The sequence below is a fragment of the Ambystoma mexicanum genome, chromosome 1p, assembly GCF_040938575.1.
Source record: "Ambystoma mexicanum isolate Mex_15411 chromosome 1p, UKY_AmexF1_1, whole genome shotgun sequence".
NCBI classification, from domain to species: domain Eukaryota; kingdom Metazoa; phylum Chordata; class Amphibia; order Caudata; family Ambystomatidae; genus Ambystoma; species Ambystoma mexicanum.
In genome coordinates, this window is record NC_090921.1 from 590,142,896 (window position 1) to 590,386,688 (window position 243,793).

At 45.2% G+C, this 243,793-nt stretch overlaps 1 long non-coding RNA gene across 1 annotated transcript; it reads left to right on the top strand.

Moving 5' to 3' along the window:
• The first annotated feature begins 30,735 nt into the window (after positions 1-30,735).
• LOC138576217 (uncharacterized) lies at positions 30,736-222,727 on the top strand. Its single transcript, XR_011303961.1, has 2 exons — positions 30,736-30,963; positions 222,024-222,727. It is a non-coding gene; the product is annotated as an uncharacterized lncRNA (long non-coding RNA).
• The last annotated feature ends 21,066 nt before the right edge of the window (positions 222,728-243,793 follow it).

Consider the following 243,793-nt stretch of genomic DNA (forward strand, 5'->3'; position numbering starts at 1 on the left):
TTTCCCAGCCTCTTGCAATGTTAATTGAATCAGCCCGTCTTCAGGGAACAGCAGGTGTTTAAAATGTTTAATTAACCAAAGAGGCTTTGAAGTTTCCAGCTGTCTCAGGAGGCTGATTAGGTTCTGAACTAGCAGTTCTCCTGTCAGAGTTTAGACCGCTAGCGCCGGCTTGTGGAAAATGCCGGTACTGCACCCATTTTTGGGATCTGTCTTGAATTAATGCATTTCAAAAAGGGGATTTTGCTTGATAGTATATAATCCTTGCTTAACATGGCATTGGTGTTTTTCCTTCGGCACCACATTTCACTCATGGCGCTTCTGACCCAGCACGCTCGCACTGGTGGGTGGCAGGTCAGGCGACCATTTTGGTGTTCGCAAAAACTGCACGGTTTTCCTGGATTCTGGCACGCATGTGGGCTTTTCCACCATCTTGGATTTCCTAAGCCCACAGCACCAAATGTTGTAGCATAATGACTCAAACGTGGGTCATGACACCCAACACGCCCCCTATTGCATGTATGTTGGACGCCTGAAACTGCACCATGCTTGACACCAGTAGTTGTGACCATACCGTGACAAGTGTTTGAGAAAAGGTATCCTTTAAGAAATCCATACCAGATATATGCCTGAAGATATGACAATCCCTGAAAGAGGTCTCTGAAGGAATATGAAAAACAAAAAAAGAGAAGCTGGTGATATCACAAGAAGTGAGCGTGACGTACTAAGAAGATAAAAAGAAGATGATATATGGACCTTACAGAAACTGATGATGAAATAAGGAATCAAGTGAATGTTCCGGTGCAGAAAGGAAGATTGCATATGTGTGTGATGCACTGCAGAAAATGCAAGCCGTTCAATTAATGTACAAATGCATAATCGCAAGTAGACTAAGTAATCATAGAAGCTAGCTATATGTAGTGAATAGGCTGCTGGGGAAGATGCTATTGTATAATGTCTGGACATCGGTCTCAGAATTTTAGTAAACTCATACATACGGAGAAAGAAGGATCGAAACCTGTGTCGCAGCAAAGAATTAGCTGGGAGCATGGAAGAAGCAAGAAGGGCTGTTTGGCTGGTGTCAAGACTGAAAGCAGCCAAGAACTGCTTAACTATCCTCAAAGAACAGAAACCATGAGACGCTGAATCATCCTGTGTTAAGGTGCAAAGAAAGAACACCATGAGTGTCAAGTTTATTAATTCAAGACAATTAATTGCTGCAAAATGGGCCAAAATTGCAGTCTGCTGTCATGTGAGCCAAGGATGGATATAGTAGTTTGGCATGCAGACCAGAACTGTGATACGTGTGTGCCCATACTCCATTTCACTCCCAAGAGAAGAGAATCTATTGCAAGGCCAAGTTCAAAGACAACCATCATGTCAGGAGGCATGGGTGCTGAGAGATATGGGGCTAATTGGGTGGTGAGGTGAAGGCAAGTTCACCCCCTGCTACCTGGGTATGAGCTTAGGTGCTGCTTAGGACCCAAATGTTCCAGACATGGCACAAGTTTGCCAAACAATTGTAAAGGGCCATATAATTAAGGGCCTTGTGGTTTAAGAGCCAATAGTATTCTATGTACTTAATACGTGTTAAGGATAACTTTCACTAGAGGCATGCTTACGTTTTCCGTCTGATAGCAGATGTTCTATCACAACCCGACCCCGCATAGAAAGAATATTTAGATGTTATCCTTGAGCCAAGCACAATCCCTCATAGGTTTTTTTTTCTTTTGCCACGCACTTTGACGTCACTTATGATGAGTTTTTAAAATATAACTGTGTTTTTATGTGATATGCGCTGAGAGCTAGAGCAAACATCCGCCGATGTCTATTGTAACTCCCTGTTTTAGACAATTGATATTAAAACAGTCAAATTGGACTTTGCCAACTTCCTGAACTGGTCTGATTATTTGGTGTAAGAGTTACTCTGCATCCCATCCTTTGCATGACATGTTACTGCTTAAGAATGTTATGTTCAGGACCCTTCCTGCCCGGCTAACTACCACTGCATCTAAACTACCCCCTTCTTGTGCAAACATTTGGATAAGTTGGTAATTTCTCAATTAATCCATCACACTGAATCATTTGGCTGTCTCCACGACCACCAGTCTGGCTTCAGAGCAGCCAGAGGCATGGAAACTTCTCTCCTGAACACCTGTGAAGACTTGATCTCAAACCTTGACTCCAACTCTCCTTCTTTTCTTATCCTTCTTGATCTGTCCTCTGCCTTCGACACATTCAATCATGGCACCCTCTTAAATTGACTCTGTGATACTCTGGGCATCACGTACCGGGCACTGGCTTGGATGACCTCCTTCCTTTCAAATAAGCCCTCCCAGGAGGATAGCTCAGTGGCAGCGTGCTCGACTTGGAAACAAGATGACACGGAGCAACACAGGTTCGATCCCTGGGTCCGCGCTTAGAAACCTCTGGGTATTAAGCGCGTTATAAATGACCTATCATATCTATCATATCATGCTAACGAAACTCAACTCACCTTCAAGCTTCCCTCCTCTACCACCTCACCTTCCTCTCTCATTTTGATTGTCTGGCTGCTATCCAGGCATGGTGTGCTGCCAACGATCTCTGACTTGATGCCAATAAGACCGATATCCTTCTCATAGGAACACCCCGCCCTTCCTTCCCCCCTAATCTCTGGCCACCCTCCTTGGGACGGGTCTTCTCACCCTCTTGTGAGACATAACACCAGGGGGTTATCTTTGACTCCTCCCTCTCCTTCTCACCTCATATCACTGACATTGCCAAGAAGGCTCACTTTCAGCTTCACCTCCTCAGAGGTATTCTCCCTTTCCTCACCTTCCCCCAGAAACTCACAGGCCGATTCATGGAATAAATGTGCGCCGAAAATCCCAGCGCAGAGGGGCCAATACGTGCGCTGCGCCGAAAATTAGCGAAAAGCGCAGGGAAACCAGCGCACGTCGATTCATGGAAGTCCGTGCGCAAGAAAAGCAGAGGACGTGCGCTGAAAAAGCGCGCGGCGCAGGCCGGCGCACAGGTCAACCAACGTCGTGCGCCACGGCCACTGCGCTATCACTCCGAGCGCAGCGCACAGCTCTAAAGTAGGCGGAACACAGGGCGGGACACTCGGAATGGGGAATAAAATGGGGCACAACACTCGGAATGGGGAAGAATGTGGGCGGCACGGGGAAAGTATAGGAGGCAAGTGCGCGGAACGCCCACACGCTCGCATACAACACGTATTCATGGAATAGAATAGGGCAAAAAAACGCACGCTCAAAGCAGCGCACAGGCACAAACAGGCACAAACACGACCGCCACAAGAAAGCAGGCGGTAGCGTCTCTGCACCTGCAAGAAATGTGCGCTAAAAGGTGCGCCAACAAATAGCACCTATATACAGACATGATCAATGTCCAATACTCTAGCCCTCCAGGACAAATGACGTACAAAGGGGTACCCACAAACACAGACACGCGCTGAGAGAAAAAATAAACGTGTGCGTGCATACCGGGGTGCGCGGGAAGTTGCACACGCGATATGGCCGGGTACGTGGATTACAGGGGTGCGCGGGAAGTTCCACACGCGATTAGTCAGGGTACGTGGATTGCAGGGGTGCGCGGGAAGTTGCACACGCGATATGGCCGGGTACGTGGATTTCAGGGGTGCGCGGGAAGTTCCACACGCGATTAGTCAGGGTACGTGGATTGCAGGGGTGCGCGGGAAGCTGCACACGCGATATGGCCGGGTACGTGGATTGCAGGGGTGCGCGGGAAGTTCCACACGCGATTAGTCAGGGTACGTGGATTGCAGGGGTGCGCGGGAAGTTCCACACGCGATATGGCCGGGTACGTGGATTTCAGGGGTGCGCGGGAAGTTCCACACGCGATATGGCGGGGTACGTGGATTTCAGGGGTGCGCGGGAAGTTCCACACGCGATATGGCCGGGTACGTGGATTTCAGGGGTGCGCGGGAAGTACTACACGCGATATGGCAGGGTACGTGGATTGCAGGGGTGCGCGGGAAGTCCCACACGCGATATGGCCGGGTACGTGGATTTCAGGGGTGCGCGGGAAGTTCCACACGCGATATGGCTGGGTACGTGGATTTCAGGGGTGCGCGGGAAGTTCCACACGCGATATGGCCGGGTACGTGGATTGCAGGGGTGCGCGGGAAGTTCCACACGCGATATGGCAGGGTACGTGGATTTCAGGGGTGCGCGGGAAGTTCCACACGCGATATGGCCGGGTACGTGGATTTCAGGGGTGCGCGGGAAGTTCCACACGCGATATGGCCGGGTACGTGGATTTCAGGGGTGCGCGGGAAGTTCCACACGCGAATTGGCTGTGTGCTCCCAGGCATTACCTGTACACCCTCCACGGCCCCTGCAGGCAGCACACACCACAGGGAACTACCCTGCACACCTGCTCATGTCTCCCACCACCCCCACCCCCCATCCACCAGGGACACCCTCCACCAGGCCCCCACCCATGTCTCCCACCACCCCCACCCCCCACCCCCCAGGGGCACCCTCCACCAGGCCCCCACCCATGTCTCCCACCACCCCCACCCCCCATCCACCAGGGACACCCTCCACCAGGCCCCCACCCATGTCTCCCACCACCCCCAGCACTGTGGGGAACCTGCCAGCAGGCCCCCACCCATGTCCAACCCATGTCTCCCACCACCCCCACCCCCCATCCACCAGGGACACCCTCCACCAGGCCCCCACCCATGTCTCCCACCACCCCCACCCCCCATCCACCAGGGACACCCTCCACCAGGCCCCCACCCATGTCTCCCACCACCCCCACCCCCCACCCCCCAGGGGCACCCTCCACCAGGCCCCCACCCATGTCTCCCACCACCCCCACCCCCCATCCACCAGGGACACCCTCCACCAGGCCCCCACCCATGTCTCCCACCACCCCCAGCACTGTGGGGAACCTGCCAGCAGGCCCCCACCCATGTCCAACCCATGTCTCCCACCACCCCCACCCCCAGCACTGTGGGGAACCTGCCAGCAGGCCCCCACCCGTGTCCCCCTGGCCCCAGGTCCTGACGATACACAATCATGGCAGTAATGGCCAGCATACCCAGCACAAACACCCAGGCAAGGATTGCATGCACCCACATAGTGAATGCAATCACATGACACAACCCCAAAGGCAAGTATGCAAAAGAACACATGTCCGTCACACACACATACACAATGGGTGCAAGTGAATGTCAAAACCCATATCATGACATGTAAGAAACCAAAGAGAAAATAACACAAGTGTAAGATAATATAAAAATGTATTAAAAACACAAATCAAGTAAACCAATAAAACATACAACTATGTGGCAAAGTAAATAAAAGGTCCATGTCCGAGAACAAAAATGATAAACCAAAAAACAAAGGATTAAAAAATCAATATAATTTGTCCAAAGCAAAACCATGTAGTAGGAAATCAAAGAAAAACCATTACGTCATGGTGTAAACAATAAAAAAATTAAAAAATGTATCTCCCAAAATATAACAATATATACAGGAATGTTCCAGGGTCCATGAGCCCAACAGCACAAATGAAACCTAATACTAACTAATAAAATAAATATGTACAAAAAAGTGGCCATTGTCCGAGCGGTCCAAAATAATAAAAATAAATAAAGGAAACCTAGCACTAACTAACTAAAAAACTATATACAAAGGCAGCGGGCTAGTCCTGCGGCTCACTTGGTGATGCTGGCCAGGGCATCCTCGAACTCCATGTCAATGTCCTGGAGGCGGGACTCTGTCCTGGCCCCGAGGTCTCGCAGGGACAACCCCATGTGCTCACCAAAATCCCTGCGAGCCTCCTCGAGGCACTCAGCCCGCCTCAATGCCCGACGCATGGAGATCTCCGCCCTGGCCATGGCGAGCCGCTCCTCTTCCGCCCGCTGCCGCTCCGCACCTATCCGCTGGCCAAACTCCTCCCACACGGAACACACCGCCATGCCAGGGTTGCCCTGCCCTCCGGCCGATGCCTGCCCCTCTGATCTTGATGGCCCTGAGCCATGATGCCTCCCACGTCGAGCCCGCTGCTGCCTCCGACGCCACTGCCTCTGCCAGCACGACGGCATCCAGGCTGATGGTAACCACCGACGCCGTCGTGCACGTGCCCTGCCCGATGATGCCGGCACATCTTCCATCTGCTGGGGTCCACTTGCTGTGTCGTCCACCCCTGCTGGACCTCCGACTCCCAACTGTGGCAGGGATGGGATCCCCACCGAGCTGGCTGCATTGGTCGGGGCAGGTCCACAGGGGGCCATGGTGGCATCTGGGCCGGAAGACGGCAAGGAGAACGACCGGTGGATAGCCTGCACAGAGGAGGAGAGGGCCGTCAGATTGGCCAACACATGCAGGAACCCCCCGAACATGGCCGATCCCAATTGGGCCACGTCGGCACGGTGCACTTCGTGATGACGTGCGTGCTCCTCCCGGGAAGCACGCACGTCATCACGAATCACAGCCGTGCGCATCGCGACCCCAATCAGGACCTGCTCCACGCGGCCAGGGGTTCCCACGGCCGCAGGTGGAGGGGAGTCAGTTGACATGGACATCCCCACTACCTGCGGACGGGCCTGGGACGGGGCATCCCTGCTGGTGCATGGTGGTGCACTCACAGGGTCAGGGACAGCGACATGCACAGGCACCTCCACGGTGACCTGTGCTGCCTCCTGCCCCTGGCCCTGGACTGCACCACTTGCACCAGCAGGGATGCTCCCACCAGGCCCCATGTGTGCACCAGTGTCGGCCTCCTCCTCCTCTGTGCAAACCACCAACCTGGATGGCTCCTCACCGTCTCCCGCCGTAGCAGGCCCCTGTGGGGGCTCACCCACCCCTTCCGCTGCAGCCGTGGGGGCATCCCCGCCGCCTTGCTCCACAGCGCCGTCTCCGCCCTCTTCTTCACTAGCCGCTGCGTAGAGGGAGACAAAGGACACAAGCATCAGGCTACTGTAAAATGGTCCCCTAGACAGGAAGCAATAGCAGATGAGCACCCCTGTCAAAGTACACTTCCATCATGTCCCTCCACAACACATGGGTCAGTCCAGGCAAAACACACACAGTAACAGGCATGGTGCATGCCATGCACATTTCCATGCATGTCCAATTGACTCTTGAAACATTCAATGATATGTAACTCACATGCATCATGGCTCATGCATATCACATGCACACACTTCACCTCAGTCACATCCATCTGGCCCCAAACACAACGAACACAGGCGAAACAAGGGTTAGTTGGGTGCGTCACAGAATCTGTGCATTGTCACACACATGTGTCATGCATCCATGGCATGCACAAGTCACAGACACGCAGGTCAGGCACACAGACATGGCTACCATATATGTACCTGGCATCAGCACCCATCCTTCACCCCCATCCATGTCCAGGTACAGAGACTGGCATGCTCTCATGTCCTAAATCTGCATAGGGCTCCCCATGCCACATTTCAACACATGCAACAACCATGTGGGTCACACATCACTGGTCGCACATGCATTACCATGATGTCCCTGCACACATACAGGCATACATGGCCCATGGCACACATACAGGCAAGTATCATAGAACCAGCACACCGCAACATGCCCTGTCTCACACAGTAATGCTTGCACACTTACCGCTCAACTCCAGACGGGCCTCCCTCTCAAGGACCTGGGCATGGAGCGCTGGGCGTACGCGTTCCAGGACCCTCTTCTGGATGGAACTCATGCGGCCCCGGCCCCCCTCCACGAGGCGCCGGGCCTTCACAAGGGTCCTGGACCTCAAGTCCTCCCAGCGCTTCTTGATCTTCTGGACGTTGCGGGTTGCCACCCCCTCCGCGTTGATGGCAACCACACAGTCGGCCCAGATCCTCTCCCGTCCTTCCTTGCTGGCGCGGGACGATCCAAAGAGGGCATCATACTGCCCCAGGACATGCTCCACCAGGACACCAACTTCGGTGGCAGTGAAGCTGGTGCCCCTCTGCCCCTCTGGCCTGGGGTTGCCACTGGTGCCAGATGTCGAAGTGCCCGACATGGCAACCCCAGAGGCAGGTGTGGGTGGGCAACTGGGTCCTGGGGCTGGGCTGTGGAGCGATGTAATCCCAGTTGGGAGTCTTCAGTTCCAGCAGGGGTGGACACAGCAACTGGACCCCTGCAGATGGCTGATGTGCAGGCACCAAATGGCAGGGCACGGTGGCAGCAGGCAGGCAGGCAGGCAGGCAGCAGCAGATAGCACGTGGGAGGCTGCTCAGGGCACTGGGGGGGCAGTAACTCGGCCTTCTGGGCAGGAGCGTGGTGTTCCGTGTGTTTTCGGGTGGCCAGCTTGATACGGAGTGATTTGGCACGTGAAATTCCTCCACGTCAGCGTGAAATCCGAGGAAAGGGCCTTAGCGCGTAAGTGCGTCAGCACGCATACGCGATTCTATTGGACCAGAGTCCCTCACCGCCTAAGCGCGTCTGACGTGATCCGCACGGGCGTTCCCCACTCAGCACGTGATGACGGAGCACACGTGGAAATACTGCACGTCAGAGTGTCATCGCGTGTAATTGGCCAAAAGTGCGCGTACACGCGATTGGCCAATGTACGTGTATTTCATCGCGTGTAATTGGCCAAAAGTGCGCGTACACGCCATTGGCCAATGTACGTGTATTACATCGCGTGTAATTGGCCAAAAGTGCGCGTACACGCCATTGGCCTATGTACGTGTATTTCAGGGGTGCGCGGGCACTTACACACGCAAGTACGTCAGCGCACCTGTATGCCTGCTGCGTGGGAATTTCCACACGCTATTGGAGTGGGAACTAGATTCCAGGGGTGCGAGGGTCACACGCTCGCCTAGAACACGCGCAAGGCATTAATTTGCGCACTTATCAATAAACAAGCCAGATGCCAGGATGAACATACCGTTCCTAGCAGCAGTGGCAGTGGGCTACCAAAGGAGGAGGAGGAGGAGAGTCAGGGCCAGAATATTCACACCCAGAACCAGCCTATTCGGGATGCCTGATGACCAGGTGTATGGGAGGTACAGGTTTCCAGCACACATCATACTGGACCTGGTCAGTGAGTGGGAGGATGACCTCACATCACCCACCCTGTGCTCCCAAGCACTCAGCCCCCTGCAGAAGGTCCTGAATGTACTGCACTTCTTGGCCACTGGATCCTTTCAGCGGACAAGTGCCATAGTGGGTGGTGTGTCACAGGCCACGCAGTCACGCTGCCTACACCAGGTCTTGAACATCATCACTGCACGGCCATCAGTCCGCAGGCACATATATCTCCCCAGGACTCATGCAGAAAGGCGGACGTGCATCCAGGAATTCTATGGTGTGGCTCAATTCCCCAAAGTGCTTGGTGCAATTGACTGCACACATGTGGCTCTACGTCCACCCAGGGCAACAGAGCACATCTATAGAAACCGCAAGCACTGGCATTCCATCAACGTGCAAGTTGTATGCAATGCCAAGGGAATCATCACATCAGTATATGCCAACTATCCCGGGTCCACCCACGACAGCTTCATCTACAGAATGTCTACACTATGCCGGGACCTAGAGGCTGGCCAGCATGGAGATACATGGCTGCTTGGTGAGCATGAATGCCACTGCACATGCATGCATGTCAGATACTGGGTCATGACACAACACCACTAATGATACCCATCACCACCTCCGCAGGGGACAGTGCCTACCCTATCAGCCCCCACATGATGACCCCAATCCGGAACCCCACCACGCCACCCGAGGTAAGGTACAACACAGCCCACATTGCAACACGGGGCATAGTGGAGCGCACATTCGGAGTGCTGAAGTCACGCTTTCGCTCCCTTGACCGTTCTGGCGGGCAGCTGTTATATGCTCCCCGAATAGTGTGCAGGATCATAGTGGCAGCATGTGTCCTGCACAACGTTGCAACACGCCGGGGCCTGCCCGTGGACATGGTGGTGCCCCCACATCCACAACCACATGCACGCCCGCTGCGCATGGGAGGGGAAAGGGCACGGGGGGTGGCAGCCCGTACGCAACTGGTGGCCAACTTCTTCACCTAGGAATCACAGTGCTGGCTAGTGCACACTGCTCTGGCACATACCATCTGACAATCAATGATGACACTACCTGACAATGTCACAAAATTACTTGACAATAAACTGTCAGATACACATCAGCCTGAGATTGTTAACATGGAAGTGTCACTATGTGTGCACCCCTACCTACACATACACCAGCAATGCATCACAACGAAAAGACACAACTCCATCAATCAAATATGCATTGCCACAGGCGATTCACTACATGACAACATTGCCATGTCACCCATTCCCTTCACAGTCCCGCCACTGAGGACACCATGTCATGGTATGTGAGAGCAAACAAACTGGCCATCACAACATGACACCGGTGTCACAAATAGCAGTGCCCCAAATGGAACATAGCCGCACTTGAACAGCTAACCGCGCTGGAGCCACTACTACACACCTGTGTAAGAGTAATTTCAATCAAATTACACACCAACCCACCCTGAAGCCCACCCAAACAAGACACAATGCATGTAATCAATGGTAGTCTCATTACCTGATTCTGCTGGTATGTCCTCACCGTCCAGATGTACAGTGATGGCGCCACGCAAAAGTGTCAGTGCACATCTACCGACATGTAGTCTGACTCCAGAGAGTATGCCCGTGTGAAGAACTGTGTGAAATACCTGCAAAACATGAGCAACATATGTAAGTAGAGGCACATATCAAACCATCATGCATAGTTAGGTGCAACAACAATGTACACTATGAATGTCTACACAGTATTGACTATGGACTGGCCAACAGCTCATGGGAGTCCAATGTCACCGTGTAATTTGCTGTCACTTGGGCACACCCTTTGCAAGCCCATGGAAACGGAAGCAGGAGGGGTGTGGATGTCTGCTACCCAAGCATCGAAACCAAACTCAGGACAAGCCTGCATGTGCCCAGCCACAATACAGTGTATGCCCAGGTACCCACACAAGGCAACACTCTTGGAAAAGAAAAAAGAAAATTGAGAAAAAATGGCCATGAAAGGGCCGGCGGGGGGGGGGCCACCTATGAGGTCCGAGGACAGGATGCACGCCACAATCCACCTGTGTGGATCATGGGAAACTAAAACACCCCATAGGCTCGTGGCCCACACGGCTACTCTGTTGTGGGAGATGAGTCGCTATCGCTCTGGCCAGACCCTGCAGCTGACTCAGGAGGTGGGGGAGCTGCCTCAGAAGATGGTGTGACAATGGGAGGCAGCCCACGCAAAGCACGAGTTTGCTCCTCCATGGCTGCAAGCAGGCGGGTCTGGTAGTTCTGGTTCTGGGTTATAATCATGCGGAGGTCCCCATGCAGTAACTTCCGGGATGACCTGACCTCCGCACGAGTTGCCTGCATCTCGGCCGAGAGCGTCCGTGTCAGACGCTCCAGCTGCTCCTCTGTCCTTCTATGGGATGAAGCCTCAAGCTCTAACAGGGTCGACCTGAGGTGATGGAATTCTTCCCTCAGGCCTTCCCTGTGGCGCTGGGACTCCATGGAAAGTGATTCCCGCAGAGTCGCCAGTGCCGCCCGCCTGTCCTTGTTGGACGCCAACATATCCTCCCTGTGTGCCTGGCAGATGGACTCTGTAGCCTGCTCCAGTCGCTCCATCAGCCTTTCTGGGGGGACAATGGAAGTGGCCACCCTATCCATGGCCTGTGCAATCATCTCGGATGATGCTGCCTGTTGGTTGGCCATACCGTAGATGGATTGCTCCCAAGCGGTATTGCCAGGTGGCATACGGCCACCACGTTGACGGGCACCACACCTGCCTGGGGCAAGGCGGACTGCGCCTTGCTGTGCCGGCAAGGCCTCAGGCTGCAGGACTGCATTCCCTCTCTGATCTGCAGCCCCAGGAACAGGATCAGAGATTGTGTGGTGTGGCCCTGCATCCGTAACCACCGGAGGCTGAGCTGCCGACACTGACATCCCCATTGAGGGCAATGGCCCGGCTGCAGGTGGGTCGGACAGAGGAGATTCTCTCCCAAGAACACTCACCTGCGACTGCACATAGGTGTCATCCTCCGAGTCTACACCTGAATACTGCTCGGGGGAGGAACCCCCAGAGACACCCCTCGACAGCACGACCTGCAGCACTTGTGGGTTTTCACCCACAAACACACCACGTCCCTCACTTGTGGAAGGTCGGCCCGGGTTGCCCTCCTGGGACGGCTCAACCACCACATCCCCAGCATCAACAAGTGCTTCGTCCCCTGCAAAGACATGAAAGAGAAAAATGGAAACAGGCATTAGCACCATGGCATGCAACAAGGGCTGATGAACAACAGAGGCAGTAGTTCTACGACACATGTCCCACATGACTGGGAGACCTCCTATGCATTCACCATCACTGGGTCTGTAGGGGAGGCTCAGGGCATACAATGTACAGATTGGAGAGCAACGCCTGCTCACCATGCTGCCTAGCACTGCCATCACACATTGGCCGGTGATTGCCATGTCAAAGGCAAAGGCACATGCCATCACACACATGGCATGTGACATAGCCACCAAGTGAAGAGGGAGAGGAGGGCAACTTTTTTGGATTTCTACCACTCTGGTCCTGACATCGCATCATCACATCAATAAGTTAACATGTTGTACATGGATCTGCTAGTCCAAATTGGCCACGATGCACAGTGCCTTGTCTACATCAACAAAATGCAGTTAACAATGAGATTCCACCTCCCCATCACCTTTAAAGGAATCATATAGCATTCGTGAAGCACCGGTCCAGAAATGTATGAAGGTACAGCGGAGCACTGAGGGGTGGTGGGGCAGTAGGGGATGCCAGTCAACAATCCTACTGGTGCGTGTCATTCATGTCACGCAAGTGCAGGGGTGGGTGGCACAATGAAGTGCAAGGGGAAGTGGCGGCTGGAAGTGCTGTACAAGGTAAGTAGGACTTAACGTCAAGGGCAGATGGTGTGAGGCGCAGACAAGTGCTGGGGGGGGTGGCCTATAGGGGTACAGAGACAATCATGCAGTGCTGTGGGCTCGGAGGGGACAGGGGAGGTACACACTGCATCTGGCTCGGCAAGGTCCTTGCAGATTTCTATGTGTCCTGCAGAGTTGTCACATGCCGCAGATATGTGCCCTTGGATTGGGGATCTCATCTTGGTGAAAAGGGTGAGGCGCTATTGCCTTTGGAGCATGTGGCAGGCCAGTTTGCCAGAGGATGAGCATGATGCAGGACATTCCCTCTCTGCCACCCGGCACCTGTGGTCTGGGTTCACAAGATCCGAGTCATGCCAGGACTCTGCATTGGCATGGGGCTTCAGACAGGTGGTCATGACCGTGGCAAAGACATCCAGTGTACCTGACATAGAGTGGAGCATGGAGTGGGCCCTGTCAGGATGGGAGTGAGCCTAAGGGGGAGCTGGATGGGGGGGAGATTTTGGCAGCATGAGCCTCGACTGACACACACTTCATGGGTTGGAATACCAAGAAGGTGTGTGACAGTGGTGAGGGTGGCTTTGCCTGTGGGGTGGTGAGGGTGAGCTGGGAGGAGAGGAGAATGTGATCACTCCAGGAGAGAGGAGTGCAGAGATGGACGGAGAGGGGAAAGTCAGATGAGATCAGAGCATCAAGAGTGTGCCCTGCAGAATGAGTAGGGACAGACGGGAGTCTAGAGGGTGAGAGGGAGTTGCTGAGGTCACAGAAAGGTCACGTGGGGGGGTCAACAAGCATGCAGGTGGATGCCTACAGCAACAAGGAAGAGGATTTCTGTGTCTGGGAACATGAGTGAGGAGGAGAGGTGAGGACACTCAGAAAGGAAGTAGTACATTTGACCAGTTTTCCCAGACACAGTACGCACAGTTTGTGAATGTCAAGGTCTGGTAGAGAGAGACGTCACACAAGCCATTCCAGAGTGGAGTAGGTCTAAGTAGGAGTGACAGTGGCAGGAATACCCTCAGGGAAGCCAAGGGCACACCCCCCCTGCACAGTAGTGGCGGGCCAAGGAGAGGGAGTGTGTGAAGGATGCAGACAGAGCTGGCCGTCAGACATGTTTCCATGAGACCAAGGATGTCAAGGTGCATAACCTCATGTAAGTGACAGATATCGGAGGAATGCCTGATGCAGCCGCAGTGAAAGGAGTGTAATTGTGGAGGAGGTTGACAGCCTTGGAGGACTTACGGGGAGTGCTAGAGATCAGAGGTGCAGCATGTGTAGGAGTTGGAGTGGGAGGCGGAGAAGGATCATGGGAGGGTGCAGGGAGGCAGTGCAGGATTGATGAGGAGAGAGGAGGGGGGACAGCAGGAGAGGAAAGGAAGTTGATGAGATGTGGCTAGCATTTCTCAAGGAGAATGAGGTTGGCCTAAGGGCCTTGGACTGAGATGCTCCCATTACCATGCACATCAATTGTGGCCTCTGAGGATTGGAAGGAGGCCAGGAGTACACCCCAACGGGTCCCACCATTGATGGTGGAAGAGGAGCAAGGAGAGAGGACAGGGACCATGTGAAGGGTCTATGGGACAGGCAAAGGCATGTATGAGCAGATGTCAGTGAGAGTTGGCTTTGAGTAGGCTCAGATGCACTTGTCAGCAATAGGGTGGGTCGCATTGGAGGGCAGGGTGCCCTCATTTGACTGTTAGCAAGCAGGTGTCGTGAGTAGGGCACGATGGTCTGAACTGTAGAAGTCAGGGAAGATAGACCATGAAGAGCAGCATGGAGTGTGAGGGAATGGGGCTCGAAACCAGACGGTACCAAAGCACACAGGTAGGAGGTGGATGTCAAGGCAACATCCACAGTATGACAGCATGTTGGTTGGCATTTATATACAGAGGACGCATTAGCATGTGGTATCATTGCATGTCAGGCATGTGAAGATGAAACTTGATTGGCTGGGGGAAAGTATAGGAATGGTATGTAAGACATCAGATGAATAGACAGGGGAGTATGAGCAACAATGTAGTGACAAAATGACAATTCAAGGGCAACTTCCATGGTGTAGGGCCATATGTGCACTGTTGCCAGTTGGGATAGTGCTGTGGGCAGATGGTGTTGCACTGAACATACTGGATGAGGCACATGGGTGCCACTATCAACTCTGCCACACACCCCCTTGACAGGCACCCAACATGAATGCTTCACACACACACCATGCACATGGATAATACACACATGCATGTGCACTCACCGGATGATGCCTCGTAATCAGGGAGATCTCCCACACCTTGGAGTTGTCCCTCGGTGACGTAGGATCCAGCTACGGACTCGTGTGGTGTGAGTTCTATTTCCTGTGCTGGGGACCCACCTCCAGTCACCAAGGTTGCGGCATGACTTGAGGCCAGCTTATCCTTTGCCCTGCGCTTAAGGTCATTCCAGCGCTTCTGGCAATCACTAGCTGTGCGCCTCACTACTCCAAGGGCACTTATTCTGTCAGCAATGGTCTGCCAGTGTGCCTGGCGTCTGGCATGTGTGGTCTTGGACCCTGCAACGATGACCATTTCCCTATCATGATCTGACACATACTGAACAAGTGCATTCAGTTCGGCGTCTGTGAAGCTTGGCTTCCTTGATGGGCCGGACTGTGCAGCCGTGCCTGGGGAATCAGCCTGTGCCGGACGTGCACTCTTCCTCTTGCGCTTGGAAGGGGGTGGGGATCCAGAGTGTCCTACGCCGCTGTGGACACTAGGGGCAGGAGCCGTGGTGGACTCAGTACTGGGTTTGTGGGATTGCACACTCAGCATGGGAGTAGGTGCAGGCATTGGGGGTAGTGGGATGGGGTCAGGCCTGATCTGAGGTGCATGAACTAGGACCGACACAGTCTTGGCAGGGTGTATGAGAGGTGGGGTGGATGGAGCCACACCCTGGCTACGGGGGCCAGCAGATGACCTATCTGGCATAGATGCGCGTGCCCTGATGACACCAATGTGCACCGGTGCACGTGCAGTGGACCTGCTGACCTGGATGTCAGCGATGGGATCACCCTCGGACAGGTCTGCTGCCACAATGGGCTGGTCCGACAAGGGCTGATCAGGGTTGGTATCAGCCACATGACCCTCAACTGGGGGGGGGGGGCATGGGTGTCCCTGACTGGTCCTCCAGACTGGGGGGGACAGGGGCACCCTGCAAGTCGCAACCACGTCCCCTAGTGGATCCTCCACGGCCACCACGTGTGGCTCGGCCACCTTTGCCACCCTTACGGCTTGCACGCCTCCCAACCATGGCACTGATGTTATTGTGCGTATGGGAGTCGGTGTGCACAATTGTCCTGGGCAATTGGGTGTCAAAGGGGTTGGGTACCAGATGGTATTCGTACCCTAGTGCAGTGGCAAGGCTATATGACACCCCTGGGGAAAGATGACGGGTCACGCAACGCACAGGCACCCCAGAAAAGTTAAGGAACGTGCACAATACCCCTCCTAGACCACGTGTGCTGATGGAAAACCCTGCACTACGCTGTGGCATCCAGTAACACAATGAACGTATGCGTGTCACACGCAGCCTAGAATGACCTCTGAAGGGGTAGGCTACACACGGGGCAAGCACAGAAGTTAGATACGTGCGTGACTCACCGTCTGCCAGGTAAAAGAGCGTGAAAAATGAGCGCGTTTGGTTGGCAACACCCCCGCCAAAAGAAGATGTGTACGCTGTCTGAGGAGACAGGACAACAGCAGAAGGGGACACTGTTTGAGGGAACAGGCCCAGGTAAACCAGTACAAGAGGAAAAAGAGAAAAAGCTGTCAGAGGTAACAGGGAGTACGAACTGGAAACGCTGTGAAGTAAATCGCGTGTGAAACAACAAGAAGTACAGAATTCACCCACTCGCTCTCCACGAAAAGCACGTACAAGGAAATGGTGTTCTACACTACCTTATATACAGGCCCACACGTACAGCGTCACTTACGGCGTGTACGTGCTTGGCCCATGTTCACCAATCACACGCTTTGTCACTTCTGCGTGTGGATCCTTTTTCACCAATCACACGCTTTGACACTCCTGCGTGTAGCTCACTTTTCACCAATCACACGCTTTGTCACTCCTGCGTGTAGATCCATTTTCACCAATCACACGCTTTGTCACTCCTGCGTGTAGATCCATTTTCACCAATCACACGCTTTGACACTGCACGTGCAGGTAACTATAGACGCACATATGCTGGTGACGGGTTTTCCCGCGATTCGCTGAGTGTGGGGTTTTCACGTGCAAAATCACTCCCTATCAGGCTGTCCACGCGTTCAAACACGAAAGACCACGCTCCTGGCCAGGAGGCCAAATTACAGTCCCCCAGAGCCCTGAGCACGCTCCCACCTGCCATCTGCTGCTGCCTGACTGCCTGCTGGCCACGTGCCCCACAGTGCTGGTGGGTGGGGGTGGTGGGAGACATGGGTGGGGGCCTGGTGGAGGGTGCCCCTGGTGGATGGGGGGTGGGGGTGGTGGGAGACATGGGTGGGGGCCTGATGGCAGGTGCCCCTGCACTGCTGGGGGGTGGGGGTGGTGGGAGACATGGGTGGGGGCCTGGTGGAGGGTGCCCCTGGTGGATGGGGGTGCAGGGGGACATGATCAGGTGTGCAGGGTAGTCCCCTGTTTTGTGGGCTGCCTGCAGGGGCCGTGGAGGGTGTACAGGGTACACCTGTGAGGGCCCACCCAGCCTATTCGCGTGTGATAATTCCCACGCACCCCTGTAATACACGTACCCTGGCCAATCGCGTGTTGAACTTCCCGCTACCCCTGTAATACACGCACCCTGGCTGTTCGCGTGTGATAATTCCCGCGTACCCCTGTGATACACGTTCCCTGGCCTATCGCGTGTTCTACTTCACGCGTACCCCTGTAATACACGTTCCCTGGCCAATCGCGTGTTGAACTTCCCGCTACCCCTGTAATACACGCACCCTGGCTGTTCGCGTGTGATAATTCCCGCGTACCCCTGTGATACACGTTCCCTGGCCTATCGCGTGTTCTACTTCACGCGTACCCCTGTAATACACGTTCCCTGGCCAATCGCGTGTTGAACTTCCCGCTACCCCTGTAATACACGCACCCTGGCTGTTCGCGTGTGATAATTCCCGCGTACCCCTGTAATACACGTTCCCTGGCCTATCGCGTGTTCTACTTCACGCGTACCCCTGTAATACACGTACCCTGGCCAATCGCGTGTTGAACTTCCCGCTACCCCTGTAATACACGCACCCTGGCTGTTCGCGTGTGATAATTCCCGCGTACCCCTGTAATACACGTTCCCTGCCCTATCGCGTGTTCTACTTCACGCGTACCCCTGTAATACACGTTCCCTGGCCTATCGCGTGTTATACTTCACGCATACCCCTGTAATACACGCACCCTGGCTGTTCGCGTGTGATAATTCCCGCGTACCCCTGTAATACACGTTCCCTGGCCTATCGCGTGTTCTACTTCACGCGTACCCCTGTAATACACGCACCCTGGCTGTTCGCGTGTGATAATTCCCGCGTACCCCTGTAATACACGTTCCCTGCCCTATTGCGTGTTCTACTTCACGCGTACCCCTGTAATACACGTTCCCTGGCCTATCGCGTGTTCTACTTCACGCGTACCCCTGTAATACGCGTTCCCTGGCTGTTCGCGTGTGATAATTCCCGCGTACCCCTGTAATTCACGTTCCCTGCCTAGTCGCGTGTAGAACTTCCCGCGTACTCCTGATTTGAAGATTGCCCGCTTTGCTTTCCTTGTTTGCCTGCCCTGTGAAGTGGTCCAGGGTTAGCGCAGCCCTTAGCGATGATTTGGCGATTTTGATGGCTTTTCCTTGCGCAAGGGCGTTCTTGGGGGCGTTACTGGCGCTGCTGCAGGCTCGCTGCGATTCTCTGCGCCACGGCTGGTTTGGGAGCATGAAATCCATGAATACGCTGTGCGCGGAAATCAGTTTTAGCGCACGTGCCTGGCGCAGACTATCGCAGGCGCACGCTGTGCGCCAGCCGCGTGCGCTACTTGTGCGCTGGATTCTATGAATTACCCTGTCAATGTCTGCAGAGCTCTGGTTCTCGCAAGGCTGGACGACTGCAACAGCATCTTCCCCAATCTGCCTCTTTCCTCCCTCTGCCCTCTTCAACTAATCCAGAATAGGACTATAAGACTTATCCTTGGCCTCAAGCCCAGGGACCATATCTCTCCAGCCCTAAAATCTCTCCACTGTCTCCTTGTGGCCAGAAGGATCAAATTCAAGACCCTCTGCATCATCCACAAGACTTTCTGGGGTCTGGGACCGCACTACATTCAACTTGCTCTTCCCAAATATTTATTTATGTATTTATTTTATTTATTTTATTTATTTTTGTATTTGTTGCAGCACACTGAAGCCACAGGTATCTAGGTAATAGTTACATTATGGAAAGGCGAAGGGGTGTGCAGGCAAGGGTAAGCAGGAAAAGCAGGATGCATAGATTAATGAGATTCAACAGTGATGCAGTGACATGGCTTAGAGGAGTTTAGGTGAAGAGCCAGGCTTTCAAATTTCTCCTAAAGGTCCAATTGGATGGTTCCATTGTCAAGAACCTGGGGAGATTGTTCCAAAGCTTGGCAGCGACAACAGGGAAGCTAGAGCCACCTGCAGTTTGGCGACTAAAGCTGGGCACTTTGAGCAAGTGATCATTTGAGGATCTTAGTGGGCGAACAGGGATGTATTTTTCCACTTGCTGTGAAAGGTAGGCCGGTGTTGTTTTGGAGAGGCACTTGTGAATGATTGAGAGGATCTTGAAGTTGATTCGCTCTTGGATCAGTAGCCAGTGGGAGTCTTTTCTGGCTTTTGAGATGTGGGCGTGCTTGGTAGGGCCGAGGGCATTATTTTGGATAGTCTGGAGTTTTTTCAGGTTGCGTTCCAAAGTGCCAGCAAAGAGGCTGTTAGTATAGTCCAACTCGGCACTGGGGATGGCTCTGGTGATTGTGAGGCAATTGGATACGGAGAGGAAAGGCTTGCTGCCACGGAGTAGTATGGCTGTGTGGGTGGCATCGAAGGAAATGGCATTAACTTGACGCAAGAGGTCGAGTGGAACATCCAGTTAGAAGCCCAGGGTAGCCCGAGAGCTCCAAAGTGAAAGCTGCGATGGCAGGTGAGATTTGGATCAGGTTTCTGTCGATATTGAAGGATTTATAGTTCATATTCAGTTTGCGGAGAGTGGTGGGGGAGCCAACAACAAGAATCTCAGTTTTGTCTTCGTGTAAGCAGAGCATATGAGTTGCCATCCAGTTTTGGACGGTGTTGTAGACTGAATTGATGGTTGCAGTGTCTTGGCAGTAGGAGCCGGAAAGGGGAAGGATGATTTGGGTGTCATCAGCATAGTTTGTGTAGGAGATGCTGAGGACATCCAGGTGATCAAAAAGGTTTTTTTTATACAGTGTCGGAGAGAGGCAAGAACCTTGGGGGACATTGCAGCTGACTGGCGTGGGTGAGGCGGCATGATTGCCTATGAAGATCCGGATCTGTCTGCCAGGAAGGATCTGATCCAGTCAGTGGCTGCAGGAGATAAGTTAGCTGTGGTAGTGAGGTGATTGCCCCTGCTAGAGTCCTTCTGTCCTCTAGCTCTAACTCTCTGCACATCAGACGTTTCTTCAAGCAGATAGTGTAGTGTAGATCTCTTTCTTTGGCATGAACCTCTCTCTGGAACAGTCTGCCCACCCCCCTCAAACTTGACCCCAATCTCCTTAAATTCTGGAAGCTTCTCAAGAACTTCCTTTTCTCCTCTTTCCCTATCTCCCTTCCTTGCTAATGCCCCTTTCTAGTGTGACTGGCTACATGGTCCGCTCTGAGTCATACAGGGGCCAGGCCCTCCCTAGACCAGTTTGCCTCAAAACCTCCTTATTAGCACTTGTCTCCATGCTCCCTTTTCTGACTAGACTACTGAGTCTGGTCAACCCCCCCCCCTCCTCGCACTAGCTTATCCTTATCCCATTGCCAGCGCACTTTCCCTACTGGCTCTACTTAGCAGTTACACAGCCACTGGGACCACTCCTTCCTGCATCCCTTTCCCCCTCCCCTTACCGTCCCTTCACCCTGACCTGCCCCTCCGCCCTGTACTTCCTGTCTGCTGCACTTGCACAATCAGAATGTCACAAGGCCTAGTAGGACTGCTATTGTTTTTAACCCCCTCTGTTCCTCCTCCCCCTTAGTCTTGTGGCACCTGGAAACACTTTCTGCTGTATATGCGCCATACAAATGTTCAATAAAAACAAACAACAAAAATAAAAAAAAACATTGGGGAGTTCCTTCCCTCTCCAATCAAGGTGCATTACAACAAACTGTTTAATGTTAATTCTTTGTTCAGCACTATTTCCGATTCATCTCATGCCCCTTGGATCCCTCCCCCCGTGCCCCCAATGAGCTAAGAACCATGCCACTGCACAGGAAATATATTTATAGGTAATGAATTATCATAGGTAATGAATACCACAATAAAACTACACATGCCACCTTCTATGTGGCTCACAATTAAACTTATTGTTTCAAGTTGGTTGGGAAAAACACAAATCACAATACTTTACATTCTACAGATTTTACTACAAGAAAGACTCAGCACTGGTCGATGAACAAAATCAATTTACATATGCAGTGCTGTGCAATTTTGATTTCAGACGTGCTTAAAAAAGGCTAGCAGTTTGGTTTACAGATGTGTAAAAAATGCATATGACAATTATTATTTCACCCACACCTTTGCTTTGAAATAAACACAGGATGATTTAGCAGTTTGTTTTTCAGACCCCCCTCACATAAAGGTCAGTTTTTTTTATGTCTTTGTTTTTTATAACACACTTAATACTTAAGCTCAGTTTCTAAGCGCAGATCCGGGATTGAAACTTCTGTTGCTCTGCGTAGTCTTGCTTCCATGACTAGCATGTTGCCCCTGTGCTATCCTCCATTTTGGAGAAGTTGGCCAGAAACATTGGGATGATTTAGGAATTCTTTGATTTTTGGACCCCGCTCCACTTAATACCGTGTGTTGGGGAAGCTGGACAGAAAAACTGGGATGATTTGGGGATTTTGGATTTGAGACAACCACTCCACTTAAAGCTCTGTGTTGGGGAAGTCAGACAGAAAATTCGATTTTGGTATAGGGTACAGGACACCCCTTTTCCTTAAAGAAGTCGGGGTCAACATACGAAAAGCACAATAGTTATGAAGATGCAATTTACTCTCCAAAAACATAATTTTACCCTCCACCAATTCGCCAGCTTTTAAATTCAGGACATTTTCAGAGCAGCCAGGAACACATTTTAGATTGCCATTAAAATTCCCCAAGTTGTAGGTGGATGAATTTTATTTCAACCAAATGGCCTGGAAATTATCTTAAAAATGACACATACATGAATGAAGTAGGACATGTGGTTGCTCAGAAAAATGCATAAATCATAATAGTCCTTTTAAACTATTGGAAAATCTTCATGTGAATGCAAATTGGAGCACTGCCCTCCCCAGGCCATTTGCCATTCCTGGCCAGCATGTGACCAGAGCTTCATGGACTGTGTCTTTATTAGCCTCTTGGTTGTTTGAAGTTGGTAGGCTGCAGGTCATAAATACTTGGGATGTAAGAGATACACAGAGAACCCTACTGCAGATAATTAGCTAGGCTGGCCCTGTGATGTCTCGAGAACCTCCTGACATCAGGCATCCTGCCCTGTTATCTGAAGTGGACCACCATTTCGATCTGAAATCCTTGTATTTTCTTGTATTTTTTACAGAGTTCAGCTTCCCTTGATTGCAGCTCCTCCCAAATTCCAGTCACGCACTGGCTATGCCAGTTACCATCCTGCTGTTTGAAGTGGGTGGGCTGCAGGCCATAAATACTTGGGTTGCAAGACCCAGGCTGGCAGTGGGGGAAGCCATTTGCAAATTCTGCCCAGAGACCCACTGATTCTCCTTGGCTGAAATGAACTCACATATTGCATGTCCTAACATCAAGCATTATTCTTTAAATACTGTGTATTTCACTGATCACTGTTCACTTTACTTTTGCATCAGTGGATTTCTTCCTTCTTGTCACACACATTGGGTTTTTTAAATAGGACAGCTGAAAATATAGGGTAGTTTATTTCAGTCATTAGTGAACTATATTTTGAATGTTCTGCTGTTCGTTTCTATGCTGAACAGTGGGTTTGAGCTGTCACAGTTCACCCCATTTTGTTTGGTGGCAGTTTCAATGGAAATGCTGCATTTCTCTCTCAGCCAGCAATATGATCTGCTTTTCCAATCTACACTCAGTTTGACATTTTGTCTTCAGTTTACTCTGGATTTCAACTGCAAGAAGGCACCCAGATAGTCTGCCTGAATAGGCCAATTTTTAGAGTGCAGGTTTTTAAAGACTTGCAGGTCATTTTTCCAGTGGCTCCTTCAGTTTTGTTGGTTTGGGGTCTGTGAATAAATCCCACAATGGGATTCTGAAAACACAGAAAAGGGAGCTTGTGGATTCCTGTGTGTGTGCCCCATCAGTGACCCCAAATGTCCGTTTATAGTTCTGGCTATTAGGTGTTGCTTGCAACACCTAAAAGCCAAAACGATTGCATTAAATTACAGATAGGGAGGTATTGTGTATGAGAAGGGTCACACTGCCTGTAGGTGTTTGTTTGGTTATTTGTCCATCCATTGACTCCCCATGTCCATGCTAATCCCAATGGTCATTCCCACGCAGTTCCTGCCCCTCTCTGCCCAAAACACCTTCTTATGGGAACTCTTTGAGCTTGCTTTAACCAAGCCTTACAATCAAACAGTGTTTTTCAAGCAGTCTTCTGAGTGTTAATGTCTTAATTGAAGCTTCAAACGCACTACTGGTGTAATAACCAGGTCTTCCTTCAGCCACTCAATGTATAAGCACTATTCATGTCCTTTACTGAAGTCCTATTAAAAACAAGCATTGTGAAAGCCAACAGTTTTGGCTTGTTCATTAGTGTTAGGCATTAGCCATGCACTGCTACTAGATGCCCAGGTATTCGTACCATTTTGAAGCTCCTTTCATCAATAGCCAGTTAATACCACTATAGCATTGCCTGGCAAGTGCCTGTCCCATGACTGCAAAAAAGCCCAAAGCTTTCACCAATGCTTGTTTGTAATGACATTTGCTTACCCATGCATGCGTGTATTTCATTCTTGCTGTTCAGAGCTTTCTGACTGGCATTTGTTTTTTTGTGTCCTGAAGAGTGCTTCTTTGACTTTCTGCTGTGTGCTTCCATGTTTGAAGTGATGTGAATGCAGACCATTCAGATTACAGACTGATGCATTTTTATGAACTCTTTCTCTGAAACATAGCATGTGCTTTGCATTTTATGAGGACATCTTTAACACCAGAGAGTGAAGTGTTAAGAAATTATATTTATTGGGCACTATTTTAAGTGATTTTTTAATTGTTTTGTAAGACTGCCGAAATTATGTGTTTGCGGGGATGTTAGCACTACTGCCAAACACGTTTCCCATAATTGTGACACCTCTGCGTCATACGCCAGAAAAGAGAGGTTTAGCACTGTTTGCTGTAATATTTTCAGTTCATCTGATTATTTTTTGAATTACCAGTAGTCATCCATTGCATTCAAAATAAAATTAGACCTATTATCTGGTGCCATCATAAGTATAAGTTCAGTACAAGGCTTAGTGCACAAACCCAGTAAATTACTTCTGTAGTTGAAAGCTCAAAGTGCAGATATTTAATTGTAAGGCGCATAGCATGTGTGTAAGTTGCACAACTATACTTTGTGAACAGCAATGTGTGAAGGTTGCTTTTGCTTCACAGATTGCCACCATTTTCACACCTCAGCCACTGACAAAGGTTGCTGATAATGTTTCACACATGCCCATTGTCACACGTTACAAAGTGTCTCAGAGGACCAACCAGCCCTGAAGGCGTGAAGGTGGGGGCGAACTATGGGAAAAAGTGTTTTTGGGCGGAGTGGGGGGCGGGGGGTTCTTTGGGGTTATTCTCTTAATATAAGGTTAAATAAAAGGGCTAGACCTAACCAGCCATGTACTTTGGCTCCCATCCCCCACTCTGACAGTACTACTGCTTTTTAAAGTTGTGGGGGCTGGTGAACTTCTAAATTGGAGGGCTGTAGATGGCTTCCCTGAATCTGTCTGTTCGCATCAAGAGAGCAAGCCTGAACCAGGCTGCTTTAGAGGGCTCCCAGAGTAACAGGTTGAATTGGTGCATTTTGCAGCACAAAATGCAGACAATTTGAGTAAAAAGCCACAGAACTTGTAATCGGGAATATAGGGCAACACATGAACTACTTCAATAGATGTTATGTCACAAAGGGTACACAGGAGCATTGTTTGCAAAGCATTTGAATGCTGTACCATAAGAATAGCATGTGGCCTGTCTGTCAGCATTGCATTCCTTTGAAGCAAATGGTGCCTAAAAGACCTCATTACACGGACGGCGGTAAGGGTTTACTGGTACCGGTATTTTACCGCTACCGGTAAAACCTTACTGCCTTACTACGAGGTCCCTTTGCGGGTTGGGGAATTTAATGCCTGCTTTTTGCAGGCGTTAAAATCCAACCCGCAAAGGGACCAGGGAGCTAATTACGGTACCGCAATTTGCGGTGCCGTAATTAGCACCTTCCCCATTCCCATTATGCCCTATGGGGCAAAAATGGGAATGGGGAAGGGCAATGGGGGAAGGGGGAATTACCGTCACACCAACCTTGGTATAGGGCGGTAATTCTCCTTTCCACCAAGGCGGTGCCGGTATTTTACCAGCATGGATCAAGGTGCTAATAGCACCTTGGTCCACCGCCGTCCGTGTAATGAGGCTAGTGTGTCCTGGCAACACAGTATGCAAGTAAAGTCCCCCTATCACGAGGACTGAGAACAATCCAGACTCCAGTGCCTCCCCCTTTCATGCTGGCGGGGCCCAAAGAAGTCAGGTGGCTTTTCTCAGCCATATACGCCACATGTAAGGAATTGCTCCCCAATGGGGAATTGGATGAGGCTCATTGATTTCAACATGAGCCGTTTGTATCATGTATCACGTTTTTTGCTTGATCACAAATATAAAGCTGTGGATTTCCTTTTTCTTATTTTAAAGTTTTAATTCAAAATCATTATTACACAATTCTTTATTCAATCTCACCACAAGGAAACAAAAAATCAGATAGCACAGCATGGGTTTATGGTCATTGCATCGAATTATATCCATCGAGGGACCATTCCATCGAAAAAATTGCATCAAAAAAATGGCATCAAATGCATTTTTTTTAGTGGTGGCCTCCCAACCTTTCCTTTTTTACCCTTTAAAGCCCATTACAATTAAATTAAACCCTTTACCTTTACAAAACATGCATTCGATGCATATTTTTTCGATGCATTTTTTTCGCTGGAAAGGCTTACGATGGTAATGCATTCGATGTAAAGACCAGATACCCACAGCATGCAGCTTAAATCTCGTGCAGGCATTAACACTTTATTATCCGCTCCGAATGTATATGTTCACTTCATATTTACAAGCTCTGATAAGGCTATCAGATCAGAGTATTACAAATCATCAATGTATGAATATCATTGGAACTAATATTTCTCAGGGACTGCACAGTTTCTTTGTTTAAAATAATCAACAACGCAATTCATAGAAAGTCGAGCAGTTTCGACCCAAGCGCCATTCCATTACATTTTCACCAGGCTCAAGTCTTCACCAGGAGTAGAAAATCATCCTTCACGGCAGATGTTGCTCTTGGCTGGCGCAGTGATTGTAACTTTAATTTGCTTTCAATACAATGTGCCAGACTCACTAATTGCATCGATTTGCCACCCAAGTTACTCGAGTACATAGTTTGACCGAGTGTGGCGTAACTCACGTGAAAGAATTGCAGACACAAAATCATGTCTAAGATGTTCCCGTGTTTATTAAGAAAAGTCACGTAAGCCTCAAGATCGACATTAACAAGAATCGTCTCGAAGAAAGAACACACTTCCAAATAAGAAACATAACACAGTCAAGCACAAAGCAAAACCTTTTGCCACACACCCATACATACACTCCACATACACATCAGTAGCCCAATGCACGATGCATTAAAACACCAACTTCCTCTCACAGCACCCAAGCACAGCCGTTAGGGAATCACAACCAACTTACACCTGGGGGCAATGACGCCCTTTTTCCATTACACCCCCACCACCACATCCACTATTGATTATATAATCCCACCAACACACTTTCAATTTCCTCCGTCCACTTAAACAAAAACAAAAACGTACACTTTTGGGAACAGCCTCCGTGACACACGCCTAAAATCCAGGATAGACCCTATTTAGTATGCATTTCTTTATTAATTGGACATTTTTATGGCGCCAATACACACGTTTTTCCAGGTGCTGCAAGACAAGGTGGGCGGGGGGGGGGGGATCAGGATAGAACAACATAATACGGTTATATTGGCCTTGTGAGAATCTAGAGTGATAATCCTACCCTACAGCACACCCACTCCAGCAGAGGAATCAGTTCATCAGCACAGCTGGATCAACTCCACCAAATGAAGCAACTGCTGATTCACTGTTTGGGGGTAGACACACATAAAGGTAATTGACTGACACAAGTGTGAACATCAAATGGTAATGCTAATGTGCAGTAACAACATCCATTATGATGCATGCCTTTTCTACCAGCTGCTAACTAAGCAATAAACCCTGAGTAGGAGGGGCATTACCACTTCAGGTAATGGCCCGGGGCTCATAGTTACAGGCCAAGAGAAGCAAGGATTTGGATTAAGGCGCTATATAAATAACACATCATTAATCATTAGAAGGAACTGGGGCATTACCCGAAGTGGTAATGGCCTCCCTGTGAGGGGTTTATTGCTATTAGTATCCCAGATGCATTTCCTGGGACACTAATAGTCGCAGCATCGGTGGCCTTTTGCTTTTGAAGGGAGCAACCCTGCTTAGCATCGGTGCTCCGTGCATTCGGAAGCAGGAGTTGTTGTCAAAGGGATGGAATGGTTGCATTCCAAGTGCGGCAAGGTAACGCTGGTGGCCACTGTTGGTAGTGGCTATTGCAGCAGCATTGTACAGGAATACAATGGAAAATACATTGAGTGTATTCCATTGCATTCCGGCACAATGCATTGCTGCACATATTTAACAAGTGGCCACAAGCACTGGGTATATGTTATGCCTACCATCAAAAGTGACATTAGCACGTAGCACGTAGCATTTTACAGAAATACAATGGAATACGCATAGAGCACACTCCATTGTATTCCTGTACAATGCATTTCTGCAGCCATTTAAAAGGTGGCCACCAGCTCTGGGCATATGACATGTCTGTAAGGTTACAAGGCCCACTGAGGTGCTTGTATTTTGCGTTTTAATCCATTGAAAGCCAATTACCATAATCGCCAGGCATTACTTGCCCTGCCCTCAGCCAAATTGCACAGAGCTTTTTCGAGCTTTTTCAAGCAACAACATCAAACTTGTTTTAATAAGTACTCACAAGTGAGACAAAAAGTTAGGACTGATAAAATGCATTTTGGAATTTGTAATGGAACAGTAAGAAAAGATAGGAGGTGGGTTGGATGGGTTTGAACAACATGTGTGAAAACATAGTAACACAAAAACATTGTAGGAGAATATTAAATATGTTGCAGAACAAAAAAAATGGGAAACATCATAAAAAACATAGCCAACATGGTGAAGAGTACTAGTGTGAGTTAAAATGGAAATTTCCAAGGAAGGTGAAAGAACAATTTGTGAATTGAGGAATGGAATTAGAATCAGAAACAGTATTTGAGAAGGTGACAGGTGAGGCAGCAGAGGAGGTGGAAGGGGAATTGGTTACAGAAGGTGCATTAGAATGAGTAATGGGAGGAGAATTGAGGACGTCCAGCTCACACTTTCATTGGGCCTCATTCCGAGGCTGGCGGTAAGGGTTAACGGTCACCGTTAATGGCAACGGTGACCGTTAACACTTACCACCATATTCCGAGTTCCCTTTTGCGGGTTGGCATTTAACGCCTGCTTTTAGCAGGCGTTAAAAATCCAACCCGCAAAGGGACCTTGGAGTAAATGACGGCACCGTAATTTACGGTGCCGTAATTTACTCCTTCCCCATTCCCATTGAGCCCTATGGGGGCAGGAATGGGGATGGGGAACCGGTATGGTGAATGGGGAATTACCGGTCCCTCCAACCTTGGAATGGACCGGTAATTACTCCATTCACCATGCCGGATTTCCATGGAGTAAATAGCTCCATGGTTGCTTACCATGGTGCTCTTTACTCCATGGATAGCGCCAGCCTCGGAATGAGGCCCATTGGCTTGTGGCTGCCAATAACTTTCTAAGGGGGAAGCATTGCAATGGCCCTCATTCCGAGTTAGGACTACACCATGGAGTAAATAGCTCCATGGTTGGCAACCATGGATCTATTTACTCCATGGAATACCGGCATGGTGAATGGAGTAATTACCGGTCCATTCCAAGGTTGGATGGACCGGTAATTCCCCATTCACCATAGCCCTTCCCCATCCCCATTTCTGCCCCCATAGGGCTCAATGGGAATGGGGAAGGAGGTAATTACGGCACCGTAAATTACGGTACAGTAATTACCTCTGAAGTACCTTTGCGGGTCCCGTACTTAACTCCTGCTAAAAGCAGGAGGTAAAGTGGGACCCGCAAAGGGAACTCGGAATACGGAGGTAAGGGATTACCGCCATCGGTGCCCTTACAGGCGCCGGTAATCCCTTACCTCCAACCTCGGAATGACCCCGAATGTCCTGTAACAGCAATGATTTGACGGGATTCAAGTCCAACATTCGATAGCAGTTGTATAGCGATTGCACAAATAGCGTGATTGGTCTACATGCCTTGGTGATGTGCTTGTTGACTGAGTTTGGGTAAAAAGTTGCCTACGGTATTTTTGCCCAAAGGCTTATTGGAATACCAGATGTTCTCAGTTGCCAGCTCTTCTTTTTTGACTACGTGGTGCAACAAAGAAACAAGGAGCATCTGGAGGAAACTTCGATATATATTGAAACAGTGATTTCACTGTACATGAAGGGGCATGAGGTATGGTATGCATACGACCAAAGAGATGGCTGCAGTGCTTTTCAAGAAGTGGATGGTGGTTTTCTGGTTAATTCATTAAAAGTTAAGATGGCCTATTGTTTGCCATTTTCAACAGTGATCACAGTGAAAGCATTGGCAGGTAATAGTCTGAGTCCCTCACGGCCACGACGGGCCAAATGGATCTAGACATCAAACCAGACTTTGTATTGCAGAGTACATTTTAAAAGGTCCATGTGAGAAATTTCAATTTGGTGAACAGCAAGGTCGTTGCCAGATCATCTTAAATGTTTAATAACGCTTATAAACACACTATTAGCACTTCCAAATTCCTGGTTGCGTATTAAATTGATATTGTGACTGAAAGGTGCATGCCAGACTATAAGAAAATGCGGCTTTGTGGCTGATATTCAGTGCTGGTTACAGTTCGTATTTCAGCATAAAATTTCCAAAGAAGGTTGCCTAAAGAAGGGATACTTTCATTTTCAAATATTGTTGAATAGCCTTTTTCGCGAAGCCAACCTTTAAAAATACTGACGGCCCATTTGGTGGCAAACTGTTTTTTTGCCTCTGCCTTATTGAGTCCAATTGCATCTAAATAAGGGCTGCCGACAGTAGCATATCTCTTTTGCTGGGTTTGACACACTGGTAAAAATAGAAGAAGTAGGCTGTATGATGGGGCCTTGTCTGTCTTCAGTTTCTGTGCCTGCATCTTCAAGTCACTCCTCCAATGAGTGTGTGCCAAAGAGATTAAACTGGATGGTAGGGGGAAGACGTATGCTATGGGAGTGCTTCCTGTGCCATGCTGAATGTTTATGGCGTTTATATTCTTGTGAATAAAGCCCGTGCTCTGAAATGCTTGATGCTGGCAGGAAATAATGGCAGATTGCAAGGGATGCGGTCGGAGAAGCACGGAAGGGGAAGGAACTTTGGGCAGAGCGCCACGCGGGACTGCAGCTAAGGGATTCCTGGTCAGGTAACGCCTGCATTTCATCCAATTGCATGCATGTTTAGAATACACGCGCCGCTGTGCCAGGTACTGATTCATGAGTAATCATATTTGTATTTTATATAGCGCAAACTTAGATCGCATACATGCATTAGAGGGAATAAAATGGATACATTTACAAGACATTCCGGGAGTGGTGGTAATTCATGGGACTGTGGACGTCACAAGGCCCACAATATTATTTGATGTTCAAACTTAAGGCTGGAGAATGGAATAGACTGTGCGGTCGGAAGGACACATATCAGCATATTCCCTCTGGTCCATACAGAGAGTGAACAAAGCTGACCAGAAAATGACGTTTCGTTCCCCGGTGGACAGAAAAACACACCACCAAACTACAGATGCATGCAAAATGTCGCACACACCACCAGTCCAAAATTCCTAAAGGACACATATGGTACAATGTGGTTGAATTGGAGGCATCATAAGCCCTTGCATTGGTTAAAAATGCCATCAATGGTTAATCTAGAGCTGGCACATAACACAAAGGCCATGCACTTGAACCGGAAGTGCCCATTCCACTAAACCCTGCACACAGGAGTAGCAGGAGAAGTACCTAGAGCGCACGGCAACAAAGGGCAGCCATTCACTTTGGCCTACTACTGATGTTGTATTGGCCTGCCACTGCCCATCTCATTGTGAATGCACGCAGTCAGAGAAAATATGCAACACACTGCATCACCATGCCCACAACAAGGGTGACAATCGCAGCCACCTATACAGTGACACCAAACATTATTTTCATTAGGAGACTTAATGTGCCATGTGTGTCATATTCGAACAAAAGAGGTGGCTTTAGAAAACATGCATCTAGGGCCCCACCTTCCTCTTACACCCATGTTCAAATACAGGGCAGCCATGAGTCTGTAACACTTGCCACACTCCTGTGTCAATGTCCCACGTCTCTGAGAATGGAAAGGCACTGATCTCAGTGTGTTCCACTGACACCACTTGCTCTTAGTTCAGCAAAGTCTCAGACACTCCTGTACCAGACACTCACACATGTAGGGTCTTTTGTTCCAATGCCCTAAGGTGCCCCTGGGTTTGCAATCACATACCCCTGCGCTAAACAACCCATGTTCACGTGTAAACGTAAATATCCGAGCACCATCGCCACCTTCGCTTCACACCAGAAAAGTTTCAAAGCATTCACAATCATGTTCTATCCCTCACCTCCAGTACCTTCTGACCCAAAGGCAAGTACACCATCCCCAAGTGCACACTGGCTCCATCTCACTCACCACAGACACCACACTTCCTCTATCAAACCTCCAACTGCCTAACTGACAAGCAGCACATCACCCCATGAAAATACATGCAGCATATCTGTAATGCACTGTGTGCAGACTCCTGCTCACCTCCAATATAAACATGCATGCATGGAAAAACTTGGAACTCTCTACATAGATCAGAGAATACAACAACCTTCAAACATGCACATGTTCCCTTCGAAGTAAAGGCTCTTAGGACCTGAGCACAGCTGCCATGTCCAAGGACACACGACAGCTACAGGAACAGAAGCATGCGTGTGACTAGGTCACACCACTGGTTGGTGTGAGGACATACACAGGATTTGGTTACTAATTAATCCCTATCTTCCTATATGCCAATAGAAGCCAGTAAACATACACATCGGGCGGCACATGGTTCAGGCCTAGAAACACTTGTGTAAAGGCGTGTCATAAATGACATATCATATCACACACCACTGGTGTCTGTGAATGCCTCCAAATCATGGACAAACAATGTGTGAAGGTCATATCCCTCTCTGAAAATGTCTGGACATGCAAAGTGGAGTGGCTAACCTCTACACTAATGACAGACTTGGCAATCTAAGCACATACGTCCGCATACTGCAAAGCCAAAATCCCTAAGAATACTAAGGGTACCTGTAATCCATTTCTCCATTCAGCTGTGGAAAGAAATACAAGTTCGTGCACACGTGGACATTTCCGTATCGAGAGAAGGACTGGAAGCCGCACACAGATATTCTACATGCCAAGCAATTGTAAGGCCACGTGGGTCAATATAACACAGTGCCCAATGCATATCTCATGCTTCCTCGGAAGAAACACACTCTTTACAGTGCACAAGAATGCCGGGATCAGTCATCAGAAATCTTCATTACACCGAGTCCTGGTCTTCCTCGTTCCAGTAATAACCTCTGTGCAGAATGTGCCTTCGCTCAGACCCCCATCTAAGCTACAGCTGCTCTTTATTTAGTACCTCTCCATTTTCCTGTAGGGGTTCAAACTGGCTGCCTTATCCGACATCCTTCTGTCTTTCTCCTGGGTCGATTGTTATCTGTGGGATTCTTTAAAAGTTAGGACTGGGCCGAGGAAGTGCGGCTGTGATGCTACTGCTCGGATTACATACCAGTAAACCTCATAACACTATTCCTGTAGCCAGTGTTAGGCAGAATCACATGCAGTACCCTTTGGGAACACTACATGCAATTAAGACTACACGTGTAAGTACAATTTAACTTTAAATACAAGCCTGTACTACACAGTAAAGTGATAGCAATGGCTGATCAGCCAGACTTATCACAAGAGTTGAGTGAGCAGTAGAACAAGTTACACAAAGGACCAACAAATATAGTGTTTCAAACAGACACTTAAGGTTTCTTGGTAAAAGAATATACATTTATCTACACAGTCAGTTTGAAAACATTAAACTAGCAAGAGCAGCTCAATATGACACACTAATAAACCACAAATACACAACCAGTAAGTGACTGAACAAGTTCAGCTCTGCTGAAGTAGGAGCAAAATGGCACTTCAAATACTTTTCAAAGGGGTACAAAGACAAGGTTATAAGAATCAACAGCACAAATACTTTCATAGGCTGGGCAAAGGGTTTCAGTAAACTACAACCAGCAATTCAGTTCATCGGCCTGGGCCAAAGTCAATGGTTCAGAGTCTTTGTATAGGATAGCACAGTTCTGGTAGTAGTCGGTTAAGTCTTTGCCATGGATTTTAGAAGAATTTGGATGGGCGAAAAGTTTGACGAATGTTTAGGAAAGGACAAGCCTTCGAAGGCGGGAAAGTTTCACAAAATTTCTCCGTGGCCAAAAAGATTTCCGGACCGTGTTTGCACAGTACCTTTAAAGTGAAGAAGAGCTGTAGCTGAGGCAGTTCGAGCAGACCTCTCTGTTCCTGGGCTTCACTCGTGGGGACAAGAAGGAGGATGTCTGGAGGTTCTTGCACTGCCAAGGGATGAGGCCACAAGCTTGGCAAAACGTTGTTTTAAGGTGTGAGTGCCTTAAAGTCCAAGAGCTGGTTTCCTTCCCTCTGGCTATCTGGTTTTCAACAGCACTCTGAAGAAAATTCGACCAGATGGGGACAGTGTCCAGGAGGCTTGCGAGTTGGTTGTTCCCACCAAACTCAAGGGAAAAAGTTAACCTTGAAGGGCTTCTCCGTTGATGGAGTTTCAGGCAATTCGGACCTGCAGCAGGGCTTCACCGGTCGTCCAGCAGTTGCAGCAGTCCTCTTCCTTCAGCTTGTCTTTGTTTCTTTTGTTCCAGTGGTCGACTCTGTTTTCCAAGTCGCAGAGACCTGCTTTTAAACAGTTTTCCCCCCATTCATTCCAGCCTGGCTGCTACTCACTCAGCAGGGTGGCTGTCCTTGCCGGACAGCCAGCTGGCCAATCATGCCAGAGTGCATTCAGGTCTCCTAGGAGCTAAGCACGGGGAGTTTCGGGCACCTCCCTCACATACTGTCCATCCCATACACTCAGGCGCCAGAGGAGGGCTTCAGCACTGAAGCTCGCCAAAGGCCAATGAACAAAGGGAACAAACCTGGTTTGGCGCGCAGAGACAAACACAAGAATGACCTTTCCTAAAAGAAATGGCGAAAAAAGTTGACCGGAGTCTGTTTTTACAGATAGGTCTTGGGCGCCATCTTGGAAAACATGACTGACCCGTTTTTAGCTACAGTTCTTAGCGGTCAGGAAAAATCATGGTAGTTTGATCTAAACCACTGCCACCAGCCATTTAAAGTAGGAAAGGGTAACATTTGACTGTTACATGAGTGTTTGGACTCAGGTGTAGCTAGGAAAACCCCCCCCCCAGCACTCTATAGGAAGATAGTGTGTGCTGGGTCTATAAATTTAAAGAGACTTGTAAAGTCAATTTAACCATATATGCTCTGGGAGACCATAGTCAGTACCAGAGAAGCTATTTAAACCTTGGGAAGTCTGAAAGACATCCCTGTGCCACTGCACTGAAGGTGCTGTGTGAAGCACAGAAAAAGATGATGCGTATGGAGTTGTTTTAAAACTCCATAACCAAAGAACACAAAAGTAAAACACACATCAAAATACATGGAAGAGTGGCTAAAAAAGGCTCACACTCTTCCCAGGTAAAATCAAATCCTAGAAATCCAGCAAAGTTGCTGGGGGTCTCAAAAGGTCACTAACAGCCAGTCACCTTTTCTCCTTGGGCATTCAAATAGGCTGATGGTGGATAAGGTGGCCATTTTGGACAGTTAAAGGGGGCGGGGTTAAGAAAAATACAAGAGAGAGGCTGCTTTTTGGATTAGGGTCCGGAGAAGCTGTTAGTCATGTATGTTGTCTGTAAGAGGATTCAATTCAACACTACAGCTAAGTCAATGCCTAGTCTGGGATACTGAATGGAAACCCTTATTGATATATCTTTATGTCCAGTTCATGCGTTCTGGATGACTACCCCTATATAACACCCCTCTTTTGGAATCCCCCTGACCCCACTGAGCCAAGAAGTAGTTCTGTTTTGCAAGTTAAAAGGTTTATTTGATAATTTAAACAATAGATATATATATCACACTTTATAATAATTTAATAATTGAATATCACACTTAATCTGATATGATAAAGATTAACAACGGAGAATCTGGCACTAGCACACTTGTGAATAGGAACAGAAGAAGATGATGGTAGAGAATGCTTTATATAAGTTCAGATGGATGTAATGTTGAATGAAAATGCAATACAGAAAATACTCAATATGATTTCAACAAAACAATGTAATCACTTTTCTCTGGCAATCCCCTCCCCCTTTATGCAATGCAAGGAAATGGAAGGAAAGCACACAGTTCTCAGAAATGCAATCAAATGTAATTCAGTTCACCCCAGCAAGCTTAGACTACAGATCGGAGTTTTAAACACAGGCCCAAAATGCTTTTACATGTGCTGGCAATGAAGTGAAAAAATATGCTAAAATTCTTTTAATTTCCTCTAGAGGTTCAGGGTGAGTGGTATCTAGTTAATATTAGTCCAGGCTCACTTTAGCAAGGATCTAGGAGTAGCTAGCAGGTTAAACGAATTTTTGGCAACTGAAAGCAAGAAAACTGCTGTTTTCACACGTTGAGAAATTTGCAAATCGCGGTAAATTCGCGAGTGCGTTTTTCGCGATTGCGGCAAAACTATAGGAGGTAGGAATGCGGTTCTAGGTTCGTAGAAAAGCCACGATTCCCAGCTTTCAGAGGAAAGTTACTGCAAGTCTCTAGCACAAACGGTCACGGAGATATGAGCGATTAAATAAAGGTCGTTTTTCAGATTTGAAATTTTAAAGTTCAAAAAGACAAGTGACAGCTAGCAACTAGAAAATGACAGGTGACAGCTTTACTCAATTTAAAATAGCTTGCATTAGATTATTTTAAGTGAGAGATTGGGTTCTGCACAGTTTTGCTAGGTACTCACAATATATTTTTGAAATAGAATGGGCCTCGCCACGGATCTGGTCAGGTTTTAGACTGGACTCTGGTCTGGTCTCGGCACTTCACAGTGATCTGGGTCAGCTCTCTCTGGTTCTGCTAACAGCGGTCTGGTCTGGGTCTGCTCTCTCTCTGGATTCTGGAGATTGATGGATTTAAAGTCTGGATCTTTCTGCACCGCTTTCTCTAGAGATTGATGGAGGTAAAGTATGGATTTTCCGGCAGAGCGTCCCGCAGCAGATGGAAATGAATGTCCCTATCTGTCCTGTCTGTCTGCTTTTATCTGTTTTTAAAATCGGTGTGTGTGCAGCATCACTAGACCCTACCCCTCTACACTTGCCATTGGCCCAATTCTCCCCTCTCCCATGATTGGGGAAGGAACTGTGAGTCAGAGTGATGCTGTAGGTTTTATGGGTCAGAGGATCCTCCCCTGTCAAATTGCACACAATCTATATTTGATAAAAAAACATATTTGCACAGGTACACATTCGTTTAAAATTACACGCACCCATCACATATCACAGGAGGTATACCCTGTCCAAATCTGCTCTTCCTGGGGGCTTGCATTCAGAAATGGCAACATTTGCATTTTTTAACTGATTTTGCAATTTCGGACATTAACCCAAAATTACACACATGTGCGCAAGGAGTATGGACATTACTTGATGAAATGTCAGATTTTTAACATGCATACATTTGAAGTAATACCCTCTTAACTGCTAGCTTGCCCCCAGATCATGCCACCGGTTCTAAAAACCTCTTAAAATGTGGGCAGAAAAATCACAAGAATTATGGTGTCATTTAAATAATTTTCACAAGTCCGTACTATGAGTTATTCATCTTTTTAGAGTTATGTTCTGGCTACAGGGATGTGTCTTTTCAGGTCACATGGTACAGAACCCAGTCTTTCCAGTTTCTGCCAAGCTCAGAGACCCTGCCCCTCCCAGCTTCTGCCAAGAGGAAGCTATTTTACGACATCTGCAATAAACCATCTGCCTGGGTGAAGGGGGTTGCATTGTTCAGAGCTCCTGTATTCTGTGGGGGCTCCCCTTAATTCAATTATCAGAGAGATGGCATATCCTTAGTGTTGCCAGCAGGAAACAGCCAGGCCTGGGAAGTTACTTGTGAATCAAGTTTCACTCCTGATGGGGGTAGTTGCCAGGCAAAATTGGAATCTCTTTAAGTCAGTTTTTAGCCACATGTCATTTCTGTTCCCCAGTTTTCTGCATTCAAATAACTAACAATTTTTTACATATGCAGCTAGAATGCTGATTCTAAGTTTAAAACTATGACATTTAAACAATTGCAGCCTATGTGACACTCAAAAGTAGGTCACTCATTTCTTTTAAACATTTAGATTTTTAGTGTCTTTCAGTCCAAATTTACTTAAACTGCTGAAATCCACAGCTCAGCCAGTCTTGTGATGAACATTGTTTTAGGCTCATCCTCTTTCCAGATTTTGTATGCCCACAAGACTTTATTCTGCCAGATGTCCGCTGGTGTTCAGTGAGATTTTTGGATGTGTTGCAAATAGGCATTTTGAGCTGGCATTCAGAGAAACAAAAGGTGATTTTAAAGTGCGGTTTTTCCTTTGGCACACATTTCACTCATGGCACCCCGGCCCATCCTGCTCACACTGGTGGGTGGCAAGTTAGGCAACCATTTTAGTGTGCACAACTGCGCGGTTTTCATAGATTCTGGCGCACATGTGGGCTTTTTCGGCCATCTTGGATTTCCTAAGCCCACAGCACCAAATGTTGTAGCATAATAGTCCAAACGTGGGTCAGAACACCCAACATGTCTCTGCACAGGAACACCAGCCATGTTATTTACTGCTCAGGGGTTTGGCAGTACAATGTCATCTTAGAAGGCGGTCCAGAACCAAGGATTGATGGGAACTTTCCAACCATCCCATACAAAATATGTAGGAAATCAGAGTCTTTCGTTTTTAGACAAATTAGGCCGAGTCAGTGTGACTGTATATAACGCTGCCTTTGATGCCATTCCTGTGATGTTAATCCTGTTGATGTTGGGGGCGTGACTTGGTGCCAAGAGAGATGGCTGCTTAGCCTTTGAGCTCTGCTCCGGTGTAGCACCTTTATATTTAAAAATCATTTAACTTACCTTTTCCTGATGCGCTTGCCTGTTCTTTGTCCTCTGCTTTCGGGTCCCAACGTCGGAGAAACATGGAAATCCTCCGGCACCGGCCTGCATCGACGACAGTTTCCTGGAGGCTGGGCCCCAAAGCCGTGTTGTCCCACACGTTGCGCAGCAGGCTCTTCCAGTAAGCTGTGCAGCCGTGGCTACGGACGTGACCCACTGCATTTCACGGGAGTTTTCAGCTACAAGACTGGTAAATAGAGAAAAAAATATACTTCTTTTTTTTTTTAAAAAGAAAGGGGAGAGAAATAAATAAGGAAAAGGGGGAAAAAGAAAAGAATGTAAAGGGAAAAAACATATTACTCTTCCTCCATCCTCCAAAAATTAAATAGAATTTTTTTGCTTGCCCCATCTACCTCTGCCTCATTACTTTGGCAGCTATGTGGTCTGTGAGGTAAATCTAAGTGAAGGAAAGGGAGTACCAAGAAAAGACAAAGCAAAGAAGAGAAGTAGAAGAAAATAAAGGAAAACGAAAGGAAAGGCAAAGTGCAGGAAAAGTGGGCAAGTAAGGGAAAGAGAAGGAGAAAACAAGAAATGGGAAATGAAAATCGTCTGAAAACAGCAGAAAGATAAGAACATTAAGAGAGAAGTGGGGAGAGTAAGGTGAAGGTACATTTCATATACTTTACCATGGCAACAAAGAAAGCACAATCTAAAGAAGTGCTAACCGCACCATCTACTACCCTTTAAAAGGCAAAAGAGTGATTCTCCTCCACCAATAGAGAACTCAACTGAGCCGGTCATGCAAACTATATTATCAGAAATTAGAGCTCTTAAACCATTCATGCAAGATACGAATACTAAACTACAGCAACTAGACAACAAGCTGTCTATCTTTGAAGCCAAAATGAATGAGGTTGGGAGGCGGGTTGGAAATGCAGAGGACATTTCTAATAAGGTTACCACACTGGAAGTCACTGTATTAGCTCTATAGCAACAGACGGAAAATCTAGACAATCTCAACAGAAGAAATAATCTTCGCATTATTGGCCTTCCTGAATGGAATGAAAAAGACAACCCCACTTCCTTCCTGTATAGGTTTCTGCCTAGAATTCTTAGCCTCTCGGCCTCAGTATAACTAAATATCCAAAGAGCACACCCAATTGGGCCGCTTAAACCCTCACAGAGCTCCAATAACCTACCCAGGATCATGATATTAGCTCTCCTTGATGTCACTCATGTAGCTCTTATCACAGAAAAAGTTAACATGGGAAGGAAAAATAATCTTTATAACACAGGATGTTGCCAAAGCAACTGCAGCAAGAAAAAAGGAGCTCCTCACCTTCAGTCCAGCATTAAAGCAATTAAATGCTAGATAGGGCATCATACACCCTGCCTCTCCTAAAGTTACACTAAATGGCAAACTTCAACTTTTCAGAATTCAATGGATCTACGTAAATATATCCAATCTCAGAAAAGAAACAACATGAATACGCTACCTCCTATCACATGAAAACTATTTTATACACTTTCTATTGTCTCCACCGGAGTGGGGTTTAGGTGGGCCTAGCCCTTATTTTTATTTCTCTTCGACTCCTGCCACCCCCCCACCACACCTTTTGCTTTTACTACAGCATGGTGTGCTGTGGCTGTCTTTTGATAGCCACCTTTTTCACTCAACTTTTAAATATGTTTAATTGTTGCTAAAGACCATGCTTCTCCTTTCGTTTGTACCCCCCTCCTCATGTCTTTCTCTCTTAGTAATACATGGTTGCATTTCATATTAATTTGCTTTGCATTGTTATTTCCATGGTATCTCAATAGTTACAACTTTTACATTGCCTCTTCTTATGTATATCCAATGTTTCATATATACCTAACTCCACACTCATGCCTCTAAATATAGTATCTTGGAACATTAAAGGATTACATAATCCAATTAAGTGACAAAAAATGTCATCTCATCGGAATAGATTGAAACCTTCAATTGCCTGCATCCAAGAGTGACATCTTTCCAATGAGGAAACAGCCAAACTCAAAAGGCTTTGGGTTAGTCAGGTATTCTCTAGCACTGCAGATGGAAAAAGAAATGGTGTTATAACCTTAATCAACAAATCTCTTAAATGTAGCATGCTTTCTAATGAATCTGATGATAAGGGAAGATGGGACCCGCTCAAACTACTAATACATTCTATAGAATATTCCGTTCTCAATATTTATGGCCCAACATCTCCTGATCCTAATTTTTGGAGATCTCTCAGAAAGCACATGCTCCAGATAAATCTTTATAATTTGATTGTTTGTGGTGACTGCAATCAAATCATTGACCTCTTTCTAGATAGGAAGTCTACCGTTCGTTTCACTGATGCTACATCTCATAAACAATTCATTGATTTTATATCAGAACTGAGCTTTAGTGATACATGGCGTCTACTTCACCCCACTGATTCTGATTTAACATTTTATTCCGCACCCCATAAATCCTTTTCAAGATTAGATTACATTTTCATTCCCAACTCCATGGCTAGCCTTCTCCTAAAAGCCCAAATAGAGTCTATTACGTTATCTGATCATGCTCCCGTTCATATCCAAATACAATCTCCTTGTAACTCTAAGCCCTCAAATAGATAGCGATTTAATGTTAGTCTACTGAATGATGTCTTATTCACATCCTTCATTACCCAACAGCATAATAATTATTTTACCGTGAACATAAATCAAGATACTTCCACTTCAAAGAACTGGGACTCTTATAAGGCTGTCGTTAGAGGTCATATTATATATGGTGTTGCCAATAAAAAGAAAAGACTTAAACAGGAGTCTGAATCTATTCTTCAACAATTTAAACCTCTAGATATTTGATTTGCCAGCACCACCCCCCTCACTTCTTAAAGAGATTCTAAAGTTGAGATTTCAATATAATAAAGTTGTAACTCAATACTCCTGTGCAAACATGCTCAAATATAAGTCAAAATCTATCAACTTTCCAATAAGGCGGGCAAATCTTTAGTTTCCTACCTCAAATTCAAATAAGAAAGATCTAGAGTTGTAACCTTATAAGATCATCTAGGAAATAGAAAGCATTCAGATACATATATTCTCAGAATCTTTTCAAATTTCTACTCTAAACTTTATACTTCTGAAGCTCCCCCTAATAATCCCTCCATTGAGGATTTTCTCCATAATCTACCCATGAATTCTTACCCCAGATAGATCTTGAATCTCTTAATGCTCCAATTACCCCTGCTGAAATGTTTCATGCCATCAAACATCTTAGAAAAGGCAAAGCTCCTAGCCCAGATGGCTTTCCTACAGATTTTTACTCCCATTTTTCTAATATATTAGTTCCTAAACTTTGCGATCTTTACTCTCACTTTTTATCAGAAGGAAAAACCCAAGGATCTTTCCTTGAAGCTGCGATTATTGTCTTTCCCAAGCCCAATAAAGACCCTGAAATCCCTCAAAGTTATCGGCCAATTTCCCTGATTAACACTGACTGTAAGATTTATGCAGAAATCCTAGCCAATAGACTTCTCCCTTTTATTCCCAATCTCCTTAAACAAGATCAGGTTGGATATGTCAAGTGCAGAGTGTCCTCCTCCAATATTAGCTCTTCCTAAACATTATAGATTTAATACACCATTTCAAAGATCCCCATGCTGCAGTAGTCCTAGATGCCAAAAAGGCTTTTGACAGAGTTGAGTGGGAATTTTTATTTAGAACCCTTAAATGGCATGGTTTTGGACCCCCTTTATTTTTAATCTCTGATCAGCATTCTTTACTCAATGCCTAAATCTGCAATTTGTGTTAATGGTCAACTATCTGCTTTTTTCCTCTTTCTAGAGGAAAACATCACGGTTGTCCTCTCTACCCAATTCTCTTTATTCTAGCCCTTGAACCTTTCTTAGAAAGTATTAGACCAAATGATAATGTTTTAGGAGTCCAATATAAGCACCTTCACATTAAAACTGCAGTTTATGCGGATGATGTTCTTCTCTTTCTGAAAACACTAGAGCAAAGTGGTCCACATCTACTACAGGTTATTTCAAACTTTTCTAAAGCATCTGGGTATAAACTTAATATTGATAAATCTGAGGTCCTTCCCCTGAACCTGTATTGCACACCACATCACACGATATCCTTGGGAATAAAATGGTGCCCTCAAGGCTTCAAATATCTTGGCATCAATATTTGCACCTCTGTAGGTGATATAAGAAAGAAAAATATTGATAACATACTTACCAGAGTTGAAGAACTTGTAACCTCATGGTCACCCCAATATCTTCTATATATGTTATCTATTCACCTTCCCCTTTCCTTTTTTAAATCCCTAGATTCCTGCTTAATTGGATTTCTATGGGGGAAAGGAAGACGTAGAATTTCACTTAGTAAATGAAAAAAATATCGCTCTATGGGTGGTGTTGATTTTCCGGATTTTAGAAAATATCACATGGCCTTTGTTATTAAGCAAGTACAGATGTGGTTTGTACAAGATGAACTTGAATACTTACCCAATTGGGTACTTCTGGAGAGGGCTATGGCTTCCCCAATTCCCTTATCGGATATTAATCTCAGTAAGAATAAGAATAAATTGATAAAATATTCCTGTATTCGCAAATCTGCATCTTATCTCAAATTATATGTGTTTCCATCTCTGACCAAAATTTCTACTTTTACCTCTCCTCTTATCTGGCTTAACCCCCTCATTAAGGTAAAAGGCAAATCAATTTTGTGGAAGCCATGGCTATCTAGAAACATTACATTTTTCATAAAAAGCTCCCATTGCTTTTAGAGATTTTGCTACAAAATACCAGTTGCCTGCCTCTCCCATAAAACAATATTTGGTCATTATTGCTGCTCTGTTTGAAAATTATGAACTACTTATCCATAGAGCCAGTATGCCTGATATGTTAAGACTGTTTCACATCCTGAAGCCTAAAAATACTGCCTCCTTCTTCTATAAATCCATGATATCCACTTCAATAGCTGGTGTACTACACAACGACTGGGAAGAGGATTTTTTACTGCCAAACCATCAATTCGACTGGCCTCAACAATGGAAATGCATCTCGTAAATTACCTCATCAGCCGGCCTAATATTCAAACTCTGTTTTTCTTCCACCATAGATCCTTTGCCACCCCTATCTGCCTATTCTAATGCAGCCTTCTATCTAATGACCTTTGCTGGAGCTTCTCACAAGCACCTGGTTCCTTTAAACAAATGTTAATAGAATGTAACAATGGTAAGCCCTTCTGGATTTCAGTATGGCAAACAATTAAGCTCATTTTTAAAACCCAACAAGATTTTTGTTTTGAATTTCTCTTTTTTAAACCTCCCTTTTACAACCAGCTATAGCCAATGTTCATTCTAGATTTCTCTTTGATTTGTGTCTCATAGTAGCACTCCAAACTATTACCACCAATTGGAAAAATGTACATCGCATTCATTATAACTGTTGGTGGAATAATATTTGTAATATTCATAGGATGGAAAACTGTATTGCTTCCTCCCCTGCTTTACTTTGCAAATATACATTGAAATGGCAACCATTTATTGATTTTCTTTTAAATTTAGACTATCATTGATGTAATTACTATGTATCCTTCATCCCTGTGTGTCATGTTAGTTATATGTTTTGTTCGTTATTGTTATGTCACCCATTTCCCCCTTAACCTTAAAACCTTTTTGAAGTTTATCTAAACTCATCCATTGATACATGTTTGACATAAATATAAGACATGTTCATTTTCTAAACAATTCTATTGATACCTCATGTATAATAATGGACAGTTGCTTGCGTTTATTATTAATGACTATTGATTGTCTTGCATGTTGACCGCTTACAATAAAAATAAATCTTTTGAAAATGAAAAATCCTGGTGATGTCAATTCACCTGACGTTGCCTGAGTCACTCTAGAGCAAATGGCCTTCACCACACCCAGTAATCATAACACCTTGAACTTCTGGCCTTAATGTATGTATTGTCACGCTGTGCCGGTGCCAAACATGCCATGTACAACATGTATGCACAACTTTCTGGACAGATGTGCCTGTGACAACCTAGGGCCTTCGTTCACTCCTTTTATGGGTTGTACCAATGTGCATCATCTTGCACTTGCCAGAGTGAGACTCAGTGCATACAGTCTGCCTCTGCGGGTGTGACCAGACCATGACACAAGCTGCATGTGTAGCGAGGGAGACACTGTAGGTGCCTCAATCATTTAGCACTTTTCCACTTGTGTGCATGCCATTGCATAGGGCATACGCGTTCATGAGTGGTCCGGTGACACAAATGTATCTGGTTCAATGTGACTAACTCTCCGGGCCAGTGGGCTTATTTTGTATGGCCATTTGTCTTTGCCTGTCAGCCCTCACACAAATAATAATAATAATGAAAATAATAATAATAATAATAATAATAATAATAATAATAATAATAATAATAATAATAATAATAATAATTCTAATAGTAATAATATCTATTTTTGTGTAGTGCTGCAACCCCACAGGTATCTAAGCACTGAAATAACAGTTGATATTATCATCCCACAGCGTGGTACTGAATTTATCCACCTCAGAATGATGGAAGGCTAAATTGGCTCTGCCGGGATTCAAACCTGCATCAGCAGGTTGCACAGGGCTCAGCTCGCTGTGCTATCTGACCGATTTATCAACATGCATCATTGTATTTGCAGTGGTAGAATTTTTGGATGGAAGATATACATCAAATTGCTAATTTAGGAGAATGTAGAGTTGATAATGGGAATCGTTGACACCGGGTTTTGTGTGCCAATGACTATGGTTAGGAAAGAATTCCTTGTATGTGTAATGTTCCCTTCAGTTGTGAACCCCCCCAACCTTTTGCTGTTGTCTGAGCATCCTAGCCTGACTTTTCCAGTGGAGCCCATCCTACTGTTGTACTGTGCTGGGCTTTTTGCTCCTTTTGTTATGGGGAAACTGACATGCCCTTAAAACACAGTAACAACAATGGGAGTCGAAAAGGTAATCACCTTCAGTCCATACCACAATTTTTTATCACAAACTTTGACAGAAGGATATTTGTTAAAAAGTTATTCCTCAAGCTAGGTCCTTAGCAATGACTAAAATAGCCCTACGGGTAAGTAACCTCATAGCCCTTTCCGTAAGCCTTTACTCGAACCGGCAGACGAGCCACAGCGTTTCCAGGATATTAAGGAGAACAACGAAAAGAACAGAAGAATTGATCCCTCATGGGTGCACATACTCACCAGCGAAGACAGATTCCATTCTGGAACAGACTGAGCTCAACTTACGAACCGCTCACCATAGAAAAGGCAGTAACAATGAAAGACTGCCCTATACAAGAGTCAGAGATCCACACACTAAGCCCACTGGAAACCCGAAGACCTCCGCCTAATCTTGACTATAATTGAAGTTGACATAGAGAATATCCAAAATAGAAGTATTCGTCCTGAAGAAAGCGGCTAATAGCTGAATCCCGCTGAAACCGGTTGACCGATCCTGAAGTGGCACTGGACTTATGATCCAGACCCCGATACCCCATATATAGAGACATAGGGGACGATTTAGAAGCAAATACAATCAAGACTCTCTACCTTAATTAGGGTTAGATGAATAGGAATATACCTTTTTAATATCCCTCTGACTAGAGATCAAAGGGAACCGATATTGTTTTATTGCAATTCCCTGCACGTTATAAGCCATACAGACTGGAGGCGGCACTATTAAAGGCAGAGACCGACCCCCACTACGTATGCACTTACTTTTAGAAGATAGGAAAGTGATGAGAGAGGAGAGGGAGAGGACCTCTACATCCCATTTGTAGTCGGCACATCACCTTGTGCTAGGGCTTACGGAAAGGGCGATGAGGTTACTTACCCATAGGGCTATTTTAGTCATTGCTAAGGACCTAGCTTGAGGAATAACTTTTTAACAAATGCCCTTAAAACACTCAGTACTGGGAGACTTTGTTTCCCTTAGTCTTTCACTTTGTTGCTATTTAGCAACATTTCATCAGTGCACAAAGTACCTTACAGTACAGTGAGCTTGGGTCCTCTTTTCATTTTTAAAGCCTTAGACACACTCACACCGGTGAATGTTCATATGTGCCTTGGACCGAGCTGGTGGCAGCTGTTACTTTTCATGTATTTTTAACACTTTTCTATGGTCCATGCTGCGTTTGGCCCAGACAATGCCAGTGCCTAAAAGGGCCATGCCATGATGTCCCTTGTTCTGTCCTTTGGCCATCTTGTCCCTTTGCATTCCCCAGGTCGAGCAGACCCGGGACATTCCTTTTTTGGTCATGCAGATCCCTGCGCATACCAAAGCTATTGCGGGCTTATACATGCCTTGTGTGTGTGTGCGCCCAGGATGTGGGCTGGACTGTTTAGTTCCAATACACATCCTGGGTGCCCGGATATCTGGTGTGCTGGGAAGGACTGGGACCGCCGTGGTCCGTGATTTGTCCACGTCTGGGATGGCTGTATGTGAGCACATCTCTATTTGGGTCCTCTTTGTTTTTTGCACAAAGGAGATTCTGGATAAGAGAAGGCATCTTACACACATCCCAGGTCGATCTTCTGAGTTTACACTGAACTTAGTAAAGGAGTCAGGTATCCTGAAACCAAGAAGCAGAGCCGAGGAACGGCTGGTGACCCGCTGTAAGGTTCGGCACCCTGAGCCTGCTGTCATCCCTTTGGACACCCCGTTTCTAATCGAACCTAGAAGGTCTGCAAAGGCCCTTTGACCGATTGGAATAGTGGGACCAAATAGTCTCGGCACCTCCAACTTAACCTGTAAGTGAGCCCTTTCGGAAGTGATCCTGGACCGCCCAGTAAACTGACCATCTTGTACGGGACCTTTGCACTGGAACCGCCACCGCCTGTACTTGACACTTGAGCATTTGGAGACTGTCAGCTTGGGGTATAAATTAACAAGGGGGGTCCTCAGAGTCCCTCTGCCAGACATTAGTCCTGGTTACAAGAGACTTACCCAGAGTATTTAGCTCATTATCTTTCACAGAGAAGAAATATCCAAAACGTATCAGTCTTTGTCCTGCCCTGGGGCAGTCCAGCACCGAAATGCTAGGCAACTTAAATATGCACTTGTTAATTTGCATATTTAAGTAACTTTGGGTCTCACCCTAAGGTACTAGGGAAATCCAGATGTGGACCCCTTGCTCACTATTCTTAGAGAGGCACAGCTCCACCCTACTGATGAGGTCCAACCAGACTGAAACACGTGTCTGGGCATGCTGTTGGTACTCTTGTTCAGAGTAGAATTGCCTAGCATTTTGGTGCTGAACTGCCCCAGGGCAGGACAAAGACTGATATTTTTGGGATCTTTCTTCTCTGTGAAAGATAGTGAGCTAAAGACTCTGGGTAAGTCTCTCGTAACCAGGACTAATGTCTGGCAGAGGGACTCCCAGAACCCCCCTTGTTATTTTGCATATTTAAGTAACTATGGGTCTCCCCCTAAGTTACTAGGGGAATCTAGTTGTGGACCCCTTGCTCACTATTCTTAGAGAGGCACAGCACCACCCTACTGATGAGGTCCAACCAGACCGAAACACGTGTCTGGGTTGCTGTTGGTACTCTTGTTCAGAGGAGAATTGCCTAGCATTTCGGTGCTGGACTGTCCCATGCAGGACAAAGACTGATATCTTTGGGATATTTCTTCCCTGTGAAAGATAGTGAGCTAAAGACTCTTGGTAAATCTCTCATAACCAGGACTAATGTCTGGCAGAGGGACTCTCAGAACCCCCCTTGTTAATTAGCTCGGGGTATAAGGCACTCTCCCACCGAGTTTCGAACACCTAGCATTCTTAGATCTGGAATTAGGAGAGTACATCTGAACCCGAGCATATGCGGTCACCCTGTCACCCAGCTGTGGTGATGAACTTCATGAGTCCCCTGCTGCTGTGCCCACCTGTGCCCTCAGACTTGCTGCAGCAGAATTGGCTTGATCCCTTCATCAGGAGTGGAGAAATCGCCACTGTCCCATGACAGAATCATTCCTGGAATGCAGCCCCTAAAAGCCGCAGAGCCACACAACCTGAAGGATCTGAACCTGTGACCAAAGTGGACTCAACTGACGAAGTTTGGTCCGGAGTAGTCAGTGAGTACTTGCAACCCTTACCGGTGGCCGCTGGTAGTGCAGAAGGTGGTGGGGCTGCTCTGACTGACAGCTCTAGCAGAGCTGTCGCTGCACTCATCCATGGGGCCCATGATGACAGGGATGATGTAATGTCCCAAGTTTCTTCTGCCAGCTCTGATGCTGAAGCCATGCTTGAATTCAAGAAGCAAGAACTACAGTTTAAACAGAAGGAGCTTGAGTTCAACATGGCAAAGCTGAAAGTTGAGCAGGCAGAAAAACAGAAGTACAGGTATCACCAGTGGAACTGTCCAAGCTTCAAGCTACAACTGGCTCCTCCAAGGGATCTGGGCATGAGCCTGGGTCCTTCTCTCATCCACGGTCTCCTAAAGATATGTGCAGTGTGTATGATGAAAGATATGACATTATAGTCTGGTTAACTGCATTTGAGTATGCATGTGAAGTTCAAGAAGTTGTGGATGCTGACAAGATTGCATGGCCGCTCAGTCGACTACCCCATTCTGGCTGCAATGCCATCATTGAAATGTCTAAGGCTGAAAGAGCAGACTTTGCAAAATTAAAGCAAACTCTCATCTTAAAGTTTGGGATGACTCCTGCCCAATACCTAAAGAGATTTAGAGAGTACAAAAAGAAAGAAGGTAACGCTTGGGTGCCCTATTGTATATGGGTGCCAGACCGCTCCCCCCCTCAAACTGAGTACATATAACATGATAGGCAGATCAATGGTTCCAGTATTGCAGAAATCAGAATAATGGTGCTTTTATTTGAAGATAAAAAGGTGTACATGGCATGGCACATATTTGGGGTAGGTTGACCGAGGAAGTGAAACGTGCCTCAGTTATTAGACACACATCATGAATATGTAAAAATATATTCTGAAAAAGAGATACAAAATGAAAAATGCTTAAAAGTAAATAATGACTCCCCATATGGTAGCACAATGATAGATTGGGACATGTTTCAAAATGGATGCCAAAGCACAACATGGTGTCTTAAGGGCAGGTGTTGCAATCCTGACTCATGCTGATAAAAGAATGTTCTTTGGCAGCATCTCGTTGTAAGATAAGTACACCTGGAAGGTTAAATTTGGAACTTGGCAGGAAAATCAGACAAGGCCCGTAATGAGGAAGAGCATAATGTACTTTTTAAAGACCAATTGACTAAACCAGCTGCATTACTTGGCATCAAATAATTGAACTTATTTGTTTTTCCACGGTATGAGACACTGACTTAACTTGGAAGAACCTCAAACAGTATATAAGAAATGACAAGTGAGGTGATTATAAATGTTTTTGGCAGGAGTTGAAGGACGTGTAATTGTGTTCGGCTGGGTCTAAAATAATCTTATCAGTCTATGCATCAGTGAGCAAGTGTTTGCCAAGTATAAGCTAGTGTGGCCTTGGTGAGTTACAGATAAGCCACCCAATCAAAAGATAGGGAGGGCTTTTCTCTGGCTAAAAGGACCTATCAGATATATGCTCTCACAAGGCAGTAATTTGCAAGGGGGTGTTGCTTCATTCAACTAAGCCAATATAAGCAAGGGAAGACATAATTACTTTGTGTGCTTTCCAGAGTGTCTTGTAATCTGTAAATAAAGATGGCTGTGAAACTCACCCGGGCGTCCGCTCCTTTGTTCCTGTCTCAGAGTCAGAGTTCACAGATGCCAGAAAGCTTGATGAGATAGATAAGAACCCTCCTGTACACTATGTTACTAATTCCTTGAAAAACGTAACTGGCTGGGTTGAAGGCTATAAGGTCTCCACCTTTGAGAGTATGATATGTTTAGTCATGCTTGAACATATTTTTGCATCTTGGTCCCCTGAGCTTAAGCAGCTCTTGGCTGATTCAAAGGAGTTAGATCCTAAGAAGCTGGCCATTGCAGCAGATTTATGGGTGCCACGCAGAGTGTGCATAAGGACAAGACTACTCCTGGTAAGCAGGAAAAAGCACAAAAATAAAGAGGGTGGGGGATCTGATAACACCTCCTCCCAAAATTGCCACAAAAAGAAATTCAAGGGTAGGTCCCAAGAGAATGTTTAGGGTAGTGGAAGTTATACTCCCAGACATAACTCTGGTTATTGTATGCATCCCTATGTCCCAAGACCCAGTGGATCTTGTGTGGCTTGTGGAGCAAATTACCATGTGAAGGGGGACCCCAGATGTAAGATCAAAACCTTTGGGGTCCACTCTGTGAGTCTGGCATCCCCTCCTATGAGACCATACACCACACATAAGGGCTGCATTGGCCAAGACCAAAGCCAAGCCCAAGCCAAAGTGGAAACCCAAGGCTAAGGGAGTTAAGAAAGACAGGAGAGGGAAAGAAAGCATTCCCCCCAACTCACCTACCAGTGAGTTGGAGGTAGTTGGCCAAACACCTGAACCTGACGAGGAAGAGGTGTTGCCTGAAATTCTTAAACCACATCACCATCCTGAGCTCCAAAGTTTATTGCTTGAAGGTGGTCCTGATAGGGTTGAGTTTAGGAAGTGCCAACGTGAGTGCCCATCTTTGGAAGGCCTAAGGAGACAGGCCTGCTCCCAGCTTGAGGGTGAACATCCTGGGAAGCACAGGATTTATTGGGAAGCTGGGCTCCTCTACACAGAGCCCACAGAGCCTACAGACAGAGAACATTGGAGGTTGGTGGTTCTGTAGAGGAGCAGCTACATGCCTCTGCAAGAAGTCCTACCACCCTACCACCTGTATGCTGGAAGACTGAAATTGTGCCATGCTTGACACCAGTAGTTGTGACTATTACACTACGAATATTCTATAAAAGGTATCCACTGAGAAAACCCTATCAAATGTATTCCTGAAGAGATGATAATCTAAGGAGGAGTAGCCCAAAGGAATATGAAAAAGAGTGAAAGAGAAGCTGGTGACGTCACAGAGAAGACTGGCTAAAGTAGAGAATGTATGGACCCTATAGAAACTGATGACAAAGTAAAGAATCAAGAAAATGTTCATATGCGAAAAGAACATTGCACGTGTAAGGAGCACTGCAGAAAATGCAAGCCGTTCAATAACTGTACAGGTGCTGAAACGCAAGTAGATCAAGAAATCTTAGATGCTGTCTATAAGTAATGAATAGACTGCATTGTATTGAAGCTGGACATCAGTGTCACAAATTTAGTAAGCCCAGACCAATGGAGAGAAAAGCCGAGAGCTGTGATACAGAAAGAATTAGCCAAGATCGTGGAAGAGTCTGGAAGGGCTGTCTGGCCTGATGGTAAGGCTGAAGCAGCCAAGACTGGTTATCTATTCTTGAAGGCGGTGGACATGAGATGCTGAATCGTCCCTTGTTAAGGTGCAAAGAAAGAACACTGTGAGTGCCGAGTTTTATTAATTTAAGGCAATACAATGCTGAAAAATGCTGAAAAATGGACCATATCATGGTCTTCTGTCACGGAGCCAAGAATGGAAACAGAGTTGGGCGAGGAGTTCTAGAATGACAATAGTGCATGCTCGCACTCCATTATATTCCCAGAGACAAGGTTACTTTGCAAGGCCACGTTCAAAGACAATCTTCATGGCAGAAGGCATGGGTGATGAGAGATGGTGGGCTAATTGCGTGGGGAGGTAAAGTCATGTCCACCTGCTAGCACCTGGGGTTGAGCTTACATGCTGCGAAGTGAGCCGAATGTTCCAGACATGGCACGAGCATGCCAACAAATTATAGAGGGCCATATCACGAGGGGCCTTATAGTTTGAGAGTCAATGATATACCGTGTACCTAATAGTGATGAAGATGACTTGCACTAGAGGAGGGCATAAATTGTCCACCTGACAGTAGAAATCCAATCACAACCCAACCCCTTATAGAATGCTAATTTAGCTGTTCTCCTTGAGCCTATCATGACCCCTCGTAGGTATTTCTTATTTGGCACATAACGTGACATCACGTGTGACACATTTTTTCTATATGACTGTGATTTTTTGTAAGATGCGCCGAGAGCTCTTTGATGTCTGCTGTAACTCCCAGTTTTAGATAATTGTTAATAAAACAGAAAACTTTGCCATGTTCCTGAGTTGGTTTAATTTTTTGGTGTCGGAGTCTGCTTCCCATCCACTGCATCCGTGTTACCCAAAGGGCTCTAAGCTCACATGGTAGCACTGCTGATGGTTCAAAAAAGATCCAAACTAGTTCTGCTCCAGAATTTCAGACGATCAGCATCCTACGCCATTAAGCCGGAAGATCGCCGGATTTCCTGTGGAGATGGACCGAATAGAAATCTTGCAAGAACAACCAAGACTGTGGGCAGGTCCCCCTTTGATGAAATCCCTGTCCGGTTTCCACTGGCGCTCTCCAGACGGAAGGCAGAGTGGTCTCTTGGATGAGGAGACAATAATGAAGGCCTTGAGTCGATTTACAAACTAATTTCAGCATGAGCAGACTCGATCGATGATAAAGAAAAAGGATGATAAGGCGACCGGCTGATAATGCAGATTTGGCTTTTGGACTAAGATTCAACCAGACACTCCTTATAGATATTTTAGCAGGAGTGCAGACCCTTCCCTAGTGTCAGGAATCTTGAAAAATGACCTTTAGAAATGTATTGATATATCAAAGTTATGCCTAAACATCAGTTCTTGATCAGAAATTGGAAACAAATTCAGTATCCAGATTAACTTCTTGGTGCATACTTGTTCTAAGTAGTTAACCCCTGCGGTTCTCACTGACAGTGATGTGCATAGGCGTGTGCTTTCTGGTTTTGTATTTATCTTTTAAGCTTATTCTGCTCTTGTCAAATGAGACATTGATATTTTTTTTACAGGATCCTAAAAATGGCCCTGTGATTAGAAGGCTTATTGTTGCAATAATAGAAAAGATACTACAATTGCAAGTGTAAAATAATTTTCTTATGATTATAGTAGAAATGAGACATGCAGAAGCCTGCACGGTTCTAGAGAATGGCCAGGATGGCCAAAAGGTGAATGTCGATTGTCTTGTGCATAGTATATGCCTGTACGATTACCCTTTTTGTCTTTCTGTTTCTCTTGTTTCACACTCTCTATCATGTTGGTCCTGATAAGACAGATGTCCCTATGGTTCTTCCCACTATGAAAACTGCTTTTGATTCACTTCATGATCAGTACACAAACCTTGATAGTGAGGGAATAAATACCTATCTAGACAATGCAGCACACTTGGGTAATAACATGTGGTATCAGCACATGAGAAAGGTGGGAGAGAGAACATCTAAGGGGAGTTGCTATGTCTGCACTCTCATACCCTATGCCATGCATATAGTATGAACTTTCATATCCAGAAAAGTTCCAGAACACAATGCCAGGTGCCTGGATCATCTTGCCGCATGAATGATCAGAGGACAATTCCAGGGAAGTTGGGCCACTTTGCTATGGAGGTCGAAATGGTTGTTCCCATTCCAGGATGATTATGTCAAGACTTCACAGGTGGAAAAAAAAAACTGGATGGGATATCACGATGCTTGTGTATCCTACAGGTGGATGGTAAGAGGTAGTTATGAAAGACATAAATGGGATGGAATGCTCTGACATAACAGAAATAGCTGGATCGCCTGGGTGTTGGGAACAATAAATATTGCTGCTGAGTGGACATACTGTGGGGAATAGTTATTGTATTGTCTGCTGAAGGACCAGCCAGAGAGGGAGTCAGAGCACTGTGCAGGTGCAATGAAAAGGTTCCTGTAAATGAATGCGAAAGGAAAGTAGGGTTTTTCCACTTCCGGCTGTTTATTTCCACTCTTTGCCCCTTCTACATGTGATCTGCTCTTCGGCCTATGGCAGTCATAACTGAGAAGGGCGGGGACTTTCCCATTAAAGAGAAGAGGTTTTTCCTCTGTGGAAGTCAGTTAGGATTTGGAACTCTGGGTGATGCAGCCTCTCTGAGAGGGAGTCCGCTCCGCTCCAGATCCCGTTAACACGATGTCATGCACCGTACTTGGACAGAAATAGGCAGAAATGGAAATACACCTCCAGATTCCGTCTTGACAGTCTAGTCTTCTTCCAAGATGGCCACCGGAGTATTCTTACTGCACTCAGAATGCTGCTTCTGTGCGTTGTATCCGTCTTTTGGGTTGAGACGCTGGCAGTTCCTGCTTCTACAGTGAACTTTCTTCCATTCTTTTTTCCTTTCGTGTGTGCCGCTTTCCTCCAGCACGTTTGGGGATCTCCTCTGTATCTTCGGTAATATTCGTGGTTGTTTTCTCTCTTGTTACATCATTCCATTCGCTCTGCCTAAGCGAACCACTTGTTGTGTTCCGTCTCCTTTTCTTTCATTTTCTGTCTTTCGTTATTCCACTCTTAACCCTTGCTGATCTCTTTTGGCTGTCTTCCAGTAACCTAGCCGTCTGGCCGTTTTTTTCCCTTTTCGCATCTGTTTACCTTTTCTGCTCTGTGTGCCAAACCTTTTCTTATGCGGGGCTTAGCTAGTCTTTCATCTACCTTTTTGATCTCTCTCTTCTGTCTCTACTCTGTACCTGTTCTGCCTTAGCCTTATGGGTTCAGTCTTCTCGACCGCATCCATAGCCCTAGCGGTCACCATTCTTAACGCGCCCTCAGCATTTCTCTTTGTTTTCTTGTTTACTCCTTTCTGGTTATCATGTGCTATTACTTTGGGAGCTGAGAACCCCAAAACCTATAGTGGTCACCAGCTTTCATTTGGTACATGGAAAGATTCCTATTCTGCTGAAGTGACTCTCTTCTGTCTACCTGTTCAGCACAGACTATTGAACTTTAAGACCATTGTTCTGGAAGAACATATCATCATTCACTATCAGCACTGATTGCTCATTTCACAAGGAAGGCTTTTGCTTCAAAACCGTTCAGGGTTTTTTACGCCTGCTGGCTTTTTCCCTGAATTGGGGGCTTGCTCCTCGGAGGTCCCCTGAACCTGGATTTGGTTCTGGTCAAGGTGGCCACCGAGGGAGCTCGCCCCTACCCCCATCAAAAGGATTCCGAGACTCCAGAAAGCTCCATTGAGGATACAGGTGAGGAGGAGTTTAGGGCGATATCACCAGGTCTTGACACACGAGTAAATCTCTCTGCCTACCTGCTCTGGGACTAAGCAGTGTTGCTGGTGGCCGAGATGAAGGTGTCTTCTGTTACTATGATAACGGTGATGATTTCTCTTTATGTCTATGTTTGATCTGTCATATATATCTGTGTGATGTGTATATGTGTAAGAGGTGAATAAAGGGCCTACAACAAGCCATTTACATGTTTTCTATACTATTGGTCTAAGTGTAATGTTCTGCCTATCTGAATCCAATAACTGTTTTTTTGGGGTCAGGAGAATGTAGGTCTGAGGGTCCCCCCACGTGGCCAAGCAAACGTTTTTTTGGGGTAATCCTGTTTCTTCTCTCTTCCTTCTTCATATCTTCTGTCTTGCTTTCTTCTTCTATCCTGTTTCCTTCTCCTATTCTGCCTCCTTATTCAGTGCACTGGGTTGGCTTTGTTCTTCTGTCTTCCTCTGGGTTGGCTTTGTTCTTCTGTCTTCTGTACTCACGCAGGGAGGTGATGAGTAACGGGTCCTCCAGGCAGGCTTCTATGAATGTCTGGCACGTGTTGCCAGTCGTGGAGTCGTTGTAAAGGCTTCACATGGGTGATCTCACAGGATTCCAGTGATCTCTCAAGATTTTGCCTCAAGATCTCGTTTGTCCCAGCAGGTGCCTCTCCTGGCCCTATGAGTGCCTGACCTCTGCCTGACCTCGATAAGTACAACCTGGTGGCCCATGTGCCCTGCCCTGACCCACCTGAGGGTGGTGCTAGTGCTATCTGGAGTGTCTGATCCAGTTTCTCCATAACAGCCATTTCAGAAGCAATGTTCAAGTCCACTCAGATTGTGTTTAAAGAATGTACATGAAGATGTAGGGTCTTAAATGACTCAAGGGACTTATAAGGTAGGCTAGGGGGGCAGAACCCATTCAATACTGTCTTTTGTGGAAGGGATTTGACTTCTCGCAGCCTGTGCTGTATTTGCATTTGGCCCATATGTAACCAAGGGATTTGATTTCTTGCAGCCTGCATTGCATTTGCATTTGACCTATTTTCAACTACTGTTTCGGGAGGTGATTCCTTTTAACCTTAGCTGCATTTGCACCTCACTGATAGTCAATTATTTGTTTATCACCTTTTGCAATTTCTGCTGCACTTGTATTTAACCTGCCTGTAACCACTGGACGTGACTATTACCTTTTACACGTACTTTGGCAGTAGCCCCCGTATTAAGAGTTGTACCTCTGCCATTACCGTAACCAAAGCACTAACAGTAACATGCATGTAACAGCGCCATGAGGGTTTGGTGCGCTCTATAAATGTCAAAATAAATAAATACATGAATAAATAAACATTGAGTAGTGCAGGAGTGAAGGATTCTACTCGGTTTGTATTGTGTCAGGTTCTGTTTTAGGTCGGGAGGGTCCTTCTCCGTAGAGAGATTTGTGAGTTAGTGTAATCATGTTGAAGCGAACTCTCAAAGCGATGGGAGGTCAGTGGAGTTCCTTCTTTGCTTTTGTTATGTGTTACCTCTTAGGGGTGTCAGTAACAATCCTAATGGCCTCGTTTTGGATTACTTGGAGTTTTCGAATCCACTCTTTGCTTGCACCACCAAGTAGCGCATTGCAGTAATCCAGGCGAGGCAAAATTATAGCTCTAATGATAGTCTTGCAAATGTTGTGTGTTCCCAATTGTTTCATCTGTCCCAATACTCTTAGGTGATAATGGAATTTTATTTAGTATACCATCTATGTGTGCGTTAAAACCAACGGAGGCTTCCATGAAGACACCCAGGGTTTTTACTTGATCTAATACAGTGTTTTGACAACTTTCAACTTCAAAGATTGTGTACACCATCCCAGGTTTAGCCCATGATTGTGTTGAGCCATAGATCATGGGCCTCATTACTCAGGTAGGCGGTAAGGGTTTAGCGGACCGGTAAGGGCACCGGTACCGGTAAACCCTTACCGCCTTGCTACGAGGTCCCTTTGCAGGACCTGACCTTAACGGCTGGTGTAGACCAGCCGTTAAAGTTGGGACCCGCAAACGGACCTTGGTGTAATTACGGTACCGCAATTTGCGGTACCGTAATTAGCTCCTTCCCCATTCCCATTGAGCCCTATGGGGCAAAAATGGGAATGGGGAAGGGCCATGGAGAAAGGGGGAATTACCGCCCCACCAACCTTGGAATGGGGTGGTAATTCCCCTTTTCTCCATGGTGGTACCGGTATGATACCGGCGGCAACCATGGTGCTTATAGCACCATGGTTTACCGCATTCCGTGTAATGCGGCCCCATGAGTTTTTTTGTTTTTGCACTGGTAAGGCTTGAGGTCATCCAGCTCCTGATGGATTCGTAGATGGTGAATATTTTTTCAGAGTCGTTTGTGTTATTCCCACTCATTTCCATCAAGAGCTGGATATCATCAGCATAATTGGTGAACTGTAGCCTCATGAGTTCCAGCTGGTCGCACAGAGGTCTTATGTTCACATTGAACAGCGCTGTAGATAAACATGCATCCTGTGGGACTCTGTAAAATATAGGTGCTGATTCAGAGGAGGCGTTGCCCCAACAAACTTTAGATCTCCTATTGCTTAAGAAAGAGCCAATCCAACCAACTGCCTCCTCAGAGTAGTTGCCAGTGGATGCCAAGGTTTTTAGTAAATATTCGTGGTCCAGTAAGTCGAAGGAAGCCAATAGGTCTAGTAGAACCAACAGGCCTGTCTTACTTTTATCAAAAGTGTCCAGCATTTGAGTTTGTAGATCTAGGCGGGCACTCTCAGTCCCATGATTAAGTTGGAAGCCTGATTGTGTTTGGTGGAAAATACCAGAGTCTTTTGGATGTTTTTGCAATTGCAAGGTTGCAATTGTATCAACAATCTTTAGTAGGAATGGTGTGTTATTAATAGGCCTCAAATTAGATGCCTCCTTATGGGTTTAGGCCCAGTATTTTAATAGTTTGGTCACCACCACCCCTTTGATGTTGTCGGGGACTGATTTGTGGGAGAAGGAAGAATTAACAAATCTTCCAAGGAAGGGCGAGAAACATTTTATATTGTTCATGATAATTTTATATGGTAAGACATCACCTGGGAAAGATGTAGGATGCATATTTATAAGGAATGTATTCATTTCGGCCAAGGCAATTGGTTGGAAGTGGAAATTAGGTTGTTCCCTTTCCTCCACCTTGCTTCTGTCATTTGTTCAGCAGTCTCTACTGTATTTAGACTATTTGAGATCTTATTTCAAGCTAAGTCAACCATGTCTGCGAAAGCTTGTTGGGTTCTGGTGCAGTCCTCTGTCTCAGGTACCAGTCAGCGTTGCTTTACACTTGGTTTCTCCAGATTTCTGAACATTTCAAATAGTGTTCTAATGTTGTTGTCTGCCTTTTCAATGTGCTCGTTATCAGAGGCATAGCCAGGATTGTCTGACAAGTGGTGCCTGAAGCTAATTTATTGGAGCCCACTGCAGTGAAAATAACATCTATAAATGCCCACTCAGCGATGCTGAGGCTGAGTGGGCCTTTACAGATTTTGGGTGGGCCTTGCCCAATATGACCCTACCCTGACTACACCTATGCTTCTTAGAGTAACTCTTTTCTGTTTAGTAGATTTTAATTTTGTAGGATTTTGCCAGTAGTTTCCAAGCTATCTTGTTTTCATTGGTCTGATTTTTCCCCCAGGTCTGTTCAGCTTGTCTTTTAAATTGTTTAAGATTGCTCAGGGCTGTGGAGAAACAACTATGATGGCCTGTTTTGTCTCATTAATTTAATCTTAATGGGTGCGACATGGTCCAAAAAAGTATTTAGATGTAAACTATAGATCTCTGTTAGTCAGCTTGGTGTGTCCAGGTCTGTGGTAGAGGCCATAATCATTCTCATGCAGCTAGCTAGATCTTCTGTTTTTATTTTATTCAAGTTCCTGCTAGCTAGTGTCTTGGGAGTATTACACATGTCGCGTACTTCCACTGGTATTTGTTTATTTATTTATTTAGGTAATATACTTATAGCCGATTGGCTTTGTATATACAAAAAACATAAAAACATAAAAACATACAACATAAAACACATTCCATCCAAACATATAGAAGAAGACTAAGGAACAGAAGAAGCAGTGATGGAAGAAGGATTCCGAGACTCCAGAAAGCTCCATTGCGGATACAGGTGAGGATGAGTTTCGGGACGTATCCCTAGGGGATGCCAGTATACAACACCCAGAAACACAGATGGCTTCTCTGAAGTGTTAAGATGGATTTCTGAACTCTGTCCTGGAGGGGCAGAGGTTCAGAAGGCCAGCCTAGTTTCTTGGAACAGGGTAACCTCTGGACAAGCCAGACCAATCAGGGTAGCGATGGTGGCGGTCAAGACTAGGTCTCAAGAGGGGTGAGGGTGACTGAAAGCCCGCAATGAGCACACAAAGCAAGAATGTTTACAAATTACTCCAGACAGGTGTTATATTAAAAATATAGACACATTTATTACAAGGCCTTTGTAACAACGACCATAGTAAAGAATCACGGTAATACTCCAATAAACCAACACATCACAAGCAATACAATATATATACAAGACCAAGGGGTCTAAATAGTTAGAAGCACGAAATATGCAGACCACCTAGAAGGGGAGGAAAACAGGCAGTGCAAGTAATCGTTAGACCCAGTTCAACATCAGAGGCCACCTAACTAGAAGAAAGTCTGAGCCCTACGAAGAGTGGAGCCTTGTGCTCAAAAGTACCTGCACACGCGGGTGTCAAAGGGCAAAGGAGAGTCTCTTCAGGGAGATCAGGCAGTTCAAAGAGGTGAACAAAACGATGATGAACAGTTCCCCGCTACTCAAGCGCAGCCTCCACTTGTGGGCAGAAGCAGGGCGCGAGTGAGGAAAAGGGTTGCTGTTACAACAACGGTGGAGAGCCACAGGCTCCTGCGGGAGGGTGACCGGTTAGGGTATTGACTACTCACCGGTCCCGATGCAAGCAGACCCAGGCTTCTCCGGTTCCGTTTCGGTACTGGCAAGTTCAGATGCGATCAGCAGGATGTCTCGACGCCGTGTAGATTCTGCGACAGCAGGAGTCAGGGTCGAGGGTGTCCCAAAATGCAGCGAACACGCACAGGTTTGTTACCGGAGCAGGGCAACTCAGCAACCGCAGATATTCCGGTCCCAAAGCACACGTCTCACTTCAGACCTGGGAATGCCAAGCGTACGAATCATGTGAGAGTGCCGAGGACACGGGATTAGCAGTAACCAGACGGCGGTGACAGAGCAAGGTTCTTGTGTAGGCTGGACAGTCCACTGGATGGCCCAGGGACGCTTCCAAAGGCTTACATACTGGATTTGGTGAAAATGTTGAGAATAGTTGTTCCCACTATTCTAAAGGGTCGAAGTGCCAGTACAGGCATTCTCGTTCGATCAGAGGCAGAGGGGTCTCACAGGACGACAGCAGTGCAGGGTGCCAAACCTTCAGCGGGTCACCAGCGATTCCTCGACTCAGCTTCTTAGTTGCAGGATACTTGGCTCCTCATCCTTTGTTCGTGAGAACTCAGGAGATCGACCTGGTAGTAGTGTTTCCAGCCTCCTCTTATCCAGAGTTCCCTTTGCGCCGAAACGAGAGGACCCAATGGGAAATCTGCTCACAAAACACTCACACCATACGTGGACCTATCACGGACCACGCTGGTCCCAGGCATTCAAGACACTCTAGACTCTCTGGCACCCAGGATGTGTATTGGGAACAGACATCCTAGCCCACATCCTGGAGGCACACACAAGGCATTCAGAAGCCTGCGAAAGCGTTGTGTTTCGCGGGAAAGTGCATGACCAAATAAGGACTGCCATGGGTCGGCTCGACCTGGGGGAAGGTGAAGGGGCAAGACGGTCAGCGGACAGGACAAAGACCCTCGTGGCATGGCCATTTTGGAGGCCAGGCCACCCATTTGGGCCACACGCGGGAAGCACAGTTAACATGGCAAAAACGGGTTCAAACCACAAAGAAACGATAGCTGCCACCAGTCCCATCCGTGACACACTTGCACATTTCATGATAAGTCCAGCGAGAGTTTCTAGGGCCATTGGAATGACTAGAGACCCAAGAGCGGGGTAATGTAAGTCTCCCGGTTCTGACTGTCTTAAGTGTATGTCAGTTTCCCCGTAAGAATGGAGCGAAAGCCCAGAGGAGTGCGGCGGAAGGCTGCAAAAGTCTAGATCAGGGAGTAAAACAACAGCAAAAAGTTTGGGGGTTGCCACATGGAAGGAAAATGACCTACAATTATGAAATCTTTCCTAACACTCGCCCCTCCCAGACTAAGACAGGGGGAACTAATCCACCCCTGGATGAGTTTCTTGTTCAGGTCGGTTAAACATTCTGGACAACCCATCAGCATTGCTATGTTGGACACCTGGCCTATGCTCAATAGTGAAGTCAAATGCTTGCAGACTTATGGACCACCTAAGCAACTTTGGATTCTCTCCCTTCATTTTCATTAGCCACTTTAAGGGCTTATGATCAGTTTGCACAGTGAAGTGGTTCCCATAGAGGTAGGGCCTCAGCTTCCGTATGGGCCCACACAACAGAGAAACATTCTTTCTCTACTGTGGACCATCTGAACTCTCTGTCCTTAAGCTGGCGACTAATGAATCCAATAGGGTGTTCCTTATCCTTCTCATCTACTTGCCATAGTACAGCTCCTATCCCAGTGTCAGAGGCATCTGTCTGCACAATAAAAGGTCTTTTATTGTAATCAAGGGCCCTGAGAACAGGGGCCTGGCACAAGGAGTCTTTTAAGCCGTTGAAGGCTTTCTCATACTCGTCGGTTCAAGTTACCTTCTTGGGTTTCTTCGGAGTGGTGAGAGTAGACAGATGGGCAGCTATGGTACCATAGTCTGCCATGAAGTTGCGGTAATACCCCGTGAGTCCTAAGAAGGCTCTCACTTGGGTCTGTGTAGTGGGGGTAGGCCAGTCTTGTACTGTTTGTACTTTACTGGGTAGAGGCTGTATCCTCCCTCCACCTACTTCATGTCCAAGGTAAACCACAGAGCCTTGTCCAATCTGGCATTTACTAGCCTTTATGGTCAAGTGTGCTTTCTGAAGAGCCTGTAGCACAATTCTGAGGTGTTTCACATGGTCTTCCCAGGTGGCACTGAAAACTGCTATATCATCCAGATATGCAAGACAAAATTCATCCAACCCGTTTAACACATGATTCACAAGCCTCTGAAAAGTGGCAGGTGCATTCTTCAACCCAAATGGCATTACCCTGAACTGGCAAAGCCCGTCTGGAGTTGAGAATGCTGTCTTCTCCTTGGCATGTCCTGCTAGGGCTATTTGCCAATAGCCTGCAGTGAGGTCAAATGTGCTGAGGTATTGGAGGCACCCAAGGTATCCACCAGCTCATCTGTTCGAGGCAAGGGGTGTGCATCTGTCTTGGTGACAGCATTCAGAGCCCTGTAATCCACGCAGAACCTCAATTCAGAAGTACCTGCCTTTGGAACCAAAACCACAGGGCTGGACCAAGGACTACTAGAGGGATCAATCACCCCAAGATCTAACATTTTGTTGAACTCTGTCTTAATGTAAGACCATACTTTGTCTGACATTCTGTATCCTCTACTTTTGGTAGGTACGCTGTCTTCTGTGTCTATGTTATGTTTGCACCAAGGTGTCAAACCAGGGGACTGCGAAAAGAGGGGGGAAAATTGCCTAAGCAAACTTTTCACCTCAACCTGCTGATCAGAAGTCAGGTGAGGGACCACTCGGACACCCTCAAAGGAGCTATCTGAAGGACCGCTTTGGAACAGGTCGGGGAGAGGTTCCGACTCCTCTTCCTCAACATTTGAAGCAAGTAGCAGTGCTGCGATTTCGACTCTTGGGACGAAAGCCTTCAGCCTATTTACATGGAAGACTTTTGGAGCCTGTCCAAGCCTTCCAAGGTCCACTAAATAGTGGACCTCTCCCAGGGGCTCCACCACTATGTAAGGGCCTGACCAGGGACGTCATTTCACCAAAATGCAGGGGTAGCAGAAGTGACATCACACGACCCTTGACCCTCCGATGACATCACAGGAAGTGATGTCATTTGACCCCACCCCGAAGTGATATCACGTGAAGAGATGGAACACGACTTTTCACCCGTTGACAAAACAGAAAGTGGCATCACATAGCATTGTATACTACGAAAAATATGGTTAAGATATCACTATAATGTGATGTACATTTCATACAAGAATGGATCGCCATATGTATCGTTAAGATCAGTGTGTATAGGCCCATATTACCAAATTACTGTGAATGCAAGAAGACATCCATGACCAAATGATAATGATGTGTTATTATATAGCACTAACGCTTAAGCGCTTTATATAGAAAAAATATACACCCAATATCACCCAACCTGTGTTTTTACTCATTTATCGACCTCAGAGGGATAAAAGGCTGAGTTGAGGGGTTTAAGAACAGACTAAATCAGTGACTCTCCCCCTGAAGTGTGCCTGAAATAAACCTTTAATGAATCTAGCAATTATTGCATAGAATTCCAGAAAGGCACATTATTTGGTATTCCAATTTAGGGTCAGTGCTGAAAGTGTTAGACTTGTGCCACATTTCTTCTTTTTTTATTGGGCCTGAACAAGAAGGTCAGCCACTCCAGAAGTAAAGAGCCACATGGTGCTGGCCACAGCCCAGGAGCTGGCATTAAAAAATAAAAAGCGTTTTTTTCTACTTTTTTTTAGAGGTCGCAAGGGAGTCCACAGAGGTCGCAAGGGGGATCTCAGAGGTCGCAATTGCGAACTCTGGCGACCCCGAAATGACGTCCTTGGGCCTGACCATTTATCCTGTAAAGCTCTAGGCCTTATGGGATTCATGATCAGGACTTGCTGACCAGGTATGAAGTTGATGAGGGAAGCTTTCTGGTCATACCAATGTTTCACCAGGGCTTGTCCTGCTTTCAACTTGTCACTAGCAGACCCATCAGCAGTACCATCTGTTTTCTGAGCCCTAACACATAGTCTCCTACGTTGGTAGTAATAGGGGGAGTGGGCATCTCCCATCCCTCCTTGACTATGGCTAAGGGTCACCGCACAGGGTGACCAAACAGAAGTTCGAAGGGGCTGAAGCCAACACCCTCCTGTGGTACCCCTCGGTAGGCAAACAGTAAGCATGGTAAAAGAAGATCCCATTTTCGTCTTTGGGGTTCTTCCAGAGCCCATATCATACTCTTTAACGTTCTGTTGAACTGTTCCACCAGACCATTGGTCTGGGGGTGGTATGCGGAAGAGAACTTGTAGGTGACCCCACATTCTTTCCACATAGCCGGCATATATTTTGACATAAAGTTGCTGTCTCGATCAGACACAACTTCTTTAGGGAAGCCAACCCTAGTAAAGATGCTAAGTAACGCTTTTGCAACTGACTTGGCAGTTACAGTTTTTAATGGGATGGCCTCAGGATACCTGGTAGCATGGTCGACCAGCACCAGGATAAACCTATTGCCTGAGGATGTTTGCGGGTCAAGGGGACCAACAATGTCGATCCTTACCCTTTCGAATGGTATTCCCACAACTGGGAGTGGTACCAATGGAGCTTGGATTGTTGAGCCACTCTTACCAGATAACTGGCAGGAGGCACAACTCCTGCAGTGCCTTTCTACTTGCACCCCCATCTTGGGCCAGTAGAAGTGCATGGATAACCTTTGCTTGGTCCTCTTAATACGAAGGTGACCAGCAAGGGACCCTTTATGCGCCAACTGCAGGAGGAAGGGTCTTACAGCAAGGGGAACCACCAACCTCCTATGGTCTCCTTCTGTAGACTCTGTGGGCTCACTATACAGGAGTCCACCTTCCCAATAAATCCGATGCTTGCCAGGAGGTTCACCCTCAAGCTGGGAGCAAGCCTGTCTCCTAAGGCCTTCCAGAGATGGGCACTCACGTTGGCCTTTACTTAATTCTTCCCTGTCAGGACCACCTTCTACTAACAAGTCGTTTAGTTCAAGATGGTCATTAGGGTCAAATACTTCAGGTATCGCCGCCTCCTCGTCAGATCCGGGCGATTGACCAACTTCCTCCACCGCAGTGGTAGGTGAGTTTGGGGAATATTTTCTTTCCCTTGTTTTGGTTTTCTGACTCCATTAGCCTTGGGTTTCCCCTTTGGCGGGGGCAGCTCACTGATCTTGGTCAGTGCTGCCTTGGTTTGAGACCTTGTGCAGGGTCTGTCGGCAGTGTCTCCCACGAGCCCTAATGCTCGGAGATCGTTGCCCAACTAGACCTTTCCTGGGACGTTCCTCTGAATGCTCACTGGAATCCTGACTGCTGTATCATTGATAGTAAGATTTACATGTATTACTGAGAACATGAGAGCTGGGCCGTCAGCCAACATAGTGGGCATCAGAGTAGCTCTGGCAACTTCCTCTGAGTCTATCAAGGTAGAATCCACTACAGTTCGACTGCACCCACTATCCCTAAGAGCTGGAGTATCTACTCCATTGATCAGTGCACTCTAGTAGTGCTTGGTATTATCTGGAATCCTAGCATAAGCCTCTGCGACTTTAGGCTCCCAGGAACCCAGGGAAACTAAAACTACCTCAGCTTCTATCCCACTGGGGAAGGAGTCTGAGGAGAAGGATGCTCCTGTAATCTCTTCTTCCTCGTAGGAGGAGAAGGCCAGATTAGCGGAGTGGAACCCCAAAGGTTTAACCGTACAACGGGGATCCCCCTTCACGTGGTCAGTTGCTCCGCAAGCAAAACACGATCCATTGGGTTTGTTTACATAGGGAGGCTTATTATAACCAGAGTTCTGTTTCGGATGCTGACCTCCACTACCCTGTCAGTTCTCTTGTGTCTTACTCTTATTTTTCTTTTTGTGGCCCTTTTGAGAAGAAAATTTATCAGTTTCTCCACCCTCCTTATCTCTGGACTTTTTCCCTTCCTCCTGCTTACCAGGCTGAGTCTTGTCCTTATGGGACACTCGATGTGACACCCACAAATCTGCTGCAATGGCAAGCTTCTTTGGATCTATCTCCTTAGAATCTGCCAAATGCTGCTTAAGCTCAGGGGAAGAAGACGCAAAAATATGTTCCAGCATGACATGACTTATCATGCCTTCAAAGGTAGAAACCTAATAACCTTCGACTCAGCCAGTCAAGTTTTTTAAGGATTCAGTTACATAAAATACCCAAGTACCACCTTCTTTTTTCTTATACTCTCGGAATCGTTTTAAATATTGGGCAGGAGTCTTTCCAAACTTTAAAATGAGAGTTTGCTTCAGCATTGCAAAATCTGCTCGCTCAGCCTTCGACATTTCCATAATGGCACTGCAGCCAGAATGGGGCAGTCTGCTAAGTAACCAGGCAATTTTATCAGCATTGTCAACTTGTTGAACTTCACATGCATACTCAAATGTATTCAGCCAGTCCATAATGTCATTCTTTTCCTCATACGCACTGAGCAGATCTTTTGGAAACCGTGGATGAGAGGAGGCCCCAGGCCCATGTCCAGGACCCTTGGGTCCATTGGCAACTTGAAGCTTGGCCAGTTCCAACTGGTGATCCCTGTCTTTCTGTTTTTCTGCCTGTTCGATTTTTAGTTTGGCCATATTGAAATCAAGCTCCTGCCTAAACAGCAGTTCTTGCTTCTTGAATTTAAGTATGGCCTCCCCATCAGCACTGGCAGAGGAAACATTGGACATTTCAACCTCCCTGTCCTCATGGTCGTGGTGGACTAGTGCAGCGGCAGAACTGTCAGTTCTACCAGTGAGAGCAGCCTCACCTCCTTCTGCACTGTCCTCGGAAGCTATACCGTCAAGCTATGCTTCTTGCCACGCCATGATTCTTTGGATCATTTCCATTTTTGTGCCTTGCAAGGAGACACACCTTTCAGCACACATCTTTTTCAATTTTTTCGGATTTAGAAGCATTTGAGGTTAACAAGGTAACTGTTTCCATACTGTTTGATAGGACTATGGCCTTTAAAGAGTTATACTACGACAATTCACTACGTGTCCTGTTAGGAATAACTTGAAATGCCCTTGCTCGTCCGCAAGACTGGATACCTTCAGTCGTATCCCACCGCTGTACACCAATTTGTTAAGATGGATTTCTGAACTCTGTCCTGGAGGGGCAGAGGTTCAGACGGCCAGCCTAGTTTCTTGGAACAGGGTAACCTCTGGACAAGCCAGACCATTCAGGGCAGCGATGGCGACGGTCAAGACAAGGTCTCAAGAGGGGTGAGGGTGACTGAAAGCCCGCAATGAGCACACAAAGCAAGGACGCTTACAAATTACTCCAGACAGGTGTTATATTAAAAATATAGACACATTTATTACAAGGCCTTTGTAACATCGACCATAGTAAAGAATCACGGTAATACTCCAATAAACCAACACATCACAAGCAATATAATATATATACAAGACCAAGGGGTCTAAAGAGTTAGAAGCACGAAATATGCAGACCACCTAGATGGGGAGTAAAACAGGCAGTGCAAGTAATCGTTAGACCCAGTTCAACATCAGAGGCCACCTAACTAGAAGGAATTCCGAGCCCTACGAAGAGTGGAGCCTTGTGCTCAAAGGTACCTGCACACGCGGGTGCCAACGGGCAAAGGAGAGTCTCTTCAGGGAGATCAGGCAGTTCAGAGAGGTGAACAAAACGATGATGAACAGTTCCCCGCTACTCAAGCGCGGCCTCCACTTGTGGGCAGAAGTGCGGAAAAGGGTTGCTGTTTACGACAACGGTGGAGAGCCACAGGCTCCTGCGGGAGGGCAACCAGTTAGGGTATTGACTACTCACCGGTCCCCGATGCAAGCAGACCCAGGCTTCTCCAGTTCCGTTTCGGTACTGGCAAGTTCAGATGCGATCAGCAGGATGTCTTGACGCCGTACAGGATTTGGTGAAGATCCCGAGAATAGTTCTTCCCATTATTCTAAAGGGTTGAAGCGCCAGCACAGGCCTTCTCGTTCGATCAGAGGCAGAGGGGTCTCACAGGACGACAGCAGTGCAGGGTGCCAAACCTTCAGCGGGTCACCAGCGATTCCTCGACTCAGCTTCTTAGTTGCAGGATACTTAGCTCCTTATCCTTTGTTCGTGAGAACTCAGGAGATCGACCTGGTAGTGGTGTTTCCAGCCTCCCCTTATCCAGAGTTCCCTTCGCGCCAAAACGGAGAGGACCCAATGGGAGATCTGCTCACAAAACACTCACACCATACGTGGACCTATCACGGACCATGGTGGTCCCAAGTCATTTAAGACACTCTAGACTCTCTGGCACCCAGGATGTGTATTGGGAACAGACATCCCAGCCCACATCCTGGAGGCACACACAAGGCATGCAGAAGCCCGCGAAAGCGTTGTGTTTCACGGGAAAGTGCACGACCAAATAAGGACTGCCCCGTGTCAGCTCGACCTGGGGGAAGGTGAAGGGGCAAGACGGTCAGCGGACAGGACAAAGAACCTCGTGGCATGGCCATTTTGGAGGCCAGGCCACCCATTTGGGCCAAACGCGGGAAGCGTGGTTAACATGGCAAAAAGGGGTTCAAAACACAAAGAAACGATAGCTGCCACCAGTCCCGTCCGTGACATGATAAGTCAGCGAGAGTTTCTAGGGCCATTAGAATGACTAGAGACCCAAGAGTGCGGTAATGTAAGTTACGGTGCACTCTTGTTTCATGTTGCTCAAAAGCTGCAACATGAGGAAAGGACTACGGGAAACAAAGTCTCCCGGTACTGACTGTCTTAAGGGCATGTCAGTTTCCCCGGAAGAATGGAGTGAAAGCCCAGAGGAGTGCGGCGGAAGGCTGTGCTTCTCTGGCAAAGTCTAGATCAGGGTGTAAACAACAGCAAAAAGTTTGGGGGTTGCCACATGGAAGGAAAATTACCTACAATTCTGAAATCTTTCCTAAAATGGACCAATACCAGGAATTATGCAGTGCTATCCAAGGACTTAGGTTAGAAGTACAGACTCTCAATGCAAAAAACTTAGCGCTCCGCCAACAGGCTGCCGTCAGAGACGTTGGCAAAAGTGATCTGCCCCCATGCCGTTCCCATTTGGCAAGTATGGTGGAAACCTCAGGATGATGAAGGAATTCCTTGATGCATGTTCAGTCTATTTTTCCTTAACACGCAGGACGTTTGAGACAGGAAGGTCCCGAGGCGGATTTGCGATCACCAAACTTGTTGGAAGTGCACTTGCCTGGGCTACTCCACTGGTTGCTAACCAGGATCCGTCAGTGAATAACTACACCCAGTTTGTTCAGAACTTTAAAGCACATTTTGAGCGTCCAGAAGCGCAATATTCATCATATATAGCTCTGTTGGATGTCAAACAGGGGTCTCAGGATGTTCAGACTTATGTGACCCAGTTTCAGAGGCTGCCAAACACGGCTCAGCAAACCATTTTTTCGCTGAGGCTTACATGATGATATTAAGGACGAGTTAGTACGTGTAGCGTGGCGGAATTCCTTTCAAGAGCTTGTTACTCTGGTTCTCCAAATAGAATACAGATTAATGGAGAGACGTCATGAGAGAAGGGTTTGAGGACTCCCTCTTGTGTTCAACCAACAACCAGCTGTAAGGGAGAGAACTATGACTGAAGAACCGATGCAGATCAGAGCAGCGAGAGGGCCTTTGAGCACAGAGGAAATGAAGAGAAGACTCAAACAGAATCTTTGCATGTATCGCGAGTCCGCCAGGCACCTTCTGCTGAATTGTCACGAGGTGCCTCCACGTCGCCAGGGAAACGCCTTGCCCCATATTTATGCAAGAGAGATCATAGAGAGAGCAGCCCAAACCCTTGCAACCATACCCGATCAGGAGAAAAAGAAGACAACCGCTTGATGATTTTTCAGGTCTCCTTATTGGTTTCTCCTGGTACCTCCTTGCAGGTTCTTGCCATGTTAGACTGCAGGGCCGCAGGGAACTTTGTTGATATAACAAGGGCTAAGGAGAGCCACATCCCACTCCAGGAAAAGAAGAAGGCCATACCGGTGGTAGGAGATGACGGCTGTCCCCTGTCTTCAGGGCCCACAGTGATGGAGACTCTACCAACCCAGATCACTATGGGTAAGCATACCGAGACCCTTACCTTTGATTTAATCAGAGCAGCGCACTTCCCTGTGATGCTTGGGATATCTTGGCTAAGATTACATCACCCCCAGATAAACTGGAGTTCCAACCGATTAAGCTTCGACTCTCTTTACTGCTGTCAACACTGTATCAAGGATCCAGAAGTGTAGGTGCAGTCCAACTGGATGGTAACCCTACCTCATTCTACTACCTCTTCTGTACCAGTGCACTATATATATACCTTCTCCCCTTTGGGCGGATGTATCCTCTTTCCCAGCTTGAGAAGAGCACACTAAAGGAATACCTCGAGTCCAACCTTAAGAACAAATTGATCCGGCAGTCAAAGTCATCAGGAGGAGCCTCGTTATTTTTTGTCTCCAAGAAAGATTCAAAGAACTACGTCGTTGCATTGATTACAGGGGATTGAACAGCATAACGGTTCGAGACAGATATCCCAGGCCCCTCATTATGGATGTACTAGAGGCCGTGCAGAACTCACAGGTGTTTACCATGTTGTATTTGTGGGGTGCTTATCATCTGCTGAGAATAAGGAGGGGCTATGAGTGGAAGACCGCCTTCAGGACATCGCTGGGGTTGTTCAAATATTATGTGATGCACTTTGACTTAGTTAACGCTCCAGCAGTGTTCCAAAGGTTTATCGACAAGGTGATCGCTGACATGCTCTATGTGTCGGTTGTAGTATCACTTGATGATATATTGCTCTTCTCCCCTACGTTGAAAGAACACCGCCACCATGTAAAGGAAGTCCTTCTTTGACTGAAAGAGAACCAACTGTATGCCAAGCCAGAGAAATGTACATTCGAAGCATCAGAAGTACCCTACCTCGGGGTCATTTTGTCGGTCGGTCGGGTGCGCATGGACCCAGATAAGGTCAAGGCGATCACACGCTGGCCCGAACCTTCCTCTGTGAAGGATGTGCAATGATTTTCAGGGTTGTCCAATTTTTACCGCTGCTTTATCCCCAACTTTTCTGAGGTCGTTCTTCCAATCACCTCTCTCCTTAAGAAAGGAGTTACTTTTACCAGGAACTCTGATGCACAAGCATCCTTCTTAGGATTTAAGGAGCTATTCACATCTGCTCCAATATTAGTGCAACCTGACCAGTCCAGGCCTTTTTTTTCTCGAGACCGATGCTTCCGGTGGAGCATTGGGAGCAGTTCTATTACAAGAAGATCAAAGCGGTCAAGAGCATTCCATTGCTTGATTTTCACGTACTCTTTTCCCAAGTGAAAGAAACTACTCAGTCCTGGAGAGGGATTTATTGGCCATGAGAAAGGCCTGCAAAGAATGGAGGCATCTATTACAAGGAGCCTCTCATCCATTTGTAATTCTTACCGACCATCGGAATCTTAAGGTGCTCCAACAAATGGAGTGCAGGAACTCTAGGCAAGCACGATGGGCCTACTTCTCTAATTTTGACTTCCGAATCACCTATATCCTGGGGTCACAGAACAGGGTAGCTGACGCTCTATCACGGAGTTTGTCAGAGGACACAGGATGCCTTCTGGTCAAGGAGAAGTTCCTGCCTGAGAAGAAGCTTCTAGCTGTGGTAAACACCTTTCTCTAAGAGGTACAAGCCGATTTGAAGACCTGTAAGCAGGGGGATCTCGCTCACCTCAATCTCCAGAGGAGAGGAGGGTTTCTGTTTCGTGAAACCACTCTTTACTTGGCTTCTATTCCTCTACAAAGGAAGGCCTTTCAATTATACTATGACAGGCTTTTGGCTGGACACAAAGGACAGAAGGCTACATATGAATTGACTACCAGATGTTTTTGGTGGCCCTCTGTACATCAAGAAGTTTTGTCTTACGTATCTACCTGCCCTGTATGCGCCACCAGTAAGGTGTTGAGACAGAAACCTTTAGGATTATTGCAACAAGGCGAGTTGCTTTCCAGACCTTGGGAGCATGTGTCCATGGATTTTGCGGTGGAATTACCTCTTTCCCACAAGAAGACCACCATATTGGTGACGGTTGACTCATATTCTAAATTAGCTCATTTTTCTGCCTTACCCGGAGTGCCTTCTGCCTCTGAGACAGCGGCTGTATTTCTCAGGGATATCGTACGGCTACATGGTATTTCTCATACTATCGTGTCAGACCTTGGGATGCAGTTTACGTCCAAATTCTGCTCTTCCCTCTGTGACAAGCTGGGTATCCAGAGGGCGCTCTCTTTGGGTTACCGCCCTAAATGTAATGGCCAGACCGAGCGACTAAATCCAAACCTGGAGCAGTACATCCGCTGTGTCTGCAACAGAGAACAGGACGAATGGTCACGCCTCATTCCTATGGCAGAATTTGCATATAATAACACTCATCACACTGCCATAAACATGAGTCCCTTCAAGTGCACTTATGGCTATAATCCTCACCATCTACCTGAGATCTGCACCACAACTTCCAAAGCACCAGCAGTAGACGGTCTGTTGTCAGAGCTCAGCAAGGTCCACAAGGACACCCTACAATCCATGGAAGAAAGCCGTAAGACCTACAAGAGGTTTGCTGATGTGAAACGAAGGGCTAATCCTCAGTGGAAACCTGGTATGCGTGTCTGGTTGTCTACCGGATTCCTGCCTCGTTGGATTCATTTGGGCAAGTTTTCCCCTATGTAAGTGATTTCAACCCAGCACTCCACCTAAGACAATGCCTAGCATGTGATGCACAGCTCACAGCTGGAACCCTTAATTAAATATTTGTGTCTATAAGTTCTTTTATTTCTGAATGATGTACCCTTATATCACGCCCCTCTCTTTGAATCCCCCCAGTCTCACTGAACCAAGAAGAAGGTTGTTTTGCAAAGTTAAAAGATTTATTTATAAATTTAAACAAGATATGTATCACACTTTTATGAATTTGAACAATATATATATATATATATATATATATATATATATATATATATATATATATATATATATATATATATCAAACTATTAATATTTATACAATAATCACCAATGGGTGACATTACAATCAACAATCTCTTTCATCAGTAGGAGTATGGATGAGAGGAATAATGTAGCATAGAATAAAACTTTGTGTGGGTTCAGTCAAATGCAATGATAGGAATTTAATGGAATACAGAAATAATACTTTTGTGTTTCAATCAAATGCAATGTAAACCCTCTTTCCCCCTGATACTACTCAATCCCCCCTAAAATGCAATATAGAGATGGAAGGAGAGAAAACAGGTTTCAGGAATATACACTCAAGAAATACAGTTTCAATCCCAATTCCCGCCCCCAAAACTAGTGGGAGCCGCTTTGGATAGTTCAGGTAAACACTAGCAATGATGATTGAACAACTAGCAGATTGAAAACAGAATTCTGAGGTCAGATGCAAAGAATAGCTATTTTACACGTGTCGAAATTGAGCCAAATGCAAATCCGTTGCAAACTTTTTAGCACGCGGGAAACATGATTACAGAAAAAGTACAACAATGCAGTTCCATGTTATTTTGATAGCTGAGGATGTTAGCTTCAATCTGACATTTAAATTCCGTTTCTAGCATGTACGGTTCAGGAGTTATGAAGGTTTTAGTAGAGGTTGATTTTTCTCAAAAAGAGTCAAGATTTTCAAATGAAAGATGCGCTTTTGAAATTACAAACAGATTTTCTTTACACTAAGGAGGCTATGAAGATGCAAGATACCCAACGGACAGCCACCAGAACAGCGGCGCCTCTGCTCTGACTTAGCCCGCCAGACACTTGTCTTTCTTCAGCAAATATATTAGCGCAAAGATGAATTTATCACTACAATTAACAAAGGCTATATGGATGAGGGAAAGATTCAGAAAAACAAGAAAGAGATTCTACAATGCAGTTCTGGATATGATAGAATGGGTTGGATAGGATTACTTAAGGATAAGAGATTGGCTTATGTACAATTCTATGCTAGATACTCACAACTATGGTTTTGAATAGGCCCGTCAAAGATCTGGTCAATGGGTTCTAGACTGGAATCTGCTAGCACACCGGACAGGATTCAGGCACCCGGTTCTGCACTCAGCATGGCACTCTGGTCTCTGCACGGCCTCAGGACTGGATATGACGGGTTGTTTCTGGGTTACAGCTATCTGGTTACAGCTCTGCTCTACTGGTTTGGATCTCTGGGTTCTAGCAAGAGTTCTTGGCAAGAAAGCAGAAACAGCACAGCCAGGTTGTTCAATTTTTGGTGTGCCCCTTGGAAGTCTGGGGGTAAAATCAGGTTGCAAGATGTTAAAGGCCAGCTGAGAAGGGTTCCGCTTTGGAATTGGGCCTTCTGCTTTCAGAGTTCTGGAGTCTTGGATCTGGGTTCTCTTGCAGAGCGCTTCGCCAGTGTTGGGTGAATCTGTGTGTGTCTCTAGGTCCTAAACTGTCCCTATTTATGTATTTCCCAAAGGGGTGGGTAGGCTGAATTATACTGAACACACCCTCTAAGAATCCTACTAGTTAGAGTATTTCCCCTCTCCTGATTTGAAAAGGAAATCTAGTGTCATAGTGATGCTGCATTTTACAATCCAGGGAGTACCTCCCCTTTGTTTCAGTACATTAAATCTATTTTTCACTTAAATCATATTTACAATATCACCAACTTGCTAATAATACATATTCACATCACAGATTTAGCAGAGCACGTATCCGTCCGAGTTTCATTTTAGTGCAAGCTTCAGTTCAAATTTGACAGTTTTTCACGCTTTTGGTTGGTTACCCAGTGTCAGATCTGTAAACATGTTTCTCCACACATGCACATGATATCTGGGCATAATCCTGTGAAGTTTCATATTTCTAGCATTATCACAATTGCTAAAACATGAACATTTTGGTAGTCCTGTCTCTGAACATCGCACAGTCCAGAGTAGTCTCAAACTGTGAGCAGCATTTTCATATTAAAAACCTATAAATTACAGATTTTGACAAATTTGGCACAGTCTTCTATGAGTCTTTTTCAAAAAAGATATTTTCTATAGTTTCAGTTACACAAATCTGTCTGGTCCCGCCTCCAAGGTTTGGCTGGGTCCAGAGCACTCCCAGGCTTTCTTCCTGCTAACAGTTGGTTTCTGTTGACACCCGAATTTGCATTTCCTTTATGTCCAGGAAGTCTTTTGTCTCTCCTCAGAGCAACAGGACAAATCTCGTCCCACCTCCATAATAACTCAGTGACAGTCCCTGAGCAGAGAGCAGGGGGAAGATGCCTCTGTTTGGGCCAAACTGTGGAATGTGCCTTTGAAGTACTGTGGCTAACATTAGTTCACTTTTAAAACCCCTTGTTTAAAATTGTATTTTCTAAATAAACTTACATTTTCAACAAATATACCCACAGATCCCATAATTCCAGTCTTTTTCAAACATAGAGATTGAATTGTAGCAACCTATATTGCTTTTGATGGCAAGTCTCTTCTTTTCCACAATTTGATTTTAAGACACAAGTTTTAAACTGCCAGTATAAGTAAATGACAGCTCTGACACAGGCGAGCGGCGGTACTGTGCCCATATCTGACAGATTTCCAGGCAAGCACCTTTTTGAATGTGGATTTTCTTATGAGGAAATGTGCTTCTCCTGACATTGTGGTTATGGGGATTCCTTAAATAAGGCGATGGTAACACCCAATAAAGATGTTGGATCTTTTCTGGTGTTTGGGAACCATGATTTTGCACTTTCAACAGCCAAGGAAAAACAGATTTTAAAGTACTTCAGGGTTTTCCTGGCAATGCAGCCCTGCCTGTTTAGGTATTTCCATTTCACTCTGCCCAATGACAGGTTTTGGCAGTGTGGTCTCCTGTTTTACCACTGACATAGGCAAAATGGATTGGCAGCCTATTTTTCAGGTTTCCCTGCGCACTTCTCAGATTTTTAGCGCATATTGGGCTTTTTGGCGGCCATTCTGTTGTTTCTGATGAAAGCAGCACACAGTGATGTTGCAGGGCAGAGCCTAGTGGGTCAGAACATCCCACACCCAGGTACACAGATCCTTAGCGGATTCTATCCAAGATCAACCCAGTAGCCTTTAAACTTCAGCTACCTCGCAGTTTGAGGTGGATTCATCCCGTGGACTCTAAGTACAGACAGGGGGTCCTACAGTACATGGTCCACTGGAAGGGGTATCCCAAGGTAGAAAGGACCCGGGAACCCAAATCACATGGTACAGCAGTTTCACAGGTTGTATCCGGGTAAACCCGGGGGGGTGTATGTATAGGAGGGGGCATGCTGTCATGCACCATCCTTGGAAATATTGGCAGAAATGAAAATACACCTAAGATGGGTTCTCCTGGTTCCATCTTGACAGTCTAGTCTTCTTCCAAGATGACCGCAGGAGTATTCTTACTGCACTCAGAACGCTGCTTCTGTGCGTTGTATCCGTCTTTTTGGTTGAGACGCTGCCAGTTCCTGTTTCTACAGTGTACCCGTGATTCTTTGTGAACTTTTTTCCATTCTTTTTTCCTTTCGTATGTGCTGTTTTCCTCCAGCACGTTTGGGGATCTCCTCTGTGTCTGCGGTAATATTCGTGGTTTGTTTTCTCTCTTGTTACACCGTTCTGTTCACTCTGCCTAAGCGAACCACTTGTTGTGTTCCGTCTCCTTTTCTTTTATTTTGTGTCCTTTGTTATTCCACTCTTAACCCTTGCTGATCCCTTTTGGCTTTCTTCCGTTAACCTAGCCGTCTGGCTGTTTTCTTTCCCTTTTCGCAACTGTTTACCTTTTCTGCTCTATGCCGCCAAACCTTTACTTGCGTGGCGCTTAGCGTCCGGTTGCACTCCCTGTCTTTCGTCTACCCTTTTGATCTATCTCTTCTGTCTCTACTCTATACTTGTTCTGCCTTAGCATTACGGGTTCAGTCTTCTCGACCGCATCCATAGCCCTAGCGATCACCCTCCTTAACGCGCCCTCAGCATTTCCCTTTGTTTTCTTGTTTACTCCTTGCTGGATATCCATGTGCTATTACTTTGGGAGCTGAGAACCCCAGAAGCTATATCGGTCACCAGCTTTCATGTGGTACATGGAGAGATTCCTATTCTGCTGCAGTGACTCTCTTCTGTCTACCTGTCCAGCACAGACTATTGAACTTTAATACCATTGTTCTGGAAGAACTTATCATCATTCACTACCAGGACTGATTGCTCATTTCACAAGGAAGACTTTTGCTTCAAAACCATCTAGGTTTTTTACGCCTGCTGGCTTTTTCCCTGAATTGGGGGCTTGCTCCTCAGAGGTCCCCTTGACCTGGATTTCGGTCCGGTGAAGGTGGCCATCAAAAGAAGGAGAAGAAGACTAAGGAGCAGAAGAAGCAGTGATAGAAGAAGCAATCCAAGCCTCCAGAAAGCTCCATTGAGGATGCAGGTGAGGAGGAGTTTCGGGAGGTATACCCAGGGCTTGACACACGAGTAAATCTCTCTGCCTACCTGCTCTGGGACTAAGCAGTGTTGCTGGTGGCCGAGATGAAGGAGTTTTCTGCATTTATGATAACAGTGATGATTTCTCTTTATGTCTATGTATAATCTATCATATATATCTGTGTGATGTGTATATGTGTAAGAGGTGAATAAAGGGCCTACACCAAGCCACTTACATTTTTTCTATTCTACTGGTCTAAGCGTAATTTTCTGCCTATCTGAGTCCAATAACTGTTTTTTTGGGGTCAGGAGAATGTAGGTCTGAGGGTCCCCCCCACGTGGCCAAGCAAAAGCAAAACACTGTTCTCGGTCACCCTCCTGTAATCCTGTTTCTTCTGTCTTCCTCCTTCTTCTATCCTGTTTCTTTCTCCTATTCCTCCTTATTCAGTCCTCTGGGTTGGCTTCGTTCTTCTGTCTTCTGTACTCATGCAGAGTGGTGATGAGTAACGGGTCCTCCAGGCAGGCTTCTATGAATGTCTGGCATGTGTTGCCAGGCGTGGAGTCGTTGTAAAGGCTTCACATGGGTGATCTCACAGGATTCCAGTGATCTCTCAAGATTTTACCTCAAGATCTCGTTTGTCCCAGCAGGTGCCTCTCCTGGCCCTATGAGTTCCTGACCTCGATAAGTACAACCTGGTGGCCCATGTGCCCTGCCCTGACCCACCTGAGGGTGATGCTAGTGCTATCTGGAGTGTCTGATCCAGTTCCTCCATAACAGCCATTTCAGTAGCAATGTTCAAGTCCACTCAGATTGTGTTTAAAGAATGTACATGAAGATGTAGGGTCTTAAATGACTCAGGTAGGCTAGGGGGGCAGAACCCATTCAATACTGTCTTTTGTGGAAGGGATTTGACTTCTCGCAGCCTGTGCTGTATTTGCATTTGGCCCATATGTAACCAAGGGATTTGATTTCTTGCAGCCTGCATTGCATTTGCATTTGACCTATTTTCAACTACTGTTTCGGGATGTGATTCCTTTTAACCGTAGTTGCATTTGAACCTCACTGATAGTCAATTATTTGTTTATCACCTTTTACAACTTCTGTGCACACTTGTATTTAACCTGCCTGTAACTACTGGACGTGACTATTACCTTTTACATGTACTTTGGCAGTAGCCCCCGTATTAAGAGTTGTGCCTCTGCCATTACCGTAGCCAAAGCACTAAGAGTAACATGTACGTAACAGCACCCTGATGCCTGAGGGTTTGGTGCGCTCTATAAATGTCAAAATAAAAAAATACATGAATAAATAAACATTGAGAAGTGCAGGAGTGAAGGATTCTATTCGGTTTGTATTGTGTCAGGTTCTGTTTTAGGTCGGGAGGGTGCTTCTCCGTAGAGAGATTTGTGAGTTAGTGTAATCATGTTGAAGCCAACTCTCAAAGCGATGGGCAGGCAGTGGAGTTCCTTCCTTGCGTTTGTTATGTGTTACCTCTTAGGGGTGTCAGTGACAATCCTAATTGCCTTGTTTTGGATTACTTGGAGTTTTCGAATGCACTCTTTGCTTGCACCGCCAAGTTGCGCATTACATTAATCCAGGCTAGGCAAAATTATAGCTCTAATGATAGTCTTGCCATTTTTGTGTGTTACCAATTGTTTCATCTGCCCCAATACTCTTAGGTGATAATAGAATTTTATTTAGTATACCATCTATATGTGCGTTACCACCAACAGAGGCTTCCATGAAGACACTCCGGGATTTTACTTTATCTAATACAGGGATTTGACAACCTTTGAATTCAAAGCTTGTGTACTCCATCCCAGGTTTAGCCCATGCTTGTGTTGAGCCATAGATCATGAGTTTTTTTGTTTTTGCACTAGTAAGGCACATCCAGCTTGGGGTCATCCAGCTCCTGATGGATTTGTAGATGGTGGATCATTTTTCAGAGTCTTTTGCATGAGTCCCACTCAGTTCCATCAAGAGCTGGATATCATCAGCATAATTGGTGACTTGTAGCCTCATGAGTTCCAGCTGGTCGCACAGAGGTCTAATGTTCACATTGAACAGTGCTGTGTATAAACATGCACCCTGTGGGACTCTGTAATATATAGTAGCTGATTCAGAGGAGGCGTTGCCCCAACAAACTTTAGATCTCCTATTGCTTAAGAAAGAGCCAATCCAACCAACTGCCTCCTCAGAGCAGTTGGCAGTGGCTGCCAAGGTTTTTAATAAATGTGTGTGATCTAGTAAGTCGAAGGCAGCTGGGTCTAGTAGACCCAGCAATCCTGTCTTACTTTTATCAAGAGTGTCCAGCATTTGAGTTTGTAGATCTAGGAGGGCACTCTCAGTCCCATGATTACGTCAGAAGCCTGATTGTGTTTGGTGGAAAATACCAGAGTTTTCTGGATGTTTTTGCAATTGCAAGGTTGCAATTTTATCAACAATCTTTAGTAGGAATGGTGTGTTAGTAATAGGCCTCACATTAGATGCCTCCTTATGGGTTTAGGCCCAGTATTTTAATAGTTTGGTCACCACCACCCCTTTGATGTTGTCGGGGACTGATTTGTGGGAGAAGGAAGCATTTACAAATCTTCTGAGGAAGGGCGAGAAACATTTTATATTGTTCAGGATAATTTGATATGGTAAAACATCACCTGGGCAAGATGTAGGATGCATTAAAGATTGTATTAAGTTCGGCCAAGGTGATTGGTTGGAAGTGGAACTCAAGCTGTTCCCTTTCCTTCACCTTGCTTCTTGTCATTTGTTGAGCGGTCTCTACTGTATCCAGGCTATTTGAGATCTTATTGTGAGCTACGTCAAACATGTCTGGGAAAGTTTGTTGGGCTCTGGTGCAGTCCTCTGCATTGGGTACCAGTCGGCGTTGCTGTACACTTGGTTTCTCCAGATTTCTGAACATTTCAAAGGGTGTTCTAGTGTTGTTTTTTGCATTTTCAATTTGCTCATTATCAGAGGCGTAGCCAGGATTGTCTGACAAGTGGTGCCTGAAGCTTATGTATTGGAGCCCACTGCAGTGAAATTAACATATGTAAATGCCCACTCAGCAGCGCTGAGTGGGCGTTTAAAGATTTTGGGTGGGCCTTGCCCACTCTGGCCCTACCCTGTCTACACCTATGCTTGTTATACTAACTCTTTTCTGTTTAGTAGATTTTAATTTTGTAGGATTTTGACAGTAGTTTCCAAGCTATCTTGTTTTCATTAGTCTGATTTTTTCCCGAGGTCTGTTCAGCTTGTCTTTTAAATTCTTTAAGATTGATCAGGGCTGTGGAGAAACAATTCTGATGGCCTGGTTTGTCTCATTAATTTAATCATAATGGGTGCGACATTGTCCAATAATGTATTTAGATGTAAACTATAGGTCTCTGTTAGTCAGCTTGGGGTGTCCAGGTCTGTGGTAGAGTCCATAATCATTCTCATGCAGCTTTCTAGATCTCCTATTTTTATTTTATTAAGGTTCCTGCTAGTTAGTGTCTTGGAAGTATTACGTATGTTGCGTACTTCCGCTGGTAGTTTATTTATTTATTCAGGTAATATACTTATATCTGTCGGCTTTGTATATACAATAAAAACATAAACACAAACAACATAAAACACATTCCATCCATGCATATTGCTTATATGATAGAGCAAGTTAAAAACACATCGAAAAAATCAGATATCATATGCAGCTAGTTGTCTAATGACAGGAATGAATAATACCGACAATCTAATATACATCTTACAAACTATCTAGAAAATATAAAAATCCATTTAATAATAAATATAAAATCTCTTTCCATTTCCAATAAACTTTTACCATGAAAAATATAAAATTAAGTTGATTAGTTTCCATGAATTTTGACCAGATTGAAGTCATATTGCTACAATCAAATCTGTTGTTATAAGATTCAACAAAACTTTCCCTCATTGGATGAAGGCTCACACATTGTGCCATTATGTGTTCCAAAGATTCCAAAACATTTTCGCACACAAGCGACACATACGTTCGGATCGTGGCAAACCAACCATTGCACCCTTTATCTCTAGAACATCACTGACATTGAATTTTAAGAGCAGATGATGTCTTATTATAGCACTACTCGGGTAGGCAGTTATGTAGGTGGGCTTACATTCGCGAGGAGATCTATACTTAATAAAAGGGCCACTGTTAATATTGGTGATAGCTGTACATAGTTATTTTCATAGTTTATGTCAGATAATGTCTTTCTTAACCAACGTTTCGCTACATATCCAATAGATCTACCCTCCAAGCCTATATGTCACTTATTATGTAGGGACATTATTTTGCCCATAGTTCCCATTGTGTGACATCTATCAAGACATAGGAAGGCCTGTACATATTTCACCATGATCTAATCATTGTTTAACACTCACAATTTTTCAAAACACATTAAAAGATAAAGTCAGATGATATCCCGTTTAGATCGAATTCAAGGTACAAAAATTCAACAGACAGCGCTTGCGGCATTCTAAACAATTTACAGAGCATTTTAGCTTCATGATTTTTTTTATTTCATCAGCATACTTATGGCCCCATATTTCAATGCCATGCTTCAGTACGGGCAGGATTTTCGAGGTATATATAACAACAACACTGTAGAGACTAAATAACCTCCATTCTGTCCAATAAAGGAATTTACAGTGTTTACAGATTTCATACGTTTCACCTTCATTTCAGACAAATGCACATTCCAGTGCTGAGTGTCCTCAACCTGGATACCTAAGTATTTATAAGAATGTACGCACTCAATTTGTGACCCATGCAACATCCATGCCGTTCTGTTTTTCGATTTGTTTTTCCTAGAGAACACCATGATCTTACTTTTTCCAATGTTTACTCTGAGACCATTAGTATCAGCATAAACACCTAGTGCATCGATCATACATTGCAACCCCCTAGGTGTATGGTCCAACAAAAGTAAATCCTCTGCATATGCAAGCCAACTAGTTGATTGAGTGCCTACTTTCACTGGGCAATTTTTCTAAAAGCGTCTTTCAGGTCTGCAAGATAGAGGTTCAAAAGGTTTGCTGCCACTATGCAGCCCTGTTTCACACCTCAACATGTTGACATAGATGTAGATAGTTTGCCTACCGCATCAAGGCAGACCCTTATGCTAGTGTTAGTGTGAAGTAGCAAAAGCATTTTAATAACCCTGGTGGAGTGTTCCATGCAGCAAATTTTCTCCATAACTATTCTGCATCACTGTGTCAAAGGCAGCACTGAAGTCAATACATGCATAGTATACTGCAGTCTCCCTTCACAACCATGCATATTCAACAGTGGAAACCAATATTAACAGATTATGTGACATTGTGGATTTCATTCGCAAGCCTGTCTCGTTTGGGGGGCAGAATAGCCTTCTCTTTTATCCATGAGATAAGTTCAACTAATAATACTTTTGCAAAAATCTTGCCGGTATGTCCAGCATTGCTAACATGCAGTAGTTTGCCGGCACATACCAGGGGCCCTTATTATTGACATGGAGTATCTGGCTCTCACGCCATGCATCAGATAGCTTTCTAAATGCTCCTATATGGACAAAAAGAAGATGTAAAGCATGAGCCCACATACCCGGTGAAAATTTAGGAAGGCTGTTACATATGCCACCTGGACCTGCCACACAGGATTTGTTAAACCGCTCAATTGTTATTGTAATGTCTAAAATCGTTGTCTTGCAATCAGATTTCACATCTTGCATAACTGCATCTGCATCTACTGGGAGAATAGCCCCCAATGTGGACTCAATATGGGCGGCCCATGCTGGTTCAGAAATACAGGTTATGGATCAGTCACTTTTAACAGCCCCCCCATCATTACTTTTCAGATTTCTGTGGTGTTTGTAGGGATTGCAAGATAAGCAATATGTTGGCAACTTTCCTTTTCACATCTCACTTTAAGCTATTTTAGCCATCGCCAATATTTCATTTTAGCGAGTTTAACATGATTGGTGATCTCAGTAGAGCTGTAAATACCTATTATAGGGTATAGAAATTCAGAGATATCAGCAAGTTGCTGTTTCTTAGTTGGAACAATCCTAGAATCAAAATCGGAGCGGTTGTTATACACCTTATTACTACGCTCATGAGGACTTTTATAGTTTCTACGCTTATTGGTAATTTCTTTTACATTAGCAAGCAGTGACGAAAAGGCAGTTACTATACTTTTTTTCGTGTGATATTAGTCCAAATCTGACTTTTTACACAAACAGAATACATACTTAAAACAGTTTCACAAAACAAATAAGACCAGCAAAAAAACGCCTTAAAAGAAATCTTCACACATATGAATAGAAAAACAGATAAAAATTAAGCAATAATCAACATAGCTATCCACATAGACATTCAATTATCCATTCTCAGGCTCAACAGAACATCTAAATCGCATTTACTAATAACAATACAAAATTACTTCATACGTAAGGAAGGTTTCTTGGCCTTGCACGAGTCTTTCCCAAAACTGAGTAGAGTTCAAGAGTTGCGGATTATGCACAAATCTTTCAAATCTTTTCTGTCTCAAAGGACACGTTCCCAAACACTCTGACAACAAATGGGCCGTAGTCTGTTTTACACCTTCTTCACATTTATCACAGATGTTACATGGGTAGGCTGTGGGTATCTAATATGCTGCAATTCGAAAGTGAGAACCAAATGTAGTCTGAACCTTAAGAAGTCTGATATTATTCTTCGATGAGACGATTTTTTTAGATATGCCGGCAGGGATCAGAAAGGCTTATCAATTTCCGTCCAAGATGCCGATAGTTTGGACTCTCTCATCTTAGAGATGGTTCTAATCTAATCCATTCGCCTTAGAAATGTCTTTATCATTAGAGGGTTCTGAATTAGAATAGCGATGGTAGTATCTGCTGCTACTAATATGTTTTTACAGACAGAGCTCAATCTATTTAGAAAGAAGTTGTCTTTCTTTTTCATCTGATCTGCTACTTCTACATACAGAGAAGCTTTCTGAGGACACAGAATTAGTCTATATAGACTTAACCATTTCCATTCCATTACACACACCAGGGAGGCAAGGCCCAGCTCATCTCGAAGACATGACATTGGTATACAGTTTGGCAATACTAATACCCTTTTCCACAGCTGGTTCTCTATTTTTTCCCAATTGACTTCCAAAGAGTGTGGATAACACTCTAACCCATTGCTAATGGATAGGAGGACCTTCGCCCCATAGAATTTTATCAGAGGTATGAGGGAGAATTTACAGTATTTACTGTACACTCTTTTAATTTGGGCGCCCAAATTTTCTTTGTTTGGGTTCAATTGTTGTCAAGAGATGGGACATAGAGAAATAAGATGGAATCTGACACCCCAGATAAGTGACCGCTTTGTCTATAGGTACCACCGTTTTATTCAGATGCCATGCATAGGATTTAGTTATTTTGTGGGTATGTTTAAAGATTACAATCTTTGACTTAGCTGGACTTATAGTCAGGTCATTAAGACTAGCACAGTCAGACAATGCTGCCATTAGCCTCTGCAGCCTGACTTGAGTGTGATCCATTACCACTATATTGTCTGCATAGGCAAGCCATACTATTTTACCCGCACCAAACCTTGGCGCCACCAGTCCTTTCTCCAACAACCAATTTGACAGATCCGCCATAAATAATATGAACAAAAAAGGAGCCAAAAAGCACCCCTGGCAGACCCCCCTCTCTGTTTTAATAGTATTTGATAGGAGACCAGATTTTGTGAGTCTCACTCTAATAGCCGCATCTTGGTGAAGATGTAGCAGGATATTTAGGAGGCCATTCGGTAGGCCCCAATTTTTTAATTTGAGCCACAACCTCTTCCTGTTTATGCTATCAAATGCCTGGGAGAGATCCACCCAGGCAGCAAAGAGGGGAATACCAGTTTTGACAAAAGACGATGGTGTGATGCAGGTGAGGATAAGAATGTTCAGTGTAGTTGATAAACCGCTCCCAAAGCCTGTCTGTTCCCTGAGGATTATATCGTTGGATGTCGCCCAGTTCTCCAGTTCCGCCAGAACCAGACCACTAAAGATTTTACCATCTGCATCCAATAAAGATATTGGCCTATAGTTAATTGGCAGCGATCAATCTCCCTTTTTATAGACCGGAATAATGATTGCCTGTTTCCATGTGTCCGGAGTTGTTTTAGAGACAATAATATTGTCAAACAGGATCTTCAGTATTTGGGCCCAGAGAGTAGGGTTATTTTTTAATACTGAGTTCGATAAACCTTTCGGCCCCGGTGCCCTTGAGTTTGAGGACTTCATTATTAGGCGTTCAATGCCCTCTAGATCAAATTGCAGAGTCCAAATTGCGTCTTGCTGGTGGTAATAGGGCTCAGAGACGCTCAGAGCTTATACCTTTAGAAAATGAGCTACCCCTGCCTCTTTGTAAACCACAGACTCTAGGGTTAGATTGCGAGAAGTTTGTGCTAAGTTGACAAGTGACCAAAAATTCTTTTGAGTTTTGAAGGGCAATCGCCTTCAGCATTTCTTGCCCATCTTTTTGCAACAACATAAACCTATGGCTTCGACCCAGTTTTTATATTGGTTCTGTACTTGTTTGATTTGGTTTAGACATACCTTCTCATCTCTCACTGTTTTTTTAATTTGATTTATTTCAGCTCTTAGATGTTTCTTTTTCCCATGGATCTGGTTAGCAAAACTGTATTTATGTCTTTTGTTAGGTTTGTCCTTGCCAGACATAGGTGGGTTCAAAGACCACATAAAACCAATATAGTTACTGGGTTTACATTGATTTCTCAATTCTTCAGCCGATATTTGGTCAATAGCTTTCTCTAGATTATCATTCAGTATTTGGCCCCGTTTTTGAAATTGTAAAACTCGATTTCCACCAACATTCACCTGCAGGGGATGCGGATATTACAGATCTAATAATGTAGCATCCATTCTTATAGCAAAGTCTAGCATTGCATGATCACTATCTGAGTATGCGTCAGCTTTAGAGTTACACATTTCTTAAAGATGTTCTCAGAAACTAATACATAATCAATAGTAGAGAAAGAGCCACCTCTCACCCAAGATGGTGCACATGGGATAGCCCCATTCATATTCCCGTTTAACATGGTTAGATTCCAATCCAACATAAACTCATCCTATACATGGCCATTCATAGACTTCTTTTTTGAAGGAAGCAGAGTTACTTCTGTATTGACACATTGGCCCTCATTAGGACCCTGGTGGATTTTTTCCGCCATCGACGGACTTTCCGGCCATGGCGTAAAGTCCGTTTACGCCATGGCGGATGGTGGACTTACCGCCCCATTCCGAGGTCGGCGGGGCGGTAAGTCCCCATTGACCCATTTACCCTTCCCCATTCCCATTTCGGCCCCATAGGGTATAATGGGAGTGGGGAAGGAGTTAATTACGCCACCGTAAATTACGGTGGCGTAATTAACACCAAGGTCCCATAGCGCCATGGATTTTTACGCCCGCAAAAAGCGGGCGGAAAAATTACCATGGCGCTATGGGAACTCGTAGTTGGCGGTAAGGGGTCGGCGCAGCTAACGCTGGCGCAGACCCCTTAGCGCCAGGGTCCTAATGAGGCCCATTGTGAGTTAAAGTCACCCAGTATTATCAGATCATCCCTGGGAAATTGTGTTAAGACTGTAACCAATAGATCGGACAGATGCTGTAGAAAGAGACCCAGGGCAACCCCCATAGGATTCCAGTATACTGTGATTATAAGCCAATGAGCCGGCATTGAATTTTCTTTGATCTGGACTCTAACCATCAGGAGTCCTTGGAATTTATTTGATATCATAGTACATTCCTTGAAACACTCTTTATTACATGCTAGCAGCAGACCTCCACTTGGGCGAACCCACCCCTTTGTATTCAGCAAATTGTTGGAAGATATAGAAACCCACGATGCCCACTGCTTCAACTAACCAAGTTTCTTGTAGGGAAATCAGACCAAAATTCTGAAAAATAAAATCTCTCTGGTTATCTCCCACAAATGAGTTATATCCTCTAGAGTTCCACGATAGGCATCTAAGTTCCTGTTTGGCTAGAGCCTCTGTTCAGGTAGGCCCATCTTCTGGAATACTTGTACTAAGATTTCCAGGACCATTTCCCAAAGATTTCCAGATCCTCTCGTCTTTGAGGGGTACTTTTCAGAGAACGTGTTTGAAGCAGCACTGGGATTGGTTCTGGATATAACATAGCCTCTTTTTTGCCATTCCACCTTTGACTTGAGCATAAACTCAGATGCTAATCTCCACTTCAATTGAATTTCAGTTACTACTGTATTTCGGTAATTTGGAAAGCTTAATCGGTCAATGTCAATGCAAGTGAGGTATTTCAGTAAGTTCATCGATTTCATCTCTTCCAAGATAACTGGTCGGTTGAATGGACTCCTTGATTTGTTGTCATAGGTCTTAGATAAGAAGATTCTCTGTGAGGAAGAATTAGTAGCATCATTTTTTCCAATCGGGCCTAGTAGATCTTTAAAGTTCGTGTTAAGGAGCATTATTCCCACTGGATTAAGTACCCTTCGATCGACACTCTCATTCTTTGAATTCACATAGATATCACCCACAGATGCCCTTTCCTCTTTCTCCAAACCTTCACCTTTGTGCAAGTCCTTCTTTTTCACGATTTGGATATTAGTTCCCAACATTTGTTTATTAACACCAGATGATGCTTTCTCCTTTATATGCTTCTGAAAGATTGGAACAATTTTCAAAGAAGGCATAATAGTATTCACTTTTTGTTTCGGAGGAAGAAATATTGGGGCAATTTTCTTTGGAGGAGCCAGAGAGTCTGTCTGACTACTCACCTTGCTAGTAACAAGGGTGGCCTTGTCCAGATTCTTATCTGGTTCCAACTCTGCCACTTTTAGTTTTTGATTTTTGGTCGAGCCTTGTCTTGGGCCTTTCAAGTTTGACTTAATTCTGGTTAGCAGAGGCAGTTTTTTGAAGCTTTTAACAGATTGGTTTGTATTATGTGTACTAGGCTCAATCTTCTTTTTCTTTTCTATTAACTTATTCTTCTTTTGTTCCATTTTTAATTCTTCAGCTTTCTTTTTTCTTTTTCTTTTAGATTTTCCATTCAGCATCTTTGTGCATTTGTCTAGAGATTCCTGATTGCCGGACTGTTCTTCAGCCTGGTCAGGATGTTGTAACTTATCTTTATTCTCAGTTGGAGCAATTTCATCCTCTGCTAGTTGTGCAAGGCGCATAAATTCTTCCATCGGGGAGGCAGACAGTGGCGTGTCTTCCCAGTCATCTGCCATCTGACGTTCCTCCAAATTCTTGGGCTCTGCAATTTGTTGTTGATTTTTTTGGCGCTTTCCCAATTTTCCTTTAGGAGAGATAAGATCTGTTTTAATTCAACACCTTGTGTGTGTATAGAGTCCATTTTACTTAGTTGCGCTTCCTGAAAGGACTTCCATAGATTTATTGAGATAGTTCTCTCCTCATTTATGGTTGATTTTAGGGGCACCATATTTGAGTCCACTGACTCCATATCCTTTGATAATTCCAGCAGGATTCCAGAATGCATTTCCACTTTAGATTTGATGTTGTCGAAAACCTTCACCAACAAAGTTAATACAAAGTTCAAAGCTACAATAGGTGGGGGACTCAAATCTTTCTCAACATTTGCTGATCATTTTGAATTCTCCTTCTGGTGCTCAGAAACTTGGGTAGTTGTTTTATATTTCATTGAAGCACTTTCCTGTGGTACAGGCCAGATTTCCGATATCGGATTCTGCTCCATTGATAAATCCAGGTTTTGGACATGTACAGAGGAAACCGAGGAATGCGAGTTTAAATCAATTTGGTTGTCAGAGTTATCTATTGATTATTCGGGTTGAGGATGTTGTTCCATTGGTATTGATGTTTTGTCTTTTCTTATGGCATCAGTAGCTCTGGAAAAATTATCTTCAATAGTATTTTTCATTGTTGCGGCCGTGACCGTATGGTTTAGATTGGACATTAGAATAGTTTTAGCTGAAGTACTTAAATGCAATGCGTAGATTAAGGGCCTCATTACAAGGAATGAGGTATCCATGCCACCTTTCGCGGCATGGCTACCCCCATTCCAGGTACCGGGTCCGGGTTCCCTGAATGGGGAAATACCGGCCATTCCAACCTTGGAGGGCCCGGTATTTCCCCATTCAAGGAACCCAGACCCGCTCCTTCCCCATTCCCATTTGAGACCCCATAGGGCTTAATGGGAATGGGGAGCATGCTAACAATGGGCCCGTTAATGACGGGCCCGTTGTTAGCATGCTGGACTGCTCGCGGGACTCGCTAAGGACGTCTGGTAAAACCAGGTGTCCTTAGCGGGTCCTGCGAGCAGACCTCGTAATGAGGCGGTAGGGGGTTAACAGGGCCGGCAGCTCCTCCGGCCCTGTTAACCTCATACTGCCTTCCTCGTAATGAGGCCCTAAGTCTTTTTTTATCTATCTTGAATACAAATAGACCAGAGCTTGTAGGAACTTCAGAGTCCTCTGGGAACGTGCTCATAGGCGGTAGAAAATTGCCCCCCCCGATCTAAGATGGGTTGATGGGAGGTTCATTGCTACATTTCGCCGGTCCACTGGGGTAGATATAGCTTGTGGTTCTGGTAGCATTAGTTTATCTGCCATCGGTCTACTCTGCAGATTGTAAATGTATGACATATCCCTATCTCAGAACAGGCACCACACTTTGTCAAAATCTTGAGCTTTGTGATTGACCCTCGGAGAATCCAACTGAATCAAAGGTCTTAGACCCACAGTCCTCAGTTAGATTTAGAGGGGAGAGGGACTCAAGTAGGTAAGCCCCAAAAACAGACCACAGAGCCACTGACCGCAAAGAAGACTCTTGAGCCTAGCCGTCACAGCAATGCATGGAAAGTTCACTTTTGCTAGCTTCAAATAGAGTCTAATAGAAACACAAATATCGTGGCAGAATACCCCTGGGGACCACGAGATCATAGGAGAGACGCAGACCAGAGCAGCCTTACCGTCCCTTTGTGGTGTTTTGAAAGGAGGCGTTCCACTGTGTCGTGCGTTCTCCAGTGCTTTTCTGATTAGTAGGTTCACATCAGCACCCCCTCCTCCACGCACTCCAGCACAAACAGCATAAACAGCAGCACCAGACGCGTTACCCTTGTCTCTGCGTTAGGGCTTAGCATTACTATATTTATTGTATCGATGGCATAAGAGTCTACAAATTGCTTTATAAAATCAGGCAGTAGCCTATTAGAGGCATATTTAGCCATGGCAAGGTTGGATGCATTCCAGTGAATGCGATTACCACTTTTGTTTATGAAAATATCACCATTTAAGTCATAAGAGCTAGGCACTGTAGTATCTTTGCAGGGCTTAAGGAGGACACACAGGGGCAGATGGTCACTTTTCTCGTGGGTCAGGATGGCCATGTCCTCCACGAGAGCCAATCCTCGACGGTTAACAAAGACATAGGGCCTCATTACGAGGCTTGTGCTTACGGAATGAAGGGGGCCGGTACGGGACCGGCCCCCTTCATTCCGCCAGGGCTGATTACAAGCTTCCCATCGCGGGACCCGGATCGGACGCCTGGTAAAACTGCAAAGGAGACTCTTGCTCCTAGCCGTCACAGCAATGCAAGAAAAGTTCACTTTTGCTAGCTTCAAATAGAGTCTAATAGAAACACAAATATCGTGGCAGAATACCCATGGGGACCACGAGATCATAGGAGAGACGCAGACCAGAGCAGCCTTACCGTCCCTTTGTGGTGTTTTGAAAGAAGGCGTTCCGCCGTGTCGTGCATTCTCTAGTGCTTTTCGGATTAGTAGGTTCACATTGGCACCCCCTCCTCCACGCACTCCAGCACAAACAGCATAAACAGCAGCACCAGACGCGTTACCCTTGTCTCTGCAGTAGGGCTTAGCGTTACTATATTTATTGTATTGATGGTACAAGAGTCTACAAATTGCTTTATAAAATCAGGCAGTAGCCTATCAGAGGCATATTTAGCCTTGGCAAGGTTGAATGCATTCCAGTGAATGCAATTAGCAATTTTGTTTATGAAAATATCACCATTTAAGTCATAAGAGCTAGGCACTATATTATCTTTGCAGGGCTTAAGGAGGACACAGAGGGGCAGATGGTCACTTTCCTCGTGGGTCAGGATGGCCATGTCCTCCATGAGAGCCAATCCACAACGGTTAACTAAGACATAGGGCCTCATTACGAGGCTTGCACTGACGGAATGAAGGGGGCTGGTACGGGACCGGCCCCCTTCATTCCGTCAGTGCTGATTACAAGCTTCCCATCGCGGGAACCGGATCGGACGCCTTTTAAAAAAGAGGGAGATAACAACGGGACACTTATAATATGCCCGTTGTTACCTCCATCCCCATTCCCATTGAGCCCTCTGGGGGCTCAAATGGGAATGGGGAATGGTTCCTGCAAGGAGGATTTACGGGGTCCTCCTATGTCGGAATGACCCGGTAAGTCCCCATTGCAGGAACCTGGAAAAGGAGCCCGGTATGGAGGTAGCCATGGAGCTAATAGCTCCATGGCTACCTCCAAACTCGTAATGAGGCCCATAGTCAATAGTGGAGGCACTTTTACCACTAACACGCGTATAGGCTATCTGTGCATCCCTAGGACAAAGACCATTTAGCCAAATGGTCTTTCACTTCACTACAGGGCGTCACCGGGATCCACTACAAGGGTCAGTTTCATATATTGTATGATTATGGTTCAAGGGGGTAGATCTTTGACTATTTGTTACACCTTCTTCTTAGCTATTGTGGTTACTGCACAAAGTGTGGCTACAGAGTCGGCCGGTGGTACTTCTCGTAGATTCCATGTTATTCATATGGGATATACTCTTGTTATTCTTTTCAAGTAAATTCACGGACGTACAAGACCAAGTTTTGGTAGAGGAAATCTTCACAATTTTACAAGTGTGCCCAAGTCTATATAACTCATCTTCATATTCAAGGACATAGACCATATTTTAGATATATTAGTGCCATTATTTTCGACCTGATTAACTATTTTAATGTCGTCAAATGAGATGACTCTTAAAGGAGCAACAGAATAGAAGATACATATTACAGCTGCTCTATTAGGTGGTGGTAGATATTCCACTGAGGATACAGGCTGCAATTGTAAAGCTTTAAATTGGTCACTCATAGCAACCTGTGAGTTAGTGGGTGCTGCATAAATCCAATTTTGAGAAGGTACAGCCCAGATATCAGCCAGTCCAAGTGGCCCCTCTGGGGTGAACTCGTAACCTGACCTGAACTTACAACATTTTGGACTACAATTACACATATTTCAATAGAGGGTCGCGAGAGTTCAGAGGGGTTTGAAACAACTACAACTACATCGCTACACGGCGGGGCCCCCATCACCAGCGCAGGAGGGATAGGGGTTTCAACATCAATATGTATGGAATTTACAACATTAGAGATCTCAGTGACCTCAAGGTCAATAATATTTCCTGACAGACTATTCTCAGGTACAATACAGGTATTCTTATGCATATGTGGCCTCTTAGCATACACAAATGCCTGAGATGTAACTTTCTTTTTGCGTTTGGTAGATTCTCCTTTAGATACTAAACCGTCCTTCTCAGTACCAAGAGTGTGTGTCGCTATATTACCTATATTGGCCACACCTACAGGTGATAACACATAACATGCAACATTTCCATGCACATCAATACTACATACATCAGTAAACATCCCCTGATCCCTCAATGTCTTACGACAATGGTTAATACTCTTATGAAGGAGGAGATACTGGATATCTAGTTTGTTCTCCAGCCTCTCACATTTTTCAACCAGAGAGGTCAGCAGACAATCAAAAGCTATACACATTTTATTTGATGTCATACTGGAGTTACTAATGTAATGACTGCTGATTTCAGTCATATTGTGTATATTCGTTTGAGCATTGTGATCCTCCAGTCATTCTCAAAGGAGTCTTTATCAATTCAGACAGGTTTACACACACCTCATGTTGACTTACTTTATCAGGTGGTAGGACAGATCTAGTATGAGAAATTGATAGGGGGTATAAACTCATGGGACATAGAGTGGAAGAAATGTCCATTATATCACCCATGTATTCCACCTCTGGAATTTCCGAACAAATATCTAAATCTCTACTAATTTCGTGGAAACTAGCGGGACCATCATTGGCTGACCCATGTATCATAGCAGTTATGATGGATTTGTCAGGGATCAATACTTGTGGCACCACCACCGTGTCATGGCCCATCGGGGTCAGATTGTAATTAGGGGGACTCTCTCATGATTTATTAGGTTCATTGATACATTTCACCAATTCCGTCATAGTAACTACTTTTTCTGGAGGGACTGACTTGCCTGACAAAGTGATGACGCTATCAATCAACTTTGAACCCAGACAACCTAGCGAAAGATTCAATTCTGCCACAATTTCATTTACTGCATGCTCTACCTCAATCTTACTAAATTCACTCACTTTAGGGAAACATGTTGTCATTTTTCTACCCTTGGTAACAGGGAGCATTTTAGTGTTGATTTTCGGTGGACAGATCCTGCGACAACGACACATAGGCTTCTGTTGCCCATGAACATCAGCAGTGCTGCCACTTTCCACCATATCACCCGTCCCCGAAAAATTAACAAGCAGCCCCTCAATCATCAGCATGGACATGGGCAGGGACGTGAGCAGAGACAGGGGGCTGTAGCAGTCGGGGGTGTGGGGTGCAATAGACAGTATTATATTAACTGGGGGATACTAATTCCGGCAAGACTGGCTTATAGGCAACCTCTAATAAGCACCTGGGAAACAGCAAAAACTGCGGGTCAGGTGGAAGAACTACTCGAAATGCTGCATGATAGGAGGATCACGAACAGTAGGGAGGGATGGGAGGAAGCAGGAGGAGAGAGGTTACACAGCATGTAACAATAATCACTCACTCTTACTGTGTCATCCGCCAACACAGGGTAGGTGATACAACAATCTACAGACAAGTAGGACGAGCCAGGTACTCAGAGTATCTTTTTACCTAATAATTTGCTGCTGCTGCCGCGAGCCAAGCACTTCCTCAAACACGTGCGTTTAAATGAGCATGCGCTGACCCTAATGTAGGGTTACCAGGGTCAGAGGGCAGGGCTTTCTCCTAGCGATTCAAGCAGTATAAGTAGTTTGAAGACTATAGCAGCAAGATACCATCCATAGCGTAGTTATGTAGTTAGACAGTCCACAAAAGTCTTTAGGTAAACCAATGACCGTTTCTTTCCTTTTCGTCTGGTATTCCAGGGAGAGTAGCAGCGCAGATTGCCAGCAAACAGCAATTGCCCAAGCACTTCCTCAAATGCGCACTACTGGTAGTTGTATTAACCATTCAATGAAGGAGTGGCCTGACCAGACGCTTGTCGACCTTTTCTATCATGGTGTACCTTGAGTCCGCCCAGTCAAGGATGTTGCCCTTCACATATGTAGGATCCCTTTTCTGTATTTTAAAGCCCATATTGGTGGGTCTATCTATTTAAAGGGGCCAAAAGCTGCATCAATTCCTCATTGAAGGAGGGCGTGTTTTCTGGTGGATGGTATATTAGAATGAAATATACACAGTTGTTATCATTCGGGGTGAGTTTTATATGGATGATTTCACATCCGAGGCCCTTCCTATCGGATTCAAATAGACCAGGCTCTTTTTTAGCTAGAATGGCAACTCCGCTCCCCCATTGCCCTGCTGGTGGTTTTTGCTGAAAAAGTTGTAGTCTGGGGGTGTTGATAAGGTTATTTTGGAGGCTGTGAGAGTCTTTCAACCATGTTTCAGTTAAACACAGGACATCGATCTGGTTGTCTGTGAGGTAATCATGTATATCGATGGCATGTTTAGGTAAGGAGCGTGTATTCAGCAAGGATATTTTAAAAGTGTGAGGGTTTGTAGGTGGGTCAACTCTCCTAGTTCCGGTATAGTTTTCCATTACATTGAAGTTGTTCCTGTTATGAGGGTGTGGTAACGTGTTGATTATATCAGTTTCTAAAGGTGTAGGGTATGATACATCCGGATTCATATCTGACCCTATTTTTTGTGGACAGTTTTTGGTGGACTAAACTGTACTATAGCACAATTGAAAGTGACAATGTTGGAAGTAATGAAAAAACACCAAAGAGGAGGAAATCATGGAAAGTGAATGAATCAGAGGGAACTATTCTGTACAGAGAAATTAGGACGTTTGACACCAGAAGGAATGAACGAAGAATTCAACTTGTGTGCGTTCATATGATCCACATTAATTCTCACAGGATCTTAGACAAAAGGGGAAATGGGAGCTACAATATGTGTAACCAGACATTATAAATATGTAAAAATCATGAACATCACAACAATACACATTATCATGTGGTAATGATTAAAAAAAGAACAAACGAAAGATGCACATGGGATGAGAGGCTCTTAGAAGCCAAGACTGAACTGAATATAGTAGGGATTTTGACAGACAGTATCCCACTACACCAAAAGTGTAAACATGAATTCTTAAGTCTGCATTAACGAAAAAGAAAAAATTGTACTAAATGTACTGTGCTGTACATTTTTTTAAACATTTTTGCAAACTATGGGTGATACTATGTCATGACACCACCACAAATGTGAGCATGTGCACAAAACACTAAGGGCCTCATTACACGGAAGGCGGTAGTCCAGGGTGCTATTAGCACCCTGGACCATGCCGGTAAATTACCGGCACCGCCTTGGCGGAAAGGGGATTTACCGCCCCATTCCAAGGTTGGTGGGGCGGTAAATCCCCCTTCCGCCATTGCCCTTCCCCATTCCCATTTCTGCCCCATAGGGCTCTATGGGAATGGGGAAGGCGCTAATTACTGCACCGCAATTTTGCGGTGCCGTAATTAGCTCCGAGGTCCCTTAGCGGGTTGGTTATTAACGCCTGCAAAAAGCAGGCGTTAAAACACCAACCCGCTAAGGGACCTCGTAGTAAGGCGGTAATGGTTAACGGCCACCGTTACCATTAACGGTGGCCGTTAACCATTACCGCCTTCCGTGTAATGAGGCCCTAAATATACTGTACATGTTTTAAAACATTTTTGCTAATGGTGTGAGACACTATGTAATGACACTACTAAGAATGTGAGCTTGTGTCTCGAGATAAGGGCATGGATGTTAGAAAACAGTCTCCCTAAACAATTGGGATAATTTACTAGTATCAGCTCAGGGCAGAACCACTCACTCGAAAGAGGAAGAGAAAATATGCACATATTTAGGAAAGGACAATTTATAAAAACGTGAATGCATCACAAAATGGTAGTACAACCATTCAGAAGTAGCGCACCATAGCACGTGCGACAATCTGTAGAATTTAACAGCTTTGCGATAAACATTTTCAGTGAAGAAAAACGTTTTCAGCCAAGGCTGAAACTGGCTGAAACTGCACTGGTTGTTACATGGCCACCCTTTCTGCCCACAGGCCCAGGCCCCGCCAGTTGCTCACCTGCACTGCCTCCCTGGCAACCCCTGCACCTGGAGACTGTTTCTGTATCCCTACAGTCCCTCTACCTGCACTTATGCCTGCACTTACCTTGCACTTGCCACTAGCTGGCCGTTTTATTTAATCTTATCCTACTAACCCATGTTAGTGCACTTTCCCCTCTCCCTGCACCCTCGCACTTTTCCCTTTCCCCCTTCCCATGCACTTGCCTGATCTGAATGACACCAGGTCTAGTAGGATCGTTATCTGTCTTCCCCTGTTCCCCCTCCCTTGTCTCGTCGTGTATAGGCGCGTTATAAATGCCATATCATATCATCATATCAAGTGAACAGAAGACACTATTTAAGAATGTAACAGCCTTGATACGACATTTATTGTACTAGTCTTTACTAAGGCTATTCAATAAATCACTTAATACCATAAGAATAGAAACCTTTTTCCGCCAAGTAAAAAAAAGACTCTATGATGTCATCACGCACAGACGTGATGACGTGAATAAACAAATAGCTGCCATTTTGGTTGGGCAGATTTGCAGCTTGAGATGGTTTCCTACACGAGGGAGGTAATCAGAATCTGAACCTTTGGTAAGTCTGAACAATTTTCTATACCATTATAAAAGGTATAAGAAATGTAATCGGGATCGTGTCCTAGAGAATGGGCACTAAATGTAATCCAAATTGTGTCCCATAGGATCCCGCACAAGATACAGGAAAGGTTTTAACAGTGGAATAACACATGCAAGCACATGCAGAAAAGTGACAACGGATAAGCAACCACTACTTATTACAACACACTGGCATCAGACCAATCTAAAAGTTGTAGATCTAACTAGTCAATAGACCCCTCCTATATAAGAACTTACAGAAGGATGTTTACAATATTTTTTTTTAAAACTTTCTAATTTGCACGATATAGTCAAAAGGGTTTAGCTGTACTAAGCAAGGTTATATTAATTTTTCAGGGTGATTTCCAGTGTGAGGCATAATATCTTCATAAAGATGCAAATTTGAATATAATGAAAAACATCCAGGTGATTATAACTATGAGATTCATGACAGATTAGTGTTGATCTCTGTCAATAGATGTAAATGAGATACAAGGAAATGCAAATGAATAGACAGCTCCCAAAGAAAGGAAGCCTTATTTCCTGAAATGCGTAGAGCATAGTATTAAAAGTGAAGAAATCATTTCCATATGTATCACGAATATTTATGATTAATGCTATTCCGGACACTTCAGAAACTGGAGAAAAAAATATATGTATATATTCTTTTGAACGTGTTACTATTTGAATGACTGTTAATGAACTGTATGTAACTTTATTTTGAAAAGAGAAAAAGAGAGAAAACACTATGTTCTCGGTGAGAGGAAATTACTGACGGGCCCATTGGTCAGTACTCAACCCCCAAAATCTTGTAATACAAGATAGCTGCACCGTGTAACAGTAAATTGGCAAAGGGAAGTCTGTTTAATGATACATACATCAGCTTATGGAAATCAGCAGCATTGCTCCAACTTCCTCGAACTTCAGTACAACAGCCTCTTTTATGGGCAAACTTCGTCATCAATGACGTACACTTCTATAAAAAATCATCATGCAATATAATTAGTTTGGAAAGGTAACTTAAGTATAGGTGTTATATCTGTATATGAAAATAAGGCATACAGATTGGATAACTCTTATCGGGTGGGCATCTATGCCCATCCCTCTACACCACTCGTGATTGACGTCACTACAAGTATGACGTTTCATTGGTTACAATGTCTATAGGACCCTAGATTACATGGTCCCTTGTGATTGGGGGAGTTACACCCCTAAACATAAATCTCCACTTTTAATTAGCAGCATGCAGAATAGACACCCTGGTGCCTGGTGTCCCAAGATTCACCCTGCCTCCCTTCCATCAATCAGCGGTTTAGGGCTATCTGTCAATTAGTTGGCTGGGTATGGACTCGGATCTGTAGTCTCTTATCAGGAAAAGTTATGGTACCCTCTGGTTCTGAATGACATCAGGCGGTGGTACATCTTCGCGCCTGTCTGGTCATATGTTGGTCCACCGTGAATCTGCTTCAGTTCTCAGTCTTTTCGTGCATTTGATTCTGTGTTCGCTTGGCCACCTGCATGGGCCTCTCTTATCTTGACCTTCACGGGCGGGCTGACGTGCTCTGAAGTTGGAGCCTCGTGAGTTCATGCTCACCTCCCCTTCTCTGGTTGACCTCGATTTCCCCGGCATGATCCATCCTTTGTGAAGTTTCAATCCCGCTCTTTTCCTCAGCTTGGACCTAGATGTGAAACTCCGCCAGTTGGGCCTGGGCCGCCTGGGCTTTCTTCTGCTCAAACAAAATGAAGTTGCACGTGTACATTGTGCTGTATTGAGCTAGACATATATAGTTGGCGCATGCCACTCTATTCTTCTACTTAAGCATTGCAGGCGGTATCGATTACTTAGCGTCTTGCGTTTCAATCTTATTTACACACGTTCAATAAGGCGGTTGCTTCCGTCTTGTCTCATGGCACCATTCTCATACGTTTTCACAGTGACTCTCCCCCTCGTCCATTACAATTCTCCACGCAATTGTCGATACTGTCATGCATAGCTTTCAGTAGCCGCTTCTGGTTGTTCTCGGGGCTGCCTAGGCCCTTAGTCTATTTCCATTGGCATTCCATTAAGGCCTTCGGGGTCTCCTCATGGACAGTCTGTAAATACTCGTCGTTTCGTACCAATGGCAGGTATGGTTGTCTGATTGGGTACCGTGCTGCCCAGGGTTGCCTGGTTATGGGCATTTCAACAGGTATTGATCTTCTAATGTACACAGGGCAGCGGCCCATTGCCGCCCTTTGTTGGTTCAGCTGTTCTTCGTACGTCACATACCACGGCGAGTACCTTACTGACAACGCGCACTGGGGGGCAGGGGTGCAGGTCATATCTGGGACCTCCTCTACACTCCCCCCTCTGGTCGGTTCATCGACCACTCCTACTTCCTCCTTTATATTCGGTTTCTTTGATTCCTCAGCTTCTTGCTCATCGTCTCCTGGGTTTACACAAGAAGGCGTGAAAGTATGCAATTTTGGTGTCCATATCTTTATCACCCCTTTCAAGCTTCCTGCTGTTTTCACATGCTCATCTTTGTTCCAGGTCATCAACTGGCATTGTCCATTTGGACTGCAGTAAATCCATTTGACTTCATACCTTCTTCGTTTCTTGGGATAAGTGAATTTTGTTCCCAGTGGTGCAAATTCACCGGCCTTCACAAAGTCCTTTATTTCCTCATCTGTCAGGTCTCTGGGCTTCCAGCCTGGTTCGACATCGACCATAATGTTTACCCCAATGGCCTTCTTTGCAGTTTTCTGGCACTGTGTGATGATTATCTTGATAACACAGAATCCTAGCAGCACCATTGCTAGCAAAGCTCCCAGGAACTTGAATATATCTGCCATCCATTGCGGGACCCATGAGAATAGCTTCCCAAACCAGCTGTCATCATCTACTTCATCTGTTTCCTCAGTCATCTGGTTTTTCAGGGTCGTTAACATGCTTATGGCCTCTGTGAGGGTTCCATTATCTTCGTCGTGTGATGGTATAAATGTTCAACATGATTCTCCGATTTTTGCACAAACACCTCCATCCATTGCTGTGATCATGTCAAGCACATATCTGTTCTGGAGGGTCATCAGTCTAACCGCTCTCAGCTCTTCTTTGATCGCATTGAATCCTTTTATTGTGGTGTTGATGGTCTGCAGTAACTCCCATCTGGTTATCTGCAACCATTTAGCATTCACTCCAATTTGGATGTGTGGCAGAAGTATCGTGGTGAATACTGTTGAAGTGAGGCTGAACAGCCTGTGTTGGTATGGAATCGCATAGAATGCTTCTTCTGATTTGGCAGAAAAGTAGTTTTCTCTCTTCATTCTGGATATAAGTTCTGCGGATCGCCTCCTTCTCAGATAAGCATCTGCTTTCGGGAAGCTGTCCAGATTCAGATCGTTTTTTGGAATCACCATTGCGGGAACATGGACAGTGACCAATGTACATATGCCCCCCCCCAATTTCTTGGCAGTCTTATGTATGGTTTGGATCCACACGCCCAATAGCGGTCCATCAGGACTGCGGTTCCTTGTGCCACTCCTGGTGCCTCATATATTCGTCCACAGTTTTGATTTCCCCCCATTTTCCTTGTACCATTATTTCTAAAGCACAGGTTCGGGTTCTCCAACAGCACTATTTTCTGGGGTCCTCCTCTGTCTTCGACCCATGTTAACAGCTTTGCCAATTTTGGCCATGGAGGTTTACATAACCTCTGTGAGTTTTCTACTGCTTCCTTGCAGGCTCCAAGGACCATCCAAGCTTGGCAGATTACTACTCCTTCTTCCCATCCGTCTGGGGAAACCACTGACCCCCAGATCTGCATTTGGCCTCTGTTCTTCCAGATTTGAGCCTCTTCTGCAGTTTTTCCTTGGACGTTCAGTCTTGGGTTTATTTCCCATCTAATTCCTGATCCTTTGACGTCAGGGTTTTCATATCTAATAACGTGATTCTTGGTGTGCGCCCTGTTTCTTGTTTTGATGTCCTGGACAAAACCGTCTTCATCTGGGAAGTCTTTCTCATTGGCCCATATCAGTGAGGCGTCTCTTCCCATAAACTGCCCTCTGGTGTTGCACATTGCTACGTGTGACATGCAGTGTGCCGTGGGGACGTCAACTTCTACTGCAACAAAGATTTTGGACTTGCCCATGCTATATGGCAGGAGTGCACAGACAAAACATTCTCCTTCTGATTGCCTTCGTCCAACTTCCTTCATGGCTGGTACCATATGTTGTTTCCACGATGGGCTGTGCTGTCCAGGTAGTCGTTTAGTTCAGTGTCCATTTCAAATGGGCTTCTCTTGATTCTTAAAGTTTTTCTGTAGTTGGCCAACACTATGTCTCTGAATGCGTCTGTACTGCTCTTTCGTTCAGGCAGTCTCTCGGGCGTTATCCTTGGTGGGGCAGGTCTCACTTCCTGCACTGTCATAGTAGAGGAAGGGCTTGCATTTCTTTTCTTTCCCTCGTACACTCTGTTGTAAAACTCTTCCCACCACCATTGGCTCGTTATCTTCCCAATGCGTGGTGGCATAGTAGGCCTGTTGCTTATCTCTGACGTTGGAGCAGACGTGCTCGTTATTACAGGTTCTGTGGTTTTCTTGCTCAACTCCTCATGTAGTTTCTTTGCTCTACGTATGAGCGGGAACACATACTTGACTACCGCATGCGTTTTCTCAGTGATTTCTTTTGCGGCTTCCTCCGTTTCATTGAGTGAGTGTGCTATCTCACTTCGGTTCGGTTTCTCACTTTGCTCCTTGCTTTCTGGAGCTGCTTGTTACACCGGGGATTTCTTCCTTTCAGTTAGTTTGGCCTGCGGTTTTGTAGCCATTGACACTTGCCCTTGTTTGTGTGCACTCAGTGTATGGGTGCGTGCCGTGGACAGTGCTATGTTATCATTCATTCTGTGCTGACCCTGTCTCCAGCCTTTCTCACCATTCATTACTTCAAGTGTGTACGTGTTGCTGCTAATTGCATTCAACTGTAAATTGTTTGTTTTATCATCAGTTTTTCTTGGAACAGGGATGACAATATAAGGTCTGGGTGCTTTTATGGGCCCCAGATGTTCATTACGTGGTGGAAGCACGGACATTGGGATGCTTCGTGAACCAATAAGAAAGGCAGTTCTGACAGTTAGAGACAAAAATACTACAACAATCACTATGCATATACATACGATGGCCTTGAAAGACATCTTACAGCACCTCCTTCCAGGAAACCGGGGGCGCCCCTCCACTGGTGGCACAACTATCTTACTGTTTTGGGCCACCATCTCGAACAAGTCCATAGTTTATTTGTTTTCTTATCTTGATTTTCGTTACTTAAAAGTTCAGCAAACATTAAAATGGCGGGTTCAGTTTAATTTCCCCCCTCTTGTGAGTGATGATGGAAGTCTCTAGTTATGGAGTACAGATCCTTTGCTAGACTATGGAAAAAGGTTACACTACCATTTTTAGCACATTACATTCTTCCTGCATTTGTGTATACAACGCAATTCCAGGGCCGGTTCCCAATTCGTCTTGCCCCTGAGGAATTTGTTCGCAGTGACACCATAAAAGGATGGCTTTGCTGCGCATCACGCATAGATAAACCATTGAAAAAAAAAATAAAAAAAAAAATAACAGTGAACATATGAGAAGGTAGGAAAAAATAAGAAAAAGGTTGAAAAAAGTAAACACGGCAGTGAAGTTCGTTGCCCTGCTCCTTTCGGTTCTTCGAGATCGAGTTGCTGCAAAGTCTCTCTCCCTCCCATTTACTCCACTGCGGGATGATGATGAAAAACAGAAAAATAAGAAAAATAGGAAAAGAAGTTCAGGATGTAGTTATCCCCTTTCGATTCGTTCTACGTTGGAAGCATGAAGAACTGTGTCTTTGTTTCCTTGCTCTGCCCCCAGCTGGGGCTTCTAAAGGGTTTTATCTTGGTTCTCTCCTTTCTAAGGCTCTTCTCAGCAGCGGATGTCCATAATTGCTTCTCAGATGTGATGCAATAGCTCTCAGGAGTCTGTTGAGTTGTGCATTTTTTGCTGGATCACAGAGAAAGGTGGGCACGTCGACAGTGATGGATCTACCCACTAGCTCTGGAAAGTTCTCGATGAGGTGAAAGAAGACTGTGAAGGCAATTCTGCTATCTTCAGGTGATAATGACATTTGCTCTTATTCTCTGTCTCTTAGGTCACCGGTCTTTTTTGCAGTGTGATCAGTCCTTGCATTCTCGATCTGTCCCTCGCCGACTAATTCCACTGGAATTCTCTCAGAAACTCCCTCTAAAAGCTGGACAGTTTCATTTGTAGCTGTATGCTATAGAAGAGTGTTCCTATCTTTCTCGCATTGGCAGGGTCTCTGAGGAAGGTGAGGGCGTCAACCTCGGCAGGTCTCCCTACCATTTCGGGAAAGTCATTTACTAAGCCAAAGAGGACATTGTGGGCTATTAGGCTGTCCTCAGGGGACAGGGACATGTATTCATTTTGCAGAGTCTCAATCACACGCCTCGCTTTTGCTTTGAACAGTCTTTGCACTTGCCTGCTGCGTGGATGCCTACCACATTATTTAGTTTACTCCATATCTGGTTTAGAAAATGATTGTTTCGGGGATCTCTGATGAACGTCAGTGTATCTGTGTGCTTGAGGTGGGAGCATTGGTCTTTGAGCCACTGTGCTCAGGCAACTCGGCGAAGACCTCTGCGATGACAGTCAACAGTTGCCTGATTACCTTCTTATTTTCCCGATCTTGGATGAATTCTGTGACACTTGTTTCTCTCCCTATGAGTGATGGATAAGTCAATGTCACTAATTGGAAGTAGGTGAGCACATCCCACTTAAGGCTCCTGCTGGGGAGTACCATAAGTTTGTGAACAAAGTCTTTATGCTGGGTCCTTCAGGAGAACAGCTTTAGTGCTCAGGAATATCCTGTTCTGTTGCTTACCAGAGTCTTAGAGTTCTTTGTCCACTACTCTGTGGCTCTACGTATTTAAGTAACCAGTGCCACTGCAGGTTCAAAGTATGCAACCCTTTCCTTTGCCCTGCGACTTCAGCTGCACATTGCGTTTTTCTGAAAAGTCTTGTATCTCATTCAGTGCTTAGAGAAAAATTCAATGTATAGCCACAGTTTTCACAGTGAGCTCTTCAGTTTGTCTTTTCTGCTTGTGCGTCCTTCTTCCTCACCCTAGACCATGTCTGCACGTGCTGTGGTCTTTCCCCGTTGTCTGTAGCTTCCACGGTGGATGCAGTAGGAGCGCCTTCTCCTATAAAGGGCTTGACGGCATTCAGGAAGATCCAGGCTCTTCTTCCTTGGAGCTTGACAGCGGACGGGGTGCAGTCATCTACGATGAAAGGGCCATTAAATTGTGGTTCAATCCATTTCTTCCTCGTAAAGTTCTTCACTAGAACTCTGTCCCCCGGGAAGACAAGGGGTGCGCCTAGGCTGAGAGTTGCGCCTGCATCAACATTGTCCATTGTGGTTTGTGCTGTGCTGTCCCCTTTCCGCCGTTGCTGCAGCTGGCCTGAAATGACAGATGTACTAGAGGTAGGACAGTCAAGGTAATTCTTCATTTCTGCTCCCAGAACCTCCCTAGTGGGCTGGGCATCACATCTAGCTCTATCTCGGAGGGTGAGAGGGGTTCTCATCCTTCTACCAATGATAATCTTGTGCAGCGTGAGGTGATGGTCGGAGCCTGGCTGGTTCCGAAGCGCATATAATGCCAGTGGTAGGCAGTGCAGCCATCCCTTCTTCAATGTGAGCTTCAGTTTGGCTATCCTGTCTTCCAACAGGCCGTTGAGGCATTCACATATGCCATTTCCTTCTGGGTGATATGCCAACGAGAACTTTTGCTTTATACCTAGCAACAAGCTAATCTGCTCAAATACTGAGTTTACAATATGGGGCCCGTTGTCTGACCTCATAACCTCACACACCCCCCACCTGGGGAAAACCTCCCTCACCAGGAACTTTGCAGAACAGGCAGCGTCAGGGTGTGTACAGGGCCCCGCTTCTATCCATCTAGAGAATGGTCACACCACGACAATTAAATGCCTGTACCCATTACAAACCTGAATCATATCGACATAGTCAATATGCAGGTGCTGGAAAGGCCCTTCAGGTCTGGGAATGATTCCTCTCATCACTTCCAATGTGTGCCCAGAGGTGAATTGCTGGCAAATTATGCAATTGACCATAAAGAATGCAACATGCTCCGCTAAATTCGGCGCGAACCAGTCTTCTGAGAGTGTTGCAGGAAGATTTTCTTTTGACATATGGAAAGGGTAGTGGAGCTGTTCTAACGATACCTTTACGAGGGTGACAGGCATTACTTGTTTACCAGTGCTGGGGTTTAAAGAACACCCTCGTCGCTTCCATAAATTCTTCTCATCCTGAGGTGCCTCCCCCTGGAGTTCCATTAACTGTGTCTGCCCCATATTGCTATAGGCTTCTGGAGTGGCTCGGGCTATCATCATTCGCTCATGGGTACGTGCCACCTACACGTCTATGATTGTCTCACCCTTGGATGCCATGCGCTTGGCTTCCGTGTCCGCTTCATGGTTTCCACGTGACACGAAATCTGTTACCTTCGTGTGAGCGGCGCACTTGACGACCGCTATGCACACCGCTATGCACACTGGCAGCTGTAGTGCTTTTATCAGCCTGTCCAACAAGGCTGCATGTTGCACTGGCGTGCCGTCCGCTCAGAGGTAGCCACTCCTTTTCCATCATGCCCGGCCTGCGTGCACGGTGGACGTCACATAGGTGGAGTCACGGTACACTGTTACTTTCTGGTCTGCGTGATTCTCGATGGCGAGTATCAATGCCACTAGTTCTGCAGCCTGTGCCGAATAGTGGGATGGTATTCGTGCACTGACAAGTACTTGGAACTCTCCATTTGCATGTGTTTGATCACGTCCACGCCTGTGTACCTTTGCCCGTCTTCTTGGTCAATTCTCGATAACCCGTCAATGAAGACGACTTCTCCGCTTGGCAGAGCATTCTCTCTTATTCTGGGGATTTCATCATAAAACACTTCATAATTGGCACAGTCATGCACAGGTTCTCCATCTGTGACTGGCTCAGCAATAAACATAGCAGGGTTCACAGTTTTGTATCGCACTATTTTGATCGATGGATTTGAGATAATCACCTCATATGCGGATGCTCTCTGTGACGTCAAGGTGCCCTTTGGCTTCTCCAATATGGCAAATGCGGTGGCTGCTAAATTTTGCTCGCATGGGAAGTGGCCCCTCATGACCGGGTCCAAGCTCCCACTGTAATACGCTAGGGGCTTGTACCCCAGCGATGTTCGCTGAGCGAGCACTGCCGTCATAAAATTGCCATCGGTATGAGAGAAGAGATAGAATTCCTTTGCATAATTGGGGATCCCGAGAACTGGGGCCTTACAAATTGCCCCCTTTAGTTCTGCAAACCCCTTTTCCATTTCTTGAGTCCATTCAATTTTTCCCTCTGTTGCCTGGGCTTTCTTTAAGGCCTGGAGCAAGGGTTTGGTGTATAAGCTGTAATCGAAGACCCATGCTCTGACATAATTGCATAGGCCTAAGAAGCTCTGCATTTGTTTTACCGTGAGCAGCTTAGCCGTGTTCATGATAGGTTCAGCCCTCTCTAGTGTTACCTTTTTCCCTTCATGTGAGATTAGTTGCCCTATGTATAACACCTCCTGTTGGCAGTATTGCAACTTGTCCTTGTCCACCTTGTATCCCTTCTCAGCTAATATGGTCAATAGCTGAACAGAGTCGTGTCGGCATTGCTTTTCAGTGGTGCTGCAGATCAGAATGTCATCTACATACTGCGAAACAACACTATCTACCGCAATGTTACTTAGGTCCATTTGCAGGACTCGGTTAAAAATGGACGGAGATTCACAATACCCCTATGGCAGCCTTGTACTTTTCAGGCACATTTGTCTGAAAGTAAATGACGTCAGGTCTTGTGAATCACGGTGCAATGGGATCGAGAAAAATGCATTCTTCAAATCGATCACCGTGAAATATTTTGCCTCCGTGGGTATGTTGCACAAAATAGTGGATGGATTAGGGACTAGAGAGAACTCGGCTTCTACTATGTCGTTCAATGCTCGTAAATCCTGGATTAAACACCAAGACCCTCCCTTCGATTTCTTGACAGGCTAGATCACCATGTTACAAGGTGATTCTGACGTTACCAGAATGCCCTGCTCCATCATGGCAGAGATTGTCTTCGCAATCCCCTCGTCCGCTTCTCTGGACATGGGGTATTGTCGCGCTTTTGGTAGAATCGCTCCAGGCTTCAATCTTCACCTCTCCTGTCCCCTTCAGGAGCCCTACGTCATAAGGCCCTTTCGTCCATACCGTGACTGGCACCTGGGCCATGTCCTCCTCAAAGTATTCTGGTCGTGCCATCACTAGCATCATTCCCTGTGGCACTTCTCGTTTGATCATTTTGACCCAGAATATGAGACTTACTTCCACCCTTGTCTCCTCTAAGTAAGGGTGCTCTTCGAACAGATCATCATTTATGACCTCAGTCACTCGATACCCTTCTTCAATGGCGATAACTGCGCACCATTGCCTTCCTTCGTCATCGTATCCTTCTACTAAAACCACCTTCCCCTTTACTGCGGCAAACTGTATTACCAAAGGAAATATTTGTCCCTCTTCTTCATGCATGGGTATCCTTGATTTAAAAAGAAACTCGTCAGGGGTCCTCATAGTTTTGCCTGCGAGGCGCGGCAATCCCGCCATGAGCACTCGCACGCCATATTCGAAGACCTCCGGCTCCAGCGGTAAAGCTCTCATAGCTGTACGTCCCGAGTAGGCTCTGATCATTTCGCATACGTTGGAATAATGCATTCCTGGCGTGGAGCACACTATGCCATCCTCAATGAATGAGATTGACATATTCAGCTTTGTCATTAGATCTCGACCCATGATGTTTACTGGGGACTGACGTGAGTACAGTAAAGGCATATTCATTTCATGCTCTCCCACGGAGACCGGGAGAGCGTCTGTGAAGGGAACTCTACTATGAGCTCCAGTGAAACTCTGCGTGTCTATTGCCTCGCCGGACAAGGAAAACTTGCCTTCTCTTATGCACGAACGCATCACCCCGTGTCAACTAAGAAGGAATACTCTTTTCCTCCTATGGTGACATTTACCCTTGGTTCCCTATTAGGGTCTGGTGTCGCCGATAGGATAGAGCACATCCGAGTTTCCTGTGAGCTGTCCTATTTTATGTATAGGTTCGGCCCACTATAAGTTTTTGTGGAACACCCCCATTGTTCATCCCTTGTGGTACCGGCGGCGATGCCTGCTGGGGTTGCCCCTGTTGCAAGTTCGAGAGAACTTACTGCGCACCTTGCTGCAAGCCAGTTGCCTGCTGCTTCATGGTATAGTTTTGTGCATTGCCCTGTTGTGGGGTAGCCGATTGATTTACCGTGGCTGCCCCATCCTTTGATTGTTCTGCCACATGCTTGGCTTCTGCACATGCGTGCCACATGGCCTGTCACTCCACACAGCCAACACACTGGCGGTGGTCGGGCCATCTGTCCATCTGGCATAGCTGGACTGCCCATTGGTGCGCTCTGGATACCACCTTGAACATTTTGAAAACCTCCTTGGGAACCTCTAAAGCCTCCCTGATTACTCTGCCATCCTCTTCCTCCAAATCCCCTTCCTCTGGGATAATATCCCGCATTACCCTGATTGTTCTGAGGTGGGTTAGTGGCACATTGCGCACTCGAATCGGCTGGGCTTGTTAGCATGGCTCGCTCGAGCGCATACTTTGTGAGCTTCCTTTGCACCAGCTTCGCCTCTTCTCCCTTACGCGTTGCCTCTTTCTTTTGATTCTTTTCTTGCAACAGCCTACAATAATGGGCAATTGTCAACTGGATTTCGGCCCACGGTTTAGCTTCTATTCCTACCAATTTTTTTAGTTGTTTTTGCACCGGTTCTGGTAACCCTTGGCACAGTATATGATAGAATACAGAGATAGATTTTGTCCAAGACTCATGCGTTTCAAGCACCCACGCGTCTTGAAAATTCTGGATATAAAGCAACGGATCCTCTGACTCTTTCATCTTCCGAGTCATAATGGCTCCCATGTCTGATGTGTCAGGGTATAGCGTTCGCAATGCTTTCCACACTGCGGCTCTACAATTATTAAATGGCGCTCCATCATGAGAGGTGTTAGTTATGGTTACCGTAGGGTAGCCTGCCCTCTCCCACACATCGTCTGCTCTTTCTCCGAGTATAGCAATTAGGAGACCCTTGATGTCGCCTATGGCTAGAGTGACTCCCCCCGTAATTTTTTCTAGCTCATGTATCCACTTCCCGGCTCCCGATGTCAACATTGGAAGCTTATTCTTTAAATTTTCCCGGTCCATGTGTGGCCATGGAATATATTGCGGTCTTACTCCCCCTTTCTCTAGCAGTGGGAATTGGAATGCGCAATCCTCCTTTCCCTTTTCTTTACCTCCTTGGTCTCTTGCTGGGGTGGCGTTCCCGCCTTGCTTTCTACCTGGCAGCGCCCTTAACCTACAGGCACCTTAGGCAGGTGCCAACGCCCCCCTCTGACCGTGGGGTGTTTCTTCATGTCGGCTGGACTTTCCAGCGGACTTCGATGTCCTACTTACGGACTCGCCAACCTGCCGACCATTGTACCCCTCGGTTCCCTGGGAGCCGCCTTTCGTGCCGTCTCCCTTCATCATACATCGCTTCTTCCGCGTCCCCATCGGAGTCAGACTCCAAATACTCCCAGTTTGCACAACTTCTTGCATCATCTTTGTTCTGCCTATCTTCTAGTCTATCTAGGGAACGTCCCCTACTCTCACTACTTTGGGTGACATCCTCAGTGTCATATAACTGAGTGCTCTCTAAGCGCTCATCTTCCATTCCCTCTTGCGAGATTCATTCCAGTCCCATTTCATCATATATTTTATCAATCACTTCCCCGATGCTTCTGGTTTCGAAGTCATCATCAATAATTGTCCTGCTTGTACCTGGTACTGCATCACCTGCTGGAAAGAACTCTTCTATGTCTTCCCAGTCTACAACAGGATTGGGTTTTTTCACTTCCCGCTGCAAAAACTCTAAGTCTCGCGCCCTTTGTCTATGTTTTCGTTCTATTTCCTCATCTGTTTCATTGCGTTTCCTTGCGTCCTCTCTAATCTTATCTACTTCCCGCATCCTTTCGTCTCTACGTTCCTTTGCCTTTCTAATCTCTTCCTTCCTTTCATGCACCCTAGCTTCTTCCTCTAACTTCAACTTATTCAGTCTGTATTTTTCGTAGGCTGCATACTGGGTGCGACTGAGCGGTATTTCTTCCTCTTCGCGATAAAGTTGTTCTCGCCTCAGCCTGTCCTTCTTTCTATTTCTTTCATCCCTTGTCTCCCTATCCTTTTCCCTTCTCTGCTTTTCGTCAGGCCTTCCTCGTGGCCTTGCATCATCACTCCCCTTTCCATCTAATTTTAACAATATCTGTCCTCCAATCCATTCGTCCTTTGCGAATGTCATCTCATCACTCTCTCTCCGCTTCTTTCCCTCTCTCCTTATCGAGAGGTGCACTAGTCTGTACTTGATCCTTTCGTCCATCTCTGTGCCTCTCCTTGTCCCTCGGGACGGCGGGGGCTGGAACAATTTCCCGCTCCTTCTCATTAGTTTCATCACTACTGCATGCAGGTGACTCATACGCGGGGTTGCTATACCCCGTGGCTGCTTTGAGCTCTCGTAGCGGGTAAAGACCCTCTGACCTGCTTCCCTCAATGACTGGTTCTGGTGGGGCAGGTGGCGCAGTAGGCGTCTCACCCCCCTCTGTACATACGTTTAATATCCAGTCTGCAGGTGGTTCTTCTTCCTTTGTTTGTTCAAACATCTTCCATGACTTGAGAATGGCAAGGCGTTTCTCGAGTTTCTTCCCGCTATATGTGGCATGTAGGAACGTGGTCATGTGCTGTAAGACAGCCTTAGACAATGGGCCTCATTACACGGATGGCGGTAAGGATTTACCGGTACCGGTAAAATACTGGTACCGGTAAATCCTTACCGCCTTACTATGAGGTCCCTTTGCGGGTTGGGGGATTTAACGCCTGCTTTTTGCAGGCGTTAAAATCCAACCTGCAAAGGGACCTCGGAGCTAATTACGGCTCCGCAAAATTGCGGTGCCGTAATTAGCGCCTTCCCCATTCCCATAGAGCCCTGTGGGGCAGAAATGGGAATGGGGAAGGGCAATGGTGGAAGGGGGATTTACTGCCCCTCCAACCTTGGAATGGGGCGGTAAATCCCCTTTCCACCAAGGCGGTGCTGGTATTTTACCGGAGTGAGCCATGGCGCTAGTAGCGCCATGGCTCACCGCCTACCGTGTAATGAGGCCCAATGGCCCATTCTGGGGCCACGGCATAAACATTTTATTTGCGGTGCCCTTAACCCACTCCTGGCTGTATTTCTTTAGCTTTGCTGCATGTTTTGGCAATGGCTTACAGAGATGCATAAGCGGGGTGACCTCCTCCATCTTTTCACTTCAATACCCACAATGTTTACAAAATGACTTAAGTCTCTCCAGCAATATGAGCGAGCACCACAACCGCAAGCTCCAATCCACTTTTTCCTGCCAAAATTTATACCATCAATTTACTCAACAGAAACCATCAATTCACTGGCGATCCCCTCTCAGTTACAGAATCGCAAAAACCAAAATGCATTTCACTCGAGCATCAACACATTTTTCGCATCAATACATTTATTGCGCATTCACATATAGCAAGACACTTATAACAGGCGCTTGACAGACTAGACAGACACCAGCTGGTCAACATATACCTGCCCTCTAATTATTACTTCGTCATGGGATTTGAACTTCCCCTTTATGGCGCCTTTAAACGTCATCCTAGCCTAGCGTCCCCCTCTCTGTGGGCTCTGGGTTCAAGTTCCTTCTGACCACTCTTTAAAGCGCAGGAACAAGGTGAATTTACAGTTTTCTTCGGGTGCCCCCCTGGTATTCCTTACCGTTTTGAATCTCGGGTGCCCCCCGGTATACTTTTATGTTTTCACCTTTCCTAGGTGCCCCCCTGGTATTCTATTACGTTTTAGCCCAGGTGCCCCCTTCGAATCCTATTATATATGTCTTCCTTTTATACTCATTAATCCACTATATATATATATATACCGTCTTCTTTACCTCTAACTAATTTATCTTTCTCCGCCATCCTCCGTTACCTTTCCCCCACTTGCTCTAATGCCTATGAGTCATTTGCCAAGGTAACGAGTTTCGTTGTTTCACTCACCAATCGTCTCTTTTCCTGTCTGGATCTCCGGGATCAACGCTCCTTCCTCTTCCCGCTTTATGGTTTTCATCCAATCCGCTTCCCGTGGGAATGAAAAGGGTTATGCTTGGGAAATCGGGTTCCTTCAGACCCACTGCAGATTTTTTGGGAGTATATACACTATCACTGTCCACGGGAAGCTTCTCGCCCTACTCAGCCGGAATAGCGAAAGGACTCGCGATGTAACCGACGATCCAGAGTTACTTTGCGCCGTCGGTTTAAGGGTGTCTTGTGACTATATTAATCGATTATCAATAATCGATGGCCGAAACCATCCTCTGCTACCAAGTGTTCTCGGGGAGAGGAAATTACTGACGGGCCCATTGGTCACTACTCAACCCCCAAAAACTTGTAATACAAGATAGCTGCACTGTGTGAGGACAGGGTGCAGGACTTACATACTCCAGCACAAATCAATACTAGGGACTCAGTAAATGGGCAAAGGGAAGTCTGTTTAATGATACATACATCAGCTTATGGAAATCAGCAGCATCGCAAACACCTGTCTCGCCCCGACTACCTCGAACTTCAGTACAACAGCCTCTTTTATGGGCAAACTTCGTCATCAATGACGTACACTTCTATAAAAAATCATCATGCAATATAATTGGTTGGGAAAGGTAACTTAAGTATAGGTGTTATATCTGCATATGAAAATAAGGCATACGGATTGGATAACTCTTATCGGGTGGGCGTCTATGCCCATCCCTCTACACCACATGTGATTGACGTCACTACAAGTACGACGTCTCATTGGTTACAATGGGCCTCATTACGACCCAGGCGGTAAGTTACCGCCTGGGTCGTACCTTTACCACCATGCCGTAAACTACGTTTACGCCATGGTGGTTGGCGGACTTACTGCCCCATTCCGAGGTGAGTGGGGCAGTAAGTCCCCATTAACCCATTTACCCTTCCCCATTCCCATTTTTGCCCCATAGGGCATAATGGGAGTGGGGAAGGCGTTAATTACGCCACCGTAAATTACGGTGGCGTAATTAACAACAAGGTCTCTTAGCGCCATGGATTTTAACACCTGCTAAAAGCAGGTGTTAAAACCTCCATGGCGCTAAGGGACCTCGGAATCAGGCGGTAAGGGTCGGCGCTGTTTACGCCGCCGTAAACCCCTTACCGCCTGGGTCCTAATGAGGCCCAATGTCTATAGGACCCTAGATTACATGGTCCCTTGTGATTGGGCAAGTTACACCCCTAAACATAAATCTCCACTTTTAATTAGCAGCATGCAGAATACACACCCTGGTGCCTGGTGTCCCAAGATTCACCCTGCCTCCCTTCCATCAATCAGTGGTTTAGGGCTATGTGTCAATTAGTTGGCTGGGTATGGCCTCGGATCTGTAGTCTCTTATCAGGAAAAGTTATGGCACCCTCTGGTTCTGAATGACATCAGGCGGTGGTACATCTTCGCGCCTGTCTGGTCACGTGTTGGTCCACCGTGAATCTGCTTCAGTTCTCATTCTTTTCGTGCATTTGATTCTGTGCTCGCACGGCCACCTGCATGGGCCTCTCTTATCTTGACCTTCATGGGCGGGCTGACCTGCTCTGAAGTTGGAGCCTCGTGAGCTCATGCTCACCTCCCCTTCTCTGGTTGACCTCGATTTCCCCGGCATGAGCCATTCTTTGTTAAGTTTCGATCCCGCTTTTTTCCTCAGCTTGGACCTAGATGTGAAACTCTGCCAGTTGGGCCTGAGCCGCCTGGGCTTTCTTCTGCTCAAACAAAATGGAGTCGCACATGTACATTGTGCTGTATTGAGGTAGACATATATAGTTGGCGCATGCCGCTCTATTCTTCTACTTAAGCATTGCAGGCGGTATCGATTACTTAGCGTCTTGCGTTTCAAGCATATTTACACACGTTCAATAAGGCGGTTGCTTCCGTCTTGTCTCATGGCACCATTCTCATACGTTTTCACAGTGTCTCTCCCCCTCGTCCATTACAATTCTCCTCGCAATTGTCGATACTGTCATGCATAGCTTTCAGTAGCCACTTCTGGTTGTTCTCAGGGCTGCCTAGGCCGTTAGTCTATTTCCATTGGCCTTCCATTAAGGCCTTCGGGGTCTCCTCATGGACAGTCTGTAAATACTCGTCGTTTCGTATCCATGGCAGGTACGGTTGTCTGATTGGGTACCGTGCTGCCCAGGGTTGCCTGGTTATGGGCATTTCAACAGGTATTGATCTTCTAATGTACACAGGGCAGCGGCCCATTGCCGCCCTTTGTTGGTTCAGCTGTTCCTCGTACGTCACATACCACGGCGAGTACCTTACTGGCAACTCGCACTGGGGGGCAGGGGTGCAGGTCATATCTGGGACCTCCTCTACACTTAAATACAAAAATGCTCTTACTTCTTTTAGAACACATTTATTACTGGTTGTTTCTTTTACACAAAAAAGGAACAGAATAAGTCAAATATTGTTTGGTGTACAATACAAACAGGTGTGCAGGCGACGAGAGTGTTCCACAAGAGTGTGGACATCTGCTGTTCTTATTGTTCAAAGTACAACTTAGTGTCAGGGTTGTTTTTCTCCACTGCACCCTATTACATTCCATTAGGTTATAAAGATATATTCTTTTAAAGAATAAAATAAAAAGGTGTGTCTCTAGACAAAATGAGTTAGGTTATCTCAACAATTAACCCCAAAGTTCCCGGCTGTGTAGCCACCATTTCTCCAGACCCCAAAACCAACATTCCTGATGTATTTAGGGAAAGTTAGGCTGCTGAAAGGGAGGTGTCACAAGATTAAACTGTAAAAGGGCTTCATACTGCACTTGCTCTTAGCGAGGAGATTTCTAAGGAAATTAAAAGGCTGATTAATGAATACATTATAGATCCTGTGGTGGCTTTGGAATGGTTTTCCCCATTGGTGGTGGTTAGGAAATCCAATGGCAGTGCCCACCTCTTTGTGGATTTAAGGGCCTTAAATAAATGTGTTGTAGTTGATCATTTAACTCTTCCAAATATTAGGGAGATGGTCAGTCTTACGGTGGTGGGTGCTAAAGTGTTTTCCACACGTCATTTAGCATCAGCCTACCATCAGATTAGACTTCATCCTGATTCTAGAGCGCTCACCACTTTCATCACACAGGATGGCACCTTTAGGTTTAAAAGGATGCATTTTGGTTTCATGTCTGCAACCACATTTCTTTCAAAGAATGATAAAGGACATGGTGGGTGATATTGCTGCAATCGTCTATTATCAAGATGATATTATAGTGATGGCCTCCTCTGTCAAGGATCATGATAAAAAATTGAAGTTAGTATTAGGCAAGCTGAGCCTTGCGGGATTAACCTTACATAAGTCCAAATGTTGTTTTAGGACTTCACAGAATGACTACCTGGGATATCGTCTTTCCTGGGATGGGATAGCTCCCAGGGAAGGTTTAGCTTCAGCCATTCTGCAGACTTCACCACCCAAAGATAAGCATGATGTTAGGTCTTTTCTAGGATTAGTTGAGTGTTACTCAAAATCTGTGAGGAACTTTTCTGACAAATGTATTAACATAAGACATCTGTGCAATAGGGACACATATTTGAATGGAATAAAGAATGTGACCCAGTATTCTGTGACATCAGGAATTCCATTGTTATTGCACCCATTCTTTCACCATTTGATACATCCAAAGATACCTTCATAATCGCTGATGCCAGTGGGACAGGATTAGGTGCAGTACTCATGCAATCTGATAAACAGGGTGAAAAGGTGGTCGCTTCCACTTCCAGGTCACTAAAATATGCTGAACGCAGGTATTCAGTCATTGAAAAAGAGGCACTGTTGATATTATGGGCAGTCAAGAAGTTCAAAATATGTCTATGGGGCAGAAACCTCTCCATAATCTCTAACCATAAACCCCTGATAGCAGTTTTCATGTCAAAAGGTTTGGATGAAATTTCTAGATACATGATCAATGGGTAACATCCATACAAGGCCAGGATTTTGGGATTTTTAAATTAAAAGAACCATTGAAGGATATCTTCTGGATCTGCAATTAATCCATTTCACATGAGGAATGGGATGACGCCCATAGGAATGGTCTTGAACTTAGTGAAGTCAGAAACCTTGTTTTCAATGATTGGTGAGGGTGGGTACCTAACATGGGCTTAGGAACATTCCACGGGATAAAAGGAACTAGGAACAGACGACTCCCACACCGTAAGAGCTAGTTGATTTATCCCTCCTTTTGGGGTAAGAAAACAATTATTAGATCTAGTACACAACAGTCACATGAACATCTCTAAAACTTAAAGGTATTCTTCATTCAGATTATTGGTGACCGGGATAGATTCTGAGGTAGAAGAGATGATTAAAAACTGTACTATATGTTCTTCTTCTGACAAGGTACTTAAAACACATGTTCAACCAATCAAAGCCATATAACTACCCACATTTCCATGGAAATACATTGCTTTAGATATATTGGGTCCATTGATGTCCAAAGGGCGACAGAAAAAGTATGAGATAGTCATGATGGACATGTATTCCAAATGGGTAGAGGTAAGATCAGTTAGTGAGGCAGACTCCAGGGCAGAAAATATTAACTGACAATGGGGTCCTATTCACCTCTAGGTTAATGAAAGTTTATTTTAGATAAAATAGGTGTTGAACATCACAAGTCTTCTGTATTTCACCCTTTAACTAACAGAATAGTTGAGAGGTTCAATAGAACTTTAATGCAAAGGATTTGCATGTCTATTTGTGCGAATGTCAACTGCGAAGAAGACATCGAAAAGGTTGTTTTATCATAAAGATTAGCACCCCATGGTAAAACGGGATTAATCCCCTTCAAGGTACTGAGAAGAAGAAAGGCTGCCACTCGTGTATGTCCTCCATGTTTGGGGAGGATGAGGTTCACTGAATTGTATGAAAAAGATTTAAGAGAAAGAGTAAGGCTAAAGAATGAAGCCGCAAAAGGTGTGTATGACAAAACATGTAATGTTAGACGCACAAGGGTAGATCTTGGAGATCAGGTACGGATTTGAGGACCTGTGGGGGTGTTTAAAAGGGAGAGCAAATTCAGTGGCCCATTTAGAATAGACAAAGTACTAACAGATGCAGTCATTTTTAGTGATGGCTGCACTTGGAATAAAGGCAGGATTGGAGGGAACTCCACCATTCTTTCATCATCCATAGGAAGCGAGGTGTGTTATATCTGCATCTCATAAAATGACACACATTCTCAGGATTCATATGGATATAATATCATTTGTAGTCTTACAGTAAATGTATATTAGAAATTACCATATAAGGATGTGCTCATCTGTTAAGTAATGCATCTTATAAAAACGCAAAATGTAGCTGTAGTAAACAAACATGTTTATGCAACTGTTAAACAGCACTCACAAACATGTTATGGCCACATGGGCGTAGTTTTGGGGGCAGACAAGCTTGTTTGTCCCCCCACTTTTTGTGGCACAGCATTTTGTTCCACTCATTTGGGAAGGGTCCCTTTCAATTTAATTTCATGCCCCCCAACCTTTTCAGTAAAAACAGTTCACTGCATTCCACTTTCAAACCTGCATTTGTTTAGGTTGTTGCCATTCGTCTGCCAAAGTAATGTCAACATGCTGTTTAGTGACCTAGGAAACATAGAACCTACAAAGGTTCCATCACAGTGTATATATAAGGAATCCTGCTGTTCCATGAGCAGATTCATCTTGGACTGGAGGGCCTTTATTTAGGAAAATAAACACTTATGGAAATCTTAGCTACTTAACAGAGGCTAGGCAAGCCTGCACGGGACTCTTACAATGTGGCTGCAAGTAAGGCTGCACACTACAGTGCAAGTTTAGGAAGGATCCCCGACAGTGCAAATTTAGGAAGGCTGCCCTACAGTGTAAGTGTAGGAAGGCTGCCTACAGTGTACTGCTCTTTGTGCTCGTGGCGCTCTTTGTAATGACTGAAATAAATGGGGCGGTTGTTACCAGTAATCGGTTTGAGGAACAGTATCAACATTCATTCAATAATTAACAATGACATAAAAACAAGTAACATAAGACACTGTATTTGCATTTCATAAACATCAATCAATAATTGTTATTGGTTTTGTTTTTCTTCCCTTGACTAAATCAATTAATTTATATATTATGCTATAAAGTATGAAAAAACAAATGATTAATTGGAAACTAGGCTTCATTTATACTTTGAAAGTATACAACAAGCATCAGAGGACCACACGCAAAGGATTGAACAATGAATAGCTACAAAAATGAAGATACCTAAATGACAACCAGTCGCCATTTTATTAAAAGGGCTGCCAACTTTGTTGCAGGAAAAATCTGAGATGGCCTCATAGCCAAAAATGTTCATTAGAATGTGGTCTAAAAGTGTGCCACAATTCGTGGTTCTATCATCAAAGGCACAATTGTTTCACCTATCTTCAGTACGATGGTGTGTGTGAGTGCTTGTGTGTAGGAGGGTGTGTGTGCGTGGGTCTGTTTGTGTGCTGTGTATTTGAAGGCATATGCTGATACATTCAAAGAATAGTTGTGAAAATGCACGTTCCTGGTGTATTGTGAATGAATAGCTACATTTCGAGCATATGTTGTGTGCATGTTTTGCTTACTTGTATTCTGAGCATAATGGGTGTGCCTAATATGCTAAGCTTATTATTAATAGTTGCTGTTTATGTTTAAATGCATATGCACGATCTGCAGATACATATTGTTTGCATTTCAGAACCACTGCAATGGTCAACATTATTATAAACACAGTTCTTAGATTTTAATAACCAATACAATGCATAACACGAATGTAGGATCTACAGGGGCCGGTGGGGATCAAGTAACTGTTTCTGTGATGTCTACCCTTCTCCTCACTTCCCTTTCGCACGCACACACGATCTCATGCCATCTCTTCACGCCCACTGTGCACAGCCCTGAATTCCACGTAAAACAATGAGCGTCAAGTTATCAGTAACACCTGCGGTTTGGAGTATTTCACACAATCAGAGCACACTGCTGGAGGACTGTAGATAAACCGGTCGAAATTACGGTATGTTGTGACAATTAAACAAGGCTGCGGGCAGCTCTATGCCCAGCAATGAGATTGCTATGGTGACGTTTTACTAATACTAATATTCCACTAGGAACAACGTGGCCAGGGCCGCAGAGTGGTAGAACATAAATGCCTCAACATGCCCTGCTTTTTTAACTAATTGAATTCTTCTCAGGTGTATGCATATACCATATTGATTGGAGGGTCTTTCTAATGTGTCCTGAGAGCTTAACCAGCTGTCCACACTTTGAAAGCTCTCAGAAGTAAGTTGAGGGGACATTGCTAGTGGGGTCTGAGAGCTTGAAGTGTCGCGCAGCATCCCGATCTGCAGGTCATGAAGGAGGGGGGCAGTGTATTCCAGCTCCACGTCTACTGAACGGTCCTGCTACCAAGAATTGCTTCCTCCCTGCATCAGGTAGCTTTGGATCCAACATCATGGAACAGTAGCTTGCTGGCTAAGAGACACGGGCACAGAAAACGTGGGACGTAAATTGGGCTTGCATCTCATTAATAGCCAGGGGGGGGAAACACATGCGTCTGCTGATTGCATCTCTTGATTACAGCTGCTCAATTTCAATACAATTTTTACTATCGGATCCCATGGCCATCATGGTTCTCTGACAGCGCAGGCCTAAACAAATTGTTCAAAATTGGTTGCCTACACGTGGGACTGGGTATTTTCAAACTGAAGAAAAACCTCCACTCATTACATGTTAGTGACTGAAAGCGGTATTCCTGCATTCTGTGACTGCGACTGCATGTGAAGACCATGTGAAGCCCTGCAAGTCACCAAAGAAGGCAAGGGATTGCAGGAAACCCGGCAATCATTAGCTGAAAGATATCGTTTGCATAGGACTTTATCATACAAGAGCAGACATTTCCGCTGCTGACCTGCTCAGAGCAGGAGAGCCTTTGAAAGAGACGCTCATTGGAAGAATCGAAAGGTTGCTGTCTGCCAAAAGTCCTCCTTTGGCCTTCCCGCCTCTCAGTTACACTTTGGGAGAGGAAGTCACACAGTTCCAACCTGAGAAATGTCGACGTCGGTAGTGGTTTTTGGAAGAGAAAATACACCCATGCTTAAAAACTTTGCAGTATATCATTTCTAAGCCAGAAAAATAGAAGCCTATTGGAAAACAAAACACAAGACAAAGGAGCAATTTGATTTATAAAAGACCACATTTGAGAACAGGGGCTCGAGGGAGGGACTTTGAGAGATCAGTGGAAGTGAACTGTCCTCATATTTAATAGTACTTCTGATGCTCCTAAACTGGAAGTCATATTTTAAACACAGCAACATATGGAAGACTTTGGGCCCGATTTACAAAACTTTTTCAGTGGGAATGCGCCATTGTAAAACAGTTGTGCAAATTAGGCCCTCTGACTTACTACTCCTCTTTCTTGGATTTGGGACATTTTCTGGATGTAAAAAACATCCAAAGAAGGCATAGCTGGAGCACAGCCAAGCCTAAATGAAGCTTCCTGTTTTAATGAGTAATATGTATGACAATAGTGAGGTCTATCATCAGTCCAGTGTTAATATGATTATTGTCTGAAAAAACAGCTAAGATTTTAGTAAGTGGGACACAGGCTTCTACCTCTGCTTAAGAATGTCACGTCTAAAGAGTTGGCAAAAGTCTCCTTGGGTAATGACCTACCTGTTTGAACCGCTACCGATGATGTACCAGAGACACGCTGTTGAGTCCCTTCATCTCTGGGTCGTTCGTCCCAAACCAAATGGAACAGTTGGGAAGGATGCAGCACAAAGGAGGGGGACCTTCTGAATGATGGTCATTCTGGGCAGGAGGATGTCAGTTCTGGGACCTGGAAAGTGTTTGGTGACCCTGTATGGAGATAGGGAGGAATAGTGACAAGGCTTGGGTACTCCCACCTTCCACTGTTTCTCTCCCATAAGCTGTATGGTACCTGTATATGAGGGTCGAGGCAAAGCTCAGCTGCAGGGGGGCTGCAGCCACTTCCCCACTATGGCCCGCATCAGTGAGGTTCCTCCAAAGTGTTACGTCCTGACTAGCCTTGGAATTGACCTTAACACTGTTCTTTTCCTTTTCATATCACCGGGGTCAAACTCAGGATCGAAATGCCGCGTTCACAGGTTGGTTCGGGAGGAGTCAGGCAACGACTGCCACAGGCTCTAGTGGCGTGTGGCCTTTCATAGCCTGGTCACACCCACATCTGTACTAAAGCTGAACTCTCACGGCATTTTGGGTGGTTTGCGTGGGATTTCAGGTGGATTGGCAGGGGCTAGCCCTGGATGCTGTGGGGAAGCGGCTGTGACTTGGTGCCTATACTGATGGACCCTGCACCCCCATTCTCCTCTGCAAAAGTCCATTTGCCCCCAGAGACCCCATTGTTTGGGGGTGCGTGTCTCTCTGTGGTGAGGATCATAAGGCCAGGGAGTTTTAGGGGTATTATGGCAGTGGTCCTGACACCTGGACCTTTGTCTGTCAGATATCCTTCCAATGCTTGAAGGATCGCCTGTGAAAGGCCACAGTTCTCAAGATCCCGGATTGTGGACGGGAATTCATCATCCCGACAGACGACTGTGATTTTGGAATTTGTGCAGTGCTAGCACAGCCGAACTCCCACGGGGTAGTGCAGTCTTATGCATATCTTATTAGGTGATTATTAAGTGAGTGCACTAATGGGTCAAAATTGAAAAAGAAGCATTTGCAGTAGTTTTGGCGGTACGCCAAATGAAACCCTACATATTTGGGTCCCACTTCACATTCCAAACAGACCACAGTCCTCTTCACTAAATATTACATTGAGCTATTCCTGTTGGCCATTCCTTGCCATGCTATTCTAAATCAGGGACTACATTTCCCAGGTCTCCCGGTGTTCTTTGCCGCGTCGCACACTACGCAGCACCATCAAAGGGCTTCCACAGGCAAATAAGACGCGCGTCAACGCGAGGCACCTTAGCTTTTTATATTGATTGAGCCCAGGGGTTATTGTTATTTGACTTCATGCATATGTTGATATTTTTATGGACTTTTACATTTGCCATAATATTTGTATTTATTGCTATTGCTTCTACGTTTAAAGAGAGATGTTCCTATTGGCCGTTGCGTGCCATCCCAATCTGAATCAGGAACTCCCGCTGTTCTTTGTCGCATTACACACTATACAGAGCCATCAAAGGGTGTTCCTAAGGCACATAGGACTTGCGTCAGGGCAAAGCTGTTTATGCATGCTGGTGTCCTGGATTGCCTGGGCACGTTACGCTGTGCGTTGTGTGGCAGATAGTCCCCTTCACTCTTACAGTTTGACTGGCACCTAGCTCGACATTCCCTTTGCTGGAGTTAGATGGACTGCAACATTTCCTCCTCCAGGACGCATATGGCAACTGCCCCATATTTAAATCTAGAGCGATATGCAGTCCCTACCCACTATGGTCTCAGATCCAACCCAACCAACTGATTTGACAAGGAAATGCTCCGAGTGCCTGATAAATATTACGGCACCTAATAGAATAGGGGCCAATAACTTTGGAAACGAATGGTATCTTTCTTCAGTCCACCTATCTAAAATGACTTTTCCTGGACATGTTTTATCTGTTTAACTAAGACCCGTATCTCCTCCACGAGATGAGGATCAGTTTGAAAGGGTCTTGGAAATTATATGAATCTTTATTAACGGAAAATTCTTTTAATCATCAGGCTAAGCCGAAACCTTTTCAGATGGACTCACATGGGGATGCCCGGTCCAGTGTTAATGTTTATGGACCAGGTAGGCATAAGGGGGTGGGGGGACTACTATTAAAGGAGCCCTTTTAAATGCACTCCCTGCGGTAACAAAACATAATTGTAGTCTTGATTTAATGAGTGAACCTAATCTTGATCTTTTATGTACTACAAAGACCTGATTGGCAGATACCTCTATTTCAGCATTAAATGATACCTGTCCAATACATTTCTCTTCATTTACTCATAATCGTTGTTGGAAAAGGGGTGAGGAGTAGCTATTATCTAGAATAATAAACTAAATATGAAGGAACAACTATTTTCATTGCTAAAGATGTCAAAGGTATTCACGAAAAATGTACTTTGACCCCAAATGTATCATTAGATCTTGTCCTATATTAGTGCCCACCAATGGGGACGCTCACTTTGTATCTGAGTCGGGCAGTGTGGTGGGACAGCTCATCCCCTTATTCCCCTCTTGATAGTATTAGGAGATCTCAGCTTGTGATTGGACCACCCAGCGGGCAGGACATTGAAACTGATTGAGCTCATGAGTAAGTTTCGTCTCCCTCAAAGGATTATGTTTCCCGCCGATTTGGGGGAAAATATTCTGGATTGTGTTTGTGACAATTTTAAGCAGTTGGAAATATTTATTCCACTATTTCTTCCCTGGACAGATCATGCAGTGATCTATTTTAAAATGAATCTGAACTAGACCCTACTGCAACCAAAGCAGTTCCCATTTGACAACCATGGTCTTGCATGATTCTCACTAGATTTACTGAGACGTTTCCACCAGCATAGAAACCTGGTTAGGGAGATCTAAAAGCAGTGATAATGATAATGATGTGTTATTTATATAGCGCCTTAATCCAAAGCGTTTTACAGAGCACACATGTACATACAATATCACCCACCCAAAATTGGTACTCATTTACTGACCTCGAAGGATGAAAGGCTGTGTTGGCCTTGCCAGGATTCATACCTGCGCAGCAGCGAGCGCTCAACCCGCTGAGCTATCGTACCGGCTGATCCCACCACTCTTGCAGACATGCTTAAAAGATGCCATGTGGTAAACAAGTTGGCTCCTGCTCAAATAGAGCTATTAAATCTACTTGGGACAAAAGTAAACCATGGTTCCATGAGAATACATGCACCCAAAAAAGTGGGCCCCACAAGTAGAAAGAGTATGGAGATAAAAGAAAGAGCAGAGTCATAAGCAACATTTTATGAACCAACCATATACCAATGTTCAAATGGGCAAAACGTGTACTATACTGATTTCTTCTGTATTTACTTAATTGCAATCAACAAAAGGACTCCAGTAGTGCATCTCCCATCTCATGCACGATGCAGAGTTAGCCCTGTTTTTTTCGAGGCAAACAAAAGAAAGATTAGGGAGCAGTTAAACTCTTCAACCATTCAGGAAGGCACTTGCGGTGTTGATAATGAAGCATTGGGAAACCCCCACTGCACATATACGTTTTGACGTTTTTCAACCATTAACAGAGTAGTCCTTGCGGGAACTCATGTGTAAGAAACGTGCTATCGGGTCTTCCCATAACCGGGGACCTGAATGCTTATGAAAGACCTTAGTTCCTCTACTCTGATATACAAATGCAACACTTTAAACCGTTCATTAGGAAAGTTCCAGATTGTCTTAAACTCGCAGTGGTTGCTGCTCTTCGGAATGAAGCCAAGTTAGATACTAGTGATTCTGTTAATTATCAGCCAGTCTCACAGCTTCCGGGTATCAGTAAGTTGATGGAAGCCGAGGTAAGAACTCTGCTGCAAAAGGTTGTTGTACTGTAGGTCGGCTGAATGAACCACAGGTGGCTTTCAGAACAGGGCATAATACAGAATTAGTGCTGGTAGCAGCACTGGATCACCCTCAATCCACTCAGCCACTCGAAATGTCCATAATCTCCTTTACCCCCCTTCTGTTAGTCTTCCTCCTCCCACTAATGTTGCTCTTAGGAACGCATGCTCTCTCCGTAAGAAGGCCCATTCTGCCTTAAACACCTTCCTTTGTCTTAACTTACACTTTGTTTGTATCTCCGAATGTGGATCTCTTCCATAAACGAACTGGGGGTAGATCTCTATCTTTGGCTGGGGACTCCCTTTGGGAAAAGCCTCCCGCCCACCGTGAAACTAGAGGAGAACCATCTACGGTTCACGAAGCACCTCAAGACCTTCCTCTTCGCTTCTGCCTTTGCTCCACTTCTCCCTTGCTGACTTGCTTTCTCTCTCGGCACTGTGCACCTGGCCACCCTCTGTCCTTCTGGCCCAGGTACCTGCTCACCATGCCACCCCCCTGTACTGCCTCTGGGCCACCTCTTGCACTGGGGCCTGTATCTGTACCCATACAGTCCCCCACCCACGCCTTTTCTGCACTTATCAGAAACACCCTATCTGACATACCTAGCACTTTGCCACTTTCCGGCTGCACTACTACTGTGTTTCACCCTTATTTATTTTTATTTGACTTATTATTATTATTTATTTTGCTCTGTCCTATGTTCCGCACTATCCAATTTCTCCCCCTTCCATGCACTTTCCCCCTTTTTCCCTTCCCCGTGCACTTGCGCGTTCTCATTGTCACTGGGACTAGTAAAATCGTTGTTTTGTTTTTTTTTGCTCTCCCCTGTTGCCCTCCCTTCACCTGGTCACGTTCTGAAACACCTGTGTACGAGTGCAATATCAATAAAATATCATATCATATCATAACTCTTTCACACCCGCTGAGCTTTCTACCTCTTCCTGTGCCTTTTTACATATCCCTACCCATCAGGCCTTCGGCGAGTGGTCAGTATACTCTTTCTTTCATTCTTCCTATACTTTAGCTTCTGCTCTATCTTCCCTTCCCCTCTTTTCCTCATTTGAATGTCAGTATACCACCTTTCTGTAGTCCCACGCTTTAGCTTTTCTTGTAAGTTACTGTCCTTCCGGCCCTATCTGCTCCTTTTGTGATGCCGTCCTTTCATCCTTCCTTCTGTTTCCAAATCTCCTACTTGTCTTGGTCAATTTTAATCTTCATCTTCCTCTTCTCACACTTCTCTTGCTCCGCTTTCGATTGTTGATTCCTTCCATCTCTTCCCTATTGCTACTCCCCCTTCTGACATTTCTGGCTCCTACCTTGATCATATCTTTACCTCTGCCTTAGTTACTGCCTCTGTCTCAGAATCTCCTGTTTACTCTTCTGACAATTACCTTTTTTCTCTGTCCATTATCCCTCCATCCTACCACCCTCTGTTCCCCCGTTTCATCCTCTCCCCCGACATACATATGCTCATTTATTACAACTTTTTTTATTTCCTCTTGTTCCTCCCTTCTTCTGTCCCATACCGGATTTGCCTCATTTTCGGCTATTTCAGCCTCCTCTTCTCTGCTCTGGACTCGCTCCACCCTGCTTCCGCCTTTTCTCCTACTCGCAAACCTCCCCAGCCTTGGCTTGCACCCCAGCTTTTGTCTTTGCAGTGCACTCTCCGTTGCGCAGAGCGTCTGTGGCATAAATCATATTCTGACTCAGATTCATCTATTCTATGTGCCCTTCACACTTCGTTCGTCACTGCTGTCCTTTCTGCTAAAAAAATCATATTATTCTGATGTTATTAATTCCTATTGTTCCCACACTCGCCATCTTTTCCAGACTCTGACCCATATTCTCTCCCCACCTGCTTTTGATCTCACACTTGTCTTATCTCTTACTTTTCTTCTAAGTTTGCTGTCTTGCGCTCTGCCATCTCTCCTTCATTTTCTACTTCACTTATTTATTTTATTTATTGTTTGCTTGTTAGGCGCTTATACAATAAGAAATACTGTTTCAAAGCGGCCACAGTGCAAGGAAGGAAGTAGGAATGGGAAATGCATTAAAATACATAAAAAACAAAACTTAAGAGCAGTGGGGGGAAAAGGAAAAGAGGACAAACCTACTATGCCTTCTGTGTATTCAGAACGGGCATGTGCAGCAAGGGAGAGGGCGGGGGGAGGGGTGAGTGCTGAGGAGTCTGAGTTCATGGGTGAGCCACAGATGAAGTGCTAGGAATGTTGATTGCTACACGGCTTGGAGCCACGAGGGGTATAAATGCGAACCTCCAGAGCAGAAGATGGAAGTGCAGGTGCAGAGGACAGACAGGAGCTGGGCCAATTGGGTGTGGGAGGTCAGGGCCCCGAGAATGCATAATGGCCCAGGACACCAATTGCAGCAAATGTGGAATTAGCAGCGGAGAGAGGAAGGGAAGGAGGAGGTAAAGAAGAGAGTTTTAAGGAGCTTCCGGAATTTAAGACGATCCTGCTGAAGGCACAATGGGAGGAGGAGGCTGTTCCATAGGAGGGAGCCAGCTGAGTGAAGCAAACGACCACCTGCCCTCTGTTTAGCAAAATGCTTTACACACAGAGTGTTGGAGCCAGAGGAGCGTAGAGGTCTAGAGTGTGAGTATATAGTAAGACTGCCTTGTGGATGATGCACAGGGATTTGAATTTAATGCGTGCAGCAACTAGGAACCAGTGAAGACTAGTGCAGGAGAGATGTAGTCTCTGGGCTTAAGGCCAAGGATAAGTCTATCTACCCTATTATGGATTAGTTGGAAGGGTTCGCAGAGTGGAAGATGGTAGAATCAGCAGGGGGCTATTGCAATAGTTAAGCCTAGAGAGAACCAGGGCTTTGGTCACATTGAGCCTCTGGGGCAAAGTGAGACTTTGACAAGGAAGAGATGAAAGTGGGACTTCTTGGCAATGTCCTGAGTGCAAGGGAGGAAGGAGAAAGAGGAGTCAAAGATGACTCCAAGGTTTCTGGTTTCAGATGAGGGCACAGGGGAGAGCCCAAAGAGGAAGGCCATAGTGAAGGGAAGAAGGAGGGAGCGGGTGCCCCATGGGAAGGATCTCAGTTTTACAGGCATTGAGGTAGAGGCCGTTGGTGGTGCACTAGGATTGGATGGCAGATAGTCAGTCTGGGATGATGGAGGATGCAAGAGGGTTGGAGGGGAGTTTGAAAAAGAACTGTGTGTCATCTGTGTAACACTGGAAGTTGGAAGAGAAGGAGGAGATGAGGCATGCAAGCAGAGCAAGGTAGATGTTAAAAAGCCAGGTGGAGAGGATAGAACCCTGGGGGACACCACAGGTGGAGAGGGTGGTAGGAGAGGAGAGGGTGCCCAGGATGACCTGGGAAGAGCTGTCAGTAAGGAAGTATGTCAGCCAGTTCAGTGCCTGTTCAGAGATACCAAGGGGATCGTGGAGCCTTTGTATGAGGATGGAATTGTTGACTGTGTCAAAGGCAGAGTAAAGATCGAGAAGGATAAGGACAGCTGGGGCGTTGGAGTCCAGAGATGCAAGCAGTTCTTCACAGGTGTTCAGAAGAGCAGTTTCCATGCCACTGGAGGCTCAGAATCCAGATTGCTGGTCGTGGAGACCACTAATAAGTTCAGTATGTGAGTTGAGTTGGGGCAGAAGCAACTTCTCCAACAGTTTCACCAGGAAGGGGGTAATGGAGATGGGGTGGTAGTTGGCAGGGCATGTAGGATCAGATGAAGGTTTTTTCAGAAGTGGGTGCACAAGGGAGTGCTTAAGGAAGGAGGGGAAAGATCTTGTGGCAAACGAGTGATTGTAGAAATAAGCAAGAGCAGGGGCAAGAGATCCAATGTTATCCTTGATGGTCCTGGATGATCAGGGGTAAACCTGCTTGGAAGAGGCCTTGATGGAGCAGACAACTCTGGTAACTTCTTCAGGTGTGACAGGGGTGAAGGAGGAGAGTGATGATGGAGGATGGAGGGGTGGGTGGAGTTGAGGGTGTGAGGGACGGGTTGTGAGGGTGTGTAGCCAGGGTGGTAAGGATGTCCAGGGTTTTGGAGGAAAAGTATGAGGCCAGTGCATTGAAGAGGGCCTGGGAGGGTGCAGGGGAGGAGGAGGCTGAGGAGGGGTCACTAGTTCCCTGCAGATCTTGAAAAGTTCAGCTGTGTTATTGGATGGACGGAAACCCGTGCCTGAATGTGGGTGCTTTTCTTGGCATGGAATGGGGGGTCTGCATTGCTTTTGGAGCAGGCGCCAGGCCAGTTTGTCAGAGAATGAGCCTGAGGTTTGCCACTTCCGTTCTGCTGCCCTGTACTTAGTTTCAGGGCTTCAAGTTTGATATCGTACCAGGTGTTAAGCTTAGAGCCAGGTTTCAAGTGGATTCTCATGACTGGGGCAAGAATGTCAAGAGTATTGGTGATGGAAAGGTGGAGGTTGCTGAGGGCAGAGTTGGAGGTAGAGTCAGAGGTGGGGGTTGAGAGGGAATGAAGGTGGAAGTGAAGGCAGCTGCAGACACTCGTTTCATCAGGCGGATGTAAGCGAAAGAGGTTGGTGGGACTTTCAGGGGGGAGTCAGGGAGACAAGGGGACTCAAGTGGGAAGAGAGAAGAAAATGATCAGACACAGAGAGAGGGGTGACTAGTTGGGGGGAGAGAGAGAGGTCAGAGTGTATGTGGGCATCCAGAGTGTGTCAAGCTGAGTGGGTTGGCCCAGAAGGGAGAATGAGGATGAAAAGCGAGGTGCAGAGGTCAGTGAAGAGAGTAGATTGCGAGCCTGGGGAGTACAGTTGGATGTTGAAGTCACCCAGTAGGAGAAAGTTGGATGTGGAGGAAAGTAAAGAGGAGCAGAAGTCAGCCCATTCAGAGAGGAACATGGTGGAGGTGCCTGGAGGCTGCTAAATGGTGGCAATAGTCAAGGTGGTGGTGGGAGAGATGACCAACTTGCAAACCAGGCTTTCAAAGGAAGAGTAGAGCTGGGTAGGTAAAATGGAAGCAGGAAACCATTCAGGGAAGATTAAGGCAACCCCCCGCCAGTGTGGTGAGGTTGAGGCTTAGAGATGATCTTGAAGCCACAGGGAGGAGGGAGTCTAAAGCAGTGGCTGAGCTGGCATTGAACCATGACTTGGTAAGAGCAAGAATGTTGAGGTCAATGTCTTCAAGAAGGAGAGAGACAGATGTCAGCGGAGTGTTTGTTAGCTGAGCAGGCGTTAAGAGTTGCCAAGTGCAGGGTGTCTGTGCCTTTGAAGGTTTTCTGAGGTGGTGTACAGGGGTGTGGTACATCAGTCAGAGGAGGGAGAGAGAGAGTAGGAGGCAGAGATGCAGGAGAAGGAAGAAAGTTAATGAGGGAAGGCAGGATCCGGTCAAAAAGAAGGAGGTTGGGTTGTGGACCCTGGACCAGGATAGTGCCAGTGTGATAGACATTAACGAAACAGCGAGAGGATGTGAAGCCGGCCAAGAGGACTTCCCACTTGGTGACACCTTAAATGGTAGAGCATGTGGAAGGAGAGAGAGAGTAGAGATGAGATGGGTAGATCTGTTGAGGCGACAGAGAAGCTAATATCAGTGAAAACATCTCTAGAGGAAGCGCTGACATAAGTGTCTGTAATGGGCAGTCCAGGGTTTGCACTCAAGATGTCTTTTTTGTGCTTTATTCTGCTAGATTTAGTGAGAAAGGGGGAATATGTAGCAGTTCGCGAATATGGGAGAAATGGAGAGAGCCATAGGTCAGCAGAGGTTTGGACAAGGAAAGAAAGAGGAGTGGCTTTACAGTACTGTTCTAGCTAAACTCACCAGGAGGCCTAGTCGGAAGTCAAAAGGAGGCACAACACAGTGAAATGCAGGCGGTTCACAGATTAATACATCTCACCTAAATCTGGAATTAAGAATGGATGCACAAAACAGTGAAAAGCACACCTAAATCCGATTTCTTTAAAAAAAAATTAAAAAAATGGATGCACATAACAGTGAAATGCCGGCGGTTCATGGATGAGTAAAACACGTAAATCCGGAATTAAGAATGGATGCACTGAGGCCCTTTCCCTTAAAGGAGCACTTCTCAATGCGAGATCTCTCATTGCCCATGCCCTTGACATAGCTGACCTAATCACAGAAGGTAATCTGGATTTCCTCGCGATTACTGAGACTTGGTTACATAATGCGGCGCTTATGTTAACCATCCCAGACGGTTATACTATATCTAGACAAGACCGAGATGGCGCATGAGGAGGTGGTATCGCCATTATCTCTAAAATGTGCCTCTCCCTTAGACTAGCCCCCACCCAATTGTCACAATCTTGTGAAACTCTTTCTGCTAAACTCCAGATAAACAATTCACAATCACTTACCATTCATCTAATTTACAGATCCCCTGGCCCTCTTGGTACCTTCGAGGAGGATCTGAATAATATAGTTTCCAACAACCTCAAACCATCCTCTCAACTACTCCTACTAGGGGACTTTAATATAGGCTTTAATGATCCTATGGACAAAAACGCCACAGATATAGCTAACATCATCAATACACTAGGTTTGTCTCAAAAAGTCAACAAACCTACTCACTTGAAGGGGAGAACATTAGATTGGATAGTGGAATATAATTGCATAGCTACTATATCATCCATCCTGCCTCTACCCTGGACAGACCACTCACTGGTGTCCTTTAATTTATCTACCACCAGACTCACACCTACGGCCCCTCTACTAGCGCCACCATGTTTAACCAGAAACAAAAAGAGTATCACAGTAGATAACGTAATCCCACTATCCTACCCACTCTAAATGCACTATCAGAAAACCTAGATCCCAGTACTCTAGTCCATGAATTCAACAATATCATGCTCACTACAATAGACAAAATCACCCCTCTTAAACTTAGATCAAGCAAACCCAAAGCCCATTTAAATAAATGGTTTACGCCACAACTTAGAGACCTATGCCTCCTGAAAAGAAAAAGTGAAACCAATTGGAGACTATGCCCCTCCAATGACAACAAAGCTAAATTAACCTCCCTCTCCTCACATTATAAGAATGAAGTCTGCTTGGCAAAATGTAATTCTTATGACGAATGCATTGCCAAATCCAACTCTAGCATGAAGGAACTCTTTTCCATACTAATAGAACTAGAGGTCCAAAAGCCACACCTGATATTTGTATTAAGGATAGGTCCTGGTGCGCAGACATCCAACAGGCACTAGCAAATAAAATTAACATGCTCCAAAATAAAATACAGCAAAAAAAGAAACACTGAATCTACAGCACTCGCCCAATATCCCTCCGCCCAGTGATCCATCTACGGCAAACAATAATACATTTCACTTCACTAAATTGTCTACCCTGGAAATAGAAAAAATTATCCTCTCGCTCAAACCCTCCAGTTGCAAAGTTGATATCTGCCCAGCACAGCTAATAAAAGATGCTGCCAGAGACTTATCTCCTTACATCTCTAAATTGATTAATGCCTCCTTTATCTAAGGCACCATCCCTGCCAACTTAAAACAATCTCGTGTGCTCCCACTCCTGAAGAAACAGACATTAGATCCTCTCATCCCCACCAACTACCGTCCCATTACCACGCTACCATTCTTACTTAAAATACTGGATAAAGCTGCTTATATCCAGATTCATAAACACCTAGAACTGCATAAACTTATAGGAGCTAGGCAATCTGGCTTCCGCCCACTACACGGGACCAAAACTGCTTTCATTGACTTAAAAACCCAAATTGACGAGCTGAGAGACAAGGGGAAGACAGCACTTCTGTTCCTACTTGATCTCTCAGCTGCATTTGATCCAGTGGACCACAAGGTCCTCTGTAGACACCTTGTAAGCGATATTCAATCAACACTACAGCTAAGTCAAGGCCTAGTCTGGGATGCTGAGGAAAACCCTTATTGATGTATTTTTATATCCAGTTCAGTATTCTGGATGACAACCCTTGTATAACACCCCCCTGTTAGAATCCCCCTGACCCCACTGAGCCAAGAAGTAGGTTTGTTTTGCAAATTAAAAGGTTTTTTTGAGAATGTAAACAATATATATATATATCACACTTTATAATAAATTAATATCTGATAGTACACTTAGACATATGATGTTGATCGACAATGGGTAATCTGGCACTAGCACACTTCTTTACAATCAATGAGGAGTTAGTATAGGATAGATAAAGTAGCAAAAATATTTTATGATTTCAAGGGAAAAGCAATGAGGAATAAAATGCAGCACAGAAATACTTGATATGATTTTAGCAAAAGATAAGATAATCACTTTTTCTCTGGCAATTCACCCCCCTCCCCTATGCAATGTAAGAAATGGAAGGAGATGGAAAGAGGAGCACACAGTTCTCAGGAATGCAATCAAATACAATACGAAATTCAGTTCCCCCCCAGCAAGCTTAGAGGAAACAGTAGTAGTTTGAAACACAGGCCCAAAATGCTTTTTAAATGTGATGGCAATGGATGGGAAAATGTGCCAATGATTTTAATTCCCTCTAGAGATTCAGGGTGAGTGGGAGATGCGTGTTGGTATTAGTTCAGGCTCACTTTAGCAATGCTCTATGAGTTATTGCCAAGTTGCAACGGATTTTAACAAAAGAAAGAATGGAGCTGCTATTTTGACAAGTGGAGAAATTGAGCCAAAATCGCAAATTGCGGAAATTTCGCGAGTGCGTAAATCGTGATTGCGGAAAAAGTATAAGGAGTAGGAAGTCGGCTTGTTGGAAGTCTTAGATTCTAAGATTCTTAGATTCTAAGCTTTCAGAGGAAAGTTAAATCTCGTTCCTAGCCCAAATGGTTCCAGAGATACGGAGGATTAAATAAAGGTAGTTTTTCGGATTTAAAGTAAAACTCAAAATGACGGGTGACAGCTTGCAGATTCAGAATTGACAGGTGACAGTTGTGCAGCTTTACAAATGACAGATGACACGATTTCAAGGAGGCTGTTCTACTTAGGTTAAAATAGTTTGGATTAGATTATTTTAACTAAGAGATTGGTTCTGCACAGTTCTGCTAGGCACTCACAATATAAATTTGAACTAGGCCTCGTCACGGATCTGGTCAACACGTCCGGCTGCGGTTCTGTCTGCTCGGCGGGTCAATCAGGCACCGGTTCTGCTCACAGCGATCTGGGTCAGCTCTGCTCTGCTGGTCTAGCCTCTCTGGATTCAGCGGCCTCTGGTTCTGGATACTGCTCTGCTTTCCGGTCCGGATCAAGTGGATTCTGGATGTAACACTGCTTTCTGGGTACTGGCAAGAGTTCTTGGCAAAAGAATTCAGACAGCTCGCTCGGCTGTGGAATAGTTTGCAAATGATTTTGAGGCCTGCTGACAAATACTTTTGCTTGCAGTGGGCCTTCTTGGTTCAAAGTTCTGTAGTCTCTGTTTAGCTTGGAAGTCTAAGTGTTGGATCTCTGGATGTGAAGTCGTCGGTCAGCATGCTCCGCAGCAAATGGAATTCAATGTCTCTACCTGTCCCAGCAGTCTCTTTTTATGTGTTTTGGAAAGTGGGTGTGTGCGTTGGTCATAAATAAACCTGCCCCACTCACTTATCATTGGCCAATTTCTCCTCTCTCCCTTGATTGGGGGAACTGAGTTGTGAGTCAGAGTGATGAGGTAGATTTTATGGCCAGAGGGCCCTCCCCTGTCATCTTTAAACACAAATCTATATTTGATCCAAATACATATTTTCCCAAATACACAGTTGTTTTTACATCACCTACACACATCATATATCACATGAGATAGGCACTGTTCTGACTCTGGCGTTTCTAGGAGCTTGGGTAAAGAAATGGCAACTTATTTTCGATTTTAATGGGTTATGCAACATTGGTTTTTCATTAAAAATTATACACATATACACGGCCTGTCCATACATACTCCAGTAAATTCCCATGTCTCTAGCTTAAACACAGAGTCTGTAGTATCAATAAATAGCGGGGTTTTGCCCCAGAACATCACACAAATTGGAGTTTGGGCTTGAATTGTGGGCAAAGTTTTCATTTTAAGGATCCCCAAATTTCACATTTCTGTCATCTGGTTACCAAGAGTTATCAATGTTTCTGTAAAATATATATTTGCTTTCAATTCAAAGTACTGCAGTGTTTGAATCCGCCCCCAAAGTTTGGGGATGACAGTGATCACATGTCTCTCCTGGCTGGCAGATCTTTGTTGACAGGAAACAGTAAAAATCACCATATCCTATTCAAGGGAAAAGGTCTTTTGTGTGGGCTCCAGCAAGCTGAGGTCAACAGACCAGGGGGCCACTTTGCATTTGGTTATCATGACCATGTGATATCCCGGGCTTTCTGAGGTGAGAAGGTTTCCCAGCCTTTTGGCCTGTTAATCAAATCAGATTGTCTCTGGGAACAGCAGGAGATTTTACATGGAAGTATATTATCCAGGTTCAGCACATGGCACTGGTGTGGTTCTGCAGTAAAATAATTTTGTGCCCATAATTTAGCCATATTTGACCTGAAGAAAATGAATTCCCAATAGTTATGGGTTGCTTTTGGCAATCAGCATTGCCCCTTTTGCAATGGTTTCAGGCTACTGTGTGTAGCCCAATGGTGGTTTTAGGCAGTGCCCTTCTGTGCCCACAACATAGGCAAAAATGGGTGGCAGCCTATTCTTCATGCATTTCCCTGTGCATTTCCTGGAAAGTTCTGGCCATCATGATGTTTTCAATCCCAGTAAGGCACAGTTTTTGTGGTAGGGCTCGGATGCATGGGTAAAAACATCCCACAAGCCCCCCCATCTTGCGATGGCCATTCTGATCCTTCACAGATGGAACTCGCAAGATCTGGGATGTTTTCCTCATCTTCTTCCGGTAGATGGCACAGTTCAGCATCTTTTCCCCCATCCGGTTGGATCGATCGGTTCTCCTCGCCGGCCCTGATGGGAATATTGGACGGTACCCCGGGCCCCTCGGATCTTTGCTCCCGGTCCTTGGATCATTCTCATTGGCCAGTCTCCAGGTTTTCTTTCTCCTAGGACGACAAAGGAAAAGCGGCAATACCTATTCGTAGACATTTTTCCATCACTACTAATGGTGTGGCAGACATATACATTTTATACTTTAACATCCCTAACATTTTACTTTTGAGATACAAGTTATCATTCAAAGACAGTGGCTTACAAGAGTATAATATTTTAGAGACTATATGTCGTATATTTTAGGGTTGGAACTGAATTAATCTGGAGCGGTCCCCTCTGGTATTGCAGAGGACTCCTCCAGTTGCTGCAAAGTGTGCCTGGGATGGCAGCACTTTAGCTGGTTAATATGGACCCACTTGTCTTCCCCTTCCGCCAGACTGTCTTTGGGGATGCAGATCTTGTAGGCAACAGGGGAGATCTTGTCTATAATTTCAAACGGTGCCTTCCATGTAGGCAAGAATTTTCGCTGTTTGGCCTGGTTCCTTTGGAAATTGTATAGATAGACCCGATCACCCACCTTATATTCCTTTCGGGTAGTTTTTAAATCATAGTGGGTCTTCATGCTCTCGGCTGATCTTTCTAGATTCCGCTGAGCATAGGCAAAAGCATGCTGAAGGTGTTTCCTTAAATTCTCCACATACTCATGAGTTGTGGAGGCATTTATCAACGTTTGCTCTTGGGTTCTGTAGAGCAAATGCTGGGGAAGCACCATCTTGCGTCCAGTCATCAACTCAAATGGTGACATTTTGGTTGCAGATGAAGGGGTAGATCTGATGGCCATTAGGACCAGAGGTAATCGGATATTCCAACTTTGCCCAGAATCTGCCACAAACTTTTTTAAGATGCTCACAATGGTTCGGTTATATCTCTCCACTGCTCCAGAAGAAGCTGGCCTGTAAGCAATGTGTAGCTTTCTTTTAACCCCTAGTATCTCCCACATCTTTGTCATTACTTCACTGGTGAAGTGGCTACCTCTGTCTGACTCAATCCTTTGAGGTAGACCAACACGGGAAAAGATGTGGTTAATCATCAGGGCAGCTACTGTTTCTGCCTTGCAATTTGGGGCCGGGACACATTCCACCCACTTGGTAAACAAGCATGTAACGGTCAACATGTACTTGTTTCCTCTAGACGAGCGAATCACAGGGCCTACAAAGTCGATTTGCAAATCTGACCATGGCAGTGTCATCCCCCTCTTTTGGAGTGGCGCACGGTGTGTGAGGGATGATGGCTGAAATTGTGCACACACAATACACCCCTTCAAGTATTGGTCGAGGTCCTGCCCCATGTGTGGCCAGTATGCAACCTCTCTTAAGATTTCCAGTGTTGTGTGAAACCCCCTATGACCGGCGGTGGCCGCATCATGGGCGTGACTTAACATCAGGCTTCGGAATGAGGTAGGAACCACCCACTGATCGTGGCCAGCTTTGGATTTCCTTACCAGCAAACCGTCTTGGATTCAGAACCTTTTTGGACATTTCATCAACACTCTTAGGTCCTCTTTCCCAATGTAATCGGTATCCGTCAGGGGGAAGTTCTCAGGGTCCTCAAGGTGTTGGTAAAACTTACTAATAATTTGATCCCCCTTCTGAGCTGTAATCAAATCAGCATCAGGGGTCTCCTTGCTCCATTGGGCAGTTGAAAGATCATTGTGAGCATTTGTCTGGGACCTAGTGATCGCAGTGACCTGGATTTCCTCCAACAGGAACGAAATTTCTATTAGATCCCCTTGGATGGCCCCGGTTTTGGCCAGCTGATCAGCTAAGTCATTTCCAGTTTTGTCTGGTCCCTCTACTTTGGAATGACCCTTGATCTTTTTCCAGTAGATGGTCATCCCATTCGATGTGACCAGATCATCAATATTTTGGATTAACTTCCCATGTTTCAGGGGTTTGTTATTAGCGCATAACATGCCTCTGGTTTTCCAGTTGACCAGGTGCTCCACGAACCCGTTCCGTACATAATCCGAATCTGTGATTATGACCAGTTCGTGGAGTTGATGCTGGAGAGCAGTGAGGATGGCCTGATGCACAGCCATCAATTTTGCCACCTGACTACTTCGGGGACCAATTTTGTATCCAGCGGAGGGTTCTGGGAACTCCTTCACCCATGCATTCCCTACGCCAGCCACCAGTTCTTTCTCCCCGTCGTTGTCAACATGGTAAGAGCATCCATCCACATAGACAGTGGGCATTCCCTCACACTTGTCTTCTTCAAAGACTTTGTGTGGAGAATTAAGGTATGCCTCCATGTTGTCCTTGATTTTTAGACTTTCGTCCTGGAGACAGTTTTCTCTGGCACAATCATGCAAGCCAGCCAGACCTTGCGCGAGGGGACTCTTCTTGGTTTGGCCATATCTGACCTCCACAGGAAAGCCTTGCATTGACAGAATCCAGGAAGTAATTCGGGAATTACTCACATTTCCGGCCCGGATTCTGTCACTTTGGAGATATTGCAGAGGCTGGTGTGGAGTCTCCACTATGATGTGTTCCCCCTGGATAAACGGGCGGTAATTCTTCAATGCCCACACCGTTGCCAGGAGTGCCTTCCCACAATCGTTGAATTTTTCCTCCACAGAGGATAAAGTTTTGCTTGCATAGGAGATTACTTTATTGACCTTGTCATGCTTTTGGTATAATACTGCTGTCAAGCACGTATTAGAGAACCCTGTCTCCAGGAAGAACTCCTTGTTTCTGACAGGGTAAGCTAGGCAAGGCGCTTGTGAGAGGCTTCTTTTGAGTTGTCTTATTGCCCCGGATTGTTCTGGACCCCATTCCCACTTGACCCCCCCCTTCAAGAGATGAATCAGGGGTCTAGTGATCTCTGCGTAGCCTTCAATGAACTTTCTGCTGTAATTAGTCAGTCCAAGGAGGCTCCTTAGTTCCCGCAGAGTTGTGGGGTCTTTCAGTTTCTGGAGTGCTTCCACTTTCTTTTCTTGGGGACAGAGACCCTGAGGAGTAATCTCATGCCTCAAGAAATTAACACAGGTTTTACACCACTGTGCTTTCTGGAAGGAAAGTTTTGCTCCGGCGGCCCTCAACTGTGTCAGAACTTAACGGATCTCCGCTATGTGTTCTTCCACAGATGAACTTTTGATGAGGACATCATCTACATAAGCCAGGTTACCCCTCGCACCCAGGTCGGGCATGGCCTTATGTAGGAAAATGTTGAATTCATTGCCGGAGTTGAGGTATCCGAAGGGAGTCCGGGTCCATGTGTACTGCTGGCCCCCAAAGGTAAAAGCCAGTTTGTATTGGTCCTCCCTACTGACAGGCACGGTCCAGTACCCATTGGTCAGGTCTATTGCAGTGAATACCTGTGACCCCTGGATCTGGGCCAGCCCTTGGTCAATGTAGCGAAGAGGCCATCGGGAAGTATGGACCCGTTTGTTGAGCTCCCTAAGGTCGGCGCAGAGTCTCCACTGGCCGTTTAGCTTCAATATTCCCAGCACCGGATTATTGAAAGTGCTGTGGACTGGACGGATTATTACCCGGGACTCAAGGTTCTTAATTATTTCAGTAAAGGACTCCATGGATGCGAGAGGCAAGCGATATTGCTTCACAAACACTGGAGTCATTCCTGGGTCCATGGGAATTGTTGTGGTATGGATGTCGGTGCGACCACAGTCATATGAGTCTACCGCAAAGAGATCTTGGAAATCCAAGAAAACTTGTTTCAACTTTTGCTTCTGTTCCAGAGTCACACAGGCATCAGCTAGGTTGACTCTCTCTTCCACCATCTGCCTGAAGCCTGGAAAGACTTCTGGTTTGGCTACCTCAGCGGCCTCCTCCAGCTGGGTGGAGAAGTCCCTGGTCAGAGTGCTGATTTGGACTGGATGCTTCAGGTGGGAAAGGCAGCCCTCATGGACCTGGAAAATCACCTCATCCCTCCTGAAGTCACAAGTCACATCTTCCTTACCATAAGGGCAAGAAGTGTACACCAGGAGGTTCCCCCCATACCGGGTGAAAATCCTGTCTGGTGTTGTATTGTCCTCACTGTCACTGTCAAAACAGTCCTTGGGGATTGGTCCTAACAGTTCATTTCCTAAATCAATGGAGAAATGTCGGTCATCAATCGCCATTCCAATAATGGTGCCTGCGGCTAGAGTAATACTCTTTAAGTCGCTGTTATCCACCTCTATTGGAATGGTGTCATGTTCTATGTTGACTAATGGTGTTGGGTTTACCCCTAACCCTTGCTGTTGGAGAGAAGCATTTAGATGGATATAAGCATCAGGGTTTTTCAATTTTTGTCCTCTTTTAACTTTCACTTCCAGGGAGAATTGTCGGGTCCTTTCTGGGATGGTGACTTCCTCTTTGATCTGAATTTCAACTGCATAAGGTAGCAATTGAGCTGACCTAAATGCTTTTTCTGGATCATCAAAGCCCATGGGATTATCCGCTAATCGGGACCAAGCTTTGAAGTTTATTAGGTCCAAACTAATGGCAAAGCGATTGAGAATGTCACTGCCTAAGTAAAAGGCGGCAGTGACGTCTCGCACGACCCAACAATTATGGACTATGCTCTTGTTGCCAATGGAGATTTTGAGCATACACCTGCTTGGCAGGAGATGTTTGGAATTAGGTGCTTCCAGGTCCATTTCCCATTTGTCTATCAGTTTGAATGTGGGAATGGCTGGATCTTTTGGGAGTTGGCGGAACATGGCTTCGCTGATGAAGCTATTACCGTTGTTCACACACACTCGAGCGAGAACAGAGTCCTTCCCATCATTTAACTGAACAGGGATGAACAACTGCTCTCCAATTTGCTCAACATCAGCCAGGCTCTGAGCTGATTTCACATCTTTCTGGACTATAGGAGTGGGAGTTTCTGATTGTGGATTGGTGAAGAATTTCAGAGTGTTTCCTTCCACTGTGGAATACCACCTTAAACTGGAAGGAAGGTTGATTTTCAGAAATAGAGAGGACCCCCCATCACCAGTCTGTTGTCCTACTGCTATTACTGTCACTTCTGGAGTTTGGTTGTTCTGGAAGTGAAATTCTACTTGGTCAGATTTTTGTTCAACCATGTGGCAGGTGCCGTTTAAACTAACATGGTTGACACTCTGTTTTAATTTTATGGGTCGGCTAGTCTGGGTCGAGAGGACCTTGTTTACACAATCTATTAGGGGTGACAACCTCCTCAGGAGGTCATTCCCTAGTAAACAAGGGGTGCCCTCTGGAGTCACTACTATGACCGGGTGTTTCACCTTGTGTCGCCCAATTTTAATGTCCAAGTCTGCAGTCTCCTCAACGGGAATTTCCTTCCCGTCAAAGTTCTGCAGTTGTCCAGGAAGAGAGTTGAGAGGAATTCGGTAATTCTCCCCCCTTCCTGCATTTAGTTCCTCAAATGCCCTTTTGGACAGAAGGGTAGCTTGGGTTCCAGTGTCCACCAGTGCCAAAATTTTACCCTGCCCCTGTACTTGTACCGGGGCATAATATTTTCCCTCCTTCTCCTCAAGGGGGCACAGATAATGCACATTTTTGGACAACTGGTGGGCTAACTTTCTGGTTTTGGACATTGCTAGCGAAGACATTTGGGCAGAATTCTGTGGAGAGCCTTGGGAATCTGAAAGAAAAAGTTGGCAACTGGAGATCAGAGCCATTGTGGGTTCCCCTGGTTCCGGTTCTGGGCTGCCCCCCCCCTTTTTGGAGGCAGTCACCAGGATGGGTTTGAACCAGGGGATTTCGGTATTGTCGGTTCTGGGATGAGATGATGGGCGGCGGTAGCTCAGTCTCCACATCTCCCCAGTCTGAATTGACATCCCTTGGGACCCATTTTTCCTTGGGAGGAGTTCCCCCATCTCTGAAGGAGAAGATCCTTTTCCCAGGATCTTCTGAGGATCCCTCTCCCTCAAATTGGAAGACCTGTACCTCCTCCACAAAGTGGGTCTGTTTGGGTCCTTTGTTTCTCCTACCCCCCTCTGCTCCTTGGGAGGCAGGCTTTCAGGGGCAGGAGATTTTGTTTCCGGTTCCTGGTTTTCCAGGGGCTGTTTACAAGTTGGGAAGGAAGCTTCCTCCAAGGCTTTACACCCCCCTTCCCCTTGTGCCTCCTCCCTGGGAACCGGTGGGTTATCGGGGTGCTGCCCCCGTCATTGTTCTGGAGCACCAGGTCCAAAGTTTGGGGCATTCTGTGGTGGCATGCTCATCTGAGGGTTCTGTTGAGCCCTCAGTATGTGACCCAGATCTCGTGCCATATTTTGGACCTGGCGCTCAAGTTGTGAAACCCGCTCAGGCTGATACGGGGCTCTATTTTCTCCCCTGGGCTGATCCCGGGAAGGGTAGCTATCCCTTCTCTGGTAATACCCCGTATTGGGAAGGTTTTGGTACCCCTCCACCCTTGGCCTCCCCTCTCCCGGATTAGGTTGTCTGGGCTCAGGGAATTGGGGAAAGAAGGATGGATGATTTTGGGGCTGGAAATTGGGTGGATACCTGGGGAAAAAGTTCTGCCCAGGATTTGGTGAATTTTTGCCCTCCTGGGGGAAGTTAGGAGGGAAGTTCCCCGGGTCAGGTGCTTGGCTGGATCCCCCCCCTTGGGCTGGAGGAGTCCACACATTACCCAGGATTGGTCGGTTTCCCTTGTAGCGGGGACTTACATAGTCAGGGGGGCGTGGGACCCCATTTGTGGGACTACCTCCTCGACTCCCTGTCTGTGACTGGCCCAAGGGCCTTCTGGACTGTGAATTATTTGGTGCAGGCAGGTTTTTAGGCCCCCCCATCTCCAAATCTAAAACGGGGGCAACCTTTACCTCTGCCACCTTGGCAGCAGCAGGGGTGCTGTTGGTTTTGGGGTTTTTCGGTGCATTATTTTTATTTTCGATGGGATTCTGCACCTCATAGATCCGGGTAGCCTGTTCAATGACCCAGTCTAAAGATCTTTTCTCATGAAAATCTCTCACGAGCTGGGTCATTATGTATTTGGGTAAGGCATGGAAAAACGTATTGATAAATTCTCTGCTATCCGTGCGTACCCTTCTGGTGGTCTGCGCAAAAGCACGCTTTAATTCTTGCACAAACTCTTGTGGGGCCTGATCCTCCCCACATTGCAAATTGTAGGCTGCCTTGCGAGCCTCTTGAGGATTTCTGTGCACAGAAAAATGTTTCAAGATGGCCGCCCTGTATGTGGACCACCTTGAATGGTTTTGATCCTCCAGCCCCGCAAAGAAACTGGAGTATTCTGGTGAGAAGGTCCACTTTACATATTGAATACAGCTTTGGCTGTCCTTCAAATGGAAAGTCTCCATCATTTGCTCATAGAGCTCCAAGTGTTCCCAAACAGAATACTTGGCGTTCTTATGATAAGGCGTGATGACACTCCTTATTGCCTTTATTTGTTTCAATGGGTCCTTAAGCAAGGCCCTTTTTGCCTTATTGGCCTTTTTGGTTTGGGTAACCCTTGTCCATTCATCCTCCGACTCAGAAGCGCTGCACCCAGAGGTGCCCGTCTGATCTTCCAGGTTTTCCCGGATTCTGCGAGCCTGGGAATGGCTGGCAGAATGTGGGGACCTGGTCTCCTGTGTCCTGTGACACTTAGAGGAGTCTTCAGATCCCTCCTTGCTACCAGGATTTGCTGGGTATCCCCCCCCTGACCTAACTGGCAGAGGATTTCAGGATGCCCTTAATGGGCCTACTCTCCTGGGGTTCCCCACTAAATTGCACTGTGCTTGGGTGCCCATACCCGGATACCCGCCCATCCATTCCTGGGAGGTACTGGCCTATGAGCCCCATACTTCTAGCTGGATAGTAATCTGCCATCTCCGTGGCCCTGGGCTAATGTGCGTGAGGGGACATGGGGGTGGCAGAGTCCAGGGACTGGGAGAGATGAAGGCCTCTGATACCAGGGCTCCTGAGGTTATGCTCAGGAGTTTCTCTTTCCCAGCGAACCTCATCTCTATCCGCCCCTGCTTCTGTTGCAATGCAAGAGCCTGCGCTTTCAGTTCCTCAGTTAAGGCCTTACTAGACTCTATCAGTCTCTCCTGCATCGCTACCTGTTGCTGGAGCCTATCATTGTGCTGACAGAGAGCCTCATTTTCTCTCTGTGCCTCCTGATTGGTCCTGGAGTACTGGGCCAGTCTCTGCTGCAGGAGGGTTACCTCCTCAGACCCATCCCTACTGGCCTGCTCCTTTCTTGCCAGAGCATCCTCCACCCTCCTGGTGTGCTCTAATAAGTTCTGGTGTTCTTTTTGGAGGTCACCCAGTCCCTGGAGGGCCAGGTGATTTTCTTCCATTTTCCTTTTGAAGTGGCAGACTTCCTGGCCTAAGGTATCCCTTTCCTGACTAAGAGCCTGCATCTGTGCCGCCAGGTCGTCCCTTTGCCTTTGGAAGGCACCAGCTTTCTGGCGCTCCTGATCAAACTCTGCCTGGGTATCTAGGTCTTTCAGAATCAATTTATTGCTTTCCTCTTTCTCTCTGTCTAATCAAATTTGCAGGGTGGCTACCTGCTCTGTGCATGCCCTGTTGAAGTCCAGTTGTTGCTCCAGCTTTTTCTGGCTCTGCAGAAGGGTGTCCAAACCTTCTTGGTACTCCTTCTGCAAGGCCAGAAATCTGGTATCCTGGTCAGCCTTCTCCTGTTGCAGTCTATCCATGTCCTCTTTTATTTTAATGATATACTGCCTACTATCATTTTCTGACTCCTGGCTCCTCTGCAGCCTCTGCTCAGAAGAGACCAGGTCAGATTGGGCCTTTTCTAACGCCAGCTGTTGCCTACTTGCCAGATCTTGGCCTTCAGCACATTTGTCCTGCATGGCTCCCATATATAGATAAAAATATGCCGCTATCCTAACCATCTTGTCGTGTTCATCTTTAACTTTAGGAGCCATGTATAATTCACTCAGGGCCACATGTAATGGACCCTGATCTCTCCATATATCTGACCCTGTTTCAGTGACCTGTTGCGCGATTGCCTGCAGCCAGACCGTTTGGTCCTGATGAGTCCACTCACCTCTCACAAATAGCTTATGTAAGAAGTGCTCTCTGGCTATTTTCATATCTACCAAGGTCGTCATTCTGGAATTTGAGTTCCTTCCTGACTTACAGAAGTTTGTATTTTATTTTGCAAAACAGACCGTTTCCTTAGAGCGTTCCTTTGAGGGGTGCTTTCACAGTGTAAAACAGCGTGGTGATCTAACCGGATATGTGTATCTGGTCGGTTGGCACACTGTATTAATCTGCACAAATGGTAAATCTAACCCACAATATCCCGGCTCCGAGCCCCCACTTTTGTAAGCGATATTCAATCAACACTACAGCTAAGTCAAGGACTAGTCTGGGATGCTGAGTAAAACCCTTATTGATGTATTTTTATATCCAGTTCAGTATTCTGGATGACAACCCTTGTATAACACCCCCCTCTTAGAATCCCCCTGACCCCACTGAGCCAAGAAGTAGGTTTGTTTTGCAAATTAAAAGGTTTATTTGAGAATTTAAACAATATATATATATATCACACTTTATAATAAATTAATATCTGATAGTACACTTAGACATATGATTTTGATCGACAATGGGTAATCTGGCACTAGCATTCTTCTTTACAATCAATGAGGAGTCAGTATAGGATGGATAAAGTAGCAAAAATACTTTTATGATTTCAAGGGAAAAGCAATGAGGAATAAAATGCAGTACAGAAATACTTGATATGATTTTAGCAAAAGATAAGATAATCACTTTTTCTCTGGCAATTCACCCCCCTCCCCTATGCAATGTAAGAAATGGAAGGAGATGGAAAGAGGAGCACACAGTTCTCGGAATGCAATCAAATACAATACGAAATTCAGTTCCCCCCCAGCAAGCTTAGAGGAAACAGGTAGGAGTTTGAAACACAGGCCCAAAATGCTTTTTAAATGTGATGGCAATGGATGGGAAAATGTGCCAATGATTTTAATTCCCTCTAGAGATTCAGGGTGAGTGGGAGATGCGTGTTGGTATTAGTTCATGCTCACTTTAGCAATACTCTATGAGTTATTACCAAGTTGCAACGGATTTTAACAAAAGAAAGAATGGAGCTGCTATTTTGACAAGTGGAGAAATTGAGCCAAAATCGCAAATCGCGGTAAATTTCGCGAGTGCGTAAATCGTGATTGTGGAAAAAGTATAAGGAGGAAGTCGGTTCTAGGCTTGTTGGAAAGCTTAGATTCTAAGCTTTCAGAGGAAAGTTAAATCTCGTTCCTAGCCCAAATGGTTCCAGAGATACGGACGATTAAATAAAGGTAGTTTTTTGGATTTAAAGTAAAACTCAAAATGACGGGTGACAGCTTGCAGCTTCAGAATTGACAGGTAACAGTTGTGCAGCTTTACAAATGACAGATGACACGATTTCTAGGAGGCTGTTCTACTTAGGTTAAAATAGTTTGGATTAGATTATTTTAACTAAGAGATTGGTTCTGCACAGTTCTGCTAGGTACTCACAATATAAATTTGAACTAGGCCTTGTCACAGATCTGGTCAACACGTCTGGCTGCGGTTCTGTCTGCTCGGCAGGTCAATCAGGCACCGGTTCTGCTCACAGCGATCTGGGTCAGCTCTGCTCTGCTGGTCTAGCCTCTCTGGATTCAGCGGCCTCTTGTTCTGGATACTGCTCTGCTTTCGGTCCGGATCAAGTGGATTCTGGATGTAACACTGCTTTCTGGGTACTGGCAAGAGTTCTTGGCAAAAGAATTCAGACAGCTTGCCCGGCTGTGGAATAGTTTGCAAATGAGTTTGAGGCCTGCTGACAAATACTTTTGCTTGCAGTGGGCCTTCTTGGTTCAAAGTTCTGTAGTCTCTGTTTAGCTTGGAAGTCTAAGTGTTGGATCTCTGGATGTGAAGTCGTCAGTCAGCATGCTCCGCAGCAAATGGAATTCAATGTCTCTGCCTGTCCCAGCAGTCTCTTTCTATGTGTTTTGGAAAGTGGGTGTGTGCCTTGGTCATAACTAAACCTGCCCCTCTCACTTATCATTGGCCAATTCCTCCTCTCTCCCTTGATTGGGGGAACTGAGTTGTGAGTCAGAGTCTTGAGGTAGATTTTATGGCCAGAGGGCCCTCCCCTGTCATCTTTACACACAAATCTATATTTGATCCAAATACATATTTTCCCAAATACACAGTTGTTTTTACATCACCTACACACATCATATATCACATGAGGTAGGCACTGTTCCGACTCTGGCGTTTCTAGGAGCTTGGGTAAAGAAATGGCAACTTATTTTCGATTTTAGTGGGTTATGCAACATTGGTTTTTCATTAAAAATTATACACATATACACGGCCGGTCCATACATACTCCAGTAAATTCCCATGTCTCTAGCTTAAACACAGAGTCTGTAGTATCAATAAATAGCGGGGTTTTGCCCCAGAACATCACACAAATCGGAGTTTGGGCTTGAATTGTGGGCAAAGTTTTCATTTTAAGGATCCCCAAATTTCACATTTCTGTCATCTGGTTACCAAGAGTTATCAGTGTTTCTGTAAAATATATATTTGCTTTCACTTCAAAGTACTGCAGTGTTTGAGTCCGCCCTCAAAGTTTGGGGATGACAGTGATCACATGTCGCTCCTGGCTGGCAGATCTTTGTTGACAGGAAACAGTCAAAATCACCATATCCTATTCAAGGGAAAAGGTCTTTTGTGTGGGCTCCAGCAAGCTGAGGTCAACAGACCAGGGGGCCACTTTGCATTTGGTTAGCATGACCATGTGATATCCTGGGCTTTCTGAGGTGAGAAGGTTTCCCAGCCCTTTGGCCTGTTAATCAAATCAGATTGTCTCTGGGAACAGCAGGTGGTTGTCATGATCTCTGCTTCCAAAAGGTCAGGGTTTTCCCAACTCCCTTGGAAGCAGATCCATAACCCAGGTTCCGAGTGCCAACCAGTCCCAATTGGGACCTTTTGGACCCAGTCCTGGCGCCAGTGGCACCAGGCTCATAAATATGCCCAGTCCCAGCGCTGGAAGCGCCGGGCTCATAATGCTTGGGTGGACTTACCTGCAGCAGACCATGCTGCTTACTTGCCTGCCAGTTGAGCCTCTGATCCTCTTCTGTTTGGAACTACTTTTCCTGTTGGGTGGGGCAGGAGCCACTCCCTAGATTCAGAACACTGGAACTCTTCTGGAAAGCAGGAACTCTTTTCTTACCTAGGCGTGGCTGTGGAAGGAGACACCTAAGCACTACAGGAGGCTATTTAAACCACACCCGATGGATGAATCTTGCTTTGCGTTATTCTGCATCCTCTGCAGCAGAACGCTCATCGTGTCTTCTGCATCTGATCCTGGGCCTAAGGAAAAAGGCTTACCATCCTGAATCCAGTCTTCAGCAACACCTATAAAGACAAGAAAGAACAGGTTAGCATTACGGTCTTCAGTGACAGCTCTTCACTTACCTGGTCCATCGGCTGTCACCAACGCCTCGCGCTGCATTCCGGCATCTGAAAGACAAAGGCTTACCTACTCTTCGTGCGCTCCGGAGGTCTTCACACTGCATTCCGGCATCTGAAAGACAAAAGCTTACCAACTCTTCGCACGCTCCGGAGGCCTTCGGCGCTGCATCCCGCATCTGAAAGACAAAACAAGGTGTGTTTAAAGACATTGGGAAACTTTAATACTCACGTGCCATTACTCCTTTCCACATCTAACCCAGTGGGTATTCCGGCACCCTGCAGCCGCTCCGAACTTGTACCTGCAAAATAAAAAGACAGTTAGAGCGCATCGTGAAGCAGGCAACAAGCGCTTACTTACGTGCTTCCAGGCGCTTCTATTCATCACACGGGCTCCATCTTCAACTCACTTCAGCCCGTCATCCGCCATCGCCGGAACCCTGCAAAACAAGAAACATCATTACTAAAGACTTTAAAGACATTAGAATTACTCGAAACTTACCGTTCGTGCAGTAAACGACGGACAGCAGTCCTCTGAAGTCAAGAGGCCTGCTCCCCTTATCCAGTGAAGAAACTGGTTACAGCACCCTGCCCCGAGGCAGATGGAGAGCACAGCGTTCACTTACCTAAGGTGAGAGCGTTAACCTTTGGGGTTCTACAGGAGAAGAGAAAGGGAAGAAGAGAGAGACATTCAATAACCCAGTTCCTTAATCCCATATTTTCTATCTGCAGACATCTTACCCTTCAAGTCAGACATACAGTGCACAGAGGTCCAGCCCAAAGAGCCAGCCGTGTGTTACACATCACCTTTGAAGATACGGTATACGCCCAGTCAAGACCGGCGCCTCTACGGGAATCAGGTGAGCGTTACAGTCGTTAGATTTTCAATTAACTAACAAGCTTTGAAGTCCCAATTGCAACAGAAGGTTGATTAGCTTCTGAAGTAGCAGTCCTCCTGTCAGAATTTAGACCGCTAGCGCCGCCTTGAGTCCAAAGCGGGTACTGCATGCATTTTTTTTTTGTATCAGTCTTGAATTAATGCATTTCAAACAAGAGATTTTACATGGAAGTATATTATCCAGGTTCAGCACATGGCACTGGTGTGGTTCTGCAGTAAAATAATTTTGTGCCCATAATTTAGCCATATTTGACATGAAGAAAATGAATTCCCAATAATTATGGGTTGCTTTTGGCAATCAGCATTGCCCCTTTTGCAATGGTTTCAGGCTACTGTGTGTAGCCCAATGGTGGTTTTAGGCAGTGCCCTTCTGTGCCCACAACATAGGCAAAAATGGGTGGCAGCCTATTCTTCATGCATTTCCCTGTGCATTTTCTGGGAAGTTCTGGCCATCATGATGTTTTCAATGCCAGTAAGGCACAGTTTTTGTGGTAGGGCTCGGATGCATGGGTAAAAATATCCCACAACCTGGACTCTGCCGCTCACTTCTCCTCTGAGGCTATCAGATGGATTGAGTCATTCCTAAGTGAGCGAACCATGAGAGTATTCTCTCCATCGGCAGCCGCAGACCCTACCCCCATCCTGTGCGGGGTTCCTCAAGGCTCATGTGTCTTGCCAACTCTATACAACATCTTCACCAAGCCCCTGTTTGATGATCTGGACCGTCTGGGTATCACCTACACTAACTATGCAGATGATACACAGATTCTCCTCGCCGCTTTCTGGGGATCATAGTAAGGACACAGAGTTGGTGAATAGGGTATATCTTATCATCCAGGCATGGATGGCCATTCATGGCCTATTCCTGAACGATGATAAGACTGAGCTGATAATCATGGGCACACATGCCAACATTAAAAAACGAGGCCAGGAATTTTCCTCATTCAATATCGACGGGAATATCATCAAAGCTTCCAAGGAAGTAAAAACCCCTGGTTTCCACCTTGATTCCACCATGTCCTTTGACAAACAGGTAACAACCCTGGCCTCCACCACTGCCTAGACTTGCAAGCTGATAAGAGCTGAAAAGCCATTCCTCTCCAACAACAGCTGCATGTTCCCAGCCAGAGCCTTAATACTAATCAGAATTGACTACTGTAATGCCTTATAAAGTGGTGGTAATAAAATCACCATCCGGAGGCTACAAATATTACAAAATAACGCCTTGAGAGCAGCGCTTGACACAAACAAAAGAACCCATATCTCCTCCATTAGACGCCAACATAAATGGCTTTCTACTGACAACAAAATACAATTAAAAATGATATCACTGACCCACAAAGACTTAAATAATGCTGCCCCTAGTTACCTTATAGATAAACTTCATAGAAGAAGCTCTCGTAGACCAACTAGAGCTGGCAATGCCAATTTCCTGGCAGTACCTAGATACAGGCTTACCACAATGATCATAGCTTCCCAGTGAAGGCTGCTAAACTCTGAAACCTACTGCCACAAAATATGAGAGCAGACCAACCCTACCTACACTTTAGAAAGAATGCTATCAAACATTTCATCTCTATTGACCCCTATTCTCTCATCCTCTAGGCTGCTTCCGCCTTTGGCTCAGTATACTCATACTCGCCCAATACTCCCTTTTGAACTCTGTGTCACTGCTTTTAATACTATGTGCAATTTATTCTACTTTTGTGATTCAGTGTAATATATTGCAACCTGTATATTTTTGTAACTCTGTAAGCCTTGCCTTTTCTTATTGCTGCGCCCTGTTACCTACGGTTTTGGTGCGCATTAAAAGTGAATAAACAAATAAACAAACAAAACAAACAAAACAGAGAAAAGCACTCCTAAATCCGATTTCAAGAATGGATGCAAAAACAGTGAAATGCAGGCATTTCACAGATTAATACAACACACCTAAATCCGATTTTTAGAATGGATGCACAGAACAGTAAAATGCAGGTGGTTCACAGATGAATATGAACACACTAGACTATGATGTACCTAGGGGTCAAAATTGCACTTATGGTAGAAGAGTTGTTTATTGCTGCATGGAGAAGAAGTGAAAAGCATGGTTGGACGTTAAGAGAGATAGTGGAGGAGGTTAGACAAGTTCACTTCCTACCTCTGCACCTTCTGATCCTATCCCATCTTCTCTCATTGCTACAATCTATTATTCACTAATTCCTTATATTACATCATTGATTAATGTTTCTCTCCTAACTTCACCCTTTCCTTCCTCGTTTAAGCATGCCATCGTTCTCCCTATCATCAGAAAAACCCTCTCTTGACCCTTTGCTCCCCCTCTAACTTCCACCCGATATCACTTCTTCCTTATCTTTCCAAACTGATGGAACACTTTGCTTACTCTCAACCTTCTACCTTCATTACTGATAACTCTATTCTTCCACGCTTTAAATCTGGGTTGTCACTCCACTGAGACTGCTGTCCTCTCTGTTTGTGACTCACTCCTCTATGCACACTATGAAAAACATTCTTCCCTCTTGCTTCTTCTGGACTTGTCAGCCACCTTCGACACTGTAGATCACTCTCTTCTTTTTTCTTCTCTTGGAGTTTCTGGGGACGTACTGCGATGGCTACAGTCCTATTGGTCCAATCACACTTATTCTGTCTCTTAGAATGGTAAACTTCTCCCACTCTCCCTCTTTATCACAGTGTCCCTCAAGGCTATGACGTGGGCTTGCTTCTCTTTTCCCTTTATGCCTGTCCTCGTTCCTCAAATTTTTCTTCCTTTGTTTTGTCTCATCATCTCTATGCTGATGAACCTCAGCTCTTCCTATCCTTTTCTGCTTTCTCCCTCTCTAGCCATGCCACTCTGACCTGTTGCCTTCTAGCCATCCAATCCTGGATGTCAGATCATTATCTCATCCTTAACTGCTCTAAAACTGAGATTATGTTCTTTCCTGCCTCAACTATTCCACCTCCAAAAACTCCTGCTGCCATTTCTTTTTCTCCCTTGTTGCTTCCTATCTCTCTTTCAGCCTGCAACATGGCATCCACCTTGATTCTTCTCTTTACTTCTCCTCCGACATCTCATCTCTTTCTCGTTCATGCAGGATTGACATATTTAACATTCGCAAAGCTCAACCTTTTCTCACCTTCCATGCCTCCAAACTCTTAGTCTCATCTATTATCTTTTCACTACTTTTCTATTGCCTCTGTCTTCTCTCTGGACTTCCTACATCTCATCTAAGGCCTCTTAAATCTATTTAGAACTCCTCTATTTGTCTCCTCTTTTCACTTTCACCTTGTGACTCAATTTCTCCAGCTCTTTCCTCCCTTCATTGGCTACCATTTCACTGTCACCACAGGTTTAACTTCCTCTGTCTTGTCTTCAAGTCCTACCATAATTTTGCCCCCATACCTCTCTTCCTTTCTCTCATGGTATTCCCCCCGCCCCAATTTCTTCTATCAGTTCCCCTCCACTTTGTGTCCAATACCACTTTGTTCCTTCTCTCTCTCTTGGCCCCTCTTCACTCGCCATTTTATCACTTATTTTGTACTGTTCTGTGATTTTGTTGTTCAGCACGTTGACGTATGGCGCTCTATAAATCAAAGTAAACTACAAAAAATACAAATACAAAAATGATCTTAGATGCTTGGTGGACACTGGGAATACAGGTGTCTTGGTCTTACTGCACTTGTCTGTGGCTTTGGAAAGCTTGGACCACAAAATCCTGTTGAAGCGCCTGTAAAAGGTGGGTAATAGAGGCAGTGCTTGGAGGTGGTTGGAATCTTTTCTTACAAACCGTTCCCAATCAGTGTCTTTCCCACCTTGTCTCTCGTCTCAGAGATCTATTTCATATAGAGTTCATCAGGGCCCTTTACTCAGCCAATTGGTATTCAATGTATTTATTAAACCTTTGGCTGAGTTATTTCACAGGGCAGGGATAGTTTTCTTTATGTATGCAGATGACACCCAACTGATTCTTTATGTAGGCAATCCAGAGCAATCGGATATTGGACATTTTGAAAGTTAAAACATTGGATGGACTCCAATTGTTTGCAGTTAAATGTTGAGAAAACAGATATATTATACTGTTCTGATAAAGCTGTGCAAACTCTAACTGCAGAACCATTGACCTAGATGTCATCAATAGGAGGTATCATATATGGTAAAATGGCTATTGCCGCGTCTCATTCGGTACTTGTCATCAACCATCTAAATCTATATGCAATCTAGGCATTTGGTTGGAGTCTGATCTTTCTAAGACTACTCAGATTAGCAAGTTTACCAGCAGTGTATTTGTTCAACTGAGAAGCCTGAAAAATTGTTTTTGATTACTGTGCCTTGACTGCAAACGTGCAATTGATGAATGCATTTGTAAGCAGTTGCATGGATTATTGTAAAGAAGTCTATCTGGGCCTCTCTTAAAAAAATCCTAAATTAAACTTCAGTATATTCTGAATGTGGTATCCAGGATTATCTTCTGCTTGAATTGTTTCAATCATATCTCTCAGACACTGCGTGTCCTGCATTGGCTTCCAGTGACAAAATGCATGGAATTTAAAGCCCTTCGTTTAGTCCAAAAGGCCTACGATCTCAAAAGACAGCCTTTCCTGTTGATGCGCTTAAGATACTATGGCCCTCATTACGACCTCGGCAGTAGCCATGCCGCTATTGGCGGCATGGCTGCCGCCGAAATCGCGTCCGGGTTCATAGAATGAGGAATTACCGGGCTATTCCGAGATCGGAAGGCCCGGTAATTCCTCCCTCCAAGGACCCGGACCTGGTCCTTCCCCATTCCCATTTCAGCCCCCATAGGGGGCATCCAAGCCCTACATACACCTCTCAGGATCTGCCCTCTTCTTGCGTCCTCATGAGGTGTACATATATATTCCTCCATCCCCATCCAGGTCCACCCACACTTCCCTGTACCCTTGTAGCTTCCATGGTTCTTTAATTGTTGTGTGATATAGATTATCTACCCTATCCCCATGTTGGCGATAGACAGCTGTCATGCAGTATTTTGGTGTGTTTGAATCCACAGTTTGTATTTGTGCATCTATCATTGTTGCTACCGTTGTCTGTTTGCCCATTGTTACCATCATCATTGTTTATTTAGGCATAGATTTTGCACAGCATCGGATACCTAGTTGGCACACACAGAAAAATGGTAAAATAAAAATGATGACTGGAACAAAAAATTTCATCACGATGCTGAACCAGGAAAGTAGCCAATTGAACGTGTTGTCGAACCAGTTGCTCTCCTCTATTCCTCCTTCATTCAGCATTCTCTCCCCGAGGCTGTGTACTGCCGAGATGACGCGGGAGAGCGTCCCATTATGTGCATCTTCAGAAGGTACGAATGTACAGCATGCGTTCCTGATTTTTCGGCAAGCACCACCGTCCATTGCTGTGAGAAGGTCCAGGATGTACCGGTTCTGCTTTGTCATTAGGCGCAAGGCACGAAGTTCCACCTTGATCACATTGAATCCCTCTTCAGTGTCGTTGGCCAGTTGGATCAGTTCCCAGCGTACTACTTGCAGCCATTTGGCGTTTGTTCGTGCCTGGAGTTCTGGCAATAGGAGGGAGGCAAAGTATGTTTCTGCTGAACTTAACAACATGTATTTTGCAGTAATATCGGCGAGAAGGTTGGATGACTCGCTGGAGATATAGTTTGACCTCTTTTTGCGAAACACTCTGGGCCTCATTCTGAGGTGGGTGCAAAGGGATACCGGGCACCGTTAAGGACATCGGTGCCAGTAATCCCTTTGCTCCCCATTCTGAGGTCCCTTAGCTGGTCCCGCAATGGGCGCCTGGTTTCACAAATTGTGGTACCATTATTAGCTACTTCCCCATTAACATTGAGCCCTATGGGGGCTGAAATGGAAATGGGGAATGGTTTTTTCAATGGGGACTTACCGGTCCCTCATACCACTGCCACCAGCCAAATCTTAAAGAAAGGGGAATAAAATAATGTTCCATAAGAGACAGACCAAAAGGGATAACTATTAACCCTTTCCAGTACTCTGTGAAGATAGTTTGCACTGGGTCTGTGAATTTAAAAAGACTAATAAAGTCAATGGCAACTTTACCTGTTCTGGGGGAACAGTAGTCAGTCCCAGAAAATGGAGTTTAGAGTGGGAAGTCTGAAAAAGACAACCCTGTGTCACTGCACTAAAGGTGCTGTGTGACACATAGTAAAAGGATGATGCCTATGGAGTAGGTAAGGCTCCACAGTTTATGAACACAAAAATGTAAAACACACAGCAAAACACAAATAAGAGTGGGTAAAAAGGCTAACACTCCTACCAGGTGAAAAAAATAAATCCTAGAAATCCAGCAAAGCAGCTGAGGGACTCAGTAGGTAAGGGAAATTAGCCATTCTAGAGAAATCTCCCTAACACTCGCAACTTCACGAGAATGTTTATTACCGTTAACATAAGGTTTACTTTTACGTAGGTTATAGTGTTTCGCTTTTGCTGTAACCTTACCGGGCATGTTGCAGGGGACAAATGGAACCGTTTACCTTGACTCCGAAATGACACCAGCCTTAAGTCAACTTTGCCAAACACGTCCAAACACACTCTGCCCACAGTCCACTCACACTCCGCGTGAATGGCTATGAGTATATAGAATTTGTTCAGCAAGCCAGAAAGTTCATTGATGGAAAAAGAAAGAGGACTATCACAAAGTCCACAAGTTCAGCACAGATGCTTCCTCCAACACGTCCAAACAAACTCTGCTCACACTCTACTCGCCCTATCCCTATCTCTTTCTTCAACACTTAGCCAAACCATTACTCTATTAGCGCCTGCCTTACCATAACCCCTAAATTAACAAGGTGGGTCCTGGGAGTCCCTCTGCCAGACATTAGTCCTGGTTATGAGAGATTTACCCAGAGTCTTTAGCACACTATCTTTCACAGAGGAGAAATAGCCAAAACATTTCAGTTTTTGTCCTGCCCTAGGGCAGTCCAGCACCGAAATGCTGGGCAATTCTCCTCTGAACAAGAGTACCAACTGCAACCCCAGACACATGTTTCGCTCTGGTTGGACCTCATCAGTAGGGTGGAGCTGTGCCTCTCTAAGAATAGTGAGCAAGGCATCCATGTCTGGATTCCCCTAGTAACTTAGGGTGGGACCCAAAGTTGTTTAAATATGCAGATTAACAAGGGAGGTCCTGGGAGTCCCTCTGCCAGAAATTAGTCCTGGATACGAGAGACCTACCCAGAGTAAGCCACCCTGCTGCCATGACTAGAGCACTGCTACCCTGCTGCCATGACTAGAGCACTGCCAGTCTGCCACCCTGCTGCCATGACTAGAGCTCTGTCACCTTGCTGCCATGACTAGAGCACTGTCACCCTGCTGCCATGACTAGAGCAATCCCACCTTGCTGCCATGACTAGAGCACTGCCACCCTGCTGCCATGACTAGAGCACTGCCACCTTGCTGCCATGACTAGAGCACGGTCACCCTGCTGCCTGCTATTATGAAGTCACCCCATTGGCTTATACGAGCATCCGCATATTTGGCGGTGCAACGCGCCTAATTGAAAAAGGCTGCGTACTTGTCTGATTTTACTTGCTGCCATCCCCCGCCATGATTCAATTTGCAGCGGATCATGCTTCTTCGCTCTCGCTGCAATTGTCAAGCACGAGGAGCACCACCAACACAGATGGACGCTCTCTGTGCGTAGCTGTGGCCCACAATCTACTTCCTGATTACCAGCCTCCTCGTACAAGGATTGGCTGGCTGTGCGTACATCCGCACCAACACGGATAGATGCTCTCTGTGCGTAGCTGCGGTCCACAATCTACTTTCTGATTACCAGCCTCCTAGTACAAGGATTGGCTGGCTGTGTGTATGTCCGCACCAATCATCAACCGGCAGGCGAAACCAGCCAACGTTAGGAAGGCACACGAAAGAAGGTGCAATTCCTGTCCCGAGCCTGTCCAGAACTGCCAGACCCCAGGCCCTAGTACTATGTCTGCGCCACACTCACCATGCTGCTTGTACCCCAGGTAAGAGATATAATAATGCCTTTACAACTGTGTAGCAATATCCGCTATCAGCGTTTGTAATCAATATATGCTTATGCTGACTTCCTACATCCTGCAACCAGCGCTGCTTGGTCTTATCTTCTTAGTCACGTCTGTTGTTTATCTTTTGCATCCTTTATTGCCCATGTATCGTTTAGCTCATCTCCACTGTTTTATCTTCAATTTGACATGCGATCGCCTTTCTTTATATCGTTTAGTGATTGTTCTGCCTGTATCTATCCGTCGGCGGCACCTGTTAAATTCTCCTCTGTAATTTACATGGTATTTCAAACTTTGTAGCTTTACATGACCTGCGGTAGCCTCTCTCTGTTGCCTCCCTGTAAATGTAATTGGGCTCTAATAACCTATATTCACTGGCTCGCTACTCTGTCCCTACAAAGTTAGTACCTTACCACAGCTTAGGCACTCTCCACTTAATTGTTAACATTGGTAGCCCCTCTAGCCACTTGCAGTATCTAGTTCATTACACCTCAAATAATTCTACTGCCTGCTTGCACTTGGGTGCTGCTACTCTCCACCCACTCCTGACTATAGTCTCTTAGCATTCATATCTGCACATTAGCTTTTATATTATTAGGCCTACATTGTTTACTCACAAACATGCTGTTGCTCCTTTTTGCCCATTGCACCCTTGGCATACTGGTCACATCACTCGCATTGCCTCAAATTCCTGCCTCTAACAATAACACTGCACACTACACTACTACCACTAGTAAGTTCCCTAAGCACTACACTCTGCCCTTGGTCTGCCTCTCTGCGCACAACATGCCACGACACGACAATCTACCCATCAGCAGGTCTACCTCACTTAGCATTGCCTCACCCACACCTAATATGCCGGTATCCTCCGGTTTTCAAGGCTCCAATCCTTACCTTGCCCAGCCCTTTAGATAGAGCACTTTACAACCAAGCCCACACCTAACCAACCCTGTGCCCTGCATATCTGAAACTCTAGACTTAGGTCCAGATTCTGTCGTGCACCATTCCAAGTTCGCAACTCTCACCAGCCCTCCAAAGTATCACCACCTACAACTGACCCCCCCTACCACTGGCAGCAAACAGGCACTGAAAGAGCCACTGATCTATGGAGCTCTCATCAACGCCAGATCTCTCCCAGCACACGCCCTTGACATTGCCGATCTTATCACTACACAAAACCTTGATTTTCTCGCTATTACAGAGACTTGGTTACGTGCAGCCTCTGGCCCACTGCTAGCTTTAGCCATCCCCACAGGATACTCCATCCTCAGATACGACCGCAACACTAACCTCTCTAAAGGGGGCGGTATTGCCTTCATTCATAAAGATTCTATTAACCTGAGAATCATTCCCAATTCACAGATACCCTCAGCTGAATTGCTATCAGTTAAAATCACCATCTCCCACACTAGCACCGCTACACTACATCTTATATACAGGCCCCCTGGACCTATCACTACTTTTGCCGACGACATTACCTCCATCCTAGTTGACAAAACTAAACCAAACTCCAAAATCATCCTACTAGGCAACCTTAACCTGGGCCTCCTCGACCCCAAGGACCATAATGCGTCCGATATCACAAGCATTATCACCAACCTTGGCTTCTCACATCGCATCTGCGAACCTACTCACAATAAGGGACGAACATTAGATTGGTTAGCTGATCTAAATTGCAACATAAAGATAACATCCAACCTCCCATGCGTTTGGTCAGATGACCACATCATTACCTTTGACATCCTAGCTAATGACCCATACATCAAACAGAACATTGTGCTGGCTATCCCTACTAGGAACAAAAAAGACATTACTAGGGACAAGTTGCTACCTCTGATCCTTCGTATTTTAAGCATGGCCTCGGAGACATGCTCCGACCCTACCATCCTTGTTGACACCTATAATTGCCCTATGCTGAAAGCAATAAACTCTATCGCCCCCATGAAATCTAGGAAACCCAAACAACGGGCCCATCTCAACTCATGATTCACCCCACAGTTAAGATTACTACACAAAGAAAAACGCAATGCCGAAGCTCGATGGAAAAGCCTTCCATGTGAGGCTAACAAAGACAGTCTCATCATAGCCACTCTCATTTACAAGGAGTCTATCTTCCAGGCTAAACAGGAGACCTACAACACTCGTATAGCACAAGCGGAATCCAATACCAAGGAGCTCTTTAAAATTCTTAAAGAGCTTGAGTCCCCCTCCTCTCCACCTGACAGCTTCTGCAAAGACAGCACCTGGTGTGCCAACATACAAAAAGCTCTCTTTGATAAGATATCTTCTCTCCAGTGGAAAATCAATGACCAAAAAAGTTGCCTACTGCGCATCTCACTCACTAACTCTTTCCCTCACAATCACCAGTCATCTTCACCTACATATACATCATTCAGCTCCTCACCACTCACCACCACAGAGGTCGAAAACCATCATCATTAAACTCAAACCGTCCAATTGTCAGGGTGATACATGCCTTGCACTTATTATCAAGGAATCCACACACAACCTAGCCCACTTCATCACTGCATTTATTAACTCCTCCTTTATCTCCGGTATAGTCCCTGACAACCTCAAAGACGCATGGGTCATCCCTCTTCTGAAGAAACCTACCTTGGACGCAAGCATACCTACCAACTATAGACCCATCACAACCATCCCATTTCTGCTTAAAATACTAGACCGCGCAGCTTATCTGCAAATTCAGAATTACTTGGAATCTAACCATCTCCTTGGCCTCAGACAATCTGTCTTTCCGCCCAAGCATGGAACGGAAACAGCTCTCATTGATCTTAAAACACAAATTGAGGACTTAAAAGGCAATGGCAAATTGACCTTATTACTACTACTCAACCTATCGGCAGCTTTTAATTTGGTTAACCATCAAGTCCTCTGCCAAGAACTAAAGTCGGCTGCCCACTTCTCAGACAAAGCAACCACATGGATCAGATCCTTCCTGAAAAACAGATCGATGAGGGGCTTCTCCCCTTCCACTTCTTCTGACCCATCACCAGTTCTATGCGGGGTGCCACAAGGTTCTTGTGTGTCGCCTACACTTTACAATGTATTAACACAAACTCTCTTTGATATACTTGACTATCTGGGTGTCACCTACACAAACTACGCTGATGACACCCAGATACTGATCCCTATCACCGGAGACCAGGTGACGGACACTAAAGCATCAAATGATGCCCAACATGAGCTCTGTCTTAATGATGACAAGACAGTGCTCCTCCTCCTAGGATCCTAGCACCGATTTAACAAACTAGACATGGCATTTGGAGCCTTTAACATTGATCGTAACATTATCATGTCCTCCAAAGACACCAAAACATTAGGAATCTACCTTGACTCCACACTTTCACTCAATAGACAAACAAATGCGGTCATATCAGCATCCGCATACACTTGCAAGCTTATCACTGCTTGCCGCCTTTTTCTCAGCTCCGCCAACTGCACCATCCTTGCGAGAACCCTGGTCATGTCTAAAATCGATTATTGCAATGCACTTTACTTAGGGACTAGCCAGCGCAATCTTAACAAACTTCAGGTCCTTAAAATAACGCCATCAGGGATGCACTAAACATCCCGAGATCCTCACGCATCTCCAATATCAGGAGAAATCTACACTGGCTATCAGTCACTCAAAGAATCTCCCATAAAACGCTTGTCCTCACACACAAATGCTTGAATAATCAGGCCCCCACCTACCTAGCCAAGCGCTTTACTCATCACACCTCCACTCGACCATTGCCTTCAGCCCAAGCCCACTGTCTCAACATACCGAGATACAAACTGTTGAAAGCAGGTGGGACAACCTTTCCAGTTATGGCTGCTAAACTCTGGAACTCGCTACCCATTTCACTGAGAATTGAACCATCTGCATCCTCTTTTAAATGTAAAGTCAAGGCATGGCTGCTATCCCAAATAGATTAACTATCTACAACCTACATGCCTGCCTGTATAATATTGTGATTTCTCATATTCTTCTTCACATCTCTGCTTGTACATACTCACACTACTTGCTGATATGCAACTTTTGTAAGATATGCACACTATCAATGTAACCTGAGATAGTTGACAAGATGTAAATTTGTAAAATAAATGTTGCCATATGTACTGTATGACTGTAACCTAAGATATGCGCCCAGTTGCCCTCGGGCCAGGTGCGCTTTACAAATAAAATAAATACAAATACTCACTATCTTTCACAGAGGAGAAAGTTACTATGAGAATCTATGAAAGATAATTAGCTAAAGAATCTGGGTAAGGCTCTCGCAAAAAGGACTAATGTCTGGCAGAGAGACTCCCAGGACCCCCCTTGTTTTTTATCATAACCCCTACCATAGCACTTACCCTGACACTTGATCTACCCTAACTACTGGCCAGACCCAATATCACCACCATTCCCACAACCACATGGACCCCAACCCATACCATAACATAACTATAACCTATGTCCTATCCCTAAACAAAGCACTCACAAGCCCACTAAATCCTCCTTAACCCTAACACTTACCTAGTAACACTGCACTTTTTGCTTGGCAACTTTTTCAAGGCAGAGGTATTTTCACCACAATGTTTTCAGTGATTACATTTTTGTTGGCAACATTCCATTTCACGTCAGTGTGGGCAAATGGATAGAGGTGGTGAATCGGGGTCCTTAAATACAAACCTATGCCTCTCCAAAAATCAACTCCAGTGGGAAATGTTCCTGATTAGTGTATTCTTCCCATGAGAGGGGCATTTGAAGGACATAGATACATATATTCTTTGCAGGGTCAATGGTGACTCTCGATAAACCTGCACACATGCATATTTATAGAGATAAGGGAGAATGGCATTTATAACTTCTGAGATGAGTGTTTGCAAATTAGTAGGATGCCCACTTGGGGTGACTTGGCTGACCATATATCTCAGATGTCTCTAAGAATTAAAAATAGTAGTGACTGAGGGCAAGAGATTACGGTTCTGCACATACTTTGTCCAAACCCTTCTACTAGCCAAGAAAAGGAGTGATCGTTCCAGGTTTGTGTTGCACCCCGTGTTATTCCAAGTATGCACAAACTGACAGTGTTTATGGTTACACAGCTTTGATTAAACCTGCGTGAGCTGACCCCTTTCAACCACATCTTAGAACATATCTTGGACCCGCCATGTCTTATCAGTAATTAAATCAGGAAAGTGTGCATTTTCTACCTGTTTAAACATGTTGTATAAATGTTTATGTTTCAGTGACCATTAATAGGAGTTGGTCTAGGATGTGCTGCCATTGTGAGTATGCGGTCTGGGTACTAAAGGATTATATATATAATACAGATAAATAATAATTGTGCGGTGTAATCAAAGCTCCCAAACCAGCGGAACTGAAAGGCCATGTGAAAAAGGCCTACCCGTCAGTACCAAGGAAACACAGCATTTTAATTCAGAAAAGGCAGAAGAAAATTCTAAGGTCCCTTTCACATGAAAAATAGGATTTTTAAACACTGACACCAAAAAGGCTTTGCATGTGTGTTTGCAAGTTAAAGTAAGACATGAGAAAAACGTTCCCAAGCCAACATAAATGGGTCAGGGAAAAGACATGGGGCTTCATTACAAGTGTGGTGGTCCAGAACAAGGGTGCCGGTATGCTTACCCTTGTTTCCGGACCACCACACTACAAGACTGCCTTCCCGGGCTGCTGTGCCCAGCAAGGTTGACCCTGCTGGGCGCAGCCACCTCAGCAGGCAGAATTGTCATGGAAGATGGGGAATTGTCAGCGGCTGTGCCGGTGCTTCCACATCCCCCATTCCCCAAGTCCCCGAGGGCCCATGGGAATGGGGACTTACAAGATCTGTCACCTGACTTCCTGCTCCGCCAGGACTTGTAATGTCCCGGTGGCACCAGGAAGCCAAGCAGCGTATCTGGTGTTGTGGGGTCGGGGGCAGCCCACCGGTCGCACCAGTGGATTACTGCCGACCTTGTAATGAGGCCTATGTTGTGTATGCTGACAAATAGTAATGTATATTATGCTTCTCATGCAAAATACCAGAAAACATTTGAAAGGAAAAGCCCACTTTGTTGCCATGAAAAGTTCCTGTAGGCCCGAGGCAGACTATGTGTTTTTTTCTGCAGTGGAAATCCAGAGAAAGTTCAAACAAAAATGTAATCCGAGTACAGATTGGAAAAGTACATCACATTACTGGCTGATAAATCAATGCAATATTTTCAGGGAAACTGTCAGCCATCAAAAGGTGGTACACTGTGACAATTCAGATGCACCTTTCAGCAGAAAAAAGAACAGCAGATAATTCGAAGTGTATTTTATGAATGACTGAAATAAACAGCCCTGTACTTTCAGCCAAAAACAACGTGAACCCTGAAAACACATTGTATGTCAAAGAATCAAGGGTGATATTAGAAAATGCAATATGTAGGTTGATTTCAGCCTAGGGCAAATGGTGGCCCTCTGGGCAAAATTCACAAAAGACTTTCCCCACTGAAAGACTGGCTGCATCTCAATTGTTTACAGCTGCAATAAAATGTGGCCCAAAGGGTGTCGAAAACCAATTTTCCCTAGACCTGCTGTTTCTGAGGGCACTTCTGATCAGGCCAAATGTTCTAGCTCATGCATGACAGGAATGTGGGAGGGGAATCTCTGTGTTGCCAAGGCCCTAGGTTTTATGACCAGCATTGATTCAAACAACAAAGAGGATATTAAAAGCAAAAAACCCTGATCACAGGCTGGCCACTGGTGGCAAATGACACGGAGGAAGGGAAGCTCATATTTGCACATATGAAGATTCCCCTTAGTTTAAATTGACTGTCGCAATTGTTGCTTTTTCTCAGAAACTAAAAATCACCCGGTGTACATGTATGTTTTATTTTTTAGATAATTTCGAAGCAATTTTGGTGACATAAAATTCCTCCATCTGTGAGTTAGGGAATTGTAATGACCAGCTAAAAGGTGCTCCTGGCTGCTCTGAACATGTTCTGAATTTGAGAGTTGGTGAATGGGTGGTGGATAGAATTAGGTATGTGTGGAATACATTGCATGTTCCTAAAGATTATGCTTTTCGTAAAAATGGTGGGAGATTGCCAAACAGCCATGCAAAATGGTGCAGACCTGGCTGCTGTTTTAGTAAATTACCCCTGATTAGCTGAAATGGAATATATATATAGCTTACGGCAGTTACTATTAAATCACAAAGTGTTTTTACACATAAATAGATTTTTGCCAAAATTTGACAAAAGGTGAAAATGTATTTTCTATAATACAGGCTGATAGTAAATATTGGCCTGAGCACATTTGCATTGCACTGTAATATCGCATTGAATGACACTGAAACAGACTGACTACGCCGCTTTTTTGAGTTGTCCAACATTTTGATCACTTCCTGATTTCTGTTGCATGTTCAGAACTTGTGTTTTCGGCTTCAACAGAGCAAGATGAACTTTGTACTGCTTTATGATGTTACCTTAGATTAGAATGTTGAAGCTGCTAAGGTGGATCGTTTATCCTGCACTGAAGAACCTTGAAGCTAAACAAAATCTGTACTAATCAGTAATTTAGATGCCATCTGTCCCAATAGTGCCTTCTTTGTTCAAACAGTAAAGTAGAATAATGAATAGCTGAAAGTGCTCTTCTGCACAAATCCTTGTTTGCTCTCCTTGGAACTAACTGACTTTAAGCTCAAAGAACAAATGATAGACAAATATAAGCAAATAAAATGAGGAAAGTTACCTTGTGTCCTGTATTTGGAAAACATGTGAATTGTTTGATGGAAAACAGCAAACTATGCAATAATGTTTAAATATTAATTAGTTATGTAGTTAGGTCAGGAACCCTAGGTAATGTATTATGTTAATGTTAAAGGAAATTTGTACCGTGCACTATCACCACCGGAGTGGTCCCCTGGCGCTCTGGCGGCTCTGAAAAAGGAAGGTATGGGGGGTTAGTGGGAGGAAGCTGGAAGAGCGCAAGAGAGCAGTGATGTGCTGTTGACAGCCTCAGCCCGGTGGTCCGTTGGCTGGGCCTGGGGTGTTTGCGATCGGTAGTCATCGTGCGCTGTTGTGCAAGTCTATGTGTGTTTTTGTTTAGTTGTTATTCGCACATTAGAAGACTCAGGTTGATTGGTTCTGTGGGGGATATTTTTGTCAGATGTTTAATTTTTGAGTTTAAGGTTTGCCCTCTTGTGAGGTACTTGGGATTTCTTTATAAACTGCTTCATAGATGAAAAAAGTTCTTTATTAAGTTTCTCTATCCACAGAGTGTAATAAGAGGATACATATATATGTATTTCTAATGGATACTTGTGTTCATTTTTCTTAAGGAATAGTATCCAGTTGTTTCAGAATTTCTTACAAGTTCAATTCTCCCATGTTTTTTGCTGTTCTGGTCTTTGTCGTTATTTTTCCAGAGTCCAGTTAGAGATTTTAATGGTTCCTATCTTTTTTAGGGGAGCCAAAGGCCAGGAAGCCCGGCGAGTTTTAAGTAGGTTATGAACTTGTCTGGGTTATTCCTGGTAAAAGAAGCCACAAAAAGCCTACCGGTTTCAGTGGCATAGACAAGGTAGAGGCCACATTCTTCAGGGCTGTGCAGACACTTAAGGATTGGTGTCTCAGCAATTGGGTAACTGGTTGGATAATGCCAGGAGATCCCACCTAGTTAGAGGGGTCCCCGCAAATATCCGTGTGGTTGGGAAGGTTAAGTTATGTACTTACCAAAGACGCATGAGAAAATTGTCATGCTCAGGAATCTGAAAAAAGAAGTAGTGTTTTTAGACTTTTATCAGAGGGGGCAAACAATATATCATCACTTTTTGCAAACAGTTAAAATAGAAAGTGCTCAGCTAAAAGGGTCAGATCATATTGAGGTGACCCCTGGCAAAATGTATTCAAGGGGCTCCAAAATGTGTGAGCCGCACGTGGTAAAGATCTTGATTTTGTGCGAGTGTGCTGTGGGGCATAACGTGCCGCTAGCTATAAGTACCCCCTCACCGTTTTGTGATGTTTACCCCAAAGGCTGGAAGCAAGGGGGAGTGTGACTTCATTCGCGAGCATAATATTGGTTCTGCAGCCCATTTGGCTGATCGAGTGCGGAGGTGACTAGGTTTTAAAAAGTAACTAGATTTATAAAAAGTGATTGCCCAAGGTGCGAGAGCTCGTGAAGGGGAGCCGGTGCACTTGCACCTATTTATATGTCTAGCTGCTCCGTGCTGGGCTTAACTTCTACGCTCGAGACAGAGTTCCATAAAATCGCCTCGCGGATGATGCCGTCCTGTGTTAGGTTGCTTGTAGCTGTGCGTGTGTTCGCGTACGGCCACTGTTTATGATGTTGTTCTCTATGCGTCCGTAATGCGATGCCGAGCACGACCAGAAACAGAGAAAGGACTGATTTATGGTCCGCGCCATCTTACATGAGTACACGCAAAGGTGCAGTGAGGTAAAGCTGGTTCATTCCGCATGTTTCTAAGGTTTAGCACGAGAGCCATATTACATGTTAAAGCGAGAATTATACCTGGGCGTATTACCACAGAAAATAGAGTAAAATGAGATAAAGAGTGTGGCTAAAGTTGTCAAGAGCCCACCCACATTGGAAAACCACTAGTCCGGAGAGTACAGACAGTTATGAGAGAGCATAGATGCTGGGGGTCTACCCTGTGATGGTGGACTGGCAGGCTGAAACTATAATGTTTAGTAGGCCCTAGTGCATATTTGTGAGAAGGCATATTCAGGGCTATAAGCAGTGCCAGAAAGCACATGTCTATAGGGGTCCTGGCGGTTAAGGGGCATCAGGACTCATTATATAGCCGGGATAGCTGGGATAGCTGGTTGGCAGCCAGGACACATTGTTAAAGATGGTATGAACAACACAACATTCAGTAGTACAACATAATTTGTAAAGTACAACATGATATGTAAACAGTCATAAATATGGCGGCAGGCTGGAGAGAGAGATCAGCCCTGGTGGTTCCTTTCATAGGGTAGCCAAAGTCTGCCGGCTGGTTAGTTCGTTCAAGCCTGTCTTGTCGGTTTTTGAATGAAAAATCCATAATGGTTCTCTTTTGAAGAGTAAATCATGAATATTGCCCCCTTGTTTTGGAACACTGATTTTTTTGATAATTGTCCATTTAAAATCCATCACTCCATGCTGGTATTCTACAAAGTGAGTGACCATAGGGGCAGTTAATTTTTTAATGCGGATGCACAATCGATGTTCAGCCAGTCTGATTTTAATAGTCCAAGTGGTCATGCCCAAATATCGCTTTCCGCAGGGGCAGGTGATCAGATATATAACATTCGTACTGTTGCAGTTTGTGAACTCTTTCTGATGCCATGGGTAGTGCCAACCGATGTCGATGGATGTAGTTCTGGTAGTTCCCATGCATGCACTGCAAGCACCACATGGTGCATGTCCCGTGGATTTTGCCTGATTCCATAGGGTATTTACGGTGGAGTCCCTTGGTTCTTTGTAAGTGTTGTTGAGAGATTCTCAAAGGTTCTTGCCTCGCTTAGTCCAAATCTTGGTTTCTCTAGATTCAACTCACCTACATTCAGAAGCGGCCACAGTTTGATCACTTCTTTTTTGATTTTGTTAGTTAATGGTGAGAAGCTGAAGATGGCAGTAATTTTCTATTCTTGTTCTTTTTCTCTCATGTGGTGTTCCAATGTGGTATCTCGCAGAATGTTTTTTGCTCAACCTGAGTCTTCTAATGTGCTAATAAATAAGGGTACACTCAGGTTTGAGACCCTTTCCCCGGTCCTTTTTGTGTCAAGTGTTTGTTTTGTTGTTGCCATGTAGCGAAGTTTGTGCGGTTTGTTGTGCTGTAGGTTTGAGGATGTGTTTGAGAGTTGTAAGCATGGGGGGAAATTGTTAGTGCAATTGGTTAGTTGGCCTCTCTATCCTGAATTGAGGTGCTGTTTTTTTTTGTAATCTCCCCAGATTGGGTTCGGGAGCACCCCTGCGCCTCTGTCCTGATCTGGGCCTGTCTGGCCTTCAAGGTCCCTTTCACATCTGGACCCTCCTTCACCAGCCTCCATCGCCGCCCTACCTGTCTTCATTTGCCCTCATAAGGCCAGCGCACCTGCCAGGTCCCTTTCACAACTGGCCCCTCCTTCACCAGCCTCAGCCCTACCTGTCTTCCTTTCCCACTCATACGGTCACTGCACCTGCCAATGTCCACAATTCAACTAGTGTGGTGATTACTAGTATCCTGACAATTCCACATCACTGTGGTACCTGGTGGCAACTAAGGGGCAAGTGCAGGTTTTGGGTGGGATGAGGGTGGGGTTGTTGACTCCGTCTCCATGGGTGTCGCCTCTGTTCCGCTCTACTCGGCGTCACCCGTCCAGGTGCCGTGGGAGCTTCCCCGTCAGTTCTCGGAGTTGTCCGTGTCCACTCCAGTTTAGTCATCACTTTTCCTTTCTGTTGTTTCGGTTTTCAGTTTGAATCTGTGGTGTTGAAGAGCCAGGTTTTTAGTGATTTCCTACATTTTAGGTGATCTTTGGTGTTTCTTATTTCTTTTGGGATGTTGTTCCAGGTTTTTGCAGCTAAGTGGTAGAAGGAGGTGGGTCCAAGTTTATTCTTGAGGTATGTTTCTGGTTCCAGGCGGATTTCGTTGCTTGACCTGAATAGTCTTGTTGGCTTGCAGATTGTTATTTTCTTTTGTAGGAATTCAGCTCCTTGTCCATTGATTGCCTTGTGCGTTATGCACATTGTTTTGAAGGTGATGCAATGTTTTACTGGGAGCCAGTGTAGTGTTTTTAGGGCAAGAGTGGTGTGTTCTCTTCTTTATAGCTTGAGGATTCTGGTATTCTGAGGTAGATACTGTTTGCATAGTTGATTTTTGACATGATGAGGGCAACGATAGTGAGTGTTTTGTGCGGGAAGGAGAGGAAAGGTAGGATTCTTCTTGTGTGGAGGAGGAAAAAGCATTTCTTGACTGTTGAATTTATTTGTGGTTCTAGGGTTAGGGTGTTGTCCATCAGGACTCCGAGATTTTTTACTACCTTTGATGGTGATGGTGCGGTTCCCATTTCCATTGGCCATGTGATGGCGGTTTCGTTCTCTTGGTCTTTGGATATGATCATGATTTCTGTCTTTCTCGGGTTGATTTTCAGGTTGTTGGCTTTCATCCAGTTGAAGACTTCTTTTAGACACTCGGTTAGGGTTGAGTGATCGGCTTGAGTGTCTTTGATTTTGTAGATGATTTGAGTATCATCTGCGTAGTTGTAGCATGTAATGTTGTATTTTCAGAAGATTCTGATAACCAGAGTCTGGTAGATGTTGAAGTAAAGTGGTGATAGTGAGGATCCTTGTGGCACTCCACAGTCGTTAACTCGTGGAGTGGATTTGAAGGGTTTAATCCATACAGTTTCTGTTCTGTCTGCAAGGAATGATTTAGTCAAGAGTAGTGCTGTGTCTGTTATGCCTATGTCTTCTACTCTTTTGTTTAGGATGTCATGACTAACTGTGTCGAAGGCTGCAGAGAGGTCGAATAGAGGAAGGTCTGAGGTTGTGTTTCAGTCAGCGTTAGATTTTAGGTCGTCCCAGATGGATAGTAGTGCTGTTTCTGTTCCTCTTGCGGGTCTGAAACCGACTTGAGCTTGGTCTAGCAGGTGGTGTTTTTCTATGTGTTCTTGGTTTAGTTTATAAAGGTAGGTTTCCAGGAGTTTTGCCGGGTAGGGAATGATTGAAATAGGCCTGTAATTGGAGAGGTATTATATTTCGTCACTTGTGTTTTTCAGAAGTGGTTTGATATATGCTGATTTCAAGGTCCTCGGTACAGTTCCTGTTGCTAGTGATAGGTTCAGGAGGTTTCTGTAGTATTCTGCTGGTGTTCCTTGTGCGAGGATTGATTTGTAGATATCCGGGGGGGCAGGGATCCATGGGCGATCCAGCTTTCCTGCTGTGTTTTACCAGCATTGTGAATGCCTCAGCTGATATTTCGGGAACGTTTTTTAGTTTGTGCTGAGGTTCTGTGATAGGTTCGCTTGGCAGTATGTTTTGGTCGGTTGGTATGTTTTGTATGGTTTGTCTGATGTCATTGGTTTTTTTTTTAAAATGGTCTGCCAGGTCGTTGCATAGTTTCTCTGAGGGGGTTTGGGTGTTGTCGCAGCCCAGAGGGTTTCTCATCTCTTTAATGATGTTAAACATTTCCTTTTGTGCGTTGTTGGCATTGGTGATTCTGTCATCATAATGCCTCCTCTTCGCCTTTTGAATTTCCTTCTTGTATGCGCGGATTTGTCTCTGGAACAGTTTTTTTTTGGGGTTGTATTCTTTCCACCATTGCATTTCCATCTTTTTGTTTTCCTTTTTCATGGTGCTTAATAGTGGGGTGCACCATTTCGCCATTGCTCTTTTTTCTGGGGCAATCTTGTCGATTGTATCTGAAATCCATTTGCGTAGTAGCTCTGCTTTCCCATCTAGGTCAGGTAGCTCTAGTTCTGTAGTTGAGAGTTTGGTCAATTCCAGTTGTTCGAACAGGTTGCTTTGTTTGACTTGTTTACAGTTTATTTTTGTGGTGGTTGTGAGTTTAGGAGGTTGAATGCAGGCTTGAGTAGGCAGAGTGATCACGAATGGGATGATGAGATGGTCGCTCCACAGTATTTGTATAAGTGGTGCAGTGGTGATGAGTTTTTCCTTGGCAAAAATTGCATCGAGGGTGTGTCCTGCCGAGTGTGTTCAATTACCCCTCTTTTTGTCCGCCTCGCAGAAGGGCAGGGACAGAGGGATTTTTGGATAGATATATTTCTTGTCTATCTAAGAGTCGCATAAAAATATTTCATTATTCAGAGGGTAGTCACAGTAGAAAACACATATTTTAATAGTATAATTTATACACTTTAGTGGTTGGTGCTTTCCACAAGGCACCTCCAGACTTAGAAAACAATACATACAACTAAAAAGTCCAAACTAACACACACATATTCTGCTTGTGGTGTCTAGGTTAGTAGAGTGACAATTCTAATGATGCACTTTGTCAATTTTAATTGTTGACTTTCGAAAAATGGGGAAACTAAGACATTAAATGTACAGCATGCAATTTTAAACGCTGCAAAAAAACACAGTTGTTTCAGTGTTAGGATGTCTACATATGTTTCGGCACATAATATGCACATAATATGCATCAACACCATCCCTGGTGTTCTGCTATTTTAGTTGTGGCCCTCTTCAGGACAGAATGTTGTTTTTCAGAATGACAAAAGTTCAGAAAAACCCCAGGTATTCACGTTGTTTTTCAGTGCTGTAAAGGATGGAAAATATGGAATTTGTGTTAGTGATGTGTCTAGGACTCAACTTGCATTAAAAACTCTTCTGATAGAAATTTATGCGACATGGATACAGTCTTCTCCACATTCCCACTTCTCACTGACCTTTGTATGCTTTTGTGGTCGGATTTAAGATTAAGATAAGGCATGACAGCGAATCCGACGCTTGCCTAGAACAAAAATAATAATCTTAAGTCCGACCACAAAAGCATACAAAGGTCAGTGAGAAGTGGGAATGTGGAGAAGACTGTATCCATGTCGCATAAATTTCTATCAGAAGAGTTTTTAATGCAAGTTGAGTCCTAGACACATCACTAACACAAATTCCATATTTTCCATCCTTTACAGCACTGAAAAACAACGTGAATACCTGGGGGTTTTCTGAACTTTTGTCATTCTGAAAAACAACATTCTGTCCTGAAGAGGGCCACAACTAAAATAGCAGAACACCAGGGATGGTGTTGATGCATATTATGTGCCGAAACATATGTAGACATCCTAACACTGAAACAACTGTGTTTTTTTGCAGCGTTTAAAATTGCATGCTGTACATTTAATGTCTTAGTTTCCCCATTTTTCGAAAGTCAACAATTAAAATTGACAAAGTGCATCATTAGAATTGTCACTCTACTAACCTAGACACCACAAGCAGAAAATGTGTGTGTTAGTTTGGACTTTTTAGTTGTATGTATTGTTTTCTAAGTCTGGAGGTGCCTTGTGGAAAGCACCAACCACTAAAGTGTATAGATTATACTATTAAAATATGTGTTTTCTACTGTGACTACCCTCTGAATAATGAAATATTTTTATGCGACTCTTAGATAGACAAGAAATATATCTATCCAAAAATCCCTCTGTCCCTGCCCTTCTGCGAGGCGGACAAAAAGAGGGGTAATTGAGCTTGTGTTCCTTTGTTTCCTCTGCAAGAACCAAGTCCCGTTTTCAGCTCAATCCCCCTTCACCAAAAAAATGGGACTTACCCTCCTTTATACACTGCCGAGTGTGTTGCCTCTTTGACTAGTTGTCATAGTATCATGGTAGCAAGTTGTTCGATCAGTGAGTTTTGGGAGTTGGCGTGACTGTCTTCAAACCAAATGTTGAAGTCACCCAGGATGATTAGGTGTTCGTGGTTGATGGCTATGTTGGTGATGGCTTCTATGAAGTTGTCAACAAAGGTTCTATCATATGTCAGTGGTCTGTACACCAGGATGAATGTGATGTTGGTTTTTGGGCATGCTGTTAGGTGTATTACCATGGTTTCGCAGTTGAGGATGTTGAGCGGTTCGTCTGTTTTTATTTTCAGGTGTTTTTTGAATGCGATTGCGATGCCTCCTTCTTTTTTGTTTTTCCTGTTTGTTTGAAGGGATTTGAAGTTGGTTGGAAGGCAGCTTTGGAGTGTGATTTTGTAGTTGTCGTCCAGCCATGTTTCTGTGATGAACAGGATGTCAATGCCGTTGTCATCGAGTAGGTCGAAGATCTCTGTTGAGTGTTTTGACATGAATCTTGCGTTTATAAGATTGCAGTGGAGTTTGAAGGTGTTGTTTGGTTTGGACTTTCTTGTTGAGGTTGTCTTCTGATCGGTGTTGGGGTTTCCTTACAGGTCAATCTCTTGTTGAGGTGTAGGTTTTGGGGTGTCAGCGTCTTCGAAGATTTCTTCTAGGTTCTGTCTTGGGTTTTTGTTTTCATCGGGTTCGTCTTCCATGAGTTGTGGTTGTGGATTGGAAGTTCTTCTTGCTTTGGTGATGTAGGGTGTTATCGCATTGGTCACATATTTGTTGTTTCTTGTGTTGTTCATCCTCCTTCTGCGCGCTTGTGTTGGGTAGTTTGGTGTTGCTGATTGTAGCGTTGGGTTGGTTTGCTCTGGTGACCAGTTGTCAGCGAGATATGGAGTTAAGTAGAGGCATTTGTCTCTTCTCTCAGTGTGGGTTCGATTCTTGATCCTGAGTGCGGGGGTGCGTTCTGTAGTTGTGGTTCTTTTCCAGAGTATTTGTTCTTTCTTCTCTTTTTCTTTCCCTCGGAATGGGCCATTTGCGTGGCATTATAAGATAGAGAGTTGTTTGGACTTTATTGTTTGCTGATGTCCAGTTGGTTCTGCTTTGGTCTGGTTGTCTTGTTTGTTTGTTTGTTTGTTTATTGATTTGGTAATGCACACCAAGGCCTTAGGTAGACGGACGCAACAGTACAAGAATTCTCGAGTGTGGGGGGCTGTCCGCTAACACTAAGTGCTCTGTCTGTAGGTGGTGTTTCTGGCTGATGTTGCTGACTCATTCAGTCGCTGGGCCTCATTACACGTTAGGCGTTATGGGAAAAACAATGCCGGTAAAGGATTACCGGCATCGCTAACCGTTCCTGCCAATTACGACTAGCCTACCTGCCATTAGCGGCACCGCTAAGAACGGTGCCTCTAATAGCGGGGAGCTTGCGGGCGCGCAACCCATCATGTCGGCAATAGCGGCATGGCGGAAATAGGAGTCCATCACAAGACATGTGGACATGCTAATAGCGGCATGGAGCAGGCCCAAAAAGCCCATACCGGCATGGCGGAAATACCGGCATCGCAAACCACTCGTTAAGGGTCATGTGCAGTGTTCCCAACTGCCACAGGTGGCCACAATCAGCACAGGTGGAGGCAATGGAGACTGGGCCAGCACAAAAGGAGCACACCACATCCCTTCCCACACCCATTCACACACCAAAAAGATTTCAATACTAGCAGCATTACATGGGCTGGAGGACATGATTGCATTGCAGCAGCAACAACTACAGGCAGCACAGAGGAGACACAGGAGGAGGAGGAGGGCGTGACAGGCCCAGCAAGCCCCAACAGTGCACCTAGTCATACCACAGAGGCAGCCACCAATCCCCAGGATCAGAGCCAGTCCATTCAACCTAACCCCTGAGCAGATACACACCCTGTACCGTCTGGACCGGGATACCATCACCTTGTGGACAAGACACACAACATCGTCAGCCTCATAGACATCCGTACTGCCATCCCCCCTCTACTGAAGGTGGTTACTGTGCTCCACTTCCTGGCCACAGGCACCTACCAGCATACGGTAGGGCAGATCCATGGCATATCACAACCAGTATTCTCACGCATACTGAACCAGGTGCTCGATGCCCTCCTGAAGCACACAAGTGAACACATATCCCTGCCACGGACTGCCCAGGAGATCTCCAACACCAAAGTTGGCTTCCATTCACTGGCAGGCATCCCAAGTTGCATCGGGGCCTTCGACTGTACCCAAGTGGAATTGGTGGTCCCTCATGCCAATGAGGCAGTCTACCGAAACAGAAAGCAATACCGCTCCATCAACGTCCAAATGGTATTTGACTTTAACAAGATAATCACACATTGTTGTGCCCTATATCCCGGATCAACCCATGATTCAATGCTCCTGCGCAACTCAACAATACCACGCTACATGGAGCGACATGCTGGACAACGTTTGTGGCTTTTGGCGAGTAGCAGTGCAAGCACATGGCAGTGTGATGTGGGGTTTGATTGGGGGGGGAGAGATGCATACTCCAACTGGGTGTGATTGGGGGGAGAGATGCATACTCCAACTGGGTGTGATTGGGGGGGGGATGCATACTCCAACTGGGTGTGATTGGGGGGGAGAGATGCATACTCCAACTGGGTGTGATTGGGGGGGAGAGATGCATACTCCAACTGGGTGTGATTGGGGGGGAGAGATGCATACTCCAACTGGGTGCGATTGGGGGGGAGAGATGCATACTCCAACTGGGTGTGAATAGTTGTCAGGATAAACAATGGACATACAGATTTACACCACTGTCCAACGAGGCAGCGCACAATGGACCTGACACTTTAAAATCACATGCAAGTAGTAAGCTGCACAACAGTGATGTGAATCCATTAAGTCAAACATGCCATATCCATCCACATGCACATTGCACATCAGACCATGCTCTCTATGACACAATGCAGCTACATGCAGCCAAAATGGACATTGGAAATTTACGCTGAACAGCATCACAATAGATAGGCACCCTTGAGTGCATACAAAGGGATCTCCTGTAGCCATTCTACTGATCCACACCCGTACACCACTACTGAAGTGCCGCATGACAGCATGGGGACATCAACTTCGGAATGGCAGTACACTAGCAGTGTGGTACAAACGGTGCCAGGACTAAAAGACACAAATGACTTCACCTCACCCAATACATGGTGAATGTCCACTTGCAAGGACTACCTCACCGTCCCACATTGCAGTTACTTTGATTGCCTCCATGCATGGCGAGATTTGTGGATGTCATTCACGATGCAAAGTTGATTTGTGTGATATGTACAAATTACACTTGATGTAAACACTTACACATACCCATTGTTGCACTCATGCAGGTGATGCTGGCTATCCCCTGAAGAGGTGGCTCCTTACCCCTGTACGGAACCCACAGAATAGGCACGAAGAGGAATACAGTCGTGCACATACCCATACCCGAGTGGTAATTGAGCAGACATTTGGCCTTTTGAAGACACAGTTCCGGTGCCTCAGCAGGTCGGGTGGGGCACTTCTGTACGGGCATGAGAAGGTGGCCAAGATCACCATGGCATGTGTCATGTTGCACAATAAGTGTATCAAACGGAATGTGCCAATGCCGCCTGACATTGAACTGCAACCACCTGCTGAGGATGATGATGGGGATGAGGAGTGAGGAGACAGGGCTGCAGGTCATGCAGGTGGCAGGAGGGACGTGCTGTGCGCCAGCATCTGATCGACCAAAATTTCTAATACAGATGGATAAACATTGTTCAATGGATGTGGGTATCTGGGCACTGGGTTTTGTGGTGAAATGTACGCTGTGCCCTGTCCACCAGTAAAGCACACATACACAATGAAATTCTCCACTCCTGTGATTTCTCATGTCACCAGTGTGTATTATGCATTTTAAGTAAAAGAAGTGCATGGACCCAACTACGCAAAACACTCCCAAAACACCCTTTCCCCCCTACCCCCACAACACTCCCAAAACACCCTTTTCACCCTCCCCCCACAACCCTCCCATAAATGGCTTGTACATCAGTGCTGCATAGCTGTACATGTGTCAGCAACATCTGGCTGGCCCTAGTTCCCATCCCCACTGCCACCATTGGGGGGTGAGAGGTTGTGTGCCGCATAGCCCACAAGGAGCTGCGCCGGGGGCTGGTCTGCCTTGAGCTGGCAGTGAAGGAGGTGCACGGTTGGTCCGGTGCCGGTGGGGGGCTCTGCCTGTCCATCGCGTCTGCTATGCGTGTGAGGACCTGCCTCACAAGTGACATTTCATCACATAGCCTGTTGGTGCTGACTTCTATGGCTTGTCTGATGTCCCTTGCATGCTCCCTGCACTCCTCCCTCGTATGTGCAGCCTCATCCACATGCTGGCCAACCAGCGCAGTGATGTCCTCCTGCCGCTGTCTGATGATGGCCATGTCATGGACTCTGTGTCTGCGGTGTACGGTGCGTGCCGCACCTTGTTGTATTGGTCCAGCATCAGGTGATGACACCGGTGGTCTCCAGCACCCTGCCACAATTTCATCCCCAGACTGGCCATGGTTGCTGGAATGTGATGTGGGGCATGGGCTCGGTTGTTTTGACTGCTGGGGGCTGGGTGTATGTTGTTGAATGGGCGAGTTACAAGTGTCCTCCACATCGGACATGGGTGCCGTGGCAGCTGCCTCGCCGATGGAGCTGTTGGCAGCAGACAGTGTCCCTTCCGCGGGTGGATCTTGCGTGGGGGGATTTCTGGAGTGGGTGCTGCAATTGGTTCAGGCGTACGTTCATGTCTTGGTGACGTGGGTGGCTTTATGGGTTTGGCCCTCTGCGGGAGGGCACTCTTTCCTGTGCCCCTCGACGTGCTGGCCATGTTGCCTGATTCCTTTCCCCTGGGTTGTTTTTTAGTGGGTGGGGCCTGCGTCGAGGTGTCCTGCTCATCGCTGTCAGTTTGTGAGCCTGTGGGGGACAACGAGAGGGATGGCATTGGTGATTGGTCAACGTGCTTCATGCAGATGTTGTTGTTCATGTTGTTCTATGCCTTCGGACTTCATGTTTGGCCATACAGGTCGTAAGACTGTTGGGTGGGTCATTCATGCATGAGTCTGGGTGACATGTGTCTGTGGTTCTGCATGCATGGGTGTGTGTTGGGTTGTGAACCGCATATGGGCAGGGTTGTGTGCATGTATGTTTGATGGCCACATCGATGAGATGATTTAAGGGTCACATTTGGGGAATTACCTCATGTTTCACAGTGCAGTGTTTTGTGTGGACACTCACCTCCATCTGACTATGATGATGATGATGACACATGTACAGCTATGCAGCACTGATGTACAAGCCATTTATGGGAGGGTTGTGGGGGGAGGGTGAAAAGGGTGTTTTGGGAGTGTTGTGGGGGTAGGGGGAAAAGGGTGTTTTGGGAGGGTTTTGCGTAGTTGGGTCCATGCACTTCTTTTACTTAAAATGCATAATACACACTGGTGACATGAGAAATCACAGGAGTGGAGAATTTCATTGTGTATGTGTGCTTTACTGGTGGACAGGGCACAGCGTACATTTCACCACAAAACCCAGTGCCCAGATACCCACATCCATTGAACAATGTTTATCCATCTGTATTAGAAATTTTGGTCGATCAGATGCTGGCGCACAGCACGTCCCTCCTGCCACCTGCATGACCTGCAGCCCTGTCTCCTCACTCCTCATCCCCTCCATCTGACTATGTCGGCACACCGCGCTCCATTTTGCCTACTCCCTCGATTCATTCGACCCCAATGATGCTTGCACAGGTCTCCTCCCACTCCATTAGTTTTATTGGGGATCCTCCACTGCCTCCTGTAACCATGGCCAGGCTCCGGTTGGCAGCCAGGATGCTGCGTAAACGGAGGCATAGATCATCCCACCGCTTCCTGACATCCTTCACAGTGCGGGTGTTGGAGCCCACCGCACTGACTATATGGGCCACTCTGCCCAGATCTCCTTCTTCTTGATTAGGGTGGAACGTTGCATGTCATTGACAAACACCACCTCTGCGTTGGCAGCAAGCGTGTCAGTTAGCATTGTGAGCTCTTCAATTGAAAAGCGCTCCTTGCGCTGCCGCTCTGCTCCTTTTTTTATTGCCTTGGGCATTCTCAGTGGGTCTGTGGAAGATTTTGGAAGGCTCTGGTGTGACTGCAGGTCCTGGGGGCAGAGGATGGCAATGGATTGTGTTTTTGAAGATGGCCGCTCGTTCCTGTGCGATGACGCTACTTCCGGTTCCGCTTATTTACGGTGACCGCTAATAGCGGTCACCGCTAATGCCAACTTGTGGGAGGGCAGAAGTGCTATCAGCGCTTTCCTCGGTGCTGCTACGGGCCTTTACAGGGCCTTTAGCGTCATGGCAGTACAGTCCTTACCGGCATGGCGCTAAGTTCATGCCCGCATACTCGTGATGTCACGCTATTAGCAGCCTGCTTCCTACATGGACACGTTATTAGCGCCAAGCCGGTAAGGCCCGTAATTTACCGCCTACCGTGTAATGAGGCCCAGCTGTCTTGAAAGGGGTAAGGGGGTGGTTAGGGGGTATAAAGTTGTGTGTTATCGGTGGCTTTCTTTAGTGCCCGTCTTCCTAAACGCGGTTCACTGCAGTCAGCTAGCAATGTGGGTTTAAGAAGGATTTCTACTAGCTGAGGGTGATTTTGAGGGGTGCAGCTTGGACTTGTGCCTTATGAGGTGTGAGCCCCTAGTCGGGGTGTCTCTCCACAGTAATACACTGGTGGGTTCTGTCTCACTTTAGAGAGGGTTAGTCAGTAGGATTTGGGAGACCTGGTAGAGGCCTATCAGTGCAATCTAAATATCACACTATGCAGACTGGAACTAGGGCCCTTACAAAAACCTGAGGCATCCATGTAGTGGGAGAGAGGCCTATCCAAGCAATCTGGATATCGCACAATGCAGCCCGGAATTAGATCCCCTACCAAATTTGAGGGACCTGTATAGTCGGAGAGGGGCCTATCAATGCAATCTAGACATCACAAAATGCAATATGGTGACAGAACCCCTATTAAATTTGGTAGACCCGTATAGTGGGAGAGAGTCTTCTCAATGCACTCTGAGTGTCACACAATGCAGCCCAGAAATAGAACCCCTACCAAAACCAAGGGACATGTACAATGCATTCTAGACATCACACAATGCAATATGGGGACATGACCCCTATTAATGTGAGAGACCTGTATGGAGGGAGAGGGGCCTATCAATGCAATCTAGACATCACACAATGCACTATTGGGGCAGAACCCCTATTAAATACGAGAGATCTGTATAGTGGCAAAGAGGCCTATCAATGCAATCTGAATATCACACAGTGCAGCAGCCTGGACCTAGAACCCCTACTAAGTTTGAGAGACTTGTATAGTGGGAGAGAGGCCTATCAATGCAATCTAGATATAACACAATGTAATATGGGGAATGAACCCCTACTGAATATGAAAGACCTCTATCGTGGGTGAGAGGCCTATCAATGCACTTTAGACATTATGCAATGTAGTATGGGGACAGAACCCCTATTAAATATGATAGACCTGTATAGTGGGAGAGAGGCCTATCAATGCAATCTGGACATCACACAATGTAGTATGGGGACAGACCCCTATTAAATATGAGAGACCTCTATCGTGGGAGAGAGGCCTGTCAATGCAATCTGGACATCACACAATGTGGTATGGGGACAGAACCCCTATTAAATATGAGAGACCTGTACAGTGTGAGAGAGGCCTATTAATGCAATCTGGACATCACACAATGTAGTATGTGGACAGAGCCTCTATTAAATATGAGAGACCTGAATAGTGGGAGAGAGGCCTATCAATGCACTCTAGACATCACACAAAGTAGTATGGGGACAGAACCCCTACTAAATGTCAGAGACCTCTATCGTGGGAGAGAGGCCTATCAATGCAATCTAGACATCACACAATGTAGTATGGGGGACGGAACCCCTATTAAATGTCAGAGACCTGTATAGTGGGAGAGAGGCCTATCAATGCAATCTGGACATCACACAATGCAATATGGGAACCAAACCCCTATTAAGTATGAGATACCTTTATAGTGGGAGAGAGGTCTAATCACACTGGTTAAAGTTGGTTTGCTAAGTGGCTAGGATTCTGGGGTGGAGTTGTAGCTCTCCCCTAAACCAGGCCACGTCTACCTTAGTGGTCCTTGTAGTTGATGGTTGACTGCCGGTCACTGGCTTCACAGGGTTCTCCTGCGGACTCCTGCTGACGCTTCTGTTGGAGCCACCCTTGGCCTTGGGGCCCTTAGCCGCAGGGCAGTGGGATGCCGGGCAGGGGGGGCGGCAATGAGGAGGTCTGGGGAGGGGAAGTGGAGTGTGGTACGCAGGCTAGGGGGACACAGAGAGGTGCAGATATATATAGAAGGCCCGGAGGTTCTTTCAGGGGCCTCCACTCACCGGCCTTGCACGATGGGGGGGAGGAGGAGGAAACAGGGAAGGGAGGTGAGTTGAGGGCAAGGGACTGCACGGGGCACTAGAGGCTTTGAAATTAGGCAATATAGAGACCCAAAGGGTCTACAAACAAAAAATAAACAGCACTCACCCGGACCAGATGTTAAAAAATGGTCCGGCAGGGATCGAGTGCTGGGCAGCAGCCGGGACGCGGCACTAGGCCCTGAGTAGAAGCGCCAATCAGGCTGCAGGGGAGGTCTCAGGGGGAGGGGAAGGCGGAGAGCAAGGTGGAAGGTAGAGGAAGAGGGAGAGAGGGGGTAATCCACGGGCAGGAGCCCGGTAACTTTAGTCAATATCCCCCGGTGATGTGGAGGGTAGAGGCAGGCCTAAGGGGCTCTTACCTGGTCTCCGGCAGGGATCGAGTGCTGGGCAGCAGCCGGAACTCGGCACTAGGCTCTGGGTGGAAGTGCCAATCAGGCTGTAGGGAAGGTCTCAGGGGGAGGAGTGGGGCGGAGAGCGAGGCGGAAGGGAGAAAAAGAGGGAGAGAAGGGGGTAATCCACGGTAACTTTAGCCAATATCCCCCGGTGATGTGGAGGGTAGGGGCAGGCCTCAGGGGCTCTTACCTGGTCTCCGGTAGGGATCGAGTTTATGTGAAGAGGGGCAGGACAATGTGTCCAAGGCTGTGAAGAATTTGTATAAATATGTGTACTTTTGTAATGTTCAGTAGTCTCTCATCTCACAGTGTCTGCTTGCACACATCTTTATAGGATGTTTAACCTCTTTTTGGCCAAATTTTGGGTCAGAGGCCAGTGAGGCAGGAGATATTTCCTGTATTAGGCCTTTGGAGGCTACATTGGGGATTTTGGCTTTCTCACTGCTGGTCAAAATTGGCCCAATTCTGGCCCAATGGTCACCAGTGACTCCTCGCTGCAGGAATTACTTTGTAGAGCTTGATCTCTTGTCTCCCTTAGTATAAGGACTTGACAGGCATTATTCACCTCCGGTACCTGTGGCAGGCGCCTGATTGCGAGGCCGTATTCACTTTAGACAGCTGCAGGTCCGGCACCCAATCATTTAAAGCATCTGCCAATAGACCAAGGTCAAAAGGTCTCTTTGGCAATACTGGCGATGAGAGCAGGCCATTGCGAGAGGTCGATGTGCTTAGATTGAGCTAAATTGGGCCTAGCCCACCCTTGCGAGGCAAGGGGTAGTGAGGTTAGATGGGCCAAATTCCTCCGTGCGTAGTTCACCAACCTTCCCAGGGATGGAGATACAGCTTAGGTCGATACTGGCACTATTGAATCAACAATGCCAGATTTTTGTGGACTGTCCGGGGATACATGTTAAAGGACCAGTCTTCATGGATAAACTATCCAGTTCCTGACTTGAGCATTTTCACGGGGAGGCAGGGTCTTTACTTGGAGTCATTATTGTAACGGGAGGTCTACCTAGCAATCTCAGTCTTCTGCAAGCACTGAGAGCCAAGACCTCCGAAACGTGGTCTCTGTTAGTCAATGGAGAGGAAGCCACAGAGCCCAGTAAGGCTCCATCAGCCTGTTCCTGGTACCTATTCAGTGGGCAGACAGCACTACCCTTCTTATTTACAGCCATAATGACATTCGAGATATTCAGCCGGAAACGTAATCAATGGACTTAGAAGAGGCAGAGGAAACACCAATAGGCTGCACCACCCACACGATGCAGGACTGTCTCAACGTGGTCTGCAATTCCGAGAGGCGCTTACCGCATTGGGATACACTGTGCAGTCATTGTGTGAAGTCCCAGAGACATCCAAACCGGGGTACCTTACATTCTTCCTGAGCGGCTATGATACAGCCAATATGCTTGAAATGGCAGGGAAAACTCCACGGGAACTCGCTTCATGGTACTTCTCAACGCACCAACACAGGCGAGGAAGATTAGAGAAAGGGACCCAGCCACGCCACGCTGCACGGCGACCTAGAGCTGCCACCTATTCTGATGCAATTACTCCCTAAATTACCCCCTTACACTGAATAGGAGCCGGTGCTATACTGGCACATGCCGGCAGTTAATTGTCTAGTGAAAACAGGTAGGTTTTTTTTTGTTTTTTTGGCAAGGACCAATAGAAGGTATCAGCTCTAAGTTGGGCAGGTAGGGCATTCCAGTGTTCAGCTGCTACTAGCGAAAAGCTAACTCCTTCATATTTTTGTAGTTTGAATTTGAGTGTTAGGAGCAATATTAGATTGGGGTGATAGAGAGAGGCTGGATTTGGGAGGAGAGAGAAGGTTAACTGGCCAATCCTTATTGCGAGAACTCTTGCAGGTTACTGCCAAGATTGTAAACTTAATTGTGTCATCACTAGTATATAAAGTGAATGCACTATGAGGAAGGGAGAGAGCTTCTGAAAATTACCATCTGAGAGCTAGAATGAAACACTAAAAGGAGATTCTGGTGTAATTGCCTCTTGGTGGAGCTGTCTATTGCTTCTGTCTCTTGCTGGGGAGGTATAAAAGCTGGCTGGATTCTATGGTGAGGAGCTGGGGACCATCTTTGAGAGTGAAATGACCAGACCCCTCCCTATCCTCCAAGAGGGTCCTGAAATGCAGCAGGCTTTCCTAAACTTTAAACAGAGGCATTCTATCTAAGTATAACTGAGCCCTCAGAGAAAAAAAGGTGAGGGAATCTGCTTGCCTTAAATCCTTTCCCTTTATAGTGGGTAGGGGGCACAACTCTGTAGATCCTTAGCCTAATTAAATAAAAATATGAATTTAATGAATTCCCCTTGGCAGAACACCATGAGGTGATTTTTGTTCAAATTCAAAATTAACAAAGTTCATTCCCGGTGTGTGCTGAAACCTATACACTGGATTTAATTGGGTGATTCTATTTGTCCTGTTGACCCCAACTTCTTTAGGAAGAGGGGTGTCTTTGACCCTAAACTCAAAAAAATGTTTTACCATCCAACTTCCCCAACACAGGCCTTTAAATGGAGGGGGTCTGAAATGCAAAATTCTCAAATCATCCCGATTTCTACCATCTAGCTTCCCCAACACAGGCCTTTAAGTGGAGGGGTGGGGGGGTTTCTGAAATCTAAAATCTTTCAATCATCCAAATGTTTCTGTCCAACTTCCCCAACACAGACCAAAGTGTGTGGCTGGTGGTATGAAAATTCCACTGCTAAATTGCCCTATGTTTCTTTACTGCTAGCCTTTGGAGCGCAAAGGAACATCACAATTGTACAGCACTACACCTGTAAATAGATTGTGTTCACTGACCAGTGCTAATTATTTCTTGAAGTAAAATCTGTAGAAAGAAATGTATTGTTATTTGTGTTTTTCCCAACCCATTTGTGTGATTTATTTGTGTAACAAGAAGTTGACTGTGAGCCACAAAGATGGTGGTGTGTGTAGTTTAGTGTTATATATATAATCTATAATTTAAATAAATACAAATATATTTACTGTACACTGGCCTGGTTCGTGGATCATTGCTAGTTCAGAGGGGTTCAGGGGGGAGGGGTCCAACAAGCGTGATATTTGACTAAAATAGGGCTGAATAAAAGAACTGACATTAACTGTTTATTGTGTGATACTTAGCTTGGGGAGGGAATGAACTCCCTGTGTTGAGGGTGGCCTCTCAATAAACTGTTACAAATTGGTGGCTCATGGATTGGATTTGGCTGGCTATTTCTGGCTCATGACAAGGGCATTGTGACAGACCATTCATTTTGGCGTACTTTTTGGGCAGTCATCTTTGTTTTGTTAAAGTACCTTGAAGACTTGAACCCTGAGTTCCAGGGAGGTGTATGCGTGATAAATTAAGATTGAGTAAACATTTATTTGGATCTGCTATTGTGAGTGGAAATTGAGTGCGAATAGGGTGAGTTTTGTGCCTGCGAAAAGGAAATTCTACAAAAATTGCAAAAGGACAATCTTTATGAATGATTCCCATTGAATTAGCTGATGCCAGGAGACATTTCCTTGCTAAGCTGTTCATTCGTGGTGAATGGACAGAGGCGATGAAGGGAGCTGGCAAGCTAAAATTATGCAAGATGTCACATCAGAAGGAATTGGCCTTTGGTGTCAAGGTGGTATTTGGCACAAAGCATTAGTGGCAGTTTATATGACCCAAAATGTTCAAGAAGATCTGAGTTAAATGGCTCAACTCACAGCTTATCTATTGTTAAGCAGAATCATATGCAGTACCCTTTGGGAACACTGCACACAATTAAGACTACAAGTGACAGTACAAATTCACCTTTGGTACAAGCCTGTACTACACAGTAAAGTAGTAGAGATGGCTGAGCAGCCAGACTTATCTCAAGAGTAAAGTGAGCAGTATCAGAAGTAAAAGAATATACATTTATTTACACAATCATTTGTAAAACAGTTCACTAAGTAAAGCAGCAGAAAATCACAATCTTTATATACTACACAACACCCAATGAATTCTGGACAAGTTAAGCTCAAAATGAAGTGTGAGCAAAATGGCACTCCAGTAATTTAAAAAGGGAGGGAAAGACAAGGTTATACAAAATTGAGCAGCACCAACAAGTAAGTAGGCAGAGCAATCTAGGTAAGGCCTACTACAATGAGGATACAAATCAATAGGCCTGGGCCAATGTTAATGGTTCAGAGTCTTTGCAGACGATCACACAGTTCAGAGTAGTTCGCGGTTAAGTCTTTGCCAAGAGTTTGAAATGAAGTTGGTTGGTAGAAAAGGTATTTAAAAGAGTAGAGAAGGACAAGCCCTCGAATTGGCGAAAGAGTTAAAACACTTTCACCGTGGTCGGACGGAACGAACAACCGGGTTTCAACAGAACCTTAGAAGAAGAAGAATGGTGTAGCTGAGGCAGAAGTTCTGGCATATCCTGCAGGCTCACAGTTCCTGAAGCGACTGTCGGAGTGAAACGAAGAAGGAAGACTGGAGGGCCCTGAACTGCCCAGTGAAGAAATCAGCTGCAGAGCAAAGCAACGAATAAAATGTGCACTCCTTAAAACCCAAACAGATTCCGGTCCTCCTGGCTATCCGGTTCACTTCAGCGATGCAGAGCAAATTTGACCAGGGGAGGGAGGCTTTGCTTGGTGCCCGGCGAACTGGTTGGTCGCACCAGCTTAAGGGAAGAAGATTCCTTGCAGATCTTCTCTGTTGTCGAAGTTTAGGAGATTCGGACCCGCGGCAGGGCTTCACCGGGAGGTTCAGTAGTTGTAGCAGTCCTCTTCCTTCAGCTTCTCTTTGGTTCTCTCGATCCAGTGGCGACTCTGCCTTCCACGTCCCAGAGACCTGCTTTTTATGCAGTTTTCCCACATTCACGCAGCCTGGCTGTCAATCACACAGCAGGGTGGCTGTCCTGTCAGGACAGTCACCTAGCCATTCAAACAAGAGTGCGACTTGGGTCTACAAGGAGACCCTGTGCAGGGTACCTAAAACCCCTCCCTCACATCCTGTTTACCTAGACTATCGGGCCCCTAAGGAGGGCTTCTGTGCAGAAGCCCGCCAAAGGACAGTGAACAAAGGAACCAAACCTGGTTTGACGCGCAGAGTAAAACACGAGAAAGACCTTTACAAAAACAAATGGCGAATAACCCAGTCGGAACCAAATAAAACACAATGGGGTCCAGAGGATTAAAGTTTGAGGCTACTAATTTAGCCTAAAACAGTACCAAGGCTATTTTCATAGACCGCGGTAGGAAAAATATGCTAAATACCACTGCCACCAGCCACATCTTAAAGAAAGGGGAACAAAATAATGTTCCATGAGAGACAGACAAAAAGGGATAACTATTAACCCTTTCCAGTACTCTATGAAAGATAGTTTGTACTGGGTCTGTGAATTTAAAAAGACTAATAAAGTCAATGGCAACTTTACATGTCCTGGGGGAAAGTAGTCAGTCCCAGAAAATTAATTTAGAGTGGGAAGTCTGAAAAAGACAACCCTGTGTCACTGCACTAAAGGTGCTGCGTGATGCATATTAAAAAGATGATGCCTATGGAGTAGGTGAGGCTCCACAGTCTATGAACACAAACATGTAAAACACACAGCAAAACACATGTAAGAGTGGGAAAAAAGGCTCACACTCTTACCAGGTGAAAAAAATAAATCCTAGAAATCCTGCAAAGCTGCTGAGTGACTCAGTAGGTAAAGGAAATGAGCCATTCTGGAAAATTCTCCGTAACACTCGCCCCCCCCAAACTAAGGGAAAGGAGGATCTAATCCAGATGGATCTCCTGTTGAATGTCGGTTAAATGGCCTGCTGAGTACACCAGCAACCTTTTGTAACCCTTGCTAGGCTTTTTCAAGAGGTCCTTGTAAAGGGATACCTTAGATCTAGAGGTGCCACCATGGTTCCTCACCACCTCTCTGACAAGAGCAGGTTGGGTCTCAGGTATCTTGATTGGAGGGGATGTGGTCAAGCAAGGTAGATGCTGCCACTCCCTCTGAGATCTGACCTTACCTATTTTAGAAGTTTCCCATCTTATATTAGGATTTACATTGGAGTCTCCAGTAGAAACTCCAATAGTCTTAAGGTGTTTAGCCTTAGACCTATTTTTCCTGGATTCCACCAGCATTGAGAAAAACCAGTTCTCACAGGCCTGCAGAGGGGTCCAATTTGTCTATCCACCTCTTCCTCAGAAGCAGGGGTGGTCAAAGACTCTACAATTGGATGGGCAATGATGGAGCTTGGTTGGGGCTCCCATGTCCTTACCCTACTAGTCTCAGATTTGCCTGGGTTAGAGGTTAACTTACTAACACCAGGGCTTGCAGTGGGGTTCTCTGTAGAGGTTCCCACAGGATCAGAGTGGTCTCCTAAGGTTGCCTCTCTGGCCAATTTGGTTTGCTTCTGTTTTCTCTCACTGGGAGGCATGGGGGTACTGGATACTACTCCTAGAGCTTTTAAATCATTCCCCAACAGGACTCTCCTAGGCACCTCATTCTGGGAACTGACAGGAATCCTCACTGTCATAATATTACACTGAATGAGAGCTGATAGAATTGGAACCAACTGGACAGGGCCTCCAGAAAATTTAGGGGGGCCTTTGGGTGCCTTAGCAACATCCTCAGGCTTGAAAAGTCTTTCATCCACTACTCTTCTGCCGGCCCCAGTGTCTCTCCTGGCAGGAGTATACTGTCCATTGACAACAACACTGTCCATATAATACCCTCTACAGTTTTCTGGAATGGAGTTGTACACATCCATATTCTGTTTCTTACCCAGACCCATGGACTGTAAGGATACAGTAGCTTGAAGACCCAAGGGTGCTTCAGCAAATAGTTGAAAGTGGGCACTAGCCATTTGTACTTCTTCCTCTGGGGAGAAGGCTAAGGAGGCAGTAATGATCTCTGCAGGTTTACCCTTGCACCTGGGATCTCCTTTCACATGGTCAGTTGACCCACAAACATAGCATTTACCAAATGCTCTCTAGAATGGGGGTTTCTGCAGACCTCCCTCTGGTTGGGCACCAGCGGATTCACTAACCCTATTTGGTTACCCATGTGGCTTACCCTGGTTATGTTTGGGACCCTCTTCTGGATTGGAGGTATTAGAATTCTCTTTGTTATCTTTCTTTGGCTGCTTTCCCTCATCCCTCTTCTGAGTTGCCTCAGAATCCTTGTGAGTAGTCCTGTTGTCAACCCACAAGTCAGCAGCCTTAGCTAACTTCTTTGGATATATCTCCTTAGAATCAGCCAAGTGCTGTCTGAGCTCAGGAGAGCAGGCATCATACATTGACTCCAACATAACAAGATTTCTCATGCCTTCATAAGTGCTTACTCTGTAACCCTTAACCCAACCATCAAAGTTTTTAAACATTCACACATCCAGGTAGCCCAAGGGGTACCATCATGCTTTTTGAGGGTCCTAAAGCTCTTAAGGTACTGGGAAGGGGTCTTCCCAAATCTCACAATTAAAGCTAGCTTCACACACTCATAATCCATCCTATACACTTCCCCCAACTCCATCACAACATCAGATGCAACAGTGGGTAGCCTAGAGAAGAGCCAAGGAAGCAACTGATTCCCTGTAATGTCTTGAATCCCATGGTTATACTCAAACATTGCTAACCAATACAAAATATCAAGCTTAGCCTCATACATACCAATAATTTCTTTAGGCATACGGGGTCTCTTAGGACTGGAAGACCTAGAAGACTCTGGGAGAGAATCATTTTCAATAGACAATTTCTTCATTTCTAGTGCATGGTTCAACTCCATTTCTCTGAGCTTAAGTTCTTGATGCTTTTGTTCAGTTTGAGCATTAATAAGTTTGAATTCCAATTCAAGCCTCATCTTTTCTAGAGCAATGAATTCAGGACTCAGTGTAGGACCTGATGGGGTCCCAGTGGACAAAGGTTGAGGTTGTTCAGCAGGTAGAGGAGCAGTGAGGAATTGTGAGACACATCTGCCTCATCTAACTCATCCATAATAACAGACACATTATCATCCTCATCATTTTCCACATTTGCTGCAGGCTTAGGTATTTCAGACCCACTCTCCAGACTTTGTTTCTCTTACAACCTTTCAATTAATTCTGACTTTTTGCCTTTAACAGAGAGATGGCTTTCTCTACACAGATTTTTCAGATAACCAACGGTATAACTAAGGAGGGTCTCCTGACTGTAGCTTTCCATATCAGACATGATTAAAATTGCTTTTTAGTGATGTTTAGCCTTGTGGTTAGTTGATCCAAGGTAATAGCAGCACTCTGAGTGTAATCACTATACTTGATCCTCACCACTGTACACCAGTGTTAGGCAGAATCATATGCCGTACCCTTTGGGAACACCACACACAATTAAGACTACACGTGACCTTACAAATTCACCTTTGGTACAAGCCTGTACTACACAGTAAAGTGGTAGCAATGGCTGAGAAGTCAGACTTATCTCAAGAATAAGGTGAGCAGTATCAGAAGTTACAAAAAGGACACAAATTGTTATGGTTCAAACAAACACTGACTCAAGGTTTCTGAGTAAAAGAATATACATTTATTTACAAAATCATTTGTAAAACAGTTCACTAAGTAAATCAGCAGAAAATCACAATCTTAATATACTACACAACACCAAAAACATTCTGGACAAGTTAAGCTCAAAATGAAGTATGAGCAAAATGGCACTCCAGTCATTTAAAAAAGGAGGGAAAGACAAGGTTATACAAAATTAAGCAGCACCAGCAAGTAAGGAGGCAGGGCAATCTATAAAAGGCATACCACAATGAGGATACAAATCAATTAGCCTGGGCTAATTCTAATGGTTCAGAGTCTTTGCAGAGGATCACACAGTTCAAAGTAGGCTGGGGGTTAAGTCTTTGCCAAGACTTTGAAACTAATTCGTCGGAAGAAAAGTTATATAAAAGAGTAGAGAAGGACAAGCCCTTGGATTGGCAAAAGCGTTAAAACACTTTCACCGCTGTCGGACGGAGCGAACAACTGGGTTTGAACAGTACCTTAGAAGAAGAAGAATGCTGTAGCTGAGGCAGAAGTTCCTGGCAGATCCTGTAGGCTCACGGTTCCTGAAGCGACTGTCGGACTGACGCGAAGAAGGAAGACTGGAGGGTCCTGCACTGTCCAGGGAAGAAACTAGCAGCAGAGCAAAGTAACAAATAAAAGGTGCGCTCCTTAAAACCCAAACAGGGTTCAGTCCTCCTGGCTATCGGTTCACTGCAGCGATGCACAGCAAATTCAACCAGGGGAGGGAGGCCTTGCTTGGTGTTTGGTGAACTGGTTGGTCCCACCAGCTCAATGGAAGAAGATTCCTTGTAGATCATCTCTGTCATCGAAGTTTAGGAGATTTGGACCCGCAGCAGGCCTTCACCAGGCAGTTCAGTTGTTGCAGCAGTCCTCTTCCTTCTGCTTCTCTTCAGTTCTCTCGATCCAGTGGCGACTCTGCCTCCCATGTCCCAGAGACCTGCTTTTTATGCAGTTTTCCCACATTCACACAGCCTGGCTGTCAATCACACAGCAGGGTGGCTGTCCTGGCAGGACAGTCACATAGCCAATCAAACAAGAGTGCAACTTGGTTCTCCAAGGAGACCCTGTGCAGGGGGCCTAAAACCCTTTCCTCACATCCTATCTACATAGACTTTCAGGCGCCTGAGGCGGTCTTCTGTGCAGAAGCCCTCCAAAGGACAGCGAACAAAGGAACCAAACCTGGTTTGGTGCGCAGAGAAAAAAAAGGAAATGGCGAATAAACCCAACTGGAACCAAATAAAAGTAAAAGGGGTGCAGCGGATTAAAGTTCGAAGCTACTAACCTAGGCTAAAACAGTACCAAGGCTATTTTCATAGACCGCGGTAGGAAAAATATGGTAGATACCACTGCCACCAGCCAAATCTTAAAGAAAGTGGAACAAAATAATCTTCCATGAGAGACAGACAAAAAGGGATAACTATTAACCCTTTCCAGTACTCTATGAAGATAGTTTGTAATGGGTCTAAAAGACTAATAAAGTCAATGGCAACTTTACATGTTCTGGGGGACAGTAGTCAGTCCCAGAAAATGGAGTTTAGAGTGGGAAGTCTGAAAAAGACAACACTGTGTCACTGCACTAAAGGTGCTGTGTGACACATACTAAAAGGATGATGCCTATGGAGTAGGTGAGGCTCCACAGTCTATGAACACAAAAATGTAAAACACACAGCAAAACACATGTAAGAGTGGGAAAAAAAGGCTCACACCCTTACCAGGTGAAAAAAATAAATCCTAGAAATCCAGCAAATCTGCTGAGGGACTCAGTAGGTAAAGGAAATTAGCCATTCTGGAGAATTCTCCCTAACATCTATGGCATCCAGTAATTATGCCTAGTAAAAAACAGAGAATAAATGTATAGCAAAACATTTGCAACTAAACAATATCATTTTTATAAAAAAGAAATATAAGGGATGGGGTAAGGAATTAAAACGGGTGTGGAGGGTTTTGGAGTATAAGTTTAAAGCATGGAAAAATGTGGGTGTTTGAGGGGGGTCACCTCAAAATACAATTTAGAGCTTTTTTTCATATTAATGTTTTGTTATTTTTTTTATTCTTGTGTTTAATCATTAAGATTTTTACAAGTACAGTAAGAGAAGAACAATCTTTAGTACTATACAATCCACATGCTCGAAGATGCTTGATAACATTTGGAATAGAGGAATCATGAAGCTGGTGGTTCCAACAATATTGTTCGCTTTTTAGTCTTTTTTAGGGCTATTTCTAGCAATTTTGATGCCGTCATAGTCCATCTGGCACTTTCACCTGCCATTAGGCAGCTCCAGCAAACATTCTCTTCAATGAGAGTCGAATCTGCCAAAAGTGGTGACAAGTATGCAGCCCTCTCCTTACTCATTTGCGGGAACGTCATGATCAGATGTCTTACAGTTTCAGGTTGATCAGGAGTTTCACATATTCGACACTGATTCGAGCCTGCCAATAATCTAATGACCTGGATTTCCTGAGTCGGTAGCAGATTCAAACACGCTCTCATGAAAAGTTTCCTCAGAGGTTTATCCTAATGTTTTTTTATAAATTTGTTCTCTGTATTTTCATTTGTTAAAATCACATAGAACCCTTATCTATACTTCCACTTGCAGTTAGTGGTAGAGCGAGTGCAGAAGAGTGAGGCTTGTGCACGGAGTCAGACTGAGATTCTAAAGGAGGCGCAGAAAGAATTTACACAGTTAGAAGATCAAGCACAGCAGAACCATAATTGTGAGTTAAAGCAAGAGAGCCTTGTGTAACAACTCAAACATGAGTTACGTACCCAGCAGCAAGATAGTGGCGAGCGTGAAACATAGTTTTCTGCACTTAAGATGCGCATAAAGAGTGTGTGAAAAATTTGAGCACACTGCAACATAGGTTTAAAGATCAGACTATTTATAATAGATGGTTGTTAGATGACATTATGGCCTTTCAATTACTAATAAATGAGTTGAAAAATGAAAACAGCCAGTTAATGATAAAAGTGGTTAATTTCCAAAATGACTACAATCAGATATATCAGCAGGTACATACTTTAAAACAACAGAAAATACAACTGGTGAAGGAAAAAGACCTCTTGAACCAAGAGATGCATCCGTTAAAAATTGATGCAGAGAAGAGTAATTGCAGTTCTCAGGAACTGACTTGAAATAGGCAAGAAAATGTAGAACTCATGGAGCAAGTGAGGTAGGTGGAAGCTGCCCTGTTACAAGCAGCGCAGTGCAGAAACGCGTAAGACAAAGAGATTGGTATTTTGAAAGCAAACCACTTTGAATATGTGCGCACAATGCAGGCCGCACAAAACGAAAATGAGTCAAGCCAGAATGAAATCAGGGAATTTAAAGATCGATTAATGGTCCAGTGTGAAATGCTGAAGGCCAATCAGGTCAATCAGGCCCAGGTCTCAGAGTTAAAAAGCCAGCTCTCTGAACACCATCAGGAAATGAGGACAGGGAGAAGCATGTGTGAGAGTTTGGCAAATGAAATTGAAAAAGACAAACAGGCATTGAGGTACCCTGACCAATCAGGATATGGGAAAGGGGCCTCTGATCCAGGGGTGATGCCATCCCCATCAGGAACTTCATGGCAGTTAAAAACAAATTTCTTTGACCCGACTGTGACTGACCGCATGCTTTCCACCTACCAAACCCATGGAAAGATGTGGTGCCTAGCCAAACTGATCTAGAAGGCCAGTCCTTATCAGAGATTGAGGAGTTCTCACCTCTACCACACCGAATGGAAAGTGGCCGGACCAGTGTGTCCTGGAAAGTAAGGAATAATCCATCAAGTACGTCAGACCATGACAACTCCCTTGGTGAGAAAATAGGGGAGTTGGACTTAAAAAAAATGTGATTGCAGAGAGATAACCTAGCTTATGCTAGAGAAGAACATTTCAAGCTTCAGCCCAGGAGGCACATTCTAAAAACCTCCATACATTCAGGGTAAGGTGGGGAACTCCCCGGACTCCCTGGAAGGAGGGATGAGTAAACTGTGTTCTCGCACCTAAAAAATAACTGCAGGGAGAGTGACCCTGAGAGTTCAGATGTCCCCAGTCAGATAAAGACAGACAGCACCTAAAAGACAGTGAAAGGAGTACATAGTAGCAGTTCTGAGTCAGAAAGTGAATGGACTCCGGTGCAGAAGAAGAAAAAGACAGGGACACTGAGCAAGGGTTTTGTGAAAGACCAATAATACAAATCAAGGCCATAACAAGCTTTGTGACCCCATACCACAAGAATGGATTCAGTATGGGATCACCTGGAACTTTATCAGCAAATGATGGCATAATGCCAGATCAGAAATTATGTGAATTGTGTAACATTTGCTAAATGGGATTTCTCACCTGAGTACTCCAGTTTCTTTGCAGGACTGGAAGACCAGGATCATTATACATGGTCCACCTATAAGGTGGCCATTGTAAAGATTTCTCCTCATACAGAAACCCACAGGAGACCCGTAAGGCTGCATATAATTTGCAATGTGGGGAGGGTGAGGTGACTAGGGAGTTTGTGTAGAAGTTAAAGCGTGCATTTGTTCAGACTTCCGAGCAGGTGAACACCAGTAGTAGGGAGTTCATAACTACATATTTCCATGCTCTCCCCAAATACATCCTGACTCAGTTGGTGCATGACTTTCATGAGGATAGGACCCTAGATTGGGTGATTGAAAAGGCCACCAGGATCTCTGAGATCCAGAAGCCCATTGAGAGTGAAAACAGCCCCCAAAACCCCAAACCATCTAACACCCCTGCTGCTGCGAAGGTTGCAGAGGTAAAAACGACCCCTCACTGGATCTGGAAATGGGCTGGCCTATAAGTAACCCGCTTACCAACAAGCGAAATGGAAGGCAGAAGGGACCCCCCAACCTGGCCCAATCGAATAGTAGTCAAGCAGGGGCCCAGAACTATGATCCCTCAGACGCTACCACCTATTTAAGCCCTAGGTACAAGGGTACCAAACCAATCCTAGGATATGTATACACTCCCCTGGCCCAAGGGTGGGGAACCAATCAGGTAAGTACTACTCAGGGAAACTTCCCCCCAAACTTCCATTAGGAGAAAGGTATCACTCCACCGCACAATCTGAACTTTTCCCCCAGATATCCCCTGAACCAGAGCTTCCAAAATAATACTCCTCTCGCTCCCCAGTTCCTGGACAGTAGACCCCTGAACCCGGGAGAAGGGAGATTCAGGATGGAAAATTATGGGGGAGATTTCCAGTACCCGAGCTATGCCGGGAAAAGGGACAGTTACCCTTTTTTTGGGAAACAAAGGTACGACTTGAGAACCACCCTACCACCAAAAAAAGGTCTTGCAGCTGGAGCGGCAGGTCCAGCAACTGACTGACAATCTGGGGCACATGCTGGGGGCTAAATCCAACCCTCAACCTAACCCTCCATCCCAGAATACCCCAACACCCAGGGCTGAGCACCGGGGTGGGGAAATGATGGGAGGAAACATCCTACAAACCACAGGTTCCTGAGGAGGGGGCTCGGGTGGAGGGAGATGTCAAGCCCTAGAGGAAGCTTCCTTTCTCAGCCAGAAAGATAGAACCCAAAGAGCAAAGGGTAAGTAGGAGAGGCCTAAGAAGAAACCACTTTGTGGAGGAACTCCAGATCATACAATTCTAAAGAAAATAATCCCTGGAGCATTCAGTAAGCAGACCTTCTCTTTCAAAAATGGGATCCCTCCCAAAGACAAATGGGTCCCAAAAGACCCTGAGTGGGACAGGGCAAGTATGGAGACGGGCCCAGAACAAGAAACTCTTCAACCCCAAACAGGCGAGCCAGACATAAGTGAAAATGAGGGGTGTCCTTTCTCCAAACAGGTTCTGAGAACTGTCGCCAGGTAAAGGTGCACAGCCAAGGACCCGTGGAAAAGGAGGATTCCCCAATGACTCCCATTGTGAGTTGAAAAGTATTCTTAAGGATAAGATGGCTGCGGTTGCAGCAATTGTAACAGCAGAGACCTGCAGACTTGATGTTCTGTCTACCAAGGAAACCGATTGGCCAATGCAGAGTACAACTGTGAGAGCCCAATGTAGCTGGTATGGTATGCCAGCCCCCTCTCAAGGACCCCACGCAAGATTGTACCCTGTCTGGATTGTGGCTGTATAATGCCAGTAATCCATTCTGCAGGCTTGGCTGGAAGCCCTGTGATCCAATTCCGTCTATCTGTCCCCTCTGCACTACCCCTGTTCACTCCATTCCCCCTCATGCTTCCTACCAGACACCATACCAGCATGTTCCAGGTCTGTACCTGACCACACCGTTATCTGCTCTCTGTCGTTTGGGCAAGCAGCCACAGCCCTCAGTGCTATTCGCCATTGTAATGCCCGTTTCTCAAGCTGAACCCCCCGCTCGCTTGTTCTCTGTGCAAATCCTATGTCTACCATGGCCCGGAACACTCACATTGGCCCCAGAATCGCCTCTCCATGTAAGCCACTCTCACTCAGCCACCTTGGGCATGCCTACAACAACCCCAACCACAACAGAGGCCTGAACCCAGGCGGCTCCAACTCTAGCCTGATCTTTACTAAGACAAGGATTGCACCCCCCGCCTGCAGCCTACTAGCAGGTTCACTCACCTCCTCAGCTTTCCCACGTAAGAAATATGGTCAGCCTCACAGGTATGATTGCACACCTAGTCCCATCCACGTGGGTATTTTAAACTTGAACAACGGCCTCAAACCCAAACAAAGATATACTCACATACACAATGTCAGTAATGCTCCTCCAACACACAGTACTGATTCAGAGTCAAATGTTAGCACAATTGCCTTAAGTGCTAGGACAATTGCCTTAAATGTTAGCACAATTGCCTTGCAAAATGTAAGCTCTGCCCCACTGTCTAATCTACGCACTATTTCAAAGTTAAATGTTAGCACAATTGGCTTGCGACGCGTTAGTTATGCCTCACTGTCAAATCTAGGCACTGTTTCAAAGTGAAATGTTAGCACAATTGCCTTGAAAAATGTTAGCTCAGCCACACTGTCGAATCTACGCACTATTTCAAAGTCAAATCTTAGTACAAATGCCATGCAAAATATCAGCTCTGTCCCACTGTCTAATTTAAGCATTGTTTCAAATTCAAATGTCAGCACAATTGCTATGCAAAATGTCAGCTTTGCCCTTTTTTTCAACCTAGGCACTGTTTCAAAGTCAAATGTTAGCACAAGTGCCATGCAAAATGTCATCTCTGCCCCTCTTTCGAATCTGGGCACTGTTTCAAAGTCAAATGTTAGCACAATTGCCTTGCAAAATCCTAGTTCTGCCTTAGTATCTAATGCAAGTATCGCCCCGATGCCATATGTCAACACTGGAAACATGACCAATGATAGTAATTCTCCTTTGCCTAAAGCTAACAACCCGAGCCTCATCTGCCCTAGCAAGATCTCCACACCAGCACAGAGCTTGCCTTCTACCCCTGCTCACAACCTTAATCTAGCCCTATCAACACCAGCTCTCTGACCCCAGATGCCTTAGACATCCATGACCTCTTAATTAGGAATAACCTAGATGACCTTGCTATCACTGAAACTTGGCTACATGCAGCTTCTGGCCCTATTGTAGCGCTCGCCCTCCCAAGAGGTTACACCATCTATATAAGTGACAGACCAAACTCAAAAGGATGTGGTGTGGTCTTTATTGTAAAGGACCACCAGATCATCAGACAAGTACCCGCTGTTCTTAATAATAACTGTGACATCCTCGCCTTCAAATGGACCATCTCTCCCACTAACACAATCTCTATTCACTGTGTCTAGCGCCCACCAGGTCCTAGCCTCACCTTCGAAGAAGACTTACTCCTTCTAAGCTCCAACCTCAAACCCACATCACAAGTGCTTCTTCTAGGGGACTTCAACCTAGACCTCAACAGCCCCTTGGACCTACCAGCCACTTCACTAGCCACTGCCCTCACTTCTTTTGGCTTCGACCAATGCATTGGCAATTCCACTCACAATTAGTGACGCACCCTAAACTGGCTAGCAGACACAAACTGTCACATCTCCATTAAAGCTAACTCACCATGCCCATGGTCAGACGACCATATGATCACCTACTCACTCCCAGTAGAGCCACCGCCCAAACCCCCCATAGCCCCACCCCATCCACCCTTGCCCCTAGTTCATGTAAACTCACTAAGGAAAATCTCATCCCATTCCACAAAGGCCTCAACCCTGACAACCTAGAGATTACCGACCCAGTGTTCCTAGCGCAACACAACTCCACTACCCTTACCAATGCCATCAACACTATTGCTCCTCCAGCTGCTAGAAAAGCCAAGCCAGCTGTACATATTAACACCTGGTACACTGACGAGCTTGCCACCCTCAGAACTGAAAAATGACTTGCTGAGTCAAGTTGGAAAAATTACCCCTCTGAATCATCCAAATGTGCCCTCTCTATCCTCATGAACAAATACAAAAAAGGCATTCTACTTGCCAAGGCCTCCTCCCTCAACACAAGGATTGCCAAAAGCCAGTTCAGACTCTAAGGAATTATTCTCCATCCTAAAAGAACTGGAAACACCAATCCTCCAAGTCGCCATGATCCACAAGGACTCTGCCAAGTGCAACACAACCCAGAACGCCCTTCTAACCAAAATTGACACACTGAAACAAAAATTCCAGACCAAAAAAACATGCATCATACAACAATCCCTGCCCATGTACACGCCAATGGCTCACACTCGCGATGCCCCACTGTTCCGCTTCAATAAGGTCACCATCCAGCAAAATCTTGCATCCCACAAAGCTTAAAGCCTTCAAGATGCAAAGTGGATATCTGCCCGGCTCCTCTAATCAAAGAAAGTGCCCTCGAACTAGCCCCTTTCATCACAGCCTTTATCAATGCCTCCCACAATATGGGCATAGTACCCTCCTGCCTTAAAAAAGCTTGGGTACTCTCCTTACTAAAGAGGCCCACTCTCGATCCCACCATCGCAAACAACTATCAGCCTATTACCACCATGCCATTCCTCCTTAAAATCCTCTATAGAGCAGCCTACTTGCAAATTCAATGCCATCTAGAAACTAACCAAATTCTAGGCACCCACCAATCTGGTTTATGCCCGGGCCACGGCACTGAGTCTGCCCTCCTAGACCTGAAAATTCAGCTAGAGGCCATCAGAGACAAAGGGAAGGCAAGGCCTTCTCCTTGATTTGTCTGCGGCCTTAAATCTAGTCATCACAACATCCTGTGCCACCACCTCACCTCCTCCGCTGCCTTCGCCGAGGAAGCTGCCAAGGGAGAGGGATGAAAGTCTTTGCGGACATTGCCTGTGCCACTCCATCCCCAATCAATTGCAGGGTTCCCCAAGGATCCTGTGTCTCGCCCACGCTCTATAACATTTTCACAAAGCTCCTCTTTGACCACCTGAACTCGTTTGGCATAGCCTATACAAACTATGCCGATGACATGCAGATTCTTCTCCCGCTCTCAAGGTCATACCACAAAGATTCCTCCACCCTCAGTTCTATATACACCATGGTCCAAGCATGGATGGTGACCCACAACCTTTGCCTCAACAATGGGAAGACTGAACTTCTCATCATTGGTCTGGCAGATACCTTAAAAGCCCTTGGCTCTCAATACTCCATTATCAACATTGATGGCTCTGTGATCCCTGTCTCCTCCTCGGTAAAAACACTGGGCGTCCACCTCGATGCTACTCTCTCCCTAACTTGACATGTAAATGCCATCTCCTCTGCAGCAGCTTACTCAACGGAACTGCTCAATGCACCAGGCCCTTCGTATCTACAGACAACTGTCTAACAATGGACCGGGCAGTGGTTGGCGCCAGGCTAGACTACTGCAATGTCCTCCTCGCTGAAACATCCACACAAAACCTAAAAGAAACGTCAAACCATCCAGAACAATGCCTTATGCGCTGCCCTCAATATCCCACACTCTGAGCACATCTCAGCCACCCGAAGAGCTGCTCACTGGCTACTCATCAAGCAAAGATTCCTATTAAAGACACTATCAATCACCCACAAGTGCGTTTCTAATGCTGCCCCATTTTACCTAGTTCAGAACATTGCTAAAGTACAACCCATAGTCCCATAGGTTGGTCCAAACCAAGTTCAAACAAACTAAAGCTGGGGTCCAGTTTCCCAGTCCTGGCTGCCAAATACTGGAACTCGCTCCAACCTACTTAGAGCGGAAGAATCCTACTGGGCCTTTTGTAAAACACTCAAAACCTGGTTATTTGCCTAACACTGATCCACTCACCCCCTTGCACCATGAATGCTGTATGTCTGAAGGGCACCTTGTATATGTGATGCCACGCCTGAAACAATGCATCTGTACCTATGCCTACCTGTATATTTATTGCCACGCCTGAAATTATGTATCTGCACCTATGCCTATGCCCAATCTTGGGCCCGGGTAACTTGTAAAAGCCCCGTGTTGTCTGCGGGTTTGTGCGTGCTCTACAAATGAAAAAATAAATAAAAATAAAATAAAATTACAGATTCTTGAACTCTGCCACAGAAAATCACCCAGGATCACACAGTGTTGGCGTTCAATATTAAAAAAATGACTACCGGGCTATGAAATAATTCACACTTTCTTTGCACCTTAGAGAGAAAGAAGGCTGATTTTATGCAACGGTCAAGCTGCAGGGTCAATGTGAATTATCAGCTCAGGTGAACACTGGCTCCCAAGTCACCCTCCTGTCCAAAAAGACCTTTGACCAACTAAACTCAGGACGGTGGGAGGGTCACCAAATTCCCCTCACACCACTTCCTGCACCACTCCAAACTTCTGAATGGAATTACATTTTCGTCAAAGGGAATGCGGATCTGGAAATAATAATTGGAAGGCATCAGCTGAAACATCCGGGGATAGTCGTAACTCCAGAGGGCACACCTTGTTTACTGGGGAACGATCTCCTGAGGAGGTTATCATCTCTGACCGACTGTGTTAACAAGGTCCTCTGGACTCAGAATAACCGGCCTATAAAACTAAAAATTAGTACAAATTATGTCAGCATGAATGGTACCTGTCATTTAATTGATCAACGTTCCGAGAAAGTAGAATTCCATTTCAAGAATAACCGAGTCACAGACATCACTGTAATCTGTGTAGGAGAACACAATGGTGATGGGAACCCTTCTCCATTCTTGAAAATCAACCTTACTGCCAGTTTTATGTGGCAATCCACACTGCAAGAGGACACTCTAAAATGTTAAACTAGTCCAAAATCAGAAGAAACCTTGAGTCCCATGAAACGATACAAGGAAGAACCCGCCCAAAGTCGGCCATACATTCAGAAAAAGGGCGCACAGTTGTTTTTCCCCATTCAGTTAAATGAGGGGGAGGAGCCGCTGCTCAACAGAGTAGTCCTGCCCAATGGAAGGAGCTTCATCAACAAAGGATTATTCAGGAAACTCCCAAAAGATCAAACCATTCCCACATTTAAATTGATTGACAAATGGGAAATAGGTCTGGAAACCCCAAATTCCAAGCATCTCCTGCCGAGCAGGTGTATGCTAAAAATATCCATCGGCAACAAAAGCACATGACATAATTGTTGGGTCGTGAGAGATATCCCTTCCACCTTTTATCTGGGAAGTGACATTCTCAACCGATTAGTGATTCATTTGGACCTAATTAATAATAAAGCTGGTCACGACCGGGGGGTAACCCCATGGGTTTTAACAACACATGAAAAAGCATTTTGTTCAGCTCAATTGCTGCCTCATGAGGTTGAAGTTCAAGTGCGAGAAGAGTTTACCATCCCAGGACAGGTGCAACGATTCACTGTTGCCCTCAAAATTAAGAGAGGACAGAACCTCAAACATCAGGATACCTATATAAATTTAAATTCCCATCTTCAACAATAAGATTTTTATTTAAATCTGACACCTCTAGTAGAGCTAGAGCATGATACCATCATGAGAGCATGAGAATATTGATGGATAATAGCGACCCTCGAAGTATTACTTTGAGCGCAGATAATTTTATTGGAATGGCGGTTGATGCCCAACATTATTCTAATGATTAAGGTAAGGAAATCATGGGACAAATCCCATATGACTATTTCGGCATCAGCGACTGTGTTCCTCAAGAAAAGATTTTTACTAGGTCTGGGGGGAATTTCATGGTGTACTCTTGCTGCCCCTACGGTCTGGAAGAGGTGACTAGTGACATTAGGAGGGTGGAGGTAGTGTTCATAGTGAAGGACCACTACCTTGAATCCCTGGAACCTACTGTCCAGGTCAATACCATTAAGAGAGATTTCTCTACCCAAATGGAGGATACTGCTGAAATTGCCAAGCTCGAGGTCTTTCCAGGATTCAAGCAGATGGTCGAGGAAAGGCTCAATCTTGCTGATGCCTGTGAGATGGAGGAGCAAAGACGTAAGCTGAAGCAGGTATTCCTGGAATTCCAAGATATATTTCCAGTGGAATCATACGACTGTGGACGCACATTCATTAATTCAACCACCATAGTACCGGACCCCGAGAGGGCTTCAGTATTCATGAAACAATACTGGTCATCTCTCGCATCCATGGAGGCACTCACAGAGTTTATTATGAACTTAGAAACCTGTGGGATCATTCGTCCTATCCCCAGTACCTTCAACAACCCGGTACTGGGGATACTCAAACCAAACGGCCAATGGAGAATATGTGCAGACCTGAGGGAGTTGAACATATAGGCCCATGTGTCAAGATGGCCATTCCCTACATCCAAGGGTCAAATGTGTATATCGCCATTGACCTGACCAACAGCTACTGGACAGTAACCGTGATTAGGAAAGACCAGTACAAGCTTGCCTTTACCTTCCAGGGGCAGCAGTACACATGGACCCAAACCCCCTTTGGATACACCAACTCAGACAATGAGTTCAACATCTTTCTACATAAGGCCATGTAGGAAAGGGAAAACCTGGCCTATCAAGATGATGTTCTGAGGAGGAACATATAGCAGAAATCTGCTGTGTTCTAACCCCATTGCAGAAAGCTGGAGCAAAACTGTCCTTTCAGAAGGACTAACCCCATTGCAGAAAGCTGGAGCACCTGATTAACTGGAAGAATCAAGGCATGAATTGTGCCAACAAGAAAAAAAACCTAAATCATGCCAAACTGATCCAGTCAATTGATGATCTGGTGACCTCCAAAGAGATTACCATCTATTGGAAGAAGATACAAGGTAATTCCAAAATAGAGGGGCCAGATAAGACTACGAATGAACTGGCTAAAACCTGAGCTCTACAGTGGGATTTCATAGAAACAGAATCACTTCTGGGTGAAATCCAAATTGCTGCTGTCATCAGGTCACAAACTCATGCTAACAGTGAACTCTCGACTGCCCAGTGAAGTAAAGATACCCCAGATGCAGATTTTATCACTGCATGGAAAGAGGACGTGATAATTTGGAAATATTATCACCACATAGAAGACCCCATGAGCTTTTCCTCTAACAGATTCAGATTGTAACGGTGAAGAGGATGTCTGGGTGTTGATGAAGATTTGCAAGATGTTCCGGATACAAGACAGTTCGTTTGTAAGGAGAGCGCTCTCTGGCTGTGACCAATGGGTGCTACCTACCTCATTCCGGAGCCTTATGTTGAACCATGCTCATGATGCAGCCACTACCAGTCATAGGTGTTTCACCAAACATTTGAAACATTGCGCAAGGTTGCCTACTGGCCCCACATGGACCAGGGGAACGACACATACCTAAAGCAGTGTCTTGTGTGTGCTCAATTTCAACCCAGTTCACTCACATACACAGCTAACTTACAAAAAAGGGGAATGACACTGCCTTGGTCAGATTTGCAAGTAGTTTTCATTGGGCCAGTGATTAGCTCCTCTAAAGGAAACAAGTACATGTTGACTGTGACGTGCTTGTTCGCAAAGTGGGTAGAATGTCTTCCTGCCCCAAATTGTAAGGTAGAGACAGCTGCTTCACTAATGATCAATCACATCTTCTCTCGTTTCAGCCTCCCTCAAAGGATTTATTTGGATCGAGGAAGTCATTTTGCCAGTGAGGTGATGGGGAAGATGTAGGAGATTCGAGGGGAAAAAAAGAAAAATCCACATTGCCTAACCAGGCCTCAAGCGGGGGGGCAGGGGTAGAGAGATAGCACAAAACAATTATGAGTGTCTTAAAAAATTTGTGGCAGCCTCTGGACCCAGTTGGGACATCCGATTACTGCTTATCCTGATCGCTATTAGGTCTACACCATCTTCTTCAACAAAGATGTACCAATTTCAGCTCATGACCAAGCGGAAAATGATGTTACCTCAGCATCTGCTCTACAGAACACGGGAGCAGACCTGATAGATGCGTCCACTACTCATGAGTACATTAAAAAAGTAAGGAAGCACATCCAGCATGCTTTTGAATTTGAAAAAGTTAGCTGGAGGAATGAAGACCTATTATGACCTAAAGACCACCAAGAAAAAGTATGAAGTAGCGGACAAGGTTTAACTTTACAATTTTCAAAGGAATCAGATCAACCAGTGGAAGTTTCTCCCATCTTGGCATGGTGGCTTTGAAAATGTTGATTAAATATCACCTGTTGCCTACAAGATCCATGTCCCAAAAGGGAGAACAGACAGAAGAAAAATGTGTCCACATCAATTGGTGGAAAAGCTGTCACCCCAGACCAGCTGTACAATTGATTGGGAAGCCAAATGAAATTCGAGCAGAGGAACCATCAGAGGAATTAAATGGAAGGAACAAAAAATCAGATGGGAACTAAGATATATATATATATATATATATATATATATATATATATATATATATATATATATATATATATATATATATATATATGCAGGGAATGCTCATTGTAAAGAGAAAGAAAATAAATAAATAAAGTTTTGTGAAATTATGAAAATGTCTTGTGTTATAATTTTATGCGGTTGATGTTTTTGTCAATGCTGTGTAAATCTTCCAGGGAAATATGTGTGTATAAAAGTACTGAAACCTTTTTCTTTCTACTTGTTAGATAATTAACTCCATTCACTTCCAACCCGGAGGAAAGAAGGGGGTCCGGTGAGAACCCCACAAAAGAATTTTGGAAGAACAGGTGGGGCATGTGGGGTACAATCAAAAGCCCCAAATCAACAGAACTGAAGGGCCATGTGAAAAAGACCTACCTGTCATTACCAAATGAAAAGTAGCATTTTAATTCGCAAAGGCAGAAGAAATTCAAAGGGCCCTTTCACATGAAAAATAGGAGTTTTGAACACTGACACCAAAACACCCTTGCATGTATGCTTGCAAGTTCAAGCAAAGCATGAGAGAAATGTTTCCATGCCAACACAAATATGTTAGGGAAATGACATGGGGCCTCATTACGAGTCTGGCGGTAACCCTGACGGTGCTACCAGCAGGGTGTGGCCAGACTCGTACAATTTTACAGGTGCCTGACTTCCCGGAGCCACCCGGAAATTACAAGTCTGGCGGCATGGGAAGTCAGGTGGCAGTAAAATGTATTTCCCCATTCCCATAGAGTCCCATCAGAGTGGGGATTCGGAAGCACTGGCACTGTTGTTAATGGTGCCGGTGCTTCCATGAAGGGTCTGCCTACCAAGGCCACTGCGCCCGGCAGGGTCAAACCTATCGAGTGCAGCGACCATGGCAAGCAGACACGTAGTTTGGTGGTCTGGAAACGAGGGTGCCAGTAAGCCTGACCGGCACACTTTAATTAGGCCCAAGGTGTGTTTGTTGACAAAAAGTAATGTATATTATGCTGCAAAATACCAGAAAATATTTGAAAAGAAAAGCCCACTTTGTTGCCATGAAAAGTTCCTGTAGGCCTGAGGCAGAATATGTGGGTGTCTTTCTGCAGTGGAAATCCAGAGAAAGCTAAAACAAAAATGTAATCCAAGTGCAGACTGGCTGGCTGAGAAATAAATGCAGCATTTTCACTGAAACTGCCACCCATCAAAAGGTGGTCTATTGCTCCAGACTCCTAAACCAATCCATAGAGAGAGGCTGGATCTGGGAAGAAAGAAAGGGGTAACTTAACAATCCTTATTGCAAGAACTCTTGCGGGTACTGCCCAAGATTGTAAACTTCTTTATGTCATTGTTAGTACATAAAGTGAGTTCACTATGAGGAAGGGATAGAGCTGCTGAAATTTACCATCTGATAGGAAACACTAAAAGGAGATTTTGCTGTAATTGCCACTGGGTGGAGAATACTATTGCTGCTGTGATGAATCATGCTCACTTTTCAGAAGAAACATTTACAGCAGCTAATTAAAAGTGTATTGAATTAATGACTGAAAGAAACAGCCCTGTAGTTTCAGCACAAAAGCAACGTGAAACTTGAAAACACACCATATGTCAAAGAATCAAGGCTTATCTTAGAAAATGCAATACAAGAGTTCCTTTAAGCCAAGGACAAATGGTAGGCAAAATTCATAAAAAGACTTCCCCACTGAATGCCTGACTCGCATCTCAACTGTTTACAACTGCAATAAAATGTGGTCCGAAGGGTGTCAAAAATCAAGTTTCCCTAGATCTGCTGTCTCTTAGGACCCTTCTGAGCAGGCCAAATGTTCTAGCTAGTACATGAAAGGAATGTGGGTTGGGGGATATATGGGTTGCCAAGGCTCCAGGTTTTATGACCAGCAGTCGCCAACCTCAAACAACAAAGAGGATCATAAAAGAAAAAAACCCTGGTTACATGCTGGCCAAGGGTGGCAAATGGCACATAGGAAGGGAAGCTCATATTTGCACATATGAAGATTCCCCTTAGTTTAAATGGACTGTCACAATAGTTGCTTTTTCTCAGAAACTACAAATCACACTGTATACATGTATGTTTTCTTTTTTAGATAATTTCAAGGCGACCTTGGTGATATACAATCCCTCCATCTGCGACTTAGGGAATTGTAATGACCAGCTAAAAGGTGTTCCTGGCTGCTCTGAACATGTTCTGAATTTGAGAGTTGGTGAACGGGTGGATGCCAAAATTAGGCATTTGGGGAATAAATTGCATGTTGCTAATGATTATGCTTTTTGTAAAAATGGTGGGATATTGCCAAACGGCCGTGAAAAATGGTGCAGACCTGGCTGTCATTTTAGTAAATTCCCCCTGATTAGCTGAACAGGAAAGTAGATATCTTATGGGAATTACTAGTAAATCACTACGTTTTTGACACATAACTAGATTTTTCCAAAATTTGACAAGAGAACAAAAGGGGATTGCAAATGGGAATTCTCATATGTCTGCTCCAGACTCCTAAACCAACCCATAGAAAGAGGCTGAATTTGGGTGGAGAGAGAAGGGTAACTGCCCAATCCTCATTGTGAGAACCCTTGCAGGGAACTGCCCAAGATTGTAAACTTGTTTGTGTCATCACTAATACATAAAGGGAATGCACTATGCAGAAAGGAGAGAGCTGCTGAAATATACCATCTGACAGCCGCAAGGAAACACTAAAGGTAGATTTTGCCGTAGTTGCCTCTTGGTGGAGCTGTCTTTTGCTGCTGTCTCTTGCTGAGGAGGCCTAAAAATGGACTGAATTCTATGGTGAAGAGCTGGGGACCATCCTTGAGAGTGGAGTGACCCGACCCATGCCCTATCCTCCAAGAGGGTCCTGAAATGCAGCTGGCTTTCCTGAACTTTAAATAGAGGTGTTCTATGTAAGTAGAACTGAGACCTTGGTAGACCAAAAGGTGGGGTAATCTGCTTGCCTTCAATTACTTTCCTTTATAGTGGATGGGGTGGGCAAAACTGTGTAGATCCATGGCCTAATTTAGTAAAAATATTAATTTAATTAATTCCCCTTGGCAGAACACCACAGGGTGTTTTTTGTTAAAGTTTGTAATTAACAAAGCTCCTTGTGCACTGAAAACTACAGACTGTAATTTAATTGGGTGATCCTATTTGTCTTGTAGACCCTGACCTCTTTAGCAAATGGGTGTCTTAGTCCCGGAACTACAAAAAATCCCAATTTTTACCATGCAGCTTCCCCAACACAGGTCTTTAAGTTGACGGGGGACTGAAATACAAAATTCTTCTGACTTCCCAATCAAAATTGTACAGCACTACATTTGTAAATAGATTATGTTCTCTGACCAGCGCTATTTATTTCTTGAAGTAAAACCTGTAGAAAGCAAAGTATTGCATTTTATGTTCTTCCCAACCCATTGGTGTGATTTATTTGTGTAACAAGAAGTTAATTGTGATCCACAAAGAGGGTGGCATGTGTAGTTTAGTGTGATTTCTATTACCTATCATTTAAGTAAATACAACTCTGTTTCCAGTACACCGGCCTGGTTCTTGGCTCATTGGTAGATCATGTGGAGAGATCCAAGGGGCATGATATTTGGCTGAAATAGGGCTGAATAATAAAACTGTTAATTCCTATTAGCCATGAGCACACATTTATATTAATTAAAGTAGTGTTTTAATTCAGACAAGTGTTAGGGTGTGGGGTGAAAAAACAACCCTATTTGGTTGTGGTACCAAATAGAAAAACAAACAGGTGTCCACAAACTTGTGGAAAACTCCTGCCCCATGCACACCAAAATCTATTGTGATCCAATCATCATTTGAAACCATACAGGTAATTAGTTATAGTTGTAAGTTCAATTATCAGGTAGAGATGAACTACAATCTAAAGCTTCAGCGTTTCTGAAAACAGTACATAGCTTGGACTGTGATTGCCAGACTGGCAGCAGGTGAATATTAAAGAAAAATAACATGTTAGACATTAATTTATGATGTTAATATTAAGAATGACCTTGCAGACTATCTTACTAAATAGGTGTACTCTGTATCTTCTAAGTTTTATAGAACATTGTGCACCTGAGGCACGGAAAATACATAGAATTCCCAAAACACATAGAGCCCATGATTCACGGATTGTTGATTAAAAAATCTTGATCATTGTACTGTTGAAAATATTTTTGTTGAAAATACAATTGTGTACAATATATTGCGATTACAAAAAATTCTATATAAACAATCATTATTGTTGATATAAAAACTATCGAGCAGAATCATTTTTTTGAATAGGAAACTTACAACTATAACTAATTACCTAGATGGTTACAAATGTTGATTCGGTCAGATTAGATTTCGATGTGCAGGGGACAGGAGTGTTCCACAAGTTTGTAGACACCTGTTTATTTTTCTGAATAAAAGAACAGACATTAACCGTTTATTGTCTGACACTTAGCTTGGGAGGAAGGCACTCCCTGGGTTGAGGATAGCCTCTCAATAAACCATTACCTAATGCAGAAATTGATTGATAGGAGTATGTACGTTCACGTAGGCTACTGGCAGATAGACATTAGGTAAACAAGCACATTTACTTGTTGTTTGAATTTAAATCATTGTAAATACCACTTGAAGAGCAATGTATTCAGGAGGAAAACCACAGCACTGCGCATGTTAATCAGGTAATGTATTTTAAAAGCTACACACCAGTTCTCACTTGGCAAGCGACATCCCACCCAACCTGTTTTTTGCATCTTTAGTTATCTTCATCCAGTCGTCCAGCATTCGTGTCCATAGTAGAAACAGGCAGATAGGGAATTGTGGATGCAATCTCTGACCCATTGGGAAATTAGGCAGATTTTGCTTCTCAACCTGCAGTGTGCTTAAACTTTAGGCCACGCTTTTGAGGTTTGCTCCCAGCGGCCTTAAATACAGTGTACCAATTATACATGTCACTGAGCCCATGTTGGCTCCCAAAGGTGCCAAGGACCCAAAGCAGACATATAGGACACTGCTGTGTTTGAGAGAATCTACACACTATACAACCTGAGGTCCACAGCGGACGTGTGCCTCATTTAGCCTAGGGATTTTCAGTCCCACACTTAGGGGATGTGTATCAAGTGCGGCTCCTGGGGTATGAAATGCCCGGACCATGGCACTCAGACCTACACCAACCCTGCCCTGTTCAATAAGCAGTTTTAAGACCCATCTCTTCTGCTTGGCCTTCCCAATTGGGTTTCATGTCATTTCAAAGAAGTAAATTACTCCGATGCAATTTACTTTGATGATATTACTTTTCAAAAAAATGTTTGTGGGTTAGACCCCCCCTGCCTGCAAGTCTCCCTTCCCTTCCACTTCCACCCCCACCCCCGCCTCACCCCCCTTTTACCCCTTAACCCACAAACATATGTACATTTTGAATAGTTTTCAAAGTAATTTCTATCTACAAAGTAAATTACATTGAAGTAATTTGCTTCATGGAAAGCACGGGGTACCCTCAATTGATGTTAACGTGAAATGTTATGTGTTTTTACTTTTTATAGAATTTTTTATAGAATTTATCCTGTGCAGTGTTCTGAATCTCCATTGAGTGCAGTATTTTAATAATTTAATTACTAAATGTCAGTGGACCTCATTATAAGATTGCCGATCTGGGAACTACAGTACCGGTAAGAATGCCGGTACCGTAGTTCCCGGATCGGCAAGCTATGAGTTCTGCTCACAGGTGCCATTGCGACTGCCAGGACTGGCCTGGCAGCCGTACCAGCACCCGCGAGCAGAGCATGTCGGATGCACCGGCACCGTTCATAACGGTGCCGGTGCATCCGGCTTCCCATTCCCATTGAGCCCTATGGCAAATAAAGGGTCCGGCAAGGCGGTAATTATACAATATGATAAGATGTGATATGGCATTTATAACGTGCCTATACGCAAGTGTTTCAAGGCGCGACGAGGCAAGGAAGGGGGAACAAAGGGAGGAGACACACAACAATCCTACTAGGCCAGGTGTCATTCAGATCGCAGAAGTGCATGGGATGGGGGGTGGGATAGTGCATTACATGGGAATAGATAAAAAGCAATAAGTAAGGTAAAGGCCAGCAAGTGGCAAGTGGCAAGTGCAAGGGTAAGTGCAGACATCAGGTGTCAAGTGCTGGTAGGGGAACTGCAGGGATACAGAAACAGTCACCAAGTGCGGGGGTTGCCAGGCGGGTAGTGCAGGAGTGTGAGACTGGCAGAGGAGGACCTGGGCCCGAGATCAGAGTGTGTCCAGGTAACCAGTGCAGTTCAGGTTACAGCCAGGAGGTCAGCAGGGGAGGGGAGGAGCAAAAGTAGAAGCAAAGTGAAAGGTTTTGAGCAGGGACGTCATTTCACCAAAATGCCAGGGGTCGCGGAAGTGACATCACAATGTCACGCCCCCAAGAGTAACATCACAGGAAGTGATGTCATTTGACCACGCCCCACGTGACATCACATGAAGTGATGCCATTTGACCACGCCCCCACGTGCCATCACAGGAAGTGGCCTCACATAGCATTGTTTCTAAGTACACTACGAACAATATGGTCACGATAACCCTGTAAATTGATGTACATTTCATACAAGAATGGATCACCATATGTATCGTTAATATCAGTGCGTATTGGCCCATATTACCAAATCACTGTGATTGCAAGCAGATGTCCAAGGCCAAACGATAATGATGCTTTAATATATAGCACTTAAGCACTGCTTGTGCCTCATGCCTCATGCCTGCAGGACACCGTTTCCTGGCTCCAAAGAAGACAAGACAAAAGGCGCGTGGAAGTGAAAAGCACTTGCACTTGCAGTAACTTTGCAGTAACTTTGAAACAAAACATGTGCATATCAAAGATCCAGGGACAAAAACAGCGCCTTTGACTCTTGCTAAATGGAAACCACTAAAATCCTATTGCCACCTGGACAGGAGCAGAGGGACGTCTTTGCTATACACTCAAGCCTGCAGATGTGAAAGCGATATTTGTGCCTGTCAGGAGTGACAAATTACAGGATTGGGGAGAGAAGGTGCCTGAGGAAATACTGCGAAGCTGCCCAGCACTTTTAGAATTCCTACACAGTCCCCCCTGCTGCCTTGCTTCCTAAACGAAGGGTAAAGCACAAGACAGAGAATAATGTTCACTTAGGCGGGATCATAGTACAAGAGCACGAGACTCCCTAAACCAAATGTTGCTACTCACCACAGTTGTAGGTCTTTTGGAGTACTTCATTACAATGCAGAAAGACCCACTCCGGTACCGCAGTGTGGTCCTTCGTCTGCTGATATTGCTTTCCTGGTCGCGCTGTAATGCTGTCTCTCTCGTTATTGTGGCACTATGCAGATTCTCCGGTGGGCTGTTCTCAACAGTGGCTGATACTCGGAGACAAAACACGCACTCTCTTGCACGCTGTGCTACAGTAACCGTGGTACCAACAGTGCGCACTGCATGCAGCCCTCACCTTGCTCGGATGCAGTGTGGTTCCGGCAGACCCCCTTGCTGTGCATCAGTGCTTGCAGCGGTAACTTCACCTTGGCCCGACCGATGCAGCGCAGCCCCACACGCAGCTGGGAGTGTAGACCCCACACGGCTCCCCCAGGGCTCTGTAGCAGGCTGGGTTGCAGGGCTCCCCAGGAGCCACTCTGTAGCAGGATTGGTCGCAGTGCTCCTCCGGGCTCTGTGGCAGGAGAGGTTTCTGCAGGGGTCGCTCGAGTGGTCTTCCTCGGGGCGCGTGGTCTGCTCCTCCGCGCATCCAGATCTCCGCCGGTGCAGCCGGGGCATCCCCTCGCCCCCACGCCCTGGACTCCAGCAGCAGCACCATCAGCAGCCAGCAGTGGGGACACATACTTTGGGGGGTGTTTGAGAGGGAGAATAGGTGTGCTGGGGGTCTGCGTGCGCGCGGCAGCCGGTATTCTGTCTGTGTGTCTAGCTATGACATCAAAGCCGGGCAATGCAGGAAACAAACATAGCGGAGGCGAGGTCAGACCCGACAAAATTCATGGTTGCCAGGCAACCATGACCTCGAGTGCCAGCACCAGACCGAGTGGAGCTGCGCACGCCCCCAGGCAGGCATCATGGAGCCTGCCCTGCAAGTCGCTGCGCGCGCGATTCAGCCCGCCAGTGACTTGCCTCATAATTCTTTTTAAAATAATCAGAGTTCGAAAGGCACTGGCAGGTTGACTCGCGCGCACGGCAACCCGCATGGCAAACTCCATGACCTCTGCGATGCAGGAAACATAGCGGAGGCGAGGTCGGACAAAGTTCATGGTTGCCAGGCAACCATGACCTCGCGTGCCAGCCTCCAGACCTAGTGGAGCCGCGCCCGCCCCCAAGCAGGCATCATGGAGCCTGCCCTGCAAGTCGCTGTGCACGCGATTCAGCGCGCCAGTGACTTGCCTTGTAATTCTTTTTAAAATAATCAGAGGTTGAAGGCACTGGCAGGCTGACTCGCACGCACGGTAGCCCGCAAGGCAAGCTCCAGGACCTCTGCAATCTTTTCGCGACCCCTGATTATTTTAAAAAGAATTATGCAGCAAGGCTTAATCAGAGGTCGCAAAAAGATCACAGAGGTCGCAAGGGAATCACCAGAGGTCGCAGTTGCGACCTCTGGCGACCCCCAAATGATGTCCCTGGTTTTGAGGTGCTTCCGGAACCGGAGATGGTTCTCCTCAAGTTTAAGGGAGGCAGGGAGGCTGTACCAAATAGTAATGACGGGTAATGACCCGTAATTGCCCATTCCTGGGCGCCGGATAAAAAAAAAAATACCGGCGGTAGCCGTGCCTGTAATGCCCGTGCTACCGCCAGCCTCGTAATGAGGCCCAGTGTCGGTATCATTTCTACTCTGTTATACCAAGTATAGAATAGTGCGTTTTCAGAACCCACTGTTCTGCTCTGACCATTCAGCCATTAAGTGAAGCAGAAAAGTCTGTTTATCATTAAATTGGGATACATATGCTGCCTGAGTACTAGTTATGATAGAGAAGGATGTGAGAGCCTCAAACTACTCACATTTAATTTCGATCCTTCTAGGTCATCCGAACTTTTAAACATTTTTGGCTTGAAAAAACCCTCTGCTCAAGCCAACAAAGGCCCTGCTGAAGAGGGCAGGCTGCCTTTCCCCACAGTGTTCGTGTAGACATGTAAACATATTTATATAACTAACGCAGGAAGTCCAACGCGTGATATAAATAGGAAATACAAGTATTTCCCTGTACTACGTTTTCTAATTAAAGCACGAACTGGACCACCGACCAGGCCTACAATTAGAACAAAAATAATCTTTTTTATTCCTTGCACAGAGGGGTTCTTCCCACAATTCCAATAGGAAATCGTTTCTAAGTGCCCGTGGAACAAAATGCTGCATTTTTTTCTATTTGTAGCATAACATGTACAATTTGCACCTTGAAACACTATTTGCTGTATAGGCGCCTTCCAAATACCCAATAAGTAACATATTTTCTGATTTCCTGCGTGACTGTGCTCGCATCCGACAGCACAGTTTCCCATAGTGGATTCAAGGAAGTGGAAGAGGGGACAGGTTTGAGTACGCTGGGCTGGAGACATTTTGGTTGAAGTTGCATGTGAAGGAAGGCAGTTTGGGGTTCGATCGCCCCACTCCCGAGTGACCGAGGAATACGTGTGGGTCACCACATTTTTCAATAGGGGACCTGTGAAGAGTCACAGCTCTATCAGGGAGCGGTTTGACCAGAACTTCTAACCGCTCAGGGAAACGTATCCAGGTGTGTGCTCGCTGTCATTGTATCCCCTGTTACTAGCCAGAACTTTTTGGGTGGATTGCAGTCCTTTGCTTCATATTTGTTTTTCTACCAAACTCCGCTGGCTGCATCGTCCAGGCTGGTATAGCTGTTTGGTAGCTGTGCTGTCATCTTCAGGAAATGGCGTTTAATGTATTTGGTTTCATGGGCTGTGAGGAGGAGGTGGCGCTGAGGGCATTTTCGGTAATTGTTTTTGTGACTGCGTTGGCCCTAAGCAGGTGGTCAGGTTCGTCACTTGCTGACAGGCTCTCTGTGACTAACTATTTTCACAGTCCTCAAGCAGCAGTTTGTTTTTATAGCTCTCAAGACAAAAGGGTTTGGTGTTTGAACTGGTTACAGTGGTCTCTTTAAAGATCAATTTCTCTCAAATGTATGCACATGATTTTTTGACACGCTCATTCGACCCCTTCCCACCCCTGGCAACCCTAATTACGTCACCGGAAGTGGCAATGTGAGTAGGATGCCAGGATTTGCAGGGCTTTTAAAAATTAAATATATAACTACAATGCAAAATCAATGACTGAAGGAAAGCATAAACAACCTGCTACCAAAGTGCGACACGGTTCATAGGGTTCCAAGCAGAGGCAGACTGGCCTATAGCGAACTGTGGAGATTTCCCAGCAGGCCTCTGCACCCCGGGCCTCTTTTGTGTGGTAACCTGTTTTATTTCCAAATCTTCTCATAGGAAAAGAGTTGGGCTGGCTGAAAATGTGAACTATGGGGCCACTTGAACCTTATTTCCAGGACCACATTTGGTTCCCAGTTCACCCCTGGTTCCAAGCAGCAAAAGAGGGGTAGTGTCTAATACCACCAGCTACCCGGAAATGACATGGATATCCCAGAATTCACAGAATTCCAGAGAGTGGAAAAAAGGAAATCCTGTTTGGGATCGTAGTTTATGACTTCGGAGTCCCCATCAGGGGTCGACTGTCCTACAGGAAACTCTGGAGATTTCCTGGCAGGCCTCTGCACCCTGGGCCTCTTTTGTGTGGTAACATTTTATTTCCAAATGTTCTCATATGAAAAGGGTTGGACTTGCTAATAATGTGTAATATGGGGCCACTTACAACATTATTTCCAGGGATTCTTTTGATTCCAGTCCACCCTTAGTACCCATACCTCCATCCTGTACAGGGGTGTGTGTGCGGGGTAAGGGCTAAAGGTGAAAGGGGGAGGAACATCAGGGAAGCACCAAAGGTTAAAAGCAAGTGAGCACAAAGAAGATACGCTTCTGAAAATGGGTCGTGAAAGAGAAGGTTCGAGGCTGACTCATAGATCCGAATGATGTCTCTATGTACATTTACGGAATGTGCCATAAACAGGAGGAAAAAAACGTATTGCTGCCTTGAGAAAATGCTCACAGAGTGCGCAGCACTTCTCCAAATGCTTATCTGGTCGCTATTACGCTTTTGAGTAACAAGGGTTCCTATCTTGTAACAGGAACTGGAGTTTCGTGGGGGACTTTATCGAGGCCTCATCTGGAGCTGATATCTGCGCCATGCGGCAAGGCAGATCAGAGAGGGCTGATTTAGGCCTAGCTGCCCCGGAAGCATTCTTGCAATCTCCTAATCGCTGTTGGCGCCCTTGCTCACTGCCTGTATTGTGTTTGCAGCGACACATGAATTTGCTGTGCTGGCAAAGAGCTCTTACGGTTTACTCATTGCACACACCAAGTTATATAAGCTACTGGGTGCGGTAGAGAGGAATCTGTTTAACACCTATTTGTTGGCGGTCTTTGCTACCTAGGGGGCCATGTTATATAACGAATGATTGGTAATAAGAGGCAATACGCATTTTGAGGGCTTTGTCAGGCGGAGTAGGGGAGCAGGGTAGACTTTACATGTCCACCCCTTTTCCCGCCCGGCATGAACAATCTGACTAGTTTACTGCCCGCATAAGATTGCAATGCCGAAGGTTAATCAACGTATTTCTGTAGAAACCGCCTGAATTTACCACCTGGTAAAAGCACACTAATTCCATTGAAATTCCACTGTAAATGCCACCTTGAACCATTAATTGCAGGAGAACTTTACCTTTTTTTCCAAAGACTTACTGGAAAATGCAAGCATAAAGGCAATGAATATTGCCTGTGTACTTTTTGCTTTTCCACTATGTGGTGAAAAAAAGATTATAATTACACGAAGGGTACCTTTTTGCACAAAAGTGCAGACGAAGTCGGTCCGGTCGTTGCAATTTCCACTTTAGGGCTCATGATTGCCCCTCTGCCCTTCCCCATGCCCCTTGCATTGTCAGGACCTGTATGAAGTTCCTGAGCAAAGAAGAAAAACTCACCGGAAACCACAGCTTGCCGACGACCCCTGGCATATGCCTTGGTGTCGTACGAGACAAAACTCCCTATAAATGAATCTTGTCTGCACGTAAACACATAATTGGGATACAGTGTTGGGCAGGTGTGAACATCACACACTCCAAAAGACTGCTCAACAAGATGTGCCCTATTGCCCCCCCCTTGCCCAGTCCCCCAGCTTACCATCTGCGAACCGCAGCCGCCTCTGCATACTGCACTAAACGCAGAAAGGCGATACATCTTTCAGCACTGCGGTATACAGCTCATCAAAGACTACATTACCCAAATTGCAAGCCTCCCAAAAATTACAAACTCCAAAAGTCGGGCATTTGTGGTGCAACATAGTGACAGGTTCAACTAGGGCAGTATAGCTCAGTGGTAACGTGTTCGTTTTGGCAGCAAGACGACACGGAGCAACAAAGGTTTGAATCCCGGGTCCGTGCTTAGAAACCTCCTCTTCAGTATTAAGCGTGCTATAAATAACCAATTATCAAGAGGCATTGGATGGAATGGCTTTTAAAGAATAGACTGAAGAAGAAAGACAAAATCTTACAGTACGTTAATAACAGGGTGTGAATATCAAGCTCCTTTTATAAACCCCAGAAAGGCTGAGTCGCCATCCTAAATATTCTCGGCTGTATTTACAGGTCTGAAGCAGGCCCATTATTCCAGCGCCCACTTTCCACAGTGCCATGCAACTAGGATTGGAACCCTGAACCAGCACTCGCATCTTTCCAGCAGGCGCATAACCCGTTGAGCCATCTTACTAGGATTGGCACCTGCGACAGGCAGGTTGCGCGGATGCATTAGCCCACTGAGGTGGATCATTTGTATCAAAACCTGCAGCTCATACTAAAGGAAAATTTGCAGCAACCACATTAGCCCACTGGACTGAACACAAAACATTTACAAATCTGGCCCTACAAATAAATGCATGCTCCAGTCTATCATGGAGTGGCAAGGGGCCACCTTATAATAATAAGCAACTAAAGAATTGTAGATACAATTCTACACATTCAACACCCCCTCACACACAACCTTCCCACAGGGAGAATAGGTGACTGCAGATGTTCTCCTATTTTCACCCTTAGGCTGTACACACTGTTGAGACAGCCTCGAAAGACACACAGCACACCCACTAAGCTGCTCCTCCCGAGGTTTGTATGTGCTTGCTTTGCATGTTGACACCCAGTTCCCTCCTGCCCGTTGCTGTCAGTTATATTTTCAGTTATATTGTGGTGAACACACAAAGGTTCCCCGAAACATAACATTGAAAGCAGAAGTGAAACCTTAAAAATTTGGAAAGCCATATTTCACTCTGAAATGGTTATGTTGCCTTGTAGGGGCATACAACCTGCTCCAGGGCTTTGCAAGGTATGCTGGATTAGTAGATGTTCTCTCATGTTACATTTTGATAAGTAGGCATGCCCACTCCCCTGTCTCCGGTCTTAGCCCCCTTTAGATAGGCTTGGATGTAAACTTAATTTAAATTTGATATAACAATGATATCAAAAATGTTTGATATTGATTGTATAGCAAATGTATATTTTTTATAAGTGGATGTACATTTTATTAATTTGCTACAAGTAAATAAACATTTATTATAAAAACTATATAAATATGGAAGCAGTGGGCGACGTTGTTGCTTGGTCGCGACTGAGAGCTATTTGCACTCTGAAGATAGGGGCTGTGAATCTAGGGTTTTGCAGAGTGATGTGGCGATGAAGTCGGGGAAGAGGTGTGATAGGAAGCGGAACATTATAACAAACAATTTTGATAACTTTTCAATATGAAATATATATACAAATTAATATGAAAAGTAATATTTCTAATATAAAAAAATATAGACAAATTTATATAGAAAGTAATGTTTAATATACATTTTATATAAAACTCAATATTAAAAATCATATTTTTTATATAGACATTTATATAAAAATTATATTTTTGATATAATATTTGTATTTCAAATGTTTATATAACCCCTGCCCCAAAATAAAAAAAGATATCAATATGTGTTCAGATAAATTTGATATAAAACTGTATATCAATGTTATATAAACTGGTTTTGATACAGAGTGTAAATAATGAAAAGCAGTTAGCTTTATAATTAAAGCGTACTTGCCAGAGCCTGTACAAATGTTCAAGCCATTGCCTTTGACAAGGCGTGTTTCTTTTTAAATAATGAAAAACAGTTTACTTTTTAAAAGTAAAGTGTGTTTCCCAGAGCCCATACAAAAGTCAAAATATTGTTTTTATGGGGTCTACAGCACCTCTCTGGCAACCTGCATGTGTCCCTCTGCCACTCTGTGACCCAAAAAACAGTTGTGAAACAGCGTTGCTTGGGAGTGTTATCTACAACAAGGCTGGTGGAAGCCAAGAAATGGGGTGACTCACAGAGCAGCATTATAGCCATATCAGCAGAAAAAACAGATGGGTTTTTATATTTAGTTCGCCAGAATACAGGATGTTCTGCGACAACTGTGTAAATACACCCCCCAGGAAAATACACAAGGACATTGTTTATCAACTCAACCAAACTGATGGAATGCTGGCACAGGTAACATTTGCAGGTTGATGTTAATTTTACATGTTTCCTGGGGCCAGTGTTCATCAACTAAATCCAGATGACAGAATGATGGCATGCTAAAGATCTGAAGGCTGAGGTTAATTTTAGATGTTTCTTGGGTCCAGCGCCACTCGCTAATTCTTGACAAGTTTGCACAAAATAGAATGCTGCACCTTGTCGTTAAGAAAACCCATTTCTGCAAAATAAGCAGAAATTCATAAATCTATGCATTGTTAATAGGAAAACATCTTAGGAAAAGGTATGTGTTCTCACCCCTTAAAAGGGGTCTCTGACTCCAGCAGGGGCAATGTCAACCTCACTGTCAAAGTGCTGGCCTGATTATCCCCTGCAGAGGCACTAATTGACTTGGAACACCTGATTTCAACTCTGCGGGGGACCCTTACTTTTTGGCTGGATTTGATTGTGGGTCTGTGGACACTCAGAGACCCCCTGAAAAGCCTTTAAATAGGAAACCTGGCCTAATGTTTATTCAGAGTTGTTTTCAACAACATTAAAAAGGTGAGCACAGGGGTATTTTAAGATATGGGCTTTGATGTATTGGAAGCAGGCATCTAAGGGCATGTGACACTGTATGTATTGATATTCAGGCCCTTTATGTGTCAGACCGCTAACATTTTTTGCATGGTGCTTAGAATGCTCTCAAAGGCAGTAGGCTGCGCATTCTTAAACTAAACAGCTGTGTGCTTTTAAATACGATTTAAAAAATGTACAGTTTGTTTAAAATGATCTGTGGTTTTGCATGTCAGCCAGGATAATGCAGAGGCACTGGTAGCGGTGGTGCAAACATTTTCATATTCTGCAAAGAATGCAATTCTAGTTAATATTCCGATTTGTATTTATTTCTTTTTATGGGATTACTGCCACCGTTATAGCCATCCCAAACATTCAGTAAAAAAAAAAAAAATCCCAACTCTTTGCCCTAAATAAACCCTGAATGCACTTTTGGTGTGCTTGTATTTTTGGGATGTGCCATATTTGCACACCCACAATGCAGTGTTTTAGTTTTGCAGTGCCGATAAGTTGATAACATATTTTTAGTGTGTGAAATAATCAGATTGTATTCAAATGCGTACAATGTGAAATCAGTATTTGCCAAAGATCACATATGTTGTGTTTAATAAAAGAACGCTGGAATGGTGGACTTTTAAAGGGTGGCAGGTAACAAGGTGTTATAGTGGGCTTCATATGTTTGGGGATGTGTAAAACTCAGCTTCTTTTAAGTTTTTATGACTGTACCAGTGCATGTTTTAGATTGTGCTGGATTTGTTTTGTTCTTCCAAGTACGGGCTACAATTTATTTTATTCTGTGCTCAGTTGGCACAAAGTAAAACAAAATGTGTTCATTCTCTATATGCAAGGTAAGTGCAGAGTGTTCACTGGCATCTTTACATCTTTTAAAGCAGCACTTTGTTAATTGTATGCTATGAATTTAAAATGTGGTTCTAACTTTTGCAATGTGTGTTAAAGATCACACCTTTGATAAAGTGCTGTTGCTGAGATTCTTTTATATAAATGGATTGAAATTTCAATTTCTTAGGGCCCCTTACTTGGTTGTTACATTGGATTTAATATGTTGAGGCTGACAGTGCAACATTCTGTGTGTTGCTCCAGTTGTAATATTGTTGGTGAATATTGTTATGTGCTCATGCTCATTGAGTAAAAGATGCTTTATTCTGAACCTATATTTTTTGTGTATTTTCATTGATGTGATTTACCCCAACAGACGGATGGCACAGCCGACAGACTATGGATGTGGATTTTGGAAACCATCAACCGGCAGCTATTGGATTTATGACGATTGATGACTCTAATGCAACACGCCCCATCTGGTTTAGGCGCCAGCTAGACCCAAAGATGATGGGGCTCAGCCACATTTTCAGAATGGACTATTGGAACACTTTAACATGGGTGAATGGATGGGGCAGTTCAAAGATGGAGATTGTTTTTTTTTATTCCTCTGTAGGGCTCAGTAATCAGTGTCTTGGGAATGTCTCAGCTTATGGATACAGGCCCATGGAACCACCACAGACTTTTCTGCTTTTTTGTCACAAGGGGTTTTACATTTGGGACAGCACCACTACCAAGGCTCAATCATGGAATGCTATAGCTCGTGGTATTAAGCCTCCAACCGGTACTTTAGGGTGTGATGGAAGCCAAAACAGTTTTTACGTGTGAAGTATTATCCTGCTTGTTTCAACCCCTCACTATTTTGCAGCGCCCCTGACCTCTCTACCTTTAAATAATCAAGGTCACACAGGCGATGCACCCATCCAAGCTGAGTGTCTGAGACTTGGTTGTTTGCATCTGCATATTTATTTTTCTTTTCATTAAAACTTTTTCTCCCTACATTGACTTGATTGTTCATAATCTTTTTTCCTTTCGGTATTAAATATGTCTTTTTATATAAATAAATATGTTTTCAAAATCGTACAATGGTCTGGCTCTTTATTACCTGTTCCTATTTATTATGTATAATAACACCCATCGCTTGTTGATTTAAAAAAAAAATATTCAGAGGTGTAACACTAGGATGTGGTGGGGACCAGCAATCCGATACGGGCTAAAGAAACAGTTTCTATTTTTTTAGTCACATGTTGTAAGTTAAGACACAGAGTAGAACTGTATTGTTGTTCCAGATGCCGACTGTTTTATTTTCACAGATAATGATGTAGAGGAGGAGTCAAAAGCCTCTACTGGAAGTCCTCTCTCTAACCTGCCTATATATTGGGAACCAGAGACAGTGATGAAGACGACACCGTAATGATGTCAATGACATGAGAAGCCTTTGAAGCAAAGTACCCATTAAGAAAGCCATTCTTTATGTATCCATGAAGAGCTGACAGTCTCTTGGGGAAGATCCCTCAAGAGCGGGAGAAGATGAATGAATGAGTAGACTGGTGACGTCACATGATGTAACGTGCCGCACTGAGAAGAGATAATGGTGAACCACGTAGAGAACATATAGAATCCAATGGCGAAGTAAAGAATCGAGTTAAGTGTAAAATGAAGATTACACGTGTGAAGAGCACAGAAGAAAATGCAAATTGTTTTATAAATGTAAAGAGCCAGCAACACAAGTAGACTAAGTGATCATAGAAGTTAGCTATACGTAGTATAATAGACTGCAGGTGGTGCCGCCAAAGTATATAGAAGCATAGGAAATCTGGATATTCCACATCGTTATTTAGCAAACTGGGATCTCATGAGCAGTAAGCATGAAGTGTGTTGCAGTTAACAAACTTTAACTGACGAGCAAGAAAGCACCAAGGAGGCATGTCTGGCCCAGTGTCAAGAAGCACAGTGCAGCCGAGAACTGGTTGTCTATTCAAAGGATAGAATTAATACAAGAGACGACCCAAGCAACTGCCATGCTTGCAGCTGAGAGACAATGATTGCCAAGTTTTGTTTGTTTTAATACCATTTAATATTGAATTGAAGCCTGAATCGTGGTCTTCAGACATGTGACCGAGATGAAAATAACCTGAGCAGAACTATGCAAGAGACCAGACGATAAAAGCATTCTCACTCCCTATTATTCCCAGGAGTTTGTGGAGACTGCAAGGCCATGTTCAAAGGCTAATTGATGACAGAAAGTAAGAGTGATAATAGATGTTGGGCTAATTGGGTGGGGACGTGTGGTCAAGACAAATCTACCCGCACCTGGAGTACCAGCTTGTGCACTGCTAGCGAGTGGAATATTCCAGAAGGGTACAAGGGTGCCATCCAATGATAGAGGGCCACATAGCAAAGAGCTGTATAGTTTGTGAACCAATAGATTGTCATGTATTTTGTGACGATGAAGATGACTTGCACTAGAGGAAGGCTTAGTTGCCCACCTGACACTAGAGACCCAATCACAACATGAAACCCCATAGAAAGTATATGTAGAGGTTTCCCATTAACCAACCACAGCCCCACATAAGTTTTTACATTTTGCCACGTAGCATGACTTCAATGATGATGGGTTTTTAGTATAAAAGAGTATTTATTATAAAAATATTTGAGATTGATACTATTGATATCCATAGATGTCCGTTGTGCTCCCTGTTTTAGATAATTGTTAATAAAACAGCATACCTTTTGCCACCTTATTATTGATGTTTGAGTAATTTCTGCATCCCCATTCTTCCCATAAGAGCGCCACCTCATCTTAAAGAGCCCCTCCGGTTCAAGTGGTAGCGGGTTGAATGGGTAAAATAAAAGGTCCGCCAAATTAGTAGACTTGAGATTCTCAGATAATCCGACACCCTCCACCATCTAGCTGGAAGGATGCAAAGTTTCCTGTAGAGAATGGCCAAAATAGTCAAGCTTGCAAGTAAAGAAGATGCAGGGAGACAGGTCCCTCTATGACAAAATCCCTCCTCATTTCCACAGGCGCTGAGCAGACTAAAGGCAACAATGACCGGATTGAAGGAGGGGAGACGATACAGAGGGCCTACAGCTGAAAAGTGAATGGTGAGTAGACTAAGAGACTGGCAAATTGTGTGGAAAGGGGTTATGATAGAATAAAGTAAGGGGGTTGGTTTAGTGTGTGATGGGGAACCGTCAAAGATATATTATTGAGTGTTAAGGAGAGACATACAGCATCTTGAAGCCTGGCGGGCCTCGTTCAAGGAGCGTAGAAGAAGTCATTTAAAAATCCAAGTGGAGAAAAATAGGCTACACACAGATAGATATGTGAAAGGAATTGACTTAAACTCCCATTAGGGGTATTTTAGGTGCAAGTGAAAAGAGGTCTCATGACGTGCATGTGAGAGTCGACTAAGTTTGTCTGTTTGTGAATTTTATGTTTTAAAGAAGTGTTGGAAAAAAATGGAAATGATAAGCTGCGTTGAAAAAAGACAAAAATTATCTACTTTAGGTTAATATCAATGTCGATCAAAGAGAAGATTGAAATTATTGTCAAGTAAAGGTTTTGAGCGGCGAGTGTGGACCACGCTCATATTTATTATTTTTCTGAAAGTGTATTCTTGTTTAAACACTGGTAAGTATAGACAGTAAATTGAGACTTGTCAAAATGGGAGAAGACGCACCACTGATGCACATGTGCAAAACGTTGCCCAAACATATGCCCAAGATCAAACAGTACAGTGCAGAATGGGTAAAAGGGATTGCAGATAAGATGTTTATTCCTTGGCCTTAAGGGGCATCACTGTCAAAAGCAGTTTTGCAGCACATGACCACATACCTGTACGCAGAATTCACGGGAAATAAATTAAAGAAAAGGTTAGCTATTCTAGAGGTCTGGAAAATGTACCAGGTGGAGCGAGAGGATCCGCCCCCTGAAGAATGGATGCTTAACCAGAGCAAGGAGAAGGGTGTTGAGCTTTCTGATCCCCCTAATCAATTGGAAATAAACAGGGATAGTACAGATGATATAGGGCTGTATCCGTTAAAGGAACTGAAAGCGGCAACAGGATATAGCAATCCAATATACGAACCACCTGCGTATAGCAGTGACGATAGTTCAGAAGAGAGTAAGAGAAAGGGAGAAATCTTTAAGGCCTTGCAGAACAAGGTGGAGAAAAGTGAATGACCGAATGTATTATTAGAGATAGAACAAGAAATTAAGAGATGGAAAGGCTAAAAGGATAAAGCTGACGAGATAGCGCTTGTGCAGAACGAATGGATGGGTGGACAGATATTGTTTAAACTTGATGGGAAAAGCATTGAGGAAGTTAGGCAAAGAGAAGATGAAGCTGAACAAGATAAAAAAGAAAGGGAACAAGAAAAAAGATTGATGGAAGATGAGAATAAGAGAAAGAATAGACAACGTCGAGAACAAATGTATCAGGAAGAACAGCAAAGAAAGGAAGAAAGGGCAGAGGAACAAAGAGACATGACAATAGACAGGGAGCACTTGAGGAACATGACAGGTTAGAAATGAAGAGAGAAGAAAAAGAAGAACAGAAATTGCGAGACAAAAGAATGGAAAGACGAAGAGTTGAGGAAGTGTGTAGAGCAAACAAGAGAAGAGAAGAGAAAAGGAAGGAGGAGGAAAGAGTTAGATGGGAAGCGAAGAATTGAAGAGGATTAGATGAAGAAATGAAACAAAAAAGGAGACAAAGAGAACACGGCATTGAGCATATTCGAAAAGGGTTATTGGAACCATGTCCAGAGATATCCTGGAGCCACATAGAGAAGTTCCTCCTGCAAAAAGGGAGCAATGAAAGAGCTGCTTTGAATAAACCTAGAGGAGTTTGCTCCATTAAAGGAGGCAACGCCAGGACCGTCTAGGGTAAACCTAGATGAGAGTTTCGAGACAGGAAGCATCGGAGATAGTATCAATAAAGTTTATCGAGAGATGAGGACAAAAGGTGAATCAGGAAGCAAGGGAAAAGAAGATCGATCTATAATTGCCCAATCGCGAGGTAACAAAGGAAGCCTGTTTAATCTTGAGCATAGAGCCTTGTCGTTAGACAGGCTGACTTTGAACAGAGGTGAGAGGGAAGAAAGCCATACCAGTTGGGGACTAGATATGTCAGACGAGGACGGGGAAGCCTTCCACAGGGAAGAATAAGAAAGCACATGTGGTCCGGAAGGAAGTAAGAAGAAGTAAGTAAGATGGTCAGATCAAGAAAAATTTCGAAGATGGGATGCTAGAGCCTATAATATATTCTAAGCACCCTAAAGAACGAGCGCATAGTGAGAGAGGAGAATCACCGCCATATGTGAGCTTGCTAAGGTTATTGCCAGGAAGAAGGTGATGCAGAACCATTCCCTACACTATAGATAGACAGACAATGGGAGCCCATGGCAGAGCTGGGTTTACGCAGTTCCCCTTGTTAGAGAAAGGAGGAGCTAGGCCACAGTACATCTCATGGCCACAGATGGATAAGGATAATTTCAGATGTAAACTTCCCAGATTAACAATGGGTGCGGAAAAATGGATTTATGAACTTCAAAAAAATGACAGGAGGGAATACTCAAGCAATAGGGGACATTAAGGGTCTTCTAGCAGCCATTCTTGGGGAAAGGGTTGACAACATTTGGGCACGAGCAGGCTATTCTAGTGTCAGAGCACAGAATACCGCTCACAATGGTGCACCATTTAACAATTATAGGGAAGCTGTTTGGAGAGCGCTGAGAGTCCAGTGTCCTGATACCTCAAATATGGGTGCAATTATGGCACGTAAAATGCAAGAAGGGGAAGATCCGCTGGCTCACATTTAGACTTTTCAAGAACGCTGGTCTTTGGAAATGAGGGAGCCTTGGAGTAAATCTGGTAGTATTTTACCACATTTCATGTCAAGGACTGCCAGAGCAAGTGCAGAGGCAGCTCAAGAAGTTAGTGGGTATGGAAGAAAAACCGTGGGCAGAAATACAGTTGATTATAGTGCATCACAGTTGACTGTGGTAAGAGAAGAATAAGAAAAAAGAGGAAACCAGAAAGCTTGAATAAGTCAAGCTAGTACAGAAGAAATTGTCAAAATACAAGCTAGTAGGGGTGGTTTTGACAAGCAGAGAAGGGCCAGGCATGCAGCAATGTATGGGTCCATCACAGGGAAATAATCAATGCCAAATGGACCAAGGAGGAAGTGGGTTCATGCAGAGAGGCAGAGGAATGGGTTTCCGAGAAAGGGGTGGTTTTCAGAATGGCCAAAATAGTTTTCAGGACATGCAGAATGACAATCAGAATATGCAAGGAGAACAAAGTGGAAGAGCGCCTCTTGTATGTTGGGTATGTGGCATGTGGCATGACAGGCCACATCACACGCATGTGAGGAAGTCAAGGGTATGCACAGAATGGTCAATTTTCAAGAGGGGGGACAGCTTATCCTCCAGCATATAGTCCACAAGTTATAACTGGATTTGCACAAGATCAGACAGTGTATCAGCAGCAAGTGCCACAAATACAGCAGGCAGAGCAAATGCAGCAAACACCATTGAGTCCGCTGCAAGGGCAGTCATAACATGTAGCCATGCAAATACAGCAGAACGCAAACACGGGACAACTACTGACACCTAGAGTGGGAGGTGCTACTGTAATGAATGGGAATCTTTTCACGGGTACTGGGATGAGCATATATCCACAATAGGAGAGCTCACAGGGTGACTTGATATGTTCAGTACTGTCGGTATCACCAGATCCTCAAGAGGAACCGAAGGTTGATGCATCAATGGGAGGCAAATCTTTTACTTTTTTGGTAGACATGGGTGAAACTCGCTCATGTATACGGGAGGGAACATTTCCGTTATCAGGAAGTATCATGAATGCTCAAGGCTTCTCTGGAGATACAAGTAGAGTTCCTTTTACTGATGAATTGCCAATTTCTATGGGAGAATGTGATATGTCTGCACCTTTATTGTATTCACGGCAGACACCAGTTAATATTCTGGGGCAAGATTTAATAACAAAGCTTAACATGACTTTCATTTACTGATGATGGCATAGTGTGTTCCACTCCTGGGATACACTATTTAAATGTGGGCAAATTCATAATGGAATTTGCAGGACATGTGGCACTGCAAGGAGTGCCACTCGAACCTCAGATTCTTCTGTATGGGATACCCATTTTGTTAACATGGTTGCTTGGCTTAGTGGGAAAGACTATGAGAATACCTGATGAGTTTCTGTTTAGACCACAGATACCTTTGAACGAAGAGGGGGGACAAGTTATCCCTCTAGAATTTTTAGCAGCTGTAATATGAGGGGTATTGTCCATGCTTGAAGGATGGGATGAGGGAAGGCCATGGAGAACAGTCATTGCTATTGGAGAAGGATATAGACTGACTGATGTCACAGATGAGGATTTTTTTAAAGACGATCCAGCACACAATGAGTTGATATTTGAAATTAATATTACATATTGGATTAAGATAGAAAAAAGAGAAGTCCTGCAGTAAATGATGATAGTACAGCAGCGTCCAGAATATGTTGACGAGGATTTAGACAAAGTGCCAACCTCGTTATGGACTACAGGCCCCTATGACGTAGGCCTCTTGAAGGGAATAGGAGAAGTTCAGATTAAGCTGAAGCCAGGAGCAAATTTACCTCGAGCAAGGCAGTATCCCATGTCTCAAGAGGCAGATGAAGGAATTTTTAAAACAATTTCAGCATTAATGGAACAGGGTATTCTAGTGACGTCAGAGTCACCATGCAATAGCACAGTGTATCCAATTAAAAAATCTAAAGGTTGGTCATGGCGTTTAATTCAGGACATGAGATCAATTAACCAGATTGTAAAGACAGAGTTTCCTCTAGTTCCAAATCCTGCGATGATATTGTGTAATATTCCTGTTGAAGCACGATATTTCACAGTGATTGATTTAAAAAATGCTTTTTTCTCAATCCCGTTGCATAACGACTCCTAGGATCTGAAGTCATTTACGTTCAGTCAGACAAAACTGAAAAACACAAGATTACCTCAGGGGTAGTGTTATTCTCCATCAATCTTTAATAGGGCCCTTCAGATGGACCTAGGCAATGTTGAATTGAATGGGAAACTGCAATACGTAGATGATATTTTAGTTTGCAGCATGACAGAAGATAAGTGCAGAGAAGACTTGATTCAGTTAATGATTATTCTAGCAGAACAGAGATATAAGGTGGACAAGGAAAAGATACAGTATTGCCAAAAGGAGGTGTTGTATATAGGCCAGTTGATTTCACATAAGGGAAAAAAGGTTAAACCTGAAAGAGCAGAAGAAATTATGAAAACAGCGAAACCGCACACGATAAGGCAGATGCAACAGTTTCTGGGATTGTGCAACTACGTTAAAGCATTGGTATTTGATTATATTTCATACACAAGACCACTTTTACAGGCTCTTAAGAAGGCACAAGTCAGCCAAGATAAAATAGAATGGTCTGAGGAGATAAAGGAAGGATTTGATGAATTAAAGAAAGCAATTTGTACAGCTCCAGTTTTAGGGATTCCCAATTATTCTGAAGAGTTTTACCTGTTTTCACATACAAATGGGACAGTTATGACAGCAGTGTTGACACTAAGAACTACTCTAGGGTATAAACCTCTGGCATATTTCAGTGGGATTTTAGACCCAGTTATCAGAGGACACTTTCATTGCGAACAATTGCTGGCTACAGTCGTATTCACCATTGAGAAGGCTACTAATATAGTTATGGGATGTTCTATTACATTATTTGTTGAGCATGCCTTGTTTGCAATTTTGGAAAAATCTAAGGGTACATTGACGAACCAGAGAGCTTCTGCATATGAAGTAGTTATATCGAATCCTGCTATTAAGATAGTCAGATGCAGGATAGTGAACCCTGTCACATTTGTAGCTGAGCCCATGGCAGAGGGTGAGCAGATACATGATTGCGCCAGATATGAAGTGTTGTGTGATGACATACCACGTATAAATGAAAATGCAGTGCCAGGAGGGGAGATTCTCTTTATTGATGGGTCATCCAAGATCGATCAAAATAATGGAGAAAGACAAACTGGTTCAGCTGTAGTGAGATACAGGGAAATAGGGAAAACAGGGAATTTGAAATGCTGGTAAGCATAATGCTGCCGTCTCATTTTTTGGCACAGGCAGCAGAATTGGTGGCGCTTATTATCGTACATGAGAAATACGAAGGAGAGGAAGTGACGGTGTACAGTGACTCCACCTATGTGATGTCAACCGTGCACACAGGGTTAGCAAGTTGGAAAACGCGGGGCCACCTCCGAGCGCACGGCACTTCAGTGCAACAGGCAGTATTATTGGACAGGCTTATTAAGGCACTAAAGCTCCCAGCAGCCATTGCAATAGTTAAATGCGCCACACATGCTAAGAGACCTGATTTTATTTCATGCAGAAATGAAGCATCAGACCATGAGACAAAAAAGGCTTACAGATTCCTCCGATATTTCAAGTTTTGACACTCCTAGTATAAAGAGGGGGTGACTATGGCTATGGTAATGCAAGAAGGATTTCATCATTTGCTGAAAACACAGTTGATGGAAGTTCAAGGAAGTGCTCCACAGGATGAAAAAGAGCTATGGGAAAGGAGGGGGTGTTCTTTATCCCTCACTGAAGCCTTATGGCAGCAAGCCAGCACTGGAGAGCCAGTGATGCCATTAGCATTACTAAAGGTAGCGCTTGACCAGCTGCACTACCCTGCACATGTAACTAGGGAAAGCCTTGCAGTAGCTATTGCGGAAGACTGGTTTGTACTGAACCTGTTAGAACACAGCACATTTTATGTAGCAGATTGCATTGTATGTTAAAGGTTTACTGCTGGACACATGCTCTGAACAATTAGGGGAGTCATTCCTAGACCGAAAGGTCAGTTTCAGCATTTACATATTGACTATGTTGACATACTGCAAGTATGTAATGGATGCAGGTATATGATAGTGGAAGTGTGCCCGTTTTTTAGTTGGATTGAAGCCGGCCCATGCACACAATCTGATGCCACTTGCACAGCGATGTTTCTAGTATGAGAAGTATTTCTCAGATGGGGAGTATGTGAGGTGCTGCGATCCGACAATGGTCCACATTTTGTAAATTAATTATTTGAGCATATAAGTTTGTTATTGAATTTTAAGCATACATTTTCATCTCCTTATCACCACAAGCAAACAGACTATGTGAGACACTCAACAGTCTTCTCAAGTAAAGGATTGCCGAGTTGAAATTGACAGTGATGGCTGTATTGCCTACCCTTAGCACTGTATGCATTAAAGAATCAGCCTTGGTCAGACCCCCACCTCACAACCCATGAACTAGTAACAGGTAGGCGAGTGAGAACGCCTCAGAATAGAAGTGATGCCCAGAATACAGTTGAAATTTTAGGAAATGAGATGAATGACTATTTGACATGTATGACCGCTAGTATCTCTGTCATTTCAGATCAATACAGCAGCAAGTGGTGTCGGTCTCAAGATGAAAGATGCAAGCGAAGACCATTCCTCAACCAGAATTCAAGAACATTTCCTGCATCTAGACTATTTATTGAAGATTCGATCCTAATATGCAACTTCACAAGGAAGTGGCAAAAGCCCTGTTTTATTGGTCCCTAGAGAACATTTCCCCTTCAGCAGTAAAAGTCCAGGAAAGGTGTGCCTGGATACATTTGAGTGACGTCAAGACCTACGCTGGTGAGACTGATCCACCCCCACCCATTGAATCGGAAGCAAGTCAACACAAAGTAGTTCAGCACGTGTAGACTCAATCGATGACGAGGAAGAAGGATGCAAAAAGTGCTGAATAAATGAATGAAAGTGTGTATTTGGACTGTGGCTTTTCGTGAACACTCCTTATATATATTATAGCAGGCGTGCAAACTTGTTGCTTGAGCCACAGAAATCTCGTTAAACTTGGACTTTAGAAAGTATTGAAGTCCAGAAATGTATGCCAAATCTTGAGTTTTTGTTTAATGACTGGAAGAGGGAGCAGTTCCCAGACTCGTTCCTTACTGAGTTCTTGTTTGGTCTCCCCAGCAGTTCTCTCTAATGATGATGCCCACAGATTACTTGTTATGATCTTTTACTATTTACTTCAAGTTCATCCTTATCTTGTTTGGCGCAACACCAACACTTATGTGTTTCTACGCAATCCTATATATCGTCCTGCGATCAGTTGGTTACTTATGGAAATAATAGAACAGATTCGACAGCTTCCTAAACACCTGACAAATTTGCCTAATTAAAGACATTTTTCCTTCCTTAAAAAGTAGTTCAGAGGCAAAATGTGGAGTACTAATAATTATACTGTAGTGGACAACTAAAGAGCACAGCGACGTATAAGGAATCCCCGCTGGTGGGGATTGATGTATTGGTGTATAATATATGCATGCACTACATTCAATATTGTTTTCCTTTTTGTCATGGTACACACTGTTTATTTTGTTGGTCCAAAGAGGGCAGCAGCCCCTTTGATACTTCCCACACCTGTGACCCTAGCAGACAAATCTATTGCACGAAGGCTAAGTCCATATGTGATTGTCCCTACACCAATGACATGTGCAGAGTCAACTATTTCTGTGACCAATGGCCCTACACTTCCCTTTGGAGGAAGGTCAGTTTTTCATTTGCTCCATGACCATTGGGTACACACCCACTATACAAGAGAGAGAACTAAGAGAGGAATAAGAAAAGATAATTATGAGTTAAATAATGGTCTTGACAGCATAGCACATTTGGGGAATACCATGTGCTATCAGCACATGGAAGAGGTAGGAAATCAAACCTCTGAGGAGAGTTACTATGTTTGTGCACTCCTACCTTATGCATTGGGAAAGTCTAAGATAGTCATAGCTATTAAAAAATATGTCCAGACAGCTCATTGCCTGACTCACCTTGCACTCTGTCATGAAAGAGGTCAATTCCAGGGCCAGACACCATCGTTAGTATGGGTGACAGAATGAACAGCACCAGATGAAGATGATTATATTCAAGATTTGAAGGCAAGAGCACACCCCAGAAATCATGTGATACGATACGAATAGCCGGGAATGAAGGGAGCAGGAATCAAATGGGAAATAAACAGAATGCTCAATTGCCAAGGAAAGATTGAAGATGAAATATGAAGTTGCAAAGAAAGAGGCCAGGTGCAAGTTTGGGGAACAATACTTCCACCAGATGGATGATAAGAAGGCGTAGTTATATGCAGAGCCGTGGCATTAACTGAAAATCGCAAACCAGTTATAGACCATGTGGAGACAGGATGCAAACCACTATGGCTGAAGCTTGCTAAGCGGCTGACTTGGGTAGAAGACAGAGTAAGCCCAGTGCAGGTAGTTCCTCTAGCAAGTGCAGAACTATGCTTCCAAAACACTGGCACAAGAAATGTTGGAGAGAATCAACAGTGCAGTGGAATCTTTGATGTACCAGGAATGAAGGATGGAACAGTAGTGATAATGGATCACTACTGGGCGGGTGGATCCAGATTTTATATGAAGCTACCCAGAGAGTGGGGAGGACTGTGTTCTATAGTAATTAATAATTTTCCAGCATTAGTGATCCCGAAAAGTGACCTGAACATTGGGGAATTTCCCAAAGTCGATGCTCATCTAGGAAGGAAGAGATCACTTTAAGTTCTTACTCAAATGAAGAGGGAGAATTATTTCTCAGACAAATCGATAGGAGCTTTTGACTCTATTCCATATAAGCACAGGTTGTTCAGCAAGACATTGTCAGTATTCCCGATTATCTTCATGCCAGGGATCAAGATGATGGCAAACACTAAATGGTTACAAATAACCAGATGGGAGCTCCTGCAGACGATCAACACTACCATAAAGGGATCCAATGCAATCAAAGAAGAGTTGAGAGCCATAAGACTAATGACACTCCAGAATAGATTTGTCTTGGATATGATTACAGCCATGGATGGAGGTGTTTGTGCCAAAATCAGAGAATCATGTTGCACATTCATACCTTCTCATGATGACGAGAATGGAATCTTGACAGAGGCCATAACGATGTTGACGGATTTACACGTCAAGATGGAAGATGAAGTAGAGGACATTGCAGATAACAGCTGGTGTGCATTAATCTTCTCATGGGTACTTCAGTGGATGGCAAATATCTTCAAGTTTCTTGGGGCACTTCTAATGATGATAATGTTTGGATTTTGTGTGATCAGGATAATAATCACACAATGCAAAAAGACAACGAAGAAAGCAATAGGCATGAAAATCATGATCGATTGTACCAAATCAATTTCATCTGGTATTGGGGAAGACTTTTTCTGTGTGGGTCCCAGACCCCCTTTAACTTGCTGGTATGCCTTGACAAATATTCAGTTTGGTTGGTTCTTAATTCACTCAGCATACCCGGTACTCTCTGGTTCTCCCCAACATTGGCTTCAGTGACCATAGAACCTGCAGGGTGCTGGTGGCTGTCTCCCGGTTGTGTTTGGGTCAGGTTGGGACTTCTATGGCTTCTCTAGTTGACCGGAACTCTCTATGGTCTACGATGAGCTCTTTCAGCCAGCCAGTGAGTTTCTTTCCCTCCAGCCATCCCCTCTTTCAGTGACTTGTCCACACAGCTTCCAGCTTCAGAAGGCACCTTTGGATACACTCCTTTCCTCCCTTCCATCTGCCTACCAGGTCGATCCTCCTGCCGAGCTCCTGGTTCACGCCCAGTGCCAGATTAAACCCTGTGGAGGCCCCTCGGCAGTCGAAATGTTAGAGTACCCCTCGCAAATTATCCCAATACGTTTTTAATTTTCTGCACCGCTTTAATTTGATCTGTTGTCACAGGGCCCCAGAAGGAGTAGGGCTTATACGCTGGTGCCTACTTGGCCTAAAGGGCAATCCAGCACTGGCCACGCCGAGCGGTATAGAGCACCATTTCTCTGTTCTCTCTCCCGTTTTAAATGACAGCTAGCCAATCAATCTCTCATGGTTTCTTCCTCATCCCAATGTTGTTCTTTTCAGTGATATCCACCAGTGATGCTTCACACAAGTACATTGGGGTACTTGGTTGTGGTAAAAAGGAAGGGGCTACATGGAAGATGGGAGAGTCAAAGGTTTACTGAATTCTCCCTACATAGTCTCTGCTCTTGATGGGTTCCTCCCTCCCCCTGATATCCACCCGCTGAGCACCACCCCAGGGGGATTATAAGGTAGATGCCTCTCCACCATGGCCTCATGGGAAGACAGTTCCCCTTCTAAACCAGTGACCATATCTTGGGATTCACCACACAGGCTAGTTTAGAAAGTCCCGGAGACTGCTTTGATAGAGAATGCAATTGCCTCTAGAACCTCATCGACAGCAATCTAGAGACTAGATAGTAGAGGTCAATATTCTCTATCTACTAACCCAGAGAATAGGGGTGTCTGGGTTAGAGTGGGAAAGGCTATCACTAGACAAAGAAAACAGCCCTCTATGACACATGGTATCATTATGGTATTCATCAAGCCTTGATACATAGGCAGCCCATGAGAGAAGGTGGACGGAAAATCTGAGGCAGGAGATTCCTTGGTGAGGGGGAATACTTAATCACTTGACTGGGAGCTTTTGAGGTTGGGGATAGAACTGGAAATCCTCAGCCTTGATCCCCTACCAGAGGAATCAAAAGACTCCTGTGAGCCAACCAGATCAAATAGTCCTCCAGCCAGAAACAATTGCATCGAGGCGTCCTCTGACATGGCAGAAGACCAGATGAAAATCCTATTGGAGATAATTAGTAAGGCAAGAGAGAGAATGTGTTAACTGAGACCGGCTGAAGCTAGTGGGAGCAGTCTGTTGAGTCAATCTGGTGGTTCTGCATTGCAGCAGTTGAGAAGACCCACAGAGTCTGACGAGAAATGAGAGGCAGAAATAGTTACAAAAATGGCTTGCAAAGTGAACATATAATGAAGTGAAGGAGATGCTGGTGTTAGAACAACTTGAAGGGAATATGATAGTTACATGAGCAAATACTCAAGGAAGCGATCACAACTGCCAATGGCCTTGCCCATCAAAGAGCTATATTAGCCAGAGAAGCAAGTGGGGGATCCAAACACCGAAGTGACATGAAAGTATTGGTATGATGGAGAGAGGTGAGTACACTGTGAGGTGACCAGGCCCTAACATCCCAACCCCTGAGGTTAAGCTGCAGGCCTCTAAACCTGGACCTTCACCCCGTCACAATGTTAAATTATTTTGCTTGTGGGAAACCTGGACATCTAGCCCCAGTTTGCCCTGAGAAACATGTTGGGATGCATGTACAGCTTCCCAGCCAGTCAAAAAGATTCAGGTTGAGGAAAACCTATTAGAGGGCAACCACGTGGGAGCAGAGTGAAGGGTGTGCCACAGACAATGTATACATTGTTTTAGTTAGGTCTGACACATATTCGATACTCACATATAGCAACACAGAAAGAGGAAGAAATGCATTCATGTTGTGGTTGCAGTGGTCATAGACAGGGCAGTATTATAGGCCCAGTGTTTAGTTGATGTATTGTAGTGACGTAGGATAGCGTAATATGTGGGAAGAATTAAAATAAGCAGAAGATGGAATCTGCAAGGTAGTATTGTAACAGCGAGCTCGGTGTATTAACTTGGCAGAAGTGAGACAATTATAGATGTTAAAGCCTAGTACACGATAGACAGAAGAGAACACAGGCCTTGGTGTGGAGCAGCAGCGCTGTTATTGCAGCTCCAAAAACAAATCCCCGTTACCGTTCCCTAGGAGAGAAGCCGAGGTCAGAGGCACCCTTGGTACGTTGGTAAGCACTAATTGTATCCATGTTTGGGGCCTGAACATTTTGGGAACTGAATGTTAGTTCATAGAAGAGCAGGCAGAGATGTGCCCTTTGAAGAACAAATTCATGAGAATAGTGCATGAGGTTCTTCTATGCCAATGAGCCAGACAAAGATGTATAACACTACTGCCCTCACCACAGGGCACACACCCCATATGAATTACACCTAGACACTCAACGTAAACAAACAAATCTTTATAATTCAGATTCAAGAGTGGTGCATGTGTCATGTAATTGCTGGGCACTTGAATTAGGGAGGAGATAAGGGGGGGTAACAGCATCTGGAACGTCTTGTGATTTGGGACAGGAGGCGCATAGTTGATGCCAATAAATTAAGTACAAGGTCGGGGATGCAGCTTGTGTGCGCTATGGCATCTGGGTTAATGAGGAAGCCTATTGTCTCATCAAAAGCTGGGTTGGCCTCGCCAAGGTTCTTTGATCGCGTCTGGAATAGGAGGTTGCACATCACGTGATGGTCCCAAATCTATGAGTTTATCAATAAGAACCTACCAATAACACAATTGTGTTTGGCAGTGCCAATGTAGCGAATCACATGTCTAGGGAGACGGGGGTACAGTAGATGTAGCCAATCATACTAAGAACGATAGGGGGGATTAGCATGCTCTGTAGGCGGTATCCAATAAAGGTGGTGGGATTATGCTGTACTTATCATTATGCATAGAAATGTTAATTTTCATTTTGCTCCTCTATACAAGGTGCAACGTCTTGAGATAAGAAAAGCTTGTGTCAGTTTTGTTCTACCAAACTCTCTGCGACCCCTTTTTCAAGTAATACACCTTGTTTTCCCTTGCAAAGAGGTGCAGAGATTATCTTGGTCATTTGGATTGTTATTATTATATGTTTTTTGGGCTGCCATCCTTTCAAACTTGATGGAGATTGGGCTTCTCCACACACAAACTCCCATCTAGATACAGAGCCTGACTGGAATGGAGAGAAGAATCACTTCAGCCACATTGTCTTGCAAACCTGTTCCCTGAGGAAGAGGAATGACCAGAGCCTGGATCATGGACACTTTGCACAATGGGAGAAATTGACCAAAAATTCCATCTCCATATTAGTGTTAGATGTCTTTTGGGCAAAGCTCTGCTTGACTCAGGGAGCAAGAAAACTGCAGTCTGAGATGTCATTATTACTTTGGAAGAACTGCACCCAGCGAATCTGGCATACATCCCATGTGTCCATAAGAACACTTGTCTGTACCCTAAAGCCAACATCATCGTCCAAGTGCTACCGCAGGAAGGCATGATGGCCATGATTGTAATGCCCAGACCACCAGAGGGTGATGTATTAGGTGCTGATATCCTATATCTCCAAGAGATCATAAAATTGAGAGACTCTTCCTACTGGAGGGCGGGGGATAAGTCAGCTAGTAGTTAGGGAGAAAGGGAGTTCTTAGAGGAAAGGGTGGATGTGTGTGATAAATTCAGTAGTCTGACCTTGTCATGAAGGTATGGTAAGCCCTCTCGGCCTTGGGTGGGAGGCCTATTCGGTTGGAAGGCAGAGCCAGCCCTACCGCAGAGGAGAACAGTGGAAGTTTAGATGGCCCTAATTCCTGTCTTCTCTCCAAGTACTTCCTTATATATGTGTAGTTCCAGCTTTCATCACCTTATACCTCTTTAAATAGGTACTGGCCAAGTTTTCTAATTATTTTTTAGAACAACAAGTACAGCAGTAAAAGTAAAGAGAAACCACCCGCCACACTGCAACCTGTCAGCCTCCAAATGACATGTCTAGAGTTATATGAGACGAGAGCCCACCAAGAAAGACAATGCCAGTTAGAGAGAAGAAGCAGAGATTTGTTGTAGCTTTCTCCAGTGCTGTGCACCACTTCCCAGGTCTGGCACATGCTGCAGCAGACATTCTGCATGTGACCTAGAGCACCAAGGACTTAGAACAGAGTGACAACTGTTTATCAACTCTTTACTTACCTTGGAGGACGCTACGCCAAGGTCCCCATAGTCGAACTTGGATACTTTGCAACGCAGGATCCTTGCTGCCTCTCGGCAGTTTAGCACAGAAACAATGGGTAGGGCTTAACCATTTGTCTTGGAACACTTCTCATGTGAGGAAAACAGGGTCAGATTGGCCAGGACCAGTGATCCAATTGGAGAAGAGCAAGGGAACTTAAGATGGGCAAAGGGAAACCGGAAGGTGTGGTTTGCTCGGGTGGTCAGAGGAGGAAGCGATGACAGACAAAGAGACCAGCAGGAGGAAGGAAGTGGACTGGATGGGGAGCCGAGTTTGAGAAAAAGGTTAGGTATTGGTTGATGGAGCGAGTGGTACTGTGTCGTGTATGTGCATACAAAGTAGGTGATTGAGACTTTTGGAGAGAGTGTAGAGATTAAGTGGAAAGTGTTTGCCACAGTGAAAGGAGGGGGACTTAGTAGAAGGTAAGATGAGTCAGTAGTATGTGGAAGAGGGAGTGTTAGTGTGGAAGAGGGAGTAGTATATGATATGATATAATATTTGTATCACACTCATACACAAGTGTTTCAAAGTGCGACGAGGTAAGGGAGGGGAACAAGGGAGGACAAAACAGCAACTTACTAGGCCCAGTGACATAGAGAACGTGCAAGGTGGCAAGTGCTAGGTTTAAGGCACAGACAAGGGGTGTCTGATAAGTGCAGATAAGGGGACTGTAGGGTTACAGATACAGACCCACGTGCAGGGGGTTTCCAGGAGGCAGTGCGGGTATGTGGCATGGTGGGCTTATACCTGGGCCCAAAATCAGAGGCTAACCAGGTGCATGGTGCAGAGGCAGACAGATTTGTAGGGTAGAGGAGGAGCGAAGGCAGAAGCAAAGAGGAAGGCCTGAGGTGCTTCTCTCTTCAAGTACCAGAGTGGCAGGAAGGCTGTTCCAGAGGGAGGACTCCAGAGGGAGCGACTGACCCTGAAGGAGTTGGAGGTGGAGGAGCGAAGAGCTCGAGGGGGAAGGTATTTACAGAGGGAGAGTTGCAGGTACTTTGGACCCAGGCCCCAGAAAGCCTTGTGGACAATGCAGAGGCTCTTGAATTTAATCATTGCAGCCACTGGGAGCCAATGAAGAGATTCCAGGGCTGGAGAGATATGATCCCAGGGCTTGAGGCCAAGGACAAGTCTCGCAGTCATGCTCTGAATGAGTTGCAAATGGCGTAGAGTGGAAGTAGGCATATTTAGAAAGAGGCTGTTGCAGTAATCCAGCCTAGAGAGAACCAGGGCTCTAGAGACAGTAAGCTTCTGGGGGAAGGAGGGGAAAGGAAGAATACATCTGAGGAGGTGCAGTTGGAAATTGACTTCTTAGAGACATCAGAGATGTGAGCAGAAAAGGAAAGTGTGGAGTCGAAGATGACCCTGAGGTTCTTAGCCTCACAGGTGGGGGCAGGAAGAGGGCCAAGGGAGGCCAGCCAGAGAGTGATAGGAAAGGAGGGTGCAGATGTGCTGATGAGGAGAATCTCTGTCTTACTTGCATTAAGGCAGAGATCATTGGTGGCACACGACTCCTGGATAGCAGACAGACAGTCCGAGATGAGAGAAGGAAAAGAGGTGGCAGAGAGAAGCCTGAAAATTAGTTGCGTGTCATCCGCATAGCACTGAAAATTGGAGCAGATAGCGACAATGAGGTGGGCGAGAGGTGCCAGGTATTGGTCGAAAAGCCAGGGAGAGAGGTTAGACCCCTGGGGAACAATACAGGTGGAGAGTGAGATAGAGGAAAGGAAGGACACAAGCTGGACCTGGGAGAGTCGATCAGAGAGGAAAGAAGTCAGCCAGGCCAGAGCCTGATCAGTGATACCCAGGTTATTAATGTGTTAGTAATGTGTAGGAGAGAGTTATAACATCAAAGGATGGAGGTGAGCAATAGAAGTTGGAGACCATGGGGGGACAGAGGAGGAAGAAGTAGGAAGAAGAAGGGGAGAAGATGTGTGGTGCAGAATGCAGAAGAGTAGAGAGGAGCATTTAGAGACATGGTTGGATCATCAGGGTGTGAGAGGTACGAAACCAAGCCAGGTAGAGTGTCTGGAAGGGAGAATGCAAAAACCTCTGGCAGTTACTAACAATATTGTTTGTTTAGGGATAGTTCAGAACGTCCTAGAGGAAGCTTAGATAGAGAAGGAATATGCCTCTCGGCCCTCATTGACAGCAAGTAGAGATTAGTCGTAGGGGTCAGTATTCTGTATCTAATAACCAGGGGACTAGAGATGCCAGGGTCAGTGAGGGAGACATTATCACTAGACGAGGCCCTAGCGCCCTGTCAAAGAAAACAATATGAACTCTAAAACCTTTGCTTAGGAGTTGGAGTGTTCTTTGCACCATCTGCAACACTTTGTTATGTTGGTATATTGGTATAGGTGTCGGGTGTTGAACTGACGCAGTTAGCAAGCATTTACACAGTAGCTGGTGATTTTCCTTTTTGTTACAGACATACCCTACTGCAATGTTGCATCAAAGCAGGTATTCAGGATTTTGATGATCTTATTAATTGATGTTTGTATGCTTATGTTCTACAAGTGTATGCCAGCTGAAGCAGGGTATATTTGGAAAGACAGGATGCCTTATTTTTGCACATTCCCACTATTTGCTCTTGTCTACAATCATTGCAGCTGGAGCAGGTGATTTATTGTCGTCCACTGGAATATGCAGGTGTGCTTTATGGACAGTGGTTGTGAATTGTTGGGACACGCTTTTTGTGCTCGTGTTGTATGCCTCAGGCTGCATGTGATTCATTCGCAAGCCTGCAGGAATGTTACACCTGTAATTGGGTTTTCTCCATTGAAATCCATGTTTCTTTCAACACAATGTGTGTTATGCCCTGGCTGAAGGTTATTGAGCCCTGATTGGCCAAGTTATAGTTGAACTGAACAGTAGCTATGATATACCATTGCGGGAGTGGCATCTGCATATGGCAGTGCACTGTGTAGAATGGCATTGGGAGAGGTGCAGCAATCATAACACTGAGTAGTAGGGCCACATTTATATTTTTACATTACGTTTATGCATTGTGCGGAAATTATGTATTACCAGATGTTGGCACAAACGCTTTGTGATTTTTTCACTCCTGCTTGTGATTTTACCAAAAATCCCCAATATTGTTATGGCCAGGTAGGACAGCCTGCCTATTATAACACATATTGTGGAGATTCAGATTAAATGTTGTGTTATTCACGCTCAGAATCCTACTTGCTTTGTTTGAGAGCGTCCTTTACATATATCAATGCTTTTTCACGGCCAAATTGGCCATCTCTCCAACACATCTCATCACTGTTTTGGGCTCAACTTTCCTCCGATAGACCTTGTTTATAATTCCACCACTAGATGGTTCCTTGTCATTCAATAGAGGTCAAAGCACTGCACTATCATGCCCTGGCAAAGGGATAGGAGTGTGGCATAGGCAGTCCATTCAAAGGCATGGGCGTTCAGGAGCCACTTCAGGGGTCAGTGCCTACCTGGTGTATCCTTGATAGATTGGAGAGTAGGGTTTGAACCTGTTGAGCACTTGATCAACTGGGGGAATGCCTCATCAACCGATTGACCCCTATCTCAACTGGGTTCCAGGCTTCATTTAGCTCCACAGCCATTTTTAATATGTTCACATCTTGGGCTGGGAGTGTGGAGACATATGGAAAGGGTCAGGCTTTGGTGGTGGGAACCATAACCAACTTCCTCAGAGGAGTGAGTTTAAAGCCCTTTACTATTTATGCAAGCAAGGCAAATGAGAGGGAGTCAGCTGTGATTGACAGGTTGTTGAGTCTATTGAATCAAGGAGTGGTTATGAGGACCAACAACTATACAGCTTTGACGTACATAACCCACCATACATAACCCACTATAAGGGGAGAATGAAAGTGAGCTTGCTGGGTTCCCGGGCCATGAACGTGTGTCTTTGGGAAGAAAAACACTTAAGGTTATTGGAGGCGGTCAACATCAGGGGGATACAGAATGTAACAGCTGCCAGAATCAGTGTAGGAGGCTTCTTAGATCCACAGAGTTGGCATTGGGACCCTGCATATCCCGCAGATATGCCAGTGATTCAGAACACCTCTGGTAGATGTATTTGCTACTCCCCAGAATGTACAAGTCCAAAGGTTTTTTTTACCGGATTCTGGCTATGAAAATCTGCTTTCCAGTTCTGGTGGAGTTACAGATGGAGCAAGTATGGTTAATTGGCTCCTCTTTTGGGAGACATCCAGGACCATCCTTCAACCCACCTGAATGAATGGTTGCTTTGGACATTGAAAGGAGGGGCCTGCATAGATTTGGGCTGCCAGACCAGCTAGCAAGTACAGTGCAGCAAGCTTGAAGATCTTTCATCCTAAGATCATACGATCGGCACTGGGCCGCCTTTGCAT